Source organism: Lampetra planeri, chromosome 10 (genome assembly GCF_965212315.1).
Source record: "Lampetra planeri chromosome 10, kcLamPlan1.2.h2, whole genome shotgun sequence".
Lineage (NCBI taxonomy): Eukaryota > Metazoa > Chordata > Hyperoartia > Petromyzontiformes > Petromyzontidae > Lampetra > Lampetra planeri.
This window is the reverse complement of record NC_136116.1, coordinates 2399451-2687808: the sequence shown is the minus strand read 5'-3', so window position 1 is coordinate 2687808 and position 288358 is coordinate 2399451. Positions and strand designations below refer to the sequence as shown.

Sequence of the window (288358 nt, the reverse complement as noted above, 5' to 3'; positions counted from 1 at the left end):
TGAACAATTTTGAGTTGTCATTTTTACAGTGTAGCAGGTTCCAGGGGCCTCCAGATGGGGTCCTCCGTGACCTTTACCCTAGTTCCTCTGCTCTGTCAACACACTCGTACTCACGCTCACCGGCGTGGGTGCTGTCTGTCCACCACAGCTGCCGCTGCCGTCCACCAGCCGGCGCTATTACACTACACATACATCAAATGACAGTACACATACTTTAACTTTTTATTACAAATTGCATACTTGTGACTTCAAATAATTATAAACTATATTTTATGTATGTGGTGGATATGCAATTCATTATACTGTACTATAATCGTTTATTTAAATTACATTTTAATTACACTAACCTTTAATAAACATTCAAGTTAATTGCACGTAGCTAGCCACTGATAAGGCTTGAGACACGGATTCTCGTAAGCTGTGGGATTGTCATCAGTTTTAAACAACAAACAATTTGTACAAAAAGCATCATGCAAAAACCATCAACTGTTCCTGAAGAACTGCCTTAGGTGACCATCAAATACCTATGTGCAAATGTGGTCGACAACTTTCTACGCCGAACATCGCCACTTGGATTTCAAAAATAACAAACTCCACACAACCCTCAATAACACTACCCTAAAAGGAAATATATAATAAGCAACGTTTCGGTGAATGGCCCATAATTCAAGCAGGTTTTCCTGCTGTGAAACATTGTTGGGCTCTTGTTATTTGTGTTTGTGCACCACTTACCAATGCAGCATCGCAAACACATTTACGGAAATCTCGGATTGCAAACGTCACCATTCGAGTTTGGCGTGAGTGTTATGTGAAAGTATTACGGATGGATCAATATGTACAGTACTTGTGCAAACGTTGCAAATTACCTCACAAACTGTTAAGTGCCGAAGGTACTTACTAGACATTGGTTGAGCAATGTATTCGGGTAATGGATAGTGTGTTGATGATCAGTTAAGGCCAATGCTATTATGTATGTTGAGCTTCTTTCGCACTCTATATAGCCAACCGTGCTTATCGAAATTCTAGGAGCTGGTTGGCTGGTTTACTCGAAGTATTGCCATAGATAGGGGATAGTATTGAGCGCTCGTTGTCTAGTTGTTCTCACCTGGTTAAACAAGATCAACTTTAACTTGAAACTTGCTCGGATTATGAGTTAAAGGCAAGTGTTTTGTTAGCCTGTACATAAAAGCTACAACATGTCCTGGACAATCTCAGTTTCGGAAAGTGTCTGTGGAAATTGCGTTTTTGTCCCGGTTGAACATTTTCTTGCTTCACGGTCGACTTCTGCATGATATGTGATGGGGTCAGCGGTACTTGAATAGTGGGCGTGATTGGTAGAGGATCATGTGGGGCCTTATGAGCACGACTGTATAAAAGTTGGCGTGGCCTCAGGTGGGGAGGGGATGGCAGCTCGTAATGTGGCCCTCCATTAAGCCTCCCAAAATATATGGTTACACTCCACCCGAAACACCGTCTTCTCTCCATCGCTACATTTCGCCTTTTCGGTTTCAACCACTCTTAGACTTTCCGGTGCTCATGGCAGAGCCTCAGTAGATGATCCCCTCGGGATCCAGGAGCAGGTAGTCCCTGAGCCGTGCCGGCAGCGGGAGGCGTGGGATCTGGCAGTGGCAACGCTCGCCCAGGACCCCGCGGATGGCACAGCGGGACAGGTGTAGTAAGGATCGCGGCACTCCGTTGCAGAAGTGCAGTAGTGACGCGTAGAAGTCCCCGTGTGCCTGTGAAGATCATGATAGAGCACGAGGGGGACATGAGAGGGCATGGGGTGCATGGGAAGGTTTTTCATGGCCAGGAATCAAACTCGTGGTAGAGTGTGCAAACCAATGCGTCACCACTCCCCGCATACGACTGCACATTGTGCATGAGTCGAATATGACTTTTAAATAGCTTTGGCAGGCAACAACACGTGAACTCACACATCGTGTTATCCAATAATGCAAAAAGAACTTGCATGTCAACCCAGTATAAAGAGGCACTTAAGAGTGACAGGAGTGGCTGAACATGCTCAGATTAGAAACAAAGTGTTTCCAGGTCAGAAATATTTCCCTCTATTACTCGATCAGTGTGGCTAAGAAGGTCATAGTGATGGATACATATAATTTGTAGGCCATTTCTAAGCAGGAGACATCATGTGGCCATGGAATGTGTGAAATTAAGTCGTGAGCTGTATCCAGTCCACAAGCTGTTGGTTCCCCATCCTTAATGTACACGTGTGGATGCGCAGTGTGGATGGCGTGAGATACCAGTGTGTGTGTAGGGACGAGATCGACTCAGCCTCATATGAGGACCTGGTGCAGTGTGTTAACATAGCTACTCGGGAGAAAAAGGCGGCCGGGTGTGGTTTTGGCCACTGACCCCCTGGTGTGCTGTCGACCGACCTTCATAGGTGCTCGCTAACAGCACTTGCCTCAAAAGTATGTTACGGCTATATGGGAGATCATTCTTTCGTAGGGACTTGGTGTCTCGTACCTCCCGGGCGTCTTGCGAAAGAGCTGGCGCCCAGGCATGTGTGATCCGCAGCTGCTTGTAGGAGTTGACGAGGATCTCTACGGCGGTCGGGCTGTCACCGCACAGCTCGAGAACCTCCACGACCACGTGAGTGACGGAAGATCAGACGAGGGGAAACCAGATGAGTCAGTGGTAACCAGCTGAGTGAGCGAGTCGGTGGACCAGTTGAGTCAGGTGTGACCAGGAAAAGCAATGACTCAGTGAGTGAGCGGCGTGTGCATCAGTCTATTGGCATGTTAGCAGTGTAAACGGCACCTTGTGGAACTGGAGCGGGTAGATGCTCACGGAGCCGTGATTGAGCAGCATCTGGATGCATCGCTCGGGCTGCAGCGTGGGGCGGACGCTCACGACGCGCACGATGTACTGCAGTGCCGTGCAGCCCAGGCCGTCGAGCTGGTTCACGTGCGCGCCCGCCGACAGCAGCAGCTCGAGCAGGGTGCAGTCCGCGTTCCAGGCGGCACGGTGCAGCGCCGACTTGCGGTCCGTGTCCACGCCGTTGGGGTCAGCGCCCAGCGTTAGCAACCGCTCGCACACCTGATGCCGGAGCCAAACCCTTGTCAAGCGTCGGCAGTTCGTGGCGGGACATAATACCTGAGCCCAGGCAGGTGCCCTCATGTGGGGTAGCTATCGAATTTGTAGGCAGTGCAGCTTCACTGGGGCCCATCGGCCAGAGGAGGCCAGGCGCCAAGCCATGAGGAGTGGAGAAATTGGACGGGTGGCCCTATTTTATTACTTACACCGGGCCCTGGTAACCACGCTACTCCACTATGGAGTAGCGTGTTGTCTGGAGAAATTCTGCATACACACAAGGGGGATACACTAATAAATCATCAATACGGTGCAGTTTGTCAGCTGATCCATGGGCCCCAATGCAGCTGCACCGCCTGCACACTCGACGGCTACACCACTGCTCTAAGGGTCATACCATGACCGGCGACGGAGGGCACATGTTGGCACACATACCTTGTGGTGCTGGGGGCTCACGCACATGTTCCTCATGCTGAGCGCCCAGAAGATGGCGGTGCACAGCGGGGTCTCGTCATGGCCGTCGCTGCCATCCACCTCGGCGCCGTGCGACACGTAGAGCGCCGCGTGCTCGGGAAGGCCGCAGCGCGCCGCCGTGTGGAGGGGCATCTCCTCGGCTGTGTTCCCCGTCTCCAGATTCACGTCTGCGCCTGCACGCGCACACACACGCGTGTGCCAACCAACCACCAACAAGTTGTAGGGACGTGCAGAAACAAGTTTTTAATCCACTGCTTCAACTACAAATGTGGTGATTCTGTTCGCCACTTTTTCCTTAAATTTTGCTCTAAAGTTCTATCTTATCACATGCTCAATTCATGGCATGTTCTTAAATTACAATTTACTGCATGGGTTTTAGTGCTTGTGTTGTATCGCTCGTGTTCTCGGCTTGTACCGCGGCATGATTGCTCCATGTGCTGCAAGCTTCTTCAGCAACTGAACTCAGTTACTGTAGTTTTTATCACAAGCTGGTCATCAGAGTCTGTATCTGCACGAGGAATACTGCAGTTTTCACACTTGTAATATATTTGTCTCACCATAATGTCAGGGCCGGATCATGGTCCCATGAGGCCCCTGGGCACATGTATTTTGGAGGGACCGCCCCCCCTGCTTTTCTATATTGGTGTCTTTCTTGCCTTCGTCCTCGCAAAATCATCCACTAGATCGTAAAAATATAGCTGTCTGACGAGGTCTGACTCTATTGACGTAAGTGACAATGAGCTGAGACGTGTTTGGCACATGTTACTCCGCAGCTCATTTTTTATTCTGCCTAAAAGGGAAAATGTCCACTCACCCTGGCAGTGTTGTCACTGGCAAAGTTAGAAAAATCCAAAGTGCCACGAAAACATTGGGGAAAGACTGACTGCAGATTAAGTGCTTGCAACGTCTCAAGCAATTTAGTTGGGCACTTCTCACTCTCAGAGTCAGACATGAAAGACTTGAATTGTATGATTCCAATTTCGATTGTTGGTCGATACGGGTGCTTCGGCTACTATAATTTCGGACCTCATATACAACGTGTTGCCCAAGAGATGTCAGGCGCTCGCACCGGTCTCCGTCCCTTGCTTTGCGGCAAATGGGGGTTCCCTGGGGATTATTGGGCAAATAACTGCACAAATTTGTATTGGCGACATTAAATTATCGGGTCCCGTTTTGGTTTCCGATGCCCTTGCCGTTCCCTGTTTGTTGGGTACGGACTTCTTGGGGAGGATGCCCATCAAAATTTTAATTGACAAAGGCTGCATCGAGCTTCCTTCGGGCCGCCGGATGGCGTTTCTGCCCTCACCAACCCGGCTACGCACGGCTTGCGCGACTGTTCCTGCTATGGCGTCTGAAACCGTGCGAATTCCGCCGGGTGCGCAGATGCTAATTCCGCTTCAGTTACGCAAACCACTGGAGGCGGACGCTACATCGGGGGTTTTGTTGTCTCCTTCCAATATGGCCGAGCGAGGGTTGGACCTGGTGGGAGCACAAACGCTTGTGCCTAGAGATGGACAGCCCTTCCGTCAGGTGCTGAATGCGGGGTTGCGGACGAAGGTCGTGCACCGAGGGGCTGTAATTGCACATGCGTCGTTGCCGCTCCACACTGACTCCGTCGCGGCTCATGTCAGTGATGCGCCGGGGTTCGGGACGCAGGCAGGTGTTTGATGAGGTATGGATGGATTCTCTCTGTTCAGGGGCTGAAAATCTTTCCGAGTCACAGCGATTAAAGCTGCGCATGTTACTTCGTGAATTTCCCGATGTTTTTAGCAAACACAAATTCGATTTTGGGTGCACTAATCTATTGAAACACCACATTGATACGGGGGATTCCGCTCCCATTCGGCAAAATCCGTTCCGATTGAGCCCGGCAGAGAAAGAACATGTCCGGTTGGCGGTGAATGACATGCTTGCCGCGGACATTGTGGCTCCCTCCTTGGGGTGCGCCGATTGCCCATGGGGTGCGCCGATTGTGCTAGTTAAAAAACATGATGGCAGTTTGAGATTTTGTGTGGATTTTCGGAAACTTAACAAGGTTTCGCTGGCGGACGCGTATCCGCTTCCTCGCATGGACGAGTCGCTCGATGCCTTGGCGGGGTCTCGGTACTTTTCCACCTTGGACCTTTTGTCGGGGTTTTGGCAACTGCCCTTGGATGAGGCATCCAAATGTTGTATATGTTGGGTGTGAAAATTTTGATGTGTTGTATGCGTGCGTGGGTGAAATTATTATGTTGTATATGTGGGTTATGAATATTCAGTGAAAATAATAATAATCAATCGAAATTTGGCCAAAGGTGTAATTATCCGGAAATACTTTAATCCATGTAATTACGCACATTTAATTATGCCAATTCGAGAGGTAATTGTAGTAATTATGCGAGTGGGTGTAATTATGATAATGCAAGTCGTTATGATAACCAGACTCCGCCTCGGTGACGAGGGTGGGTTATCGATCGGAATAAGGCAATTAATCGTATGCAGTTATGCAGGTGTGGTGTAAGTATACAAGATTAACTTAGATTAACTCGGCCTCGTTGTCTAGGTTCGTCTCATTCTCGCTTATTTAGGTCCCCGGTTCGCCCCGTTATCGCTTTAACATTTACTGAGTATGTGTTAGTGTGTTTATTAAGGTCACCAAGTTCAGATCTCAACGCAGAAGCAGATCTTATGCATAGTTCAGGAAAGAATCACACAACCACTTCTGTATTAATCAATTTATTACTAATTCAACCTCAACTATGATATAGTATGCGAACTCTCAATCCCGGAACGTCAACACGGCATCAATACAGTATCATCAATGATTGTCTGATTTCACTTGACAACGGCACATGGATCCCGCGTAACGCGATGGTTGTTAGTGAGAGAGAGTCGTTAAAACATGCAAATACTATGCTAAGAAAACCTTAACGTTAATGAATGATTATACTTGAAAGATTATACGGCGATAAAACACAATCAAAAACAGTTATTATTCTTAAAGGCACCAATCTCAACAGATACATCGGCAGGTTATCTGACAACAGAATGCTCGGAGTAAAGGCCTGCAACGGCGCTCCTTTTCCGAAGATCTGCTGGGAATTTAAGCGATTAAGAGTACAGTCCACTAAATATTAAAGATAATACTCTTACAAATGACGGATGGCCATCACTCGGTCTCGAGTTTTTCTTCACAGCCACGGATGGCTTATGGGTTCGAGTGGGTTTGAGTGGTAAGAGTTGTCTTCAATAGTCAGTGTTCGGAGTCGGTTCTTTATGTCAAACAGACGCCAGGTGGTCGTGTGGTGAGGGGGCGGTGCGCGTCATACGTATTAGTCGCTCCTCTGTCGCCGTGGTGAATTTGGTTCGGATGTCCGTTGACACGCTGTCGTAATTCGGAACCCGGTCGGTAGGTGGCGCCCACAGCTCGCTCGCAGCGTCGTCGCCAAACCGCGATTCTCGCGGCAGCAGGGAAACCGCCGACTCGGCAGAGGTTGGCTGTCGCGGCCGAGTTGAGCTGTCAAGCGGGTCTTGCCCGCCTGCAGAGGAGATGGGGAGCCGCTTGAGTCGAGCCCCGAGAGCCGTCTGAACTCGGCTGAGTCCCAGAAGCTGAAGAGTCGAGCCGACCCGTTAGTCGCAGCTCGCCCTTGAGTCGACCCGCTCGGTCGAGCTGAAGATGAGTCGAGCCGACCCGCTCGGTCGAGCTCGCTCCGGAGCCGACCCACTGGTCGAACTCGTGATGAGTTGACTCCTGGTCGAACTGGTTTCCAATGCTCAGGGTCCTTTCTTTTATGCCGAAAAATCCCTTGGGGTCCTGCCCACAAGGCGGGGTTTTCTTTTGATTTACTGTGTCAGGATCTGTCCGTGTGTAGGTGTGTTCATGTGTGTGTCCGTACGTCCGTGTGCTTGTGTGCATCACCCACGGCATTTTCCGTTGTCATACTCCCTCCATAAAATCCATGAGCAAACAATCAGATGTTACAAATTGCCTCGAAGTCGTCTCTCTGTCTGGCCTCCTTCATGAACCAAAACACAGACGTTACAAATCGTCTCATAGGCACCTCTGTTCGTGTTGCACGACCTGGAGGGAGGGGCACACTCCCTCCGACCCTCACAGACGCACACAGACATGGTTAAAAAGTTTTAAATTAACATTTGTCCCTTACCATTTCCCAGTTATGATTCTGTATGTAGCCTAAGGTGTGTCGTTTCCCATCGTGGTGCTTGACCCAAGTGGAGGTGCCTCCCCGAGCACAGACACACTCCCATCCCGCGCTGCGGGGATACAAAGACGGCCGGGATCTCCCTTTCTCTCCGACCCTGGGTTTAACATCGCTCTTTATTATGTACTTTATTTCGACCTGGTGGTGATTTATCCCGCTATCCTGGCTTTTCATAAGTTTTACTGTTGTCTTTCATGCATAGGCTTATTATTATTAATTTATTTCCGATATCTTAGGTTAAGGGGTAAGTTTCTTGATCCTAGGAATTCGTATTCCTTGGTGTCTGCATGGTTATATAAGCGGAATATAGTTGACGGTGAATAGCGTTAACATTGATGTTATGTACGATATTATGTATTGTGATGTCTTTAACTTAACTTGTTGGTCAGGCTTCACTGACATGAAGTTGCATTTCATAGCCTCGCAGGTTTTTGCCTCACTCTGTCTCTGCTCGCCGTTGTTGTTGCTGTCCAGCTGACGCCGTTAACTCAAGGCCTCATTAATTTCCGTCACTCCTTGTAGGTGAGGGCGGTTGTACCTTGGAGTCAGTTCTGGTTTTTGTCTGCTTGCTTTTTCTGATGTCCCCTGACCCCGGGAGTTGTCATTCCTACTTTATGGCCTGTCGAAGCCCGACTCGCTGTTGCTGGCTGTGTGTTGTTCCCGGCTTTTCGCTTACGTTTGCAGTTCGCCGTGCTCTTAATTTCCTTCCCTCTTCAACCTTATATCGACTATTCGCTCCTGTCTGGGTGCGATTCAATTTTGACTTAGGAAGGTTCTGATTGTCATATGCTTTGGGTCGAGTTGTATATTAAGGTATGGAAATCACATTTCATATTGACTTAATGATGGTGATGGTTCAGTAGGCGTAACTTGTGGCCTGGTTTAATTGGAGTGGGTGTGAATATCAATAACTTTAGCCTACCCTGTTGTTAAATTCTGATTTTAACGTTGCTTTAATAGCAATACAGAATAATTGAGCTTTTCGACTTAACTAGGCGAACACGAACTTTTGGTGACCTCCGCAGCCTTGTTATTCAGCTGAGTCTGCATCCTTGATATACAACGCTCTTATTCGTCTCACTGTGGTCATCCAACCTTCTGCTCTGGGAGTGTTATTCTTAATTTCAGGTCAAAGGCCCCCTCACGGTTCAGCCGGGCAGGGTTGTTAATCAGCTCCCTCCCCTGTGCACACAGCGTTGCTGACCCACTTCATTTGACCACTCACCCTGGATTTAATAATTTAATTCCTTAAAACCATGCAGGATGGTTGGCTTTTTGCCTTAATTATGTCTGGCTGACTCTCCCACTGTCTCTGCCGCCTGCACGGGTGACATATGCCCGTTCATCAGGCCCCCTCCTTCCTTGAAGCAAGGTTGCAAATTCTGTCATCCTAGCCCTCCTCCAGTCCATTACTTAACAACACCTGGTTTTTGCAGCCTGCTGCTTTTTGGGGTGTTTTCATTCATTATATATCAAGTAAAAAGATAATATATAAAAATATCAAGTTTGGAAGAAGGCTTAGGATACAACATTCCGCCCTTTTAAAAATGGCCAGTGGTCAAATGGCCACGGGTTATTTTTAAAAAAAAAATGTATACCCTTCTTCCATCATGAACCATCGATTGTCCTCAAGTTTTGCTGCTATTTCCTTACAACGCGCGCGTACGTGTCACAACTTAACATGGTTATATGTGACAAGAGAGAGGAGGAAAAAAAAAAATTCTAAAGGAAGGTAACACGATAAGGGAGGGAGAAATTATTCTATTGACTACGTGTTATAGGAGATATCGTTAAAAATATAGTTTCTACGGTTATTCTTGGGTGGCATCATCAGGCCTTGGCTCCCTTCTAGCTTGGCAAGGTACGTTAGCAGGAGCGTGAGCAGGAGGGCTGCCATTTCCTGGAAAACATGTTACATATTATCGTAGTGTGATATGCCCATTAGTTTAGTTCCCCAGAGATTGGTGTTTTATTCTGAGTTAATTTTTTATGTCCTAAGGTTAAGTGTACTATGCACTTAAGCTTCCTGGAATTCGTATTCTTTAGTTTTTATTTTTTTTGGAAGGTCGTGTAGGTAGGAAACATATAATAATAGGAAAAAAAAAATATTATTGTTTGTTGGTTAATTATCTTTGTTAAGTTTCTACTTCTCGGTACGGAAAACGTTAAGAAACGCGAAGTTTCAACCGTTATTTATTCTGCCCTTATCTGTATCTCTAGATGTCTTGGGAGGCTAGTCCATACATCTTTTGTCCATTTGGATGTCCATGACCTCTTTGTGACTGAACTCTCAACACTTTAACCGCCCTCCATGTTTCATGGATTCCTGGTGTTCTTGTGAGGAGAAGTGAGTTGTTTTCATTAATTAATTAAAAAAAAAAAGGTATATATATAAATTAAAAAAATTATTATATTTTTTTTGAATTGTTCTTAATTAAAAAAAAAATAGACACAACAATCCGGCCGTTTGAAAATTATCATCAGGGGTCGATTTGGCCACTGGCGAATTTCCAAACCAAGTAAATGCCCCTTTTTTTGTGTTATGAATCTATAAGCCACCCTCACTCTCGGCGGTTATTTCTTACGACGCGCGCATATGTATCACAATCGTAACATGGTTACTTTTGAAATAAGCAAAAAAAAATAAAACACCACGTTAAACATCGGTACTAATCCATAACGCATTCCTTCCAAAGCGCGCATGTATCACAATCTTAACAAGATTACATTTGAAATAACAAAAAAAATACCACAAAACTTGAACATCGATATCACCAGTTACATGGTTCTCATCCCTCATAACTCCGACGGATATTAATTTTTCCCTGTTTTTGTTAAATCCTGGGAAACGCTATGTAGCGGTTTCGAACGCATTTTTGCGTTATTTCCCTCCTGTTACATCCTGGCAATCTTTTTACCAAGTTCTGAGTGTCTGGTTTACCACTTATCACTTTGATCATTCGATCACGGTTTTCCGGTTCGTTTTTGTAATTTCCCCTCTCACTCTCTCGCGTCGTGGGAGTGTGGGGTGTAAAATTGTGCTGCACATAATCGGAATTCGCGCACACAACCAACTTCTCTACTCCGTCATCACTGGCATTCGCTCTCTCTGCGATTACATGCACATTTGCCGAGTCAGTGTGTCGATTTAATTCTGTCCCTCGTAATGTTGCCCTCTTTGTTTTTACGAGTGTGTTGGATTCCAACACCATTCCCGATACGTCATGGACATTCGTCTCCATTTTAGCACTCCGACCCACATAAATTTTGGTTTCCCTTGGATATTTTCCATTCAAAGGCTCATGCCTGCGCTCCTCAGGGCGTGTCCCTGCTGTCGGTTTTTGTACTGTCCGATCACGCTTCAATGCAACCCTGTCCTTGTATTCGATCCGCGCGTCATTTACGGGAGTACTGTCCACGTTTCTGCCCGCCCGGTCACTTGCAGCCTGCCTGTATTCCTCATTGATCTCAGGGTTTAATACCTCGGCGGGTGGGGCGCGCGTTGGCCGCTCGCTCGCGCTCACTGTGGGTCGTTTATCATGTCTTTGGACCGCATCCTGTGTTATTCCTCTATTCCCTCCTGGTATAGCCGGTGGAGGAATTGGTCGGAATTGGATCAATTGTTTTTGACCTCCCATCCTGCGATTCCTCTGAATGTTCGCATCCATACCTCCGCGGTCTGTGTAACACCTCCCCGCTAGGTCGTTATCTTGCCATCTCTGTGCGTAATTTTGGCCTCGTGTGTGTCGTGGCATGGGGTGTTGATATGGTTCTGTTCCGAACCTCCCCCTCCTGCGATTCCTCTGAATGTTCGGCTTTATGCCGCTCTCATTCTCGTGCCAACCTCTCTCTGGGTTATTTTGCCACGTGTGCGTGCGCCCTTGCTCCGTCCTGCATTGCGGGACTGCTCGGTGATTTTTATTCCTCTCTGAGAGGCTGGGTTCTTTATCCCTCTCCCTGTGTTCTGGATCCGAATTATGATTCTTAGCTCTGTATAACCATGCCATGTACGCCTTGCTCTCTATGCGGCGTAAGGATGCGGTTTCTGGATTCACAACCATTCTCACCCTTTCTGTAATCTCTGGGCTCAAGGATTCAAAAAACATAATTTTGAACATTTTATCTCCTTCGTGGTATTGATTCACATCGCCTGCGTAATACGCTCTTTTAAATTGCACGAGGTAGTCACGTGGATCTTGGTCCATGCCCTGGGTCATCGATTTTACAGCATAAAACCCCTCAGTGAGTGTCGAATATTCTCCAAACTTCCGAATCACTGCCAGGCTCAGTTGTTTAAAATCATTTCTAACCTTGTGTGGTAGTGACTTTACCCATGGAATAGAACCTTTATTTAAGCTTCGTTTCAACAAACTCGCTTTTTCATCCCGTCTCATCAACCCTCTAATCATTGCCTCCTCTTCCACTGTTGCGATATGTGTGTGGATATCCATGGACTTATTGTGGGGGTCAAAATCGGGAATTCTGACTAGAGCCTTGTCCATCAATTTAAGGGTTTTACTGTTGAAAAAGTATTCCGAAAGTTGATCGCCGTCAGCGTCATCATCAAACAAGTTATCATCAGGCAATCTGTCACTTTTATCTGTTCTGCGTGGGGCGTGATTAAGCGGTGTGCATTTTCTGTGTGCACGCCCAATGCTGTGTCGCTCGTGTTGCCATTTCCCTTCAGTTTTTGCCTCTGCCCTTAGCGGAGCCCGTCCTGTCAACTTTACTTTAACATTTTGCTTCCCTCTATCTGTGAAGTTGTCAATCTCACATGTTTTTGTTTGCATATGTATCTCTCCCTCCCTTCTCTCGAATGAGTGTGATTTAATGTTACTTCCATATTTATTCTGTGGATACACGTCTGTGAGTTTCGCTGGTGTCGCGAGCCCTGATTTCTCCTCCCTTACGATGGTGTGAGGACATTTTCCCTCGTTTATTAGAGACGATTTCTCTCCTGTTTCCTTTCCAAATTTTCCTTTATTCCACCATCCCTGACTGTATGCCTGTGTGAGAAGGCGTGAGTCCAGTCCTGCCTTCTCTGCAGCTTTTGCATCGTGTTCGCCTCTGTTACATTTTATCCAGTCAATTAGTTTCCTCCGAGGTGTGTTCGTGTTATCGATACAGCTCCCTCCCCATATGTCTCTCTGACTGTACTGCTTTGTAACAGATTGGTCGGTACGTTTTAATACGAGCTCCCCGTACCCCGTCACCCATTCAAAAATTATTCTTAATCCTATCATCTCAAGTGGCAGGAGTTACTTTGACATTCCTTTTCAGAGTACTTATACACAATTGTATCACAGGATGCGTCAGTTCAACTCGAGCAAATAATTTCAGCCCAGCTGTCTTTGTTATACTCTGCTACTCTGGTATTTCCCTTCAGAGCGCGTTTTGTTTTGTTTTACGCCCGTTTACAATCACAAGGCAACGTTAGTTCACAACACTTTGATTAACACAACAGTGATTCGTTCCTGAATTCATGCATAAACTGTCTGCGAGAAATCCCGGACGAGCCCCCATTATGTTGTATATGTTGGGTGTGAAAATTTTGATGTGTTGTATGCGTGCGTGGGTGAAATTATTATGTTGTATATGTGGGTTATGAATATTCAGTGAAAATAATAATAATCAATCGAAATTTGGCCAAAGGTGTAATTATCCGGAAATACTTTAATCCATGTAATTACGCACATTTAATTATGCCAATTCGAGAGGTAATTGTAGTAATTATGCGAGTGGGTGTAATTATGATAATGCAAGTCGTTATGATAACCAGACTCCGCCTCGGTGACGAGGGTGGGTTATCGATCGGAATAAGGCAATTAATCGTATGCAGTTATGCAGGTGTGGTGTAAGTATACAAGATTAACTTAGATTAACTCGGCCTCGTTGTCTAGGTTCGTCTCATTCTCGCTTATTTAGGTCCCCGGTTCGCCCCGTTATCGCTTTAACATTTACTGAGTATGTGTTAGTGTGTTTATTAAGGTCACCAAGTTCAGATCTCAACGCAGAAGCAGATCTTATGCATAGTTCAGGAAAGAATCACACAACCACTTCTGTATTAATCAATTTATTACTAATTCAACCTCAACTATGATATAGTATGCGAACTCTCAATCCCGGAACGTCAACACGGCATCAATACAGTATCATCAATGATTGTCTGATTTCACTTGACAACGGCACATGGATCCCGCGTAACGCGATGGTTGTTAGTGAGAGAGAGTCGTTAAAACATGCAAATACTATGCTAAGAAAACCTTAACGTTAATGAATGATTATACTTGAAAGATTATACGGCGATAAAACACAATCAAAAACAGTTATTATTCTTAAAGGCACCAATCTCAACAGATACATCGGCAGGTTATCTGACAACAGAATGCTCGGAGTAAAGGCCTGCAACGGCGCTCCTTTTCCGAAGATCTGCTGGGAATTTAAGCGATTAAGAGTACAGTCCACTAAATATTAAAGATAATACTCTTACAAATGACGGATGGCCATCACTCGGTCTCGAGTTTTTCTTCACAGCCACGGATGGCTTATGGGTTCGAGTGGGTTTGAGTGGTAAGAGTTGTCTTCAATAGTCAGTGTTCGGAGTCGGTTCTTTATGTCAAACAGACGCCAGGTGGTCGTGTGGTGAGGGGGCGGTGCGCGTCATACGTATTAGTCGCTCCTCTGTCGCCGTGGTGAATTTGGTTCGGATGTCCGTTGACACGCTGTCGTAATTCGGAACCCGGTCGGTAGGTGGCGCCCACAGCTCGCTCGCAGCGTCGTCGCCAAACCGCGATTCTCGCGGCAGCAGGGAAACCGCCGACTCGGCAGAGGTTGGCTGTCGCGGCCGAGTTGAGCTGTCAAGCGGGTCTTGCCCGCCTGCAGAGGAGATGGGGAGCCGCTTGAGTCGAGCCCCGAGAGCCGTCTGAACTCGGCTGAGTCCCAGAAGCTGAAGAGTCGAGCCGACCCGTTAGTCGCAGCTCGCCCTTGAGTCGACCCGCTCGGTCGAGCTGAAGATGAGTCGAGCCGACCCGCTCGGTCGAGCTCGCTCCGGAGCCGACCCACTGGTCGAACTCGTGATGAGTTGACTCCTGGTCGAACTGGTTTCCAATGCTCAGGGTCCTTTCTTTTATGCCGAAAAATCCCTTGGGGTCCTGCCCACAAGGCGGGGTTTTCTTTTGATTTACTGTGTCAGGATCTGTCCGTGTGTAGGTGTGTTCATGTGTGTGTCCGTACGTCCGTGTGCTTGTGTGCATCACCCACGGCATTTTCCGTTGTCATACTCCCTCCATAAAATCCATGAGCAAACAATCAGATGTTACAAATTGCCTCGAAGTCGTCTCTCTGTCTGGCCTCCTTCATGAACCAAAACACAGACGTTACAAATCGTCTCATAGGCACCTCTGTTCGTGTTGCACGACCTGGAGGGAGGGGCACACTCCCTCCGACCCTCACAGACGCACACAGACATGGTTAAAAAGTTTTAAATTAACATTTGTCCCTTACCATTTCCCAGTTATGATTCTGTATGTAGCCTAAGGTGTGTCGTTTCCCATCGTGGTGCTTGACCCAAGTGGAGGTGCCTCCCCGAGCACAGACACACTCCCATCCCGCGCTGCGGGGATACAAAGACGGCCGGGATCTCCCTTTCTCTCCGACCCTGGGTTTAACATCGCTCTTTATTATGTACTTTATTTCGACCTGGTGGTGATTTATCCCGCTATCCTGGCTTTTCATAAGTTTTACTTTTGTCTTTCATGCATAGGCTTATTATTATTAATTTATTTCCGATATCTTAGGTTAAGGGGTAAGTTTCTTGATCCTAGGAATTCGTATTCCTTGGTGTCTGCATGGTTATATAAGCGGAATATAGTTGACGGTGAATAGCGTTAACATTGATGTTATGTACGATATTATGTATTGTGATGTCTTTAACTTAACTTGTTGGTCAGGCTTCACTGACATGAAGTTGCATTTCATAGCCTCGCAGGTTTTTGCCTCACTCTGTCTCTGCTCGCCGTTGTTGTTGCTGTCCAGCTGACGCCGTTAACTCAAGGCCTCATTAATTTCCGTCACTCCTTGTAGGTGAGGGCGGTTGTACCTTGGAGTCAGTTCTGGTTTTTGTCTGCTTGCTTTTTCTGATGTCCCCTGACCCCGGGAGTTGTCATTCCTACTTTATGGCCTGTCGAAGCCCGACTCGCTGTTGCTGGCTGTGTGTTGTTCCCGGCTTTTCGCTTACGTTTGCAGTTCGCCGTGCTCTTAATTTCCTTCCCTCTTCAACCTTATATCGACTATTCGCTCCTGTCTGGGTGCGATTCAATTTTGACTTAGGAAGGTTCTGATTGTCATATGCTTTGGGTCGAGTTGTATATTAAGGTATGGAAATCACATTTCATATTGACTTAATGATGGTGATGGTTCAGTAGGCGTAACTTGTGGCCTGGTTTAATTGGAGTGGGTGTGAATATCAATAACTTTAGCCTACCCTGTTGTTAAATTCTGATTTTAACGTTGCTTTAATAGCAATACAGAATAATTGAGCTTTTCGACTTAACTAGGCGAACACGAACTTTTGGTGACCTCCGCAGCCTTGTTATTCAGCTGAGTCTGCATCCTTGATATACAACGCTCTTATTCGTCTCACTGTGGTCATCCAACCTTCTGCTCTGGGAGTGTTATTCTTAATTTCAGGTCAAAGGCCCCCTCACGGTTCAGCCGGGCAGGGTTGTTAATCAGCTCCCTCCCCTGTGCACACAGCGTTGCTGACCCACTTCATTTGACCACTCACCCTGGATTTAATAATTTAATTCCTTAAAACCATGCAGGATGGTTGGCTTTTTGCCTTAATTATGTCTGGCTGACTCTCCCACTGTCTCTGCCGCCTGCACGGGTGACATATGCCCGTTCATCAGGCCCCCTCCTTCCTTGAAGCAAGGTTGCAAATTCTGTCATCCTAGCCCTCCTCCAGTCCATTACTTAACAACACCTGGTTTTTGCAGCCTGCTGCTTTTTGGGGTGTTTTCATTCATTATATATCAAGTAAAAAGATAATATATAAAAATATCAAGTTTGGAAGAAGGCTTAGGATACAACACAAACCTAAGACCGCGTTCCGTACGCCACAGGGCCTTTATCAGTTTAATCGGTTACCCATGGGATTGCACTCAGCTCCAGCGACGTTCCAGAGGTTGATGGAGCTGGTCCTCGCTGGCCTGCAGTGGGACTCTTGTCTTATCTATTTGGACGACGTCATTATTTTCAGCCGTACGTTTGATGAACATCTGGACAGACTGCGGGCTGTGTTTCTCAGGGTGCGATCCGCTAACCTTAAATTCAAACCTCAGAAGTGTTTCCTGTTGCGAGAATCGGTGCGGTACCTCGGGCACGTTGTCAGTTCTACGGGTATAGCCACCGATCCTGCTAAAACTGACTGTGTAAGAACGTGGGCCACGCCCACGTCTGTAGGGGAAGTCCGCAGCTTTATAGGCTTTGCGTCCTATTACCGCCGGTTTGTCGAGGGGTTTGCGACAATTGCCAAACCCCTTTATGCTCTGACGGCTAAGGGGGCTAAGTTCCATTGGGGGGAAGCGGAGGACAGAGCGTTCAGGGCGCTTCGCGATGCCCTTGTCCTGGCACCTCCCTTATGCTATCCCGATTTCACGTTGCCCTTCATCCTGGACACCGATGCCAGCAATACCGGCATCGGCGCGGTGCTTTCGCAGGTGGTCAACGGGGTCGAACGGGTCGTTGCCTACAGCAGTAGAGTCCTGTCTCCGGCAGAACAACGTTATTGCGTCACTCGCCGTGAACGGCTCGCTATTGTCGTATTTGTTCAACAATATCGGCCGTACCTGTACGGCAGGCATTTTACGGTTCGTTCCGATCATGCGGCGCTACAGTATGCGTTAAAAATAGACCAGCCATCCGGCCAGCTGTCACGTTGGCTTGAGGTCCTACAGGACTACACGTTCACGGTGGTGTACTGGAAGGATACACAACATTCAAACGCGGATGGCTTGTCACGCCTTCCTCCGGGTGATAGGTGTGCGTGTTTTATGGGCTCGGGGAGATGCAAATCGGCCACGGCCACTGCTCCGGCTTCTCCCTTGGTGGCGGCAGCAGGGGTGGTCGATGGGGAACCTGTCGCCGGGGGGGACTCGCAGGTGTTGGTCACTCGCGACTCGCTCCTCGATCTGCCCCTGGACGAATGGGGACGGTTCCAGATGGAGGACAGTTCCCTCCTCAGGTTACGCCGTCGTGCGGAGAGAGGGGGAAATTGTCAGGAAAGGGTAGGTACTGTCATGTTGCGGGAGGGTCTCCTCATGTCATGGGACGCCAGCTCGGGGCGTTACAAAATCGTCGTCCCCACCGCTCTGCGGGGCAGAGCCGTGTGGGCGGCGCACGAACGCATCCTGCATTTGGGCATTCACAAAACGCTCGCTACACTGCAATTGGATGTTTTTTGGCCTGGAATGGCGCGCGATGTCGCCGACCTCTTGAATAGTTGCACGCAGTGTGCGTGCCGGAAACACCCGGCTAGGGCGGCTTGCCCACCCCTTCAGTCGATTCGGGTGTCCCGGGTTAACGAGTTGGTGGCTCTTGACATTCTGGGTCCCTTCCCTGTCACCGCTCAGGGTAATAAGTACCTGCTGGTTGGGGTTGAATATTTCACCTGTTGGCCTATGGCCTGGCCCCTCCCCAACCAGTCGGCGGCAGCAATTGCGGAGGTGTTTCTCCAGGGCTACATCCTGGATAAGGGCGCCCCGGAACGGCTGCTAACCGACCAGGGAAAGAACTTTTCGTCCAATCTTCTGCGGGAGGTTTGTGACCTTTTGTGCACGCAGAAGGTCCGGACTTCCCCCTACCACCCGCAGACCGATGGTATGGTCGAACGTCTACACCGGACCATTACCTCTATGTTGTGCCATCAGGTAGACGACACACAGTTGGATTGGGACCTGAAGATTCCCGGAGTTCTGGCCGCATATAGGTTGGCACCTCATGCGGCCACGGGCTATTCGCCCTTCTACTTAATGTATGGCAGGGATGTCGACCCCCCCATGGAGGTGCAATTGCGGGTCCAGACGGCGGCGTCGCGCTCGAAACTGTCCGAACACGCTCAGTTCAATATTCGGAAGTTGGTCGAGGCGAGGGTAGCCGCGCAGGAAAATTCCGGGGCAAGGCAACGGGCGAATGAGTGTCTCTATGATCGCCGGGTTACAGTGCATAAATGGGCAGTAGGGGATAAGTCGTGGCTGCACTGCCCGCAGGTGCCGCTGTCAACGTCATCGAAATTGCTGCGGCCCTGGCGGGGGCCGGTCGACATTGTTTGGGTCGTTCGGGACCAGTGTGTTAGGGTCGCGTGCAGACGGCGCTCTTGGTACGTGCACCCCTCGTGCCTGAAACCCTATGTCGCACCACGTACTCACACACCTTCATCTCGCAGGGGCCGGCCGCGTGATGTGTCCAGCAGGCTGGGGGAGGGGCCTCGTGATCCCCTTGTTGTTCCGAAACCCCCTGCCACTCTTTCGGATGCTGCAGGTGTGAGTCCACCAAGGGTGGCCTCACCGGAGGAGCGGCAAGCAGCCCGGCCGCCTGTCCAGCAGGAAGACGGCTCACGGGCTTTGTCCCCGGGGCCTCGGGACGTGCCGGACGCACGTCATCTGGCCCCTCCTGACCCTCCGCAAGGAACGCTGCCCTCTTGCGATGGACCTGCCACACGGACTCGTTCGTAGGGCCTCAGGTTCTCCTGAGACCTGACGCAGATACACTGCCTCCTCGCGGGGCCTGGGTGTTCGATTCACCCTGTTCGTGGGTGTGGTGTGTCCGCAGTGTTCTTGTGTACAGGGGGGTTGGGGTAAATTATTAGGGATTGTTGTGGTTTATTGTTCTGTTGTTGTTATTGTTGTGTTGAGGCTCATGCATTGTTCTTGTCGCGTTCCGAGTTCCTGGTTCGCGAGTTAGGGTTGGGATGTGGATAGTGATGCAGCCGGGACGGCTGCGTGCTGTATAGGGGGGGGGGGGTAATGTGGTGGTCAAGGTTGACACAGGTCACACAACCTAGGGGAGGGGTACGTACCGGTCTGGACCGGTCCGGACCGGCAGGGACGAGAGGTGGTTGGAACCGCTCTGAGGGGAGGGGGCTGGCGAGAGCCAGGGCCCCGAGACACCCCTGCCCCTCAGAGAGGGGATATATAAGACGGCTCCCGGAGAGCAGGAGTCAGTCCATCTCATCTGAAGCTGAAGGAAGGTGCCGCCGGAGATCCTGGACCCCAAGCCCCGAGGATGCCGCCCCGCCAGGACTGAGTGGGCTGAGGGTGGCGTTACGCGTCCCTGGGCTGAGTAGCTGTAGGCTAGGGAAGGAGAGTAGTAGGAATAGAGTGGAGGCTGTACCTCCCTAGGTTGTGTGGTTGGGCTGTTCCCCCAGTGAGTCAGGATGACTAGCTGTTATTGAAATAAAAGCGTGTGGCCTCTAAAGAAGTCTCCGTCTCATTCAAGATACTACATATGCATTCGTGTATGAAAAAATATAGCTTTTGGCATCTTTTTTTAATGTTTCACAAAACCACGGTGTATTTTTAATAATTTATTTGTCTAACTAAGCTCTCAACAAACGACGAGCCCTCGGTCTCACTAGCTGCCTTTTTAGTGCAGCTAATTTGGTTGTCAGGGCAGCAAACTGTCAAAAATGACAGCTAGCTAACTAATTTCTGTTAACAAGCTAAATCATGTGTGCAGCTAGCTAGGGAAAATGGGCAACTATCTAAAATAAAGGGATAGCTAGTTACGGTAAGCCAAATAACAAACTGCTTGCCATAATATGACGCCCTTCAAACTGTCATGGTGAATATTATATCATGTCACAGCATATTGTAGTGTGCCAACCAGTGGCTCAGTTGTACAGAAGCACTGTACTCTCCGAGAGGCTCTTCTTTTAAGCATGCACTGTGTGTACCAAGGGGCCCCCAGGCGTTACGCTCGATGTAGGCACCGAGGGGCCTGGGGGCCCTAGTGGTCAGCTCACACTGTAACCACCCAGGGGCACGGGGGCCCGAGTGGTTAGCTCACGCTTTAAGCGCAGAGAGGCCCAGGGACCCTCACAATATAGGTGCCGAGGGGTCCCAGGGACCCTACTGGTCAGCTCACGTTTTAAACACCAAGGGGCCCGGGGGCCCTCACATTGTAAGCACTGAGGGGTGTGGGGGCCCAAGTGGTCAGCTCACGCTATAAGCACCCAGGGGCCTAGTGGTCAGCTTGCGCTGTGCGCACTGAGGGCCCTGACGTTCAACTTCCTTTGGAAGTCTTGGGGCACGCACCGCACGCGGCCTGAGGCTTGGAGGCCCCCTGGCAGTCCGAGGCCCCGGGGCACTGGCCCCACTGGCCCGGTCCATAATTGATTTTGGTAATGTTCCATATTTCAGAGCCTTTTTCAAGTAAATCTGGGCTATATATATATTTATCCATAAACACGTGTATTTGCTACCCTCATCTTCTATAGAAGTCCACGAGTTTATCTCCTTTGTCATACCTTCTTCTGAGCTTAAAGCTGCCAGGCTCTTTCCCATCCGGCTCCCATGGTGGTGTTCCAATCTGCCATTACCATCAGATGGACATCCCCTTTTCTCCTGCAATCATTTCCTCTTATAGTAGTAGATCTTGCCCGCCTCTTCCTCACTAGTTGAATTATCGCTGCATCGACTGGTTTTATTTGGATCATTATGAGCATCACTTCGTCACTGCATCTCACTATATTTCTTCCTGTATTCCAATCCACGTGAGAATTTCCTCGTTAGCACTCCCTCACTTGAGAGTTGTTTTTTTGATGAAGCATAAAACTGATGTCGAACAGCCTGGGACACACATCCCAAGTACGTATCCACAACACAAAAGCTACTTAACTTTTTGAATAGCATCTTCTTTAAATCCAGCTTAAACTCATTCACAAATGTACCCCGCATGTACATAACAACAACAGCCGCCATAACTGGCAGTGACATCACTACAGCGCTTGTGCCAGGCTAGATGCACGTGAGGCCATGTGAAGTGTCGAAGGCTCGCTGGCAGGAGTTCACGTGACAGACCCAAGGTACCATGGGATGATTGACTGAGATGACTAGCACATGCACTACCTGTGCTCCCTACTGCACCAACTCACTGCATTTTATCCGCCCAGGCGCTCCGCTCATTGTTGCAATGCAAGCATCACTCCTCTGCCCTCCATTTGTGTGCACACATACAGCTGCTGCACTTACCTGCGCTCAGCAGCAGCAGGGAGCACTCTAGGGACTGCAGAGTGGTACAGTAATGGATGGCGGCCAGTCCGCCGGTCGAGTACTTGTCGGGATCGGCCCCGTACTCCAGCAGCAGAGACACAATGGCAGGCCGCTCCAGCAAGCAGGCCACGTGCAGCGGCGTCTTGCCGTTGGGCATGGCGTTGGGGTCTGCGCCTCGGCGGAGCAGGACCCGTGTACACTCCTCCCGGCCCAGTGCCGCAGCCATGTGCAGCGGCATGACGCTCGAGGACTGGAGTTTGTAGTTAGGCAGCCAGAAGCCTGCGAGATGGACACAGCAAGGTGATGATAATGATAGTAATGCAATTTGTGACGCACAGAATATTGTATGGGCATAAATGACTGTGACTCTGAAGTGCTGGAGCTAAGCTGTGTCGTTTGAAAGCCAGGCAAAAGAGATGTGGGCCTTTAAGATTTAGAACTATTGACACGCACACTGCATGTATGATGCTTGGCAGCTCATTTTAACAGGCATTTCACTTCGATGTTAACGTTCTCTGTAAATGTTAATGATACATTTTTATTTCATGATTTACAAGCACAGGTACAAAAGGCTCAACATGCCAAGCGGCCAGCAACAATAGCAATTGATTGGTGTTCCTGTATTATTTAATGTTTTATATACGTTGCTGCAGGGGCGGTTTCTTCATTAGGGCGATTGGGCGACGCACCACCAATGTCATTCAACCACAGAGTCACGCTAGCCGTCACTGTGCCTCTGGATATAGTCCAATCAGCGTCATGCTACGTTCTGTGGAGTACCGCCTCTTTTTGGGCGATTTCCCTCCAGCTGAGAATCGCCCCGAGTGGTCCCATAGACTTACATTCAAAGATGTTTTTTTTCGAACGGGGGCGCTGCAATGCATTCTCTATGGCTTCCGGGAGGGCTCGCCCTAACATGCTTACGTCATCATACGTGCTTACGTCATCATACGTAAGCACGTTTCATCCAACAATATACTTTGTCGCCACCTAGTGGAATCTTTAATAAAAGAAACTTGAGTGGTTTGTTTTAATAGTGAGTATAGAAACAAACAAGATGTATTGTAAGAGTCACTTTATTTTTCATTAATATTAAAGAAGTGAAGTTGCCTTTACATGCTTAAGCTGTTAATTTATCCATTGCATGGGTGGACCTTATCCTTATCAATCATCCAGACATTTGCCCCCCCTGAGAGATTTTGCAGGAGCCGCCACTGCGTTGCTGAATAGTGAACTTCAATATGAACCCAAGGAAGCCAATTATTTATCTTGCAGGAACCCTGCCTGTGGAAGTAATGGGGTAGAGCCACCCTCAAGCCTCCTGGGTCCCCATGCCTAAGGGGGAAAAGCAATCACGAGTCCTCGATGGCGGCACAGAATTGTAGTGAGACAGACAAGGGGCAGCAGTTGCTTCTGGAGCATAGGTAATTGGGTAAGAGGATTGACAGCTGAAACTCGATGTGAGCAACAAACAGGAGCAGGTAGCGTGCAAATACTAATCTAGTGAAAGCGGGGATGTCACTGTATGGTACCGGCCTGAGAGGGCCACGGCACGCGATGCACTGTCATCGCGTACACCCCATAGGTGGGTGTAGTACCAGCCCTAGCGGGGCTTGGCGTGCGCTGGGATAGCGCGGGCACCAATCATCGCGTGTAGTGCGGGCTTCCACAGGGGGGAGGAGGAGAGTGTTTGCCCCGGGCCATGGCAGAGGTCGCAATCGGGTACCCGATATCCATACCCTACCCGATACCCAGCTACCCGCACCCGGCCGGAGACGGGTACCCGTTTGTGACCCTGGTGCGGCCGGGTACGGGTACGGGTAGGCCGTTTGTCACTCATTTCCCAACGTCTTGTCTCTTCTCACAATTCAAAATCCTAGAATCAACCCACCCGTGCCTGCAACATGGCTTCATCCCAGAGGTCGCAATCGGGTACCCGATACCCATTTGCGACCCTGGTGCGGCCGGGTACGGGTAAGGAATCAAAACCCGTTTGCGACCTCTGGGCCATGGCACTCTGGTTGACCCCGCAGACATGTGATCTGGAGTGTCCACAGAGAGGCCCCCAGGTGGGGGGGACGAGGGGGTGATCACGTGTCCAGGGAGAGCTCTCGAGAGGGATCAAGAAGGAGCTAGAAGGCTCCAGAAGGCGGGCGGGGCAAAGGGCGGAGCAGCCCCGACCCGTGGGGGGATATAAGGCGGGTCCCTGAGAGGAACCGGGGTCGCTGCATTCTACAAGCTGAAGCTCTACGTCCTACAAGCTGGAAGCTCTACAGGCATCAACACGTGGTCGGGACCCGAGTGAGGGCCAGACCCTTCGTAGCTGGGTGGCCACCACCCTAGGCTGTATCTGGTGAAGGGGCAGTTACCCCTTTGTGTTAACGTGTTGATGTTAAATAAACGTATTGCCTCTAAAGAATAACGTCTGCGACTCAGTTGGACTCACTACACGAACAATACATTTAATGATTTACTCTTAGTTCTTTCGGTAAAGTCACGTAGGTAAAATATTTAATTAAAATGAATAAAAAAAAAAAATAATAATTTTAATTTCATTTTTTACCTACGTGACTTTACCGAAAGAACTAAGAGTATGAATCCTTGCAGTCACGAAAGCTTCAAATCTAGAATTTAATGATTTCTCAAGCCCCATCTTGACAAATGGTAATTTTTGTTACATTTGTCACGAAAATTGGACCATGTCTCTTTGCAACAATTGGGGTTTCACCCCGTTATAATGTTCACGTATACATACATTCAGTAAGGGAGGCCTCTTGGCATGGGATCCCACAGTCTAGACTGGGAGAAATGGAAATCATTTGCCAGAGGAATCGTTCAAGGTCAATCTGACAACTTCCACACTCCTCATAACCAACAGTTGGCATTTTTTCCCCTCCAAAATTGTGATGAAAATGACCAATTATCGAGATGGCACCAATCACTCAAAACATCTCCATTCTCACACGAGGACGAGGTGGCATTCATCTCCATTGGCTTACCCACACCACAAACCGTGGCAGCAGATGTTGGACACTTTGTGCCAAAATAAATCAATAATATACAGTGTGCGACTGTGGTCACCCAGAACAGCCCATGGAGCATACATGTGTTTCACGACTGCCCGATTTACAAATACAAAGGACGCATCAATCACAGTGATGTACCACCCCACTACTCCTGGCGCAATTATCTTATTCAACCACCTCAATGCAAAAATGCAGCTGTTGCTCTGCATAAACATCAGCCAGAGAAGACGGCATGCCCGAGCCAGTGGTGGCAATCCCATATTCCTTTGGCAGACTCTTCATATGACAACTGCCATTAACTTCCCACAAAAAAGGGTGCTTTTATCGACACCCTTTTCGGGGAAATTCTGCTGGGAATAGCGGAAGGCTCTACCTGCCTGGTTTGTAGGCAGCCAGCTTCATGTGCTCGTCCTCCACGTAGAAGATTTGGTCGACGTGGATGATGTCGCTCTGCAGATAATTTTCCACCAGCGCCACTTCGTTGGCATTGAGCGCCTCCAAGAATCGGATCTTTCCCTCCCCGCACATGTCCTCTTGCGCAAGCAGGATGTTGTCCATTGCTCAACTCTGCTTTATTTGTGAGTTATTGTTATTGATATCAGGCCGTATACACAGCGATGCTATATTAATAGGGAGTAACCTGTTGACCTCCGAGCACGGCGTTCGGCCGATTGATCCGCAAAAGATGCAGAGTGTGAACGCGTGTGGCCGTGGGTGCCGTGTGTGCAGTGATGTGTGGGTGAGAGGAGTAACTTTAGCTCGCTGTCACGTGTGGCTATTTTTGTGATTCCTTTAAGGCTCGGGGGGGGGGGGATAAACACGGTGACGATTTTGGCCGCTTTGCGTGGGCCATATGCCACACAATAACAGAGTTCTTCACCCCTGTTTTGTAGTTTTTCTGCTCAGGTCTCTTGAAGATGTTTGTCTAAATCGCCACGTAGCTGGTGATCGGTAAAGTTTATGTGCGTCACTTTGGTGACCCAGGTCACACTTGCAAATTATACGTATCCTGCTCTCTCTCGAGTTCTCACCGGGTTAAACAAATAACTTGAACTTGTATGCATTCAGTTGTAGGACTGCTTAAATAGGAGTCAATATATGCAGCCAATACTATGTATATTTAGGTGAGAATTTCACTGCACGATGTACTCGGCATCCTGAGTTTGATTCCTGGCCATGGCTAACATCAATTAAGTGAGATCTGAATTGATACTGGGCCAATTCATCCTTCAAACCACATTGACCAGCGTGGTGAAGTATAGGAAATTTATACCCATGACTATCACGGCTTGGTGATCTACATTTTGTTCCTACGTTACTTCATCTTCAAAATGAAACTCAAAAAAAATCGTAGTTTAAGTATTTCAATTGGACATGTTAACACATTACAGCACTGTCGTGAGTACAGTAGTTACAACCAGAAATTGATCCCTTTAGAAGCCGTGGTTTATTCCAGATTCCAGATGAAGGGATTAATTCCGATGGAAAGGGGGGTAGAGTATATATTTTTAAAAACAGTCGTGTTATCCAACCAAACTGGCGTATGGAAGGGTTATCGTGTGTGCTGCAGCTTGGCAGGCTGAGGTTTCCTCCCCATTAATAGAGGCAACATATTGCACTTTTTCACATTCCAGTACTAGAATAAAACGTTTACATGCGGCCTCTATTATCCGCGACAACTCGAGTTATCCACAAGCCCTCTTCCTGTAATCCGCGACTTAATATCAAATGTCTTTGCGTAACATCCAATGCAGGATATTGTTTTAAATTGTGGATAAAAGGAATTGCACGGCAATTACATTCTATTGTGTCGGTTATCCACCGATATTTGCCCCGCGGGGGAGAGGAAAATCGTCGATAATCCCGTTGATAAATAGGGTCTGCAATTTTGGTCTCCCGAATTGGCCCAGATTGGTCACGAATTGGCCACGAACGCGCCGCGTCGAACATCAGTTGGCACATTCGTGGGGGGCAATGCTCCTGTGTAGAATCGAAACGTGTACAGTTGTGGGGGGCGCTTTCAAATGTGAAGATCAAATATTTCATTATAATACGTCAATTTCAGTCAGTACGCACTGTTATCATATACATATTAAAGCGTGCCACTTAAAACGTGGACTTGGGTCAACTTTGGGCCTGAACCATCACCAATGGTCAGCGATGTGGTGGTTGGTGGGGAAGTTGTGGTGGGGGGCGGCAAGGGGACTCAAAACTGGTCGTGACGAATTCTGCTGAAAGGGGAATTCTGCTAAAAAGAGATATACAGTACGTGTGTTTAAAAAAAAACGAGCCCTCATTAAAACATTCGAAATGCAAACGTTTCGATCGGGTCGCTGCACGTCGCTCCACGAACGCCACTATCCCCTCGGGCGCCGCCATGAACTTCGCGTCTCCACCATCTCTCCAGAAAGTAGTGCGCGGAGAGGTCAGTCCGCGGCCTCCACCAATCACGCGGCCGCGCTTGTTTGGTTTTAAGCTCGGCCAGCCAATCGGCGCGCGCGCCCCAAAAATAACAGCCGTTCAACGCGGAGATTAATCCGCGCGGCGGGAAGGTGACGCGGCTGCGGTGAAGAAATTGGGGGGAGGGGGGCGGTGAGTCGGTCGGCGGGGTATTTGTCGAAGCGACCTGGGCCATTGGCTATAATCGCATCACGTGATGTTGTGCGGGGGGGGGGGCAATTGAACCACTCCGATATTGGGGGCGGGGTTTGTTAGCAGGATTGAATAAACGGATATATGAATTTTAAATCTATCGTAAACGCTCACAATATACGCGCCGAGTGTGTGTGCGGGGACCGAATGCGTACCATTTTTTTTTATTGAGGAACAAAATCGTACAAAAATGACGAGTCGATTCAATGCTTGTCGCGGATGGATTTGGAGGGGAGGAGGGGGTGTGTGGACCCTTCGCCCGCGTTGGCGGAATCCGCGTGACGTGGCACGAGCCGCCCAATGGGATGGCGGGGTAGGAGGGGCGGGAGGCGGCGAATGCAAGAGAGGGGGGGCGTTGCTCCGACAAAACCGCCCCTATCGTCTATTGGCCGCGATCGCGGCACGTGACTCGCAACGACCAACCGACGAACAACGTGGGGGCGGGACCCAATCGTGAAAATTCGAAGGCGGCGCTCGCGAGGGCGGGGGGGAGAGAGAGGGGGGCCGGGGGGGGGGGGACAGGGGGCGTGGCCGGGGTGGAAAGGGGGCGTGGCGGGAGTGAAAAGGGGGGGGCGGGGGTGGAAAGGGGGCGTGTTGGCTGCGATCGCGCGCGGGGACGACGCGGCTCTTGACGTCTGGGCTACGTATGGCGGCGGCGGCCAGTGGGCGCCCTGCGTCGCTCTGACGAGGCGGGTACGTAGTTGGCGCGACGAGCTCGGCTTCGGGGCGGAATCGGCGTCGCGATGATTTTCTGGGGTTCCTTCGTGAGGAGGAGGAGGGGGTCGTCACCATCGCGGGCGTTTGGACGGGATAAACACGCGACATTTTTTTCTGCTTCTTCTCCTCCTACCCCCCCTCACCGCCTTGCACTGGCGGCGGCGGCGGCGGCTGCGGTTGCGAGGGGCTTTTGGGGCGGCGTTGGCGCGTTACAGTCATGGCGGCCTCGCTCGCCCGGGCACGGCTCCCTCCCGAGGGCGGCTGCCCCCCCCCTTCCCCCCACCTTCCCCCCACCCCCCACTACCCACCCCCCACTACCCCCCTCCCCCCACTATCCCCTCCACCCACTACCCCCCCCCCACTACCTCCCCCCAACTGCCCACCTTGGCTTTCGTCTTCCTCGTGCTGTTAGGGCGGCCGCGTTGTTGTGGGTTTTCAAAACAAAAGTGAACCCGCGGTTAACGAAATCTCTCCCTGTCGCCTGTTGTTACACTCCTAAAGCAATGGGGGATGATGAGAGTGCGGAGGTTTGTTTCGTGTTACGAGTTTTCCAAAAAAATACAAAAGAAATGTGCTTTAAAATGTTCTCGCATGCTTAAGTAAGAGTCGTGGATTTTATTTTCGTTACGTTTTCCGGAGTAATTTGTAAACTATGCACATTGGGCCGATGTTTTGGTCTGCCACTATGCAGGTCGTCTCTTAAATACGATTTTTTGTTATTGCTGCGTACGTTTACTCGTGTTGCATAAACTACTTGGAGTGATATTCAAACTAGATGGACTTAATAAGCGTGTAGTTCCAGTCGTGGTAGTTTTGCACAACACAGCCTACAGTAGGCCAAGGTTTACGGGCCATGGCCCTCAAAATTGGTACATTTCCCGTAATATATATTTCAGTTCCGTATGAGGTTTGTTTTTTATGTTAACTGATGATGTTAAGCAGTATTTCTTACACGATTAAAGCGGGCGTGGTGGCTCGCATGTTCAATGCTGTGGGATAGGCATGGGACATTGAAATAAAAGTGTCGCTGTCTGGAAGACTAAGATCGTTTTATAATGAAAACGTGGAAGTAAAATGAAACGTAAACACATTCGTCAATAAAACTGCCTTGGAAGAAAATGAGCCGACGTTTCGGTCAATGTCCTTTCATAGCACGTGGCCCTAAATGCGCTTTAGAGACCAGGGCGATTGCCCACAACGCCTCGATTACATGTTTTCTGCAAACAGTATTATGTAAATATTCCAAATAAATGTTTCTTCCTGAGCAAAGTAATATTTAACAACACTAAAGTTTACATTTTTCAAAATGTGTAGGCCTTATTCAAACCACCAGCTCAAACGTTGAGAAAATGTAGCCATCTCTTCATGCAAAATTGTATTATTTCCAACCTCTTATACTGTTGTGATGGGTTTTCTCGTCATTTATAGTTTGGAAATGGAAAACATGAAACAATCATACGCCTGTTGGTGCCTGGTCGACACTCAACACAAACTTAGACTTGAAGGTGATATCGTGAAAAAGATGGATTCATAATTTAGAGAAGAAAAAAACATTGCTATAAGTATGTCGCTTAATGATCAATCGTAAATCGCAATCTTTAAGTCCACTTTTGAGAAAGTAAAAATAGATGTTTCATGTACAATGGCACAAATCTGTTGTTGCAGGGTCAACAATAAACTAACGTCCACTTGCCGTTCCCAGGTTATTAATGTTAAACCCCGATCTGCAGTAGTGCGAAGAATGTATGAACGGTTTTATTTAATAGCTTTAAAGCAAATTCTGACTTTGCTTGAAAAAACTAAATTGAAAACACCCCATGTTCCGATGTCATTGGAAGGATCAGCATCGATGTACCGAAACAAAAAAATGTTATCGGTGTATCGATGCTTTATTTTTCCCCAAATCCAACTTTGGAGACTGGTTTGGTGGGATCACCCATTATGGTTGATGTGAAACTCGCTGGGCAGCGAGGTGGAAGGGTATTGTAGTAGAGCAAGTGGGATTAATTACCAGACAACTAACCAAGATGCTATTGGGGGAACTCATCCCTATTGTAAGCGTGTGGCATTTCACCGAGTTCTCACGATTTTCGCATCGAATAAAATACTAATGGAATTGGCCAATCTTCCCACATGCAAGAGGACCCTTAGAAAAAATAAATGTATTGAGACCGAGGTTTCTTATTAAGTGTCCACATTCACGCCGCCCTAAGTCGGGAGCTATTGACTCGAGGCGCCGCCGTTTTGGAATAAAGACTTAAAACATTTGAACGTTCCCCTTGCCATGTGTTCTCGTAAAGACAGATTATCTCCACAAAGCGACCTGCTCGTGTCCCCCTGTAATCAATGCTACCCTCAACGGCCGCGTGGTTAATCACCAGGCCATGATCTGTTATGGCAAATCGTTGCAGGCATCCCTTACTAATCTTGAGCGGTTGTGGCAACTTGTTGTGACGGATTTCTCTAGCAGTGTGTAGCTGAAATTATGCATAAATGGCACAGAGGCACAACATTCCCATCGTAAGCCATTGACACCACCGCTTCACCATCAAACCACACACGTGACACCACCACCACAACATCTCTCCACACCACCACAATAACTCCACCATTGCTTGCCACTCGTGCGGGGATGAGGCCGTTTTTTGTTTGTTTTTGAAACTTAGAGCGTGATGTCATGCACGCGCAGGGGAACGTCAATCAGATTTGTTTAGATTTTGAGCGACTGGGATTTTTTTTTTACCAATGGTAAACGCTTGGACAACCATTGCTGGTGACTGTTGTCTACAACTAATCATACCATATTCTTGGTTATTTCGGTAAAGTCACGTAGATAGAAAAACTTAAAATAAAATTCAAATAGAAAAATAATAAATTGAAAATAATAAAAGCTAAAAACCCACAATAAAAAATAGTAAAATAAAATGAAAAATTAAAATAAATAGAAAATAATAAAAGCAAAACCCACGACGTTTCGATCGCAACACAAGTGGTCTTCGAAGAGAAAAGAGGGGGCAAGCCTCCAAATGCAACTGCTTAGAAGGGTTCCAAAGTGAGTGGGCGGGGAAAAGCTGCGCAAGCAACACGCAAATGCAGTGGCAGAACAATGGGGGAGTTGCGAGGAGGAGAGCTTGTGCCTCGCAAACAGCATGGGCAGGGCAGCCAGTCAGCCAGGGCTAATGTAGGAGCAGACAATGGGGGGGGAGGAAGGGGGCAGAGATAGGGGGGGAGAGGGGGGGGTTCGAGATGGGGGGGGAGGCATTGCATCTCGCTACACACATCCACACTGCTGACTGGTAGAGGTTGACAAGAAAACAAATACCATGTCAACCCACACGGTTTAGCCCGTATTCTTGTACAGGGAAATTGAGTTTTCAGGCCCATACGGCCAACAGCCGTTTTAATACGGGCAAAAACTAAAATTGTGTTTCTCCTTTTTGATGGGACTTTGTAGGATGAACGTTGAGATGTATAAGGGCATGGGGTGACCAGTAAGGTCTGAATTGGTCTGTAATAAGGTAGGGGCACTGATAAGGAGTTAACAGGTATGAACTATTGCCCTAGGCTTGTGCTCCAGTGCTTAATATGAACCTTATGGCGGGACCCCGGGGTCCCGAATAAATGGAAGTTAAAATCTTAATTATTTTTTGGCGACTCCGTCCCGCCACGCACATAAACACTGCGACCCACCTGGCGCACATCATTCTATTGTCCAAGCACAGCGAGGACGAATGTGCAGAAGAAACAAAACTTTTAAACTTTGATTAGCGCATCATGTAGAGCTCGTCGATAGGAATAGATTGCCGTATCGTTCACCTTCAACAGACATAAAATGAAGTAGCAACACAGTTTATGCGAGAGCCGGGGGCTTATGGGACCCCAGGGGCTTATGGGAGCCCAGGGTCCTGCCATAAGGTTAAATTATGGTCTTCACAACTGCCATGGAGGACGTGCGCCAACCCCTGGAACTGGACTGATAACTTGGTGGCACTTTGTCAAAATAAACAAGACGGTGAAATAAGTGTGGTGCCGCTGTTTTATTTAAACCTCGGCCGTTATTGCCATTATTTCTGCAAAATACCGGTGCTCTGCAAACGGTCTTATAGCAGCCAATGCTTGGTTAAGGCTGTGCCTATTAAATGGCCCAGTGCACAACGCCATAGCTCTCCAAAGCCAATAGTGTTTGGAGAGGTAGCAGATTTTCTTGGCACTGCAGTTAAACTGTGTGGTGTTGTTTAACCAGGCTGAAATAATCCCTCACGAACATTTTGTCTCAGACGCTGGCACGTTAACAGCATGTATGGATAATTAATTCTCAGCTGCCATTCCAAAACTTTGGTAATACATTGTATTTAAAGTACCCATATGTAAGGCAGAGCATGTCTTCAGTACAACATTTCAAAACAACTGAATTGGAAAAGGACAATAGTTTCCCACTGGGGTACTAAATTATTATTTTTAATAGTTGCTGAAATGCCACTATATTTTGGTGAGTGAGGCTAAAGACTAATGATATGCGATGAAACAACTGGACCCGATACAAACCTTGATCAGAAGATATGGTCAGATATTGCAGGTTAGAAAGTTATGGTATCGATTTACTTATGTAACCACGTTGAACAGGAGTTCATTTGTAATGCTACCTATTGTAGACTGCAGAATCAGATTATTTGAACTGGAGGAATCCCTTGTGCTATAAAGCTCTTTCTCACAGATTTCCAGTAGGGGGAATTCTGCAAGTTGCAGGAAGTAACAGGAGTGAGGTAACAGCACTTGTTAATGGTCTGACTTGCACGTGGCTTATTTTTCTTATAGATAAGGTACAACAACGTAAAATGATGCAGTATGTAGGCAGTCGACTGATATACTAGTTAATAATGTTTTTAATATTTTGTGCAAATTATATGTTGGTTGACGGTGTCGGAGCAAAGCAGATGAGACAGAAACATTGAGAAACAATACAAATGAGATGGTAACAGCCAGACAACTATTTCATCGAAATGTGACCCCAAATGATACAAATTATTTGTTTCTTACCAAGTAGGCAGCTAAAGCTGCCGGCGGAAACATCGTTATGCAAAGGCTCCATTATTGGGGAGCTGTTTGGAGCAATTCACTTCCAAGGGCGTGCCGCTGAGTGTAAACTGTAAAGTATGCCATTTATAAATTTACATTTAAAACACGTCAAAATAATATTAATAATAATCAGTTTAAATATGGCATAATGCAATGCTGGAGCCAGGGCTTAATTTCAGAAGGGTCTGCCCTGATCAGAGAATATTTCCACGCCTGGTACACCAACATCCATTATGCCTCTCGTGGCTACGAGTCGCATACCTACTCCAGTCTACATGCAGCCCAGAAAATATTCCATCAGACATGAATGTGTCTCGGATACACCCATGATCATAGCGCAAAAGAACAATAAATGTTTTGTGCTGCTGTTCCAGTAGGAATTGAAAGGAGCCTAAGATGTCCGAAGGCCAGCAGGAGACAGCGATATTGAGCACAAGTGAGGGAGAGACGCTCGTTACAGTCACGCAGGTACGGGGACGTGGCGACACTCAACCAGTGGCGCAACCTACAGAAGCATTTTTGAGGCAACAAATGGTTTTCCTTCCAAGAGTCCAGTCTGTTCTATAACACATTTTTAATAACAGGAATTGGATGTTACGCGATTAGTATATGAGGGAAGACATTTTTTATAACACTGATGCGAATTGGATGTAACGCGATTCGGCGAACAAAACTACTTCGTGCGAGTAGGAATATGCGGTTGTACAGCTGGCTCGGCTTTGCATGACGCAAGTTGATTCTGCTGGATGCTTCTAGATGCTACCCACGTGCCTCAGTCTTAGTTCAGCCTGCGTAGGCATCTCACGTGTTATCTCAGAATGTGCTTTACCCGATATATATTTATTACTAGCTTTACTACCCGGCTTCGCCCGAGACTTGGATTATTTTCTTGGATTAATACACGGCCTACGCGGAGGGTGGGGGGGGGGATGCGTGATGTCAGCAGGCACACTGCGTGACGCTGCCGCATGCGGGCGACATCACAGATGTGACGTCACCGCTCACTTGCCGTGCAAAATATATCCATTATTGCGCCCCCCCCAAAATACAAAAGTCTATTATACTTTTTGCATTGTGTACAGTCTGGAAGCTACCCACATGCCAAATTTCAAGTTTGTTGCATGTTGGAAAGTATGCTAAACATTTCGAACAGACACACATATTCATAAATTTCCCTTTTATTTCTATAGATAACGCGATTTTTCCATAACGCGGTGTTCTTCAGTATCGCAACTACAGCGTTATAGGAGAAAAGACTGTATATGTGCATGAAAAGGAATATGTGCACATCTACACTTGTGCAGTCGTGTACCATACGTCCAGGCAAACATACTTGCGCTCATACATCAAAATTCACAAACATACATACTAACATGAATGACACACACATGCCATATACAGCATACATGCTGTTACACTTCAAGTGTGTATGCTTTATTAGGCAACTGACTAACCATGCAACAAGACATTGATTAAAATTATTATGCTCGGGATGCAAGCATGGAATCACGCTTGTAATAAATAATGACTTTCAATTCACATTCATTGTATTAAATTGGATTGGATTGTGTGACTCGTGCAGCCACTACGTTTACCACATTGTAAAATAATTGAATCTTTATAAATAGTTAAGTGGCTACGATTGAACATGTGGTATCTGCACTCATAAAGTGTTGAGCATAAAGTTCCCATATTAGTATTTTTGGGAACTAAAAGTTGATGCTCCATTGATAGCTATCCAGAGTAGTTCCTTTACCATACACATCTGCAGCAGTTGATTTCTGCACTGATTGTCGCTTTACTTTCGCCGATTCGGCTTATAATAAGAATCAGAAGTTTATTTCCCGAGCAAAGTTTATTGGGTATCGAAGCTATTTTTGATAGGCAACTCATCCAGCAGACATCAAAGAAGCATTCCACAATATGGGTCACCGAGGTTATATGTCAACACTATCACTGATGTGATGTGCTCTGTAGATCTTAATTTGTGCTCGTTTAACAACATTTGACATAGCAGACGTGCGAAAGTTTATCCTTTGCCTTAAAAAAAATGAATTGTCCTCTACTGCATGGCCTCTTAATGTGCTTATTATCTCTTGTGCATAGCCTTTCAGCACAGTTTGATTCATATGCGCCATACATCTGTATTGTGTTGAAAGAGGTGTCTGTCTCTGTCCGCAGGTGTCAGCAGAGGAAGTAGCACAGGCAGGCACCACCACAATGGCGTTGGTCCAGCTTCCCGGGGGTCAGACCGTGCAGGTGCAGTCAGTCATTCAGGCTGCACAGTCCTCTGTCATCCAGTCGCCACAGATACAAACCATCCAGGTGACATGCGTAAACATGGACCCTATTTTAAGCACTCAATTTTTTGAGTGACTCGTCATAGGAAGAGAACTTCTCTCTCTGTGATTGAAAATGACAAAGTGTGCCTTTCGCCCTGGCCGCCTGCTTGTTTGCAGGTGGCCACAATTTCAGATGGCGAGACGTCGCAGGAGTCTGGAGATAGCTCCTCGGACACGCAGAAGCGCAGGGAGATCCTCTCTCGACGGCCCTCGTACAGGTGCGCACTCCTCACTCCTCCTGCCTTCCGGTTCCACATTCTCAGTCAAGTGCTCTCGTTTAGCAGTTTGGGGTGCACAATTCTTGACCATCTCTCGTGGTGTCGTTTGAGTTCATGGAGTTATGCATTTGCCTCATTTCTCGGTTTCCCCATGCAGGAAGATCCTGAACGACCTCTCCTCTGATGCGGCGGCCATCCCGAAAATTGACGAGGAGAAGGGAGAGGATGATGGCTCAACCACAAATAACATTGTGACCCTGCCCACACCCATCTACCAGACCAGCACTGGCCAGTATTGTAAGTAATTGTTAGAACACCCTGATATGTAAATTAGGTTACCATTGCAGTATATGGATGATAGCAATTATGTGTTTGTGTGAAGAATAAAAACTATAGGTCTTTATAGTTAGGCGACCCAGAAAATACTTTTGTTCTTAGCACACCACAATCGGTATACATCTCACAATGGGCGTGGCTTATCGTCAGTCACGTGCCTCCTCCAGTGTACCGGTTACCTGGAAAATATGCAGTAGGAAATTAAACCATGCTTATGCTTAGATAAATTGGTCAGGTAGAGATAACAACCCGGTATTGCTGATCTATAGTATGTGCATGTGTGTTTTCCTGCAGTTGCCATAGCTGGCGGTGGTGCAATACAGATCAACGGGGCAGAGGGGCTTCAGGCGCTCACCATGGCCGGTGCGGGAGGGCAGCAGGCGGGCGCCACCATTGTGCAGTACGCGCAGACCTCCGACGGGCAGCAGTTCTTCATGCCGGGCAGCCAGGTCGTGGTGCAATGTACGTACCCCTCGACCGTGGCACAGCCACCTTGCTTACCTGAGAATGGTAACAAGTCTTTTGTTGCCAACGAAAGTCGAGCTGGGATATCAGATTTTCGAAGTAGTCGTTTAGCATTTATCAGTTTGTTCACTCGACAAATCGAATAATTCGACAATACTCTCACCTCTTATCCCGCGTGTGCCGCTGAGCGTGAGGTGATGGGCACGGCTAGGTGATGTTATTGGTATCATCATCAGCGTCAAGCTGACCGTGGCATGTGGTTTCCTGCCTTTGGGAGGCAAGCTGTGGGGATGGTCACAAGTTTTAAAGGGGCCCGATTAATCGACCACAAAAAAGTACTGAATTAAAATGTTTAGTTGACCTAAACTAAACTAGGCATTTGTTGTGGCAGAATTTCCCGGCTGTTGTCTCACTTTGTCCTGTTTTTGTGGCCTGCCATATGACTTGCAGCGGCCTCAGGAGAGACGTACCAGATCCGCACGCCTTCGGGTGGCATCCCACAGGGCATGGTCGTGGCAACGTCACCAGCCTCCATCCAGAGCTCGCAGGGGGTGCCCGAGGAGGGGACACGCAAGCGGGAGGTCAGGCTCATGAAAAACAGGTACGTCTAAGGGCAGTGCTTCGCTGAAATTCATTATTCATTTTGTCGAATGATCTCTTGCATCTCATTCGTGATTGTGCTTTTTCCCCTCTTAACGCTACTGTGTGATTAGCAGGTTGGAGAAACGTTGCAGTCATATTTGCAGTTTACTTGTGAATTCTGTTTAGGTTCATCTTAAAATGTGTACACAAACAAAATAACTCTTTTACGTTTACCGTAGAAAATATTCATTATGATTTGTTTGTGATGGTAGGTGCATAACTCTCTGTGTGTCCATGTCATCTGTGTTTTGTTACTGATTTTCCACTAAATGTGTGCATTACCCCCAAACTGTCATGCTGGGCATTTCCCCTTGTGATTCTTGTTGACTTAACATTCTAATGCCTTTTTTCTTGAAATTTGTGAAATGTGTGTTGCCGCTTTGCAGCCTGATGTGCCTCACAGAAAGCGTCTGTCCCTTGCTTGTAAGCGGCGTAAGATAATGTATGGCTGAGCATAGTATAATATTCGCTTCCATTCCTGTAATTTTATTCCATTATGTTGCGGTAAACATGAGGCCACTCACCAAAAAAGTTTGTAAATGAATGAAAAGGTAAATATTATTGGAGTGACTGGGAGGCTCAGACATCAGAGCATTGAGCTGGCACCACTGAGATCCGATCTGGGTTTGAATTCAGAAGGGTAACTGATAAAACCGGGTTCTCACTTGTAGTGAGTTGATGGTCTGAGCCTGAACTGAATTGAGACATCAGTTTGACTGTCGCGCGATAAAAAGTACTCATGGCAAGTGCTGCTGCACCCGACTGTGGACCCAGGCCACTTACAGGGATGTCATAGGCAGCGCTAATGTCAGCTTATGTGGACATTAAAGGTCGCTGTTCTGTGAGAGTTCCAAATGGATATTATTTATTCCTTGGCTTAAAGCTTTCATGACTGCAGGAATTCATATTCTTTGGGTCTTTCGGTAAAGTCACGTAGATAGGTTAAAAGAAAATGACAAAAAAAACTACTACAAAACTACTTTTTTTGTTATCTTCTTTGAACTTATCTACGTGACTTTACCAAAAGACCCAAAAAATATGATATTATGTATCTCATAGCACAATCAGAAGATAGTTGGGTGAAACAATCACAAAAATGGTCAAATGTTTTATTTTATTTCTACCTGCGTGACTTTACCGAAAGAACCAAAGAGTATGGATTCCTGCAGTCATGAAAGCTTCAAATCAAGATTAGTTTAACACTATTATGCGACGCAGTATTTTAACATTTAGAAGTCTTGCAATGGGTGATAAGTCATTGTTCTCAGGGCTCAATTTCTCCCTGAATATTTTTAAGTAGACTGGAGGTGCAGGCATGTGGCTCGTAGCCATAGCCAGAGGTATTCTGGATGTGGTGTGCCAGGCGCAGAAATATATCGCGGCTTGCTGACCTGGCTGAAATTAATCCCTGACTGCGCTCTAATGCCAGCCATGCTTATCCGAAACCAGTGGGCGGTAGGTTCAAGGCGAAGGTGGGGGCCCCTATCGTGGTGTCGGCCGGCACAGGAGTGCTGCCTGACGCAGCACTTCCGGTTTTCTGTGTCCGCAGGGAGGCGGCACGTGAGTGCCGCCGGAAGAAGAAGGAGTACGTGAAGTGCCTGGAGAACCGCGTGACTGTTCTCGAGAATCAAAACAAAACCCTGATCGAGGAGCTGAAAGCCCTCAAAGATCTTTACTGCCACAAAGCCGAGTAGCCCGTAGCGAGGCCGAGATTCTGGGGAACGTGGGGCGGAGCTCTTTTTATATCCGATCATGGGCACTGAAGCCCGCTTTTTTGTATCCAGAGTAAATAATACACGGTAGTTATTGCAACGATGATCTTTCTGTTACTGCATTATGATCATATACACAAATTGGTGTACTTGGCGAGGCAAAAACTTGTATAAATCTTTAGCCTAGTGATCAGTTGTGCATAACCTAATATATTGTACGTTTTAATTAAGGCATATTTATCAGCTGCATTAAAAATATTAGCAACAATTCGGCTATTGTTGTTAATATTTGCTAAATATGGATACCATTTTTCTGCCTTGTCTAAACATGCAATGTTATTTCAAGACTTTAATCGTGTGTGCTTTTAGAAAGAAAAAAAAACCTAGTGTTAACTTTGTTCACAGTAGACAATTGCACTGATTATGTGAATACTTTTTTGTTTTCTCCCTGTAGTAGCGTGTAGCCGTGTTGCTTTTAGCTCGGGGTCCCAGTGCGCACCATCCAAGACCCTGCTTGCTCTGCGTGCCCGTGCTATCCCGCATGGTTGTTTACAGGAAGGTGTTAGTGTGCCCAGCACGTCCCCCACGTCTGTGATTGACAGGGAGGAAGGAAAGTGCTAGATCGCATGGCATGTGTGTGCGCGACAGTTCACTTTGCTTTTCCAAGGAAGGCTTCCCTAGCTCACGGAGATGTGTTCTTACGACGTGGTTTTTTTGTTGGTGTAGATACGATGCACCTAAGCCACATAATGGAAGCCTCTGCTGCAATGGCATGTATATATGTATGTATATTTTGGTGTATTTTCCTGGAGTCCATCGGGCCCAATGTCGATTTGTCCTTGCCCCGTGCCGTTGTGTTTGTGCGTCCACCAAGCCCCAGCATGTCCGTGGTGCGTGTTTGTGTACGTGTGTGTCCGCGCACGTGCCACCTGCTACCCAGGGATGCGGCCAAGGAATGCCGCCGGCGTAAGAAAGAGTATGTGAGGTCCTTGGAGAACCGCGTGGAAGTGCTGGAGGTCCAGAACAAGCAGCTGCTGGATGAGCTGTCGGGGCTCAAAAACCAGTTCCGTTTGAATCCTGGCAGCGCTGGGCAGTGAAGTTGTCCGTAGTTGCGCGGCCTCGCATCGAGCCCGCAATCACCCGGAGTCCAAAACAACACTTCCAGTTGTCAAGTGTGAACTTTATTTATTGAGTTAATTGGAAATATCGTATAAGTAAACAACTGACCCTAAATATTACAATCATTATTTTTGAATGCCTAAAATCAATATACGCGTGTATTATGGGTTCTATGGATGTGGTTTGGCCCTGGTAATTGACTGGAATTCTTGTACAGATATCAGAATGTGGGATAAGAAACATTCCCGGCTTGGATACAGGGGTGCCGGCTGCGTTATGGTTTCCTGGCTTTATTCTGAGGGAATTGGTTACGTGTGAGGCTTACCCGTAGCACACTTTGTTTTGTATACATTTTAGAGCCAGTAAAGATTAAAAAAAAATGCATTTGCGATGAATTGATTTTCATTTGTGTTATTTGTGTAAATGTAAAGTTTCCAAAGCATCTATTTACAGAATGCCAAAAATGAGTCCTGAAACATCTGACAGCTCTTTTTGCGCAAAGGGTGGAAAACGAAGACCAGTCCCAGTTTTAATTGAAATTGTCTTTTAGGGCCACAAGGGCAGTGATATAATTTCAGTCGATCGTTGGTGGCAATTGTAGCTGCAATGTGCGATGTTTTTGGACATTCATATGCCTGGCCTGTGTGTAGTAGCCATTGGCATTTCTAGGCTACATTCTCATGATTTTCCCTGGCGGGGGGGGGGGGGGCTAAACTGTGGCCGTTGAGCCAAAGCCATGCATAGAAATGGGAGGATAATGCTTGGTTCTATGTTGCCCTTGCTCTGCATTCTTTCATGTCCACGATGACCTTTTAAAATTTGGTGTCGTTTTAAGTGTTGACAAACACTGGAATTCTAGATTTGAAGCTTTCGTGACTGCAAGGAATCATATTCTTAGGTTATTTCAGTAAAGTCACGTAGGTAAAACATCAAAATTAATGAAAATAAAATAAAAACAAAATCACGACGTTTCGGAGGCAACACAAGTCTATGTCATCAGGTGGGACCGTCACAGCCGAATTAGCTGCAGCTAATTCACAGCCGAATTAGCTGCAGCTAATTCGGCTGTGACGGTCCCACCTGATGACGGAGACTTGTGTTGCCTCCGAAACGTCGTGAATTTTGTTTTTATTTTATTTTCATTAATTTTGATGTTTTACCTACGTGACTTTACCGAAAAAAAACCTAAGAATAACACTGGAATTGGTAAAAAATTTCCTCCCTTTGTCAGTAGCTAACTGAACGTATGACCTGTTACGTTAAAAGACTCGTATTTATTTTAATCTCGATTTCTGGTTTTTGCTGTATTTTGTAACCTGGCTTAACTTGTACCCATTTTGTACCGCGTATTGCTTTTAATACAATCCTTTTTGTGATGAGAGGAGTCTGCTGGCGCTATGCGGGTGGGTTTAGTGCTTGGAGTGTGCAAACAACAGTTGTCTTCTTAGAATGTGGAAGTGAGCAGTTTCATAATGTTGTGAGAGTGAGATGATTGTAGTTTGTGTGTGTATATGTAACTGGAGAGACCAGAGGTGACGAGAGCGGTAAAGTCTCGGTGAATGAGTGTCGTTCGGGTGTTCGATTGAGGGGTGCTTTGTGTCTCGGGGGGTGTGTCACGATGCTCACTGGGAACTTATTGTCCAGTAATGCCAGACTTGGCTGCCGTAATTTTGATACTGGCAAAAAAAAGTCCCATCGATATAGCTGCTCAACTCGAGCTATTAATGTTTTGATACTTGTGTAGTGGGTTCACAAGCGACAGAGATGGTGTAGTCGAGGCAGCACTATTATAACTCAACAGGGTAACACTGAGAAGGGGTAACGGCCCCTTCACCCGTACTAGACTGGGATACACACCTAGGCTCTGCCTAGATATCTATGCTCCCAGGGCCCCCGCTAAAGGCGCTAGGGGAGGCTACCTGACCTGGCGCAGCCGAGGCACAGGTCACGACACCCAGCCAGACAGACCCGGCCCTTAGAAGGACATCGGCTCTGAGGCTCTGGGGCCGCACCGCTGGCTTGCTCTGCCCGGCCCTGAGAAAGACAGCGGGTCAGAGGAGTTCCAGGGTCTATCTTGCCGGCCTTCAGTCTTCAACTGGCTCTTCGTTCTTCGGCTCCCGAACACTCCCCCGAGCTCTCTGGCTCTCCATCTTTTATACGAATTGCACACCGAGGGGCGGGGTTCTGAGGGATCGAAACACACCCCGCAGCCCCCACCCGTTGGGAGGGGCGCGAGGGATCCAAAACCCACAGCCCCCAGGGTGGTCGCTGTAACCGCCGTGTTTGTCCCGTAGCATCCTAACGGCTGTAACAGATGTGTGTTTCTACCATAACACCCCTACATCACCCCCCCCCCCCTGTACAGCCCGCAGCCGTCTCGGCTGCAACAATACTTTCCAATAATGATGCAAACAAGAACCCGAACCGTGCGTGCCTCATAACAACAGGGAAAAACAACCGAACGCCCCAATAAATAACTCAACCCACCTATACAAAAAACACTATGTACACAATATACATCCTGCCCCCCCCATTTCAACCGGATTTACCCGTCAGCACAGCCATGCCCGTCGCCCGCAGCAAGAAGGGATATAACCGGTAAGTGGTTACAGCGGCAACGGAACGAGTGCAACAAGGAAGGCAACATTACAAAAACCGCCGCATTTTGGCGTGTGACCGTGTGGCGGGTCCATCATAGGGGATGAAACCGGTTGGGTCGGTGGTGGATGCAGTCCGTTCTGGCGCGCAAAAATCCGGCTTCCTGGATGCGCAGTCGCTGTCCCCGCCGGGTGGTGCGGGTGCCCGGGAGGGCGCCATTCCCTAGGCACCTGAAGATGGAACAGTTAGTGGTAGGCCAGGAGCAGGCGCCGAAATCACCGTCTGGGAGTCAGCGGACACATCACATGCTCGGCCATTGTTATGTGGAGAAGAAGCGCGTGGCGCAACGAACGGCTTTAGACGCGAGGGGTGCACGTACCAACGACACGGACACATTGTGGCTGCATGACCTGTACAATTTCGACGGGACGCCTCCACGGCCGAAGTCATTTTGACGAGGTCGCCAACGGCACCTGAGGGGAATGTAACCAGGCTCTGTCGCCCGGGCTCCATGCCATGTGTATGTGACTGGCGCGTTCGCAACCTTTCGTTCGCTTTTTGGCGAGAGTTCGAGTTTTGAACGGCAGCTTCCCGCGCCTCGGACAATTTTAAGATATAAAATTTGACGTGGTCAGCTAGTTTTGATTTAGCGTGTGACTTGGAGACCCACAGCTGGGCCTCAATAGGCGGATCAACATCGCGCCCATACATCAAAGAGAAGGGTGAGAATCTGGTAGCCGCATGAGCCATCCTGTAGGCAGCCAAAACCCCCGGAATTTTAAGGTCCCAATCGGTCTGGGAGTCACACACCTGGTGACACAACATGGACGTGAGAGTCCTATGAAGACGTTCCACCATTCCATAAGTTTGTGGGTGATACGGGGAGGTACGAACTTTTTTCGTACCAAGGAGCTCACACACCTCGCGTAGAAGGGAGCTAGAGAAGTTATTTCCCTAGTCGGTCAGCAGCCATTCAGGAGCACCTTTGTCGAGGACATAGCCCTGGACAAAGGCCTCGGTGACGGCTGCTGCCGACTGGTTGGCGAGGGACCAAGCCATAGGCCATCGAGTAAAATATTCAACGCCAACCAGTAGGTACTTGTTACCCCGAGGTGTTGCAGGGAATGTGCCCAAAATATCGAGCGCAACGAGCTCATTAACCCGGGTGACCGTAATAGACTGTAGGGGCGGACAGGCCCCCCTCGCTGGCGGCTTCCGTTGGGCGCACTGGGTACATGCCTGCAGGAGGAAATCGAGCTGGAGCATGGCAAGGGTTTTGTGGGTTCCCAGGTGCAGGAGCCGCTTGTGAGCAGCCCACAATGCCTTACCGCGCAGAATAGAAGGTACAACCAGCTTGTTGCGGCGGGTCTTACCATCCCAATGCATGAGACTGTGACAAAACCCCAACGAGTCGATCCCCGCCACCCCCTGAACGGGTCCCCCTGCGCGACGCCGCAACGCAAGGAGGGATGCGTCCTCCATCTGGAGGCAGCCCCATTCCGCAACGGACATCCCAAGCAAAGAGTCCTTCTCCTCCTGTTCGATAGGGCCCCCGGCCGAAGGTCCCTCGGTGGCGGCAGCAAGAACCAAAGCAGGGCTGTCACCTGGAGGTTTACAACGCCCCGACCCTAGGAGACAGGCACACTCCGCGGTGGGTGGCAGGCGTGACAGAGCATCCACATTTGTGTGTGGAACACCTTTACGGTATGTGGTTGTGAAATCGAAATCTTGAAGGACCTCGGGCCATCGAGACAATTGTCCCGATGGCTGTTCAACGCGCAAGGCATATTGCAATGCCGCATGGTCTATACGGACGATGAAGTGCCGGCCGTACAGATATGGCCGATATTGTTGTTTGAAAGAAACTGACCAACAGCTCACGACGGGTGACACAGTATCGCTGCTCCGCCGGAGACAGGACCCTACTGCCGTAGGCCACAACGCGCTCCACTCCCCCGACAACCTGCGAGAGCACGCCACCAACGCCCGTATTGCTGGCGTCCGCATCGAGCAAGAAGGCTTCGGAAAAATCGGGGTAGCTCAATGGTGGGGCACCCACCAGGGCGTTGCGAAGGGAGTGAAAAGTGGCCTCCTCCTCCTGGCCCCAATGAAATTTCACTCCCTTTGCTGTCAGGGCATGTAAGGGCTTGGCAATCGTAGAGAAATCCGCAACGAACCGCCGGTAATATGACGCGAATCCAATGAAACTCCTGACCTCACCCACCGAGGTGGGAGTCGGCCAGGAGCTGACACACTGCATTTTGGCGGGATCGGTAGAGATACCTGATCAGCTAATGATGTGTCCTAGATACCGCACAGATTCACGGAGCAAGTGGCACTTTTGTGGCTTGAACTTTAAATTTGCGGCGCGCATTTTTAGGAAAATGGCTTGCAACCTTTGAAGGTGTTCCTTGAATGTTTTGCTAAAGACGATAACATCGTCCAGGTAGATCAAACAAACATAGCATTGTAAGCCAGCAAGAACCAATTCCATTAGGGGCTGAAACGTCGCCGGAGCTGAGTGGAGCCCCATAGGCAACCGATTAAATTGAAATAGGCCGTGGGGTTCCAGAACGCAGTCTTTGGCCTGGATTCGTCATCCAGAGGGAGTTGCCAGAACCCTGACAACAAGTCCAATGTGAAGAAGAATCGTGCGCCTGCCAGAGCGTCCAGAGATTCGTCCATTCGAGGAAGTGGGAATGCATCAGCCACCGAGATTTTATTGAGGCGACGAAAATCCACACAGAATCTCAAGGATCCATCGTGCTTTTTCACTAGCACTATGGGTGCACCCCACGGACTGGTGGAAGGAGATATAATTTTAGCAGCTAGCATGTCATCTACAGCCGATTTGACATGATCCTTTTCGGCGGGACTCAGCCGAAAAGGATTTTGACGGATCGGGGCGTTGTCACCAGTGTCAATGTGGTGGCGCAGCAAGCTGGTGCATCCAATATCATATTTGTGTTTACTAAAAACATCGGAAAATTTGAGCAGAAGGTTCCGTAACCTGGCACGCTGTGAGTCGGACAGATCATTTGTCTCCGAACAAAGCGCGTCCAGCCAACTTTCACCATGGTCCGAATGTGGCTGCGTTTGAGGTGCGGCACCCACCTGCCATTTGACTGTTTCCTCCAAGGGTACCGGCGTCGCGTGTGCAAGCACGGTCCCTTGGGAAACCACAGCCATCTGCAATCCGACATTAAGGACCATGATGAACGGGTCATCGCTCCCTTTTACTATCGTCTGGGCAGCTACCAAATCCAATCCATTTTCCGCGGCCTTTGACGGTCCCAACAGGACGCCGTGGTCCGAAACACCCGCGGCGAAGGGTCGACGTAATTGAAGGGGCACGAGCATTTGTGCGCCCGGTGGGACACGCACAGTTCGAGTAACGAGCGCCTGTATCGTCGCACAGGCCGTCCGCAAGGTAGTAGGGGAAGGCAAGAACGCCATACGTCGGCCCGAAGGGAGTTCAATGCATCCCTGGTCGATCAATAATTTAATTGGCATTTTGGCCAAAAAGTCTGTCGCCAACAAGCACGGAACCGCCAGAGAGGATGAAACTAATATCGGCCCAGATAACTAGATATCCCCAATGCAAATCTGGGCTCGGATCTTCCCAATTATACCCAGCGAGCCCCCGTTGGCTGCATAACTCGACCGGAAGCAACTCTGAACGGGGAGGATATTATAAACAAGGTCGGATCCAATCGTTGTTGACGCCCCCGTATCGACCAAGACGCGCACCTCAACCCCATCGATGTGGCCCGTGACGACCGACGAGCCCGCCGACGCAGCAACAACTCGGTGAGCCAACTCGGACCACTGGCCCGCGACTCGACGAACCAACGCCCGAACCTCGAGAACCGTTCGTTGTAGTGCGTGAGATTGTGACAGGTGTATGTGCAGGCCGAGCATGTGTGGTGCCGTGACTTTCCGGAGTTTGCTGCGGAGACTTGTGAGATGGAGCGTCTTCCGCCCGGGGTCCCGACGTGCGTTGTCGTGGAGCCCAGAACCCCGAAGCTACGTGGCCCCGGAGGCCACAATTGTAGCAGGTTACGACTGCCCCTGCCGTCTTGGGTTGCTCCCGGTGGCTCGACGTGGTCCGAGCCGGTCTTCCCCCGGACCTTCACTCTACAGGGCGGCCCGCAGCAAAGATCTCCTCCTCCGATGAGGGGATGTTCGACGTCCCGGTGTACACCGCAGCCGCCACGCTAGTGACGAGAGGCGGTCGCCGTTGCAACAGCAGGTGTGCGTGGACGTTCCTTGCAGCCCGCAAGGAACACATGTCCCCGTCGTCCGCCGTGAGGACAACAATTTTCAACTCTTGAGCCAGCGCCAAGAGTTTTTTCGTTACCAATGCGTCCACACCCTCACAATCCATGCACGGGAAAGCTGAGGGATCGAAACACACCCCGCAGTCCCTCACCTGTCGGGAGGGGCGCGAGGGATCCGAAACTCACAGCCCCCCAGGGTGGTCGCTGTAACCGCCGTGTTCGTCCCGTAGCATCTTCACGGCTGTCATAGATGTATGTTTCTACCACAACACCCCTACACTTGCATTGCCTTTGCACTGTGTTCGCCTTTTGGCGTTCTCATCTCTAACACTGGTAGTGAGACAAGGCCATAGAGAAGGCTGTCTGGTGTAGGCCAATCAGTTTCAAAGATAATGCCGTGTATTATCACAGCATGTTTTGCCACCAGTACGTGTGGTTAATGTAGATTTGATGCCAATATCTATGTCGTGTTTGAATATCTTAACACAACATTTATTGCCAGAAAGGGTAAAGCCTCTTTTTATTTCGTTGTGAAGCTCCCCGTGGCCGTCGCGGAGGTGCCGTGTGCTGGCTCGCCAGCAGAAGGCAGTACAACAAGTCCACTCATCGCCATCTGTTTCCATCTGTATGGGTTTCCTCCCACGTGTATAATACACATCCTGAGTCGACTCAAAACGTCTTAGAATAAAACCCCCATATAGGACCGTCCTGAACAAAGAGTTCCACGACTCCGTGTGGCTCTCCTGGTGGGAGGGGGGGAGTAATGTTTTATTGAATAGAAGGACGAGCAGTGGGTGGAGAATCTCCAGACCTTAGGAGCAGCAGCGGAGAAGTAGCGACCTCTCACTGAGAGCCGACATGCTCGTTTGATCTCGCGATTGTAATTTCTCTCAGCCTCAGCAGCCGCGCTGCAGGTCAGAGCTGATCTGTAGGACACAAACACCAACAAACAGCGACCATAAAAGACATCGACGAACCCGTCACGCGATTTCAAAAGCGATTTCGGATTCTCTGGGAGGCGCGCTGCTGACGGGAAGCTGTCACTCACGGCGATTGGCCGTGACGGCGGCGCGTCCCGTGAGCGCCCGGCGCGCTGCCTTAGATTCTTATTAGTGCCGGACTAATAGCGTCCCGGGGGTGTGGGGGGTGGTGGAGGCAGGGATGGGGGGGATAGTGTTGATTGGCGTGCTGTTGTAGTTGTGATAATTATCAACATTCATGGCTTTTGTTATGAGTGTTGCTGGTGCGCGAGTCGTGTAAGTCGTGTGCGAAGTGGGGAACGGTCGTGTGGCTGTTAGGGCGCTGCGCTACGAACCCGGCGACCCGAGTCAACAGCAGTGACGATTATCTGAACCGGTCTTGGGCCTCCCCTAGGTCGACTCGGCCTCAAATGAGTACCTGGGGTGATGTGTAACATCGCCACTGGGGAGACAAAGACGTGGTGCTGGCCACGCACATCCTCTGGAGTGTCGTGCCGGCCTTCATAGGTGATCGCTAACAGCACTTGCCCCCAGAGTGTATGGAGGGGGGGGGGGTGTAACTCACGTGCCGCGATTCCGGGGTGTGTGCATCGGCTGCTCTCAAGAATAGAACCCAGAGCCGGCCTCTTAGAGGACCACGCGGAGCTCACGAAATGAGGGCAGAACTGAATCGACAATGGGCTCCTTTGGGTTGGCCGTGACTCGACCGCCCGAGGGCGTGCACGTGACGAGTCGCGCGCGCCCGTGGTCGCGGGGACCGCCCGGCAGCAACAAACGGCGACATTCAGGCTGGACGCGAGTCCATTGCCCCTCGCGATGGCGCTGTGGACCCGGCCACTCGAGTTCAATTCCCAGCCACGGCGAGTGACATTTTATACCGGTTATTGGCAGCCCCCACTGCCCCCAGAAGCGAGCCGTACCAAACAGCGTGACGAAGTGCAGCCCAACAACTGCCTTGTCCCAAAGGCGTGGGAAGGCCTTCATCTAGCAGTGAATTGGGACAGGACTGCCCACTGCGTCATTGTCTGCCCACTGCGTCATTGTCTGCCCACATCCCATTGCCAAATGCCCCCGAATGACCCTGAACTAAGCGGGTGGGAGACTGCCTTGACGTACAACGTGCTGTCGAGAAGACCGTGGGACGAGAAGGCCGTTGTGAGAAGACGCAAGCCAAGCAGGACGCGTCTACACCGCGCCCTGTGAGCGTTCAAGCTCTACGCAGCCCCGGCGTGCCCCCCACCCACCCCACACACACATCTCTCGCGTGCAGCTCACCAAGCAGATTGTACTCATTACCGCAGCCGCGTCCCCCCGCCACGTGACCCCGAGGGTCGCCACTGAGCGATTCGCAGCCCCTGTGGGGGGGGGGGGGTCACAGTGACACGGAGCCCCGCGGCTTCACCTGGGGCTCAGCTGGAGCTCACCTGGGGCTCACCTGCGGCTCACCTGTGGCTCAGCTGGGGCTCATCTGGGGCAGAAGGTATTGGGCTGGAGGGAGACGCGGCCACGATGTAAACCATCCCCTCGTGTCGCACGCGTGTGTGGGTTCATTTTAGCCGGGAGTGGTGGCGCGCGCCTGCGATAAATAGCTTGGTAAGGAGGGTTGGTGGATCACGTAGTGATTTGCGTGACGCTCTCACGCCCCTCTGGGATGTGAGATGATCAGGCGACGGGAGCGACAGCACGTGGGTTCGTAAACCCATCCGTGTGGACCTCGTGAGCGTGATGCGTGGTGGTGGTGTTGCTCCGGGTCCTCCGGGTGCCCTCCACGCGGTGTGTGGCGGTGGCGCAGCGGTGAGCGGCACTGCGCCACGCAGCCAGCTCAGGCGCGATTCCTGCTCGCAGCCAACATCAGTGGCGCGTGCCTCGACTCGGCCTGCGCTGCCCGAGGTCGACGCAGTCTCAAATGAGTACCCGGTGCTTCGTGTAAAAACGCCGACACCGGAGGAAGACAAAGGCGGCTGTGCGTGGTGCTGGCCACGCCACACCCTCGTGCGACGTGCTGGCCTTAATATTTACTCGTAATAATTGATTACATTCATAGAGCGCCATACGTTGTACCCAACTAAATAGATCAGTAAATATGGCGTTGGGCTCTTTCCACAACCGCGCCCGTGTCTGTCCGGGCGTTCTTTGCCTTTGTCACTGCGCTGGAGCCTTCGGCCACCTTCACTCACGGAGACGCCTCCTCGCGTCCGCCGCGCGGTGCCGTGACTCTCACTCGCGGTGACAACGCGGACACGAGCGGGTCGACACCGAGTGACCTCCCGCGCCCCCCACGCCGCGGTCTCCTCCCCGCAGTCGCGACAGCTCCAAGTCCGCGTCGAGCCCCTCCTGTCAACCTCCAGCACGCTGCCCAGGGCGCGCTCGTGGAGCCGGGGAGCATAGACGCGGTGGAGGGGGGGGGTCATCGTGCAGTACAACAATTGATGTTGCTGCACTGACCTCTCTGCTCATTACATTGCCGAGCCGCAGCCTATAGCACCTGTGTGTGCTCGAGGACACACACACACGTCGATGATACTGCTGCTGCTGATGATGATGATCACATTCCGAGCGTGGTGCGGGAGTCGACCGCTGATGGACGCGCGCGCGGACGCCGCCAGAGGCCCCGGGCCGCGCGTGACGGCCCGTGGCGCCATCTGGCGGCCGCGCGCAGTCGGTAAACGGAGTTCAACTTTTTGACCCAATTCAATCATCTCCTCTGAACGAGACGTCTGGGAGAGCGTGGAAGAGTAGGCCGAATACCATCTCGACTTGAAGGCGCTCTCCAACGTTCCCGTTCAGCGGAGACCCCAGCAAAACCACACCGAGTCCTAGGACGCCTTTTCAGGTGGCTCCTGCATTGGGTTCTATTTTGGCCGATTGATGTCGAGTCGTGATGATTATTATACCACTCGGCCAGCTGGAAACAGCCGGCGGTTATCCCACTTGCTGCGCTGCCTTCCTCGTTGCGAGCCAGGGCATGGCACCTCCTCGACGCGCCCAAGGGAGTTCCACAACGCCGAGTGCCGTGATCCACCAACCCTCGCTGCTGCCTCCACGGTGCCGTTCACAGGCCGCGCGTCGTAGCGACCACCGCCCCGCGCGGCTGTTGGCACGAGATGGAATGTTGGCACGAGATGGAATGTCCACCGGGGACCTCTCGCGGGACGCAGCCGTGACGGGTGGCGTGCGAGCGTGGCAGTGCGTGCGTTTGTTTCATGGAGCCGGTGGATACCGAGCTTTGAGAGAGGGGGGGAGGAGGAGGAGGAGGAACACGCGGAGTCGAGAACGTCGTTGTGTGTGTTGGTGTCGCTTGTCGCGGATATCGCGAAAGAGTCGCTCTTGAGGGCAGTTTTATAATATGCTTTACTCGTGTTGACGTCATCGTTCAAACTACGAAGACGACGAGTGTGCGGATGTATGTTGAACTTCTTTCGCACCGCACGTAGCCAACTGTGCTAATCGGACGAATTGGAGGTGCGGGAGGCTTGGGCAAGGGCGCGTCGTGGCTTAGAAGGGACGAGGGGCGATGGTCGACAATCACGAGCGAGTGGCAGCAGCCAAGCAATGGGTGGACGCCCTCTCGGAACGCGTCCAAGAGGGCATCCACCACCACAGCGACGGCGGCAATGAAATCCCTTGGACCCTCTGATCACGACGTCGCAGGATCGTGAGAATTGGCGGCGGCTCGGGGAGGCCTTCATCCAGCAGTGGATCGACCATGGCTGATGATGGTGAATGCGGCTTAGGTTGAGGTGGCTCTTCTACGCGCATAATAAACAGTCCCCTGTCCTAACACCTCGCCCTTCTTGATATCTCCCGCTCTGCGCCTGCTCCGTGGCAAACGTTATGCTACGACTCTCAATTGTCTCCTGCCTGCCCACACTCCACCCTGCACTCCACCCTGCACTCCACCCTGCCCTCCGCCCTGCACTCCACCCTAAACTCCACCCTAACCATCTACCCCACTGCCACGCGCGCTGTCATTCCGCCGCGCGTCCACCAGGAGGCACCATCGACCCTTTCTGAAAGCCAGGGACCGCACTGAGCGGAGACCGCGTGGCCGAGAATCCGCGCCCGAAGTGGAGAGAAACGGAGAGGGATGGTGAGGGGTTGAGGAGGGGGGGGGCTGTGTGTGGTGCCTGAGCTGGATTGCAGATTTGCTTGGTCATGTGCATGTCCAGCCCTCTATCAATCCACTGCTTGATGACTGTCCATCTTCTCCCCACCTCGTATCGCTGCAGCCTCTCACGCTGTTATTGCAAGCACGGTGGTTGCCCATCCGAGCACTCAGCAGGCTCAACCACTGCTCAGCGGGCGAGATCTGACGATGTCTTCCGAGTGATTTGGTCCGAAGCGTTAGAATCAAGCGCTCTTTTTATTCGAGTGAATGTACGGTGAAGAAACTCGCCACCCTGGCGCCTATCTCGCCACCGTGGTTGAATGGACGTTTGACGTTCACCGTTGAATTAAATGACAACGTGATAGATATTTGTATTAAAATCAAGCAACAGACTCAACATTTATTCTCAAGTTATTATCGGGATCCGTGAAGTTGACCTAATAAGTTACATAAACAAAGTGTTATTGACTGGTCTTGCATGTCTGGATAGAGCATGAGAGCAGTGGCACATGGTGCAAAACCACTGGCTCAAGTCCCGCTGTGTCTCTTGTCACCAGAGTTAGTCCAGCTTTACGCAGCACAGAAGCAGTCGTGAGATCAGCGATACGCACCCAGCAAGTCATTAGCAATGTATTTGCATAAACTATCAGCTGTATCTGTGTCACGGGTACAACCATCAGGTAACAAAAAACACTGCATTCATCATTACCATTGTCTTATAACAGAAAATGTAATAAAATCGATTGGAATTATGGTTATCACACTTTACATTGCAGTGCCTTAGAAACCGCAAATGAAGTTGAAATTAATAGTTTCCCATTAGATACTGGGCCCAATTTACACATTGCTGGCAAATGTTACTTGTGATTTTTGGCTTTAAAAACCCGCCGATGTCTATGGCGTTTGAGGATTATCCTCCCCCCTATGACCGAGCCGGCGACGGCTGGCGTGGTCGCGAGGGGGCTTGGGGTGGCGATGTCGAGCTCCAGCCAAAGCGGCTCGCTCGCTCGCCCAAGGCACAGCCTTCCTCCCGAGGGCGGCCCTGGATTCCGATGTCCTACTTCATCTTTAACTTTACTCTGTGAGTGATCGATCTTATATTGAACTTCCTTCAAATGTTCACACGGTGAACCATGAAGTTGGCCGGATTTTTGGAAGCAAATAGACAATTGAGGGAAGGAAAAAAGTATCGCGTCATGCCGCTATAACTGCACACACGTGACGGACTCACACACAGGGAGATGTGGGGAGAACCTCAAACGGTGCCACACACCCCAGAGAGAGCTACAAAGACCCCCCGTATCGCCATAATAGGCTGTTGTGGCAAGTGCTGTTAGCGAACACCTATGAAGGCCGGCATGGCACGCGAGGGGGTGGGTGGCCAACACCACGCCCAGCTGCCTTTGTCCCCAGTAACGATGTTTGCACACCGCACAAAGTACTCATAAGAAGGGCTGAGTCGACCTAGGGGAGGCGCAGGACCGGTTCAGAAAATCGTCACTGGTGTTGGCCGTGAGCGGGAATTGACCCGGGTCGCCAGGTTCGTAACGCAGCGCGCTAACCGCTGCACTGCCGCTCCCCACAGAGAGATCCACCCATGAAGCCACATGCATGAGGCGTAAAGTCAGAACTTCACTCACGCCTATGGCCCCACGCGCTCCTCCTGACACACACGCGCGCAGTGCAATGATGCCGTGTCCGCAATGCACATCCGCTCCACTCAACTTCAGCTGGGAGGCCATCACTCAAGCTTCAGCTGCCAGTCTTGTATGTATGTTAAACTTTTTTCGCACCTTACGTTGCCAACCGTGCCCGTCAGAGGGGCGGGGAAAGGACAACAGGCTAAACAAAAAAAGTAGTTCTCAAGAAATGAGCTCGATCTAGATACAAAATGCATAGCCCCAATGGCTTCCTAATATTAGAAGAAAGAACGCTCCAGACGACCGCAGAAGCGCATTTGAAAGCGAGCGATGTGGTGACCATCTGTGTTCGATGGCTATGCAAAGGCCGCTACGGGGATGGAGCGGAGTTCGCGTGATGGTTTATGCTCCTTGACGAGATCAGCAGGGAGGTGGTGTGGTTCGTTTGTGGCGAGCGCTTTGTGTGTCATGCGTTGCGAGTTTATGTTTTCGTTTGGCAAACCGGAAGCCATTGCCGCTCAGGGAGCACTGGATGTGACATGATCGAAACTTGCAGTACTCGTCATGGCACGTGCCAAAAGAATGTTGTACGCACGCTGCAGCTTCGTAATGTTTGGTGAGGGTAGAGAGGCCTCGCTCCTGCCCGCTCCCTCCGATCTCCAAAAGACGCCGCTCTAAGCGTTGCCTCCGGCTACTGCGGCTACCGTTTCTGTTTTTGGAAATGTAACGAGTTGAAGGTGAGTGAAGGAGAAGATGTGACGGTAATGAGATCAGAATTTGGTTTCAACACCCCACCTAATAAACAATACAACCGCCATTCGCCACTAAGTGGCGGTGATGTCACCACGACGCTTGTGCCAGGCCATGTGCACCTTGAGGCCACGTGAAGTGTCGAACGCCCGCTGGCAGGTCACGGGGCAGACCATGGTGCCACGGGTCGACTGACTGAGATGACCAAGATGACAATACGGTACATACGTACACAGACACACAAACACGCACGGCTAAAATTACGAAGCATTTGAGCTATTTTCTTTCTGCAGTGCCGTAGCCGGAATGAATCTGGTCTCGTTGAGAACAGGGCTCACACTCAATCATAACATACCGAGTTCACATCCCGTCCTGGGTTGATTCAGCCCCATAATCGATCTCTTCATTGCTGCTAAACTGAGTAGTCCCCAGTGTGGCCACCACGCTTGCTTGCTGCCAAAGGCGATGTGTAATTCCCACCACTGGCAGAGGACTTTCCAATCGAGGTGAACATGACCCAACACTCCCTTTGAGCGTCGTGATTCCAATTCTCGGTCGGTTTCACGTCGGTTCCGGCTCGTTTGGCTAAGGAGCTTTTTTTTACGACGACCCCGGGCCACAGCGGCTGCTACCACGGCAGTGAGAGCATGGCGAGGGGAGGGTGTTACAGGGAGGCGGACACGACAAACCAGGGGATTGTGTACGTACATAGGGCCGTCATAAATGACGTCACGCGATTTTGGACGATTTTGGAACCCCCCCCACCTTCGTCACACGGCGTCACAAAAAGTCAGACCATCCCTCAACTATGACGTCACAAAGCTCTGCCCCCCCCCCCCCAAAAATAAAACATGCTTCATATCGCTTTAAACTATTGTCATTGTAGTGCGTATCTAATGTGGCGCTGCACTCTGATGTTGTAAGATAAAACATTTCTTAAAAAGTATATTTTATTAAGTAGAACGTGTTGTCTATATTTATTTAAAGTTGCGCATTGTGATGTGACGTCACATTTCTCAAACCTCCCCCCCTCGTCACACATCGTCACAAATGTCTGACCCCCCCAGGTGCGTGACGTAATTTATGGACGGCCCCCATTTGATAATTATAAACGACCAGAACGATGCACCGTTGAAATCTTGCTGGTAATCCGAAATAACTGCATGAATTGTAAAGTTATGGGTGTTTTTGTGCAGTCTCTCCAAACATGTGGAGCTGTCATGTATCTGTCTCGTGCCATGTTTGACTTGTTGCCTTCTTCTGTCTCCATTGTCTCTTTTCACCTCTTAACCTCCAACCATACCACTGCCTCTCTCTCTTTTACTCCCTATTCCCACCTCTTGTCTTAACCGACACCTCTCCCGGTCTCTTTCCATGTTTCTCCCCTCCCCGAGGGTGTTTTTCCTCCTTGTGAGTCTCCACCTCTACCTTGGGTTGTCTCTCACCCGCTGATATTTGCCTGTCCTGTTCCCCCTCTCCCCGCCGTGTCCGTCTCTCCATCTCCTTCGCTCCCACCGCCCGTCACCTCGCCCTTCTCCGTATCTCCTCTCTCAGCGTCCCATCCCCTCTGTGCTGCTGGATAAAGGGGACTCTCTGAGCCAGCACCCACGGCAATGGCGTTCAGCACGCGCGACCGCGACTCCGACGAGGCCAGGGGCAACTCCACCACGCAGCACCGGGGCGCCTGGTGGTGCCGCAATTGCCACACGTCCAACCTCACATGGGCTCTTCCTTGCAAGTGGTCGTCCTGGACGGGCTGGCAGGACTCGCTTCAAACGAGCCGAGGATGAAGATTCGTCCCGACGGGCATGCGAAGCCAAAACGGTTGATGTTTAACCCGGGCGACCGATAATAAGTTTAGGGGTGATTGGGGCGACTGCTAAGCAGTTGAACGGTTCAATTGTTACCATTGTTTTAATTCCTCTCATTTTGCCTTGCATGTCACGTGACACCACCACGCTGCGTGGATAATGGTACACTGTCTTGTTTTTGTATACGTTCAGCAAGTGTGGACTGATCTCCATCTGTCTCCATCCGTACAAGGATGGTGTGTGCCCCCTCGCACGAGCGGGATTTCTCCAGGTGGTCTCGTTTCTTCCCGTACGTAAAGTAAACAACTCATTAATTGGCTAAAACTTCTGAACAAAATAAAAACCCCTCCTGAAAAAGCATTCTCAGACTCTGTGTGGATTGCCTCGATATATAAATAATAATTATAATCGATTCTGAAATCGGTTACCGGTTTACCGGTTCCTTTACATTTTTCTACGTGCAGAAACAACACATCTGACCAAACTTCATGTTGTAAACATTCCGATTAAAGAATCACATTGAGACTTTTGAATCCACACTGCGTGGTATAACTCTGACACAACTGTATATCAACATTCAACCTTTAATAATGAATGGTTCTGAAAATATAGGAACTCATATTTTAGCCTGTTTTACGTTTTCCCCACATTATATTTCAATGGAGCTATCGGCATCATATTGGCATCGCACTGCGGGGATTCCATCCAGAACTCCCACAACTTGCAGAATATTGATCATGACGGATGATGACTACTTACAAAGTCACGTAAGTGGCCCTAATTATTGACGCGAGGAGTCTTATCTTTAATCTGCTCTGCAGAAGAGCGTTCATCACACGTCAAACTGATATTTGTAATTTCGCAATAAGCGAATGAAGTAAACACAACATGTTTGCATTCGGGGGGGGGGGGGGTGCAGTGATTGGTAACTGGCTGGAGACCATCGACTCGCTATGCTTGAGAATCCGGCTCATTCATGAGTAGAACGAATTTGTCAATAATTCATGGAAATTATTGAAATAACTCAAATAACTATTTTTTGTATAACTAAACAAACAGTTTTTTTAAGCTTACGGGACTCATACGAGTAATGATACAGTATTATTTCGTTATTCGCGAATGATGCGTTCCAGAGATGCTCGTAAATAGCGAATTTCACGGATAAGAATATTGGACGACGATTTACCTTCAATAAATACTGTCTAGATATTAATAGTTTTACAATGCATTTTGTAATATAGTGCTGTCCAAAACGGCGTTTTCTAACACGCAGAGAGACATGTCTAAGAGTAATCTTTAATCTACAGGTGACAGACCTTATGAAACGAACATAATCGTCAAATTGTAGAATATTGTCAACTGCAGGAAAAGAATGAACACTATGGGAGGCTCCATTGTGAGAGTGAATATCGGGGTGTGTTGTGCGTGACGGGTGAGGTGACAGTTTGACAGTTCAATGCTTTGAGTGACAATTGGGGTAAAAACACAGCAGAGTTACTTGGTGGGAGTCCAACAACAACAACAGCAGCAAGTCCCACCGCTCGTCGACACGGGGCGTTCTTCATGGATGGGGATGCGACCGCTGGCGGGACTCGCCGAGCGGCACGGAGCGTCGCTCTACGTGGACGATTGTCACGCCCATGGTGCGTTGGGGGAGGAGGAGGAGGAGAGGCTAGGCCGCTAGGGGCTAGGGGAGTGAGGCATTCGTCCAGCAGTGGAGAGACAACTGGCTGTTAAATTTCAATTTTAAGCTTTCGTGACTGCAGGGATTCATCTTCTTGGTTCTTTCGGTAAAGTCACGTAGAATGGAAAAAATAAAATAATAAAAATAAAACATAATAAAAAAAATTTCACGACGTTTCGGCCACAACGCAAGCAGCCGTCCTCAGGTTGAGAGCAGGGCTGTCGAGTAGACAGACTCTGAATGACTCTGTCTACTCTAGTCATTCAGACTGTCTACTCGACAGACCTGCTCTCCACCTGAGGACGGCTGCTTGCGTTGTGGCCGAAACGTCGTGAGAATAATTATATTATGTTTTATTTTTATTATTTTATTATTTCCATTCTTACGTGACTTTACCGAAAGAACCAAGAAGATGACAACTGGCTGATGCTGCATCAGATGGAGGAGAAGGTTACGGGGTCCGTTATCCCCCCCAACGCGTCTCCCGCCCCTCTCTACCCCCCCACTCGCCCCTCTCTACCCCCCCACTCGCCCCTCTCTACCCCCCACTCGCCCCTCTCTACCCCCCACTCGCCCCTCTCTACCCCCCACTCGCCCCTCTCTACCCCCCCACTCGCCCCTCTCTACCCCCCACTCGCCCCTCTCTACCCCCCCACTCGCCCCTCTCTACCCCCCCACTCGCCCCTCTCTACCCCCCCACTCGCCCCTCTCTACCCCCCACTCGCCCCTCTCTACCCCCCCACTCGCCCCTCTCTACCCCCCACTCGCCCCTCTCTACCCCCCACTCGCCCCTCTCTACCCCCCCACTCGCCCCTCTCTACCCCCCCACTCGCCCCTCTCTACCCCCCACTCGCCCCTCTCTACCCCCCCACTCGCCCCTCTCTACCCCCCACTCGCCCCTCTCTACCCCCCACTCGCCCCTCTCTACCCCCCATTCGCCCCTCTCTACCCCCCACTCGCCCCTCTCTACCCCCCCACTCGCCCCTCTCTACCCCCCCCACTCGCCCCTCTCTACCCCCCACTCGCCCCTCTCTACCCCCCACTCGCCCCTCTCTACCCCCCCACTCGCCCCTCTCTACCCCCCATTCGCCCCTCTCTACCCCCCACTCGCCCCTCTCTACCCCCCCACTCGCCCCTCTCTACCCCCCCACTCGCCCCTCTCTACCCCCCCACTCGCCCCTCTCTACCCCCCACTCGCCCCTCTCTACCCCCCCACTCGCCCCTCTCTACCCCCCACTCGCCCCTCTCTACCCCCCACTCGCCCCTCTCTACCCCCCCCACTCGCCCCTCTCTACCCCCCACTCGCCCCCCTCTACCCCCCACTCGCCCCTCTCTACCCCCCACTCGCCCCTCTCTACCCCCCCACTCGCCCCCTCTCTACCCCCCACTCGCCCCTCTCTACCCCCCCACTCGCCCCGCTCTACCCCCCCCACTCGCCCCTCTCTACCCCCCACTCGCCCCTCTCTACCCCCCCCACTCGCCCCTCTCTACCCCCCACTCGCCCCTCTCTACCCCCCCACTCGCCCCTCTCTACCCCCCACTCGCCCCTCTCTACCCCCCACTCGCCCCTCTCTACCCCCCACTCGCCCCTCTCTACCCCCCACTCGCCCCGCTCTACCCCCCCACTCGCCCCTCTCTACCCCCCACTCGCTCCTCTCTACCCCCCACTCGCCCCTCTCTACCCCCCACTCGCCCCGCTCTACCCCCCCACTCGCCCCTCTCTACCCCCCCACTCGCCCCGCTCTACCCCCCCACTCGCCCCTCTCTACCCCCCCACTCGCCCCTCTCTACCCCCCACTCGCCCCTCTCTACCCCCCCACTCGCCCCGCTCTACCCCCCCACTCGCCCCTCTCTACCCCCCACTCGCCCCTCTCTACCCCGCCACTCGCTCCTCTCTACCCCCCACTCGCCCCTCTCTACCCCCCACTCGCCCCTTTCTACCCCCCACTCGCCCCTCTCTACCCCCCCACTCGCCCCGCTCTACCCCCCCACTCGCCCCTCTCTACCCCCCCACTCGCCCCTCTCTACCCCCCACTCGCCCCTCTCTACCCCCCCACTCGCCCCTCTCTACCCCCCCACTCGCCCCTCTCTACCCCCCACTCGCCCCTCTCTACCCCCCCCACTCGCCCCTCTCTACCCCCCACTCGCCCCTCTCTACCCCCCCACTCGCCCCGCTCTACCCCCCCACTCGCCCCTCTCTACCCCCCCACTCGCCCCGCTCTACCCCCCCACTCGCCCCTCTCTACCCCCCCACTCGCCCCTCTCTACCCCCCACTCGCCCCTCTCTACCCCCCCACTCGCCCCGCTCTACCCCCCCACTCGCCCCTCTCTACCCCCCACTCGCCCCTCTCTACCCCGCCACTCGCTCCTCTCTACCCCCCCACTCGCCCCTCTCTACCCCCCCACTCGCCCCTCTCTACCCCCCACTCGCCCCTCTCTACCCCCCACTCGCCCCTCTCTACCCCCCCACTCGCCCCTCTCTACCCCCCACTCGCCCCTCTCTACCCCGCCACTCGCTCCTCTCTACCCCCCCACTCGCTCCTCTCTACCCCCCACTCGCCCCTCTCTACCCCCCCACTCGCCCCTCTCTACCCCCCACTCGCCCCTCTCTACCCCCCCACTCGCCCCTCTCTACCCCCCACTCGCTCCTCTCTACCCCCCCACTCGCTCCTCTCTACCCCCCACTCGCCCCTCTCTACCCCCCCACTCGCCCCTCTCTACCCCCCCACTCGCCCCTCTCTACCCCCCCACTCGCTCCTCTCTACCCCCCCACTCGCCCCTCTCTACCCCCCCACTCGCCCCTCTCTACCCTCCACTCGCCCCTCTCTACCCCGCCACTCGCTCCTCTCTACCCCCCCACTCGCCCCTCTCTACCCCCCCACTCGCCCCTCTCTACCCTCCACTCGCCCCTCTCTACCCCGCCACTCGCTCCTCTCTACCCCCCCACTCGCCCCTCTCTACCCCCCACTCGCTCCTCTCTACCCCGCACTCGCCCCTCTCTACCCCCCACTCGCCCCTCTCTACCCCCCACTCGCCCCTCTCTACCCCCCACTCGCCCCTCTCTACCCCCCACTCGCCCCTCTCTACCCCCCCCACTCGCCCCTCTCTACCCCCCACTCGCCCCTCTCTACCCCCCACTCGCTCCTCTCTACCCCCCACTTGCCCCTCTCTACCCCCCCACTCGCCCCTCTCTACCCCCCCACTCGCCCCTCTCTACCCTCCACTCGCCCCTCTCTACCCCGCCACTCGCTCCTCTCTACCCCCCCACTCGCTCCTCTCTACCCCCCCCACTCGCTCCTCTCTACCCCCCACTCGCCCCTCTCTACCCCCCACTCGCCCCTCTCTACCCCCCCACTCGCTCCTCTCTACCCCCCCACTCGCCCCTCTCTACCCTCCACTCGCCCCTCTCTACCCCGCCACACGCTCCTCTCTACCCCCCCACTCGCTCCTCTCTACCCCCCCACTCGCCCCTCTCTACCCCCCACTCGCCCCTCTCTACCCCCCACTCGCCCCTCTCTACCCCCCACTCGCTCCTCTCTACCCCCACTCGCCCCTCTCTACCCCCCCCCACTCGCCCCTCTCTACCCCCCACTCGCCCCTCTCTACCCCCCACTCGCCCCTCTCTACCCCCCACTCGCCCCTCTCTACCCCCCACTCGCCCCTCTCTACCCCCCCACTCGCCCCTCTCTACCCCCCCCACTCGCCCCTCTCTACCCCCCACTCGCCCCTCTCTACCCCCCACTCGCCCCTCTCTACCCCCCCCCACTCGCCCCTCTCTACCCCCCACTCGCCCCTCTCTACCCCCCACTCGCCCCTCTCTACCCCCCACTCGCCCCTCTCTACCCCCCACTCGCCCCTCTCTACCCCCCACTCGCCCCTCTCTACCCCCCCCACTCGCCCCTCTCTACCCCCCACTCGCCCCTCTCTACCCCCCCCACTCGCCCCTCTCTACCCCCCCACTCGCCCCGCTCTACCCCCCCACTCGCCCCTCTCTACCCCCCCACTCGCCCCTCTCTACCCCCCCACTCGCCCCGCTCTACCCCCCCACTCGCCCCTCTCTACCCCCCACTCGCCCCTCTCTACCCCCCACTCGCCCCTCTCTACCCCCCACTCGCCCCTCTCTACCCCCCACTCGCCCCTCTCTACCCCCCACTCGCCCCTCTCTACCCCCCACTCGCCCCTCTCTACCCCCCACTCGCCCCTCTCTACCCCCCACTCGCCCCTCTCTACCCCCCCACTCGCCCCTCTCTACCCCCCCCACTCGCCCCTCTCTACCCCCCACTCGCCCCTCTCTACCCCCCCACTCGCCCCTCTCTACCCCCCCCACTCGCCCTTCTCTACCCCCCACTCGCCCCTCTCTACCCCCCCACTCGCCCCTCTCTACCCCCCCCACTCGCCCCTCTCTACCCCCCACTCGCCCCTCTCTACCCCCCACTCGCCCCTCTCTACCCCCCACTCGCCCCTCTCTACCCCCCACTCGCCCCTCTCTACCCCCCACTCGCCCCTCTCTACCCCCCCACTCGCCCCTCTCTACCCCCCCACTCGCCCCTCTCTACCCCCCCACTCGCCCCTCTCTACCCCCCACTCGCCCCTCTCTACCCCCCACTCGCCCCTCTCTACCCCCCCACTCGCCCCTCTCTACCCCCCCACTCGCCCCTCTCTACCCCCCCACTCGCCCCTCTCTACCCCCCACTCGCCCCTCTCTACCCCCCACTCGCCCCTCTCTACCCCCCCACTCGCCCCTCTCTACCCCCCACTCGCCCCTCTCTACCCCCCACTCGCCCCTCTCTACCCCCCCACTCGCCCCTCTCTACCCCCCCACTCGCCCCTCTCTACCCCCCCACTCGCCCCTCTCTACCCCCCCACTCGCCCCTCTCTACCCCCCACTCGCCCCTCTCTACCCCCCACTCGCCCCTCTCTACCCCCCCACTCGCCCCTCTCTACCCCCCACTCGCCCCTCTCTACCCCCCCACTCGCCCCTCTCTACCCCCCACTCGCCCCTCTCTACCCCCCCACTCGCCCCTCTCTACCCCCCACTCGCCCCTCTCTACCCCCCACTCGCCCCTCTCTACCCCCCACTCGCCCCTCTCTACCCCCCACTCGCCCCTCTCTACCCCCCACTCGCCCCTCTCTACCCCCCACTCCTTGGCTATCGTCTTCCTCGTGCTGTTGAGCGTAGGCCTCGGCAAGGTAAGGTGAAAGTTAAAAACAACGAGCCTACCTTTACCCTACCTTTTATCCTTACCCCATACAAATTACCCGATTACAGGGTAATTACTGGGGTACTACTACACATAAAAATGCTTTATACCGGTAAATGCCGGGTAGAGCGCTTTATACATATAGAATTCTCTCGATTATTCCAATTTTACATGCTTTATTTTAACTCACTCTGTTGTTGTCGTATCCTCAAATCTTGTAACTCAATTTTAACCCACTTCCCAATATGGTATCGACTGCAAACTTGGTATACTTATGTCATACTGATGACAATACTATATTCTATCATTAAACATTCATATAATTTTAAACATTATTTTGTACCTGTTATGTTTCGGATTGGCTCTAATTGTCCACGCTCAACTGACGTTGGCTGTAAATCACCACGGCCCCTTGCGCTGTGGCGAGCTTCGGGGCCACTTCCTGGAGTCGTGGAGTTCTGCCACTACTCGTACACTTAATAAAAGCGTGTTTTTAATAAAGTTAAAAACTAAAATATTACTTATTAAATGTAGGCCACGGGCTGCGCCACGGATCGTTGAGCAGTAAACAAGGTACCGTATTTACCGGGTAACACTTCGCGCTACCTTTACCCTATCGGCTACCGGGTAACTCTTCGGAGCTACCTTTACCCTACCCTTTACCTTACCCCTTGACATGTCGACACCTTTACCTTTACTCGGTAAAAAGGGTAAATTACCTTGCCTTGCCGAGGCCTAGTTGTGGGTTTAAAGAAACAACGGATCGAATCAACCCCCTCGCGGCTAACGAGTCTCCCAGCCGCCTGTTGTTACTCTCTCACAGCAACGGGGAGGAGAGTGAGGAGGTTTGTTTTGTGTTACGAATTTCCCAAACATTACACACAAAAAACAATAATGTTGTTGTTGTGCTTGAAGGTGTGCACGCATGCTTAAGTAAGAGTCGTGGATTAAATTTGTGTCACTTTGCCTTGAGGAGCTAACTTTTTCCGGAGTCATTTGTAAACTATGCAAATTGGGCCGATGTTTTGGTCTGCAACTATTGCAGGTCTCTAAAATAAGTTGTTTTCTTATTCCTACGCAGGTTTATACTCGTGTTGCTAAAAACTACGTCGAGTGACATTCACTCGCGCGATTTAAAGAAGACTCAAGACCGGCTCAGGCGTGAGTCGGGAGCTGTTGATTATCGAGGCGCCGCATGTTTCAGCAACACAGACTTGACATCTTTATTATTTAGTCGTGATCTGAAGCTTTCGTGACTGCAGGAATCCATACTCTGTGGTTCTTTCGGTAAAGTCACGTAGGTAGAAAATAAAACAAATCACGACGTTTCGGGCGCAACACAAGCGTCCATCGTCAGGTTGCGCCCGAAACGTCGTGATATGTTTTATTTTATACCTACGTGACTTTACCGAAAGAACCAAATAGTATATCTTTATTTAGTTTTAACGATTCCTCTCGCCATGCGCGGTTCTGCCTTGGTCTCATCGCAACGACAGCTCACCCCGCGCCAGTGTCTTCTCGTTCTCCCCGGGACATCAACGCTCAACTCTGTCTCAAGAACGGGCGCGCTCGCGTGTTTAATGGCGAGGCCACGATCTTCTGGGGGGTAAATCGTCGCAGGCAACGGCTGCCAACCGACATCATTTGCTCACCCACGCAGCGGTTGTGGCAACTCGGCGGGAATGGAGAGGCGGGTTTCTCTCGCAGTGCGTCGCTGAGGTTAATGCCGGGTGCCGGAACAGCCAGCGAAGGAGCATAATTCCGCACGTGAGTCACAACCTTCACGCTACTCCATCGGACCACACGATCGCGCCACCGCAACATCTCTCCACAGCGCCACAATTGCCCCACCATTGCTTGCCACTCGTGCGGGAATGTTCTCAAACGTGGAGCCGGACGTCAGGCACAGAGCTCTGGCTGATGATTCCGATGGTGCATTAGAGGTGGGGAGAAGGCCAGTGGAGTGAGGGATTCACCCAGCAGTGGAGAGGCCCTGGCTGATGATGCCGATGGTGCATTAGAGATGGAGGAGACGGCTAGGGCAGTGAGGGATTCATCCAGCGGTGGATTTAAATTGACGGTTAAACACGTTGAAATAATATGAAACATAATAATAATAGGTTTTACATACTCTGGTTCTTTCGGTAAAGTCACGTAGATAGAAAACAATAACAAAAGAAAACACGACGTTTCGGTGGCAACACAAGCGCCCGTCTTCAGGTGTTAAGATGTTAAAACACCAACTAGCTTTTGTAAGGAATCAAGTCTGCGTTAACCACACGTACTTGTGGTGAACATGCAAAGAAACATGATCTAGTAATTACGATATGGCATTGTCTTTGAAACTGATTGGCCTACACCAGAGGCAGACTTCTCTATGGCCTAGTAACCAGAGGTGTGGACTCGAGTCATGTGACTTGGACTCGAGTCAGACTCGAGTCATGAATTTGATGACTTGCGACTCGACTTGGACTTGCATAACAATGACTTTGTCCCACCTATGAGATGTGGACTCGAGTCATGTGACTTGGACTCGAGTCAGACTCGAGTCATGAATTTGATGACTTGCGACTCGACTTGGACTTGCATAACAATGACTTTGTCCCACCTATGAGATGTGGACTCGAGTCATGTGACTTGGACTCGAGTCAGACTCGAGTCATGAATTTGATGACTTGCGACTCGACTTGGACTTGCATAACAATGACTTTGTCCCACCTCTGCTAGTAACACCAGCGTCAGACCAGAGGACGCCAAAAGGCGGACAGTACAAAGACAATGCCACACGTAGCAGAGCATTTCTAGCTCGGGTTGAGTCGCTATTTCATGAAGACTCGATTCTTTGCAGAATGTATCTATTTGGTGTGTGAACATCTTAACAACTGTTTTATTGCCAGAAAGGATAAAACCTATTCTTAGTTTTCATACTTTGATGCTGGCAAAAAAGCTCCCACGTTAAAATAATGTGAACACTCATCAGTTTTAATATCATGGCATAGTTCTGCAGCCAGGGCTTAATTCAGAAGGGTCTGAGAATATGTCCACGCCTGGTGCGCCAACATCCATGATTACCTCCCGGGGCTACGAGTCGCATCCCTCCCTACACGCGACTCGGGCAAGACCCTTGCCACCGCACGCAGCCCAGAAAACATTCAGTGAGTGGAGAATGAGCCCTGGCTACACCCAGTCTGGATAAAGAACAACAACTCATGTGTGTGTATGCCTGCGTTGTGTGGCTATGCCAGTAGGCATTTAAAAAAAAAAGAGCCAAAGATGTCCGAAGGCCAGCAGGAGACAGCGACATCGAGCACGAGTGAGGGAGAGACGCGCCTTGCACGCACGCAGGTATGGGGTCGACAGTCAGTGGCGACAAATTGTTTTCCTTCCAAAAGTCCAGTCTCTTCTCCGATAACACGTGTTGTTTTCATAACGCGAATTGGATAGAACGCGATGAATGTATAAGGGAACACGTTTTTTAAAATATATATAACGCGGATGCGAATTGGATATAACGTGATTAAGCGAACAAAACTACGTCGTGAGAGTCGGAGCAAGAATCACACAAGTTGATGCTGCTGGATGCTTCCAGGCGCTACCCGCGCGCCTCCGTCTATGTTCAGCCTGCGTACGCATCCCGCGTGTTATCGCGGACTGTGCTTTACACTACATTACATATTATTTATTATAACGCGATTTGTCCATAACGCGGTGTTCTTCTGGAACGCAACTACTTCCACCACGTTGTAGGAGGACAGACTGTACATGTGCATGAAAATGAAATGCGTGCACATCTACACTTGTGTAGTAGTAGCATACGTGCAGGCAAACATACTTGCGCTCATACATACAGTCACAAAGGTAATAACATAAATTACACACACACACACGACATACACAGCCACCGTGTTGTTACACTGTTTAGAGTTGTGTATGGTTTATTAGGCAACGGACTAACCACGCAACGAGACATTGATTCAGATTTTTATGCTCGGGATGCAAGCATGGAATCACGCTTGTAATAAATAATGACTTTCAATCTACGTGCACTGTATTACATTGGATTATGTGACTCGTGCATGGGTTCACCACATTGTAATTTTTTTCAAATTAAATTTAATCGTGATCCCCAAATTATGAGAATTCATGGAATGTTTATTAATAGTTTCGTGGCTGCGACTGCACATATGGTAACTGCAGTCAAGTGTTGAGCGTCACGTTCTCATATTAGCATTTGTGTGAACTCAAAGTTGATGCTCCATGTCCAAAGTCATCCAGAGTAGTTCCTTTACCATGCACATCTGCAGAGGTTGATTTCTGCACCGATTGTGACTTTGCTTGAGCCGAACTCGCTTAAAATCAGAATCAGAAGTTTTGTTTCCAGAGCAAAGCCCATTGAGCCAAGAAGCTATTTTTGAAAGGGCAACTCATCGGGCAGACAACATCAAAGAAGCATTCCACAATATGGGTCACCGTGGCTATATGTCAACACGTTCGCTTAATGCGATGTGCTCCGTAGTTCTTTAATGTGTGCTCGTTTAACAGAATCTGTCGGAGCAAACTTGCCAACCTTTTTTTATCTCTTCGCCACAGAGCTCGCAGGCGGTGCCCGAGGATAGGATGCGCAACCGGGAGGTCAGGCGCATGAAAAACAGGTCCACGTCTTACCGCTGCACAACGAACGATTCATTTTGTCGAATTATATTTTGCACTTCACTCGTGATTTTGCTCTTCCGCCCCGCCACCCCTCTGAATGCTCCCCTGCGACTTGCAGATTGGATAAACGTTGAGGTCATGTTTTTGCAGTCAGTAGTTGTGCGCTTTTTTTAAAGGTTCATCTTAAATTGTGTGGGCACACACAGAACAAAAAAAACCGTGCTTGCCATTCTTGGCGTAATTTAGAGTTTTACACTTTGTTAGGTCACGTGTGTGTTTATTGTGAGGAGCGGTAGTGCAGCGGTTAGCGCGCTGCGCTACGAACCTGGCAACCCGAGTTTGATTCCCGCTCATGGCCACCACCAGTGACGATTATCTGAACCAATCCTGGGCCTCCCCTAGGTCGACTCAGCCTCAAACGAGTACCTGGTGTGGTGTATACACATCCCCACTGGGGATACAAAGGCGGCCGGGCGTAGTGCTGGCCAACCCACCCCCTCGTGTGCCGTGCCAGCCTTCATAGGTGCTAGCTAACAGCACTTGCCCCAACAGTCTGTTCAGGCTATACGGGGGATCTTCGTATTTTCTTTCATCATGCACGAGTTGTATGTTTACCCGTTGTGTCTGTGTACGTGCACGTGTCGCCTGGCTACCCAGGGAAGCGGTCAAGGAATGCCGCCGGCGACAGAAGGAGTATGTGAGGTGCTTGGAGAACCGCGTGGAAGTGCTGGCGGTGCAGAACAGACAGCTGCTGGATGAGCTGTCGTGGCTCAAAAACCAGTTCGGTTTGAATCCTGGCAGCGCTGGGCAGTGAAGTTGTCCGTAGTTGTGCGGCCTCGCGTCGAGCCCGCAATCACCCGGAGTCCAAAACAACGCTTCCGGTTGTCAAGTGTGAACTTTATTTATTGGGGTCTATTGGAAATGTCCTATAAATAAACAACTGACTCTAAATATTCCAATCATTTTTGGATGCCTGGAATCAATATACGCGTGAATTATGGGTTCTATGATTGTGGTTTGGCCCTGGTAATTGTCTGGAATTCTTGTGCAGATGTCAGAATGTTGGACAAGAAACATTCCCGGCTTGGATGCAGGGGTGCCGGCTGCACCGATGGTTTTGTGGCTTTATTCTGAGGAATTGGTTACGCGTGAGGCTTACCCGTAGCGCACTTTGTTTCGTACACATTTTTAGAGCCAGTCATACAAAAAAATGTGCATTTACCGTAAGATCCGCGGAGCGATCTTCCACGAGATGTTTTTGAGTCAGCTTCGTGCTGGGAGTGCGTGTTCTATTCCCGCTCACGGCCAACACCGGTGGTGATTATCTGAACGGGTCCTGGGCCTCCACCTAGGTCGACTCAGCCTCAAATGAGTACCTGGTTGGCTGTGGTAAAACATTGCCACTGGGAAGACAAAGGCGATCGGGCGTGGTGTTGGCCACCCATCCCCTCTTGTGCCGTGCCGGCCTTCATAGGTGCTCGCTACCAACACTTGCCCCAACAGTCTGTTAAGGCTATAAGGGGGGGTCTTTGTCTTGTCTGTGCGTGCGCGCGTGCCCCGTGTGTGTGAAATTGTGGTGACTCATTGCGCCGCTTCCGATAAGCAAGCCAGCACCAGGATGCAAGGCAAGTGGAAACGAAACTGGAGTCTTCTCCATTTATGTAACTTTATACTTACTTGTTTCTCTGGACGGTGTATTTGTTTACAGTTTTACATGCAAATGTAAAACATTTCTTATGAGTTTAATGATGCTTCCCTTTTTTGTTGAACCGTAACACATTTCATAACACTGACCTTTAGGGGGGCATTGAAATACGGTGCATTGTGCTCCGTCTTAGGAACAGCTCGACCTACGAACGGTTCTAATTGCGTTCGTATGTCGAGGACTTGTCGTGCAAAGCTCGGCGAAAGGTGATTGACAGCATGGGTGTTTAGTTGATTAGGTTTGTCCACTACTGTTTAATTGTCAATAACGATAATCATACAGCACATTGAGAATTACAATGTCTAAAACACGCAGCTGCAAGGCAGGGTATCATTCATTAGGAATGTTCACACATACCTATGTTATGCATCGGCAAATGTGGTCTGTATTCGAAATTACATCATTCTGTGCGTGAAATGTCTAACACTTGTTTACTTGTGTAGTGTAAATGTAGGCATTACTTGGGGGCTAATGACAATATGACAAATATTAGTTTTAAAATCAAGCAAAATACTAAGAACGTTGTAAACATTGATGCTCAAGTTAATGTCGAGATTCGTGAAGTTGACTGAATAAGTTACATGTTAATAGTTAACAAAGTAAACACAAAACATTAATAGACTTTTTAACACTCGTAATTATACAGCATACAACAAATGACAGTCTTAATGTTATTGACTGGTCTTGCATGTCTGGATAGAGCGTGACTGCAGTGGCACATGGTGTAAAACCACTGGCTCAAGTCCCGCTGAGTCTCTTGTCGCCGGAGTTAGTCCATCATCACGCAGCGCAGAAGCAGTCGTGAGATCAGCGCTACGCACCCAGCAAGTCATTAGAATTTCATTTGCATAAACTATCAGCTTTATCTGTGTCACGGGTACGATAAGTAAAACAAAACACTGCTATCATTATCTGTCTTATATGAGAACATGTGAAAGGTTGATGTTAAGAGCAGTGGCTCATTAGATCGGAGGGAGGAGGGAAATTGATTTGACTTATGGTTATCACACTTTACATTGCAGCGCCTTAGAAATCATAAATTAAGTTGAAATTAATAGTTTCCCATTAGATACTGGGCCCAATTTACACATTGCTGGCAAATGTTACTTGTCGTGAATTTTGGGGGAAAAAATGTCTCCACCAACCATGGCCATTTCATGAAGATTAAAATATGGCTCGGTGAGTAGCGACACATCTTCAAAGAGTAACAACGGTGTTCATCATCAATGTCTGCGAATGCAAATCTGGTCATTTGTCGACTTTAAAGTGCTTTAGACACTGCAGCGTATCGTCCAAACTTCAACGAAGTTAAACTCTACCCTCTGCTCAAAAGAAGGATTATCAGCCTGTTATATGTTCCTCGTTATAGATATTATTATTACTATGTTATAAGGTGCAAATTTTATTTGTGCTCATGTGCAACTGCCAATGTAGCCCTGTATTTAGTTGTAGATGCTTGTATAGTCCGGCTCCATTGCAGTCATCGCGAGCTATCCGATACATATATCTGAAGTGAGCCATCACGTAAAGTACCCTCAAATGCTTCCATGCAGCACGTATACATCCCATCCGAATCCCCGTGTCATCCTCTACAAAGCATCATCCTGCAGCTCACTCGCAACTCATCCGACTCAGAACCCTTGGCTCATCCCATACAAAACCCTCAACCCATCCCTACATAGAACCCTATTACTTCATTAGTCATTAGGTGCAGCTGTGGAAATCAACTCTACACAGTTGCACGTAATTGTTTTAATCGATATGTGCAATCATAAATTAGTTTATTAAATATTAAAACCCTCACCGAAACTTTGCCGTGTCTGTCAAGTATCGCCTTGGGAGGTGGGGAGGTGAGGTGGGGGGTGGGGGGGGGGAGGTGGGGGGGGTGGGGGGGGTGGGGGGGGGAGGTGGAGAGGTGGGTTGGGTCGTCCGCTGCCTCGTCTCCCGGGAGGAGTTATTGGGGTTGACGTGGTGTTGGGGGCTCTAGGGATGTGATGGGGTGGGAGGGGGGGTTAATCCCGAAGGTCAGAGGTCGCAGCCTAGGCGTTCGATCTCGTTGAGGCAGAAATCGAGGTCCTCCCGTCGCACGCTCGGGGAGATGAGGATCATGCGGAAGAAGTTGACGCGGTCACCGTGGGGCTGGTAGCCGACCATCATGGACCCTGCGAGCATCATGCGTGTCTTGATGGCAGGGGCGACCTGTGAGAGGGAGGGAAATTGGGGAAAGGGGTAGGTGGGTGGTGTGGTAGGTGAGAATCGATGAGTCGAAAAGTTATTGAGTAGGTGAGTGAGTGGGTGATTTATTGGATGAGTGAGTGTCTATATGGATTATAAGTAACACACTCCCACCAATATCACCACCAAAATCACCAACAATATCCCACCAATATCCTACCAAGCACAACCACAACCACGGAACTGGCCAACACCATTAACTACAACCACAATTGCAGCAACTCCTCTCACCAAACACCAATATCATCCCAAGCATCGTTCTCATCATCTATTACCACAAACAGCATTGCTGCCACCAACATCAACTACCAACCACAACCACTCATCTCAAGCACTTTACTATCTTCGTAAACACCAACTCTATGAACCCAAATTTCATCATAACCAACCACAGCCATTAACTACAACCACATCACCGCCATCACCATCACATTAACATGGTGTGTGTTAATGTGCGTGTGTGTGTAGGTAGCGGTAGTGTAGTGGCCAGCGTGCTGCGTTACGAACGGGTTAAATTCCCGGTTACAATCAACGCTTGTGATGATTATCTAAACCGGTCCTGGGCCTCCCCTAAATCGACTCAGCCTCAAATGAGTGCCTGGTGTGGTGTGTAAACATTCCCACTAGGGAGACAAAGACGGTCGGGCGTGGTGCTGGTCATCAACCCCCTCGTGTGCCGTGCCGGCCTTCATAGGTGCTCCCTAACAGCACTTTCCGCAACAGCCTGTTAAGGCTATACGGGTGATCTTTGCCTTGTGTGTGTGTGTGTGTGACCGTTCAGCCGCTCACCTTGTCCAGTTTCTGCCAGAACAGCTGCCCCCTCGGCTGCCCCCTCATGCTGGGCGGGATGAACCAGAAGCAGACGTTGGTGCCCTCGGGCTGCAAAGGAAGCAGCCACGCCAGTCACTCTGACTGCGTTGCCAGACTGGCGTAGGCGCATCACGAGTAGCCTTGGCCATAGTCAGATGGATACCGGATGTTGTGCACTGGGGCGTGCAAATATTTGCCGAGCCAGACAGACCCGCTCGAATTTGGTTACCCAGAAAAGTCTCACTGAGACTCTTACGAAGGCTTTTTTTTCAAGAGGGTCTCGCCGCATTGGGATGTTTGGCCAATTTCATGAATGGGTGGCTTCATGTTGGGAAGGATACGGACGACCCAAAGGAAATTCATATTTGAGAGGGTAACGCTCAAAGGTCAAGACAATCAGATTCACGGACCGACTTGCTCTACTGCCATCTGGCTAGCCCAGTGTGGTCTGGTGTTTGGGAATCCCAGACTTTGAGTATGATATCTGTCCATATTCGAGGTTATTTGGGTTAGATCGCGTAAGGTTTGTCACTTAAACAAAGCAGGACAATGAGGTACTAGTTCAGCACACCGGTGTGATAGAGAGTAAACTCACAACATTTACCACTCGAGTACCATGATGTTTCACTGGTAATTACAACAATCAGCCTCATCAGGCGATAGCCAAAATAATAATATATATATAACGATTAATGTTCTACCTGTACCGATATATTTAGGCAGATGATGGGAATAACTATCACCCAAGAGGACTGTTTATTAAAAAACTCAACTAAACTTTTTATTTGACCAGGTAAGGCCCACTGAGCTGTATAGCTCTTTTTCAAACGTGACCTGGTCACAAATGATAGTTCAACAAAAGTGGCTTATCGCGTGGAAATCTATAGCAGCCAAAATAATCTAAACGCGTGTTTCTAAATGTGGAAGGAAAAATCGGAAGGAGGACTCGGAGAAAAATCCACGCAACTACGGGGAGAACATGCAAACTCCAAATATACAGGCGTCAGGGTCTGGATCGAACAGACAACCCCTTACGTTTAGTTTGTGTCAACAACAGCAGTGTCACCATCGCGAATGTGAATGCGTGCGCAAGGCCCGGCATGCTCGCTGCCACACACCTCCATCAGCAGCTCAAATCCTTCCTTGTCCTTGATCTCATCAGCCAGGTACCTGCGCACGTGACACGCGACCACGCATGCAGGCGAGTTCAAGCCGCTACCCCCACATCGCTCCCGCGAGCTCACACAAGTGTAGCGCACAGAGAATCGCATCAGAAGCCATCAGCCATGATCACTCCACTGCTGGGCAACTTTCTACAAATGGCAGTGCAGCCTGAAACACAGTCGCCAGTCACTTGCAACTACGATTTCCATCAAAAACCGAATGATGTAACCAGAGTCGAGCTGCTGTGGTGCTCAACCAAGGCGATGGGACGGCACTCACATCCGCGGGCAGCCTTGAGCCAGTGGTATAAACGTGCTCTGTGAGCACGTGCTCTAAAAAGCACTCCTATTTACAAGTGTCATGTCCAGAAAAAGTGTTACAGTTGGTTACATTCTGTAAAAGCCATCTGCTTGGGTGCACTCTACACACGCACACACAATGGCGGAGCTAGGAGTTTCAGGTAGGGGGGGGCAACCCCTCCAGCAATGAAACATGATAGAGGAGTTGTTAGTAAGTGAGGACTTGTCCCTTGATTTTTATTCGACGCGTGTGCGGCGATGGCGCAGCCATCGATCGAGGGTCGAATTCGAACCGCGTCGTGTGATCGGCATCGCGCTCGCTGAAGGTGTTTGCCTTCAGGGAAGTCGTGGACTGTATACGCAACTATGCACAATTCTGAGTCACTTATAACCGCTTTGCCGTTATTTCCAAGAATGGACTCAGACTATTGTCCTATCATCTCATAGAGTCCCTGGCACGTAATAATATGCTACACAGTGGCAGTGGGGGTCGCAAAATGTCGATTTATTACTAATAAACCCCAATGATCCGATCGAAATTAGGGATTTCGATCGGATCATTGGGGGGGGGGGGGGGCACGTGCCACCCCACCCACCACTGGCTCCGTCAGTGCACACACACACACTCTCTACAATTTACTTCAATGGCTATCTTGACGAGGTCAACCTTGTACGAGAGTCCTATAAGCTCAACATCTTCCCTCAGAATAAACTCTCTGACTCTCATACGGCGACCAAAGCCAGTCCCAGTCTCAGTTTCAGAACGGCTGTCCCAGTTTCCCAAAATCATTTAGCGAAAATTGCGATTTCTGTCCGGGGTTAGACACTTTCCAGTTTCATGCTCCACTTATGGACTGATCTGTGGGTGGAGCTTCCCGAGCAGTCGGCGGGGCTACAGCTAATAGAAGATGAGCTCGAGGAGGGCTCCCTGAGCGGTGGGCGGGGCTACCTGAGCTGTGGGGGGAGGGGCTACCTGAGCAGTGGGCGGGACTACCTGAGCTGTAGGCGGGGCTATCCAAGCGGTGGGCGGGGCTACCTGAGCTGTAGGCGGGGCTACCTGAGTGGTGGGCGGGGCTACCCGAGCTGTAGGTGGGGCTACATGTGTAGTGGGTGGGGCTTATGAGGGTAGGTGCGGGGTCCAATGTTAAGGGGTCACTCACTCACTCTGAGGGGCAGGGGTCCTGTTTTGTAGACGTGGGGTGGAACTGAGGAACAGGAGGGACCGGCCGCTGGCTCACCAGCTCTCAGCTGGTTGAGCCTCCCAGAAATTAGGTACACCGCACGTACGTACGTATGTACGTTGACATTATTTCACACCGTACGTAGCCGACCGTGCTAATCGGAGGTGCGACGTGGAAGGACAATAAACTAAACACACACAAAAATTACCGACAGATGGCAGGGGAAGGTCCCAAATCTAGCAGTTGATTCACAAGCAGTTGTGAATAGTTCAGTTAGAATGTATAAAAAATTAACCCGTAAAAACAAAGTTTTTCACTATAAATCCTTTATATGCGTGGCGGCTAGAGTCCTCTCGTCCTCTGGCTTGAGATGGCTGCCACCTATGGGTCAGATGATTGCCTGCCACCATTAAGCAATTGGTAATTAAATATATATATTTTTTTCCTAAAAAGTGTAAAGTTATGGAAAAAAAATTTCACGAAAATAAATTGTCACGCACAACGAGTCTGTGTGCAAAATGTCAGCTCGATTGGATCATGGGAAGTGGGATAAAAAACGACCGAAAGATTTGCACGGTCGTAAGCGCGCAAGCAAGCAAGCAAGTGAACTTAATATAAAGGATTTTAAAACCTTTGCTTCATCAGAAATAAAATCCCGGGCCCCATTGTCTTCGTTATTATCTACCGAGGGACAGACTAAGTTGGGGGGCGTGCTCTGTAGACGGCACGCTCCGTCACCTGGCGCACGCGAAGGCGCGGTCGACGCGCGCTTCCAGCCCGTGCCGCCCGCACGCCTTCCACGCGAGCCACAGCTTGAGGGCGTCGTCCCTCCTGCCGCACTGCACCGACTTGTCGCCGGGGTCGTGCGCAGAGTCGTAGCACTTGTCCGTCTGGAAGAGGTACGAGGCACTGGCCGAGTGGCAGGACCGCAGCAGCCCCTGGAAAAGGCGGTGGGGGCGGGGGATAACCGTGGACCCCAGGGGATCCCAGGATTAGCAGATTGACGGAGGAAGAAAATTCCCGAGTGCTTAGACCGACGATAAAACGGTGAACCTTTGAGCGTAGGCTTTCGCCACCGATGTTATGATCCGTTACTGATTGTGTGTCGTACACCCGCCACCATCCGGCACAGCCAAAGAATACAAGTTGTCGCGTGAAAAAAGCATTCTTACTTAAATGTAACGGGTACGCTGCTCCAGCGCACGGCTGGGGGATGTTGCAGAGCAATCCGTGCACATCTTACAATTTGGTATGGACGTTTCACTGGTGGCTAGAACCAGCATCATCAGGCGATTTCCATAACTGTGAAAATGTCCTGCAGTTTTGAGCCTTAAATAGGGAGTGCGATGTATCAGGAAGTGATTTAGAGAGGTTAATGTATCCACGAATTACAACGTTTCGTTAGGTTATAATACTGTTAATTTTAACATGTGTTAATATAAAGGCATCGATACGTATGTGGGGAGTAAGGTTAGTCATAAGTTATTATACATACTAATTGGTCAGTATTGTTAAAATACTGATGTTTGTGTTTCGATCAATGTAAATGTACTTGTTTAAGGTTGTCATGTGGTTATTTAACGATGCATTTCTCAGCCGCGCTCAGCCTAGAAGCCCAGCTTGGTTGATATTATTGTTGTCAATTTAAATCGATTCATCATAATCAATGGAATGTTCTTGTTGGCAGGCAACTGTCTTGGTGAGTATTCGATGTTCCTTTGGTGTTCTTTTAATCTTGTGCTGACATTTCATCCCATCCCATTGGCCCAGTGAAGTAATTTGCCACGCGTGCTAAGCCAAAGTCACACACACACCCTGATTCAGTCATTATATGACTGGGATGTAGCGCAGTGGTGAGGGCACTGTGCTACAAACCCGGTGACCCGAATTTGATTCCTAGCCATGGCAACATCAGTGGCGAATTAAATCCGAATCGGTCGTGCACCTCTCCTAGATTGCCTCAGCCTCAAATGAGTACCTGGTGCAGTGTGTAAACTTCGCCACTGGGGAGGCAAAGGCGGCCGGGTGTGGTGCTGGCCACCCACCCCCTCGTGTACCGTGCCAACCGTTATAGGTGCTCGCTAACAGCACTCGCCCCAACTCTGTAAAGGATATACGGTGCAACTTTGACTTTGTTGTATTTAACTACGTCATGTGTGCCGTGTGTCGTCGCAATCTCCGTGCTCCGGTTCTGTGCGTGTGGCTCGCTTCTCGCACACAGCGGGAGACAAGGGATGGAGCTGCGGACGGAGCTCACGGTGTCATCGCGGAGCAGCAGCGCGCAGCACTGCAGTCCGGACATGAGCATCTTGTGCGGGTTCCACGCCACCGAGTCCACCCTGCGTGCACAGCGGCGCAGATTCAACCAGGTGCTAACCAAAGCCCTAAAACCATGGTCATAAGCCTAGCTCTAACCCTAAACCGTAGCCTAAGTCTAGCTTTGAAGGTAGCTATAAAATTACGGTGGCGAGATGTTAACTACCTCGCCTGGTACACAGGAGGTCGTGGTTTCGAACCCGACCCTGACGCCTGTATATTTGGAGATTGCATGTTGCCCTCGTGGTCGCGTGGATTTTGTCAGGGTCCCCCGGGTTTTCCCTCCATATTTAGAAACGTGCGTTTAGAGTATTTGGCTGCTATAAATGCCCACATGCTAAGCCACTTTGTTGAGCCATCATTTGCGTTAGCCAGGTCACTTCTGAAAACGAGCTATAAAGCACAGTGGTCCTTGCCTGGTAAAATAAAATAGTTTAAATAGTTTTAGTTTATATCCCACGCCTACCCCCTAACCCATAGCCCAAGTCTAACACTAACTCTAGATATAGTCCAAGCCATCACCCTACTCTTAGCTCTCAGGCTCGTACACCAAGAGCTCTGCTATCCGCCACCTCGCCGTCCGGAATGCTGCACTTGCTGGCATCTGTCATAGACGGCACGTATCCAGATTTAAAAAAAATCCGATAATTCAACTGGCATCTCTTATGAGATGCCAGTCATAAGAGATGCGCTGCTAACGGAGGCTTCGGGGACGCTGCTGCCGAGTTGGTGGCAGCAGCGTTCTTGCTGCGCTAGTATCGTGACTTTGTGCACGCGTGCCCCATGTGTGTGCAATTGTGGTTAACTCATTGCCCCTTCCGCCAAGTAAGCTAGCATCAGGAGTCAATGTAAGGGAATATAAAACAGTTTTTTTTCTATTTCCTTTATTTTATGTTTTATTTACGATACAGCATTTGTTTTACAGTGTTGCATGCAAATGTTTCTTCTTAATTATGCGTTTAACAACGCTTCCCTGTTTTTGGATCCGTAACACGTTTCTTACCACTGACCGTACGGCATTTAAATAGCCTGCCTTACTATGCTCCGACTTACGAACCGTTCAACTTACGAACGTGCTCTCAGGAACCAATTGTCTTCGTAAGCCGAGGACTGCCCGCAACTGTACTTTAAAACTGTTCCATTTCCTCTCTACAATCGACTTGGAATGCTCTACTACAACTGACTGGTGTGTTCGTCTGCAAAATAGTATGTTATAATGTTTTAAATATCATAGTTGAAATATAGGCTTCGTTCCTTTCTTGGAATAGTACTTGGAAAATTCGGTGAACCCATTACAGTAGAACCCCTCTTAACGAGCACTCCTGTTAACGACGGGCCTCCATAGAGGCCAATGTGTAGTGTATAGTGTAGTGTATAGTAGTGTAGTGTATAGTCGTGTGTAGTGTACTCTGCACACTCAAGAGTACACACACACACTGAGAGTACACTCACACACACTGAGAGTACACACACACTCACACTGAGAGCACACACACACTCACACTGAGAGCACACACACACTCACACTGAGAGCACACACATTCACACACTCACCTGTGTACACCGTCGAGCAGGTGGCGGTGTCGATGGGAGAGCAGCGCACTCCCTCCCCACGACGCCTGCACGCGCATTGGGCAGGGCGAGACACACGGGGAGGGAGGGGGACACGGGGAGGGGGACACGGGGAGGGAGGGGGACACACGGGGAGGGAAACACGGGGAGGGAGGGAGACACACGGGGAGGGAGACACGGGGAGGGGGACACGGGGAGGGGGACACGGGGAGGGAGACACGGGGAGGGAGACACGGGGAGGGAGGGTGACACACGGGGAGGGAGACACGGGGAGGGAGACACGGGAGGGAGGGAGACACGAGGAGGGAGACACGGGGAGGGAGGGAGACACACGGGGAGAGAGACACGGGGAGAGAGAGACACGGGGAGAGAGAGACACGGGGGGAGAGACACGGGAGTGAGACACGGGGAGACACGGGGAGAGAGACACGGGGAGGGAGACACGGGAGGGAGACACGGGAGGGAGACACTGGGAGGGAGACACGGGGAGGGAGACAAGGGAGGGAGACACGGGAGGGAGACACGGGAGGGAGACACGGGGAGGGAGGGAGACACACGGGGAGGGAGACACGGGGAGGGAGGGAGACACGGGAGGGAGGGAGACACGCGGAGGGAGACACGGGGAGGGAGGGAGACACGAGGAGGGAGACACGGGGAGGGAGGGAGACACGGGAGGGAGACACGGGGAGGGACGGAGACACGGGGAGGGAGACACGGGGAGGGAGGGAGACACACGAGGAGGGAGACACGGGGAGGGGGACACGGGGAGGGAGGGAGACAGACGTGGAGGGAGACACAGAGAGCGAGAGACATGGGTAGAGAGACACGGGGAGAGAGGGACATCCATGGGGAGGGCGACACGGGGAGGTTTCTGAGCACAGTCCGATTACCAATGCACCACCGCTCACCTCAAACATATCTGGAGGGTTTATTTGAACCGGGTCTGGCTCAGCCATCCAGACTATAACAATAAAGCAATTTATAACGAGCGCATATTGACAAAACGACAGGCGAACAACTAAATTGCAACTCTGAGGTATGGAAACAGGCTCAGGATCCCTCGTACGCCCGATCGAACAGATGTACAGAAGAGCCTTCAACAGTCTCCTGAGAATGGGGGTGGATTGAAAGCTGCTAAGAATGTGCCGACTCCTACCCCTACATACACTTAACCAGAAATAACGGACTCTCCTTCGGCAGAAACCGATGTCTGCATCACATTCATGACGATTAATTGTAATCAACTACTCCCAACTCGCACATCCTTTGGACGCGACCATCCATGCGTCCGTCCCTTCCCTCCAGCCAGCAAAACTTTTTTTAAATAATACGGCCTGACTTAATTTGCCACATTCCATACAGTTGTCAGGAGGGAGGGTTGATGTCCGAGTGTGGTTGGCGGGGTCCGGCAAGGGAAGAGGATAGAGGGGGCCGGTAGTGGTCAAGCATGGGGGGGGGGGGGGAGGAGTGGACATGCCCCCCCCCCCCCCCACAATGAGGCGTTTGCTCTCACGTCCACGTGCAGCCACAGGCCCCGGCGCTCGCACGTGTCGGCCACGGCGCCGATCGGGTCGAACGCGCCCAGCACCGTCGTGCCGGCGGTGAGCACCACCATGAAGGGTACAGCACCCTGCACGATTGGGGGGGGGGGGCAGGCATGGGGAGAGGGGCCCCGAGTCACCTTCACGCAGTCGTGCGTCTGCGTGTCTCTGGCTGCCGTGCCCGGTGGTGACGGGCCCTGCTCAGTCTCTAGAGACCGAGTGGCTTAAATTTAGGTCACTGGGCTATTTGTAATGTTCGTGAGCGTTTGCTTTAGTTTAATCTCCTGTTTCTCTCTCTGAAAAGTAAAATCAGAGCTGTTATTACATTATTTGTACTGGAAGGTTGTCGGGGAAGCAAGTAAGAAATGTTTTTTTTTTACTTTTTTTCCACAATTATATTCTAATTGTGCGAATTTTTGATATTCAGTAGATGATCGGTAGATGATCGGAAGATGATCGATCGATTATCAGTAGATGATGAAATTCCCATTTAAAATTCTTACATTGGACAGAGCACCACTTTGTGCCAGAGAATGGCTCCATAAGAAAACGTCATAGAACTACTTCTGAAGTCGATTCAGTCGGCCTCTTCATTCATTCGGGGCACATGCTTTGTGTGGCCTGAAAAGAGTTATTATTCGCCTGTCAATCAGACGGATTCTTTGTGTGTGTTAATTCTCAGCGCTGCAATCGGCCAAATGAAATGAAGCCAAGGACTCTCTGCACGGTTTAATCGGCAGCAACAGTTTCGAAGCCAGGATGCTCCGACGCGACCATTATGAGCCAGCCAAAGCACCCGGTCAGCTCCGACTTGTTGTGAAAGTTCGACGTCGTCTGAAGGGGTCTCCCACCTCAGCCTTCGCCTCGTCGATTCTCCTCTCCAGCTCGGATGGGATCATCTTTCCGCTGGGAAGGAAAGGGACGCGCGGTGTCAAACAGAGATCACTTGAGCCGCTGTGCTTGGAAAAGCTTGAGCGATGCTTACAGCTATCGAATATGGGGCGTCAGGGTAGCGAGATGTTAACTGTTTCGCCCGGTATACAGAAGGTCGTAGGTTCGATCGTGACCCTGATGACTGCATATTTGGAGTTTGTTTGTTCTCCCTGTGGCCGTGTGGATATTTTTCCGGGTCTTCCGGTTTTCCCCTCCACATTTAGTTTTCCCCTCCACGTTTAGAGTATTTGGCTGCAAGAAATGTCCACATGATAAGCCACTTCGTTGAGCTATCATTTGTGGCCAGGTCGCTTCCGATTAGCACGGTTGGCTACGTAAGATTGGAAAGACGTTCAACATACATACATTCTGAAAAAGAGCTATATAGGTCAGTGGACCTCACCTGATGAAATAAAACAAATGTTTATAGTTTAGTGTAGATGTGAAATATACCATAACCCACTCACTGGAGAATACACTCTCACGATTGGCTATTGTGGGCCATATCAAGAGACTGATACTACGAGATTTGTGCCACATCACGTGGCAGGCCTGCCCCCCAACACTTTCCCCGCTTGACACCCGCGCAAGTAACGAGAGGTGCTCAACCCCTGGGGGGGTTAACCCGGGTGTTTATATTTGAGAAGGGAACCTTGCTCACCGGTCGTCCACCGCCACCGACCTCACGTTGTCGGTGCCGATGCCAAGGAAGGCGGCCGCTTTCTGGATGGAGTAGTGAGCCTGGAGGTACAGAGAGTAAAGATGACGCCTGGCTGTTGGGGCAAGTGCTGTTAGCGAGTAGCACCTATGAAGGCCGGCACGGCACACGAGGGGGTGGGTGGCCCAGAACCACGCCCGACAGCCTTCGTCTCCCCAATGGCGATGTTTACACACCGCATCAGGTCCTTATTTGAGGCTGAGTTGACCTAGGGGAGGCTCAGGACCAGTTCAGATAATCGTCACTGCTGTTAACTGTGAGTGGGTATTGAACCCGGGTCGCCGGGCTCGTAGTGCAGCGCGCTCACCGCTACACTACCGCTCCCCACTTCACAAAGACAAAGATGCCCCGTATAACCTTAACAGACTGTAGGGGCAAGCGCTGTTAGCGAGCACCTATGAATGCCGGCACGGCACACGAGGGGGTGGGTGGCCAGCACCACGCCCGACCGCCTTTGTCTCCCTAGTAGCGATGTTTACACACCGCACCAGGCACTCATTTGAGGCTGAGTTGACTGAGTGGAGGTCCAGGACCGGTTCAAATAAATCGTCACTGGTGGTGGCCGTGAGCGGGAATCAAACCCGGGTCACCGGCTTGGTAGCACAGCGTGCTAACCGCTAACCGCTGCACTACCGCTCCCCACAGACACACGCACGCAGACACTCGCACGCAGGCGTCCACACGTATCGGACTCCCCCGAGGCGTGTAGAGGTCACTCGATCAGGATCGATCGTTATGCCAGGAGCAAGGGGGTTTTAATCACGCGTGAGGACCACGGCTATTATGAGTGGTACGGTGGCGCGGCGGCTGTTTTTGCACTGCGCTCTGAACCCAGTGACCCGAGTTCGATCGTGGCGGGTGACATCTGAACCTGTCGCCGTGAGCCTCTACCATCACCGGTCCGCACTGACCCGCGTGGTGAAGTATGGCCAAATCACCCCCCTGACTGACACGGAGGGGGGAGGCCTCCATCCCCGAGTGGATTAAGGACTGTAAATCATAAATATATGAATTTATATTACTCGCAAATCTTACCTTTAATGGTAGCGATGACGAAACAAAATTGTCGAGGACAATCATCAACACGTGCGGTGTCATTTATTTATTTATTTATGGATAAAACCCTCACCGAGTCTCACGACGCGGTATTCAGCACATTGGGAAATTTGTTCAATTAATTTTTTAGGTTTTTTTGTTTGGCCTCATGTGGGAGGAATCTGGAGTACACAGAAACAAAACCCAGCACACGAACAAAGCGTCTCACACTCACAGTTCCACACACCACGCAGCCCAGCTGCTTTGGCCGGTCTACATCGTGCACGCGTTTGCATGTTTTTGCCAGAAACGCCTAGAGTCGAGTTCCTGAACGAGCTCCCGGCACGTGGGGGGAAACGTCGGACGTCGTTCCGAACGACACGCGGCGTGACCCAAAAACGAGCGCCACACTCCCCCTTGCACGATCCATCAACCCTCTCACCTTGAGAGAGCTGGACCACTGTGGGTGTGCACCACCACCACCACCACCACCACCGCCACCACCGCCACCACCCAAGTCAAGTAGTGGGGTCTGCGTGTCATCCCAGGGATGCTGGGAGATGGGGCTGGGTCCCCTTTGTGACCGGGGGAGGGGTGGGGTGGGGGGGGGGGGTGTGGTCCGGGCCGGGCTGGGCACCCTCACCTCGCCCGAGGTGAAGAGCACGAGGCGAGGGAGTGCGCTCAGCCCCGCCGTCTTCACGCGCGGACACAGCCGGAAGCGGGCCACGTTCATCGCGCACATGTTCGACACGGAGCCTCCTGCGCAAGCACAGGCGACGATGACGATGACGACGGCGACAAGGGCGATGGCGGTGGTGGAAGTAATAACGGTGATTTCAACTTGCTACGCGGTGCCGCGCGGCCATCGCTCGCCCTCTTAGAGAGAGAGAGAGAGAACGACTCGGAGACGCGAGGAGAAACCACAGACGAGCGGAAATAGCAGCAGCAGCAGCCTACGCGGTGATCTGGCACTAAATACGCACTAGAGGTCTGCCGTCCTCTATGTGTCGAGATGCTATTGGCACATTAATGAGTGTTTAACACGTGGGAGGGATTCGGAGCGCCCGGAGAAAATCCACGCGTGCGAGGGGGCAACGCTCTATCCCAGGGGGACGGAGCAGGTGGAAGTGCACTTCTGCTGTACCGCCTTCTTCTGGCGAGACGGGGTACGCTTCTTCGACGCCCAAAGGAAATGAAGGGAGTTTCTCAGCATCTGTGCATGATCCACCAACCCCCTCTCCTCCACAGTGCTGGATTACAGGCCACGTGCACCACCACCACCACCTCCTAGCGAGATGTTGTTGTTGTTGTCGATGATGATGACGATAGGGAGTGAGTCTGAGCTGGCCTGATCTTTTCCCCCAATTCTAGAGTCTGAAGATTAACTCCGTTTGGCGATAAGAAAGTGATCTTTCCATGACTTGCTGAATTACTCGACGCGCAAACTCCGAGGAGCCGCCCGACAATGATTATAATCCACTCTCACAAAGATGTCTGGCGCAGCTTCAGCCCATTCCTCCCCACTCCTCGGCTCCTCTCGACTGAAGAAGAAGACCCGAATCCGCTGAAGTGTCAGCCGACGACCGCATTCGCCGGAATTATACGAAGCACGCGTTTCTTATTTTGATCGCTTGCACCGGCATCAAAGCAAACGTTGGCGGTGCGTCTTGTGACCCGGTGGCTGTGGCGTGCGTGCGGCCGCAGCCGTGGAACTTTACTGACGCCCATCGTAAGTTTTGGGGCACTTCTAACCATAGGCGGAGTTTCACTTCTATATTTGAGGGGGGGTGGGGCAGGGGTCCGCTTTGTCCCTCACATTACGAATCGCGGGTGCTTATAAATACGATTTTAAAAAATCTTAATTGTAAACTACTGAAGATAAATTAATAAAGGTGTCCAGTTTGGGAGGGGGCCTTGCCCCCCATGACCCCCCTCAAACTCCGCCAATGATTTTTACACATACAGTAAATATACGACGAATGACCACCGTACTGGCGTTCTTTATTCTGTACTTCGACTCGACTGAGGGTGTCATGGATAAGTAATCAAACATAGAGAGACACACATATCTGTTTTTGTAAACGTAAATACCTACACGTGCCCTGCGGTGTCGGTGTTGGAGAGAGTGGAGGCCGCGTCTTACCCGGGCAGAAGATTCCGTCTCCCGAGGTCCACCCCACCATCTTCCGCAACGTCCTGAGCACCTCCTCCTCCAGCAGCACCCCCACGGGGGCCACCTCGTACGTGTAGCTGCTCGCCGCACAACAGACAAAGATCCCCCGTGTAGCCTTACAGACCTTTGCGGGAGAGAGGGGGGCAAGTGCCGTTTAGGCCAGCATCGTTCACACGTGGTATCGAGATGTTGACTAGCTCGCCTTCTGTACAGGAGGTTGGGGGCTTGACCCCGACACTGACGCCTGCTCTATGGTTGGAGTGTGCATGTTCTCCACGCGGTTGCGTGGAATCTTCTCCGGGTCCTCCCTCCGGTGTTCCCCTCCACATTTAGAAACGTGCGTTTATGAGCATTTGGCTGCTATAAATTTCCACGTGATATGCCATTTCGTTGAGTTTTCATTTGCAAAAGCCAGGTCACTTCTGAAAAAAAGATTCATAGCTCAGTGGGTCGTACTTGGCAAAATAAAAATAGTTAAAAATAGGTTTATACTGGTAGGAACGTCCTGGTTACACCAGCCCACAGGGGATTATTGTGTTCGTCCGTCGTGCAGGGAGGGGCTGGGTGGAAAGGGAGGGGCTGGGTGGGGAGGGGAAAATGGGGTGGGGCTGGGTGGGGAGGGTGGGGCTGGGTGGGGAGGGGAGGGTGGGGAGGGGCTGGGTGGGGAGGGGCTGGGTGGGGAGGGTGGGGAGAGGCTGGTGGGGAAGGTGGGGCTGGGTGGGGGGTGGGAGGGGTGGGGCTGGGTGTGGAGGGGCTGGTCACCCCGTGGTGCCCTTATAAAACTCAACGTTTAACCTACTTACGCCGGCTTGTGCCCGCCCTCACAGTCGGGCATATTTGCGGAATACACCACGCCGCCGTTGACCCTGGCCATTGACCGAGCAACTCAACGTTCCTACCAGCTCCCTCCGCAGGAATGTGTTATACTCGGCACCACGCCGGGCTGCCTTCGCCTTCCCAGTGCTGATGCTCGCGCGCAATTAGGGCGGATTCGAGTCGGGGTGGCCCTGACGTGGTTCAAATATCGCTCGCCGCTGATGTCAGCCGTGGTCGGGAATCAAACTCCTCGGGTCGACGAGTTTGCAGCGCGGTGCCGCTAACCGCAGCACCCCACCGCGGCGCACGGCACGACGCCGGACTCACACGCTGGCGTTGAGGGCCTCGGTAATCCAGCGAGCAGCCAGGGCGTGGTAGTCCAGGCCGGCGAACAGCTGGTTGTAGAAGCGTGGGTGAACTGCGAGAGAGAGAGGGAGACAAAGGCGGGGGGCTCTCGGTTATGTCGGACAAGTGGGTTAGTAAGGTCACTCAAGGTCAGTTGGGTCATACTGATGACTGATCTGCTCTGACAAGTCTCCCACAATCTGGCCTTAGGTCTTCCTCTTGGTCGCCCGATTCGTCAAGACCCCAATACGGTATATAATAATGATGATAATAATACAATACAACCCCCTCCACCTCAATCACCCCCCATCATCCCCATCATTCCCATCAACCCCCTCCACCCCCACCCCCCTCCATCATTCCCATGAACCCCTTTCACCTCCATCACCCCCCCCCCCCTCCATCATCACCATTATTCCCATCCACCAAGTGTTTTGTTATTCATCAGAACTGCGTCCAGTGAATGCTAATGTTGACACCGGCTGCTGGGACGGGAGATCGAGGCCCGCGAGCGACCGGCGGCTTCATCGCCATTCAGCGGCAGTTCAGCTTCTCATTAATTTGATAATTTACTTGACAATTTTTTTTAAACTTTCTAACAGCACCCTTCTGTGTAATACGAAAACACAACGCGACAAACAAAACAACAACAACAAAAGACTCGACACCCCCCCCCCCCGGCCCCCACCCCCGACCGCTTTGTGTGAATTTTTTGGTTTAAACCATGACGTTGCGCGAAGCGTAAAGCGATGCCATTGTGAGTCAGCGAAGTGATTATGAACTAAGAATGGGGAGTTTGTTCTTCGTTAATTAAGCCAATGCACAAGGGGGGGGGGGGCGAGGCGGGGAGGGGGTGGGGGGCTCGATGAGTTCACGCTCCACTGACGCGAACATTCACTCCGTGTTCCACCGCCGCCGTCTACGTGACTGAAGCGGCAATCGGACAAAAATAAAAAAACGAAAGCACCCCAGGGACCAGCCCCCCCCCCCCAAAGCCCCCCAAACTCCCACCCCTTCACCCCCCCCCCCCCAATCACCCTGGCCTTCAGCGCACGTGATGTATAGCCAAATAACCCTCCTAACCAGCACGGCGTTTGCAGGCCCTCGTCCAGGACTGTCAAAAGGGCTGCGCGTGTGTCCACGGCGGGTACACGGGCAGTGTGTGGCCTCTGTGTCTACACTTCGCATACGTACGTACTGTACGGTGTGCTGACATGTGTGTGAGTCTAAAGGTGATCTGCAGAGAGTGGCATCCCTGGCACCTCGAGACAGCGTGAGTTCCGATATAGAGACGTGGAGAGACCCATGTTGTCTCTGCCGGGAGAGGTGGCCAGAAGAGACGCAGACGCGCGTACGCGTCCACGTGTGAGGTGTGTGTCAATCACTTCTGCTCATCGTTGACGTTGCGTGTCTGTGTGTTAGTGCACTGCGTTACAAACTCCCGCCCAGGTTCACCAGCCTGCTGGTCAACCCCCCTCCCCTTCCTTCGTCCGGCAGTGGATTAACAAAGGTGTGTGCATGGTAATCATTATGATTGTGTCTACAGAGATATCGGTGCGAGCACAGACTTGTCATCGTCCCCACGTGGGCTTTCTCATCCCCACTCTCGATGAACCCATCACCGCCATCATCTCCATCAACCCGCTGCACCTCACATCATCACCATCATTCCCATCAACCTCCTCCACCTACATCACCCCCATCATTTCCATCATTCCATGAACCACCTCCACCTCCATCACCCCGCCCATCATCTCCATCATTTCCAACAACCCCCTCCATCACCCCACCATCATCACCATCATTCCCATCAACCCCTCCATCTCCATCACTAGCATCATTCCCGTCAACCCCCTCCATCACCCCACCATCATCATCATCAACCCCTCCACCTCCATCACCCCCCTCCCCCACCTTCATCTCCATCATCCTGCCTCGTGGAGGACCCTACCCACCATCTCGAGAATCGCGTTGCACAACACGACTCCTATAAAATTCGACTCGGGACTCCGAGCGCCAAGGACACGAGGCTCCAAAGGTCACGCGTCGCCTCATTTGGTCACGGGCATGGCAGTGCCAGGCTCCGTGTCAAGCGCAACGAGGCACGGCGCCGGCTTGGTGCAGGGCTGCCACCCGTTCCCGGCTGCTGGCGGGCGCTGCGATGTGTTATTGACGCTGAGCGCCCCAGTGACAGCTCCAACTAGCCAGGCTCCCGTGTGCTCGGACTCGACGGTGAGCCCAGAGGGAAACTCGCCGAGGCCTCAAGCTCCAAAGCTCTCGGCCACTGCGCTCCGCGGACGGGGTGGTGAGTGTGCGCGTGATTCTCACGCAGGTGACGACGACGATAATTCAGTAATCGATGTCTTCACGACAGCCTCGCTGAGTCTCCAGACTGTTCTTCTGTACACTTAATATACATATATATTTCTCTACGTGTTTCCTTTTGTGGGCAGTGTTGGCGACGAAAGTGTTGTGGTTGCTGTTTGTGCTAAAGCTGCACTGCCAACAGACCCCTTACCTGGCTCCGGAGAATTGAGGGATTTTTTTTTTACGCAAAAAACTCCCATTGGCGGTTGCGTGGCTAACGAGTGTGCAGGCGGTGCAACAGCTCTCCCACGAGCCGAGGGGGCACAGACACCAGGCCAATAGGAGAGAGGAGATTGTACAGGGGGGCCCAGTTGATTTCGTGGACCAGGCACATGCCAACCATGCCATGCCACTGCACGCTAGAATGGAATTTTGCCAAACAATTTCTCATGCAGAAAGGGAGGCTCCGGTCTCATGGATGCTTTTCCTGTCTCGGATACATAAATCCACGCGTCTAATTTCATCCACCTACACACCCAAGGGCAATCAAATACCGTGGCTCATGAAAACGAATGAATCGTTATAATATAACGGGATTGAAATAAAGCTCGTGGACGCTTTAGTTGTTGTACAACTTTGTATGCGTGACACCAGCACGGGGAGGGTGAGTGGAATCAAGGATGTAATGAGCGCACAAAGAGAAGTGATGCCAGGACGGAAGGGCCCAAGACGGACAAAGAGGAAGGCGCCGCGCTCAGCTGAGCAGCAGGAAAACAAAGGAGGAGCGCGGAACGGGAAGACGAGGAGAAGGAATGACGGGGCCAAGATGTCGGGGATGATCAGAGGCTGATGATGACGACGAGAGATGAGGGAAGAGAGGGAGCGAGCAGAAATGAGATGCACAGCGTCTGTTTTCCCAGCGGGCAGTGGGCGAGGAGGGGGATTCCGAGTGGGGGTGGCCACGCACGAGTCACGTGTTTCACGGGAGTCACGTGCTGACGAAGAGATGGAGGAGAACGCCCGGTTCCTCCGCTTCCGACACCAGACTGCCCGCCACCGAATTACTGAAGAGACCTAAGTTCGCTCACTCCTCCACATTAAAGCGGCATGTGCTTAGGTCCATCAGAGCACGTGCCTTCAAACGCCAATATTACCCAGCAGCAGCATATTGCCAAACAAACTCTGGACCGGTTTCAACATTTTGGTCTTATCAGCGGAGTCTGGCTCTCTAAACTGTGTTGTGAGTGAGCACGTGGTAAAGAACGCCGCGTGCGACGTGATGACGTGAACACAGGCCACACCGGACGTCGATGGCGTGATGCCATGGTGGTGTTAGTGGTGGTATTAGTGGTGGTTTGGCAGCGGAGGTCTCACTCCGAATCAGTCGAGCGGCAATATCTTTTCATCGGTTGCGTAATGCTGTGTGGAAGCTGCCTGGTCTGTCGCTCCGCACGAAGCTTCAGGTCTTCTCGGCCACAGGCATTCCCTCCCTTCTCTACGCTTGCGAAACGTGGACCCCCTAATGGAGCATCTTCGCCGGTTAGAAACATTTAGGCTGGCCTGCCTACGATCCTTCCTGGGTTTAACCAGGCTGGAATGTGTGAGGAGCTCACAAATCCTTGAAAGATCTGGGCAAAGTCCCATTGGTGAGCTCCTCCGGCAGGCAAGGCTGCGTTGGCTGGGTCATGTAGCCCGCATGCCCAGCCACCGCATGCCCAAGCAGCTTTTGTTCGGCCGGATCGAGGGGGCTAAACGGGCGCAGCACGGGCTAGAGAAGAGATGGAGTGATGTGGTACAGGACGTGGAGCTGAGTGGACTTGCCGATGACTGGTACCAGCGGTGTCAAGATCGGCCTCTGTGGAGGAGGCTTGTGAAGGATGCTACTGGGCAGTTTGAGGCAGTCACCCTCCAACACCAACGGAGGGGGGAGGAGCGACGCTCACAACTATGAGCGGAGCGCCGGGTGGCTAAAGAACAGCAAGTTGGCACAGTAGGGGGCAGTCATCTCTGTCAGTCAACCCGTGGCACCTGGGTCTGCCCTGTGACCTGCCAGCGGGCGTTCGACACTTCACGTGGCCTTAACGTGCACATAGCCTGGCACAAGCGTCGTGGTGACGTCACCGCCACTTAGTGGCGAATGGCGGTTGTTGTTGTATTAGTGGTGGGGGAAAGTGTTGATTGGAGATGGCACAGATAGCGAGCCGTGTTATTGTTGTGGTTGTGTTGTTGGTGGCGTTGTGTTATTGTTGTGCTGTTTGTAGTTTTGCGCTGATGTTATCATTTTGGTCGCGTTGTCGGTGTTGTTGTCGGTGTTGTTGTTGTCAGTGTTGTTGTTAGCAGTGTCGTCAGTATTGTTGTTAACAATGTTGTTGATGTTGTCAGTGTTGTTGTTGTCAGTGTTCTTGTGAGTGTTGTTGTCAGTGTTGTGAGTGTTGTTGTTATCAGTTTTATTGCTGTCAGTGTTGTTGTTATTGTCAGTGTTGTTATCAGTGTTGTTGTTGTTGTTGTTGTCGTCTCGGACCTGTCTTGACGCTGTACGCGATGACGTCCCGGCAGCGCTGCAGCAGCTGCTGGTGGGGCTCCCCACGCTCCCCCAACTCCACGTCGAGCAGCGCGCGCAGCTCCGCGGGGGGTCGCCACTCACACACCTGGGCACGCGCACGCACGCGCACGCGAGCACACAAAGACAAAGGTCCCCCGTGTAGCCTGGGACAGGCTGTTCGGGCAAGTGCTTTTTAGCGAGCACGGCACACGAGGGGGTGGGTGGCCAGCACCACGCCCGGCCGCCTTTGTCTCCCCAGTGGCGATGTTTATAAAACGCACCAGGTACTCGATTGAGGCTGAGTCGACCTAGGGGGGAGGCCCAGGACCGGTTCAGGTAATCGTCACTGGTGGTGGTCGTGAGCCGAAATCGAACTCGGGTCGCCGGGTTCGTGGAGCAACCCGCTACATTTTCGCTGCCACACCCCAAATACAAAGATCCCCCGTGTCGTCTTAAAAGACTGTTGGGGCAAGTGCTGTTAGCGAGCACCTATGCAGGCCGTCACGGCACACAAGGGGGTGAGTGGCCAGCACCACGCCCGACCGCCTTTGTCTCCCCAGTGGCGATGTTTTTACGCACCGCGCCAGGTACTCATTTGAGGCTGAGTCGACTTAGGGGATGCCCAGGACTGATTCAGATAATCGTCACTAGTTTAAGCCGTGAGCGGGAATTGAACCCGGATCGCCGGGTTCGTAGCGCAGCGTAGCGCTAACCGCTCCACCACCGCTCCCCACATACACACACTCAACACGACCCACAAAGTAACTGGCATTGGGACAAACATCGTGATGCTTGGAATGCGCCTGTAGTCCTGTACGTTACTCGATCGGGATTACTCAACACAGCGCAGCATCGCCCCCCGAGTGCAAACACTTGGCAGGACGCTCCTGGAAACGCGAACACATACTCGTCGTGTACGACACTATCCAACGAAGACAAAGATCCCCCGTTTAACACGTAGTCGGCTTTCGCGACCAATATCATCCATAGGAGGTTTTTTTTGGGTTAGATCGCGTAAATATAAATGTGTCGTTAAACCGGCCACCACCCGACACAGCCAATTGGTAAGGTTTGTCACGTAAACAGAGCGTGCCAATTCGTTACGAGTGCAGCACTAACCGGTTGTGTGTTGGACAGTAAATCCACAACACGTACAATCGGAGTACGGCATTTCGCCAGTAATTACAACCAGCATCATCAGGCGGCAGCCAGAATTTGTGGAGAAATCCTCCTGTCTCGTTCCTTAAGTAGAGGGATATGTGTGATGACGTCACTTGCCAGCCCTTCAGTTGCGAAGGCCAGAGGGGGCGGGATTAATGAATGCATATAAATTACAATGGGTAAAGATCCCCCGTATAGCCTTAACAGACTGCTGGGGCAAGTGCTGTTAGCGAGCACCTATGAAGGCCAGAACGGAACACGAGGGGGTGGGTGGCAAGCACCACGCCCGGCCGCCTTTGTCTCCCCAGTGGCGATGTTTTTATGCACCGCACCAGGTACTCATTTGAGGCTGAGTCGACCTATGGGAGGCCCAGGACCGGTTCAGATAATCGTCACTGGTGTTGGTGGCCGTGAGCGGGAATTGAACTTTGGTCGCCAGGATTGCAGTGCAGCGCGCTAATCGCTATACTACCGCTCCCCACACAAACGCACACACAGACACACACGCACGCACACACAGACACACACACACGCACACACATGCATCCGCTGGTCGAGATTAACAACGGAGTGACAGCCAAAGGAGTGGACGCGCTATTTGAGGACGCTCACAGCGGAGATGGAGCGACGGAATCGGCGCGTCTAGCAGGGGAGTGGGGGGAGGGCACGTGGGGGGAGGGGGGGCAGTACCTTCTCATTGACGTCTGTGCCCTTCACCACGGCTTCCTGGAAGATGATGGGGAACACATCCAGGAGGAACTTCTCGCCGGCGCGCGCGTCCAACAGGGGTCCGTTGATGGGGACCCCTTCCACGAGCACGGGGAACCCCGGCGAAGGAGACCCGGCCAGGAACGGGGCGGCCGGAGCACCGCTCTCCACGACCTCTGAGCTGCTGCTGCTGTCGGTGGGCGCCGTGTCTGCCATCGCTGCGTGGAAGCCTGGTGGTCCAGGCGGCGGATTGAGGAACTCCCCACCCAAATGATTGACCCCCAAACACGCTCCACCCGCTGTATTTGTAGACCTGGAGGTAATGTATTTTGATCACGTGCGCCTCATTGCATAACGAGGGCTACTCTTGTCTGGAAAAATACAAACATCCACGGCCCGACTTATTTTGGGCTCTTTGCTGCGTTGGAAATGTTCTCGATGGAAAGGAGTGGACACGTGCGGCGGGGAGGACAAAGGCAGCGAAGAACAGACCTTGCATCTGGCACACACAGGAGGGTCACAGGCTACGGACTCATCTTTCACTCGACATCTACCGAAAAGCTGCTGCTCGACTGGCAAGGATTAGGGATTATCGGCGTGAAGCACTACTACCACTGGAACACAACGTACGCATATCGATACCAATCCTATATCATTGGCTCGGCGGATTGTGGCTGGTTGCCAAAGAACGCGCGCCGCGGTGGCGAGATGGCAACTGCCTCGCATGGTACGCAGGAGATCGTGGGTTCGATCCCAAATCTGACGCCTGCTGCTGCTGTATATTTGGAGTTTGCGTGTTTCTCTCCCCGTGGTCGCGTGGATTTTTCTCCGGGTCCTCCGGAGTTTTTTCTCCACATTTAGAATCGATGTGTGTTTAAGAGTATTTGGCTGCTGTACATTTTCACGCGATAAGCCACTTCTCTGAGCTATCATTTGTGGCCAGGTCGTTTCTGAAAAAGAGCTGAATAGCTCAGTGGGCCTTCCCGAGTAAAATAAAAACAAAATACTGGTCTAATTAGTTAAATACTTTCCCGGGACAGCGTTCTGAAGTGTTCCCGCTGAAATTAAGCACCGGTCAAAGCCACGGAGATAAAACTTAACGAGGATTAAAAAAACATCCCTGCGGAGATGAGATCATTTCTCGCCAATGGCATCCGAAAAGCAACGGATCAAAATTTCCAACCTAACGTGGAAACCTTTGCGGTCGCCCGGCCGTGGCGTTCATGAATGGCCTGAGGCTCGGGCAGCAAACTTGAGGCCCACTGACACCTTCAGCAAAACAGCGGTGCGCCCGACAGCGTCGGAGGCAGGAAGGGAGGCCAAGAAAGGCGTCTGCCAACAGAACCACCACATTTGCCTGGCGCCGGGCTTCAGAGGGTATGCCAACCCCAACGGCTGCCCTCCGGCTCAACCCACCTCGTCGTGGTCCCACCTCGTCGTGGTGGCTGTTGGATTGCCCGACCCTGGATCGCCGTAAGCGCTGGGTCATGGCCAACGCGTCAACCCCACCCCCGTCGCAACCTGTCTAAGTCCGTGATATGTGCAGCATCGGGTCAAGAGTCTTAAACCCAGGGACCCTCTGTGCGAGGGATACCACGGACAGATGCGGCTGAGACCTTGCTTGGATAAATGACCCTGGTAGGCGCTCGTCCAATGAATCCCCTTTTCATTAAAGACCCCCCCGCTCCCTCCCCCCAATCCGCTCGGTGGGGTTGGGGTTTGGGTTCGGGTGGCGAGGGGTGGGCAGGACTCATCCAGAGCCTTCTGGGCTCTGCGCCCAGCTGCCTCGCTTTCAGCTGCTGTGACATTTCGACTGCAATTCCCGCCTCCAACCCTCACCCCGGGCTCATCGGTCCCCGGTGTGCCAAGAGACCACGAAAATAGAGGCACTAAAAACAGAGTCGCAGCGTGGAAGGGGATGGGGGTGAGAGACGGGGTTAAGGGATCCGTCGGGCGGTGCCAGGGAGCGGGGAGTCGGGGGGGGGGGTCTGCCGAGTGGGGTCTGTGAGCGTGGTGTGCATTGTGAGAGATTATTTTTAATGAATGTGCGTGTCCGAGAATGGCTGTGCGCGTGTCTACGTGCATTTATCAGTGTGTGTGCATGTAAATGTGTATGCGTGTCTATGACTGTGTCAGTGTGTGTGGGGAGCGGTAGTGTGGCGGTCAGTGGCCAGCGCGCTGCGCTACGAACCCGGCCACCCGAGTTCGATTCCCGCTCACGGCCAACACCGGTGGCGATTATCTGAGCCGGTACTGAGCCTCCGCTAGGTCGACTCAGCCTCAAATTAGTACCTGGTGTGGAGTGTAAATATCGCTACTTGGGAGACAAAGGCGGCCGGGCGTGCTGCTTGCCACCCAACCCCCTGGTGCGCTGCGTCGGCCTTCATAGGTGCTCGCTAACAGCGCTTGCCACAACACAACAGTCTGTTACAGGCTGTACGGAGGATCGTTGTCTTGTCTAGATGACTTTATAAGTTTGTATTTGAGTACAATACTGTACTGTTCCTGTGTCTCAGTGTGTCTCTGTGTGTGGGGAGCGGTAGTGTAGTGGTTAGCACGCTGCGCTGCGCTACGAACCCTGTCAACCGAGTTCTATTCCCGCTCACGGCCACCGTCAGTGGGGAATAAAGAACCGGTCGTGGGCATCCCCTCGGTCGACTCACCCTTAAATGAGTATCTGGTGCGGTATGTACAAAACATCGTCACTGGGGAGACAAAGGCGGCCGGGCGTGGTGCTTTCCACTTCCACCCACCTGTGCATGAATGCTCGCTGACAGCACTGGCCCCAAAAGGCTGTTTTAAAGGCTACACGGGGGATCTTTGCGTAAGAGGACAGAGTAATCTCTCTCAGTGGGTGCAGATCACACAACATACCCTGGCCCACTTCACACGCGCGGCTGGGCGCGCAGGGTCAGGATTAGGGATCAGGGGAGAGGGTGAGAGGTTGCGGTTGCGGAGATAAATTTAGAATTTCCCGAGGACCTCGGGTTTGACTGGAGCCCGAATCTACGACGGGTGCCCAACAAATGCTGCAGCTCAAGTGGACAGCAAAGGATCGCTCGTTACTTGGCACGGGATAATTTTTGGCGGCGATTCAATAAAAAAAATCTAATTATTTACATTACCGGGACTTACAGTGCTGGTATATGTAGCGCCTCGAGTGGCTGCAGGGGTCTCACGTGAACCAATGATAGCCGTCTGCGTTAATGGAGCCGATTCAAATTAACATTTCAGTGCGCGCGCGCGCGTGTTCCACGTGACGCAAACAGAGTCAATTGCATCGTGCATCACGTGGGGCGTGTTGAACAACGATCGGGCGCGTGCAGCGTGGAGCGAGGTACAGCGATTTGTGTTTGAATGGGGAAGGACTTAGCGTGGTGAGAGTGTCGGTGACTGGAATTTGAGAAACCCTGGATTAATCGGCTCATCTTCGGATGCAAATAACACCGCACCCACAGAAACATTGTCGCGTCACCCGTGCCGCCCCTCGGTCTGGCACTCCCTTCGCGCAGCCGTCCGTGCCGTCGGCTCCCTGCCGCTGTTCAAGTCAAGGCTGAAGCTCTTCCTTTCGTCCCTCTCCATACGACCGATTTCCTATTTCTGTCTTCAATTTAAATAAACGCACAGTTGCGATCCAGCGTAATGCGATGACACATACACACGCTCTTATACATTCAGCTTGTCTTGTGCAGGGAACATCGGTGCCAACTCTCTAGCGCACACGGCTGGAAACACGATCTGAAATTATTTAAAGTGCGCTGCGATCGGTTCAGTAACAATTCCCAGAGCCGGGAATCAAACTCAGGTTGCAAGGGTCGGGTTCAAAGCGTACAAGTGCGCCAACCACTGCACCACCGTTCCACCCCCCCCCCCCCCAGTGGCATAAATGCTCCGCGGAATTCACATACCGTAGTTACAAAGACCCCCCATCACCGCGTAGCCTCAACAGACTGTTGAGGTAAGTGCTTTTAGCACTGGAGCCATGCACTTCTAAATATGGAATGAAAACGAATGTCTTTCGAACTACTTTGTGTGTTTAGAGTTTGTTGTCCTCCAGCAACTGCGATCAACACGGTCGGCAACGTACGGTGCGAAAGAAGTTCAACATACATAGGCAAGCAACCTTGGAAGGCCGGCACGGCGCACGAGAGGGTGGGTGGGTGGCCAGCACCACGCACGACCGCCTTTGTCTCCCGCGTGGCCATGTTTAGGCATCGTACCGGGTACTGTACTAATTTGAGGCTAAGTCGACCTAGGGCGACTGCAGCGCACAAACCGCCACACGACCATGTATACACAATGAGCACACACACACACGTTACCTTTGTAATAGGTTAATTGAACAAAGAGCTGACTGTCCCTAAGGTGATTCCACTCCCGTTCTCCTCACAAGCGTGAGCCAATTAGACCTGATCCGTTAGATGCGCTTGCTTGGCAGCGTACAGCTCAGCCTCGGGTGGGCGTTCGGGTTTACTGGCGTGTGTGTGCGGGTCTGCACGTACGGTGTATGTGTGTCATCCTCAAACGAGCACCTGGTGCAGTGTGTAAACATCAGCACTGGGGAGACAAAGGCGGCCGGGCGTGGTGCTGGCCACCCCACCCCTGCATGTGCCGTGTCGGCCTTCATAGGTGCTCACTAACTGCACTTGCCCTAACAGTGTGTTAAGGCTACGTGGGGGATCTTTGTCTGCGTGTGTGCCCTCACCTGTGTGTGGGTCCCCGGGTTGAGGAGCGTTGTCTCTGGCAGGGTGGAGGTCGCGCTCTGCGCTCGGGATCCGTGCACGCTCCCCCGAGTTAGAGGAGTGTGGTGGTGGGTGGGGGGGTGAGAGGGAGAAGGGGGTAAGTGCGGTGAGAGGGGTCGACAGGGGGGCGGGGGTTGCGGTGGCGGAGAGCGGGGGGGGGGGGTTCTGGGGGATCATTCGGAATGTTCCATTCTGTCACGGGTAACGTTGCTCTCCACGTTATCAATGGAATGAGCGCGCACACCTTGTTAGGGTATCTTCTTCCCCGGCAGCTCTCCCTTTCAAATGCTTTTCACATCGCAATGGTTGTTCTAATTGTGGTGGTGGTGATGGTGGTGACGTGTCATTTGATGAGTGCATTTCCATTTCGCAGTTTCTTTTTTTCCGAAATGATCCATGCAGCTCGAAGCGCAGATCGTGTCAGCTCGTGTGAGGTTCGGGTCGTCCCGAGGTGTTGTTCGGCATGATGTCCGACGTTTCGCCCCGCACGCCGGGAGATCATTTAGGAGATTCAGTCGCCGCAGAAGAGGTTCCCAGTTCTGCGCGTTTCCATGAGGAACTGAAGAAGCGCCTGGCATGTGAAGCGAATCGTCGGACATCATGCGATACAACACGCGGCATACAGCAAAGCACAACACGGCACAACCGTGAAAACGTACGCAGTTGCGAATACCATTCCTCTCGTGCCAATCAAGTAAACTGCATATATACAATTCATTCTTAGAGTTGTAATGTATAAAGTCATGGAGCACATTCATTGTGATTTTTTTTTGTGTGCAGTCAATTGCGATCGGGCTGAGACCATCGATCTCGCCACGCCTGAGACCCTCAGCTTTATCATCGGAGGCGGAAGCTTCGATTCGAACTCAGGACCTCGCTGACACAGCCATTGCGAACCCTACGGTGCCGCGTGGTCACCTGAGCCAGCCCTTTGTCGACAGATGATTTTCACTAAAATCGCCGCCCGCCGCGTCCTGTACTTTGAACGCCGCGTTTCCGTATTGTGAGGCTGCTCGCATGAGGCCCAGAAAATCGAAACTGGACCAGAGTTCGCTGGCTTCAACGAATATTGTTCGATACAATTGGTCAGGAAATCCAATAGGCTGATGAACTAACCTAAATCCTGTATATGTATCTGTACATGGAGATACTTAACGGGCTCTTCCTATATATGACAAGAAGAACAGCTCTACATCTTCATACAATGTTCGGGGTAACCTGGGGGTCTCCATGCCACCACAAAGGAGCAGGAAAGTAGAGGAGGAAGCAGGATGAGAGGAGAAGGGGGAGAGGGGGAGACGTGGATGTGAAGGAAGGTAGAAGTGGGTTAACAAGGAGTGCAGTAAGGACTGCATTTGTAGAATAATTTTCTTTTTTTATTAAACTGTCTCTCTAAATTCTATTCCACGTGTTCCATCGGCATCGTCATGAAACAAAACACTCACCAGTGAGCAGTGCACCACCAGCAGCAATATACTACGGTATAGAATCGGGTGGGGGGGGGGGGGGCAAAAATAGAACACCTTAGCAAAGACAGCAAGACGTTAGCACTCAAGAAGACAGTTGAGCACGCAGTGGAAGATACAATGCCGTGAGTAATAAACCCAAAAGAAAATGGAAAACTGAGAACAACCTTGGAACTAGCACAGGCAAAGAGAAAAACAAAGCTAGAGATAAAGGCATCGGATGAGATGGCGGCTACGCGATGTGGTAAGGACATCCGCAAGAAAAGTTTAGCGGCAGTGGCTGGATAGGGAATGTAGTGACACTGAATACTACTCTGGAGAATACAAGAGCAGGGAGGCACACAAACGAGTCAGGAGCACGCAGAGGAAGTGGCTACCAAGACAAACGGCGACACAAGGCAAGGACGGTAAGATCTCGATGGAAAAATAGACAATAAAAAGAGATGGACTGAGTATTACAGCGATCTGTATCGGGATTTGCTGCTGGATGAACTCGAAAAGATATCCTCACCACCAAGGGATAATGCAAATTATAGCATCTTCTACGAAGCAGTAGAAAGGGAAATTAACATCTGAAGAAAGACAAAAGTCCGGGAGTGGATGACATAAGTTGAGACATTATAAAATCTGGAGGCAAGGAACTTATGAACGAAATGCCAGAGCTATGCAAGCAAGTCATGTATGGAGAGAAGGGAAAATACCGCAGGAGTGGACAAAATCCAAACTTGTGACGATACCCTAGAAAGATCTCATCGATTGTATAAAATCACAGAACAATCGCACGAATGAGCCACATGGGGAAGAGAAGAATAATATTTATATGAAATCGATTAAAAGCACAGACTGCTGATTATGTGGCAGATGAACAGGCAGGTTTTAGGAAAGATAGTAGCACAGCCGAGCAAATATTGATGTTTAGGCTTATATCAGAGAAAGCAAAGAGAAGGAGTAGTATGGTTTACAAGTGTTTAATAGATTTCCAGAAAGCATTCGATTCGACTAAGCAAGATATAGCATGGGGAACATTAAGATCACATGGAGTAGCGAAAAGACTGACAAATTCTGCAGGATATAGGTCAAAGGTCAAAGTCAGCAGGAAGGTTTGGACAGGAAATATAATGGTTCCCAACAGCAATAGGTTTGAGACAGCGGGATCCACTATCACCAACCAACTTTGTCACATACTTGGAGAAAGCGACGATGCCATTCAGGACAATGGCAAGGAGAAATAAAAAATAACCGGCAATTCACGGACGACATAGATCCGATAGAAGAAGGCTGCGTAGTACTGCAGGAAAGTGTTCATACACTGCCTACATCAGGAAAGGATGCAGGACTGAGGATTAACGTGGAAAAGACAAAGGCGATGGTGTCTGGAAGGGAGGATATGGCGAAAGAAGTAATGTAAAGCGGTAAGATGGTGAATGCAAAGGCATTTGTCTACTTGGGATGTCTACTGACATGGGACGACTTCACAAAAGACAGAAGAGCGAGGATCGTAAAGGCAATATGAGGAACGTCAGGATTCAATAACATCTGGAGAAGCAAGCAAATCAGCTACACGACCAAATCGAGCATCTTAAGAACATGCGTGTTCAGTACAGCTTTGTATGCCTGCGAAACTTAGACGTTGAAAAAACTGACAGAGATCAGATATTGCCATTCGAAATGTATTGCTACCGAAGGATACTGCATCTAAGCTGGACTCAAAGAGTGACCAACGTAGAAATAAAAAAGGTTGCACATAGAAGAAGACCTAATGCAGGCAGTGATGAGACGAAACCCGGCACTATTCGGACACAAATGGACGTTGGACACAGGAAAATGTAAAGTGTGCTGTTCGGAAAGAAATGGAAGGAACCGGAAAGAGAGGAAGACCTAACAGAGAATGGCTGGACGACGACGGACGGCATAAGAGATTGGTGCCGGAAAGATGTGGCCACTACTAGAGCATATTAGCAGAAGAGAGAGGAAAGTGGGAACAAATGACGAAATGTGCAGTGGACACCTATGGGATATCTGCCCATGGATTGTGACGATGATATATGTAAAACAAAAAAGTTTGGCTGGCTGGACGGACGGTCACCTCCAAAGGATGTGCGGGTTGCCAGTCATTTATTTTAAAACACAAATATAGACATTCGGATCAGGCCACCAACGCAACCCTGAGACATGATATTGACTGGCAAGGAAAGTAAATGGACTTGAGCAGGACACGTGGCTACCAGCTACGACCGCCAGTTGTTCCAGACTAACAACGGAGTGGCAGGAAAAGGAGAATAATACACTGTCATCCATGCATCCATTAATTCACTAACCATTTCACTAATTTGCTAACCAATCAATCACTCCTCCATTCACTCATTAATTCATTAATTAACCCATTCAATCACGCATTAATGTATTAACCCCTTTAATTACCCTTCCATCCACTTATCCATTCATTAGCCCATTCAATCACCCTTCCATCCATTTAGTCATTCATTAACCGATTCAATCATCATTCCATCCACTCGTTCATTCATTCATGAACTCATTCAATCACCCTTCAATCCACTAAGTCATTCATTAACCCATTCAATCCAGGGGTGGAAAAACTAATTTTTTTCAGATCCGAATTTGAGGTTTAAGGTTCAAACCTTAATAATCCTTAATAAACCTAATGGCAAGGAGAAAGATTAAACCTAATAAACCTCATGGTTTTATTCTCAATACTCCCAGATCAGTACTAGTCCTCCACCAACGAGTCCATGTCATTGCCCTCGGACATATAACTGCATTCGGCGAACGCCACATAGTTGCTCTTGAGGTAGACAAACTTCTCCACCTAACTGGGTGCCAAGCTGTTCCTGAGCTCGTTGTGTATGAAGCCCATAGTTGAGAAGTTGCGCTCAGAGGCTGCAGAGGATGTCGCCATCGTGAACAGCTTGACACCGATCTTCTGAAGATCGGGCCAGGCCACGTCGTCAGACTGCCAATACTGCATAGGTGTCTTACGTCCCTTGAGCAGCATAATGAATCTAAACCCGCCGGCATCCTTCTCCTGCTTTGCCGATATGATGTACTCGGTGAGTTGTATAAAGAGCGCCTCTCGTCATCAACCGCCGTCTCATCATCGATCGGTGTTTCCAGTAAGATGTTCTCCAGCTCTTTTCGATTAGCCGGGCTCAAGCCCTCTCCAATGAAGCGAGGATCTAACAGATACGCCAGTCCATGGGCCTTTCCGTACATGAACTGAAAGCGACTTGCTGCCATCTTGATCAAGTAGTTGATATTTTCAGTGTTCGCATGACCGTTTTCGTACAGCTTGGCAAACTCAGCAGGGAGGGTGTGAAAATCCGGCAAGACTTCAGAGACTGGTACGGAATCGTATTAATAATTGACAATCAATGCGTCTATGGGTGTGAGAATGGCAAGGGACTTCTGCAATAGAGAGACGAAGTCGTCGCTCGTAATGATGGTCTCTCAGATTTCTGAGCTGCCATCCCCTTGATGAAGTCACGAGCTGTGACAATGGCATGCAGAATCCTCTCTAACGACAACAGCCTTTGATCGTTCCCCAACGTGTCGGAGCTGGCCAGACCAATGCTCGAATGCCAGCGATCTTCTGTTCAGCCTGCAGCTGTGTCGTGAGAACGTGACTGTTGTGAAACAATTTGGCCGTGTTCTTGCACCCCACGATGAACTCAAGCAGGTACTCGAATGGATAGTCGATTGGCCGGCTGGATAGTCGGCTTTCCTCGTCTTCTTGGCAGAGAATATGTCCTTGACAAGCAAATGCCGACCATGCTACGTACAGCCTTGGAAATAGGAAGATGGGTGAGCCTTCGAGACCTGTTCCCACGCATTCTTGTTGGTGGATGTGTTGTCGGTGACCGCGCCAGTAGTCTTCGGATGGGACGCCATCACACGTTTAAGATCCGAGGCGATCTAGTGAGCCTTGTGGTACTGCTCTCCAGGGGACACCGACTCAAAAAACAACGTTGTGGACGGCGATGTGACCTTGTAGTTCACAATCGGATCATTCTTGATGTTTGACCACGCATCAGATGTCAGGCAAACGGTCTAATTGTCCAGGACGGTATCAACCTTCTTTCTCATGTCGATGTATGCCCTGTCGAGCAATGGTCCAGCCAGCCTCTTCCTGTTCGGCAGCACTGCATCTGGGTGAAGGGCCTCCACAGCGATCACCAGGTTCTCCTCCTCGACCCACTGGAACGACGTGCCCGAGACAAAGTAATGCATTGCTATGACCTGCTCAAACTTCTCCTTCGTTCGCTTATCGAGCTGCATGGGTATCAGGTGATATTTGATCGATTCTTGCTTCATCGACGAAGCATTCGATGTAGATGGAGTTGAGCTGCCGCTTGCCTTCGATGGCTTCGCCCGCTTCTTGTTCGATGCATACCACTCGGGACAATCATCTATCTCGGTGCCATTCATTGCCCTCCAAAAAGCGGCGCATGCATTCAGGTGCCTCATTGCCTGCTCACTCTTCTTGTGATGGTTGAATTTGGTGCGACAATGTTTGCAGACGGAACTCTTCAACTTGTGCAGTTCCGGATCATTGGTCAAGTAGTGCCAAAACTGGCCCATCGAGCGTCCTCTGGCCTTCCCTGCATTCGCCGATGCCTCGTCAGCCACTCCATCCTTCTCTGCCTTGGCCACTCCATTCTTCTCCATCACAATTACGACATCACTATCACATTCTTCGGAAACGAGTAAATCCTCATCCAGGTCCTGGTCCATGATCCTGCTCGAGGTGGAAATTGGGTTCGTTTGATGACATTAGGAACTCAGGTGATGCCAAGATTTCAGATTTCTGGGCTCTGGCCTTCTGCAGTCCGTTACTTCAGTCAGACTTCCTGCAAAAACCAAAATGGCGTCTTTTTATAATAAACCTCAAAACCTCACCCTAACTGGCCCTTCCGGGTATTGAGTTTTTATTTTATTTAAACCTTATTAAACCTAATTGTTTCAAACCTTGCCTTGCCACCCATGATTCAATCACCCTTCCATCCACGTGTTCATTCATTCACCCATTCAATCACCCTTCCATCCATTTGTTCATTCATTAACCCATTCATTCACCCTTCCATACACTTATTCATTCATTAACCCCTTCATTCACCCTTCCACCCACTCATTACCCCAATCACCCCACTGGAGTTCTTTCATTGATCTTTTAGCCCATCCCACTCCACGCCCCCCACCCCAACTCAACCTTCAGCACGACGTCACTTCCCGAGCCACCCAATGGGAGCTCACCACGCAGAAGCCACTTCCGTTAAGTTAGGCGCTCCGCGATTGGCCTCTTGCAAGTGAAACGCGACGCGATTGGTCGAAAGCAAAGCGGCCCCTCATTGGTCCTCTTGCACCCCGGGGTAAGATGGCGGAGCAGGCAGAGCTGCGCGCCTTAGCGGCGCGGCCCGCGGGTCTGCAATCGCTCCTCACCTTCACGGTGCTCGCGCTCGCCTGCCTCGCCGGATTTAGCTCCCGGCTCTTCGCCGTCATCCGTTTCGAGAGCATCATCCACGAGTTCGACCCCTGGTGAGCGCGGGGAGCGAAGTCGGCATCGCCGGGGGCACTAGGCCTCCGCGTACCCCCCCTCGCTCGCCTGGATGCGAGTCCCCGGGAGGCGCGGCCTCGGCCGGCGGGAGCGAGGAGACGCGAGCGGGGGTCGGGGACATGGTCTGTGGTCATAGTCCAGAGATTAGTCCGTGTCAGGGCTAGGCCGGGGTTAGGATCGATCTGCATGATTGAACATTCATTGGAAATGCACGAGGGTTTTTTAAAAGTCGAGTTGCCAGCAAGCCGGCTGGCACATGTACAGCGATCTTTGTTAATCCACTGCTAGATGAGATTCTCCTCCAGCCGTGTGGGTTTGTGGGGTTTAATTGAGCATACTTCACCACCACGGTCAGTCCGAGTTGGTGGAGTCTGGCAACATAAACGCGGGGGTCATCGAAACGCGGTACACCAATTGAGTTTGCTGCATTTGACATTTCGCTGTTTGCACATTAAAAAAAAAAGTGCTCGTGGAGTTTTTTTGCGTCTTGCCACGAGGATATCGATGCGGAAAGAGTAACACGCGAACACAAACCGACGCCTGTTCGGGTGCCCGCGTCAGTGACCGCACCGCGAGATGCGCGGAGCTGTAACGCGATTCCCGGAAATATTCAGGATTAATCGAAATTGCCCCCCGCGATGCTCGGTGATGCAAACCAACACAACTATGAATAAAATACGACGTGGAATTATATCGCGTGTAAATGCGATCGCATCTCCTCCAGTAGTTATGCAGAAAGGAGTGGGGCATATTTATTTTTCACAAGTCGGGCATAGGCAGACCAAAAAACGGGAATGTCTTTGGCTGCTCTTGAGCATGGGACAGGGAGTTGACAGCTTGCGGGGATGGGATAAAGGAGCAGTGTAAGATAATTATATAACCCCCCCCCCCCTCCATTGAGCGATGGTGCGACTGGAGTCTAACGTGACATAAAAACAACGAAGTCTGTGCACACTGCTCAGGCAAAGGCCCTTGCAATCATCGTTTGCACCCACGGCGCGGGAGGAAGCGGAAGGTTTGGCCGTGACCCACGCCTCTTATGGCCGCTGTTATAATGGTTGACGGAGGGAGGAGTGGTAAGGAGAGGGGGGAGTCGGTCACGCGTGTCGCGCCTGCGCAGGTAGAGGGGGTGGGTTGCCTTGGACAGGTGTCCTATTTCCTCAATACACGCATTCTCTAGGGCACAGTGTGTTCTCTCTCGACTTGACGCTTCATGGTCCAAGGGCCTTGTGGAAATCAAGACACGTTACACTCGGGACATTGTATATAAAACACGGTGAGATCCCGTTGAGCTTAGAAGTCACTTTTTTCAAGGAAGGACCTGGATCTCTGAAAGCAATATGGGTAATGTGGCCATGCCGTGCAAGGTCAAAATCCTGTCGCACAGGTCGAAATGTTACGAAACGTATTACAACGGAATGAGCGCAGTGTTCCGTGTGAATGTGCAAGATGCATAAATTTGTCCCATGATGTCACCGTGCCATATCAATGGACTGCCAGTCTAATTATCTGCTGATATAAACGAGGTCACACGAACGTGGGTGTGTCAACGGCCACCGGCTGCATGCCTCAGCCTGCCAGTAATAAGTATAATTACGGCAGTGTTAATAGAATGTCTGTGAACGCCTTTGATCTTCGCACATCTGATTTGAGGAATACGTTCTTTGTCCGGAAACTTAGCATCAGCAGCTGGCTATTTAAAATGATAATCGGATGGATTATTCTTGTTTTCTTGTTCTCTTTCCCTCCCTGTTGCCATTATGCAATTACTGGTGGCGTTTTACAAAAACAGATGAACCGTCTCTTAAGCATGATTACCTTGAAATCCACAATTTCACATGCAATTTGCGTAACTGAATGTCTCCGCTCTTGTGTTTTGTCATGCAGGTTTAATTACCGCGCCACGCATCACCTCAGCTCGCACGGCTTCTATGAGTTTCTCAATTGGTTCGACGAGCGGGCATGGTACCCGCTCGGGAGGATCGTGGGGGGCACGGTGAGACACTGTCACCCTCTTGTTAACCCACACGTGCCCTTGGCACTATGCAGACACAGCCTGGCTATGACATTCTCTTGGAATTCAATAGATATGTAGCAATTGATACCTCCCCTAAAAAATCAATGAATGTTCTGTGTGTGTAGTGTAAGCATACGAATCTGTTTAATATGTGCGTCATTGCATGCATGATTGCTAATAACAAACGCAATTTGTTTTTAAATAGCAAAGGCAATTGCAGGTCAAGACACCGTATAAAGTGCAGGACAGACTAAATGTAAACTATGCTCGATGTAAACCAATTTAAGGAGATACATTTTCGAATGTTGACATGCTAGCATTCGATATAGATTTTGCTGAACTTGACTTTCTATCTGCAAAGCAAAAAAGTGTCACAGTTCATTGTATACGCCTTCGCATGCTCATGAAGATATAAACCTTCGTGATATCGTTACAGCTATAAGTACTAGAGGCAGTGTAACACGAGCCGTCTCCATCTCTCCCTCCCCCGCGTCCAACCGCGAGACATCCAGGTTTACCCAGGGCTCATGGTGACGGCCGGTGCGATCCACTGGCTGCTCAACTCGCTGCATGTGACGGTGCACATCCGCGACGTGTGCGTGTTCCTGGCGCCCGTGTTCAGCGGCTTCACGGCCATCGCCACATATCTGCTGACGCGCCAGCTCTGGAGCGGTGGCGCCGGGCTCTTTGCCGCGTGCTTTATCGCCATTGTGCCGGGATACATCTCTCGCTCCGTGGCCGGCTCCTATGACAACGAGGGTGTCGCCATCTTCGCTCTCCAGTTCACCTACTACCTCTGGGTTCGTTAGTCACTGCTGTTTGCTAATTGATGTGCTCCTTTCGTGCTGCCGCATTGTGTGGTGGGCGATGCACGCTTTCGTAAAATTTGAGCAACCCAACACTTTTACTGTGGCCGTACGTCTTGTACTTCGACTCGGTGGTTCAAAGTGGCTGTGCTACTCTTCCCGAGTTTGTCATTAATGTTTAACCATAGGAGTCCTATGGTTTAACCATAAGAGTCCTATGGTTAAACATTAAGAGTCCTAAAGGTGCCTTCACGGCTCTGTGGTGTTGCATTAAAAGACGTGGATATGCATGTGGTGACTGTTCGTGTCTGGAAAACCTTTTCATGTGCAGACTCTAATTATGCAACAAAACAAACAAAATTGTAATAATATCCTTCAGACAGTATGATGTCACATGAGCTGAGATGTCACCTTATCTTCCTTACTGTTGAATGTTTTGTTGAATTTCTAGTGACAGATGCAACCTCGTAATTTATATTTGTATCACCTGTCACAGTGGATTTTCATAAACTCCTCAATCAGATGTTTTGCTATATTCTTTGGGTCTTTCGGTAAAGTCGCGTAGAACAAAACATGTTTACAAAAAACTACTAGAGCTACTATGTTGTACAATTTTCTTTTGTTCTACGTGACTTACCGAAAGACCCAAAGAATATGAATTCCTGCAGTCATGAAAGCTTTAAGTCAAGATTCAGATGTTTTGCTTTTAAACATCACTTCGGTGAACGTTTTTCTCTGACGTTTGCCCATGTGGATTCTAATTGGCGATTGCTTTTGCAGTTTATAAAACCCCCTTTGCTTCGGTGACATAACCTGCAATTCTTCCTGCAGGTGAAGTCTGTGAAGACTGGCTCCGTGTTCTGGTCGACATGCTGCTGCCTCTCCTACTTCTACATGGTGAGCGATGCGATTCCCACTCGTGCGTGTATACGTGGCCACGGGGCGTTGGGCTGGACGCTGATAGCGCCGTGTGGCTGTGCGTGTGCACCGTGCTGCTGCAGGTGTCGGCGTGGGGTGGCTACGTCTTCATCATCAACCTCATCCCCTTGCACGTCTTCGTGCTGCTCCTCATGCAGCGCTTCAGCCGCAGGCTATACATTGGTACGCCTGCCGATGCTGCACCCCACCGGGCGGTTTGTTTGCAACATTTCTTTGGGTGCAGTTGCACGGGGCGATGGAGTGGAGTTGTGGTGTTCACGAGAAGCTTTCTCCAAGCATTACACGTCTACATTGCTCGGTGCTTTCGATCCTCGGGCCATTCTGCGTGGAGGGCAGTCCTCTTCCACCACAATGCGTGTCACTGCAGCTTACTGCATTTACACTGCGGGCCGTCCCGGATTGTTGGCCGAACATGGGCCCTGCCCAGTGCGAAAGCAGTTAGGTAGAGGCCTTGCATTGCAAAGCAGGTTGATACCTGGTTGACATCTGGCGGCGCAACCGTTGACTGGTCTATCACTATTGGCACTCGTTACGTGATCACGGCACCACAAATGTTTGACTGTCGAGGCGCATTCTGCCTGTCACCGCGGTGTTGTTGAGAAGTGATGGGGTGGAAGATTGCACTCATGTTTGCTCCTCCGCCCCTTCCTGTCCTCCCCCAGCTTACAGCACATTCTTCATCCTGGGCCTCATCCTCTCCATGCAAATCCCATTTGTGGGCTTCCAGCCTGTGCGCACCAGCGAACACATGGCCGCAGCCGGTGAGTCTCCACGCAGGGCACGGTGGAGGAGGAGGGGGTGGGGTGGTGGTGGTGGCTCCGCTGGCCAAGTGCCCGCTCCCTGCTTTTAGAGATTCAAGTTGGGGGGGGGGGGGTATTCTTTCCCGGCGCTTGAGATCCGGTTGCAAGATCACATGACTGTAGACTTAGGAATTAGAGTTGACGAATCTAATTTTGTTGACGATACGATAGAAAGCTTCATAATAGGACGAGTAATTGTCGCTATGTCAATTTCCCCTAGCTTTGTAATTGTATCTTGTATTTTGAATATTGATTTTGTGCTTTCCTGTGCTACCAGTAAAAAAAAGGAATGTGAAAATAAGTAATGTGCACGACTGCAATAAAAATAACGATTACTTAAATGTTATTCAGCTGTGGGTCGCTTTACATCATCCTCCTATAAGTCTTCCTATCATTGCAAGTTAACGATCTATAATGTTTTTAACGCATGCGCTGTTAGTGTCGGAAAAAAGTAATGCATTAATTAGACTAACGATGGAAATTATGACATAACCATCATGCTAACAAAATATCTGCATCTCCGATTAGTGTGGTTGGCTACGTACGGCGCGGAAGAAGTTCAACATGCATACCATTTTTACTTGATTTTATTTGAAGGAAATAAAATACCGCTAAGAGCAAAACTGGCCTTATATTGTCATACAGTACTGTACATGATAGTATCGCTGTATCTCTGACAACCTATTGGGAATACATTCGGGTCTGACTGCCCGCGATGACCACGTTGTGCGTGCAGGGGTGTTCGTGCTGCTGCAGGCGTACGCCTTCCTGCAGTATTTGCGCGAACGACTAACGCGGCAGGAGTTCAAGACGCTGTTCTTCGTGGCGGTGGCGCTCGCCGCCGGCGTGGTGTTCCTCACCGTTGTCTACCTCACTTACGCGGGTGAGCTACGCCGTGCCCGTACACAGCAGCCGTTCCACTCTGGGTGGTGCCACCAGCCGCTGGCTTTGCTGGTGTGGCCCACAGTCTGCGGACGAGATGCACTGAGAGCACCCTCTGCACTGGAGCTTAAACATGCGGCGGAGGGGGGTACGATGTCGAATGGGTTTTCTGTAGGGGGTTGAGTGGCAAGTGATTGTGCTAATAAATAAATAAAAATATGGCCAAATTATTGATAATGGGGCACAAGCGCAAGGCAACTTAATTCACTAAATTCGTCATTTGCGCTGTCGTACAATGTAAGTGTATAAAACACTGATATTTTGTCCAATGTTCTCTCTTAAAAGCACGGAAAGGGTGGTAGATTGACACACATCGCAAGTGTTCTTTACTCTGGGGCGCTGACAGAACTCGGAACGTTTAAGCAACCTGATATGAACAGTTTTGAATTGAAGTGTGAACTCGTTTAATTCAAATAATACGCATACATTAATTTAAACGAAAAGTGAAATTAACAAATGCACTGCATCATAGCAAAGCCGATCGTGTGCGTAAGTGCAGTTTTGTGTTATGGTTCCAAAGCCATGTCCTGTGTGAGGCCAGTACCGCTGCGGGATGGTCTTACCCCACCTTGTCTTGCTTCTCTCATCTTCGTCACATCCCGTCCTCTGCACTCCCAATCTCTACTCTCCCTCTCTGTGCCTCGCTCGCCCTGCGCCCAGTCTTGCTCTCTTGTTCATTTTCTCTTCTGCCTCCCTTTCACTGGAACAAACTCTCACTGCACATAAAACAATCAGCTTCACTAACCTACTGCCATTCCTCTCTTAAAACCCATCTCTTCTCCCTCAGCGCATCCTACTGATACCAGGCCGACCGCAAGCCGTCACTACCCCTACTCCTCCTTAACCACTCCCATCTGCCCTCCTGTCACCATAACTACACCAGCACTTTTATTAACCCAAATTTTTTCAATCTCGGCCATTATCATCTTACGTACAATTGAATAATTGCTGTAAGGCACCTTGGAATAAGGAGCTACATAATCTAGATAAGTTATGATCATCACTCATTATTACTGCTCCTACCCCTGCCGTCTTTAGGATACATCGCTCCTTGGAGCGGAAGATTCTACTCCCTGTGGGACACTGGGTGAGTTATTCACAATAAAAAAAAATCGAGCAAACAGCTGTCCGTCTCTGGAACGACACGAGTTTCTATGTTTGCGTTAAAGCGACAATATGTCGTCGGGTGTAACGGTTGGGCTACTCTGTGATTCTTTTTCTGGGTTTTTGCTTCGTGATAAACGTATTCTCTGTCCGGCTTTCGCCATGCACCACTGCGGGCTTCTTCAAGAGCTCCGTTAGTGTTTGACATAACCATCATGTTTGGCAAAAACTTGCGAGGCGAAACGCTCAACACGCGGCTTAACTTTGAAGAGCCGCGGGTGGAGCACGAGAGGCTGAGAAAGCATACGTATGAAGTTTAACTCCTGTTGCAGGTATGCCAAGATCCACATCCCCATCATCGCGTCAGTGTCTGAGCACCAGCCCACCACGTGGGTCTCCTTCTTCTTCGACCTGCACATCCTAGTGTGCGTTTTCCCCGCCGGACTCTGGTTCTGCATCAAGGACATCAACGACGAGCGGGTTTTCAGTGAGAGCTACGCGAGCACACGCCCCTCCCCAGTCCCGGCGGGGGGGGGGGGAAGAGTCGCACCTCTCTCCTCCACTTGTTTGAGCGTTGCAGTCACGGCGTTGTCTTCGGAGACACGCTACGACGCGTGGTTTGTTTAACTGATTAGAATCGATTCCTTGGCTCGCTTTCACTTTCATTGAATCGAGAGTGTAAAGAATCAACTGTTTATTTGTGTGTTTATATGGATGGGAAGTTGGCTCAGCGATTGGTGCTTCGTGCTCTGAACCCGTCGACCCGAGTTTTATTTTCTCTACCACGGCTAACGTCCGTGGCGAGTGATATCTGAACCGGTCCCGGGCTCTTCCTCCGCCTTCGCCAACTTGCACTGACCAACCTAAAGTATGGTAAAACAATCCCCATGATCTACACGACGTAGGGAGGCCTTCACTGGTGGATTGATGAAGGGCTGAGCATGTGTTGTATGTGTTATTGGTTCACCCGACCCCTGCAGCCACTACATTCATCATAAAAAAAAAATCGTCCAAACGTAAGCGAAATGTTACCGTCCTGTCTGACGGAGCCTGACTTGTTATGTCCTGCTTTGTGTTTTATTCTGCACGCATGCACACATGTGCGCAGTCGCTCTGTATGCGATCACGGCGACGTACTTTGCGGGGGTGATGGTGCGGCTCATGCTCACGCTCACGCCTGTGGTGTGCGTGCTGGCCGGCATCGCCTTCTCCGACACGTTCCGGCAGTACCTTGCCGACGAGCGGCAACCCGAGCGACGTACGGGTGGGGACAGCAGCGACGACGAGGACGAGGGCAAGCGCAGCACCCCCAATCTCTACGACAAGGTGCGGGTCCTGGGCCTCACCTAGGTCGACTCGGCCTCAAATGAGTACCCGCTGTACTGTGTAAACATCGCCACTGGGTCGTGGCTTTGACCACCCACCGTCTCGTTTGCCGTGCCATCTTTAATAGGTGCTCGCTAACGGCACTTGCCCCAACAGTTTGTTTAAAGCCTATATGTCTTTTGTGCGTGCGTGTCCGTGCATGTCTGTTTGTGCGGAAGGCGGGCAAGGTGCGGAAGTACCCCTCGGAGCAGGAGAAGAGCGAGGAGGGGCTGGGTCCCAATGTCAAGAGCATCGTGGTCATGGTGGTGCTCATGCTGCTCATGATGTTCGCCGTGCACTGCACCTGGGTCACGAGCAACGCGTACTCGAGCCCCAGCGTCGTGTTGGCGTCGTACAACCATGACGGGTCCGACCCTTGCCACATCGCACTCCCCCCCTCCCCCCACTCCAACCGCAAGCATACACGTGGTGCACATGTGTCATTGCTCTCACGCAACAACACGCGAATACATGGGCATGTTTATTTTAGCAGCTTCACATGTGACACTGTTTTGAAACCAGGTGGTAAATAATCGCCGAATTTTTTTTAGATCTTTTCATGAGGGTCCATAGGATGTGTGGTGTTTCTTTGTGTGTTTTTATGCATGTTTGGATTTTTTCATGTGTTTTGCAAGTTAGCAGGAAACCTGGACAATCGGTACTTTTGTTACATTTGACTGGGAACGATGTCCGGTTCCTGTCTTTTGGAGCCGATAACCAACTAGAAATGGTTACCAGTTCGCCGGTTGTTGTTAAACAACCCTAGTTGAGATCACAAATATGCCACCTTTCGTAATGACGGTTGGTAATGTGTGACGCTGTGATCGGAACCCACGGGTCAACGTGACGCTCCCCTTGCGTGTGTCCCCACAGGACGCGAAACATCTTGGATGACTTCCGCGAGGCATACTACTGGCTGCGGCGAAACACGGACGAGCACGCGCGTGTGATGTCGTGGTGGGATTATGGGTACCAGATCGCGGGCATGGCCAACCGCACCACCCTCGTGGACAACAACACGTGGAACAACAGCCACATAGCGCTCGTACGTGGATAGAATCGCACCCATTCGCGCGCACAGCGCACGCATCGCATGCTAACGCACACCAGGTTCGCAAAAAAAAACTGCAGCGATGTGGATGCCCCCACGTTCTGTAACCCAGGTGGGCAAGGCGATGTCGTCCAACGAGAGCGCGGCGTACGAGATCATGCGCAGCCTGGATGTCGACTATGTGCTCATCATCTTCGGGGGTGTCATCGGCTACTCGGGCGACGATATCAACAAGTTCCTGTGGATGGTTCGCATCGCCGAGGGGGAGCACCCCAGGGACATCCGCGTGAGTGCCGCCCTCTCCCCCCCGCCCCCCGAACCCCCACAACGTTCTAGTACCTCGTCGCTCTCCTGCAACGAGCGCACACAGCGGCGCCTGCCACACTCGGGCAGCGCAAGCGCTGGCTAATGCCGCAACTCCCTTGGCCTACTCCACCCGTGAGGTTCCTGGTAGGGCAGGGTCAATCAAGGGGAAGAAGCGAGGCGCCACATGCCCAAAGTGCTCTAGTTGTAAGTTTCATATCATACAGAGTAGCAAGCAGCTTCATCTTAGTTTCTTGCAGAAGACAGCCAATCCCATCAGTGGCCCAAGGTTCTGTGAAAAGACCTCTAAACGGAGGAGAGTGGTAGTTTCACATTTTCCGTCGTCGATTGAAACCCGCAAGTGAGGGATATTATGTTGACCCGTTTGCTTGGCGACTACCACTGGAGGGCACGAGGAGTTTATGATCACTCGTGGGTGCTGGATTGATGCTTCGCAGGACAGTGACAGGTGGTGGCAGCAGTGGATTGACGATAATGCTGATGTGGTTTGGTCGTGCTGACGGTGCCACACCCCGTGTTTTGTGTCGCGCGTGTGCAGGAGAGCGATTACTTCACACCGCAGGGCGAGTTCCGTGTGGACCGGGGTGGCTCTCCCGTGCTGCTCAACTGCCTCATGTACAAGATGTCCTACTACCGCTTTGGGGAGATGCAGGTAGGGTGCGAGCAAGACGCCTGCCCAGCCCGTCGCACACCACATGGGAGGCGGTAACGTCGAGACCCAAGCACTCGGCTCGGTGTTGTAACTTTTTAGGTGTGTAAGTTTTGTTCCCCAATATTATCCCAATTTGTGCTAACGGCGTCGATGTCTTGAGATGAAGAATCCATTCGGAACTCTCACAGAGACCGAGAGAACGGCCCACAGAAGCGGGTATCACAGAGCTCCCCCTGAGATACCTTAAAGTGACCTCTAGGCTACACAGTAGGGGGGCAGCACTTGCCCATTGCCAGAGAATGGACTCCAAGCTGGAATGTAGCCGTATTAATTGCAGAACCAAATGTTATTATCATTGAACTGGCTGAGACCATCAACTCAATACACGTTAGAACCCGGTTGGTTATAGCACATTTAGCCGGCTGGATTCAAACTAAGGATCTCAGCAGAGCATTCTGACCTCCGAGCAAACTGGGCCATCTTGGGATCATCCAGAACTTGTAGAGTGCGGCAAAATACAACGTTCTGCACTCCCCTCGGCCTACTTTGCCACCCCGCACTGACCAGCGTGATAAAGTATGCTCGTATGACCCTCACGCCATGCACGGTGTGGGGAGGCCCTCGTCCAGTGGAATGATGAACGTCGCTGTACGAGGTTGCGAGGTTGCGAGGTAAGCATGTAATCACACGCCACGGTGTGTCGGCCCATGCTTGGCGCAGCTGGACTTCCGCACGCCGCCCGGCTTTGACCGCACGCGTAACGCGGAGATCGGCAACAAGGACATCAGCTTCAAGCACCTGGAGGAGGCGTTCACCTCGGAGCACTGGCTCGTGCGGATCTTCCGCGTCAAGCAGCTGGAGAACCGCGAGCCGCTGGGCCGCAAAGCGCGCTCCACCAACACCGTGCCCAAGCAGAGATACGTCTCCAAGAAGGTCGAATCCACCACCTCACCCGCACGCACCACGCGCCAACCCTACGTGTTTGGTCATGTGAATAATTGATTGTGAAAATGTCTCGCTGAGTTGTATTCTGCGACACCTTCGTCTTCGTGTCCATTGGTGGACACGAAGATGTCTGCTGCTGCTTTTGCGGCCTCCAGGCAGTTCAGTTCTGCATCCCTTGCCCAGTTTTGTTTCGCTTCCTTGTCTGCTTCTACGCATGTTGAACATCTTTCGCACCATACATAGGTAACCTTGATAATCGGAGATGCGGGGGAAGGACAACAAACTAAACACAAGCAGTTCTAAAGAAATTCGTTTTCAATCTAGATTTAAAAGTGCATAGCTCCAGTGACTTCATATCGGAAAAGCATTCCAGACGGCCGCAGAAGCGCATATGAACGCGCGCAATCCAGTGGACCGTCTTTGACTAGCCAAAAGCTGCTGCGAGGATGACCGGAGTTCATGTGATTGTTTGTTCCTTGACCAGCTTAGCAAGGTATTGTGGTTCATTGGTGGCAAGCACTTTGAAATGAGTGCCACCTTATAAGTTTGTTTTTTTGACACTGCTTGGCCTGTTGATGCATCCTCCGTCAAGTCCTCTTCAGCCGTCTGCAGATGCCTTCCAGCATGGTGTATGGTAGTCTGTCACCGCTCGGCCTTGTTACAATACTATTTTTCACGAGGTTCCTCTTTGGTAAATTCCATGATCGTTTGGTACGAAGGAGAAAACTCTTTGCACACGATGGGGGAAACGCTGATAGCTCCGCACGTATAGATTAAAATATCCATTGCTGTACTACCATCTCCCAGCCACCTTGCAGCCCAATTCGGTACCACCTGAATCGAGGTGAACTATTCCAGGGGAGCTAAGCAGGACTGCTGTGTGGGGAGGTTGAGCAGAGATACCGACACGTGGATGCTTGCGGGATTCCTATGTGTATCTTTGTTAAAGAGCCCTTGCTCTGGGTGCAAGTATCTTGGTGAGTTATGCTGGATTAGTCAGGTGACCGGGAGGTGGCAGTGCAACAGGTGGGTTTGTAAACTTATCTGTTAAGACCTTGGAGTGCTGTCCTCTTGAATTAATTGGTTTTATCAGAGGACTCGTTTCTCCCACATGAACAACGCAAAAGAGGATATCAGCAAACTCTCTAAATGCAAGGACCCTCTTTAAAAGCCTCTTGAGACTCGAGGCTTTTGTGGATTAATAAATTATATTACGTGTGCTGAAAAAGTTGTTGATCAAGTACAATAGGTGGTCGTTTCTCTTGGGGCTTCTGTGACGTCAAAAGGTCGACGATGCCTGGAAGTGTTGCCCCCGTCTTGCGGGGAATAATGTGACCTTGACAAGAGATTGAAAGCACGAGACGGTATCGCCAAACTGCGTCGCAGCCCTCGACGCATGCTGCCGTTTCGCTCGGTGGCGGTGCTAACCCTGCGTGTCCGCGTCCACCCGTGTGTCACGCAGACGAGCAAGAGGAAGCGCGGCCACATCAAGAACAAGATGGTCATCAAGAGAGGGAAGAAGTCGACCTCGAAATAAAAGGGGTCGCACGTGGAATGAATTCCAATCAATCCGCCCGCCCTCCTGGAGAACTGAGTGCTTGCCCCACCGGGGGGCACGGGCGAGTTGCAGGGTGCCCGTTGTCTCGCGCTGCCGAGGCAATAGTTTTATTTCCGTTGGTTTATTTTCTTTCTCTTTCTCCTGTTGTTTTCTTCTTACAACAAAGATTGTATATATGGCATCACCTCTCTTTAAGTTGTGACAGCGGAGGATGGGGGATTGTTCTTTCGTGAAAGCGAGTTGCCCCGATGGTAATTGTGCGTCCAGGACCATTGCACTGATGTCCGGCGTACGTGAAGGCGTGCGCGCTTTGAAGCTTTCGGCCGAATGACGTGAGATTAATGGGGAGTTTTACAACTTCAGAAAATTAGCATCGCATCCACTGGAACCCCTGTCTTAATCAACCAATAGCCGTGTACCATTGTCACCCAATAATTAAACCCACGTAATTGTGTTAACCATGTCCATTCTGCAACTGTCTTGTTAAGTTTACAAGTTTAAACTTACCACCTACTTTGAGTGCATGCATTCTTCTTGTTTAATGATTGTGGAGCTGTATTTTGCATCTCCTTAGTCCGTGGGCCGGATCAGAAATCTGGTACAAGGTGGCAAATGCTCACTGGCCATATAATTAAATTGGCATAAGTGAAGTATTTGATAACCCACACGTTGTAAATGTTTATCATCATAATTCGCTATTTTCCTAAACATCAAAGAAATTGGAACCGCAAAATTATTTGCCGTCTCGGGCGGCACCAGCAAGTGAAACGTCTGGTCTGGGCTCACTGGACGACCCCGCGGCCTGTCCGTGTCCCGACCGCCGTGAAGCAAGTGCTGATCTCAGCGGCAATGCAGGGCGGTTTTCTGCAGTGCTCTCATGGTGGCCAGGACCCCTCCCCACTACCCTCTCCACTGAATGCACTGGGGACAACTGGAAAGAGGCTGTGGATTGTAGAGCGGCGCGTGTGGCGGGGTCAACAGCTGGGAAAGTCTCTTAGTTTTCACGAGTTGGCGGGTGGCAAGGTCAACTGTTTGGCACAGGTAACTGTGACTTGGTAAGCCGTGCATTACCGGAGTGGGGTGGGTTGTGTTCCTCGTGATGCTGGCTCTTTTTCACAAAGACATGCGAATACTTTTTAACTTTATTTACTCGATAGTAAATTATTTGTTTCATACAAGGACCATGGGAGTGGGAGCTTCCATGCGCTTGCCATGCACTGAGGAATATTAGCAGCTCCAGGCATTATTAAACCATTTCCTGTTTGGACACCCAAGTAAACTACGTTTCAGACGGAAACTCCCCCTTGACTCTCAATTATAATTTGTAAATGTTTTCTCACTTGCCATGAGGCTGCTGTTGATTTGTAAATGTTTTGCAAAATTGTCTTTTTTTTGGGTAATTCTGTAAAATTTGACCAATGGATGTTGACAGCTGAATAAATAAAAAAACCCCCGCCGCATATTTATCCTCGTAATCAAATTTAGTACAGGGCATCCTAAACTGGGATTGTTGCACACCGCTTTCCACGTTTGCCACCATTTCAGTACAAACGATATTGTTCATTGTTGGTAGGCACATCCCACGTGGAACACACACTTGTATCCCCGCTGCTGTCTTATGCTCCAGTCATCACCAGGGTGGGATGCAGACTGCAGTTTGGGCAACTAAACCTCGTGGTATTGCTCTGCTCTCCTAGATATGGCTTGGCTTGACAACTTTCTACAAAAATAATCAACTTTTTGCAATTAATACTGACTTCAGTTGTGCTTATTTAAATAAAAAGTAATTCATAAGTTCCAAAGAAACTTTTTTCAGCAATGTTCATTCAAGTGGGTGTAGTAATCAGACTGTTGCTTTTTTCGAACAACACAACTCATTCCCAGAGCAATGCCATCTCCAAAGCCCTTTGTTGTGCAAGTGCTTACACGCATCAATGTATATGGATCCACATTTACGTTTGTAGAACCTTTATTTGCCCATGTGCTGAACAGAATATAAAATAAAGTATTGCATAGCTTTGTAATCAGATGCAGGTCCAGTTATAATAAAATCCACAACTTTTATATCTGAACAATTTCCAATGTACAATTCGCAGCAATGAACCAACTCAAGCTGCACCCCAGGATGGTTCCACTGAAAAGGGATCTGTGAACTTGGAACTGGGCCTGCTCTTCGGACACAGGTCGTGGATGTAATCATTTGCTCTTGATCTCGTAGGGACCCAATTGTGTCGGTGCAATAACCGAAAAGACCGAAGGGTACAGGTGGTAGCAACACGGCCTGGCGATGAAGTTTTGTCAATCTGCCATCGGCGTACACAGCCTCATTCGTTTACCCATCATTAGCCAAGCCGCTCATGGGGTTTTTGCCAACACTCGCGCAGGGTTCTTCAATGGGTGGTCTAGTTGGCCAGGTGTGACCTGCTAAACTTTGGCCCACCAAGAGATATAGCTTGTCGAGATATAGACTAGTGTGACAGAGGCAAATGCGACTGAAGACGAGGTACAGGTTGGTGGTCTCATGCACAAATGCTATGATGTCACAACACCATGTGACCTCAACGCCTGGACACCCACTACTGCCAGCGCACCTGCTAGCGTTTTTTTTTGGCCAGCCGGAAGATACAGTTGAAGAACCCTGTCGTAGGGCAACGCAGACGATTCGCCAGGCCAGGGGAGCTTGTGATGCCAGGACACCCAGGGCAAGGGGATGTGTGGCTAAAGCTGATGGCACAGCCTTAGCACAAGTCCCACATAACAAACCCACATGTAATAAAAAACAAAAATCAACGTATCATTACATGGCACAAACATAATTATAAAAAAATACGCCAATGACTCCCGCACGCAGAAAGTGACGTATGAAGTTACATTTCCATCGTCAATGAGGAATAAGGTTCGGAGAGAAACGAGCCACTGCCTTGGGGTGCAGGAAAGTGCAAGCGGCACAGGCGGGCAGTGGTTGGGGGACGAGAGGGAGGAGAGGAATAAGGCACTGGAGTACAGCGCAGTCTCTGTACTGACAGGAAGGGAAGGCTGCAGCGGATGCAGCAAGGAGGTCCCGTACGCAGAGGGCACATTCAAAAGACGAAACACACGCACACCGAGCTATGAGCGTGGGGACACCGTTAAACATGCAATTATGTTTAGACAAAGTAAGTAATTAAGCGAGAAACAATGTCAAATTAAGACAGTTATTCGTTTTTCAGAGGTTCTAAACATTTCACTTTTCATTACTGGATATAGACATTTTTGGCTTCCAGTAGTGTATTAAGAACGTTTTTTTTTTATATATTGCAATTTTATAATCCTTGTGTTAGATTATTAAAGATTCATCAGCCACAGGTAAAGTCAAGTTAGTGTCGCAGTTAAGTCGCGTTGATTTACGGTTGGGAAGGAAGTGGGAATCCGGACAGCGAAGCCTTCACCTGGGGGTGGTTAAACACCCACCCTTCGCCCTGCAACACCAGACGACACAAAACAAAAACGTGTGATCACCGTTTGAAGGTTCAAACTGGCACAGTTTCATGCCAAGCCGCTCATGGGGTTTTTGCCAACACTCGCGCAGGGTTCTTCAATGGGTGGTCTCGTTGGCCAGGTGTGACCTGCTAAACTTTGGCCCACCAAGAGATATAGCTTGTCGAGATAGAGACTAGTGTGACAGAGGCAAATGCGACTGAAGACGAGGTACAGGTTGGTGGTCTCATGCTTTCAGATGCGCTTCTGCGGCCGTCTGGAACGCTCTTCCGATATTAGGAAGCCAATGTAGCTCGAAGACTCATTTCTTAAGAGCTGCTTTTTGTGTTTAGTTTGTTGTTCCCCCCACCCCCGCACCTCCGATTCGCACACCCCGCACCTCCGATGGCCAATTACGGTACGAAAGAAGTTCAACATACAGAGGACATATAACTGCCAGCTGCCCTCTTGCATCTCAAGCCCTCCCGCAGCGCTGCGTGTGCGAGACAAGTTACGCTGCATGAGCGTCCGCAGTTATTGCACGTCTCTCAGTGCAGCACGGCAGCGGCAGACGGGGACATCCCTGAGAGGGTGTCCACGTCCGCACTTGGTGACACAATAATTGGCATCTTGTTGGAGCAAACAGCAGTGCCTCGCCAATCCACGTGGGGGCCAGTGGGATATTGTTCATCAACGATGAAGACCTCTCTCCACAGCTCGGTGAAAGCCACCCCAAGCCACTGCCAGCTCTCACCATGCTTGCCCCAATCCCATCTAGCTCGTGAACATGAGCACGCTCTCTGCGGTCGATGTGCCCTTAGGCGTGTCCCCTCCTTCAGCACGTGAATTGGGCTGATGATACCTTCTGTGTGCGTCGGCTACCGTGCGGCTGAATGAGTGAGTAGCGCACCTCCTTGCTGAAGTATTGCGTGTTCCAGGGCGTGCCGCTTTCGGCACGCCGCCGCTCCTCCTGCCGCTGGCGCTCCTCCAGCTCGTGCTTGTGCTGCGTGGCGAGCTCCAGGTCACCCGCGCGCAACGCTTCCGTCACGCACTGCCACAGGCGTCTGTGTGGCGGGGGCGGGGGGTTGGTCAGCGTGTTGGGTCACCACGTGTGCAGTGGTGCTTCCCAAACTCACGGGGGTGGGGGGTGGCACGTACACAAACGTACAAAAACAAAGATCCCCCGTGTAGCCTTCACAGACTCTTGGGGCAAGTGCAGTCAGCGAGCACCTATGAAGGCTGGCATGGCACACAAGGGGGTGGATGGCCAACAAGATGCCCGGCCGCCTTTGTCTCCCTAGTGGCGATGTTTACATATTGTGCAAGGCACTCGTTTGAGACTGAGTCGACCTAGGGGAGGCCCAGGACTGGTTCAGCTAATTATCACTGGTTCTTGGCCATGAGCGAGAATCGAAGTCGGGTCGCCGGGTTCGTAGCGCAGCGCACTCACCGCTGCACCATCTCTCCCCACGAACGTACACAAGGACAAGCACAAACACATTCAAGAAAACAAATACATACACGTACGTACATAGGCAAAAACAAAAAGGTCCCTCCCATAGTCGTAAACTATTGGGGCAAGCACTGTTAGTGAGCACCGATGAAGGCTGAGATGGCACACGGAGGTGGATGGTTAGAACCATGCCCAGCCACCCCAATAATGATGTTTACACATGGCACAGGTACTCATTTAAGGCTGATTCGACCTATGGGAGGCCCAGAACCACTTCAGATAGTCGTCACCAAGGTTGGCCATGAGCGGGAATCGAATTCGGGTTGCCGTGTTTGTAGCGCAGAGCACAAACTACCACACCACTGATCCTAATATAGGCGCACACATAGGCACACAAACACGTATTTGCACGCATGCAATCCCACTCACAGAGGTTCTGCAGCACCTACTACCAACTCGCACGGTTAGTTGCAGAACCACGGACAGACATACATAAAAAAACACGCAAAGTGTCTAATTCACATTTTTGCAAAAACCCACTTTTCTGCATGTTTTCAGTGCAAGAAAAACTGGCCAAATCTGCAGTAACGGCAACGACAATGTATTCACCATACTACAAAAGTCAGGCCCAAATGACTAAAAGCGAGGTCAAGGGCAGTGGGCGTATGTGCCGGGGGTGGCAGTACCTCGACTCGAAGGCCCACTGCTTCGACACGGGCCGCACTCGCTTCCTGCACACGGGAATGCGTGCGATGTCCACGCTGCGCGTCTCTCCGCTGCTGTGGACGAACTCGACGACGCCGTTCCACTCGCCCTGCGCCTTGCACACCACCGTGCCGCTCGGCACGTGCTTCACCTCCGCCGTCACCCTGTGCGCAAGTGCGGCACGGCGAGACTGCGACGTCACACTTAAATTGTCGCCGAATATTTTCCAGGTCACTAGAGTAGGCATATTTAACTCTAACTACTTTTTTATTTAACAGGTAAGGCTCACTGAGCGAGAGCTCTTCTTCAGAAGCGACCTGGCCACAAATAATAGCAAAGTGGCTTAGCATGTGGAAAGTTATAACAGCCAAATACTCTAAATGCAGGTTCTAAATGTGGAGGCAAAAACCGAGATAAATCCACGTGATCACAGGGAGAACATGCAAACTCCAAATATACAGGCATTGTCAGGATCGGTATCGAACCCACGACCTCGTGCATACCACAGCTATAGCGAGAGGTTTCGAGACGCGGGAGTGCCAAGTATGGAAACATATTCTGGGTCCCGGACAGACCTGGGTGAAATGAAGCCCTGGGTACAACAGTGGCGTAGTGTGATTGGCAGGGGAATTGGTGGTGATAAGGAATGTAATGGGGGCTTCCCCTTGTGCAATTACACCCCCTCTGTAATTACACCTCATCTGCCAACTCTGGTTGTCCTAAAAACATGGTCCTGGCATTTGAATGTGGAATTTCCACCGCTGAATTAGATTCATAGAGATGAAAATGCGCATAACTCCAAATTCGTTTTTAGCAGAAAAACCACTGCGACCTTCAACCGACGACTTCCAACTATGAACCTCTCACACGCTGCCAGCAGAGGGCAGTGTGGCAGCAGAGCTTGAGAGCTGTAAACCAGTTAGGTAAGGATGTATGGATTTATCGATGAACCTTCTCATGCATCACATCCACTGTCGTGGATGGCTCAGATTTATACGACTAGATATGAAATTATCTTTCAATACATGTAGTGGGTGGGTTGTGTGTTTCTTTGACTCTGAAAATCACGAAATAACTAAATATTTGTTTGGCCTTGTTCTGAATAATTCATGGACGAGGGTTCAATTACCTTTTATACCGGCAATACATGCATTAAACCATGCACGCAACAATTGACGATTCACGCAAATTGCATGCTTATATTACATTCAGGTTAATGGGGTGAACACAATTGCACAAGCCATACGGAAATGAACAATGTAAATGAGATGGGTAAAACAACGACAAGAAAGAAGCAATCATTTACTCCAAATGACAAGAGCTAAGGGTGACAATTCATCGTATCGCTGAGGTGGAGGGGTGAATTACTGCATGGCGACGTTAAACCCCACCAATCAAATGCGTCCGACAAACTGTAAAGGCCGTCCCGTGGCAGTGGGAAGCAGGGGCAGAGTTTGGATTAAGATCGTTAACCAATCAAGCGCTAGCAACACCCCTTGCCCTAACCAATGAAGAAAACCAGCTGCTAGTACTGACATTCTCATTGGCCCAAATCGTAACCGATCAGGCGCTAGTACTAGCCTTATCATTGACCCGAACCAACAAGCCTACCAGGCAAAAGTACTCACCTTCTCACTGAGAATAACCAAACTTGCCAGATAACCAGGTACGAATAGTAGTCGTCCTTCTCCTCCACCAACCCAAACCCCTTCCATCTAACCTTAAGCCCCCATCCTCAATTCTGGCAATGCACCGTGGCCTCTACTTGGCGCTTGCTTGCGCTTTGCTTGTGGATGGTGGTGGTGGCGTACCGGTGCAGCTTGCCCCCATAGAAAGGCTTCGTGTGGAAGGTGACGCTGGCGGAGTATCCGGTTTGCATGCAGCCGAGGTGGACCTTTCCCCCCAGCTCCAGCCATGGCACCGTGAGGATGGAGCGGGCGTAGGCGCTCGGCAGAGTGAACGTGTACTCCTCCCCACAGTCCAGCAGCTGCAGGACTCCTGCGCACGCGCACAAGCGCATGTATAAGCGTCCGCACACGCGCGCATGCGAGGGAATGCTCACGATTGTACACGTGTGCATGCGCACGCGCAGACACTTGCACACAAAGATCCCCTATTCATCCTTTAGCAGATTGCTGGGGCAAGTTCTGTTAGTGAGCACCTATGAAGGCCGGCACGAAACAGGAGGGGGGTGGATGGCCACATACTCACCACCCAAGACCGGTTCAGAATATTCGTGGATGATGTTGGCCGTGAGTGTGAATTTAACGTGGGTCACCAGATCTTTAGCACAGTGCACTATCCACTGCGCCACTAATCCCCATTCGCACACACAGGCACGCGCGCACACACACACAAGTACACAGTCATGCAAAGATAAAGTGCTGTTCACGAGCACCTCTGAAAGCCGCCACGGCACACGAAGAGGGGGGTGGCCAGCACCACGCCCAACCACCTTCATCTCCCGAGTGGCAATGTTTACACATTGCACCAGGTACTCATTTGAGGCTAAATCGACCTAGGGGAGGATCAGAACCGGTTCAGATAATCGCCACCGATGTTGGCCGTGAGCGAGAATCAGACTTGGGTCGCCGGGTTCGTAGCGCAGTGCGCTAACCGCGACACTACCGTGCACTACAACAACAACCGCCATTCGCCACTAAGTGGCGGTGACGTCACCACGACGCTTGTGCCAGGCTATGTGCACGTTAAGGCCACGTGAAGTGTCGAACGCCCGCTGGCAGGTCACAGGGCAGACCCAAGTGCCACGGGTTGACTGACAGATGACTGGCTGATGCACCACCTGTGCCCCCTACTGTGCCAACTTGCTGTTCTTTAGCCACCCGGCGCGCCGCTCATTGTTGTGAGCGTCGCTCCTCCCCCCTCCATTGGTGTTGGAGGGCGACTGCCTCAAACTGCCCAATAGCATCCTTCACAAGCCTTCTCCACAGAGGCTGATCTTGACACCGCTGGTATCAGTCATCGGCAAGTCCACTCAGCTCCACATCCTCCTGTACCACATCACTCCATCTCCTCTCTAGCCCGTGCCGTGTCCGTTTAGCCCCCTCGATCCGGCCGAACAAAAGCTGTTTCGGCATGCGGTGGCCGGGTATGTGGGCTACATGACCCAGCCAATGCAGCCTTGCCTGCTGGAGGAGCTCACCTATGGGACTTTGTCCAGATCTTTCAAGGATATGTGAGCTCCTCACACAATCCAGCCTGGTTAAATCCAGGATGGATCGTAGGCGGGCTAGCCTAAATGTATATAACCGGCAAAGATGTTCTATTAGGGGGGGTCCACGTTTCGCAAGCGTGGAGAAGGGAGGGAATGACTGTGGCCAAGAAGACCTGAAGTTTAAGTGCGAGCGACAGACCAAGTAGCTTCCACACAGCGTTATGCAACCGATGAAAAGATAATGCCGCTGGACTGATTCGGAGTGAGACCTCTACTGTCAAACCAGAGCCGGTTATGCGCACACTGCCCAGGTATGGGAAACTCTCCACTTTCTCCACAACTGCCCTATCACCAATTCGGAGTTGTGGGGGTGGAGTGTCTGATAGTACAAAATACCCAGGCAGGTGCTTAGTTTTGGTGGGGCTGAGGGTAAGTCTCCACCTCTTAGTGGCAAGCTCCAGGTTCAGCAGCAGCACCTCCAACTCCTCCTCTGAGTGAACAGCAATTACCAGATCATCGGCATAGTTGAGCAATAGGGAGCCATCCCATGACCACACCCAGGCATCGATCAGCCTCCCATTGTATCTGTACCAGATAGAAATTCCTCCGGTACAGCTACTTAAGGCTTCACGAACTACGTGGTCGAAATAGATGTTAAATAATGTGGGAGCCAAAGGACATCCCTGTCGCACCCCAAAGTGAACAGGGAATGGCTCTGACTCCTGGCCACGTAGTTTTACCCGGGCCCGCTCACAATCATGAAGGTCCATAATGATCGTGAGCAGCGGGTCAGGAACTCCGAAAGCACGAAGAACAACCCAGAGCCCAGGCCTCCTCATGGTATCATAGGCCTTGATCAGGTCAATAAAGCAGAGATGTACATCTTGTTGGAATTCCCTACACCTCTGCTGTAGCAGACGAACAGAAAATATGGCATCTGTGCAGGATCGCCCTTTCTTGAAACCACATTGGGGCTCCGAAAGCCTCTCCTCAGCATCCTGGCAAGGCAATGTTGAATAATCCTTGCCAGGACTTTTCCCGGCACACTGAGGAGTGAGATGCCCCTGTAGTTGTTACAGTCTGTGCGGTCCACCTTCTTAAAGAGGGGGACCACCAAGGCATCCTTCCAATCCTGCAGAATCCGTCCAGTGGTCAAGACTGTTGTTATGATGTCATGTAGGGCAGTCTGTGCACAAACACCACCCACCCTCAGCATTTCGCTTGGGAGATCATCTCTGCCTGGTGCCTTTCCTGGTCTCAGGCTCTGGATCGCCTTCAGTACTTCCTCAACAGATGGCACCTCAGCCAGCCACTCACAGAGGGAGACCTCTTCCAATAGATGAGGCACCACAGCCTCAGTAGGGTCATCCACACTTTGTTCCACGATGTTTTCCAGGCTGATGGATTTGCCCTCCCCCAGGACCTCACAGTAATGCTCAGAAAATCTGCAAACCTGTTCCTGGGGGGTCGGAGATTGGATCACCGTTCTTTCCCCTAATGATGGTAATAGGTGTGGCGCTGCAGGTTACTTTTTTATGGAATTAAAGAGCGATTTGTGATCGCGGGCCATTGAGGCAGACTCCATCTCCTCAGCAACCCGCGACCACAACCCATCCTTGCAGCGCCTCACGGCTCTCCGAACCTCCGAGCGAAGGCTGCAGTAAGCCTCCTCATTATCTGACGTGGGATTCTGTAGACAATGAGAGTGGGCCTGTCGCTTTTTCTCAGCCAGCCTGAACACCTCCTCTGTCAGCCAGGGTCTCTGAGGAGGTCTGGATCGTGTACCCAAAGCAGCCATTCCAACTGCATGAGCCACAGTCCCAAACCTCGCCCAATTTCCCCTCGACATCAGGAGGAGTGGGGGACGATGCCAACCCCAGCCGCAAGCGATGATGGAATTCTCGCTTTCAACTTTCGTCAGCTAGCTGAGACCATGGCACTATGGGTCTGAATGGGGTCCTGGGTGTACACCCACCACCGGAGTGGAAGAATGGCAGGCGCATCTTACAGATGACAAGTCTATGGTCAATGAGCAGATCAGCTCCACGGTAGGTCCTGGTGTCAAGGACATGGGCCCGCATCCACTGTTCCGTCACTATGTTGTTAGCAGATGTTCTTGCTTGGGACCGGCATGCATCCATGATGTTGTGTGGATGCGCCGATGCCGGAACAGCGTGTTGGTGGCAGGAGCCAGAGCCGGTTCACTGGACCCTCCTGAATACCAGAGATCCAGGCGTTACCGGTCCAGTTCCCGACAAAGGAGTGGCAGCCTCTCCTCCGCAGTGAGTGTTCGAACATTCTACGTGGCCACCATCCGTAGTGGCTTTTTGTTGTTTCTGGAGGAGCCCCGAGGGTAAGGATTCAGTCTCCTGGCTCCGCCAAATGGTGTTTGGCCAGGAGACGTTATAGACGCCTGTCCCGCCGGGGCCTCTGGCACAAGCTTAATAAATGTTTTGCCTCGTAGTTTAGTGGTAGTTAATTGAAGGTGGAGGGGTTACCAGCCCCTCGCACCCGTCCAGAGCCTCCATTTGGCCACTGTGGTGGTTACAAACGCCATGAAGGGAAAGGCCAATCTAAATTGGCCCTTCCCCCACGGCACTGCCCACCACAGCGTTGCCGTCCGGCACCACGAGGAGGTAGAGGGTTGTTTTTGCCAGACATCCCTCCACGGACGTGCACTACACATGCATGCACACGCATACACACGCATGCACACGCATGCACACGCATGCACACGCATGCACAGGTATGCACACCGAGAGAGCACGAACTTCACGCGGAGTCAGCGAAGCGGCGGCGAGACATTTGTTTGTGCGTGGCATGGCATGCACAATAAACACTGTTTGCCAAGAGAAATGTCATTTGCTTGAAATCAATCGGGGCCACTTGCCGTGACCCGTGGGGTGTTGAGGGATATGGAGACTCTTTTGACTCTGATTAGATTTTCCTCTGGCAGACAAGACGGTGCATTCGTCAACAAGAGGCAATGAAAAAGAGGCCGCCTGTGCCTTCCGCTGGGATGGGAGGAAAATGCGCCGCATCGTGGTGCAGTGTGGTGTGGACGCTGCGCGTCCACAGCTGAAACGTGCGGGACGCCCTTCGCGTCGCTGTGCACCACCCTGTGGTTGCGCACGCGATTGCCATGCTCTGAGAATGAGAGAGAAAATAACTAAATCCTAACCAAATTAATTAGTAATAAAACAATGCCATTTATTTACATGGGACAGTTTCTTCCGAGTCTCAATACTGAATGCAGGAGGTTCTGCATTGGAATGTTTTGACTATTCAATGTTTGAACTGACGTAACACCGCGTGTACTCTATAGATCCCCGTGATACCTATTAGCAGCTGCCGATTATCGGGAGCAGGATTAGCGCCGAGGCACAACAGAGGACATTCACGGCAGTGTGTGATATCATGGACATAAGGGCGGCATCCTCATCGACCATTGTTTATCCACTGTTGGATCAAGGCCTCGCCGTGTCATCGCCATTCCTCACGGTCCTGCAACACTACAATCCACGTCACTCCTATCTACCCGCCACAAGGCATGAAACAAAAAACTATAATTATAACTTTAGAACTTTACTGCTTTGCTGTTTCGTTTAATTCTGCAGTTCCGTTTCATGCGCTCAACACCAACGGTAGTAGGGCTGAATGAACACCTTCCACCGTCTAATACACTGAATCGGTCTCGTCGCTTTGGATAATTCCAGTCTTTCTTCTCGTTTCAGATCTCCCTTTTGCTTTAATGCACATGGTTACTCGCTTAATTACAACCGATCCCTGTCCACGAAAGGGCAAGCGGATGTGTAATCGCGTGCAGACACGAGCCCCTGCGGGGAAGTGATGCCGCTGTTTGCTCATGCGGCGCAGAACTCCTCCTCCTTCTCTGTGCCGTGACACTCTTGACGTGACACGCTGCCCCCCCCCCCCCCACAGGTAACAGACCTCTCATGGAGCGTCTGCCCACTGCCTCAAACGCATCCACTTCCACAGCAAATTATTCCACTTAATTAAAAGACACCAGATCAAAAGCAATTGGGGCGTAAAACACACCGCCTCCGCAATGTTAATCAATGCTGTTACAAGCCATCAGCGGTGGTAAGGTTGACACGTACAGGGTGAACGTAGGTCGCATCTCCACGGGCGAGGTAACCACATCGGGTCGTCGATGTGGTAACCTCGCTATGCTTGGAGAAGCCCATTTAATCGGAGTGTGGATGAGGCCCACACTCGAACCGAGCATCTCAACGGTGCTGGGTCAGTGCTGTGACTCCACAGCCAGTACAGTGGTGACCCTGTGGCACCACTCATCACATTTGTGTGCCCGTGTCAACGCCCCTTCATGCTGGGCTCCTGCCACTCTTCTTGTTGAACTGACGTCTGAATCTCTAAAAGCACCGTGACCCCTGAAGTGGCCGAGGGTTTGCAGCACTGAGCCGGTGATGCTTTAGATTCTGGTTAAACAGAGTTCTATCGTGTGGTGGAATTTTGAAATTTAAAAGGTATCAGTTTGACTGCCATGTTACGAAAAAAAATTACTAGACACAACACGTGAGATCGTGCATCCCCTAGTATGTGGATTAACAAGGTCACCTGTTATGCCCTGCTCTGAGAGCGTTTTAAACCTGATAATTTTGTCTTACGCCGCAACAGTGATGGCATAATTGGAATAAGACCCGAGAAGAATGCAATTTGAAAAAAAACGAAATACCGAAAACGTGCATGTGCCACCCCCCCCCCCCCCCCATTAGGGTGCCACGTGCTCACCGTCCCCGATGAGGCCCACGCCAATGGACATGCCCATGAACTTGCTCTTGGTCCACACGTGGGCATTCAGGCACAGATTCTTCTCCGGGCACTCGGCATGGAAGGCGGAGATGGGCGGGTGGTGCGACACCTGCTCGGCCGTGAAGCGCAAGCGCAGCGGCGGCGGCTCACGTGGCGGCGGTCGAGCCGGGCGCGGCGGGCATGCGGAGCCCGGCGGCCGCTCCTGCCCCGTGACTCCGGGGTCACTGCCACTGTCGGCGTACCAAGGAAACGCCCGCCAAGGTCAGGGACGAAAGGTTATCGAAGTCAACGCCACTAACACTACTACGCCTCGACATGGCCTGTGTTTTTCTCGTTCTGTTAAATCCTGTGCCCATTGCAAAGTGGACACACAACCTTATCACCACCATTGTCTGTCACTCAGTCCTGCCCTTACAGTCACCTCTCTCACAGTCTCATCGCCACCACCATCCAGCGTTAGATCTTCCCCATGGTCACCAACCACTGGATGCCACTCTGATATCTGTTTCAGGAACCTGTCCTCTACGTACACCACCCCCCCAGCCTCTCTCCTCTACACGTTCAACTTCTTTCACAACGTACATAGCCAACCGTGCTAATTGGGGGTTTGGGGGAAGGACAACAAACACAATTTCTAGAGAAAGACGTTTAGAATTTAAAAGTGCACAGCTCCAGTGGCTTCCTAATATCAGAAGAAAAAGCGTCCCAGACGGCCGTGGAAGCACATTCGAAAGCGCGCGATGCAGTGACCGTCTTTGTTCGATGGTTAGCCAAAAGACTCTGCCAGGATGACCGGAATTTGCGTGATGATGGTTTATGCTCCTTGACAAGATCAGCAAAAGTATTGTGGTTTATTCGTGGCAAGCACTTTGTGTATGATGAGTGCGGCCCAGGTCTACAGCGCTCTCTTGCCAAGTTCTAGTCCAAATTTCCCAGCTGTTTACAATGTCCTGCCATGAAGTTGCCCGATAAAAATGTAATTGAAACAATTGCTCTTAAATCTAAAGCATCGACTTTGCAGTCAAACTGTTTTTTTGCTGCTTGTAATAAGGATTTAGAAGTGTTTCTAAGACAATGGCACATGTTCAATACAGCATTTTTGAAAAGACCGAATCTCTCCAGTTTATGTTTTGTCTGCGTTGGAAAATGGACAGCACACTGCTCAAAGTGGACAGAGAATTAAATTCTCCAAATGCCTGTAATTATAGACGCTTACATCGCCATTAATCTATCAAAACATGTGCAGTGTCAAATTCCAATGTGTAATTTTTAAGTCCAATTACAGTGCGGATTTTAGTAAATAAAAGCCTCACATATAAACTCGATGTAATTTTTGTCCATGATAGAACACATCCCAATCAGACTTGGGTTCCATGTGCAATTGTGCCATGCGTAATGACATGCAATCAAATGCAATTGCCATTCAAGCTAACAATGGTTTTGTAATTATAATTGAACCTTGCTTTAACCACAGCAGCACAACACAGACACGCACGCACTAGATTTCAGAAGAACCAGTTAACAGATATCGTCTGAGATATCTCTTAAACGTCAAACGCACTGGCTTGTGAAAATCGTATTTCATTTTTAATAGAAAACCCGGAGTACCGGCGCATCTCAACAAAGCTGGCTTGGTTCTCCGAGCAAGGCATCAGCATTATCCCAGAGCCAAACAGGCACATCCAGATGCCTGAAATGTATTCTCCAATTTCTGTGGAGGCTGCATGCACGAATGCCACAGGTCGATAGACAAGAAAAATGGAGAGGCTGGGTCCACTACCACGAGCAGTTTGTGTTGCATTAGCAGTAAAAACAAACGGCACAATTACATGGATTGCAGCCCGGAGGCAAAGCAGCAATCCCCAATGGGTCACACAAAAGGCACGCACGCAAGCAAGACCACCGACACACACATACCCATATACCCACACACAAAACTCACGAAGACATGGGAACTCCTGAATAAACTTCTGCATAAACATACATACAATAGCACCCAGAGAAACAAACTAACACACAAAGATCCCCCAACTAACACACAAAGATCCCCCAGCAGCCTATGAAGGCCGGCTTGGCACACGAGGGGCGGGGGGTAGCCAGCACTACGCTCGACCACCTTTGTCTCCCAAATACTGATGTTTACACATTGTGCCAGGTACTCATTTTAGGCTGAGTTGACCTAGGGGAGGCCCAGGACCGGTTCAGATAATCGTCACTAGTGTTGGCCATGAGTGGGAATCGAACTCAGGTCGCCAGGTTCATAGCACAGCACGTTAACCAAGACACTACCATTCCCGACAAACACTCATACTCATATCCACAGTCACCCACTCTCACATGCACACACCACCAACCCACACATCCACTCAAGCCCACACACACAAAATCACAAGCGCGCCGTGTCACTCCAACACAAGACAATGCTACCCTGCTTAGAACATCGTCCCAACGCTACCATGACCACATTAACCACAGCGAACCCTGCCCCAAGCCTCCAGACATCGCGACCCCGTACCGGCTGGGAGATGACGACGCCGCCGCCACCGGCGCCTTGCCTGGGCACGGCTGCTCGGCCGGCGGGGCGGGTGCCGGGCCAGCGGCTTGCTGCTGCTGCTGGCTCTCGCTGGCGCCGGCCGTGTCCCCGCCATCCGGCGGCACGCTCCACGAGCACCGGAAGGTCTCGCCCAGCGCGGGGTTGTAGGGCTTGCGCGCGAGGGCGCCGCGTCGGCCCTGGTGCACCGCCGCCAGGTAGTAGCGGAGGAAGGCCAACATGCGCTCCTCCGGGGTGGCGGCGTCCGCCACCGCCAGCAGGAGCTGCGGCAGCGCCAGGAGGTCGGCGTACATCTCCAGCAGGGAGCGCTTCTCCAGGATGAAGGTCGGCAGCACCACCTGCGTGGGGATGATCGCGGGGGAGGGGGGGCAAGGTGGTCATGGCGCCGTCAATGCGTGCCCAGCCGGTGCCCCACGTCATTACACGTCCCCGTGGCGTGGTCTTCAGCTCAATACACATTTGCTGGGCACGTACTGATTCAGTCCTCTCTGCGAGTCGATCAATTTGCCGCACACGTGGCAATCACGATTGCATTCAAGAATTGATTGTTTAGTATCATTTGTTCTGACGCATCTGTTCCATTTGTCTCATAAGTAGCATGTAAATTGCATAACATGTAAACAACCAATCATTACGTGTAACATTTGATGCATGAACCGAGATCATGAATGGCTTATAATTTTTCCAATATTGGAACAAGTGCAGTAAAGAATACTGATCTACAGAACTGATGAACGTCCTGATTTTTTTCATTTCTTAAACTATTTACAGCACACAATCCCATTGGTTTTCCTGCATCTTGATTTTGATCCACGTGTTATGTAACACAGCTGCTAATTTATCACTTGTAATAAACATCAGACAACCTTGATAATTGACGATAATCAATATCTACCCTGCATCTCATTAAACCAGCCAGGTTTATATTTCAGTTTTACTCTAGCGGTTGGGTCAATACTGGGCGGTCGTTGTTGAGAGTCACATGACTCTCCAAACTGCCCGTGTACAAGATCACTGACCATGACAGACGGGGGCACAGGGCCACGCACTTGCTAGACGCAGTGCGGGCCAACAGCGCCACTCGGAGTGTGGCGTAGAGAGACCAACTCCCGTGCGGGACGCAAGGTTACCCGGGTGAGGTCCATGCCCAGCTTGAGCTGGGACAAGAGGTGCAGGATAACTCCGCGCTGCTCCTCAACAGGCCCCAACTGCTCCTCCTCCTCTTCCTCGTCATCAGTCACCTCGTCTTCGAAGTTCACCTCATCAGGGACGTCCCTCTTCGCCTGCACAAGCAGTCAGGTTTCTCAGCCAGTAAGCAAAACGCTTGAGCCAGTCATGCAATTGGTCATCTCGCTCCTATTTAAAGGAAGCCGAAAAATAAAAAAGTGCTCCTGCCTATTAGACACATAAGTAGGCTGTGCATCTTGGGTTATCCAACACAGCTTTGAAGGTTTATTAGCAAGTAACGCAGTGAATAACACAGACTAATATCTGGTGACATCATGTGGTACCACTTGTACGCATTAAGACATAAATGCAGTAACGTCACTATAGCGCTATGACAGAGTGTATGACATTATTTTTATTATTATTAAAGTCTTTGCCTTCATTAACCAAGCTTCAAACGCGAGTTGGACAGCCTGGCAAACAGCCTGGGTGCGCACCGACAAGATGCACCCAATTTAATGTTTTGCATTGCGCCTTCCACTGAACAAAAGAGCCTTAGAAACAGCTTCCACAATTCCCTTAACAACCGAATCAAGGGGCCGTGTTCCGAGGGTGCGGCGCTGTCCGCTCTTGTACCTCGTCGGGGGCCCCCAATGCGGCTGCTTGTGCCCGCGAGACTGTGGGATCCTCATCTCCCGGGCAGAACACGCCATTCTTGAGGCCCTCCTTGGGCGCCGGCTTCGGGTCGAACCAGTGAACTTGCATCCCTGCCGACGCGGCACACGGGAACAGTCTCGTAAGGCTGCAGACCCGCCCTGTCGTCTGCCAGCCCCCTCTCTACAGAGATTGTAGTAGTCACGTGGCACGAAGGCGTCACAGAATCCAGCAACGCAGGAAGACGAGACCTATTCTGCTCAAGGTTTGTGTCAGGTTCCTCCTCGTCCCCTTCGCTTCCTTCTCACTCAGCCACTTTGCTTCAATCGCTTTGGCTCCGTCGTGCAGCATGTATCTTGCAGCTCGGCTTGCGGGCGCCCGCTAAGTCGGCCCATCGCTTGGGAATGTCAAGCGACGGGACCCTCAAAGATAGAGTGCTCTTTTCGCGAAATCCAAAAGATGTGTGCAAACAGCCATCCTTCGGCACAAACAATTTACCAATAGCGCCAATGAGTGGTGGAATCGACCCGTGTACGAAATATTTTAAGCCGCTGGGTCCAAAGCACGTGCGCTGGATCGCTGTACTTTGCTGACTTATCCTTTCTTAAATGAAACGTAGAGAATGTTACCCTCCTTGCCATTCTATGCATTAGCCAAAGGAGGGAATACACCCAAATGGGATCATCTCACGTGCAAAGCTTTATGAATCGCTACGGTGCAAGACCATGAGAGATGGCGACGGCTTTGGGTGGTCTCCATCTGGCAGTGGATAAGTCATGGCTAATGATGATGAAGTGGGGATGTGTGCATGTATGTATGTATATACTGTGATGAATATGAACAAAATATAGAGAGGATCAAGCGAGCCAGTCCTCAGTGGACTGCATCATGATATAATGTAACAAGTAAGTGAGCTAACCAGAGCTTTTGAGCAAGCTAACGAGCAAACGCTAATACAGCTTGGAGCATTCTAGTTCAGCAAGCTCTGCTCTGGACAAAAAAACTGAACTGTACAGCACCTATTATTCTAAACACAGATGACAAAGCACTCCCAAAGGAGTGGCACTAGTTGGCGTCCCCTGCAGGTGTTGTCTCCTGGTTGTGCTCTGTGCTCTGGGTACCGGCAGGAAGCGGAGGCGCTGGCTGGTGCAGGCTCTGCTGATGGTTCAGCACGGAGAGGCAGTCGGAGAGGCAGCGCAGAGCCGCCGCCGTCGTCGCCTTGAGCATCAGGAGGTCACGATCGAGCGCCGTCACGTTCTCCTCTTGCTGGCGTTGGCCCTTGTCTGGCGCAGACAGTGACTCCAGCGTAGACACCAGCTGCCGCTGCTGGTTCTCCGCACCGCCCAGCATCTAGCGGAGAGAAGGGGCACGAGAACTCAATCGGTCGGTCTGCACCGTCGATAACAGACGGAGCACACCGAATCAAACTTTCCGATCACACGGTGCCAACCACAGAACCCGTCCTACACACCTCACGAACGTCCATCAGCTGATCTGAGCCGGGCAGTCTGGCGAGACGGAGGGCGGGCAGCGGCAGCGGCGCGGGAGCGGGGGGTCTTGGGGGTGGGGGGACCGCTGGGCCCGGTGCTGGTGTCGGAACTGTCGGCAGCATTCGCCTCCGCGTGCCGGGGGATGGAGTGAGGCCTCCGGGTTTCAGCAGGAAACTGCGGCCCTTCAGCGGAGGGTTGTTCTGCGCGAGACCAAGCGGTGCCGCTCAGCGCGAGCGCCGCCCATGGTGCCGTGGTTGCAGGGTCGGCCGCGCTGGCGCCGTGTGCGGCGTGCCGCGCGTGTCGCACGTGCGGCGAGGAACCTACCTTGGCCATGGCCTCGGTGTGGTGCTGCACACATGCCTGCAGGCGGCTCACCCAGTGCTGGCGCTCCTTGGCATCCAATCCTGCTCGTCACAAAGCAGGACAAGCACAATTCTAATTCTAGATTTGAAGCTTTCGTGACTACAAGGATTCATATTCTTAGGTTTTTTCGGTTTTTTTACGTGACTTTACCGAAAAAAACTAAGAGTATGAATAGGACAAGCACAGGCACGGGCTTCGCACAACGCTGGGCACCACGAGCGGCCATGGCGACGCTCGCGATGCGCAAGGCATTCCGTTGCTCAACGCGGTTTTACCACAGGGGCGCGAGTGATATTGGAAGCTCAGCAGGTTTAAGCGTGGACAGCGCTTGGAATGGCTGAGGGACTACGTCACGTTGTAGAAAGCAGACGGTAGTGCAGTAAAACCAATTATTGTACTGCACTTCCATGACCAGAGTGGCAAAATATGCTCAACTCAGTTCCACAGCCCACGCAGCGTGGGAAGCCGTCATACGGCAGAGGCATGATACAGGGAAGTACATGCACACGTCACTGTTACTGCAGAAATTATTATTACTTTCACCTATGCTTTCTTCCACTCTTCATGCATGCATTGAATCACATGTGACCCAAATGATTTTTAGTTTTTTTTTTTACAATTTAATGCAAATATACAGAATTATTTCGCTCAAATTATGTTTAGATGAAAGGAAGATTCAAAACAAGAAACAATACAAATGAGATGTAAACTTTATCAAATAGTGCGACACTAAATTGTGACAATCCATCAAAAATTGGTGTGAGGGTAAATTGAGACCCGCTTGCTCACGCGGTACCTTAATCTTACGAGTAACTGCGCAAATGTAACATTAAACTAAATTAAACAATTTAATTTTACCAGGTAAGGCCCATTGAGTTTTCGCTCTTTTTCAGAAGTGACCTGGCCACAAATGAATGCTCAATGAAGTGGCTCATCGTGTGGAAATTTATAGCAGCTAAATAATCTAAATGCACGATGTTCATTCTGAATAGTGGGAAATACCACAGAACCCAAAGAAAAATCTTCGTAACCATAAGGAGCACATGCAAACTCCAAATATTTATGCGTCAGGGTCGAGATCGAACCGACGACCTCCTGCATACCGGGCGAGGGAGAAAACATCTAGCATTTAAAAAAAAAAAATTATCATCACCAGTAATTACGATCGGCCTAGCATCCCCACCATCGCCGCTGACAACAACATTAGCCACTCCCCCATCAGTGACGCCTCTTAAGTGCTTCCTCTTCGGCAGGAAGATCAGAGAGCAGAACCCTACCCACCGCCAACGATCGACCGGCTTATTTGTCATATCCCCCCTCGACCAATTCACCCCCTATTTAATTACCGCTCAATCAAAACCCTGGCTGCAGTGCTACAGCTGTAACTGAGCAAACGATTTAGCAGAGTGCATTCAGAGCTTTTACTGTTGTTTGTCCCATTATTTCCATGACGGTTACGGCGTTTAATTCAACGTAAAATAATGCAGCACGTACGTGTGTGGTATGGGTATGATTAACGTGTTGTCGAGGATTTTCACAGAGTGGCAGCCAAGAGAGGCAACGTGCCCGAGAGGATGGCTACCGTGGAGTCGGAGCGATGGAAGCAGTTTGTGAGCAGGTGCGAGGGTTCGAATATTACACTGCAGGACTGTGACAGATTGTGATGGTTTGGCGAGGCATTCACACATCGGTGGCTTTATAATAACTGATGAAGATCACGTGTGTGGATGTCAAATTATGAGTTGCAAGAAAATACACCGATGTCAGCTGAGCCATTGTGGGCATTGCAGAAAAGCACAGGTGGGTCCATGCATCGGCAAAAGTGTCTACGGCATAGGAACGCTGAAATTCATGCTGCACTGGTGTGTTTTTTTTCTTCATGCCAGTGCTGATCTGGTAAGGCATTTTCAAGTGTCCTTGTTTGTTGCCCTGCTGACATCCGCACAGAGGGATGCAGAGAATTCTCCCTGTGCACATAGGGGATGTAGTTAGTGTGGAGCGATGAACACTAATGAATCTAGTTACTCCACAGCAGTACCAAAATGGACTCGGGCTGGCAAGCCCTCACAATCTGCTGTGCCGTGGGCAGCAGCACGCTGACCACTATACCGAGTGGGTTTTCACGGCTGTGCCATGCAGTCCTCCAATGTGTTTCCGGGTTGCACCGCGCATTGTTTCGGCGCGATGTCCGATGTTTCGCTCCAGGTGCTGGCAGCTTTTTGCATCGGAAGGCAGAAGGTGGAGCGATGCGGCAAGCATCATGCCGAGTACGCTGAGCAACCCGAAAACACATGCAGCGCTACGCTGACCGCTATGTCCTCCAAATACCCAACTAGATGTCCTCTGTGTACCATTACAACCCTATACCGGCATAAGGTGATCGGTAGGTGAGCAAAGCAATTCCAAATCAGGTGGGGGGTTGGGGTGGATATGGGTAGCTACCACCGCCATCTTCTTGTGTCTGATCCAGTAATAGCAGTGCTGTGGGAGGTGTTTCCCCTGGGTCCCTACATATTGGTGTGTGACGACTCAAGCAAGCACGCTCCCACAGTTCTATAGATTGTCAGGATTTGGGGGTCGTAATTTGATTCACGAATCAATTATTATTTTTGCCTTGTGCACACAGCCTCCTTTGCACTGTCTCATCTGTGCTCTCCATCTTGTATGTTTTGCCAGATTTCTTCCGACCTTTATAATAAGAGGATTTATTTCATGAAATTGGCACATTTTTTAAATAATCTATTCTTACACGCATGGTTTTATCCGTGTATTATGAGTGCAAGAATCCATTTTAAATGGAAAAAATAGTTACTTGCTAATCTATCTATGCTTTTAAATATGTTCTGGCTTTCCTCCCTGATCATATTTCAAACGTGCCATCAGCACAGGGTCATAAAATAAGTACTATTTCCTATTTCAATTCAGAACTTTCACAAGAGAACAGTTGTATTATCTCATCCTGTATATATGTTGAACTTCTTTCGCACCATACGAAGCTAACCATGCTAATCGGAGGTGCGGGGGGGGGCAAGGACATTAAACTAAACAGAAAAAGCAGTTTGTGCCCAATCGTTTGTCCAATCCTGCGAGGTTTTGGACTAAAGATTATGAGAGTACACTGTATTTTTCATAGGAAACCAACAACTCATCTTATTCAAATTAATCTTCCTCTGTAATCATTTACGGAAAATGAGTTTGTAAACAAAAAAATATTGCTCCGTGATGGCCATGACAGGCATTATCTCCTGTAATTAATGCATTTCACAGCAACATCCTGACTGTAAATATCCGCAATTCAATAGAATCCGTCACGCGGAGCTTAATTCGGCATTAAACCCATTCTCGACATCATAACTGTATTTCATTGACAAAATATGAAGGACGCACACATCTTTGCGCGTCCTATTGATTTCCCAAACAACCCCTATTGAATGTAGCAAGACTTATTCCAATAAAAACGTTAAATGGAAACCCAGTAACACCACTACTTCTGAGGCTTCTTTAATAATAATATCCACACGAGGCATTCCGTACCACCCGAGTTTGTCCTGTGACCTTCCAGCGAGACATCCCATCTCGCCTGACAGTGCACCTAGCCTGTTACAAATGCCCTGGTGACATCGCCGCCACTTAGCGGCGAATGGCGGCAGACGATGCCGTTGAAGAATTGTTAATTCTCGGGTGCCACAGTGGTGGGATGTTAACTACCTCGCGAAGTATACAGGAGGACGTAGGTTCGATCCCGACCCTGACGCATGTATATTTGGAGTTTGCATGCTATCCCCATGATCGCGTGGATTTATCTCCGGGTCCTCCGGGTTTTTCCCTCCACATTTAGAAACATGTATTTGGAGTATTTGGCTGCTATAAACTTCCACATCATAAGCCACTTCGTCGAGCTATCAATTACGGCCAGGTCACCTCTGAAAGAGAGCTAATAGCTCCGTGGGCTTTAACTGGTAAAATAAAAAAAATAGTTTAGTTTTAGTTGAGTGATAACTGTGATCCCCAGCCGAGTGGGGACAAAGATGATGGGACTAGGCGGGGCGGGGGGCGGCACCTCGGAGGCGGTACTGCTCCCCGTTGGCGGCGTTGACGGTGAAGGTGTGCGAGTCCTCGTCGCTCGGCGAGATGACGGCGCCCGCCAGCTGCAGGGCACCCCGTGGCTTCTGCCCCGAGCTGGGCTCGCTCACAAAGTACTCGAGCATGCCCGTCTCCGTGTTCAGCACAAAGTATCTGCGCGTAACGCACGGGGGGGGCACAGGGAGGTACAAGGTGGAGTAGTAGGCAAGCCAAGTGGGTCCTGTGAAGGATTGGGCGGCCACTAGGTCGCAGACGCACGTGCGAGGTACATTATCGATGACATCCGAGTCTAGTGTTGTGTCTCTTTACCAATTCCATTGCGATGGTGCTACTTGAGCCATGGCACAACACAGATGTACCACTTTGCAACTATCACAGGAAATAGTGCAGTGCAGCATCACCCCAGAAATACATCTGAGATCTCTCAAATTGGGTTGACCTACGCTCGCTATAAAGGACTTACTTACATGCCGATCATAACGATTGGCATAACAGTCCTCAAGAGCCAGATATCCACCAGATTACAGCAATTGAAAACCATATTTAAGGTAATGGTTTTCTGTGTGCAGTAATATGTGACCAGACAGAGACCATCCGCTCACGAGACTAGAAGACCTTGCTTTAATCTCTCGTGGCTAGAGCCCAGACACAAACACAGGGCCTCAGTCAGAAGTGCCGGCGGCTCAGGGCCCTGACACGGCGTTAGTCCCGTGAGCCACCCAGCCACTTCTTGTCCTTAGAATGTGTGCGTTAACACCCTGGCCACCAGTAATGCAGTACAAATCGGTCACGTTTTAGATTTTAACTAAATATTTTGCAGTTGCTTTGCATTTCGACGCTGTCCTCGTAAGATACAAATTCATGCGTTGGCCCTCAATGTTTGCCGATACGACATTAGACTGACATTTAACGTGGAATTCATTTACAGGGCACTATATTTGAAGTTTGATTGGTTTAGTGTACATTTTTAGGTACAGCTGATATACTATTATATCATTGGAAATGCACAATTAAATCTTGAGATCAAAATATAAACAGCACAAGATAATTGTGGATAATGCAGCAAGATAATGCCAGGTTTTAAAAACAAGACACGTTAGGAAAAAACATGATATGTATATTTGTTTACTCATCTGTTATGGCAGCTATCCAGGGGCAGCTATAAAAAGCTCTGGGTCCACCTCCATGTTACATCAAAGCTCACCCTCATTCTATGCAGCCGAAGAAAATATGTTGGTGCAAAATCAATTGCAGTAAAATGCTCGGGTGAGTGCTCGGCGGGCCTTATACAAGCGGCGAGCGGGTCAAGAAAAATAAAAACCAGCACTAAATTTGCATTAAACATTTGCAGCAAGTGAAAGTGAGCCATGTAGTGTCCATCACAATAAATATTCTCTGCATGGCAATTTCAGTGAACAGTGGCTATGTTATGGAAGTGTAAAACAAGGATGAACGGCCTGTCACAGCCTTCGTGGAGTGAGCATGTTTCACAGAAATACATGTTCATTTGGATGCAAGCCATGAGGAGGCAGCATCGCTGAAACGCCGAACGAATGAAATGGTGTTTTGGCAAATGGTTTGGAGATAAAGACACCATGTCTGAAGACATCATGTCTTCTTCTCCACGGAATGCTGGGGTGGTGAGGGATTGAAAAAATGGGATGTTATTGGGCATGTCTCAGGAGACTGACCGATATTTGTCGCTTTGACAATATATAGCGGTTTCAGAGTAGCTCGGCACTATGTCAGCTGGGTAAGGTCAATGGATGGGCAGTCCATCTGTCACTCAACAGTCTGACAAACCTTCATGGCGAAATGCCTCTTTGAAGGATGGTTGTAAATAACGCCCCTAATGACTGCAAGCAGAATAAACAAATTCCAAAATAATATGGTCATCACTTTCTTCTTCGGTACAACCTGATTTTAAAGTGTTATTTTAAAGACGGTCCTGCTTCGACATGTTTGGACAAATCCTACTTAGATAAAACCCAAGCGTCCGATACCTTTTCATTAATGCACAAAAAGCCTCATCGAGTCTCAACACTATGTTTCAGGTGGGTGCTGCATCGAGAATTTTGGGCCATTCCATCATTGAGTGAATAGCATGCAGAAGGAAATTAGACGACCGGAGAAATCCCACGAACATCATGCTCTGTACATATAGCTTCAAGAGTCCATTGTTTAATTACCATCACCAGGCCACTCTGAAGCCCAGAGGGTTGGGAGTCTCACACACACAATACTCTTTGCATGACGCACCAACCACGCCACGTACGCACTTAATTACAGTCATGTCCTACCACTCCCAGCTCTCACAAGGATTCATGACTTTATGGCAAGAGCAACACAATGTGTCTTAAACGCTTCGTAGACAAAACCATCCAGTCACACAAACAAGTGGCGGCCTGCATAGTGCGAGCACCTTCATGGCAGCAGCCACAGCACATGATGGGGCCATGATGCACGCCCGGGCGACCTGCAGCGGTGGCACACCATCCGCTATAAATTTGCCCGTTCAAGCAATCGCTGCATCAGGGGTGTTTATCTCTTGCCCTTGACAAGAGCCACCACCTCTCGCCTCGGGGCGCTGCATTAGTCCCTGCTGTGCCGGGACAGACCGTGCAGTCAGCGGTACCTGCACAAATAGCCCGCCCACCCCCATAATCGGCCCCATTTCCTTGGAAAGGGCTATAGACAACAATGCCCGCACACCACGCACAAAAGCACTACAGCAGACTAAGTGCACTTCCACACAATTTGTGCTGCGTCAAAAGATCGCGTGCCTTGTGCAGCCTTGAGTGCTGCTTGGTGGCGATGCAGCACCGCCAGTTTCTTCGCTTGTGAGTAAGCGTGCGGCGATTCATGGTTTAAGATTCTTACGCCCATGATCTGTGCATCGAATTGTGCGTGTCAGAATCGCTTCTTTACAATGTTTGCAAATTATTTTCAAACCATATGCTGATGCAGAGAATTGAACTGTACAAATGAGCCAGACAAAAACTAGAATACAAATGAGACCATGAAAAGGAGACTAAAAACAAGTAAACCCGTAAAAACAAAGTTTTTCACTATAAATCCTTTATATGCGTGGCGGCTAGAGTCTTCTCGTCCTCTGGCTTGAGATGGCTGCCACCTATGGGTCAGATGATTGTCTGCCAGTATTAAGCAATTGGTAATTAAATATTTAATTTGTTTTCCCTAAACAGTGTAAAATTTTGGGAATTTTTTTTCACGAACATTAATTGTCTCGCACAACGAGTCTGTGTGGAAAATGTCAGCTCGATTGGATCACGGGAAGCGGGTTAAAAAACGACCAAAAGATTTGCACGGTCGTAAGCAAGCAAGCACGCAAGCACGCAAGCAAGCGAACTTAATATAAAGGATTTAAAAATATATTCGCCTGTGGAGGACGCGGGGATCGATCCCGCGACCTTTGGCATGGGAAGCGAGGGCGCTACCAACTGTGCTACTCCGCCACGGCCTGTGGAGGGGTTACGCTCTGGGCTCTTACACTCTGACGTTCAGCCAAAGCCATGAATGCGTTCTATTTGAATATATGTAAAATAATTTTTTTTTGCCTAAAAAGTGTAAAATTTTGGGAATTTTTTTTCACGAACAATAATTGTCTGGCACAACGAGTCTGTGTGGAAAATGTCAGCTCGATTGGATCACGGGAAGTGGGTTAAAAAACGACCGAAAGATTTGCACGGTCCTAAGCAAGCAAGCAAGCACGCAAGCAAGCAAGCAAGCACGCTAACTTAATATAAAGGATTTAATAATCATCTGTCGAATGGAATCATGACCCTGACTCGTGAGAATTCCAAGAATCTCTCAGGATAGCAATCGTCATCGCCTATGCTTAATGTTCTAACGGTTCTGAGTTGTTCAAAATCATCCAGAAAGTAGGTGCCCAAGTTCTGGTTATACCAGGCTAAACCTTACAGGAGGCAGACGCAGTTTGCAGCATGAATCAGAATCATGACCTTTCAGAATTTCATCCTGGAGAAATCCAATGAGCTATTACGCTCTTTTTCACAGATGTCCAGTAGGGGCACGTAAGAAAGTCACGACAATAAATACAAAAAACTATAAAAGTGCAAAGTATAGGACAAGTAAGCACATCACTAAAATAAATACGTGAAATAGATAAAGTATATAAGTTAAAACGGCATTAGTATGCCAATTCCGAATCTTTTGAATTCCAGCAAGAGCCTCGCGACACTCCAGATCCCACTTCATTCACACTCGTAGGAAAACCGAGCCAGGTTAGATATTCCATTCTCCCAGCCCGGTGTAATGTGTCCACCGGGAGGGGACCCTATCCATTATTAATTCAAGCAGAGGGGACGTGCATCTGACCGTGAGCTCTCTGACAAACAGGCGCTCGCAACACTTTACACCGCAGGCACGTGTGTGCCAAAGGAATGGAAAAATCTTCTTGTTACACTGATTAGATTTAGAACACGCCGATCGAAAAAGAGAACAAAATCATCAGCATTTGTTGAAACAGCACAAATTGAACAATCACAGGCTTTCATGAAATATTACCAGAAAAAAAAAGTTCAGTCAGTGAGCAGGGCATGCCTCAAACATAACAATATCCAAAAACAAATGCGAAATATTTTAAATGTGCAGCGGTCTTTTTGCACAGAACACTGGAGACCAGGTAGGGATCATTATTTGACCGCACAAACACTGATGCGATAACACTGAGCTTCGAATGCAATGCCTTTCAGTGCCTTGCTATGCAGTCTTTTTGACAGTGCGTGGGTGCCTTAAGGATGAAGGACATAAAACAGTCTGCCTGCGTGACACTTTGTGAGCTGCGAATGGATCACTTGCTCAAAACAGCAGGGCAAGTCTCCAGCTGCAGGTCTCCGTATGAACATAAACTGTGATTAATTCTTACATGCGCTATTTCCGCGGCGACACCTACTCACCAAGCCGTGCTCACTGACTGTCTCTGATGAACAGGAAGGAGTGGGGAGCATCGGGCACCTACCGATACTGCCATCCCTGGACAAGGTTGGTGTATTTCATCAGGGCACCCTGCACACTCTCCAGTTGGTTAGCATCGCTACAGCGCAGAGGTGGAGATCAAGATAGGGGAGGAAGGGAGAGAAAGGAGGATGGGAACACAACAGGAGATAATTTGAATGACATCATTGCCGCATCAGGATTTTGATTGCAGAAAAAATCAACACAACAAAGGCAAATGTCCACAAAGCATTGACAAAGCATTTTTTTTACAGAGGCAAACATAAATCACAAAGCAAAAAAATGTTGACAGAGGTAGATATGCAAGGAGGCCTATTGTCTGTCTATTTAGTTACTTATATTCTCCACAATGACCTTGATAATTTTGGATTATATATTATATACTTTTGCTTCAAACTATCCAAAACAGAGGGTCCTTGCCTATGAAAAAAAAATATCTAGATCACCAGCATTGGTTCCGGCAGGCTTGATGATACACTGAATGACAAAATTAGTCCAGAGTTATATCCACTCTTCAGAAGGCCATGTGGTTAATGCGCTATATATATCAAAAGAAGAACGTTCTGGTATATTTTAGTGGAGAGGCAAGTATGTGAAGGAGGCATATTGTCTGCTTATTTATTTAGGCAGAGGTGATCACTTCAGCACACGTATGGCGAATTAAGCTGTCGTTGGGTGATGGGGGACCATGGCTGGTGGCCGTAAACAGCAGTCAATCAACCGCAAAGCAGACGCACATGAACACTCGATGATCCAAACCCATTAAAGCGATCGTAAACAAAGGCCAATACATCTCCAATGCAGCTGCAATGACACGAGTGCTCTTGCCGAGAGTGAGTGATGGTGAAGCATTCTTACTCGGCACGAAGAATCAAAACTGCATGGGCTGGTAACAGGAAACGTGAAACTGTAAACCCACGATCAGGTTTGTGCAATGTTGAACCGCTTCATTTGTACATGATTAGGCATATATTGGTAACCATGAAAAGCCATGGTGGGTCACAAGGACTGGGGTTTGACGAGTTCTTAACACTGGGTGAGAAGTCAGTGTTCTGGGCACTTGTGTTGGGCTGGTGGAAGTTCCTAATTCCCATACCAAGGGTGAATATCTTCATTAACTAATCACTTTCGTGATTAAAAATCAACATTTAATTGCAAAATTAAACAGTTTTCGCAGGATAATGATTTGCATGTTTTATTGATCAGCCGTAAATCAGATACCTAACTGGGTATTTGGTTAAAATGGAATTCTAAGCTAAACAGGAATGTATTCATGTATTTTGTCAAGAAACTGGCAGTATCTCTCTCCGCTTCCCTCTGTCCATCTCACTTTCTTTCTCTATTGCAATCTGTCTCCCTGTCTGTATCCGTCTTTCAGACCCTTTTGTATCTCTGTATGTCTCTTCTTGTCTCCCTCCATCTCGTCTGTCTCATCTCTCTTCGTCCGTCTTTATTTCTTCCTCTTCTTGCCCATCCGTCTTGCTCTCGGTCTCTTTCTCGTATATACTTGTCTCGTTCTCTGTCTCTATCTCTCCCACACCACTGTCCACAGCCCCCATCCCCCGTGCTCACATTGCAATGCTCCGTCTCCACCTCAAGCTGGGGTGGTCGTGTGACTATATTGGCCCACATTCCTCTAAATATTGTCTGTAGCCATTGAGCACATTTACTGCTGGACGAAGACCTCTCCACGCATTTAGGTTACGGGGGTCGTTTGGCCTAACTTCACCACACTATTGAAGGGTGTTTATAATTCTTACAATTAAGGGTGGCAAATATAAACATACATAGGTGCTATTTCTCCGAAATTGAAAAGTGAAGCAAATATTGGGTACAACCCTAAAATTTAGTTTTCAATTATGTCAATTAATGTATTATTGCTGGCACCAATCGGCTGATCCATACACGAGCATAGGTCCAAGTGACAAGAGCTGGGCCACTCACTCGTTCACGGCACAAACGCTCTACGAGAGGAGCTACGTGACGGCCGTCACGCCATACGTCTCGAGATATGGGGGCCTGGCAGGCATTACGTAACTCACGCACCGTATTTCATTTACAAACTGAAGAGGCAATGCCGTAGTAATAAGCAACCGCCACAGGAATTATTAAGCCAGGCGTTCTGACACTGATGAATCCGTGGACGAGTGTCAGGTGCCATTCCCAAATGAACTTCTGTATCTGACCTCAACGCTGCCCCTCACCTTCTACAATAGGCCTGCAGCAACTAGATCATGGTCCTATGCACAGCCCTTTGTAAATCCACTGCTGTATTACGGCCTCCTCATGCCGTGGAACTTAACCCAGGCCTTAATCCTACAGACTCTCGCCATAACACATTCTCTATTATCAATACAATTATGTATGCATGTGTTTGACCGGGTGTGGTATTCATTATATACAGTATACGTTATACATTTACATTGTTTGTATATGCGCCATTACGTGTTTGCTGTGTCAATCAACACCCTGGACACCCCTGCAGACGTGATTTTACACCTCAAGGGATTTCCACGTGAAATGTTTTAACAAATCATTTAAAATAGGCCTAAGCCGTGCCCTTGTTCATGGCCTTAACCTGGGGCCAGTAAAAAACACGATTGGAAGTGGTGTTCCCCCTTTACTTGAAAGTGTTTTCAATGAAGTTGTTTCATGCACAATAACCCTAGCCCTGACCCGGGCATTATGACCTACTTATACAGATTATACATCTAATTATAATTTAACGAGTCGTCGAATCTGAGTGAAATTATGACCTCGGCCGTGTCTTGTTTACTCGAGGCGACGTGACATTCATAGGTGAGGCTACTGAAGAGACGGATGTGTGGAAGAATAGACGGAGGAAGAAGTACACACAGATCACTGCACGTACAACTGAGGACCAGCCAGAAGAACAGATGGACAGAGGAACACCATCATAGCGTAACAGATACTAACAGAGCCACAATCAGAGGAACATACATATATATAAAAAAGGAACACAGGGAAATATCCGGGCATATGTTTCCCTTCATTGCGCATCACTATCCCTTCACCATCATTCCATGACCACCATGCCACGGATGTACTCGTATGCCATGCCACCAAGTATCAACACAGCACCACTGCGGTACTCAATCTGCCCCGACATCACCATACCCTCATCATTATCAACATCCCACCACCATCACTACAGTCAGCATTCCACCAGTCAGCATTCCATCACCACCATCACAACCACCGTCACCATCATCATCACCACTGCGGTACTCACCTACCCCGACATCACCATATCCTCATCATTATCAACATCCCTTCACCATCACCAGTCAGCATTCCATCACCACAGTCAGCATTCCATCACCATCACCGTCACCATCAACAACACGGATGTACTCGCCTGCTCTGCCATCCCTTCACCACGTTCGTGTATTTGGAGAGGCCGCCTTCCAGGGGCTCGGTGCATGAGGAGGAGGAGGACGGGGCGGCTTGAGGGAGCCGCGTGCCCCGCTCAGGGGACGCTCTCCCCGCGGGGCCCACGCCTTGCCACATGCCCTACGAGACGGGGACGACGACAAACTAGTTCGGGCAACGACGGAGAACGATCGGAGGGACCCCGGGACGACGCCGGGAGGGCAACGCGACCCGGGCCTCCGCGGCCCGTGCAGAACTCGGCGCCCGACTAGAAACCATAGCGCGCTCGAGCGGGCGCGCGCGTGGAACTCGCGGCTCCACCAATGGGAACCGCGCATCCGGTTCACGCGCACGCGCGCGTGACCCCTCCCACCACCACGACCACCAATCAGAGACGGAACTCAAGACGTGACGTCACGCGCTGGCTCTGTCTGCGCGGCTGGAGGGGGGGGGGTGTGCCGCGGGCTTGTGTTTTCTTATTTCTCCCGACTCTGGAGAGCGGTGGTGCTAGTGGTTGGCGCTGGAACTTGACCGGTGAACAACAGCAGCTGGCGGTGACCGACCGAGATCGATTCACGGCTCGCGGTCAAAATCGGTGACGAATATCTGAACCGGCCCCCACGAAGTTGGCTCGTATCTTAACTGAGCACCTGGTGCGGTGTGTAAATATCACCGCTGGGAAGACAAAGGCGGCCGGGCGTGGTGCTGGCCACCCCCTACCCCCCTTCCTCTTGTAGGATATTGGCATTGAGAGGGGCTTCTCAGCACTTGCAACAACATTAGCAACAACAGCATGTGCAGACAATACAGAGATGTTTCTTTAATATAATACTGTAATATGGGTTTACCCCTTTTTTCTGGCAACAAAACTGAAACCTTTTTACAAGGAATAATGTCTGCATTAACCACAATACTTGTGGTCAAAATGCAAAAAAAACACACTATGATAATATATGCATTGTCCTTGAAACTGATAGGTCCACACCAGAGACAGCTTTCTTTTGAGCCTCGTCTCAATTGGTGCTAGACCAGAGGACGCCAAAAGGCGTACAGCTCAAAGACAATGCACTATCAAAGTAATGAGGGCTCGGGGTGAGCATCTACATCATTAGACCTCCTTTGCCAGTACCAAAATATTGACCACAAGTATTGTGGTTAATGCAGACATGATTCCTTGTAAAAAGGTTTCAGTTTTGTTGCCACAAAAAAGGGGGGAACCCCTATTATATTTTGGTACTGGCAAAGGAGGTCTAATGAAAAATGTTTTTTTGTTCATGTGTGTCTCTTGATTTCTCCAATGAAAATTTCGTGCAGACTTTACAATCGGTGTAATTTCTTTAAATCATGGAATTTCAAGTTATTACCTAGCCCATGGCGCCTAGCAGTTGCACGGTTAATGCAATAACAGAGATCCCACGTGTAACCTTAACAGACTGTTTGGGCAAGTGCTGTTAGCGAGCACCTATGAAGGCCGGCACGGCACACGAAGGGGTGGGTGGCCAACATCACGCCCGGCCGCCTTTGTCTCCCCAGTGGCGATGTTTACACACCAGGTATCCATTTTAGGTTGAGTCGACCTAGGGGCGCCCCAGGGCCGGTTAAGATAATCGCCACTGGTGTTGACCTGAGCGGGAGTGGAACTCAGGTACCCGTAAATGCAATACACTTTATTACAAACACGTCTCAAATGTTTTTTTGTTATGATAGGGGTTATATGTAATTTACTTGAGTGGAAAAACACGGACGCCCAGACGACCCCACATCATTCGAGACCCAAAACATCGTAGCTTCTCCTGGCTTTGATATTCCTACCCGGGAAGACACCGGTGGAACCATCAACAACATCAGAACATCATCAACAGGCCAATGCGCACATCTCCTTCATGAATGGAAAATTAAAGACAAGCCAAGGTACGATTGTGGCCATGTCACCCAAACTTTAGACCATAGAGTAAACCACTGTAATCTGCGCTCCTTCAACGGAGGAGAAATGCCAAACTACACGAACTCATGAAGCCCTCTCGTCGTAGCTAGCAGACCTCTACATTGGCATTTAGCTCATGAACATATTGCTGCTGCCATACCCAAGAATAGAAAAACATTTAAACACAGAACCCTCCTGAAATTGAGTCTCGAGACTCGGTGTTGCTTTACGAGATACATTAAAGTGTGCATTACACCGTAGTATTAATATGATTGAGCAATGTTCAAACTTTCGTTGAGTTCGATATTCATGTGATATCCCCACTGTAATGTAATGTGAAGATCATCTAACAGCTGATGTTGATGTAAAGCAACAACTATCATGTTACACTGAGACGGTTGAGCCAGATAATCGAGTCAGGAATAACAAAGTGCGTCGCCGTGATATTTGGGAATTGCAAACCCATATGGTTTAACCCGTATTCTTGTACAGGGAAATTGAGTAATCATTGGAAAGATATTATTAACCATGCAAAAAAGATTTAACTACACATACAGTATTTAGACCATCTTATTTGACAGGTACTATTATTTAGTTATCCGTACAGTTTACAGACAGCCAGTTTTGTTTTATCATGTTTAGCTTTTTTTCACACGCTGGTTGCCTGCCTTGAGTTTTACCCACCCAGCAGCATAGCAAGGGGCTGCTTGGTCCTGACTTGCTTGTCCGCTTCTGCCATCTACATGACAAAGGCTCAGTCCCAACAAGCAGCAGTCGTCCTAACCATCTCACAACAACTCCTCTCCCGCGGCCCATCCTGGCTCCCCCCCCACTCCTTAACCAGTATATATAAGGTCTGGTCTCTTGGGACTTCTCTTTACTTGATACAGCAATTGTACTGTGACGGTTCTACCTGAAGACGGAAGCTTGTGTTGCCTCCGAAACATCGTGATTTATTATTTTATTTCTATTATTTTTTCTATTTTCATTATTATTTATTTGTATTATTCATTTTTTTACCTACGTGACTTTACCGAAAAAACCTAAGAGTATGAATTCTTGCAGTCACGAAAGCTTCAAATCTAGAAGGGAAATTGAGTTTTCAGGTCCATACGGCGTCCAGCCGTTTCAATACGGGCACTATATAATGTCTATTTGTTTGTGTTTCTCGCCTTGTGATGGGACTTTATAGGATGAACGTGGAGATTTATAAGGGCACGGGGTGACCAGTAAGGTTTGAATTGGTCTGTAATAAGCTAGGCAAGGGAGAAAAACGAACGATTTGACAAAACACATTTTTTTGCCCGTATTGAAATGACTGCACGCTGTATGAACCTGACTAACTCAATTTCCACGTACCAAAACACGGCGTTAAACCGCATGGGTTGACAGCTACGAAATTAACTTCATTCAACTTAATTCTGTCTAACCAACATCATTGGCCTCGGTCACTCTCTTTCAAACACGAGCTTGTGTTTTCACGCCATAAGCCAAGTAGCCAACGGAGGCCGAAGGGGAGTACAAGCGTCGTGGTGCACGGCCACCTAGTCTTTGCTCCACCCACATCCCCCTCGTGGACTCTGTCAACGACCCACGACTCAGCGGCAGGGTGGAACCCCCGGTGCCTCCCCGCTGTCTCCGACGTCTCGATTCATTGGAAGAAGAATAAGAGCAGCAGCAGGAGGACGAACTGTAAGTGTGGCAACAGCAGGAGGAGCTAGAGGAGGCGCGGCGGGCAGGGAGGTGCCGCCACGTGGGCGGACTCAACGGAACCCAACAGAGCCCCGCGATCGCCTTTGGTTCTTCTCACTTGCGTGCGTCCTCCTCACGCCATGGCCGCTCCTCTCCGCGTCTCCATCGTCGGCTCGGGAAACTGGTGAGCTGTCCCCCTTCTCTTCCCCATTTCGTGTCGTCCCCCGGAGACACACCAGGCGGGAGCTGCCCGAGGTTCAATCACGGCGCCCGCCGCGATGGAGGTTGTTGTTGTTGATGTTGTTGTTAATGTTGAGGATGCCTCGTCGCCCCGGGGGGGGTCTCGAGTTACACCTCCACGTGTCCGCTCGCAGCTGTGAGCGAGCTCCTCTGCACTAGGGCTGCGCACGAAACGTCTACCCCCACCACCACCAATCTCGCACGTGGTAGAGGGGGGGCTGCCAGAGCCGAGATGTTTTGACTGCAAGGAGGTCGTGGGGTTTGTTTGTTTTTAATGAGGTGTATCTCCCTCCGTGAAGGTGTAGCCGTGGCCACCTCGTGTTCAAGAAGCTGATGCTGCGGTTTGAGGAACGCTCCTGTCTGCTCTACTTTGTTAGTTCCAGTTGAGCCACGAGTTTGCTGTGCTACGAGGTGTTTGGTGGTGACACATCGAGCTAAAGAACCCTTCATCACAAGCCGTGACGAATGTGTTCAAGTATTTTGTTATTGATGAAGACCCTCCCCGAGGCGTCTTCATCTCTTGACAGTCGCCTGCGATGCCCCATTGTAAACTCGCGTCTGGCCCAAGCTGATCTCAGTCACTCAGTCTCCACGATGGACATCCTGCAATGGTGCTGTTTGAACTGTTATGGTCACTCGGTGTATGGTTTATGTACGAGTCGTCTGTGTTTTCCTTGCACTTGAATAACCGTGGCCCAACCTGAACCCCAGTCAATTGATAATTCCCTAGTATAATCTTGTACATAAAAAAAATCATTCGCTATGGTTGTAGGGGTTTAGATGCCATGTCGAAAAAAATTACAGTTTAGTTAAGCAAATATCTCGCCAAGAGGATACAACTTCTTCAACTGATGGTAACATCATCAAAGTTCTCCACGATTGGCCTGGTGGAATTACGACCGCGATGAAAGCGTCTCCTTCATGGCATCTCGCCCGACCTGTAATTCAGCACTGCAATTCCAGTACGGCCACAGTCCCCCCAACCTTCATATTTGAGAATCGCTTGCGATGCCTCTTCCTCTTGCCCAGTGGACCCACAACTTCCTTCCACACTTCACTGGGGGCAGTTAAGCCTTTCAAGGGCGTAATTATAATATTCAAATATGCTCAAAATGCCCCCCCCCCCAATATATTGCTATAAAATTGATTTCTGTTTATATGATTGTGGTTATGGTTGTACTTTATTCATCCCTAGTCTCTGCCATTACATACAATGAAACAAGAAAAGGTAAAAAAGAAAAAAGAGCAATGTAATACAATACACTATTAGACATTGTAAAATATAAAAAAGAATCCATCCTGTGTGTTAGTGAATTTTTTTTTATATTTTAGGCAGGAAATTCGTTTTCAAATTTAGATTTTTTTTTCTAGGGGGGGACCCCCAGACCCCCTGGAAGATTTGGTCCCCCCCAATGTTGACTCCATGGCTACGGCCTTGAAACATTTTGACAACAAAGCATTGCTCGCGTTCATTTCTGGAAGAGTTGTACGCTACTTTACAACATTATAAATGGGCGTGTGTCCTCTGTGATGCATCCGCCAGGCTACATGTGTACGCGTTAGCCACGTAGAACAAGTTGCAGGAGTGGGTGTGTTGTTATGCACCTTATAAAAGTGTAATCCTTACCTCGGAATCGGAATTGCACCTATTGCATTACTCACGATAATTACCGTGCGGTTTACTGTGGCTAAACCACGTAATCCTGCCTTTGTGAGTCTGATGGATATGCTGTGAGTCCGACGCATGCCTTAATCTGCCTCAATAAGCCTCGGGAAATAACTAAACGCCGAGGAGTCTTAAAGGCGCCTTAATCTGTCTATATGAACTTCTGGAAATGGCAATGAACTCTAAACATCCCCAAGGCACCTGACTTAATCTGGCTCTATGAGCCTTAGCATTGAACAATCGAGAAACTTAAAGGTGCCTAGAGCGGGCTGCGTTACTGTGCGGTGTGTACAGGTGAATGTGCGACGACTGCTCTATGTCTGTACACATTACTCATTCAATGTCTAGAACGTTCATGTGCAGGGGTCGGTAAACCTGCGGCTACGGAGCCGCATGCGGCTCTTTGAGGACTGCAGTGCGGCTCTTGAAATTTGAAGAGAAAAAAATGTTTCTCCTTGTTAGTTTGTTTGCCGATCCCTGACCATGGAAGTCCAGTTTACCATGGGAGTTCAGTTTACCATGGGAGTCCAGTTTACCATGGAAGTCCAGTTTACCATGGGAGTCCAGTTCACCATGGGCAGGGGTCAGCAACCTGCGGATCCAGAGCCGCATGCTCATTAAGCAGTGTTTTGTGACATTATTTATGAAGGACCACCATCTCGTATTCATCACAGTGCATTGTGGCTCTTGAAATATTGAGGATTTTTTTTTACCGAATTCAAAAAAATGGCTCTTCATGTTAATTTGATTGCTTACCCCTGTTAATGCGGAACAACTAATATGGATGTTCTTTACTATCATTGCACAGGAAAGCCTCACTGTGTCGTAAGATTTTCAGGGGGGTGGGTGGTGAGGGGGGGGGGGACATCTTTATTGAGATGTTTGCCAGTTGCGTTAAGTACCCCCGCACCTCTGATTAGCACGGTTGGCTACGTACGGTGCGAAAGAAGTTCACTATACATACCTGGTATGTGGGAGGAAACCAGAGTACTAGTAAAAGTGTTATCAGGGAGATGCCACTCAAAGATGCACAGACATAGATTCAAGAATCATTTGTTTTCCTGCCATCTCCTGACCACCACGTAGCCCACTGCTAAAACACCTGCTCTTGCCAGGGAGTCTCCTATCCCAAGCGTTGACGAGGTTCAACTCTCACACTTTCCACATGAGATCTGACATGCTGAGGTGTAAGGTACAAGTAAGGAGGCAGCGTGCGTGACCTGTGCCGATTAAAGCGCTTTCCCTGCAGGTTTCGTATACAGTGCGGACAGATATCGGCAAAACACACACGTACTTTTACAAAGGGTGTGGTTGTACCCGCTGAGCTCTGAGTCTTGTGCAATGCGTGGTTTTTGCGGTCGGAGTGTAACCAGTTACACTACCTTACCTTGTTTACGGGGCTCCTGACAAGGGGCCTGGAGGATGTTGGGGTGAGAAAAAAATAATAAAATTAGACTGCAAATGAGAAGCAATACAAACGAGAGACGGTGGAGGGTGGGGGGCCAAATGGGACAACATGAATCTATCGTTAAATCATCGAGTCGTGACCATCGATTGATAGAATCGAGACTCCCACTGCTGCATTGCCATCCCCTGGCCACCTTGCAGCCCGAGCCTTACGATACCTCTGGTATTCACAGGCAGTTTCCCATCTTACGATACCTCTGGTATTCACAGGCAGTTTCCCATCTTACGATACCTCTGGTATTCACAGGCAGTTTCCCATCTTACGATACCTCTGGTATTCACAGGCAGTTTCCCATCTTACGATACCTCTGGTATTCACAGGCAGTTTCCCATCTTACGATACCTCTGGTATTCACAGGCAGTTTCCCATCTTACGATACCTCTGGTATTCACAGGCAGTTTCCCATCTTACGATACCTCTGGTATTCACAGGCAGTTTCCCATCTTACGATACCTCTGGTATTCACAGGCAGTTTCCCATCTATGCCATAACCAGGCACAACCCTGCTTAGCTTCTGAGAACTGATAAAATCAGCTGCGGTCAGTGTGATTTTATCCTTGTTGATGATATGTAAAACTAGTGTTCATTTTTTCGTGTTTGGCACAGGGGTTCCGCCATCTCCAAAATCATCGGCCGCAATGTGCAGCAGCTCAGCAGGTTTGATAAGATGGTGAGGATGTGGGTGTTCGAGGAGGAGGTGCAGGGACGAAAGCTGACGGAGATCATAAACACTGACCACGAGAATGTCAGGTATCTGCCGGGACACAAGCTGCCTGAAAATGTGGTGAGTGGTGGGCGGGTCTAGCGGGACACAACCACTCGACATGCTGCCGTTGGCCTTGGCTGCTTTGTCAACCTTGCGTGGTAGTGCTGCTGAATACAAATTAACAAAAGGAAATTGGTGCAATGGTGGGCAGTTCGAAGAATGTTGCATGTATATTTCGAGACACTTGAACAATGTGTGTTTTACCATCAGTATGCTCGTGACACGGCTTTTTACTAGGTATGGTATTTGAATCGATTATGACTTCATCGGATGTAAACAGTCCACCCGCATTTCTTGACAGGGGAGAAATCGTGGGCCTACTCGGATGAACTGACTTTTTAAACCACGCTAGATGTCACTGTGCATTCAGTTTTGTGGATGTGTCAAACCATTTACTCATTCCATACACAAGCTGTATATTTTATAGAATCAAATGTGAGCATGCTTAATTTGTGGAACCGCACCTAAGATACCACAAATTTAACATGCTAGCACAAGAACTAATCTTTCATCTGATGCTTTTCCAAATGTTTTGATTGTTGGCAGCATTATATGAAGGATTTAAATGCTGGATGCCAAGGATACAGTGATTGAGTTACATCCATTCTGACATGATACATCTATTTAATCACACGTGTATGAATCAACTACTTAATATTTGTACAAATTATATGCAAATTAATTGCAATTATTTGATACGCTTATGTTACATTGAGGCGAATGGAACGAACAATATTGCACAAACGAACCAGAAAAATCGTGACGGTTTATCAAATCGCCGTGGGGTATGAAACCCTCGCACGTGCTCCCAGGATGCCGCCTCTTGCTGTGGGCACCTTTCACCGTCGTGTTGTTTGCCACATTGCGCCAGCTGGCCGTGCCGGACATTGCCCAGGCGGTGGAGGGCGCCAACCTGCTGGTGTTCGTGGTGCCCCATCAGTTCATCCGCGGCCTCTGTGCGAAAATTAAGGGGCACGCAGCGACTGGGGCCCTAGGCATCTCCCTCATTAAGGTGCCGCGTTGCACGGCTTGCGGATGGGTGCAGTTACCATGAATAATTTTTCAGCGTTCCAGTAAATCTGCCGAGCTTTCATGCCTGGCTTTGGCCGCACGAGGTCGCGGTGTCTGACGGTGCGTGTTGCGCCGCTTGCAGGGCGTGGACGAGGGTCCTGACGGACTGAAGCTCATCTCCGACATCATCCGTGAGCAGCTCGATATCCCCGTGAGCGTGCTCATGGGCGCCAACATTGCCAACGAAGTGGCCGACGAGAAGTTCTGCGAGACCACAATCGGTGAGGGGAGGATGTTGCTACACGCAATCCACCGCAGGTTTCGCAACCCAGGATGATGGAGCCCAGGGTTGCGTGGAACAAGCAGTGGTGACAAGACAAAAATGCCCAATACATATAGCGTCTCACTTCTAGCATCATACAAATAGCAGCAGGGCGAGCATTGCATTAAAATTGCCATGCATACTTTTACACATTCGGTTGAAATGTTGTACGTAATTCAGATATATATATATATTTTTTTAACGCGCAAAAATGCCCAGAATTGGGCGGCTTATTTTGAGCGCCACTTGAGATGCTGCCGGACGGGGGAGGAGCTGACGGGGGGCGGTCTGTGCCGTGCGAGCTTAGGCAGCAAGGACCGCGAGGCGGGCATCCTCTTCAAGGAGCTGCTGCAGACGCCAAACTTCCGCATCACCGTGGTGGAGGAGGCGGACACGGTGGAGATCTGCGGGGCCCTCAAGGTGACGAGACTTGGGAGAAACACTTGCGCCGAGGACTTCCAGGCTCAGTGTCTTCCTCTGCCTATGACTTACTGACTATTAAATTATACTTGCCCTTTGTGTCTCTACAGCATTTTGAGATGCGGTCGCATTTGACGCTAAAAAGATCTAATTAAAATATTATTTTGTATAAATCGCACAACCCCGCATCTCGGCATCACACAAATCGCTAAAGATGCGTACGCACCATTGTAAACTATGCCTTGTGACCTAGCCACCGCCGGTGCTCGGAACCCCGGTTAACTCCGCGCATCCTCCCCCACGGGGCACCGGCAGAACATCGTGGCGGTGGGCGCCGGATTCTGCGACGGGCTCGACTGCGGCGACAACACCAAGGCGGCCGTGATCCGCCTGGGCCTCATGGAGATGATCGCGTTCGCGCGCATCTTCTGCCGCGGAGCCGTGAGCTCGGCCACCTTCCTGGAGAGCTGCGGCCTCGCCGACCTCATCACCACGTGCTACGGGGGCCGCAACCGCCGTGTCTCCGAGGCCTTCGTGCGCACACGCAAGGTCGTGCGATGGAGCCGCTCCCTACGCGACGTTCGGGACGTTGGCAGAGGAGATGGCTTTTTCTTAAACGCTAATGCGTATTGATGTTCGGCATCTTGGATCGTGGCCTTGCAAACGTTATTTTACACTTTCAAACCGAGGTTGGAAGCATTGATGCGTTAGCGCTCTCAGGCTGTCCATCTGTCTGTCCCAAGGCGGGGGGAGGGGAGTCACGATAATCCTTGTAAAGATGCTCCAATATACACAACGTGAGTATAAAGCTGCGTTGCTGTTAGGGATTTACCACGTCAAAAACAGCCTCGGGGTTTCCCAAAGCTTGGCGGTTAAAACCAGGGTTTGAAATTTAATCCTTGCCGATCAAGGTAACGACCCCATTGTGTGTAACGTCACCACGCACGTTGCCCAACGTGCGATGTCATCTCGTTGCGTGGCTTGGAAGGAACATTTTAATATCGCTAATGAAATGCTTCCGAGGACAAACGTGTGTTGGAAATCTCTACAGAATACATGCATATGCGTGATTTTTCATGTCGCAGTATAACCCAAAATCACATTGGAGAGAGCTGTGCAGCATATCCTTGAAAATCCACGCAGTTGCACATGCAGAGGGGGTACACACATACCGTGTCAGGTTTTTCCAGCTGCTCAATATTGTCTTGCTTAACCTAAAATGAAACTAAACTTTTTATTTTACCAGGGAAGGTACACTGAGCTACATAGCTCTTTTTCGGAAGCAACCTGGTCACAAATGGTGGCTTATCATGTGGAAATGTATAGCAGCCATATCATCTAAACGAATGTGTCTAAATGTGGAGGGAAAAACTGGAGGACCTGGAGAAAAATCCACGAGACCACGGGGAGAACACGCAAACTCCAAATATACAGGCGTCAGGGTCGGGATCGAACCCATAATCAGGTCGTTAACATCTCGCCACCTTCATTTCTATCTTACTCCAACCTGCCTTTGTCGTTAAGACGCCGTCCTTTAATTAAAGGGATTTACAGGCTTTCGTAGGATTATTGGGTTGGCTCACAAACGCTGTCGAGCCGAGGTATGTGCAGCATTGTCAGCCTCGGGCAGCCGCCCACCTCATTGAACCACCCTGCCGATGGGCCACCACAGGAGAGCAATGTGTGCAAGCCAACACTCCAGGTGTCTGCTGTAAAGGCAGATTCAAATCGAGCCAGTGCTTCAAACTCCAGCGCTCCCAACCCTCAAATTAATTTACGATGCTGCTTTGGCAGTGGTACGCAAAGCACAATTACGTGCTATGAAGGAAGGCCATTGGCCAAAATGTCGCCGACTATGAATTTGTGTTTTACGGCAGTGTTATTGGCGAATCTCCAGAGTGCAGCTCGCATACCAACTGTCAGGTGCACGCACCGTTTAACAGCTTATTTTGCACCGTTGACCAAAGCAATGGGGCTCTAATGAATAATAATAAATACAACTGTGCCCTTTATTTACTCCGTAAAGCCTTGCCGAGTCTCCAGCATTTTTTTTCAGTAGGGTCCTGCATTATGAGATGTTCGTCCATTTACACAAATGAGTGGTTTGGCTTTTAGGTACTGGCCACACCCACCCGCTCGCGTGCCACAGTGCCGGCCATCGTAGCTTCTCGCTAACAGCACTCGCCCCGACAGTCTGCTAAAGGCTAAACGGTGGCGGGGGGACCTTTGTCATTTGGCAGAGCATAGAGGAGCTGGAGAAGGAGATGCTGAACGGACAGAAGCTGCAGGGCCCCCAGACAGCCGCAGAGGTTCACCGCATCCTCCAGAACCGCAACATGGTGTCCAAGTGAGTTGACGCGCGGCCCCCACACCCAGAAGCAGGGCCTACTGTGCACGGCCTCATCAGCGGCCATGGTCAATCCACTGTGGGATGAAGGCCTCCCCAAGCCACTGGCATCCACCACAGTGCTGCGATGTAATGATCCACATCGCACCTGCATGAGAGCCGATTTTATTGCTCCCATCTCCATGGTAGATATTTTATATAAACATTCTTTTTACTTTACCAGGTAAGGCCCACTGAGCTATACGAGTTATTTTTCCGAAGCGACCTGGCCACAAAAAGCTCAACAAAAGGGTTTATCACGTGGAAATTTATAGCAGCCAAATAATCTAAACGTACACCTGTAAATGTGGTGGGAAAAACCAGATGACCCGGAGAAAACTCCACATAACCATGGAGAGAACATACAAACTCCAAATTTACAGGCGTCGTGGTCTGAATCGAACCCACGACCTGTATGCCAGGGAGATAATTAACATCTTCGTTAACATCTCGCCACCAGCTGTTGGCCCATCATTCTCGCCCACTGGTTATCATCCCTTCTAGAGATGCGTCTGGCCAAAGACCAATGACTTTTTTTTTTTAACAGTCAGGATGCTGTCATTAACCTGTGTTTGTTCTGTTATCCATGAGTTTCCCTTTCTATCAATGTAATTACAGCCGTGCTTCGTTCCATGCCTATTTACGCACCCGTTCTGTTACATGCTCCTCCGCAATGTCCATGTTTCTGATCCACATCCTACGTATGCCGCTTCACAAGATGTAGACGACTGTCAGTTTAATAGCCCAAATATCAATTGTCTGCAACCGAACTGCATTGTTTCGCAACGAGAGTTTTTTATGGTAATAGTAGATTTGTGGTACATTTAATATTCCATTAAACATCTTCCTGCTGCTTGTATAATAGTCGGTGTGAAGAGAACGCCCAGATGCATTGCCGCTCACAAAGAAGATAATATAATTAAACTGCGTGGGCTCCTGCCTCGTTAAATATGAGATGTAAAACTGAACAGTCCAAATGGAGACCCAGATTGCTGCACGAGTAAGTGAATGAGCGAGTCACCGATCAAGTCTGTGAGAGATGGAGGGAGCGAGTGTTTGAGCAGGCGAGTAAGTGGGCACCTAAGTGTGCGAGCGGGAGAGCAAGCGCGTGAGGGAGCATGTTTCTCACACCTGCCGCCCTCGTCCCTCAGGTTTCCGCTCTTCACAGCCATCTATGAGATCTGCTACTCGGGCAAGCCTGTAAGCGGCCTCGTGACGTGTCTGCAGAGCCACCCGGAACACATCTAGGCTGCTTTGCAGGCTCGGATGCCCCACACGCCCGTGATGTCGGTGACCAAGGAAATCCACACGGCGACCAAAGTTAAGGAAGCGCAACGACTCTTTTTCTTTTTTGTACGTTTGCTGTAATGTTCGATTTCTAAGATCCAATGTTTTATATGCTGCACTGGTGCGCACAATTAACGTGTTTGGTTTGCAAGTCTAACTCTGTTCTCTGAAATTATTTTCTTACGCACTGTTTCTGACGAGTAATCCCGGGAAGCGGCGCCGAAGATGGGATGTCAAATTTACCGCCGCAGGAACTAAATATGCGAAGCTGTGAAATAGGCTCGTGTGTTGTTGGCAGCTCTAGAGACTCCCCTCCACCTAGACCATCAGGAGCGGCTCCCTCCGCTATCGTGAAGGTCGTCTGTTCCCCGTGGCTGTGTTTGACTGCTGTTCATTACAACCGTCCCCCATAATCATTCCATCAAGCCCAGCTTTGGTGAGGTCATTTTAGAGGCACTTTCAAAAACATTGAGCAATATGCGTCAGGGGAGATATTCGAAAACCAATTCTTAGCCATAATCTGCAATAAAGGCAGAGTGTGTTCCGGGTCATGACCAGTACATGCGTGTCCCAATGAAAGCTGCTGTGCCATGTGAGTACGGGGCGGCGCGAGGAACGGGACATTTTTGTGGCGGGGGAGTTGGTTAAGAACCGCCTTTGCTGCTGAATGTTATGGTAAGTGGCAGTCTGACATTGATTTGTGTCTTCACCTTAAACTTAATCAGGACTGTTTACTTGAAATAAATATGACAACAATAACAAACACGTGCTGTTTCCTTCGATATTTTTTTTCTCTTGATTTATTTTTTTGGTAAATATCTTTTTGTACAAAAATGACAGTGCTTTTAGTGCTTGCTTTACACACGGCTTCTAACCGTCGCATATCGGGTCGGGATATTATCAACATTCCGCAGTACCATCAAGGTATCTCATCGTTGACCAACTTTACAAATACAGTACCGAATGCTCTACCTTATAGCTGATGAAGCTTCCTCTTCGTTCGCGTAAACAGGTCCTCGCGCTTAAAGGTTCGTGGCATGTGGGCGTATACACAGTGGGATGGCCGATGGTGAGAACAAAATATTTTATATCTAAAAAAAACTCAACAGTTTTGAAACTTCAGGACACAGTCCAGGAAGACAGCCACACTCGGCTTCTAACAATTCATCCACCGAGAGCAATTATTAGACGAAACATGCATCGATTCCTGTATCTAGGAATCCATCATTTACCATTTATGCGAAGTGCACCTTTGAGGCTGATGGAAACAAACACGACGGACCAAATGAGACGACGTATGAGACGAGCAAAATGAACAAGACGACAAAAATCGATTTTCCATTCAAATTGTAACCCTGAAAAAAACGCAATAACCCAGAAACGTTCAAATTGTCGATGGAAGAGGCTTCTGCTGAGTGTAGGGGGATTAAGCGACTTATTACGTTCATTGCGTGTCCATGTGTGGTAGAGGACACGATAAACCCCAACTTTGATTGCCGACTGTTGGCAATGAAGCCACGGCAGATGAGGGTTATCAAGTACTTTTTTGTCATGGACACCCCTCAATTCATCGCATTGCCGGGGATGAGGGGATGAATCCGTTACGTGCCTGGTAGCCCGCTAACGACCCACTGGACGAGTTTACCAATCCATTGACGTGGAGTCACAAGGGGTGACGTGGGTCATCGACGCGCTGTGCGGGAGCGTGCGCGGGGTCCGGCGTGGCACGAGTGTCGGAAGCCGCCCTCCCCACGCAGTGGCGGTTGCGAGTTCAGTGGGCGGCGGCGGGGGGCGGGGGCTTCTTCACTGGCTCCCACGGTACGACACGTTGGGGAAGGTCGTCACCGCCCGCTTGAACAGTGGATTGTGTTCCTGTGGCGGCACCGACGAGAATGGAATCGTAGATTTTTAACACTCCGTGCGCGTGTCATCTCAAGCCCGCAGTCACACGGTCGGCTCTGGGTTTGGAACTGGGTCTCGGGCAATGTATGGTTATAGGGTCAGGGTCTTCGTATGAATCTTTTGAATGCTTTTTCACTATAACTGAGCCGCTAAGGCCGTGCCGAGCCAGCCTGGTGTGGTTCAAGAGGCGCCAGGTTGTTTTTCCACTGCGGCGGCTGAGCTATACCCTTGCTGTGGCACGCAGTTAATGAGTTGCGACACCATGTTAATTTTCCATAAGAGGTTTTTGGCTTAGATCGCGTAAATATATAAATGTGTCGTTAAAACCCGCCACCACCCAACATGGCCAACTAGTAAGGGTTGTCACGTAAACAGAACGTGCCAATTTGTCACTGGTACAGCACCACCGGTGAGACTTCTCCTGGCTGTCGCCTGATGAAGCTGGTTGTAATTACTGGCGAAACGTCGTACTCGGATTGTAAATGTTGTGGCTTGGCTCTCCAACACACAATCGGTGTGCTGTACTAGTGACGAATTGCCACGTTCTGTTTACGTGACAACCCTTACTAGTTGGCTGTGTCGGGTGGTGACGGGTTTTAACGACACATTTATATATTTACGCGATCTAACCCAAAAATCTCGATTATGGGTGATACTGGTCGCGAAAGCCTACGTGTTAAACATGTTAATTTTCTCCGTAGTGGTACCGACTGACGTAGCTGGCAACATATACGTAATTTGCCCCACCCCTGGCCCTGCTTGGCCCCGAGCAAGACTCAAATGTTCTGTGAGGCCAGTGTATAACAGTCTGGTTCTGGCTCGGTATGACATAGCCAGTGGAAAAATGTACCCATACCGTGAAGGCCCCACACTGGCTCAGTGCAAATGTGCCAGTGGAATATGTTGAATTTGTCTTGATCTAGTTTGGGTCTAGGTCTGTGTGTTGGGTCTCTGAGTGGGTGAGGACTCACCGCCCCCCACTTGGCACGCGCCCGCTCCTCCTGGAAGCGAGCGAACTCGTGGCGGTCGTGCAGAGTGACGAGCAGCTTCCAGCTGAGCAGCGCGACCACCCCCAGCAGCAGCACCCCGCCTGCCACCGCCAGCAACACCGACAGCACCGCCGGACCCTCCGCACACTCTGGTCGCACCACCGCGCGTGCACGCACACACACGGGCGTTATCGCACCACCGCCACCACATCCCCACTGCACGGTCATCGCCACATTCGCCAACATCATCAACACATCAATGCTACTCAAATTGCTGCACACTGTCATCAGCACATCCCCACCACGTGAACGTGTGCCGCAGCACGCCGTCACCATCGCCACCATGAATGCATCATCACCGTGACCATGCCACAGCCGTGACAATACTGTCACCAACATACCAAATAATGCCATAACCACAATCGGCAATAAAATATCACTATTCACATCACCACATCTGTCATCAACACACCATCACCGCATCATCACCATCACAACACTACTGCCAATACAACATGGCCAAAAGCGCACCATACAACCGCCATTACCAGACCATCATCAACTATCGTATATCCATCGCAACACCACCATCGCCACAACCTCCACGCACAACGCGACGCCAGTGCCAGCGCGAACACCGTCGCCCACCCGGACCCTTGACGCCCCCCGACCCCTTTGGGGCGGCACCCTCACCTGGCCGAGCGAGCACCCTGAGCACGGCGCGGCCGCTGGCGAGGTCCTCGCTGTGGCTGAAGCGCACCGTGCACTCGTTCTCCAGCTTGAAGCTGCACAGCAGCAGGGCCCTCTCCGTCGGGTCTGCGTCGCACGACACGCGCGCGCCCGCAACACAGCCAACGCCGTCTCAACCCCTCTCGCCGAGCGGTGCGATGCATCTGTCGTGATCAGGGCTTCGTTTTGAACTCGATATCTCGCGCAATGCTGCTGCTAGGCCGGTTTGGAATAGAGATCGTAAGGGACCTACCAGTGGAGTACAAGGTATGCTTTATCCATAATAATCCCGTGTTATTAAGCCTATGTTCATATGATCCTATAATGAGATTTAGGGTAAAATTAGGCTAGTTGGATGTGGCGTGCCAAAATAATTTCCACAACAGCCATTCAGTACCGTAGAGGATATTCTAAACCCGAAGGGCACCAGCAGAGAAAGGGTGTGGGTATGTATATATGTTGAACTTCTTTGGCACCGTACGTTCCCAACCGTGCTCATTGGAAAATTTGACCAAGGGTTTTGACAAGGGCTTTAGTTGTTGGTGCGAGATGAGAGTGGAGAGGTAGGCAGAGACCAATGTGTCGTGTGTCCAGTGTGTGTGTGGTGTGTGTGGTGTGTGTGGTGTGCATGTACGTGGTGTGTGTGTGTGTGTGGTATGTGTGCGGTGTGTGTTTAGGGTGTGCGTGCAATGTGTGTGGCGGTGCGGGTTTAGCCAATGAAGCCACAGGACCAAAGATGCCCTGAAAGTAAACGGTGAGTTGATCCGGGAGTGCTTTTGGAGTTTGTAGGTTAGATTCGAGTTTAGGGGTGATTTAGTTATATTCATGGGCCCGGGTGAGGAGTCTGGCGGCTGCATAGTCAACTGTGTGAGACTCTGAGAAGAGATTTAGGAAAGCCCCAGCAGGGGGGAGAGATGCAGTCGGCGAGGTGAGAACGACGAAGGCAATGGGTGAGGGAGGAGCAGCAGTACCCAGAGCTTGCACCGTCACCACCTCGTCCGCACACCTCCGGCTGCAGTTTCCCTCCCAGCCCGCCACTCCAGCCGAGGCCAGGAAGCACTCCACACACTCCCTGACAGAGGACCGGGTGGGTGGGTCATGGGAGATGAGGGGTGGGTGGGTAGGAGGGGGGTGTCAGTTTGCCCAGGTGTCGAACCAGGTGAGGGTTCACCTCCCTCCCGAGTGCGAATGCTCCCAGCGCTGCGAGTGAAACGACGCCAGTGTCATCAACGCCTTGGCACCATAACCACACGAGCCAGCGAGACGCCAGCTCTGACCACGACTCTCACCACGCTCGCCCTACCGCGAACCATAACCACGTTACCCAACGTCATTCGTCCCGACCTCTAAGCCGAATCTTAAGATAATTAACCAAAAGCTTTCGTGACTGCAAGAAGTCATACTCTTTGGGTCTTATACTCTTTGGTTCTTTCGGTAAAGTCACGTCGGTAAAAATAAAGAAATAACAAAAATAACTAAATAATAAAATAATATAATTTCTTTATTTTTACCTACGTGACTTTACCTAAAAAAAACCAAAGAGTATGAATCCTTGCAATCACGAAAGCTTCAAATCTAGAACTCTTTGGGTCTGTCGGTAAAGTCACGGATAGATAGAAAAATATTTTAAAATATCTACGTGACTCTACCGAAAGTCCCAAAGAGTATAATTAACCAACGAGTAAAAGCAGACCCTTATGGCCAGCCATGCCTTTAATCAAATCCCCATCGCTGAGCCTACGGGTGACAGTCACCCCGATCCGCGCCCCCCTCCCTTCGCGTGTGATCGCTCTCCTTCAAGCCGGGCCGTCGACGTCGTGCCCAGCGCCGCGACGTCATCCCGGCAGAGGGCGAGCGACCCATCTCCACGTTGCGTTAGCTAAAGGGCATTTTGGTCCTGTGGTTTCATTGGCTGAACCCGCACTGCCACACACACCGCACACAGACATCACGTACAGACACACCACACACATACTACACGCACACACGTTGGACACAGTACACACCACAAACCACAAATTCTACACACACAGACACACCACACCACAAATCCTACATACACAGTACACACACCACACACACCCTAAACACAACACACACATACACACACCATGTACATACACACATACACACCACACACATACAACACACACTGGACACACTACACACAGTACACACAGTACAGACAGTACACACAGTACACACACACCACACACAGTACACACACACTGGACACTACACACACCATATACTCGACACACACACACTACACACACCTTACCCACACACACCACACAAACCACAGACCCTACACACACACACCACGTACATACACACACACCACACACACTGGACACACTACACACAGCACACACACCACATACCCTACACACACAGTACACACACTACACACACCCTACACACACCACACGAACCACAGACCCTACACGCACACACTACACACACTACACACACCCTACACACCACACGAACCAGACCCTACACACACACCCTACACACACACCAGACGGACCACAGACCCTGCACACACTACACACCACAGCACAGCACACACACACCACACACACTGGACACACTACTCACAGTACACACACCACATACCCTACACACACTACACACACACCCTACACACACACAGTACACACACTACACACACCCTACACACACACCACACACACTGGACACACCACACACACACCACATACCCTACACACACACACGACACACACCCTACACACACACCAAACGCACCACAGACCCTACACACACACACCACACACCACAGACCCTACACACACGACACCCCACAGCACACACACGCCACACACACACATTGGACACACTACACACAGTACACACACCACAGACCCTACACACCCTCCACACACCCTACACACACCACACGCACCACAGACCCTACACACACACACCACACACCACAGCACACACACACCACACACACACACTACACACAGTACACACACCACATACCCTACACACACGACACACACCCTACACACAGTACACACCCTACACACACACCACACGCACCACAGACCCTACACACACTACACACCACAGCACACACAACAACGCGCGTGCGCGTGCGCTCGCACCCTGCGTCCATCAACGGGCGCTCAATGGCAGCGGAGAGAGACGCTGGTCCTGTTGGCGAGTGGCGGTGGCAGTGACCGCAATTATCCGCCACTCGCCGACTAAAGAGCGGGCGAGCGGTGGCGGCCGCTGTCAAAGGGAAATTACAGAGAGGACGGGGCCCTTGTCCCTCCAAAGCGTACACTTATTTACACAAACACACGCAGCACACACGCAGCACACACACACACAACGTCTCAAGGCCGTAATTATAATATAAATTATAATATATATTCTCAAAATGCCCCCCCCAATATATTGCTATAAAATTTGTTTTGCTATGCTATGTAAATAAAAACAACAATTTGCTAAACCTTGGCCACAATATCTGGACTTGTCTTCATATACATCAATGCATAGATTTATGTTTATATGATTGTGGTTATGGTTGTACTTTATTAATCCCTAATCTCTGCCATTACATTCAATGAAACAAGACATGGTAAAAAAGTATAAACAGAGCAATGTAATTCAATACGCTATTCGACATTATTGTAAAAAAAAAGGTCCATCCCATGTGTTAGTGAATTTTTTAATATTTTAGGCAGGAAATTAGTTTTCAAATTTAGATATTTTTCTGGGTTGTGACCCCCAGACACCCTGCAAGATTTGGTCCCCCACCAATGTTGACTCCATGGTTACGGCCTTGCAAAGACTGCATCTGCCCATCGCAGCAGCCACCACGGGACAACCATCGCCACCGCAGACGCCGACTGGCGAGCGAGTGCCGGCAACACTCAGCCTGAGCCCCCAGCACGGAGGGAGGCGACCAGGACCCCGGGTCCCCATCCCAGGCTCTCTGACCTCACCCAGCGCTCGTCTCGAGAACAGAGAGAGAGGGGGGGGGGGCGCTCTGAAGCCGTGGGGGGACATTTAATGGGAGCCAGCTGTGGGCTCCCCATCTTGTACCCCCCGCCACCCCAAACTTGCTGCGTCTGCAGCCACACGGGGAGGGCCGCAACCATGGTGCGAGACCCCAGGGTGCATGTGTCTCCGCCCTGCTGCGTGCCCCCGTAGCGGGCGTCGGCAGCGGTCGCCCACTCCGCTACGAATCCCGCAACGCTCACAACAACGAGCGGAGCGCCGGGCGGGATATAAACGCAGCAAGTTGGCACAGCGGGGAGCCGCAGGTGATGCGTCTGCCAAGTCATCCCAGTTAGTCAACCCATAACACCTGGGCCTGTCAGCCCAGCCTTCGACACTTTACGCGTCCTCAGTGCACCTAGCCTGGTACAACCCCGGTGATGTGGTAGCTTTATGTTACCTTCAAATACAAGATTCCCCGTGTAGCCTTAACAGACTGTTGGGGAAAGTGCTCTGAGCGAACACCTATGAAGGCTGGCAAGGCACACGAGGGGGTGGGTGGTCAGCACCACGCTCGACCGCCTTTGTCTCCCAAATCCTGATGTTTACGCAATGCACCGGGTACTCATTTGAGGCTGAGTCGACCCAGGGGGGAGGCCCAGGACCGGTTCAGACAATCGTCACCGGTGGTGGCCGTGAGCGTTCATCGAAACCGGGTCGCAGTGCGCTAACCACTACACTACCACTCCCCACAATATCCTACCTCCAACCCCTCCACACCATTACCGCCCCCCCCACCTCCCCACCGCTCGCCTCCACACCACTCACTTCTTGCGGGCGCAGGCGTCGGGGCAGGTGGGGCAGCGTTGGCACGCGGAGCCCGACGCGCCGGGCTCCGTGCACACGCAGCGGCCGCACTCGCAGCGCCCCCGGCCGCTGCACTCGAGCCCCTCGGCCGAGACGCACGCGTCCGTCACCAGGGAGCAGTTGCAGCTTTCGCCGGCCCAGTCCGCGTCGCACGCGCACTCGCCGCACACGCACGGCCCGTGGCCTGGACACGCACACAACGCGCGCAGGTCCACGGGGTGACGCACGCGGGTTCAGAGACAAAGACCGCCACCTCCCCCCCCGCCACCCCGTATGACCTTAAGACTCTTGGGGCAAGCGCTGCTAGCGAGTAGCACCTGTGAAGCCAACGCCGGATGAAGCTAGTGCGGGGCCTGTAGCATATTATACAAGGGCCCTAAAAAAAAAACCACGTAAATATTAAAACACATTTTTTACTTGCAGAGTAAATGAATTGTATTTTTTTATTCGCTATACAGCCAGATGATACGACAAATCGCTAACCTTCAACACCCAGTCGGTCATAAAAGTTGAAGGCAGTGTAGTACTATAGTAATAGAGCAAGTGCAGCATCACTGAACCGGAATTGATAGCTTGAAAGCGTTTAGCGTGGGGCCCTTGAAGGTGTGGGGCCCGTGTAGCTACTTGTGCTACTGGGACAATCCGGCACTGGATGAAACGCCGGCAAGCCGCACGAGGCGGTGAGTGGCCAGCACCACGCCGGGCCCGCATTTGACTCTCAAGGGAGGCCCAGCGCTGTTAGCGAGCACCTGTGCGGCGAAGTGTTTGCGATGCGTTTGCCAGCGAAACGTCGGCCACCGTGCGGCACAAACAAGCCCACAAACCACATCGGGGCTGTGTGTTTTAGTTCAGTTCTGGCTGACAGATTAAAGGCAAAAAAAAACCTCAACGCATCTGTAATCGCAAGAGTGGAGGCTGCAGTGGTTCACTGCGTAATTAAAAGCACTGCGAGTGGGGTTATGGTGAAGATAAAGGGTCACGTGTGGCTCTCAATGATTCACTCAGCAGCAGCTGCTACGGGTGAGAGTGGCGTGAATCCCATGGCACTTCTCTCTCCCCCCGTATCGCGCTCACAACATCAACAACAACGTCAACAACGACAACATCAACAACGTCAACAACAACATCAACAACGGCGAGCGCAGCGACGCAGAGGCGCCTTCTCAAATCAGCTCGGGCAGAGGGCAGGGCTGGTGCTCGAATGCCTTAGCGGAGCGCTTCGTCAATGTCGTGTGGGAACACGGGCAGGGGACACGGGCAGGGGACACGGGCAGGGGACACGGGCAGGGGACACGGGCAGGGGACACGGGCAGGGGACACGGGCAGGGGACACGGGCAGGGGACACGGGCAGGGGACACGGGCAGGGGACACGGGCAGGGGACACGGGCAGGGGACACGGGCAGGGGACACGGGCAGGGGACACGGGCAGGGGACACGGGCAGGGGACACGGGCAGGGGACACGGGCAGGGGACACGGGCAGGGGACACGGGCAGGGGACACGGGCAGGGGACACGGGCAGGGGACACGGGCAGGGGACACGGGCAGGGGACACGGGCAGGGGACACGGGCAGGGGACACGGGCAGGGGACACGGGCAGGGGACACGGGCAGGGGACACGGGCAGGGGACACGGGCAGGGGACACGGGCAGGGGACACGGGCAGGGGACACGGGCAGGGGACACGGGCAGGGGACACGGGCAGGGGACACGGGCAGGGGACACGGGCAGGGGACACGGGCAGGGGACACGGGCAGGGGACACGGGCAGGGGACACGGGCAGGGGACAGGTTAAGGGGGCCGGGAGACGGGGAGGGAGATGACGGGGGGGAGGAGGGAGGGAGAGGAAGGGAAGGGGGCGAGTGAAGTGACCTGGGGAAATTGGGGAGAGGAGGCGTTTGTAAGAGGGAGAGGAGGAGGAGGGGTGAGACGGGGAGCAGAGGAGGGGGAGCGAGAGAGATACGAAAGGAGAGAGCGAGTGTGGGAGGGAGGGAGGGACTAAAGCAGGGGATCTGGTGATGGGGTTTTGAGGGTGATTTTTTTCTTCTTGGTGTCTATGGACACAGTAGCACATAATGGCACTTATGTTATGCGGGAAACCCGCGTTATATCTTTGATTTAAAAAAGGGGGCACATAAGCAAACAAAAAAAATACAAAAAACCCGACATGATGAACGAAGCAAAGTGCCGAAAGACCGAGCATCTTTCTCGTCTGATCGTTAAAAAGAAAAAAAAGGAGGGAGGGAGGTGGGAGAAACGTGGTGCGGTTTGGAGGGAAGAGAGAGAGAGGATGCAGAACAAGAGGGAGAGTGAGCAAGTGGAGAGGGGAGTGATGGTGGAGAGCAGGGGGGGGGGTAGAGGAGGGAAAGAGTCGGGGCAAGAAGGGGAGTGGGGAGAGAGGCAGGATAAAGAGAGAAGTTGGGAGAATCAAAAGCAGCAGAGAAGAGAGTAACGAGGAAGGGGAGAGAGCAGAGTGTGGAGGGGGGTATGCGGATCGGGCTGGTGGGGGTGGAGGGAGTAGACCTTGGGAATTCTCACAGCTCTCGGATTTCTCCCTAGTTTCGCTCATAAATTCTCCCACTCTCCGCCGGGCTGTCAGTGGCATCGCGTGGTCCAGCCACTGGATGTTTAACGTAGTCCGCACGTGGAAATCATTTGTCTGGGGAGTCTCATCACATCGTGGACCATCTGGACGCCAAGCACTTCGAACCTGGTGGATAACATCTGGAAGCTCTGGTCCCTCACACAGCACAACCGGTTCTCGTTTCCGCAGTACAATCATTGCATCGAGGACAGTATTGTGCGTGGTTCAAAGCGGGATTCATCGATCAGAGGCCCGCCGCACATCTCACACCACTTCAATTTTGGGTTTTTTTCTGACCAGGTAAGGCTCACTGAGCTAAAAAGCTCTTTTTCAGAAGAAACGTGTCCACAAATTATAGCTCAACGAAGTGGCTTATGTGGATATTTTAAAATTCACGAAACCACGGGGAGAACATGCAAACTCCAACGATACAGATGTCAGGGTCGGGATCGAACCCACGACCTCCTTCATACCAGACGAGGTAGTTAACACATCGCCACCGTGGCGCCCCAAAATGTACATCTGATTGTTCACACAGAACTGTCAGGGAGTTGTGATGCCCAGTGTGCCCGCGACGAGGCCACATTCATCAGATGTGTGGCCCATCGCGAACTGGGTCTGCGTCTGTCTCACTTCGACATTGATTGCCACTGTTGTGTGACCTCGTAGTTGTGGCATTTGAATACCTCAGCCCATTGGTGTGTGTGTGTGTGGGGGGGGCATTCGTGATCCACGTGAAACGTATTTAACCAGCCTGGTTCTATCCCCCACGTAACTCTCAATGCGCGATTTATTTGTTTTGTTTGAAATCGGTGAGCGAGCGTCGCGTTCCGCCAACGTCCCTTGGCGAGGCGCGTGCCCGCGCACTCACCCGAGCACAGCAGCCCCTTGTGCCGGATGCAGGAGAAGTCGTCGCACTCGCACCAACTCCCGTGCACCTTGCCCAGCTCGCTCGGCCGGCACACGCACTGCCCGCACACGCAGTCCCCGCGCCCGCTGCACGGCGTCGCGCCGGGCTCCCTGCGGCACCCGGCCGCCCTGCCGGCCCGGCCCGCGGACTCGGGCTGCTCCGGCGGGGACACGAAGGTGTCTCCTCGTCCCTCGGGGTCCGTAGCGTCGTCCTCCTGAGCGCCGAGGGTCGGTACGGTCCGGGGGTGAAGGGGCGCGCAAGCGGATTCATAGATGGAGGCGTGGCGTGGGTTGTGCGGGTGCGTGCATGGCTCAGGCTCGGAGCGCGAATATTGATCATTATAAAAAATAAAAAAGAGTACGCACACGTTTACGGCCCTTAGTCCACTGCTGGATGAGGGCGTTCCGATGCCATTGCGGTCGATACAGGTTGGAGAAGGTGGGGAGAGCGCCCATGTGAGTGCGTGCCTCTTGTTGTACTGCCCCCTTCTGCTGCGTCTCTCTCTCTCCACCTGCCGCTCCCCCCCCCCCCCCATGCTACTCCAGATCTCATCCTCTCCCTCCTCGCTCTTTCCTACTCCTCTCCCCCACCCCACTGTCTTCTTCCCTTCCGCACCCTCCCGCTCTCTCCTGCTCTCTTCATCCCTGCCTCGCTACCTCCACCCCTCCCCATCTCTCTCCTTCTCGCCTACCCACTTCTACCCCTCCCACACTCCCTGCCTCCATCTCCCTCCGTCCTTCTCTTCGTCCTCCCCCCGCTCCCTCGCCTCTCTCTCTCCTCCTTCCTCAACTTCATCTCTCCCCCACCCCCCAAACATCCCCGTCCACCCCTCACCTCCTCGTCCGCGTCGCTGCACTCGCAGCGTGGCCCGAGCCTGCCCGGTGCGCAGCTGCACACCCCGCACTCGAGGCTCCCGTTGCCCGAGCACGCCGAGCTCCGCGGCTCGGCGTGGCGCGCGCACGCGCACGCGCACAGCTCCCCGGCGCCGCGCACGTGCACGCGCAGCGCGCCCTCGAAGCCCACGGGCTTCACGGTGAAGGTTCGATGCCCGCGCACGCAGCCGCGCGCCTCCACGCGCACCTCGAAGCTCACCTACGGCGGGGGGGGGGACACAGATAAAGATCCCCCGTATAGCCTCTTCACAGACTGTTGGGGGCAAGTGCTGTTAGCGAGCACCTGTGAACCCCGGCTTTGTGCAAGAGAGGGGTTAAGGTGGCCAGCACCATGCCCGGCCGCCTTTGTTTCCCTTGAGCTTATATTTACACACCGCAACCAGGTTCACATTACATGCTGAGTAGACTTATGGGAGGCCCAGGACCGGTTCAAATATTCGCCACTGTGATTGGTCATGTGCAGAAATTGAACTCGGGTCGCCAAGTTCATAGCGCAGTGCGCTAACCACTACATTACCGCTCACATGCCATTCACATAGATCATAAAACTTACACCCAGATCACACGTAGATACGCAACATCACAGGAGATCATGTACATACGAGTCAAACATATCACACGCTAATTTGGTAACATATACCGAATTACGCAATCGCACAGCTAACGGGCACGGAAAGAGTATAGATCACTCTCACACAGCGTCAAACACATAGAGATCACACATACACACAGATCACACACATAGAGATCACACATACACACAGATCACACACATAGAGATCACACATACACACAGATCACACACATAGAGATCACGCTCACACACAGATCACACAAATAGATCACACACACACACAGATCACACACATAGAGATCACACACACACAGATCACACAGATCACACACAGGCAGATCACACACAGATCAAACAGATAATCCAGGAATCACTGGACACGGCTAAATCCCCACACTACGCCTACCACCATTAAACCCTACACCATCGCCTCTCCATCACACAACCAAAATCCATCCACGCAGCGACCCCACCAGGACCCAACGCAGAGCCGAGGGCCGAGCAAGTGATATCCCCCTCGCCGCTGCCCCCCCACCCCCCATCGCCTCCCCACCCCCACCTCCTCTCCCGCCCCCCCGTACCGTGTCTCCCACACGGAGGTCCGCGCAGCGCCTCTGCCCCGGAAGCGCGGTCCCGTTCTGGCACGTGGCCGTGAAGGAGACGCTGACGTCCTCGGGCTGGTCCCAAACCTCCAGCTCCACCACCGAGCGGATGCTCTGAGAGCCCCGGCCGCGCGCGGGGATTCACGGGACCGGGATCAGCGTAGAGAGGGGCGGGGGGGGGGTCACGGGACGAGGGTCCATGTAGGGGTGACGGGACGGAGGAGGGTAGGATGGGGTGGACGAACGGCCTTTGTTAGCACTACAGGTTCAATAAACAGCAGAATGAATCCATCACGAGGGGCAAAGGTTCTCGAGACCAATACGCCCAGAAAGCCAAAATATGAACGGCAAAACATCAGCACAGCAAACGGCTACGAGTGGCTCAAATCCCAAGGTAGAGTCACCGGGCGAAGGGCCACCGACACAGCCGCCTCGCCTGGCCCACGCCGCAACACTGAGCTCGAATCTTGCAACTTACACGCGGGCTATGTCCCGGGCTGACCCACGCGAGTGAATCTCTGACACCCAGGGGCATGGGCCCTGGCACAATTCACGAGAAGTGGGGAGAGGTGGAGTCGGGGGGGGGGGGGAGCTATCCAAATGCACCCGCCTCGTAGCTCCATTGCGCAGTCGCACCGCCTGCGCACTCAGTCGCCACGCCGCTGGTGACAATGTCCAGACTCGGGTGCCGAGACACGAGGGGAGTGAACGCATGGCGCACGTGGCGCACGCGCGGCGACACGGGGTCGGTCGCGTGACTGCACGCACGGGCAGATTGTTTAACGTGGCCTCTGTGCCAATGGGCCTGATGTGTATTGTTTATCTGATGGTGAGGTTGCCAGTAGAAGTAGCGGGGTAGGGTCGGCAGGAGGGGCGGGTGGCTTGGGGATGGAAGTAGGTCTCACGGTGAAATGTCTCCGTTCCGTCGGCGCCGAGGAGCTTTGGGGGAGGGACATTCCTCTGATTCTTGCCGGTCCCGCTGGCCCGCAACCAATAGCGTCACCGCGTGCGAGAGCGTGTGAGTGTGAGAGTGTGTGTGTGAGTGTGAGAGTGTGTGTGAGTGTGTGAGAACGTGTGAGTGTGAGAGTGTGTGTGAGTGTGTGTGAGAGTGTGTGAGTGGGTGTGTGAGTGTGTGTGAGAGTGTGTGTGTGAGAGTGAGTGTGTGAGAGTGTGAGAGTGTGTGTGAGTGTGTGTGAGTGTGTGTGTGAGAGTGTGGTGTGTGAGTGCGTGAGAGTGTGTGTGAGTGTGTGTGTGAGAGTGTGTGTGTGAGTGTGTGTGAGAGTGAGTGTGTGAGAGTGTGTGTGAGTGTGTGAGAGTGTGTGCGTGAGTGTGTGTGTGTGTGTGCTCGCTAACAGCACTTGCCCCTACAGTCTGTTAAGGCTACACGGGGGATCTTTGTTTATCTTTGTGTGTGTGTGAGAGTGTGTGTGAGTGCGTGAGAGTGTGTGCGAGTGTGTGTGTGAGAGTGTGTGTGTGAGTGTGTGTGTGTGAGAGTGAGTGTGTGAGAGTGTGTGTGAGTGTGTGAGAGTGTGTGCGCGAGTGTGTGTGTGTGTGAGTGTGTGTGAGTGTGTGAGAGTGTGTGTGTGAGTGTGTGAGTGTGTGTGTGAGTGTTTGCGTGTGTGAGTGTGTGGGAGTGTGTCAGAGTGTGTGTGTGAGTGTGTGGGAGTGTGTCAGAGTGTGTGTGTGAGTGAGTGTGTGTGAGTGTGTGTGAGTGTGTGTGAGTGTGTGTGAGGGTGCGTGTGTGAGAGTGTGAGAGTGTGCGTGTGTGGGGAGCCGTGGTGTAGCGGTTATCATGCTGCGCTACGAACCTGGCGACCCGAGTTCGATTCCCGCTCACGGCCAACATCAGTAACGATTATCTGCACCGGTCCTGAGCCTTCCCTAGATCGACTCTGCCTCAAATGAGTAAACATCGCCACTGGGGAGACAAAGGCGGCCGGGAGTGGTGCTGACCACCCCTTCGTGTGTCATGCTAGTCTTCATCGGTGCTCGCTAACAGCACTTGCCCCAACAGTCTGTTAAGGCTATACGGGGGATCTTTGTCTTTGTGTGTGCGTGAGTGGAGTGTGCGTTCAATCGGCGTGGTCTGGGAATAACAACCCCAACCCCCTCTCTCCCCGTGTCACACAGTGCGCTGTGTCGTGAGCAACGCCACTGCCACAACCACCGCAGTTGCAGGCGGGGGAGAGGGGGGAGGGGCCGTGGGGGAGGGGCCGTGGGGGAGGGGCCGTGGGGGAGGGGCTGTGAACAGGCAGAACGGGCTGCTAAACCCCGCCACCTAAATCTCACTGGCCACGGGCCCACAGAAAGGGAATCAAAATAAGCATTGCCGGAGGCTCCCCAGGGGACACGCGTCTAAGACGTCCCCCGGCCAAATACGTTTCGGCCGAGCCAAGGCGAAGCCAGTCAGCCACCTTTGGGAGTCGTCCAGAAACACGGCGCAATTACTCGCGCTGACCGCGTGGAACGTCTAAAGCCTCGGCTAACTGGGGTGTTGTTGATGTAACTGTTGCTGTGCATGTACGTGCGAATGTGTGTGCGTGCGTGTGTGAATGCGGCGGTGCAGCGATTAGCGCACTGTGCTATGAATGCGTCGACCCGAGTTCGATTCCCGCTCATGGCTAACATCAGTGGTGAGCTACATGTGAACTGGTCCTGGTACCTAATCTCCCCCGGACCCCCCCCATCCCCTTCACCCACAAGCACTGATCAGAGCGGCGAACAAACCCCCCCCCCCCAGCGGCGATTGAGTAAAGAGGGGCACGCACGTTATAGGCGGACACGATGAGCTGGATGATGTTACTCGAGTCGTTGGCCAGAATCCCAGCCGTGGTGCCGGGCAGCAGGTGCGCGTAGCTCTGTAAAGCCAGGGGTCAAGGTCAAGGTCAATGGAAGAGGTGAGGGTCAGACGATGAGTGCTCAATGCTGGACATCACGATGGGCCAACGCTCTGAGCACGGGAGGTGCTGCGGCAGACGCGCTGCAGGGTAGGGTAGCATTCGTGGACGACGGCTGGAGAAAGAGACAAGGTGACATTCAAATAGACAGACGGACAAATTGGGCAAGAGACAGGGAAGTAGAAAAATTGCAAAAGGGATGCCGATATCGGGTACAGACAGATGGATAAGTAGATACATTGACAATAGACACATCGACAAATGCAGACATAAAGAGAAATAGGCACAGGCAGACACAACATAAACCCCATAGACAAATTGGCAAACAATAGTCGACAAAGGGGCAGTATATAAAGCAAGACACTGAGACATACATGCATATACAGACGGATGCACCAACAGATGAATACATACGTACCAAGGCCGTAGCCATGGAGTCAACATTGGGGGGGACCAAATCTTCCAGGGTGTCAGGGGGTCCCAACCCAGAAAAAGATCTAAATTTTATAACTCATTTCCTGCCTAAAATATTTAAAAAGTCACTAACACAAGGGATGGATTTTTTTTTTACAATGTCTAATAGTGTATTTTATTACATTGCTCTGTTTTTACTTTTTTACCATTTCTTGTTTCATTGTATGTAATGGCAGAGATTAGGGATTAATAAAGTACAACCATAACCACAAGCATATAAACAAAATCAATTTTATAGTAATACATGGGGGGGGGGGGGGCATTTTGAGCATATTTGAATATTATAATTACGCCCTTGAAAGGCTTAACTGCCCCCAGTGAAGTGTGGAAGGAAGTTGTAGGTCCACTGGGCAAGAAGAGGAGGCATCGCAAGCGATTCTCAAATATAAAGGTTGGGGGGACTGTGGCCGTACTGGAATTGCAGTGCTCATATTGTGACCAAAGGTTAGCAAATTGTTATTTTTATTGACATAGCATAGCAATGATTTATTTTGCGATATATTGGGGGGACATTTTGAGCATATTTGAATATTTGAATAATCACGACCTTGATACGTACACAGACGGACAAATTCACAGACAGACGAACACATAGAGGCATATGTGGACATTGGACACAGAGGCAGCGAATGGACAGACCAGGCTGATAGATGGACGTGCGCACCCTGTACAAGGCGTAGTGCTGTCTGGTGACCGCGAAGATGAGGTTCACGTTGTTCTCGGAGAGTTTCTCCCCAAGCAGGGCGAGGGACGGGTAGTCCTGGACAGAGAGACAAAGACGGCCTTTTAATTACAACTGGGAAGAGGCGTCGCAACATCGCCATCCTTCACTGCGGGAAACTTGGCGGGACCGTGCTGTAAAGAAGAGTCATCGGGACTCGGCGAGGCTGGGGATGATGATGATGATGATACGATCCGCTCACGGGTATCTGGGGCGCCGCGGTGGCGAGATGTTGACTACCTCGCCTGGTATGCAGGACGTCGCGGGTTCAATCCCGACTCTGACGCCTGCTGTATGTTTGGAGTTCGCGTGTCTCTCTCCCCGTGTGTCGCGTGGATTCTTCTGCGGATCCTCCGGCTTTTCCCTCCGCATTTGGAACCAACGTGCGTTTTGAGTATTTGCCTGCTATAAATGTCCACGTGATAAGCCAGGTTCGTTGAGCTATCGTTTGTGGCCAGGCCGCTTCTGAAAAAGAGCTTTACAGCTCAGTGGGCCTTACCTGGCAAAATATAAAAAAGTAAACAGTTACATAAAATAGTAATCTGGTGGATCGCTGTGAGCTGTGGGGAGAATAAGGAGTCACAGAGAGAGAGAGAGAGAGGGGAGATTGGTTCCCGTGAATGATTGGACTTTCCGAGACGCGGTCCCTACGGTGTCCGCCCAGTGAGCGCTGCCAATGGACGCGAGGTTTCCTCTGCATTGAGGCTGCGTGTCTGTGTGTGCGCCCTTAACAGGCGTGAAAAATGTAAATATAACAGGCAACGTTTTCGGGCAACGGCCCCTTTTTATGGCATCACAAAATGGGGTAACAAACTATGTCTGTGCGGTAGCCATTCGTTAACGTCACAGGACTGATGCTAATGATGCCATAAGTTATGATGATAATGAATAATAACAAAGATGGCACAGGTGATAATGGCAACCGTGATGATCATGACGCTGATGATCGTAACCATGGTCACGGCGATGACGGCCATGGTGGCAGCGCTGATGATGTACAACGACCGCCACGCTGCCCGCGTGCGCGCGAGCGCTCACCATGACGCTGCTGCGCGCGTAGCTGTTGTTGGGGTCCAGGTGGCATCGGCCGTCATGAGGAGTGGCAAGTCCCGCGAGGCGCCCGTCCAGCGCCAGGTGCGAGCCCGCGTCCGTGGCGAACACCACCAGGTGCGTGGCGCCGCCTCTCCAGCCGATCTGCTCCTGCGTGGGGGAGGACGCGGATCGCCCGGTGAGGAGCAGCAGCAGCAGCACCACGCCGCCTCTCACCTCGAACTCGCGGCGACGACGTCTTGCGAGGCTCAGGGTGAGTGTGCCCGCGCACGGGCTCTGCGTACTGCGCTGGGGCTTTGAAGCAGGAGATTTAGAGGGGGTGTTTAACACGTGGTCAACGTGGTGGTGATGGTTACTGGTTGTGTGCTCGCTAACAGCACTTGCCCCAACAGTCGGTTAAGGCTTTACGGGGGATCTTTGTATTTGGTTAATGAAGAACATGGTGGCGTGGTGTTGGTAATAGTTCTGATGATGATGATGAAGGTGGTGGTGATTCCATTGTTGGTCATGGCCGTCATGATGCTGATGGGTGTAATGTTGGTGGTGTTAATGGTGATAACGATGATGATGGTGGTGGTGATTGCGCTGGCAATGGTTAACTCTTGCAATAATGACCGTGACGACGGCCCACACCCGCCACTCACATCGCGTCACACCCCCCCTCCCCGCCCTCCGTCACAACGCTTCTCACCGCCACACGATCACGAATTCATTCCCTCCACCGCGCCTCCTATCAGTTAGGCGCATCTACGTACGGCGCGAAATAAGTCCGACGTGCATACACACTCACTCACTCATTCGCTAACTCCTCACCCACCACCCATCAATTCGTGCATTCCTCACGCACCCCCCCCCACCACCGCCTGCGTACCCCGCACACGGACGCCTGCAGGATGGCGTCGAAGCCCCCCTCGGGGGCGTCGTTGTTGCGCGACACGTTCTGCCTCTGCACCTCGGCGATGAAGCTGGCGGCGCGCTCGGTGAGCGCCAGCACGTGGCGGAAGCCGAAGGGAGTCCCGCACACGGGGAAGCGCTTGAACCTGGAAGGGGCCGATGAGAACAGTCGAGGAGGTTATCGTGGCGACGACGACCACCACCGCTACGGTGATCACCACCACGACCACAACTACCACAGCCACCACGACCACCACCACCACAACCACCACCACCACCACGACCACCAAGACAACCACCGTGACCACCACCACAGCCACCACGACCATAACCACCACGACCACCACTACCACCACGACCACCAACGCAATCACCATTACGACCACTACCACAACCACTACGACGACCACCAACCACGACCACCACCACCACCACCAAAGACAAAGACAAATGTCCATCGTATAGCCCTGTGACTGAGTGTTGGGGCAAGTGCTGTTAGCGAGCACCTATGAAGGGCGGCACTGTGGCACACGAGAGGGTGGGTGGCCAGCAACACCACGCCCGGCCGCCTTTGTCTCCCTCGTGGCGATGTTTACACACCGCACCCGGCATTCATTTAAAGCAGTCGACCTCGGGGAGGCCCAGGACCGGTTCAGATAATCGTCACTGGAGCAGAGGTGTGATTGCACGTGATTAAAAATATACTAAAATTGATTCATCCAATTAGTGTATCCATTGATTACATCGATCGATTAACCAAGCAGCCTCACTAAGTTGGAGTCAATTGAGGCAACTGCGGGTCTCTTACTCCGAGGGAGACCTGGATCAACACGTGGCACGCGCACGTGTGTTTTTGGCGCAGATAATAAACAACACGCGGACGAACACGAATGTACCATGTGGCCACGAGTGTCACCCGCAGTGCGCCCCATCTCTCATGTGCATGTTGAACTTCTTTCACACCGTCGTACGTCGCCAACCGCGCCCATCTTTAGATCTCAGAAGCTAAAATCAGGATTTCCTTTAGCCTGCATAACGAATGTTCGGATGGGCTGCTGCGAAAATGCTACGTTGTCAGCAGAAAGCATTGCAGCAAAATCCATTGTTGTACGGTACTACGTATGCTCTGACGCAGTGGTTCTTAACCTTTACTGCAGCTCTGTACCCCCTTTGGATCTCAATCGTAATAAACAAAATAATTGTAATAAATGCATAGGGCTTGATGAAACAAGGTAGTTGTTACTTACGTGTCCGTGCTTAATTTGTGATTCGATAATTTGGTTAAATTTTTTATCTGGCCATGTCCCGCTACCCCCAGAGAGGGCATCTCGCACCCCCAGGGGGTGCGAGATGCCCCCTGGTGACAACCCCCACTGCTAAATTTCCGCCTTCAGACAATTAATGATGAGTTGCGTCTATAATTACACACGCGCGAGATAACCAGAGCACGTGGAGAAACCCCACGCCTTGCGCAAGGGGAGCAACACTTTGTCCCCGTACAGACGGAAACAGATGGGGATTCGTCCACACTCGCTGTCCTGCCTTCTCCTGGCGAGCCAGGGTAGGGAGTTTCGCAACATCCGTGCGATCCACAGTGCTGGATTACAGGCCACGTGCATAGTCACCACCGTCGGATGGTGATGGTGATGATAAAAGCAAACATCGTTCAACACATCGATACCGGATATGATGATGATGATGACGATGTTTTGAGAGAAAATATATTGTAACGGAGCCGTCTCCATCAATCGGTGTATCCAGCGAGTCCCTATTGTGCTGATGTGTTGTGGTCCATTACTCATCATTATGCTGCGTTTGGTTATCGGATTATAAGTGAAGATGCATCTTTAAAACAACAAAGACAATGGCAAAAGACCCCCCCTAAATATATATACACAATCGAACTGTTGGGGGTAAGGGCTATTAATGATGACCAAAACTCTGACAGCCGTCAGGGTCACACGAGGTGGTGAAGTGGGCCAGTGTCTCACCCCGGGTCGTATTTTTTTCTCCCCATTGCTGTTCTACAACACCGCACCAGGTGTGAATTTTAAAGCCGAGTCAACCCTAGTGAGACCCTCCACGATCGGTTAGAATATCACTGGCCGCTCATGTCTCGCCGTGGACGGGAATGGAACTCAACAACAATAGCCATGGAGTGAAGGCGACGTCACCACAGAGCCTGTGCCAGGCTAAGTGCACTTTAAGGCCGCGTGAAGTGTTGAAGGCTCTGCTGGCAGGAAGTCACGAGACAGACGCAGGTGCCATGGGTTGACTGACTGAGACGCCTGGCAGAGCCACCACCTTTGCTTGCCGCTGTGCCAACTCGCTGCGTTTAATCCGCCCGCCGCTCCGCTCGCTGTTGTGAGCTCCTCCGCCCTCCATTGCCGCACACACACGTGTGTGAATTTGAGCTTCTGTGCAGAGAACCACGCTTCGAGGCGAACAGACAAACATGCAGGCAGGCAGATGTTCAGGGCCGCACCTGAGACACGGGTTGCGCAGGTAAGCCGGTGCCGTGTTCGTGAAGGGCGACACGGGTTTGTCCACGAACGAGCCGAAGCCCAGACGGAGCTTGCTCGTGAGACGGGCCATGGCGACCTCGAGCTGTGCGCCGAGCACGCGGATATTGTCCAGGTCGTCCTTCATGGACAGCGACAGGTCCATCAGGTAGTAGAGGTCGAGGGGGTAGTCCTCCACCTGGCGCACCTGCACGCGCACGGTCGCCGGGTCCCCTGCGAGCGAGCGCACACGCGCGGACAAGGAGGGCGCAATGAGCGTTGGGTCAAGGGGGGCAACAGGAGGTGCGGTCACTTACCGTGTGAATGGACTGCGACGTAATTGTCCGTGGATGAGGACCCGCACAACGGCGTGAGGGTTTAGAACACAGTGGGGGGGATAAGAGGCTGATGGTTGGCAGCAGGGATATTTGTTTTTGTCAGAGCGGTACCATGGCAGTGTGTGAGGGACGCTGCAATGTGGAACACTGCTCAACGAAGAGAAATGTGAGCGACCATCCGTGCAGCCTGAACTTGTTCCCCTACCCCAAACCTTAGGGCGTCCCTCTTAATAACAGCGGGGGGCGCGGGTGATGGAGCGCCCGCTGGCACGCTCCTCCCGCGAGTCGCGCTCTCGCTTGCGATCGGCGGCGTCGCTTATTTATTCGCGGAGCCGCGTGGAAGAGCGGCCCCTCCCCCACAGGACCCGACGCACCTGGCCGGAGGGAGAGCGACACCTCCTGCGGGGAAATCTGCACCACTCCAGAGGGCGTCTCTCTCGTCTCTCGCGTCTTCCCCGTCTCCCCCGTCTCCCCCGTCCCGGGCTTGTCGCTGAGCGGCAGAGCCTGGACGAGCTGCACCTGACTCCTCGGGGCCTCCACCATGTCGGCTGGGCAGCCCGAGCGGAGGAGGCGCTCCTGGAGATCGCAGCGGGAGCGGCCGCCCGGGAAATCCTGGGTGGCAGTGGTGGTGGTGGGGGGGGCAGGGGGATGGGAGAGGCGCGCGAGGAGTAGAGCGTTCGGGTTTGAATGCGTTGAGTGAGCCATGTGAAGGAAGATTCACACAAGACGCGATTTGGAGACGACAGCAAGAGGTGCGATTGTAACCGTAGGAGCGGTCCCCACCCACCCATCCACTCAAGAAAGAGAGGGGGAGAGAGAGAGAGCTTCTCTGATGATGTGGCGGCCTACAGAGCGGCCCATTGTTCCGCCTCATCCAAAGTAATCGCGCGCATTACGCGCCAGCAATTCCGGGCCTCTCTGTGAAATCGGGAGAGGCATCGCTACACAAAGGGTGGCTGTGATGCGCGCTCACGGATTCGTGACCGCGACAACTGTGGGTGAGGCGGTGGGCGGGTGGGTGGGTGGGGGGTCTATAGGAGAGGGAAGAGGCGATTACATCGGATGCCAAAACAATGGTCGTGTGAGTAGGAATCGGTTAATTGAGTAAAATTGATTGTTACGCTCAACCTTCACGCCCTGATACCCGGGCTTACAAATGCAATGTTGATTGTTTATGGTCATGAGGGTAGACTCAGCTGTGTTAGTGCCCAGTTCAGCTCTCTATCTCTTCTGAAACACCACTTGAACTCACACCAGGCCGTTCCCATCAGCGTGTGGAGCATGTGTTTGCTCTATGTTGCTTTTGTAAATCTTCCTTCAAAAAATATCCTGAAGCGGAAGATGAGTGCTGGACACAATCACGTAACTTTAATATAAATTGTCATATGGTTGTTATTGTTGCACTTACATCACACTGGGATTTTTGCACACAGCGTTGTAATACGGTGGTTTTTTTCTGGAATATTTGCTGGTTTATCCAGGATGTTTCTGTTGCGCGTCGTCGCTTTAAGATGTTCTCTGTTCATATTTTGTTTGTTGCGGTTGCACCCGACTCAAGAGCCGCATGGCTCACAGGGTTATACCTAATAAATGCAATTTGAAAAACTTGCCAATGTGATCTTTGATGTTGTTCCTTACCTGTGTATCCACAGATTCATCTTGATGTGCAATTTCTAGAGGCTGTGTTCTGTCTTGGTGTGGTCTGGGACTGTTTTTGTTCTTGTTCTGTTGCCTTAGGCTTGCATTTAGTGTTGAAAAATCCACGGGATTTGATGCACTTATGCAATTTATACTAATATTGTATACTGTGCCGTATCTATTTCGATGTAAAGCTTTCGTGACTGCAGGGATTCATATTCTTGGTTCTTTCGTTAAAGTCACGTAGAAAGGAAATAATCAAATAATACATATTAAATAATAAAATTAAATTCTCACGACGTTTCGGCCACAACACAAGCAGCCGTCCTCAGGTGAAGAACAGAGCTGTCGGAAAGACAGCGTCCCAATGAACATTGCTTCACATATCAAACTCCTTCGTCAAGGCGCTCTGCTCCTCCCACCCAGCTTAAAAATACGCTGCCAAGCTTAGCGGTGTTCATTGGGACGCTGTCTTTCCGACAGCGCTGTTCTTCACCTGTGGACGGCTGCTTGTGTTGTGGCCGAAACGTCGTGAGAATTTTATGTTATTATGTTTTATTTTTATTATTTGATTATTTCCCTTCTACGTGACTTTACCGAAAGAACCAAGAATATGTGCCGTATCTATTTACATTTAGAGACTTGTTTTGCCGTTTCTCTGTGTCGCCCTGCTATCGTGCGTTTGTACTTTTTGTTGTTGTAACTCGCTGACCCGCCCCGACTGAACATGTGTCTAACAAAGAGCTCCATAGCTCATCGGATTCCTCCTCCAGCAGTCCCATTCTGCACCAATAACGGAGAAGGAACGAAGCGGCGATCGGTGAATCGAAATTGTCACTTTGGAATTGTGACAACGAAGGAAGATGCCGAGTGGTCACGCGGCTGTCAGAGACGTCGTTCACACCACGTGGCCCCGTGTGAGCCCGGTCCGGCGGTGTGGAGGGTGGGCGAGATTGACACGCGAGGCTCGAGCGGGGATGTTGGCGTGTCAAGGGGACGTGATGGGTGTTAGGCGTGGGGGCAGTGGGGGTGTAGGGTGTGTTGTGTGTTGCGAAGTGGGTGTGATGTATGTGGAGGGGGTCTGTAGCTTCGTGGTGTTGGGAGGGGGATGAAGGGGATGTGAACTATGATGTTTTTGTTTGCTACGAACGATGATTTTTTTATTTTACCAGGTAAGGCCCACCTGAGCTATGCAGATCTTTTTGAGAAGCGACCCTGGCCCAAAAAAAAACAGAATGCTCAATGAAGTGGCTTATCACGTGGACATTTATACTGGTAGGAACCTCCTGGTTACACCAGCCTACAGTGGATTATTGTGTCCGTTCGTAGTGCAGGGAGGGGCTGGGTGGGGAGGTAGGGGCTGGGTGGGGAGGGTCAGGAGGGGCTGGGTGTTGAGGGTGGGGAGGGGCTGGGTGGGGAGTGGGAGGGGAGGGGCTGGTCACCCCTTGGTGCCCTTATAAAACTCAACGTTTAACCTACTCACGCCGGCTTGTGCCCGCCCTCACAGTTGGGCATATTTGCGGAATACACCACGCCGCCGTTGACCCTGACCATTGACCGAGCAACCAACGTTCCTACCAGCTCCCTCCGCAGGAATGTGTTAGCAGCCAAATACTCTCAACACACATTGAGAGTCTAAATATGGAGGGAATAAACCCGGAGAAAAGTCCACGCGACCATAGGAAGAGAGAGGGAGACACGCAAACTCCAAATATACAGCGGGCGTCGGGGATCGAACCCACGACCTCCGCTATACCAGGCGAGGTAGTTAACATTTCGCCACCGTGGCAGCCCTGGTGTGTGCGTGGTGGTGGAGGGGGGCTGTATGGGATGTGATGTGTGTAGGTGGTGGTTGGGGGGGGTAGCGTAGTGTGTTGAGTGGGGGGGGGGTCACCTTCTGGGAGCACCAGGCGCAGGATGGGTGCAGGAGGATGCATTCAGAGCAGCGCAGAGCTCCGCTCCCCGCGCAGACCCCCCCCGCGCCTGCTCCCTCGCCAGCTGCAGCCACCACAAAGACAAAGATCCCCCGTATAGCCTGTTGGGGCAAGCGCTGTAAGCGAGCACCTACGCAGGTCGGCAAGGCACACGAGAGGGCACCACGCCTGGCCGCCTTTGTCTCCCCAGTGGCGATATTTACACATCACACCAGGTACTCATTTGAGGCTGAATCGACCTAGGGGAGGCCCTGGACGGGTTCAGATAATCGCCACTGGTGTTTGTAGCGCAACGCGCTAATCGTTACGATACCGCTTCCCATACACAAGCACACACACAGCATCACACACACAGCTACACACACAGCTACACACACACACAGCTACACACAGCTACACATACACACAGCATCACACACACACAGCTTCACACACACACAGCCTCACACACACAGCTTCACACACACACAGCATCACACACACACACAGCTCCACACACACACATAGCTTCACACACACACAGCTACACACATACACAGCTTCACACACACACACAGCATCACACACACACACATCTACACACACACACACACAGCATCACCCACACACAGCTACACACACACAGCTTCACACACACAGCTTCACACACACAGCTACACACACACACAGCTTCACACACACACACAGCTACACACACTCATCATCACACACACACAGCATCACACACACAGCTACACACACACACAGCATCACCCACACACAGCTACACACACACAGCTTCACACACACACACACAGCTTCACACACACACAGCTACACACACACAGCTTCACACACACACACACAGCGTCACACACACACAGCTACACACACTCATCATCACACACACAGCTACACACACACAGCTTCACACACACACACAGCTTCACACACACAGCTACACACACACACAGCTTCACACACACACAGCTACACACACACACACAGCTACACACACACACAGCTACACACACACATCTTCACATACGCACAGCCTCACACACACACAGCTTCACACACAGAAGCCCCACACACACAGGCACACACACACAGATTCACACACACACACATTCACTCACACACAGCTTCACACACACACAGCTACACACACACAGCTACACACGCACACAGCACACACACAGCTACACACAGCTACACACACAGCTACACACACACAGCTTCACACACAGCTACACACACACAGCTACACACACACAACTACACACACACACAGCTACATACACACAGCTACACACACACAGTTACACACACACAGCTACACACACACATATCCTCAGCAACACACACACACAGCTACACACACACAGCTCACACAGCTACACCCACACAGCTACACACACACAGCTACACACACACAGCTTCACACACACACACAGCTTCACACACACACACAGCTTCACACACACAGCTACACACACACACAGCACACACACACAGCTACACACAGCTACACACACACACACAGCTTCACACACACACACAGCTTCACACACATACAAACAGCTACACACACACACAGACACACAGCATCACACACACACAACTGCACACACACAGCTTCACACACACACAGCTACACACACACAGCTACACACACACAGCTATACACACACACAGCTATACACACACACAGTTTCACACACACACAGCTTCACACACACACAGTTTCACACACACACAGCTTCACACACACATACAGCCTCAAACACACACAGCGTCACACACACACAGCTACACACACACAGCTTCACACACACACACACACAGCTTCACACACACACACACAGCTTCACACACACACAGCTACACACACACAGCTTCACACACACACAGCTACACACACACAGCTACATACACACACAGCTACACACACACAGCTTCACACACATACAAGCAGCTACACACACACAGACACACACACACATAGCTACACACAGAGCTACACACACAGCTGCACACACACACAGCTTCACACACACACACATCTACACACACACAGCTTCACACACACAGCTACACACACACACACAGCTTCACACACACAGCTACACACACACACAGCTTCACACACACACAGCTTCACACGCACACAGCTACACACACAGCTTCACACACACACAGCTTCACACACACACACACACAGCCTCAAACACACACAGCGTCACACACACACAGCTTCACACACACACAGCCCCACACACACACAGCTAAACACACACACAGCTACACACACACACAGCTTCACAAACACACACACAGCTCCACACACACACAGCTTCACACACACACAGCCCCACACACACACAACTTCACACACACACAGCTTCATAAACACACACAGCTACACACACAGCTTCACACACACACACAGCTTCACACACACACAGCTACACACACAGCTACACACACAGCTACACACACAGCTACACACACACACAGCTTCACACACACACACAGCTTCACACACATACAAACAGCTACACACACACACACACAGCATCACACACACACAACTGCACACACACAGCTTCACACACACACAGCTACACACACACAGCTACACACACACAGCTTCACACACACACAGCTACACACACACACACAGCTACACATACACAACTTCACACACAGCTTCACACACACACAGCTTCACACGAACACAGCTACACACACAGCTTCACACACACACACAGCTACACACACACACAGCCCCACACACACAACTTCACACACACACAGCTACACACACACACAGCTACACACACACAGATTCACACACACTAGCAACAACGAGCAACAACAAACACTCACGCAGTTAGTATTGTTACGTTGCCCAACAGAGTCCGACTGGATGTGAATGGAATTCGTCGAATGTAATATTCGCCCCCCCCCCCCACTGGCACCGACTTTTAAGCAGAGGGGAGACGATGGGAGCCGAGTGCGAAGCCATCTGCGACTCGGCGCAGCGCCACCGATGCTCGGGCACGAGAGAAGTTCGCTTCGTGTTCTCGTGCGGGTCTTGCAGAGACGACGACTACCGCGGAGATGGAACGATGAAATCCGTCGGTGTGCATGAGCCAGTTGAATTGTTAAACGACTAATCTGCTGGTGTGCATGAGCCAGTTGAATTGTTACATCGTTGGATCGTGAAAGATGATGATGGTAGCGGCGACGTCTTGGAGAGGTTTTCATCCAGCAGTGGTTAGATCATGACTGCTGATGGTGCTGCTGACGATGAATTCGCTTCGTGGCACAACCCAGGGCTGGAGAGGGGACGGGATATTCAAGGCGCAGGCTCCGCGTGCCTAACGTGGGAGCGATTGTCTTGGACAGGGTGGTGGTGGTGCTTGTCTGCACGTAGGGTCTGGATGATTCCCGGCCCCTAATCGTTGCCACGTGCGTAAACACGGGCCCTGCCGGGCTCTCCGCCCGTGCGCGCGCCGAGTGGCTCCCATCTCGGCACACGGCGCGGACATCCACGAGTCGCGCGGGACCAGCAATTTGCGCGGCGGGCAGAACGTGAGCGGGAACGCCTCCTCCTCCTCCTCCATCATCCTCCTCCTCCTCCATCATCCTCCTACTTGCTGTGGACTCCGGCAACTCAACGGAGCCGAGTTGGGATAAACACTCTCATCCGGTCATCGCCAAAAGGCGAACCCGAACATCCGCAAGTGATTTGTGGTGGAACGCGCCGATGTGGTGGTGGCTCTGGGCTGAGCGACACTCCAAACGTCCCTCCCCCTTCTCTCTATCTCGAACCCATGGGAGATGCGGGTAACTTCTGCACAAGTGGGGAATGAAGTCACAGCCTCGTCGTGACTGCAGTGAAGCGCGGTCCATCACTCGCATCACCATTGTGTTGTACAGTATGGGTCTCTGTGTGAGTCTATGGGTCTCTATGTGAGTTTATGGGTCTCTGTGTGACGAGTCTATGGGTCTCTGTGTGAGTCTATGGATCTATGTGAGTGTATGGGTCTCTGTGTGAGGAGTCTATGGGTATCTGCGTGAGTCTATGGGTCTATGTGAGTCTATGGGTCTCTGTGTGAGGAGTCTATGGGTTTCTGTGTGAGGCTATGGGTCTCTGTGTGAGTCTGTGGGTCTTTGTGTGACGAGTCTATGGGTATTTGTGTGAGTCTATGGGTCTATGTGAGTCTATGGGTCTCTGTGTGAGAAGTATATGGGTTTCTGTGTGAGTCTATGGGTCTCTGTGTCTCTGTGTGAGTCTATGGGTCTATGTGTGAGGAGTCTATGGGTCTCTATGTGAGTCTATGGGTCTCTGTGTGAGTAAGTTTGTCACTGTGTGAGTTTCTGTGTGAGTCTATGGGTCTCTGTGTGAGTCAGTGGGGTCACTGTGTGAGTCTATGGGTCTCTATGTGAGTCTATGGGTCTCTGTGTGAGGAGTATATGGGTCTCTATGTGAATCTACAGGTATCTGCGTGAAGTTTGTCACTGTACGAGTCTATGGGTCTCTATGAGAGTCTATGGGTCTCTGTGAGTCTATGGGCCTCTTGTGTGAGTCAGTGGGGTCACTGTGTGAGTCTATGGGTCTCTATGTGTGAGTCTATGGGTCTTTGTGTGAGTCTACGCACAGAGTTATAAACACGCCCCGCTGTTTCGCCAATACTGCACGAACAAAGCCGAAGAAAGAACCCTCACCCCCGACTCGAACTCCAACCGCTAACCCTCCCCTCGACTCGAACCCGACCCCCCCCCCCACACTCACCGCTCAGCGCCCTGGCGACCAGCTGGAGGTGAAGGATCACGAATGTCAGGCTGGGGGGGGACATGGCAGGGCTGCCCCCCGCGCTGCCTCCCTCGGTTCCTCCTTCCCTTCGTCCTTCCCTCCTTCCTTCCTCTCTCCCCTTCCTTGAGCTCGGCTCGGCGCCGTGTGAGAGAATCAACGAGAAGAGAGAGAGGGGGAGAGGAGCGAGGCGGGCGCACGTAAGGGGGTGAAAACAGCGGGGCACGTCTTGTGCGCAATCCTTACCAGGTGACTCCACAACTTCACGAAAGAAAAGGGGAAAGAGAGAGAGGAGTTGGAGAAGGAGGAGGAGGAAGAGGGGGCGGGGAGGAGTGGAGGATGGAAGGAGGAGGAAGGAGGAGGGAGGAGGGGGAAGAGGCGTCAGCGCGGCCTCGGGGTCCGGTGTCGGTGCAGCAGCAGCGGCTGCAGCAGCAGCGGCTGCAGCAGCAGCAGGCGCGCGCATCTGGCGTCCGCAGCGGCGATGCACGTGGCGATGTGCGGCGCAGATTCCTCCCACCCACTCCACTCCCCACGCCGATAACAACAGCAGCAGCAACAGCAGCAGCAGCAGCCCCACGAACAACTGCCGCTACTTCACACTCGAGACCCGCTAAAATGACGACCGGTAAAAAAAAAAGAAACCGGTAACCGTTTGCATGAGAGAGTATCCGGTTAGGCGGATCGTTGGCCACGAACGGGTCGTCGCTCGGCGGCCTCGGTAGGGGGACCCCGGGCAGGGGGACCCCGGGTAGGGGGACCCCGGGCAGGGGGACCCCGGGTAGGGAGACCCCGGGCAGGGGGACCCCGGGTAGGGAGACCCCGGGTAGGGGGACCCCGGGCAGGGGGACCCCGGGTAGGGGGACCCTGGGTAGGGGGACCCCGGGCAGGGGGACCCCGGGCAGGGGGACCCCGGGTATGGGGACCCCGGGCATGGGGACCCCGGGCAGGGGGACCCCGGGTAGGGGGACCCCGGGTAGGGGGACCCCGGGCAGGGGGACCCCGGGTAGGGAGACCCCGGGCAGGGGGACCCCGGGCAGGGGGACCCCGGGTAGGGGGACCCTGGGTAGGGGGACCCCGGGCAGGGGGACCCCGGGCAGGGGGACCCCGGGCAGGGGGACCCCGGGTAGGGGGACCCCGGGCAGGGGGACCCCCGGCAGGGGGACCCCGGGCAGGGGGACCCCGGGTAGGGGGACCCCGGATAGGGGGACCCCGGGCAGGGGGACCCCGGGCAGGGGGACCCCGGGCAGGGGGACCCCGGGCAGGGGGACCCCGGGCAGGGGGACCCCGGGCCGCTGCGGCTGCTGCGGAATCGTCATCCAGTGGCAGGAGGCGCGAGCGCCGGAGCCGCGGTGATGAATCTCAACCCCCCCCTACCCCCCCCCCCCTAATCCCCCCAAACCCCCACCCCTCACCCACTCCCAACCCCCCACCCCAATAACGACGGCGCGCGGGTATAAACGAACCCCGCCACCTCGCAGTCGATGACCCCCCCTCCCCCCGCGACCCCCCCCCCTACCCCCACCCACGTGATTGGCAAGTTGGGATATTCTCGGCACACGGATCACAACGCGCCCCCCCAACTCCACCCTGGATACGGAAGGCAAATGCGTCACGAGTGATGATATCATTTTAATTATTAAACGCGCGGGGCGTGCATGGCGCGATGACAGCTCCGAGAGTAACAATACGCGCACGCGGCTTCCTTGTTATGTTCACATGGCGTTTGGGGCAGCTGAGCGGAGTAGTTTGCTAGTTCCACCACAGTGCACGTGGTTGTATTGATTGGGCAGTCGTGAGTGATGTGCGCCCGATGGTTTGCACCTCACCATCGCATGCGCAGCTCGGTGGAGGAGTGCCTGACCGCTCCGTTTATCGAGGAAAAATCCCCCACACACCACCACCACCACCACCCTCCTCCTCCTGCTGCACGTGGTGGTGCTGTGGTTGTTGTGGTTGCGACGCGGTTGTTGAGAGCGACCCCCACCGTCGTCGACGCAGCAGAGAGAGGCCAGCGCTGCTCCTTCGTCCGGTCTTCAGGCACCGCACGTGGTTCTCTCCGCACGTGGTTCTCTCCGCACGTGCTCGAGGCAGAAACAAAACACCTCCTCCCCCTGCTGCCGTAGACACAAGGCAAACGAGAGCCATCGATGTGTCTACCCTGCTGATGATTCTAAACAGGGACGAAGCCGTCCACACAGCCTGCTCTCCTGCTGCTGCTGCTATTTGAAGCAACATTGGCCCATGGCTTAGACGCCTTAGAGCAGGGGTCCTCAAACTTTTTAAACAGGGGGCCAGTTCACTGTCCCTCAGACCGTTGGAGGGCCGGACTATAGTTAAAAAAACTATGAACAAATTCCTATGCACACTGCATATATCTTATTTTGAAGTGAAGAAACAAAACGGGAACAAATACAATATTTAAAATGAAGAACAAGTAAAGTTAAATCATCAAACTTCCCAGTATTTCAACGAGAACTATGGGCCTGCTTTTGGCTAATGAGATGGTCAATGTCCGGTTCCATATTTGTCACTGCTAGTCGTAACAAGTGATGCAAGTGTGCATCCGTTAGTCTAGATCTGGTTGGAGATTTCAAATGTTTCATTTTGGAAAAAGTCTGTTCACAGACATAAGTGCTGCCAAAGATGGTTGCCATTTTGAGTGCATGGTTCCTGAGATGAGGATATGTCTCAGAGGGGAGAGATGCATAGAAATTATGAAGGCTGCTTGACTTGAATGCGTCTTTCAGAGAGTCACAATTCTGCAGTTCAGCCAGTTCCATTTGGTAAATTGTATCCACATTTTCAATGTCAATAGAAAATGGGTTACGGAAAAGCTGTATCTCCTGTTCATGGAGATGAAGCTCTTTAAATCTAAATTGGAACTCCTTTTGCAATTTTTCCAGTGAATCAACACATGTTTTGTTTGGGAATTGCAACCAATGGTTTTTCCGCTAACAGATTTTGAGTTGTGGGGAGATGGCAGAAGTTTTCCTCCTCAACTTGTTTGATGAGGAGGCCTAATTTTACTTCAAATGCTTTGACATGTGATTGCATATCACAGAGGAGCTTCCCCTTTCCTTGAAGTTGCACATTGAAACTGTTGAGTAGCTCCGTTACATCTGTCAGAAAGGCAAGGTGCCATTTCCATTCTGCATCATTGAGCTCTGGTACTTCTTTGTTTTTTGAAAGCAGAAAAGCTGTAATCTGTGGAAGTAAGTCATAGAAACGTTTCAAAACTCTCCCTCGACTCAGCCAACGGACTTCTGTGTGGTACAGAACATCTTCATAGTCAACATTTAGTTCAGACAGAAATTCCTGACATTGTCTGTGGTTTAGTGCATGAGCTGTAATGAAGTTAACACAAGATACCACAATTTTCATAACAGAGTTCCACTTCAGTGATTTACTACACAGCGCTTGTTGGTGGATGAGGCAGTGTATGGCTATTGGATGAGAATGGTTATGTTTGTCCATCTCTTGGTTAATGCGAGCAATTACTCCTTTCTTAGACCCCACCATGCTAGGAGCACCATCAGTTGTCACACTGGCTAGTTTAGCCCAGTTCAGCTCCAAACCATTCACAGTTTGGCAAACCTTTTCATAGATATCCTCTCCTGTAGTTGTTCCTTTGATGCTTTGCAGTGCAGCAAGCTCTTCTGTGACTTCGAAATAGTCATTCATCCCACGAATAAAAATTAGAAGTTGTGCAGAATCACGAACATCATTGCTTTCGTCGAGTGCCAAGGAAAAATAGGAAAGTTTTTTTGTGGAGTTTTACAAATGCTGATGCAATTGTCTCCCATTTCTTCAATCCTCCGTGTAATTGTAGGTCCTGAAAGACTCACTGTACTAAATAAATCGGCCTTCTCTCGACACATCTCTTTGGCAACAGAAAGAAGGCATTCTTTAACAAATTCTCCCTCCACGAATGGTCTGCCAGTGCACGCTATTAGCTTGGCAACTTGAAAACTTGCTCGCAGTGATGAAATATTTAGCTGCTTCTGCTTCACAAAAGTATTTTGCTGAGTTGTTAATGTATTTTTCAGTTTTAATATTTTATCTTTTCTCACTTCTCCGACCAAACAATGATATTTATCTTTATGTTGAGTTTCATAGTGTCGACGTAAATTGTATTTTTTGAACACAGACACTATATTCTGGCATATCAGACACACAGCTCTTTCCTTGTACTGCATGAAAAGTAATCATAAGTCCACTGTTCTTTGAATATCCTACACTCCGAGTCAATTTTTCTCTTTCTTGACATCAGTTTCCTAGGGAGTCAAACTTGCTATTAGTAAAATACCAATATATACAGCGCTACAAAAACAATATACCAGCAATAACTTTGCCCACACAGAGACATACAGACTGCACTGCCCATCAATGCAGTCTGATTGGGGGAACTCTGCTTTTACCCCAGGCTCACACTGGTGCGGGTGCCATTAAAAAGTGAATTACACCTGCAGTTTTGTTCACAGATCGCAGTACATCCCCAGTACACAGGAATATCACTGGGAGTGGAGCCGAGGGGCAAGTGAGGGAGCTGAGGGAGGGAGAGCCAGTCAAGCGCAGCCAGGGGAGGGCTGGCAGCCTTAGGCCTGGGGGGCAAGTCCAGTCAATTGGCCCATTGAACCATTCACCAGCGCAGCCCAATGAGTGCCCACCGCCGCAGCTCAATCAGTGCTCACCAGCGCAGCCAAATCAGTGCTCGCCACCGCAGCCCAATCAGTGCCCACCACCGCAGCCCAATGAGTGCTCACCACCGCAGACAAAATAAGTGCTCACCAGCGCAGCCCAATTAGTGCTCACCAGCGCAGCCCAATTAGTGACCATGGGCCGGATAAATGTCCTCGGCGGGCCGCATGTGGCCCGCGGGCCGTAGTTTGAGGACCCCTGCCTTAGAGCCTTAGACTTTCCAGGGGGTAACGGTCTCAAATGAAACAAAGCTGTGTGCAGTTCTGCCTCGTGTCTCCAGGGGGCGCTCCCGCCACAGGAACGCGGAGTGGCGCGGCGAGAGGCGTACAGAGCGACAACGCGATCCGCCGCGGAATGGTGAACGGAGGCGCCCCCTTGGAATGACGGCGCCAGGGAGCGGGAGGAGGGGATCGGGGAACGCGCCCAAGTTGGAGACGTCACGACGGCCGCCAATGGGCCGAGGCAGAACGCGTGCCAAGTTCAATTTACGTGCGGACAGGTCACCAGAAGGGCATGATGGTGGGTGGTGCAGACTCATCACGGAGCGGCAGCCCATGGGGGGAGAACACACAAAGACAAAATTCCCCCGCATAGGCTTAACAGATTATTGGGGCAAGTGCTGTTAGTGAGCACCTATGAAGGCCGGAACGGTACACGATGGGGTGGGTGGCTAGCACCACGCTCGACCGCCTTTGTCTCCCCTGTGGCGATGTTTACACACCGCACCAGGTACTCATTTGAGGCTGAGTCGACCTAGGGGAGGCCCGGGACAGGTTCAGATAATCGTCACTGGTTTTGGCTGTGAGCGGGAATCGAACCCGGGTGTTCTCCCCCCGAACCTCCCTGGTGTGAGGCACGAGTCTCAACCACTGCGTCAGCCTGCCGCCCTGTGTGGTTGTTGTTGTTGCTGCTGCTGCTGTTGTTGCTGTTGTTGTGTTTGGTTGTGCCGACAGCTCGGCCACCGACAGCCGCAGCGGGGATTGTGTTTCTGATGTTCTGATGAAAGGAAACTCTGAGAACAGCTGATCACGGCCCAAGTCGGATCGCAGTGGGGAGATGCAGGAGAAACATGCCCTGGACAGAGCACAGCGATAGCGCGACCACACCACCCTAGCCAATCAGCACTACCACACTACCCTAGCCAACCAGCACTACCACACTACCCTAGCCAACCTGCACCACCACACCACCCTAGCCAACCTGCACTACCACACTACCCTAGCCAACCTGCACTACCACACTACCCTAGCCAACCTGCACCACCACACCACCATAGCCAACCTGCACTACCACACTACCCTAGCCAACCAGCACTACCACACTACCCTAGCCAATCTGCACCACCACACCACCCTAGCCAACCTGCACTACCACACTACCCTAGCCAACCTGCACTACCACACTACCCTAGCCAACCTGCACCACCACACCACCATAGCCAACCTGCACTACCACACTACCCTAGCCAACCAGCACTACCACACTACCCTAGCCAACCTGCACTACCCTAGCCAACCAGCACTACCACACTACGCTAGCCAACCAGCACTACCACACCACCCTAGCCAACCTGCACTACCACACTACCCTAGCCAACCTGCACTACCACACTACCCTAGCCAACCTGCACTACCACACTACCATAGCCAACCTGCACTACCACACCACCCTAGCTAACCTGCACTACCACACTACCCTAGCCAACCTGCACCACCACACCACCCTAGCCAACCTGCACTACCACACCACCCTAGCCAACCTGCACTACCACACTACCCTAGCCAACCTGCACTACCACACCACCCTAGCCAGCCAGCACTACCACACCACCCTAGCCAACCTGCACCACCACACTACCCTAGCCAACCTGCACTACCACACTACCCTAGCCAACCTGCACTACCACACTACCCTAGCCAACCTGCACCACCACACTACCCTAGCCAACATGCACCACCACACCACCCTAGCCAACCTGCACCACCACACTACCCTAGCCAACCAGCACTACCACACCACCCTAGCCAACCTGCACTACCACACTACCCTAGCCAGCCTGCACCACCACACTACCCTAGCCAACCTGCACTAACACACTACCCTAGCCAACCTGCACCACCACACCACCCTAGCCAACCTGCACCACCACACTACCCTAGCCAACCAGCACTACCACACTACCCTAGCCAACCAGCACTACCACACCACCCTAGCCAACCTGCACTACCACACTACCCTAGCCAATCTGCACCACCACACCACCCTAGCCAACATGCACTACCACACTACCCTAGCCAACCTGCACTACCACACTACCATAGCCAACCAGCACTACCACACCACCCTAGCCAACCTGCACCACCACACCACCCGAGCCAACCTGCACTACAACACTACCCTAGCCAACCTGCACAACCACACTACCCTAGCCAACCTGCACTACCACACTACCCTAGCCAGCCAGCACTACCACACTACCCTAGCCAACCTGCACTACCACACTACCCTAGCCAACCAGCACTACCACACTACCCTAGCCAGCCAGCACTACCACACTACCCTAGCCAACCTGCACTACCACACTACCCTAGCCAACCTGCACTACCACACTACCCTAGCCAACCAGCACTACCACACTACCCTAGCCAACCTGCACTACCACACTACCCTAGCCAACCAGCACTACCACACCACCCTAGCCAACCTGCACTACCACACTACCCTAGCCAACCTGCACTACCACACTACCCTAGCCAACCTGCACTACCACACTACCCTAGCTAACCTGCACTACCACACTACCCTAGCCAACCTGCACTACAACACCACCCTAGCCAACCTGCACTACCACACTACCCTAGCCAACCTGCACTACCACACCACCCTAGCCAACCTGCACTACCACACTACCCTAGCCAACCAGCACTACCACACCACCCTAGCCAACCTGCACTACCACACCACCCTAGCCAACCTGCACTACCACACCACCCTAGCCAACCTGCACTACCACACCACCCTAGCCAACCTGCACTACCACACCACCCTAGCCAACCTGCACTACCACACTACCCTAGCCAACCTGCACCACCACACCACCCTAGCCAACCTGCACTACCACACTACCCTAGCCAACCTGCACTACCACACCACCCTAGCCAACCTGCACTACCACACTACCCTAGCCAACCTGCACTACCACACCACCCTAGCCAACCTGCAATACCACACTACCCTAGCCAACCAGCACTACCACACTACCCTAGCCAACCTGCACTACCACACTACCCTAGCCAACCTGCACTACCACACCACCCTAGCCAACCTGCACTACCACACTACCCTAGCCAACCTGCACTACCACACTACCCTAGCCAACCTGCACTACCACACTACCCTAGCCAACCTGCACTACCACACTACCCTAGCCAACCTGCACTACCACACCACCCTAGCCAACCTGCACTACCACACTACCCTAGCCAACCTGCACTACCACACTACCCTAGCCAACCTGCACTACCACACTACCCTATCCAACCAGCACTACCACACCACCCTAGCCAACCAGCACTACCACACCACCCTAGCCAACCAGCACTACCACACCACCCTAGCCAATCTGCACTACCACACCACCCTAGCCAACCTGCACTACCACACCACCCTAGCCAACCTGCACTACCACACTACCCTAGCCAACCTGCACTACCACACTACCCTAGTCAACCTGCACTACCACACTACCCTAGCCAACCTGCACCACTACACCACCCTAGCCAACCTGCACTACCACACTACCCTAGCCAACCTGCACCACTACACCACCCTAGCCAACCTGCACTACCACACCACCCTAGCCAACCTGCACTACCACACTACCCTAGCCAACCTGCACTACCACACTACCCTAGCCAACCTGCACCACTACACTACCCTAGCCAACCTGCACTACCACACTACCCTAGCCAACCTGCACTACCACACTACCCTAGCTAACCTGCACTACCACACTACCCTAGCCAACCAGCACTACCACACCACCCTAGCCAACCTGCACTACCACACTACCCTAGCCAACCTGTACTACCACACTACCCTAGCCAACCTGCACTACCACACTACCCTAGCTAACCTGCACTACCACACTACCCTAGCCAACCTGCACTACCACACCACCCTAGCCAACCTGCACTACCACACCACCCTAGCCAACCTGCACTACCACACTACCCTAGCCAACCTGCACTACCACACTACCCTAGTCAACCTGCACTACCACACTACCCTAGCCAACCTGCACCACTACACCACCCTAGCCAACCTGCACTACCATACTACCCTAGCCAACCTGCACCACTACACCACCCTAGCCAACCTGCACTACCACACCACCCTAGCCAACCTGCACTACCACACTACCCTAGCCAACCTGCACTACCACACTACCCTAGCCAACCTGCACCACTACACTACCCTAGCCAACCTGCACTACCACACTACCCTAGCCAACCTGCACTACCACACTACCCTAGCCAACCTGCACTACCACACTACCCTAGCCAACCTGCACTACCACACTACCCTAGCTAACCTGCACTACCACACTACCCTAGCCAACCAGCACTACCACACCACCCTAGCCAACCTGCACTACCACACTACCCTAGCCAACCTGCACTACCACACTACCCTAGCCAACCTGCACTACCACACTACCCTAGCCAACCTGCACTACCACACTACCCTAGCTAACCTGCACTACCACACTACCCTAGCCAACCTGCACTACCACACCACCCTAGCCAACCTGCACTACCACACCACCATAGCCAACCTGCACTACCACACTACCCTAGCCAACCAGCACTACCACACCACCCTAGCCAACCTGCACTACCACATTACCCTAGCCAACCTGCACTACCACACTACCCTAGCCAACCTGCACCACTACACTACCCTAGCCAACCTGCACTACCACACTACCCTAGCCAACCTGCACTACCACACTACCCTAGCCAACCTGCACTACCACACTACCCTAGCCAACCTGCACTACCACACTACTCTAGCTAACCTGCACTACCACACTACCCTAGCCAACCAGCACTACCACACCACCCTAGCCAACCTGCACTACCACACTACCCTAGCCAACCTGCACTACCACACTACCCTAGCCAACCTGCACTACCACACTACCCTAGCCAACCTGCACTACCACACCACCCTAGCCAACCTGCACTACCACACCACCCTAGCCAACCTGCACTACCACACTACCCTAGCCAACCTGCACTACCACACTACCCTAGCCAACCTTCACTACCACAAACCAGCGCTACCCAGCTACCCGGCCGGCCACTCGACCTGTCCTTCCCCCTGGCCCCAATCCCGCATCCGACTCCGTCTCGCATGCTCGGAGCCGGGGAGCGTTCGATGTTCTCTGTTCGAGGAAGCCACAGATTTGTCACCGCGGACGAAATTCGAGGCGATTTGACGGATTGTCCGTTGTTGTCACCTCGCCAGAGGACCGCGTGTTTCCTCGATGGGATGAGATGGAATTTACATAATGGGACCGTTCCGCTAATTGCCTTTTCCCTGCCGAGTTCGCCACCGCCACCGCCGCTGCTGCTGCGGCGCTATCATCACTCTTGCTCGGCTCCTATCCACGCGGTTTGCAGTTTGGAGGAATCGCGCTTCAGGGCGCAAATCGTGGCGGCGTTTGCATCTTTGGGCAGGATAAAGGAGGCATTGATGGCGCAGCGGGGCGGTGGGTGGGATGTGGTTGTATTCTTTATTCCGTCCGCCAACTCCCGGCTGGAAAGCCACGCCACGTTTAACGCTCGCTGCGCATGTGTTTTTATATCGGCTCACGACGCATCAACAATTGAGCAGCAGCGGAAGCGGCGGTGAATTATTCACCAGCGGTGCGTTTTGAGGTCAGAAGAATTCTGATTAAAAAAGGAACTGCACGATGACTGCGCCGATAAACTGCGAGCAGTGACGTCAGCGAAACTCCCACGAGCGGCTCCCCGTGGCCGCGATCGACAGCGCAACCGCCGCGCTTGAGTTCAGCCGGAACGGCCACGGACCGCCGTCTCAGGTTTTTAGAAGATGTTATTAACGTCGCCGCGTAACAAGCCGCCATGCACAGAGTCCGCTCTTCGTTCTCGCAGAGAGAGATGCGCGAGAAGGAGGAGCCGCAGGCAGGAGGGGAGCTAGCAGCAGCAGCAGCGGCACCCACGTGGTGAGGATCCCGTGCCAAATTTACCACCCCCCACCCAAGCTCTGCGGTCCTCCATATATGAAGGTGTTACCGGCCTATTAACGAGTGTGTATGTTGAACTTTTCTGGCACCGTACGTAAGCCAACCGCGCTAATTAGAGGGGCGGGGAAAGGACAACAAACTAGATACAAAAAGCAGTTCTAAAGAAGTGAGTTTCCAATTTAGATGTGAAAGTGCAATAGCTCCCAGTGGCGTCCTAATATCGGAAGGAAGAGCGTTCCAGACGGCCGCGGAAGCGCATCTGAAAGCACCTCGCGATGCAGTGGCCACCGTCTTTGTTCGATGCTGTGATTGATGACCGGAAAAGTGCTTACACAAGCTGGGGCACCAGGAGAATTCTCACGCGCGCGAGGGGGCACCACTTCATCCAATGCAGATTGGAACAGATGAAGTCCAAATTGTAGCGATCCGCCTTCTCCGGGCGAGCAAGGGTACGGGACACCACCTCCACTACGCCCACGGGAAGCGAGTTTCACAACATCTGCGCGGTGATCCACCCAACCCTCGCTGCTGCCTCCTCAGTGCTGGATTAGAGGCTCACACGTGCGTAGCCACCGCCACTACCCGGCTAGCAATGTCGGCACTCTCGTGGTAGTGCCTTACGTCGAATAATTTCTGCTCCAAGGCAACCCCCGACGTGACCCGTAGCGTGCGCCCGCGCCGCGCTGTGCCAATCGCGAACGACGCCTCCACGGCGAGCCCCTCGTGCCTAGCCCACGGACTCTCACCCCGAGTCTCACCCCGAGTCTCACCCCGAGTCTCACCCAGAGTCTCACCATGAGTCTCACCATGAGTCTCACCCAGAGTCTCACCCCGAGTCTCACCCCGAGTCTCACCCAGAGTCTCACCCAGAGTCTCACCCCGAGTCTCACCATGAGTCTCACCCCGAGTCTCACCATGAGTCTCACCCCGAGTCTCACCCAGAGTCTCACCCCGAGTCTCACCCCGAGTCTCACCCCGAGTCTCACCATGAGTCTCACCCCGAGTCTCACCCCGAGTCTCACCCCGAGTCTTACCCCGAGTCTCACCCCAAGTCTCACCTCGAGTCTCACCCCGAGTCTCACCCCGAGTCTCACCCCGAGTCTCACCTCGAGTCTCACCCCGAGTCTCACCCCGAGTCTCACCATGAGTCTCACCCCGAGTCTCACCCCGAGTCTCACCCCGAGTCTCACCCCGAGTCTCACCCCGAGTCTCACCTCGAGTCTCACCCAGAGTCTCACCCAGAGTCTCACCCCGAGTCTCACCATGAGTTTCACCCCGAGTCTCACCCCGAGTCTCACCATGAGTCTCACCCCGAGTCTCACCCCGAGTCTCACCCCGAGTCTCACCCCGAGTCTCACCCCGAGTCTCACCCCGAGTCGCACCCCGAGTCTCACCCCGAGTCTCACCATGAGTCTCACCCCGAGTCTCACCCCGAGTCTCACCCCGAGTCTCACCCCGAGTCTCACCCCGAGTCTCACCATGAGTCTCACCCCGAGTCTCACCCCGAGTCTCACCCCGAGTCGCACCCCGAGTCTCACCCCGAGTCTCACCATGAGTCTCACCCCGAGTCTCACCCCGAGTCTCACCCCGCCCCGCGTTCGACCCCCGCCGCCCCTCGGAGGTCACCGCGGGCCTCGCGCGGTCCGGGGGCCTTCCGCGAGCGGTCGTTACATTGACTCGTCGCGATCACGGGGCCGTCCCGGCGCCGCATTAACGTCGCCGGGACGGCGAGCGGGGCGCGATTGGATCGGAAGGAGTCTGGTAAAGAGATGTAATGGCCGTGTCCACTGAAAAATCCATAACCACTAAACTTAGGGGTAATGCGCTGCCATCGATTGTCGCGCCTCCCCGAGTTGCGAGCGAGGGGGTAAGAGAGACGCGGTCACTTGGTGGGGCAGGGCTTGGTGGGGGGCGAGGCACAGGTGCGCGGGGTCGCCCCCTCCACACATCCCTCACCCTTCTCCCCCTTTCTCTCCTCCCTCCACGGCTCTGTCAAAGTGTCCCCATTACGACGGCCATCCATAGGCAATCGCAGTTGACTTCCTGCCAAAGGGGCGCGTGCCGTTCATCAGACCATGCTAAGTTTACCGACCCACGTGGGATGTTTGTTATGATGATGATGGTGGCGATAGTCGCCAGAACTTTCGGGCGATGGAATTAGCGGTTCCCTCCGCGTCCCCGCGAGAAAGGCGAAGCGAACGGAGTTCATCAGCAGCGCAACCTTTGCAGTGCGCAACGGACAGCTTTTATGGATGATGACGCTGAATATAAATGACCGGATTAGTAACAATTGAAATAGTAATACCTGGAATAGTAATGACTGGAATAGTAATGACTAGAATAGTGAATGACTAGAAGGGCAGCAGTTGTAATTGTAAGGACTAGGATACGAATTGCTGTAATAGTAATGACTGCCGCATTAAGAACTGGAATATTAACGACTGGAATTGTTCAAGACTAGATCAGCAATAATTGGAATGGTAATGACCGGAATGGTAATAACAACAATAACATTTTACATTTCAGCACCAATTGTGGATTAAAGGCTCCTCACGCCGTGTCGGTCAGCCATGGATGTTGTTTGACCATACTTCACCACGCTGGTCAGGGCGGCTTGGTGACGCGGTGGTGGTGGTTGGGGAGGGTTGGGTAGGGATACACCCAGGACCGGTTCGTCACTCGCCACTGGCGTCAGCATGGCCGGGAATAGACCTCAGGTCACTTGGTTCATGGCGCGGTGCTAACCACTGCACCACTGCTACCCCCCCCTCCCCGGCCATCACCAAGACAACAAAAGACAATTCGACAAAACGTGCACACAAATTATTAAGCACGACAAATGTTGGCAAAAAAGCGAGTGGGGGCCGCCGTGGTGGCGAGATGTTAACTACCTCGCCTGGTGTGCAGGAGGTCGTGGGTTCGATCCCGACTCTGACGCCTGTTGGATATTTGTAGTTTGCACGTTCTTCCCGTGGTCGCGTGGATTTCTCTTCGGGGTCCTCCGGTTTTCCACTCCACAATTAAAATCAACGTGAGTTCAGAGTTATTTGGCTGCTATACATTTCTACGTGATCCGCCACTTTATCGGGCTATCACTTGTGTGCAGGTCACGTCTGAAAAATAACTCTAATATATCGAGCTCGGTGGGCCTTACTTGGTAAAATAATTTTTTTAAAAAGTTAATAGTTTTTTCTTATTATATTTCTAGTGGCCTGGCTGTCTTGTGAGCCCAGGGCACAGAGAGCTGGCAACGGGACCTTTGCCCCGGCTGCGGCAGTTGTGGCGGGGCCGCGTCTGGCGTGGGCGATGCCCCATCTCAGGAGCTCGTCATCCGCCGGGCGCTTGACTCCCCGATGCCAAACGAAAGCTCGAGAAGCTGCCTGAGCCATTAGTCCGGCACGAGACCTCGTGCGCGCGTACAGCCCTCGTCTGTCGATCCACTGCTGGATGAAGCGCCTCTCTCTACGCCGTGCAGGGTCGTGGGGGTCATCATCAGCACGATCGTTCACCACCAGTGCCGTACCTGACATTGCACCGCACGCGTACGGCATTGTCACGATTTTTTCTCTTCTTCCCACGTGTCTCTTGGAAACTAGATCGTTAGGATATCATCCGAATGTTAAACAGACCAAATGAATGAATGAATGAACGGACGAATATGAATTAATGTATGTGAGCTCGACCCCAGCGATTTGATCTGCATACTGCGAGGACAGGTGTCTGACTTAGTGACCTTTACGCGGACCCCGACTCTCATCTGGTTTCAATTATCGGGGCAAAAAGAGAGTGAGTGAGAAAGGGCGCGCGAAATCGAGAACAGAGAGAGAGAAAGCGCGACTCACAGGACTAACCCGGCAAGAATCAATCCAATTTATACAAAGTCTGCCGTCATGTTCATTTCACCACGCAGGCGCATGGGACCTGGGAGGCGAGAGGAATTGGAATCCAGGAGTTTCATTTCGCTGACCCGAGACGCGGGCCTACCCCGAGGTCTAAAAGTATAAATAGGGCGTCGCGGTGGCGAGATGTTAACTACCTCGCCTGGTATACAGGAGGTCGTGGATTCGATCCCGACCCTGAAGATGCCTGTATATTTGGAGTTTGCGTGTCTCTCTCCCCGTCGTCGCGTGGATTTTTCTCTGGGTCCTCCGGGTTTTTCTCGTCACATTTAGAAACGTGCGTTTAGAATATTTGGCTGCCTTACCTGGTAAGATTAAAATAGCATACTCTAGCGTAACTTTGCAACAACAGCAGCAACAACAACAGCAGCAGCAGCAACAACAGCAATACAATGCGGCCGAGAATCCATCTCCGTTGCCAGCACCGTGTCGCATTAGCGCACCCGCACGCGCGTTACGTAAGAACCCTCGTCACGTGCGGTCTTAAACAAAACAAAAAGAAAGAGAGACACAATCCTCGCTGCCCCCGTCCCTCCGCGTTGGTTGTAGCCGAGTCTCTTTCCCACGAGCGGGGGGTGCTGGAGGAAGGGTTGTGGCGTGGGAGGGAGGGGGTGGGGGCTGGCGGGGGCGGTGGGGGGTGGCCTCGGCCCGGAGCAGGTATGAGACCCAGGCATCGTTCATCTCATTCGCTGCCGCGCGCAAAGTGATAGAGTAATGATCTGTGATGGCGATTGCGTTGGATGTCATGGAGTCACGGCTTATAGGGAATAGATTAAACGGACGTAAAAATCTCACGACACGTGGCTTTGCGCTATGAAATCACTCGAGATGTACGCCCTGCGAGTTGCTCAATGTATGCGCGTGTGCCCGTGTGAATGCACGTATGTGTGTGTGTGTGTTGGGGGAGCGGTGGTGCAGCAGTTAGCGCACTGCGCTACGAACCCGGCGACCCGAGTTCTATTCCTGCTCACGGCTAACAGCAGTGGCGATTATCTGAACCGGTTCTGGGCATCCCCTAGGTCAACTCAGCCTCAAATTAGTATCTGGTGCGGTGTGTAAACATCGCCACTAAGGCGGTCGGGCGTGGTGCTGGCCACCCACCCCCTCGTGTACCGTTCCGGCCTTCATAGATGCTCGCTAACAGCACTTGCCCCAACAGTCTGTTCAGGCTATACGGGGGTATTTATCTTTCTGCGCACGTGCTAGTGGGGAGCTGGGTCGTGCCGTGCCGAGTCTGCGTACCACATGGGGACCGTCCTCGGGCCCCGTTCCAATTTTTCAACGCGCGTCGCTCCGATCGCCGACGTCGTCTCATCGCGTGACATCGAGTCCCGGCCGCACGCCGACGGCGCACGACCGTGACACCGCGGTGAGAGTCCAAGGGAGCTCATGGCGAGCCTCGGTAACCGCGAAAGATTGCGCGCGAGCGGTGGCGCGTGCGTGGTTTTGCACGAAAACGGGATGCCGCTTAATCCGGGAATGTTTCGCAGAGAAATCTCGGAGCTTCGCCGCTGGTTGGCACTCGGCCTCGGGGGTGAAAACATGTTTTTTTGTGTGGGAGGGATCAGGCGTGGCGCTCGCAGGCTCCGCGATTCAGTTTCCTACTCGATGCGCGCGGCTGAACGAGGGATCTTTGTCCTCGCTCCGTATCGGGAGGTGGCAACTCGGGCTGAGAGCGGCACACCACCAGACGTCACACCACCAGACGGCACACCACCAGACGTCACACCACCAGACGGCACACCACCAGACGACACACCACCAGATGTCACACCACCAGACGTCACACCACCAGACGGCACACCACCAGACGACACACCACCAGATGTCACACCACCAGACGGCACACCACCAGACGACACACCACCAGACGGCACACCACCAGACGACACACCACCAGATGTCACACCATCAGACGTCACACCACCAGACGACACACCACCAGATGTCACACCACCAAACGGCACACCACCAGACGACACACCACCAGACGGCACACCACCAGACGTCACACCACCAGACGACACACCACCAGACGTCACACCACCAGACGGCACACCACCAGACGACACACCACCAGATGTCACACCACCAGACGGCACACCACCAGACGTCACACGACCAGACGGCACACCACCAGACGTCACACCACCAGACGACACACCACCAGACGGCACACCACCAGACGACACACCACCAGATGTCACACCACCAGACGGCACACCACCAGATGTCACACCACCAGACGTTACACCACCAGACGACACACCACCAGACGTCACACGACCAGACGGCACACCACCAGACGTCACACCACCAGACGACACACCACCAGATGTCACACCACCAGACGTTACACCACCAGACGACACACCACCAGATGTCACACCACCAGACGTTACACCACCAGACGACACACCACCAGACGTCACACGACCAGATGTCACACCACCAGACGACACACCACCAGATGTCACACCACCAGACGTTACACCACCAGACGACACACCACCAGACGTCACACGACCAGACGGCACACCACCAGACGTCACACCACCAGACGGCACACCACCAGACGTCACACGACCAGACGGCACACCACCAGACGTCACACGACCAGACGGCACACCACCAGACGTCACACCACCAGACGACACACCACCAGACGGCACACCACCAGACGACACACCACCAGATGTCACACCACCAGACGGCACACCACCAGACGTCACACCACCAGACGACACACCATCAGACGTCACACCACCAGACGACACACCACCAGACGGCACACCACCAGACGGCAAACCACCAGACGTCACACCACCAGACGGCACACCACCAGACGTCACACCAACAGACGGCACACCACCAGACGGCACACCACCAGACGGCACACCACCAGACGTCACACCACAAGACGGCACACCACCAGACGTCACACCACCAGACGGCACACCACCAGACGACACACCACCAGACGACACACCACCAGACGACACACCACCAGACGTCACACGACCAGATGGCACACCACCAGACGACACACCACCAGACGACACACCACCAGACGGCACACCACCAGACGTCACTCCAACAGACGTCACACCACCAGACGGCAAACCAGCAGACGACACACCACCAGACGACACACCACCAGACGGCACACCACCAGACGACACACCACCAGACGACACACCACCAGACGGCAAACCAGCAGACGACACACCACCAGACGGCACACCACCAGACGACACACCACCAGACGACACACCACCAGACGACACACCACCAGACGTCACACCACCAGACGACACACCACCAGACGGCACACCACCAGACGACACACCACCAGACGACACACCACCAGACGTCACACCACCAGACGACACACCACCAGACGGCACACCACCAGACGGGCACACCACCAGACGTCATACCACCAGACGGCACACCACCAGACGACACACCACCAGACGACACACCACCAGACGTCACACCACCAGACGACACACCACCAGACGGCACACCACCAGACGACACACCACCAGACGACACACCACCAGACGTCACACCACCAGACGACACACCACCAGACGGCACACCACCAGACGGGCACACCACCAGACGTCATACCACCAGACGGCACACCACCAGACGACACACCACCAGACGACACACCACCAGACGACACACCACCAGACGTCACACCACCAGACGTCACACCACCAGACGGGCAGCGAATGCCGCTTTGCGCGGGCAGGCTGGCCCCGGCCATAGCAATGTGGAACGTGCTACTATTCTCACAGTGCCGTCAACTAAAACACGGCAGACCCCCCCCGCCCCCTCCGTTGAGCTTCGTAGACAGTTTTTGGGGAACGCCACCCCTGGCAGCTGCCACGCAGCGTCACGCGGCCGACGAACAAGATAATTCCGCTCGACTACTCTCTGATTGAGAGTACGGCTCGTGCGTGCGGTAATATATTCAGGAGGAAAATACCAATGTCGAGGTCTGTTCGGCACGAGCGGGCTTCGGGTAAGGGTTCGTGTAGTTTTGCTGTTCCTCGGTGTGGGCTGCATGGACAAAATCGCACAACCGTCGCTCGTCTTGAACATTTCCATTTCAGAAGGAGATGCGCGCATCGGCCCGTTGATGTTCTGATGCGCTTGATGCTCACACCGGAGTCTTCGAGGAGGAGGAGGAGAAACGCCAAAGCCAGGAGCTGCAACGGCTGATTCGAAGTTAAACCTCTGCTGCCAAACCGGAGCTGGCCATGAACACCGCTGCCCATCAGCTACGGGAGCTCCCCCATCTCCATCACTCGCCGAGGGATGTCGGGGTGGGTGGGGTGCAGTATTTGACGGTAGAAAGCACCCCCCAGGCGGGTACCTTGTTTGAGAGCGAGCAGCAATTAAGAAGCCATCAGCATACAGATTGTGGCTAAGTCGGGAGGCATCGGTTGAACGCATCGGGGCATCGATCGCCCTCCCCCGTCGCTTTGCTTCCGTTTATTGCCCCGCAAGTTGAAACCCTTTGGCCATCGGCGCTTGTTTTCGATGAGGACACAAAGACGAAGATCACCTGTTGAGCCTCTTAGAGACTCTTTGGGGATAATGCTGTTAACCATCTCCTATGAAGGCCGGAACAGCACACGAATGGGGGGCGGGGGGCAGAAGCACGCCCGGCCACCTTTGTCTCCTCCTCCATGAGGATGTTTTACACTCCGCACCAGGTACTCATTTGAGGCTGAGTCGACCTAGGGGAGGCCCGGGACGAGTTCAGGCATTCTTCATCGATGTTGGCCGTGAGCCGGATTCTAACTCGGGCTGGCGCGTCTGTAGCTCAGCGCGGTGTGCTAACCATTGTACTACCAAAGACAAAGATCCCCCGTATAGCCTGGACAGACTGTTGGGGCAAGTGCTGTTGAGGAGTTGCACCTATGAATGTAGGCACGGCGCACGAGGGGGTGGGTGGCCAACACCACGCCCGGCCGCCTTTGTCTCCTCAGTAGCGATGTGTTTACACACCGCACCAGGTACTCATTTGAGGCTGAGTCGACCTAGGGGAGGCCCAGGACCGGTTCAGATCATCGTCACTGGTGTTGGCCGTGAGCGGGAATCGAACTGTACTACCAATCTCTACTCACACACACGCCACACACACACAACACACACACGCCACACACACACGCCACACACACAACACACACACACAACACACACACGCCACACACACACGCCACACACACAACACACACAACACACACACACGCCACACACACACGCCACACACACAACACACACACACAACACACACACGCCACACATACACACAACACACACACGCCACACACGCCACACACACACGCGCGGCGTATTTAATTGTGGCACACCGCTGTTCCAATCTTCTAAATGTAGCGAATAATTCTATTAGGAGACGCGGGTTGTGCGGTGACCTCTTGAGTTTTTGGAGGACGCTCCACGATGTCGCGCTGAATGTCAACGACTCCTGATCCTCCTCGCCCCGGAGTCGCGGTGATGAATCCCCCACCCCCCCCCCGCCACCCCCCCCCCCCAACTACCCCCACCCCCAACCCCCCAAACCCCCAACTACCCCCACCCCCAACCCCCCACCCCCCAAACAACCCCCACCCCCCCAACTACCCCCCAACCCTCCACTCTCCCAACCCCCCAACCACCCCCACCCCCCAACCCCCCCAACCACCCCACCCCCCCAACTACCCCCACCCCCAAGCACCCCCACCCCCAACCCCTCCAACCCCCCAAACAACCCCCACCCCCCCAACCACCCCCCAACCCTCCACTCTCCCAACCCCCCAACCACCCCCACCCCCCAACCCCCCCAACCACCCCCACTCCCCCAACCACCCCAACCCCCCAACCACCCAAACCCCTCCACCCCCCAACCACCTCCCAACTCCCCAACCACCCCCACCCCCCCAACCCCCCACTCCCCCAACCACCCCTACCCCCCAACCACCCCCATCCCAACCCCACAACCACCCCCCAACCCCTCCACCCCCCCAACCACCCAAACCCCCCCACCCCCCAACCACCCCCACACACCCAACCCCCCAACCACCCCCACCCCCCCAACCCCCCACTCCCCCAACCACCCCTACCCCCCAACCCCCCAACCACCCCCCCAACCCCTCCCACCCACCCACCCACCCCCCTAACCACCCAAACCCCTCCACCACCCCCCACTCGCCCAACAACCCCTACCCCCCCAACCACCCCCATCCCCTCCCAACCCCTCCCAACCGCTCCCACCCCCCCCCCCCACCGCCCCCCCCCCCGCCGCTTCATCTCTCGCGCGCGCGGCGTGGGGAGAGCGCGGAGACCGCGCTCTCGCCCCTGGGAGTCCCCCCCACGTGACGCCGCTCTCGGGAACGCTGCAGGTGGCGAGGCGCGCGGCTCCGATAGGCGCTCGCAAACAGCACACGCACAGCCTCTCCAAGTCGGAGATTCCTGGTGGGGGGACTTTCTATTCACTGCCTACTTGGGAGAGGTTCCACCCCGCGGTGGACGTCAGCGGCGAGCGATGTCCGAGGCGGTCCGATGGCTCCCCCGTTGGTGCACGCCACTTTAAACGAGTGCCCATCACGGCGTGCGAACATCGGCACCGGGGAGACAAAGGCGGCCGGGCGGGGTACTGGCCATACCACGCCGTCGTGCGCCGCAACGACCTTCACGGACGTATCGCTCTACAGTACTTGCCCCAGCAGTCTGCGAGGGCTATAAGGATGATCTTTATATTTGTGTGTGTGTGTGCGCTCGTGTTTGGTATGTGTGTGTGTCTTGGGGCAAGTGCTGTTAACCTGCGCACGAGAAGCAGCACTTGCCCCAACTGTCTGAATGCTAAACTGGTTCGCTCTGTCTCGGTGTGTGCGAGGGGATGTTTGCGTGTATGTCTGTAACACTGCCTTAAGACGACAATATATAATAGGTGACGTTTCGCGAAATGGACCTTCTACATGTGTTCTATGAAGAAGTGGAATTGCCATAAATGTCGCCTGCTTTATATATATTAAAATGCAGTGCTATTGACGAATGTTTGTTGTTTTTGTGGTTATTTGTGCCTTTGTACCACTGCCGACGCAATTTCACCGAATGACATTAATAATGATGATGATGTGTTTGTGTGCATGCATGGGTCAGCTGTAGCGTAACAGTCAGCGCGTTGCGCTACGAACCCGGCGACCCGAGTTCGATTCCCACTCACGACCGACACCAGTGACGATTATCTGAACCGGTCCTGGGCCTCTCTTAGGTCGAGTCAGCCTCAAATTCGTATTTTGGTGCAGTGTGTAAACATCGCTACTCGGGAAACAAAGGCGGTCGGGCGCGGTGCTGACCACCCACCCCCTCGTGTGCCGTTGCCGCACCTTCATAGGTGCTACTCGCTAACAGCACTTGCCCCAACAGTCTGTGAAGGCTACACGGGGAATCTTGTCTTGCGTGGGTCAGCATGGCCAAGTGATGCCATCCGACATCGCCGTCGCTTCTTCTGCGGGACTCCGCAGCTCATTCCCACATTCTGATTTGGGGGCCTCCTCGCCGGATCATAATCGCACCTCCGATTGGTTGGCCACGTAGGGTGCGAAAGAAGTTCAACGTGCACACGTACATCTGTGGTCCCGACCTCTTCTGGGCGCCACTCCAACCTGCTCTCTTGTGCCGTCGCTACCACTCAAGGAGCACGTGAGCGCTTGCCACGTCCTGGTCCGAACTTTCGAATGTTGCTTATCCCCGAATATCCACAATCCACCATAACTCCCTCTCTTCCCCCCTTCTTCTGATTACATCTACAACCATAATAGAGGGTTTTTTGGGTTAGATCGCGTAAATGTTTCAAAGTGTCGTTAAAACCCGCCACCACCCGACACAGCCAACTAGTAAGGGTTGTCACGTAAACAGAACGTGCCAATTCGTCACTAGTACAGCACACCGGTGTGTTGGAGAGCCAAGCCACAACATTTACAATCTGAGTACGACGTTTCGCCAGTAATTACAACTAGCTTAATCAGGCGACAGCCAGATTTGTGGAGAAGTCGAACTGTTTCGTTCCTTACATAGAGGCGTAGACATCAGAGACATATCAAATTCTCCCAAATGCAACTGTCAGCAGTAGCAGAACACGCGTGCCAACAAGGACACTCAATTGATTTTGATAATGTTGAAGTTACGTGCAAAACTAGCTACTACTGGCCAAGACTAATTAGATAATCTATCGAAATTGAAAGAAATCTAAATAACTTTAACCGTTCGGATAGCTACCGCCTTAGTCCTGCGTGGAAGCGAATCATCAAATAATACATTATTTAAATGCATGCCTACAAAGGGCAACGTACTTCAATAGGGATTACCGTTGGTAGGGCTATTTTAATAATAAACACAATAGACAGGAAGGATAAGTTCAAAGGGCTCGCATAATGCACATGCATCATGTACGTTGACTCAGTAATCTACTCCCCCCCCCACATGGTGCAAGAGCGCAGAAGCGTGGTCACCACATCTACGCCTCTGTATAAGGAACGAAACAATAATACTTCTCCACAAATCTGGCTGTCGCCTGATGAAGCTAGTTGTAATTACTGGCGAAACGTCGTACTCAGATTGTAAATGTTGTGGCTTGGCTCTCCAACACGCCGGTGTGCTGTACTAGTGACGAATTGGCCACGTTCTGTTTGCGTGACAACCCTTACTAGTTGGCTGTGTCGGGTTGAGGCGGGTTTTAACGACACATTTATATATTTAGGCGATCTAATCCAAAAACCTCTATTATGGATGATATTGGTCGCGAAAGCCTGCGTGTTAAACTACATCTACAACGCCCTTTTCCTCCACACAACCTCCAAAAGTTATTTACCCCCCACCCCACAATGATTAATTGAAGAAGCTCAACATCATCATCGGTACGAGCACGCATTCAAAGCCGAATGCAAATCTCGTCGTGCATTATATATGTATCGCGTGCATCGTGCTGCTGCTGCTGCCACTGCCGCTGTACGCACGCACAACCGGGGCCACCGACGCGCAGGAGCGAATACCAAGTCAAGGCGGTGGAAGGAATTCATCGCATACTGAGCACGCAGAGGCGCCCGACTCTCTCAGTCTCTTGAGATGCATCGCGGGGGCTTTAACGGACCCACAGTCTTCGCACGGTGTAAGCTGCGTAGCCAGCTGGCAGGCCCGACGCCATCTACCCCGCACAAGATGTAGCATGAGCTCCGTGAGAAACTGACAGACACAGGCAGTCAGGCAGGCAGGCAGACGGGCGAAGAGAGCAGAGGCATAACACGTGGGTTCTCGTAGCCATTGCAATGAGTTCAGGTTCGTTTTGGGTCAGGCTACGTCATGGTGGGGGCAGTGGTTCTTGGCTCAGACCACGTGGCTGTAAACAGCACAAAAGGCTCAATTGTGACCATGGGAGCAGTTAATTGTATCACGTGGTGGTGGCTGTTGGCTCAGACCACGTGGTGGTGGTAGCTCTTGGCTCAGACCACGTGGTGGTAAGGGTTGTTGGATCAGACCATATGGTTGGTAGTCGTAGTTTTTTGCCCAAATTCCTCCACATTAACCCTTCTCCACCATCAGACGCAGATTGTCACTTTTACATCGATATATCTACATCCATAATTACATACATCCCCGTTGGCTAGATCGTGTCGGTGCAACCTTAATTGTTCAACCACAGGCCCTCCACCAACTCGACGAGCGAGACCGCCCGTGGTCAAGGCGCGACCGGCGAGTGAAGGTTAAAGACGGGGGCCCAGTTCGCGACTCTGGATTCTACAAATAGGTCGCCTACCGCCGACCGTCGGACAACGAGAGATTCGCACCGCACGCCCGCGGAGATCGCCGGGGGTCTGGCGACGACCAAGGGACTGCCCTCGTCCAGCAGCGGACTGTGCACGCGCGCGGTACACACTGTGTCCGAGAAAGACGCGCATTGAGTCTCAAGGCGATTGTTCGCGAGGTTCCTGCCTGGGACGTTTGGCCAATGTACTCCGAGGAGACGAGCCGTTCATTCCATTAAGCCGTCACCCTCCCTCCCCACTACCCATCACGGGGACGCGACCACCGCTTGTTGTCTTTAATAACCGCACGCCAAGTACTCACCGTACGCAACATAGTTATTCGTGACATAAAGGACTGAAAGGTGGCCACAAGATGGCAGTGCAGCAGTGGATTCTTCAATCCATCTGTGCAAAGCTTGGAGTATTCTCCGGGTTTTTTTTCTCTCTCTCCCGCGAGCCAAACGTCTCTATGCAGCAGGATCATTGAGACTCGGCCACGCTCAGCAATTCCTCTTCACGCGCGCGCGAGACGCGTGGTCAGTGTTTGCGAGCCAAACGATGAGTCGATGCATTGTGATATTCTTAGACGTGATCCTATGTCGCGTCTCTCCCGTGCGGGAACTTTGATTCCCTCCCCCCCCAACTTCGCATCACTGATAAGGAGAACGCGTATCAATTGGGCTCTGCGCAATGCTACTTTTGGACAAACCTAAGACAGAGTGAGGTGCCCCGCGCTCAGGGAGCACGACGGAGCGAGAGGGAATTGAGCACGCGGATCACAATCTGCGGTGCAATGGGCGGAAGAACCACATCGCCCGTGGGGGTCTCCGCGCGACAAATCAGCTCGGTTAATCTCTTTACGAACATAAAATGATGCCATAAAAAAACCACCACTACCCACCCACGCACGCTCAGTGTTCTAACGAGAGGTCCTGTGATGGATTTAATAAGTCACGGGTGTCGTTACCCGTTGTTAGCGGCGTCAAAGCCGCTGTAATTAATGCTACCGAGGGAGTGAGAGACCCCGAGATGCTTACACCCCGCTCCTCACCGCTGACAGATGGTGGTCAATTCTGATCCAACGCCCCCCCCACTCCCGACTACCCCTCCCACCCGTCCCCCCGAGGCCACCTCACCCGGTGAACGTCTCTAATGAGGCAGAAAACAAGCAAATAAATAATCAAAGAGCCACTCCTATGCTAAACGATCGCCAAGTCAAACACGCCCGGCTCAAATATAAATCTCAAAGCCGTGGCCTGGGGGGTGGGGGGGGCACCGGGATGCAATGGCGACCAGAAGCGCGTCCCCCGTTGCAGCGCGCAGCCCGTGCAGCACACAGCCCGTGCAGTGCGCAGCCCGTGCAGCACGCAGCCCGTGCAGCACACAGCCCGTGCAGCACGCAGCCCGTGCAGCACACAGCCCGTGCAGCACGCAGCCCGTGCAGCACACAGCCCGTGCAGCACACAGCCCGTGCAGCGCGCAGCCCGTGCAGTGCGCAGCCCGTGCAGCACACAGCCCGTGCAGCACACAGCCCGTGCAGCACACAGCCCGTGCAGCACACAGCCCGTGCAGCGCGCAGCCCGTGCAGCACACAGCCCGTGCAGCACACAGCCCGTGCAGCACACAGCCCGTGCAGCACACAGCCCGTGCAGTGCGCAGCCCGTGCAGCACACAGCCCGTGCAGCACACAGCCCGTGCAGCACACAGCCCGTGCAGCGCGCAGCCCGTGCAGTGCGCAGCCCGTGCAGCACACAGCCCGTGCAGCACACAGCCCACGCAGCGCGAGGCTCTGCGTGGGCATCACGCGTCCGGCGAGGAACGGCGGAGGCGAGGACTCGGCGGTTCGGCGATTCCAGCGCGTACACGGGGCAAGAAAGGCGGACGCAGGCTGGGCAACGGATGAGAGCGGTGAGGGTGCGCGCAAAGCGCGATTTGTAAAACAGCACAAAAGGCTCGATTGTGACCGGTAATTGTATCGAAGTGTTTATTTGTAAAAACACAAAAACAGTTGTACCCGAGGCATCGCACCAGGGGAAGGCGAGTTGAGTCATTTGCGTAATAGAGGGAGCGGAGCAGCCGGCGGGGGGAGTGAGATGAGGGGGATAGAAAGGGATGCCGGGAAGGACAAAGATGAGCAGCAGCAGCAGCAGGAGGAGGGAAGGAGGAGGAGGAGCGCCGTGCAGGAAGTGGAGGAGGGCCAAGATGAGAGCGGAGGGAGGGAGGAGGAAGGGTCGAGCAGAAATGAGATACACGGAGCAGCGTCTGTTTCTATAGGGGGCGGGGCTAGAGAGGGGAGGGATTCACTATGACGGTGGCCACACGTAGGTCACGTGATTTATGGGAGGCTTCAGCTGATGTAGATGTCGAGATGAACACGACGGAATGAGGCGTAATCTCAAGGCGCTGTACACAAATAGGGGAAGCATGCCCTCGTCGAGAGAATTAGAAGACTTGTGTTTGTATAATCATCTTTAATGTCGAGCAGAGGTCGGGGCGGGGGGTACACGCATCTCTCGCCTGCAGCTGCATCCACGGAGACGCTCGCCACCAGCTCTGTCTTGGCAGTCGCGCCTCCTGTGAGACTCCTAGTTTCCGCGAGATGGCGATGCCGTGCTTGCGATATATCGTATGATGATCGTATCGTCAATTTACACGGTAATCGTGTCGTTAATTCCCACGATAATCGTATCGTCCATTTCTACGATAATCGTATCGTCCATTCCCACGATAATCGTTTCCTGCATTTCCACGATAATCGTATCGTCCATTCCCACGATAATCATATCGTCCAATGTCGTCTGGCCGTAATTATGGTGGCTCGTGTAACTCCATCTTCTCATTATTTAAATTTGCCTCGTAAAATATTTACGAGAAAACAAAGGCCCGTAATTAAAGTTCCATACAAATGACTGTGGCTCTGTAAGTCAGGCTTTGCGAAACGTTTGCCGTTCAGTTAAAGTGTACAATGTCTCAGGCGTTGAGCCACTGCCTTACGGCACGTCACGCTGCAGTGTTTGTAAGACTCACGACATCGTTGTGGTGAGTGAACCGCAGCTGACTAACTCTTCTTATTCACGTCCCGTGGCGCCGCTACCTGCCGCGGCGTTGGCAGTGGTGCACAAACACTCGTCAACGACACGGCTGCTTTGAATGGAAACAAATATATAATGATAATCGACGTTTCGGGCAATGTCCCTTCTTCATAGCACGCGCTGAAGAAGGGCCATTGTTCCGAAACGTCGGCCATTAGATGTTTAATTGTAATGTCTGCACGGCAAAGCACTAAACAACGAGGTAAATATAATGGTGAAATACAATTACATAATGATGTGGGGGCGAGGCGGGGCGGGGGTAACTGAATATATCGCGATAATCGTCACATCGTGACAATCAATATCGCATCGCGAAAAAAATAAATCGGGGCGTCTCGGGGGGGACGCAGCGTCCGCGGAGAGGCGATTCCTCTCTCCTCGTGGCCTCCGTTCCCAATCTCGATGTAGATCCACTCCGCACCGCCAAGACTCGCCACTTCGTCGAGGGTGGTGGGCGGAGGGGCGAGGGGAGGGGTGAGGCGGTGTTGGGGGTGGGGCGAGAGGAGGGGGGGGGAGTCGCTCTCGTCTAAATGTAAATAGCGGCGCTCGGACTCCCGTGTCCGACGATTTCACGACGCTGGCACACTCGTTGTTTGTTCGCCTCCTTGAGTGAAGTTAATTGAGCGAGCGAGTTCAACTTTAAATTGGAAACTAAACTCGCGCGGCGTCGTCGCCTCGCGCGCGGGAGAGTTGCGCAGATAAGTGCATCGTTCCACCGAGCGCGTAAGCACGAATCGCGTTGTTCGTGTCGAGCCGTGTTCTATCCGCCGCTGGATGGATGCGTCGACCTGTCACGGAGGTTATTGCGGCTCGTGGCTCGCCGAATGTTGAATTAAAACGGGGAGGGTAAACATGAATCTGCGCACACGCATAACTTACCCTTCCTGGAAATCAGCACCGTCTCTGTAACATGCCCATGTGCCGTTATTAAACATGAAAAATGCATACAGGGGATCACGTGGGCTGTGGCTAACCCCGGGACTGTTCTGGGTGAAGATCCAGGGATTATCGGCGGCCGTGCCGCAAGTTTCTGCCCGAGGATGATTCATCCTCCCACTTATTCCGTTGTCACCATCGGGATCGGGCTCGATTCGAGAATCGAGTTTGTGTTTTTACAGAATTTGATCGTTTTGTTGATGTTGCTCTTCGTTTTTTTCTGTCTTATTTGTAGTTCCATTCACTCCATTAACCTAAATGTAATATTATAATATACTTTGTGTAAATATTAAACCATTAATTCTCAGGCGCACGATTGGATGCATCGAGCGTGTCCGGCATGCGTCCACCACGTGTACCCGTGCCACCACGTGTACCCGTGCCTCCACGTGTACCCGTCACGTGTACCCGTGCCACCACGTGTACCCGTGCCACCACGTATACCCGTGCCGCCACGTGTACCCGTGCCACCACGTGTACCCGTTACGTGTACCCGTGCCACCACGTGTACCCGTGCCTCCACGTGTACCCGTGCCACCACGTGTACCCGTGCCACCACGTGTACCCGTGCCTCCACGTGTACCCGTGCCACCACGTGTACCCGTGCCTCCACGTGTACCCGTGCCACCATGTGTACCTGTGCCACCATGTGTACCCGTGCCTCCACGTGTACCCGTGCCACCACGTGTACCCGTGCCACCATGTGTACCTGTGCCACCATGTGTACCCGTGCCTCCACGTGTACCCGTGCCTCCACGTGTACCCGTGCCACCATGTGTACCCGTGCCTCCACGTGTACCCGTGCCTCCACGTGTACCCGTGCCACCACGTGTACCCGTGCCTGCACGTGTACCCGTGCCACCACGTGTACCCGTGTCACCACGTGTACCCGTGCCTCCACGTGTACCCGTGCCTCCACGTGTACCCGTGCCACCATGTGTACCCGTGCCTCCACGTGTACCCGTGCCACCACGTGTACCCGTGCCTCCACGTGTACCCGTGCCTGCACGTGTACCCGTGCCTCCACGTGTACCCGTGCCACCATGTGTACCTGTGCCACCATGTGTACCCGTGCCTCCACGTGTACCCGTGCCACCACGTGTACCCGTGCCACCATGTGTACCTGTGCCACCATGTGTACCCGTGCCTCCACGTGTACCCGTGCCTCCACGTGTACCCGTGCCACCATGTGTACCCGTGCCTCCACGTGTACCCGTGCCACCACGTGTACCCGTGCCTCCACGTGTACCCGTGCCTGCACGTGTATCCGTGCCTCCACGTGTACCCGTGCCACCACGTGTACCCGTGCCACCACGTGTACCCGTGCCTCCACGTGTACCCGTGCCTGCACGTGTATCCGTGCCTCCACGTGTACCCGTGCCACCATGTGTACCTGTGCCTGCACGTGTACCCGTGCCTCCACGTGTACCCGTGCCTGCACGTGTACCCGTGCCTCCACGTGTACTCGTGCCTCCACGTGTACCCGTGCCTCCACGTGTACCCGTCACGTGTACCCGTGCCACCACGTGTACCCGTGCCTGCACGTTTACCCGTGCCTCCACGTGTACCCGTGCCTCCACGTGTACCCGTGCCTCCACGTGTACCCGTGCCACCACGTGTACCCGTGCCTCCACGTGTACCCGTGTCTGCACGTGTACCCGTGCCTCCACGTGTACCCGTGCCTCCACGTGTACCCGTGTCACCACGTGTACCCGTGCCTGCACGTATACCCGTGCCTGCACGTGTACCCGTGCTTGCACGTATACCCGTGCCTCCACGTGTACCCGTGCCTGCACGTACCCGTGCCTGCACGTATACCCGTGCCTCCACGTGTACCCGTGCCTCCACGTGTACCCGTGCCTCCACGTGTACCCGTGCCGCCACGTGTACCCGTGCCTCCACACTGTGATGCCAAAGTTCGAATATATTCAACGTGGCACTGCTCCCTCCATCGAACGAGGGATTGTCGCTTAATGAGTCCTGATCGCGAACTGGGGTAGAGTGGTGCAGGGGGGGGGCGGGGAGGGGGGCGCTCTGTTGGGCTCTCCCCTCCCCCTCCTCCCTCACCCTCAGCCCCCCCCCTTCGCCCCACCCCCCGCCCCCGCGGCGTGGGAGGGATCGGGACAGCCGGACCGCGGGCGTGCAATGTAATTACACGCGACCGCACGTGACTCGCGCTCTCCTTCATATCCGCTGCGGGGCTTTCGTGAGAAATGTCACCGTGACTCGAGCCCCGGGGAAGGGGGGGTAGCTGTGCGAGTCCGGACCCCTCGCTCAGCACCCCCACGGCTCCCATCTCGCTCGGCCAAGCCGGGGAGCGCGGGGCCGTGGCGGCAGAGGTTCGCCAGAGAGCGAGCGATTAAGCGATTGGGACGATAATCGTCAACCCGAACGAGCCGGCGGGAGACGGAACGCGTCCGAGAGGAGGGACACTGAGAGGATTGAAATACCGAATCAGTTTCGTGCGCAGGTGGTTATGCATCGCAGGATCGTGGCGGCTTGGGGAATCCTTCATCCAGCAGTGGATTAACCATGGCTGATGATGACAACTTCGATTTGATGGATGATGATGATGCACGGTTGGCTACGTACGGTACATGATGGTCATGGATAATGACTCATAGTTACCCCAATTCAATAATGAGGGGAAAATTATAGAGAAAATAACATTTAATTCAAAACCTCGACTCGTCTCCCACCAATCTCAAAGCACGTATTTAATGTGTTAACTCTCTCCCCCTCTGTAAGATACGGAGTCACCGTCACAATTAACTATAATCAGCTGTTGAGAAGAAAGTAATAGGGGAGTTATACACCAATGGGATATCTGTAAATTGATCTCCCTGTACTCGCTCGCAGCGCGTCTCACCTCGAGTCATCGCGATGGTTGGTGTGTGATTAGCAACCATCAGGCGCGTGCAGCGTGTGCAGCGGCTTCATTTGCTTTCGACTTCAACAAAACATATTTTCTACAGTGTTGGTAATCACGATAAGGCGGGAGCCGTGCGGGGTCGCGGGGAGCGCAGTTGATGAACACCCCTCGGGGGCGACGGGGATTAGACGAAAGGCTGAAAGAGGCGAAATGAGATTTATTAGAAGAACGGGGGCGAAACGAGACGGGGTCGGCCGAGCGAGGCGCACACAGGGGACCCGGTTAAAGAGCTGCGGGAAAAAATTGCTGGAGATGACGAAACGGTCAAGAGTCGAGTGGCGACTGTTGTTTGGTTGCGTCAGGGCGGATGGAGGAGGAGGATGAGGACCAAAAAGAAAAACAACCGAAGGATCGCCGCGGTGATTGTCCCCTTTTGGGGTTGAGTTATCGGTGGAAGGTCAGGGGAGGCACGGCGGAGGAAAAACGTGGAAAGACGGTGCCGTGGTGCCGGAGGCCATGGCGAAGAGAGGGCAGAGCTGGAGATGGGAAGAAGAAGAATACATGGAGGAACACTTTCTACAACAATACGTGGGAACACAGACTGATGATGATATTGGGGATATTGATTTATCGATCGTTTAAAAAAAATGTCCATTGAAGGCCTAATATTCGGATTCTTTGTGTTTGTGTTTTGTTAAAGCGGAGTAACCGGAGAAAACCCCCACGCTTGATGCCAGGGGACAAAGGATGAGCACAAGATGCATTCACAGAATCCGCCTTCCCCTTCTGCTATCTCCTGGCCAGCATGCCAGCTGGGAAGGAGGCATGAGAGTGGCACAACAACTCACGGCAAGATCCACCAACCCTCTCTTCCACAGCGCTGGATTCACAGACGCGCGCAAGCACAGCTGGGTGAAACAAATCAATCAGAGACGACCTTTTCGTGTTAAGCAGGCGAGAACTCATTAGGACAAAAGTCTGTTTTTAGCGAGCAAGACGTGGGATTACAAATGCACAATGCATGCCGGAGCCAACATTTTTCGATTTATACAAATCAGATGGGACATCATTCATATTTCAACTGTGAAAATATAATGATTACCCCCCCCCCCCAAACCCGTCCCCCTGCAACAGCACGCACCACGCATCACACACCCAATATCCGAGCGGGGACTTGGGAAGTAATGTGAGCGTGAGATCCAGATTACGGGCCAGCGAGAGGGTGAGCGGGAGAACGAGCGGGCGGGAGGGCTCTGCCACCGCTGGCAGACAACGCGATCAAAGTCAACGGCGTCACGAATCTCGGCTCCCAGGGCGCGCGGTCTCACGAATCATCATCATCATCATCAATATTATCATCATCACCGGTCAGCGAAGAGCGTGACGGCGAACACGTGGAGAGGATCCAATCGAGTGGGGATATTCATTGCCCCCCCGCCCCCGTGGATTGTTTGCGAAGTGCCCGCTGGGATATCGAGAAAGCCGGAGTGCGCAACCTGCCCCTGATCATAACCCGAACTTTTTCATCTATCGGTTCAATCTTATCCGACCGCCGGCTGTATCCGCCCTCGCTACTCGCTTACCCCCCCCCCCTCGCTCCATGCATCTCCCCCGTCTCGTCGCGCGGGTTTCAGGCTATTTATCAGTGCAAAACGCATAAATATTAATGCGCTCTGAGATGAATAATTGTCTCACCTGGCATCGCACCTTGGGTGCCAGAGGGAATTCACGCCGGCTTTGTGCGCTTGCTGTATGATCACCGTGCACGGCCGCATCACGCAAAGACAAAGATCCCCCCTATAGCCTTAAAAGACTGCTGGGGCAAGTGTTGTGAGCGAGAACTTTTGAAGATCGGCACGGCACACGAGCGGGTGGATGTCCAGCAACACACCCGGCCGCCTTTGTCTCCCTGGTGGCCTTACAAATCGCACGCGATATTCACGTTTAGGCTGAGTTTACCTAAGGGAGGGCCGGGACCGGTTCAACTTGTCGCCAATGGTATTGGTTGTGAGCGAGAATCAAACTCAGTTCCCCACGTTTGTAGCGGAGTGCGACCACCACTGCTGTCCACACAAGGCAGCACGCACACACAAAGACACATACCACCCGTATAGCCTTTAACAGGCTGTTGGGGCAAGTGCTGTTGGCGAGCAGCATCTACGAAGGCCGACACGGCGCACGAGGGGGTGGGTGGCCAGCACCACGTCCGACCGCCTTTGTCTCCCGAGTGGCGACGTTTACACACCACACCAGATATTAATTTGAGGCTGAGTCGACCTAGGGAAGGTCGAGGACCGGTTCAGATAATCGTCACCGGGTGATGGTCGTGAGCGGGAATCGAATTCGGGTCGTCGGGTTCATGGCGCCGCGCGCTAACCGCTACACCACCGCTCCCCACTACGCACAAGACAAAGATCCCCCTTATTGCCTTTACAGACAATTGGGGCAAGTGCTGCTAGCGAGCACCTATGAAGGCTGGCACATTTTACGGGGAAGGAGGGGGGGGCAACGCCATGCCCGACCGCCTTTGTCTCCCCAGTGGCGATGTTTTTACAGACCAGACCAGGTACTCATTTGAAGCTGAGTCGACCTAGGGGAGGCCTAGGATCGGTTCACATAATCGTCACCGGGTGATGGCCGTGAGCCGGTATCGAACTACACAGACGCACAATCACACACACACAATCGCACACACACACAATCACACACAATCACACACACACAATCACACACACACACAATCACACACACACACAATCACACACACACACAATCACACACACGCAATCACACACACACACAATCACACACACACACAATCACACACACACAATCACACACAATCACACACACACAATCACACACACACACGCACAGAGTAGTAGGCTTTTCGCTGTTGTTGTTTTGTAATCCCGTGATAAGCGTCCTCGCTCGGAACGGGCCCGTGGATGCACGTGGTGTTCTCCGGGCTTAGCGGCAGGCAGCTTATGTCCGCTCCATTAGCGCTGGCAGAGAGAGAGCGGCGTCTCCTCCGCGTGGGGTCGGCGTTTCTCTCTGCCGTGTCGACACTCCCACCGCAGCGAAGGGCCTCGCCTCGCGCGGCGGTAGGGCTGGGTAGGGGGACCGCCGCTCCGAGACGAACTTCGAGCGTCTACGCGGGGTTCGGAACTCGGAAGCCCACGGGAGTTGAAGCCTGTCAGCGAGCCTTTGACACTGCACGTGGCCTCAAAGTGCACCTGGCCTGGCACAGGCGCCGTGGTGACGTCACCGCCGCTTAGTGTGGAGAGCGGTAGTGTCGTGGTTAGCGTGCCGCGCTGTGAACCCGGTGACCCGAATTCGATTCCCGTTAACGGGCAACATCAGTGACAATTATCAGAACCGGCCACTAGGGAGACAAAGGCGACCGGGTGTGGTGTTGCTCCCCACCTCCATCCCGCCATCCCGTGTGCGCCGTGTGGGCCTTCATGTGTGCTTGCTAACAGCACTTGCCCCAAAAGCATTTTAAGGCTTTCCGGGGATCTTCGTTTTTTGTCTTTTGTTTTTTTGGGAACGGTGGTGCAGTGGTTACTGCATTGCGCTACAAATCTGTAGATGATAATAATTACGACGATTACGATGACGACTACCGTCGTGAGGATGACGATGATGATGATCGTGGGGTTGATGAGAATGACGATGTGGTCATGGTAGAAAGGAAGACGACGACGATGATGATGTTCACATGACAACCAAGTAGAGTTCACGCTTCTTCACGTCCGTGCGTCTCTCCTCCCCCTTCTCCTCCCGCCCCTTCCTACCCCCACGTCCCCCTCAACCCCCCAGCGAAGAAGCGACGCGCGGAGTCTTGGCGAATTGAAAAGATTACATTCGAGTCGATTCCATGTTGAAAAGATTACATTCGAGTCGATTCCATGCCCCTCCCTCCCTCCCCTCCCTCAGCACCCAGACACCCAGCACAGACCGTGAGGGCAGGGCAATACAACGTGGCCCCTGCATATGGAGGAGGAGGAGAGCGCATTGACACCGATTGATTGTGACGCAATGACGGTGATGATGACACCAGTCGCAGATTGTCCACATACTCTGCTGATGAATATCAAAGAAATAAGGGAGCCGCGTTGCACAGTCACAGATAATCACCACGTCCCAAATTGACACGCCCGTTTAACGTCAACAAAAACATAATTTATCGTGGGCAGACGTTTCGGGCAATGCTGCTTATTCAGAGCATATGCTCCAATGAGAGATGGATGCTTCTCACTTACATCTTGGTTTGAATAACGCAACAGCCGTTGATCATCGACCGCTTTCCTCCCCTGCTGCTGTTGTCTGCCTCTCCGAGAATAGCAGCGAAGCAGCCCCAGGTTCGCAGTGCAGTGTCACCGCGCCCACTCGCCCCCCCCCCGCCCGCCCGCCACTATATTAAGCACGACAGCCACACGCGGACTGCATTACGCCCAGCCACAATGCTCTTTAGTATTCGCCGTCACGCCGGGTGACGGCCCTAAGCAGTGGCCGTGCATATTTACACATTTTGAAATTAAGCGAGAGGAGATGGAAAACGACAACCAATATCTGACCCCCCCCCTCGCCCACCGCCGCCACCCCACCAACCCCCCTCAACCCCCCACGCATTACCACGATAGACACTGGGGGGGGGGTCTCAAGTGTGTTCGCCGGCTCGCATATCAAAGCGAGCTCCTTGAAGAGACGCGCGCGTCACGACAGACGGCATTATCATAGCCAAAGGCTCGCTGCCAATTGGTGTAATGGGAAATAAATTGGACGCCGATATCTCCACTGCCGACATCTCAGCGGCGATGGCCCGAGCCGAGTGGGCTCGGTGCTGTCGTGGACCGCGGGCGGAACGCCGCGCGCTCGCGGCTGACACTCGCCTCGTCTCGTCCCCGTGATTGCATCATCACCTCGTCATCGTCGTCGTCGGCATCATCACCGACACGGACTCTTCTCTATCAGCTGCTGGGTGACTCGGATTCCATTCCATCACCAGTTTTGTCCTTTATTTAAAGCTTGTAATGTCCTTTGCTCAAGATCGCTTGAGAGCCCTTTCAAGAAAGATGCGTGTCAAATTGATGCATTGTCACAGCGAAGATTCTCGTGGAATGAAACTCAAAACGGAACAGCAAGAACACGAATGCACCATCATTATTATCATCATCATCATAATCAGGCCACGGTGGTGAGATAACTACCTCGCTTTGTATACAAGAGGTCGTGGATTCGATCCCGACGCTGACGCCTGCTGCTGCTGTGTATTTTGAGTTTGCGGTGTCTCTCTCCCCGTGGTCGTGTAGACTGTTCTCCGGGCCCTCTAGATTTCCCTCCACCTTTAGAATCAATGTAGGTTTATAGTACATGATAAGCCACTTCGTTGAGATTACATTTGCGACAGCCAGGTCGCTTCTGAAAAAGAGCTTTATTGCTCAGTGGGGCTTACTTGGTCAAATAAAAATTAATAGTTTGATAACCATTATCGCGTGACGTGTCCTGCCCAAGCCCATTTACTCTTATATATCGATCACTGCAGAACAATGAACCTCGATACAAAAAAGAAGCTTCGCCGAGTCTCAAGATTATTTTTCAGGAGGCTTCTGGATTATGACGTTTGGCTGATTGTGTGAGCGCGCGCGTGCGTGTGTGCGTGCGTGTGCGTGAGCGCGCGTGCGTGCGCTGTTTTTGTTCAGCGCGTGTCAGGACACCGGGGAACGACGGGATACCCAATGCGTGCAAAGAGACAACGGCCCACGGTCCACACGCAGGGAGATCGCGAACCCCACCTCGCAGTCCGGTGGGTTGGTGCGTTTTACAAAGTCTACGCGATTTTATTGAACGGTCCGTGATCGCGAGCTGTGGGCTTCAGAGTCAGGAACAGAGCCGGGGTTTGAGGGCGAGTGTGGGTTTCGTGTTATTGGGGCTCGCGTCATAACCCCCCCCCCCCCCCGGTTCGTAATGGAACATGAATGACACCCAGAGAAAGCCGAGGATTCCACCAAACACGATCACCAACTGCTACTCGTAAATCATCCGAAGATTTCCCGCAAGGCCCTTTTAATAACGTTGGCCCTGTCAAGTCAATGGTTACGTCGGAGGCTCAGACGATGTCCATATCATCGTATGCGTCTTTTGTGTTTTGTCAAATCAAGCGCGGTGTGTCTGGGAGAATCGCTGCGTGTGTGCAGGGGATGGATGTCCGCGAATGAGACCGCGCTGCTCACAACGACTTCGGGCTCGGCTCGGAGCAAGAGCTCCTCATGGCAGAGGGAACCTCGTACTACTCCGACAAAGACGAGGGAATCACTCTCGGCCGCAAAACGAACATTCGTTACGGACCCCAGGTCCGCGCGACTGCTGATGGAGACGCGGATTCTTCGCATTGATGTTGGAAGTTGGGCGGAGGGGAGCATTTGGCTGTCGCGCGCACATGGATCACCGCCGCTGCCGTCACCGTCACTCGCATCATCACACCCCACGACGCTGACGTCATCGTCGTTGTTGTCGTCATCATAACCACCACCATATCTCATCAGCACGGACTTCAGCATCATCGTCATCGTCAAGAGAAGCCTCATTGAGACTCAAGACTCCTTGTTAGAAGATATCATCATCATCATTATCCGATCATCATCAACGTCATCATCGTCTTCCATCCATATACGTTGCTTGCGTATTCAACACACGGGATGATTGATATCCTCTCTGACAAGGCGGTGTCAATCACCACAGTGGCGAGGTCTGGTGGTGTTCGATCCGCGTGCGTAAAACTCCAAACAGCGCTTCAAATCAGACTCTGAACTGGCCTCGCCGTGCTCAGCGGTCAGCGCCGCAGCTGCTCCCCACTGCTGCGGGGACTGCAAACTCGGCGACGCCGCGTGCCCGGAACGGGGACCGGGCTCCCTTGGCGAGGCCACCGCCAAAGGGTCCGTCCCTCGGCTCCCCGCGCGCCGTAGCTCCGAGTCACCTTCTACACTTCTCGCCGCGTTTCGCACAATTGCAGCCTTATTGTCACGAGATATTTCTGACTGCTTGCGGCAGCTAATCACGTTTGTGCGGCGTCATTCGATCGGCCCCCTTACAGCCTAGCTCCTCTGTGGGGGAGGGGGCGATGGCGCGAGTTGGCGAGTGGAGGTTTCCCGATCCCCTCCCTTCTTCCCTGCCTCGCTCCCTCCCTCCCTCCCTCCCTCCCTCCCTCCCTCCCTCCCTCCCTCCCTCCCTCCCTCCTCCTCCCCCTCCCACCCACCCCGGCTCTCAGGAACACCGCTCTCTCTCTGCTTCACTGCTCGCAGTCCCCAGCATAGCCCGGCGGCTCCAGTCTCCTGCGCATGCCACCACCATCACCATCGCCCTGAAAGCAGTGAAGGCGATGTTATCGACGAATGTTATTGAATGTGAGCCCCCCCCCACCCCCATTTGTAAATAATCGTCGTCATATTCATTCTATCATCCTCACGACCACCACCACCACACCAATCATCACCATCTATTTAACATATGGAAGCTTCTATGAGTCTCAGTACTTCTTTGTCAAGAATTCCCTCTTCCATGCACTTTAAAATCATCTCTATTGCTAGATACTTTTTTAGAACTGCTGTTTGTTAATTTGTTGTCCTCCGGCACCTCCGATTAACACGGTCGGCTACGTACGGTGCCACAGAAGTTCAACGTACGCACACACGTGCCTTCATGAAGGACATTTGGCCTCATTTGGTTCGAGAATCGCGTCACGCGTCCCGTGCCTCGCGAACCGACCCAGCCGTGACCGCGTGAGGCTCGCGGCTCAGATGACGTTCAAGAACCAAGCGCCGTCCCTGATCAACAACGGCGGCGCGTCGTCTGGCAGAGTGCGCAAACATCGGCCGAGTGATGACGCACGGCCATACGCGTGGGGGGATTAACGCTCCAAGGGTCCGCAGGCAGGGGTTCGAAAACCCCACTCACTGCATGCACTCCCGTCTCCGGTAAAGCGCCGCAGCCATTCGCGATCCTGTAAGCGATCCACCAACACCAACCCCCTCCCCTCCCCCCGGCATCCAATGCGAAACGCTGCTTCTCTGGAAGTAAATATTCACCACTTTCGTCGTCAACGCCGACGTATAATTGTGCGAACAATATCCATCATAGAGGGCTTTTGGGGGTTACATTGCCTAAAATAAATAAACGTGTCGTTGAACCTGCCACCACCCGACACAGCCAACTAGTAAGGGTTGTCACGTAAACAGAACGTGGCCAATTCGTCACTAGTACAGCACTAACCGGTGTGTTGGAGAGCCAAGCCACAACATTTACAATCTGAGTACGACGTTTCGTTTTGTTAAAGTTATACTTCCGTATAACTTTAACAAAACGTCCCCTCCCCTATATATCAGGCTGACGTTTCAGGCAATGTCCCTTCTGCGGGACAGACACTAAGAGGAGAGGTCCATTGCACGAAACGTCTGCATACTGCGCATGTTATCGTTAGCCGGCAGCGTTCGTGACGAATCGGGCGCGTGGATTGTTGTTGTTGTTGCTGCTGTTGTTGCTGCTGGCCTGTGCTTGTGCACCACTGCCGACGCCTGCCCCGAACGAGTTGTGGAGTCCCGGGGGACGCGCTCCTCCGCCTCCCGTGTGCTCGCTCCCAGACAGAGAGAGAGAGAGGGGTGAGGAGGCGCGCTGCTGCTGCTGCGACTCACGGAATGGGAGACTCACTCCGCCGCCATGGGATGCAGGCGCCCGCCATCTACCCCCACCCCACCCCTTTCTCTCCCAGGGATGTTTCACCCGAAAAGCGTTTATTTTTATTTTTAAATCTGATTGACGAGAGCGCGAGGCGACGACCGATTCACGGTGGAGTGAGAAGAGAAAGAGACAGGGAGGGAGAGAGGGAAGAAAGCCTTGACGAGGCGTAAATTCGTTGACATCCATCATTTTTAGCTCCTGCTAGCCAGCCCCCCCCCCTATCCCACCACCCATTGCTGCCCCCACCTCCCACTCTGTTCCTTAGACAGCCCCAGACCTCAACAAAACTCTCCGCTCTCAGCCATCACCTTCACTTCCGGTCCTCCCCCACTCACCACAAATGTCCTCCACCCCACTCAGTCACCCAACCTCGCACCTTGCCCCAAGAACACAGCCCGGGACATCAACAAACAAAACCCCCACCGCCGCATCCCATCCCGTCACCCGCCCCGGAGTGATTTGACAGCGAGGAGTTGCAGCCATCGTAAGCCGAGGTGCCAAAGTTCCCGTTTGCCCTGTATCTCACAGGCCCCGTGACTCTTAGGAGGGTTGTTATCGTTGTTGTTGTTGTTGTTGTTGTTTTAAGCACATCAAGGTTTAGAGTTAAGAGTTAATCCATGTTGTTGTTGTTGATGCTACCACTCCCTGAATCTTTACGATTATAGATGTCGACAACTCTTTAACTGGACATCTGCGAAAAAAAGAGGGGCATAGCTCATCGGATTCCTCGGGTCGAAATAAAGATTCTGATCAAAAACAAAAAACTGATTCTGAATTCGACTCCAGGATCTGATCGACCAATCTCATTCATGACGTTACCAGGTAGGCATGGCCTTTCAGTGTCACCCTCATCAACACCACCTTCTGGCTGAAAACTTTCGTGACTGCAGGAATCAATATTCTTTGGTTCTTTCGGTAAAGTCACGTAGATGGAAAATAATAGAATAAAAATAAAAAATAAAACATTTCATACAAACCTAAAACTCACGACGTTTCGATCGCAACACAAGCAGTCGTCATCAGGCCTAATGAACATTTTTTTAAATGTATTATTTTATTATTTCCGATCTACGCAACTTTACCGAACGAACCAAAGCATTCCACCTTCTGGCTCTTGGTCTTCTCTTCCCCTTGGTGGCCTGCCTCTGGGTTCCGCTCCCATGCCCGTCTCGGTGACCTGTCCTCCTCCTGCACCACGCACAACAATCACGCTCCCTCTCTCTCTCTCACGCTCTCTTTCTCTCTCTCGCTCCCTCACTCTCTCTCGCGCTTCCTCGCCACCGCCTCGCGAGCGCAGTGCACCAGGGCGGCGTGGAGCGAGATCGTTCGGCCATTCTCTGGCGGCGGTAAACACTCTGGCCGCGCCGAGCCGACACGACGGGAGACCCTCCCGGCAGTCCGCGGTCATTAAACACGTCGACATTGATTCGCACAACGTGCTCGCCGCTCGTTCGCCAATTACGGGCCATTTAGGACGCCAGTTTGACAGCCAAGCCGCGGTTATTCATCGCGAAGAACGAACGAGGCAATGAGAGGGTGTGGGGGCGGGGGGGGCTGGCGTGGTGCTGGGGGGGGGGGGTACCTGTCCACGTGCGCTGTGTGTCTTCTCAGACGACGCCTCCGTCGTGGAGAGGTGAGAGGGATGAGCGAGATGAGCGAGATGATCTTTCGCCGTCTCTCCCCTGGGCTCGGCGTGAACTCGCAGCGCGCACATTGCCCCGAGGGTCACGGGGTCACCGTGGCTGGTGCCGTCCTCGTCGTCGTCGGCACTCACTCGGGGTTCGAGGACGACGTCCGTCAGCTTTTGGCGGTGGCTCTTGATGGTGGCCGAGGAGTCCAATTCTGGATCCGCAGATCTTTGGGCACTGGGGGACCCTCGCTTCCCTGGGTTGGCTTCCTTTGTTGTTGTTGTTTGCGGCGATCCACTTCATCGTCGGCACGTTGGGTCTCGAAGCGGGCCGCCGCGGCCTGATGGATGCAGCGGCGCTGCTGCCGCCACGCCTGGGCGATCGGCAGTCCGCCCCTCTCAGTCTCCACGCGCTTCAGGCAGAACTTGGGGGGATCTTTGAATCGCTTCCTTCGTTCTCCCCTCGTCCGCTGCCCATTGAATGTCTGCATAGTAGAGGGTTGTTTTGGGGTTAATCTAACCCCCCAAAAAACCCTCTACTATGGAGGTGGAGGCCTAGGTGTTAAACTGGATGTTTGCATACTCTGTGGTTCTTTCGGTAAAGTCACGTAGGTAGAAAAATAATTATAGATCGCGACGTTTCGATCGCAACACAAGCAATCGTCATCAGGTGGGACAACCACAGCAAGTTCCACTTTCTGCCCCGCCTCCTTCCCCCCCACCTCTTCTCTCCCCCCCCCCCCTTCTGCCGAGGCCTACTATATAACCTCGTGCCACGGCAGGTCTCTCGCCTACTTCAGCAGTTGTTTATTGCTGTGGTTGCCCCACCTGATGACGATTGCTTGTGTTGCGATCGAAACGTCGTGATCTATTGTTTTTCTACCCACGTGACTTTACTGAAAGAACCAAAGAGTTATGGATTCCTGCAGTCACGAAAGCTTCAAATCAAGATTGTATGTTTGCACTCGAGCTGTTTTAATCTCTCCACCGCCGCGTGTTTTTTCCCTCCTTTGGCCGCAACTCCGTTGTTAGTCTCGACCAGCGACCCTCACCCCCTCGAGCTACGTGTCTTCCCCATGCCCACGTATTTGTCTTACCAGTCTATGTAAACTATGAACTTGTTTAATTTTCATCAGGTAAGGCCCACTGAGCCGCATAGCTCTTTTTTAGAAGCGAGCTGGCTTTCAGAAATGGAAGCAGCCACATACTGTGAACGCGTGTTGTCGATTGTCAATGTGGAGAGAAAAAAACGGAGGACCCGGAGAAAAATCCACGCGACCACGGGGAGAAAATGCAAACTCCAAATATACAGGCGCCAGGGTCGGGATCGAACCTACGTACTCATGTATATAGGCGAGGTAGTTGCCCAAGGGAAAACCGTGTATATAATGGGCCTGACTAATGCACGTCCTCGTATGCACGCGTTCCTCTTTATCAGTGTAATTCCAAGCAGGCGTAATGCCCTTCATACCATCATCACCATTACCACCACCACCACCATCATCACCATCACGGAGCCGTAACGCTCTTGAGCGCACTCTCGCTCAGCAAAGCAGCAGGGCTCCCAGCGGCGACGCTTCCCGAATCACTCCCCGGCGAGCGCACGCGTCCCGCACGTGGACCAGGCTGCATCGCGCACAACGCACCACGTCGACGCGCAGCCATCCCCTGGCATGTCCGCACGAAGCAACGAACTCACTGCAGAGACGCGAGCCAGCAGCGAGGGCGCGTTCACATTCAACAACGAAACGAACACTCGTCTCGTGTCGTTCCCTTTCTGACCGTGAATGTGTTTGACCCCAACACGAATCTTGTTTTCCTTTCTGTAATGATGAGGCTCAAACGGCTCCTCTCGCGATGAGGGGCGGGAGTGGTGAGTGGAGATCGGGGGTTGTGGGGGCAGCACGGGGCGGGGCCAGGTGGCGAGATGTTAACTGCCTCGCCTGGTACACAGGAGGTCGTCGGTTCGATCCCGACCCTGACGCCTGCTGTATAGGTGGAGTTTGCGATCTCTCTCTGTCCATGGTCGCGTGGATTTTTATCCGGGTCCTCCGGTTTCCCCTTCCACATTTACATTTAGAATCATGCATATAGACTCTATGGCTTCTGTACATTTCTACAAGGTGATAAGCCACTTCGTTGAGCTATCAATTGTGACCAGGTCGCTTCTGAAAAATAGCTATATAGCTCAGCGGGCCTTACCTGGTAAAATAAAAATGTTTTATGTTTTAGGTGGCTTAGCGGCAAAGCGAGCGGCTCACGTTCGGGAGGTCCTGAGTTCCGACCTTGGTTGGTAGTTTGACTCAGCCCAGCACCTCACCGGGATCGGGGATGATGCGATGTGGGGAGGTCATCAGTGGTTGTCCTAACGACAAACAAAAAATCGTCCCTGTCAGATGAACGTGGAATTTCCGCCATTCGCTCAGGGTCGTAAACAGGAGATGAGCATTGCCTTGGCGGTCATTTGAGAAGGAAATCGTTTTGCTCTGTGCCGGGTTGGAGTGGTGACGCAGTGGGCAGCGCACTGCACTCTGAGGACGATGCCGGGAAATCCGTGAGGTGCGTGGAGCGGGGGACCTCCGATTCCTCGCGCCAGACGAACGTGGAGGCCCCCCCCCGTACCACCGAGACGCAAGTCTTTGAAGTTTCCATCCGCATTGATCAAAGGGGGGGGGGGGGGGGGGGGGCGAGGAGTGGGGAAGGAGGGGAGAGGGAGGGAGTATGGGAGGAGGGGAGGGAAATTCTGCAAATCAGCCACGAATAGAAACAATGGAAGTCAAACTAACAGAACCCTTAATCACGTGTTTGCAGCGATACATAATATATACCACACGTCTTTACTTATTAAAGGAAGCATGTTGTTCCAGCACTGTGTGAACGCAATGCACAGACAGAATGTATAAGTCGGTTAAATATTTAACCGTATTTCCATATTCCGCAAAAAAATCCATCATCAGCCACGCGCGGTTAGACGTCCCTTCACGTCTAGTGAGGTTTGCGCATTTCTTTGGGCTGAAGTGAATTTAAAAATGAATCAAAATAAACCCCAGGACTCCCCCCCGCCCCTCGCACACATCCAACCCACCTCCCCCCTCCCCCACTCCCACCCCCACAATCACCCCCACAATCACCCCGTTTCCACCTGCATTCCAACCTCATCACTCAATCACAGAGGACCGCAGGTGCCGTGAGCCGCGTGACCCAGGTGATTACGTGCCGCCGCCGCGTCCCGCACACAATTACTCCGCGCCTCTAACAGCCGGGGTCGCGCCCTGCCCACGGGAATCCATCGCGCCCTCGGCACCAAAGACACTCACAGGCCTCGCGAGCCCGAGCAGCTCTGCGGGACGGGACGGGGGGCGGGGGGGGGGGGCACCCGCGCCAGGCATCTCATCCGGAATGGTCCGGAACGTTTTTCCGGGAATTGTGGCACGCGACGTCCATCTCGACTCGCTCTGAACTCGCGACGCGCATTCTGAACTCATGGGATTCATAGGAATGTTGGGCACGATAATATCACGGACGGATTGGCGCGCACCGTACGCTCGAGTGGTAGCGCCCAACGCCGGCGACCCAGTCACTCCAAAGCCAACGCCGAGAGCCCCCGCGGACATCGCAGCAGAGCCCCCGCGGACATCGAGAGAGCGATGACGCGCGGTTCTCACCCGATGGAGGGGACGTCAGGTTGCGGCTGCTGCTCGAGGCGACGTGTCTCCCCGCTGTTGCGCGTTTACAGTCACGGCGGGCGAGCGGGGACCGACACGAGCGGGCGACGCTCACAGCCGCCGAGAGCCGCTTCGGGTGACAGCTCCCGCAGAGGCAATCGATGTTCCGTGGGAATATTTCGCGGGAGGAAAAAAAAAATCGAGCGGGAGAATTAAAACCTCGCCGCGAGTTTGCTCAGAGGCGGCGAACGAATCAGTGACCGTAATAGAGGTTCCTCGGGTTAGATCGCGTAAAATATAAATGCGTCATTAAACCGCGCCACCGTCTGAGCACAAAGCAATGAGTAAGGGTTGTCACTTGAACAAAACCTACCAATGAACCGCGAGTTCAGCACACCGGTTGTGTGTTTGGAGAGTAAACCCGCGACAACATTTACAAGTCGAGTACCGTGGCGTTTCGCCGGTAATTCAACAACAACAACAACAACAACAACCAGGTTCGTCAGGCGACAGCCAGGAATGTGGAGAGATTCTCCTCCCGTGTCGCTCTGACATCGTTGACCTCAGCCACACGGTCGCTATGAAGGCGCAGCTGCCTGGACGCGACTTGCGGCGGTCAATGAACAACATCAGAGACCGTCCGGCTGTGTGACTGACTCTGTCCGGCTGTGTGACTGTCCGGCGTGTGAGTGACTCTGTCCTTCCTGCTGTATATAAATGGGTCCATCACAGATCGTAGATGGGAGGAGGAGGAGGCGCCAGGTTGCGTGCGTGCCTCTCTGTGTGCTCGACCTTGCCCAGTCCCAACATTTGAGACAGCGCAGTCGACACGGCCATGGAAGCGGCACATTAAAACGGGCATCAATCACGCGGCAACGAGACAAATAGGGGCCCTGTCCAACGCGAGCTTTAACATTCGTTCGCTGGAGAATACAAACGTCAACATCATTGAGTGAAGTCGCTCCTTCCTGTGTTCCCGAACACGCCGCTTACGGCTGCGACACGAGAGGCCTCGTTGGAAGTCACTTAGACGTCATTCTGTCTCATCAACGACGCTGCGAGTTGGAGCTCCGCAGCTGTGGGTTGTTCAGAGTCGCGTGCAGCTGCGAGATAAGAGCGCTTTTGTCTGGCCAGCTCGTGGCTCCACTATACGAGGAGAGATTTAGCCGACCCCCCATGCTGGCAACAGCGCAACCCGAACTTTTGCCCGGCGGTCGATGCCAGCCGCATTGAGCTCTACCAATTGTGCCCCCATGCGACCCTGAATACAGCAAAAACTGCGCGACCTCGACAACTCCTGAAGCCCTCTTGCCGACACCGGCGGCAGACCTCGACATTGGCGTTCGGCTCGTGGACGCACAGCCGCTGCCACCACGCGCACGGCGCCACCTCGACAGCCGCTATCCTCAACGGAGGCACGAACGCAGCCCTCGCTTGTTCCTTCAACCCGCGTGTCGCCCGCCCGCCCGCACGACCAGCCTCTTCTACTCCCTAACTCCCTCACTCCGCTCGTCGTTATTTTCCAAGGCACGCGGCGCGACCTCATCAAAGGCCCTTTTGACTTCAATCTCAATCTCTAATCCGTCTGGGGGTCTCACGCGCGCCGCTCCGCGCGCACGAACCCCTCGCGCCCAGCCCCCCCGCCCCTTCCCCCCTCTCTCTGTTGAAAAATTAACGACTCCGGGGGTGGGGGGGGGGGGTGAAGCCAACTGTGATGACGCCTAACATCCACTCGCCACGCATGCACGGAGAGTCACGGCCAGATAGATCACGCGAACTAGCAACCTCGCTCGCTCTCTCTCTCTCGCTCTCACCGCGTTCGTCATTGGCTCTGCCTTGCAACAGGTAAAGGCGTAGTCTTGCAATTGCCTTGCTCACGACACTGCTGGCGGAAGGATCCCTGCTATCGGGGGAGGTCTGGGGAGAGCCCTCTGGATGGTATATTGGCCAACTGCTCCACGCTCACCAGACGCATTACCCCACAGCACACGCGACCTACCACCTCCTGGAGAAGATTCCAGGCATGTTGTTGACAATGATGGCGAATACGCTATTAACATTACACTTGTTATCATGTAACAGTGTAGTCGTATCCGTTATTTTTTTCATTGAAAACGATAGTCCCATGTAGGTGTCAACATTTCATTGAAGCACCCTGTATGGGTCAAACGACCTCCACGATTGACACGGCTCGAGGACACATTCATGGGACAGTGGCTTTACAATAGGGTACCGGTGTTGTCATCACTCCTACACTCCAAGGCTACAGCACGAGGCGATATTCCAGATCAGTGTTCTTCACAATTTCCAGAGGTGGTGGGGGGGGAGTACTTTCGCCGATAAGACTTCAGCAGCGTGAGGGCCTCCACCCCGCCTGCAAGGGGCCGCTGTCACCATCTGTGTCCCGTCGGGGCTCGCGCGCCAGGGGCCGCAGTGAAGGCCACCAGCTCCCCGCCAGTGTCCCGCTCTGCGCCAGATGACCGTGGGCCAGCAGACGACGCGGAGAGAAGCTCCGTCGCGACCTCCCCCACGCGTGCCCGGGATGACAACCCCGGGGATCCCGACCGCGAAGGCGGCGTGTGCCGCGCGGAGCTCCACGTCTCGACGCAAGCTCGTGGCAGGGAGATTACAGATGACAGACGCGCGCAGGCGTTGTGTTCTGGGGTGAAGGACGGGAGCGGAGGGGCGGGGGAGGATACGCATAGGGGGGAGGGGGTGCGGGGGATTTCCCGGTGGCCACGGACGATTCAGCCTATCGGCTATTCAGCTGTCATCAATTTGGGGGTCGCGTTTTTTTATCTTCAGTGTCTCGTCCGTGTCGACTCCACAGTTTGAGTGTCGTCCGTCTCGTTTGGTCGTCTCGAGCGCAGCGATCGATTTGTGACCTGCCCAGACGCGGCGCCGCCGCTCAGACATCAACCACAGCCAGAAGCCCCCTTAGCAAAACTATTCATTTGATTTTATTCGTATTTAAAAACAAGAATGTGCGCAATAACTCCCCCCCCTGGGTGATGATGGCAAGCCACAGGCGAAACTTTGGACTCGTGACCAATTTAAAAACACAAAGTCCAACACCCCCCGCCCGCCCGCCCTCCCAAAGAACAACGCGAGACGCCACCACAAGCTCCGCGATGTCGACATTTCGCATCGAGTCGACAAAGAGCCGCGCTTTGCAAAAACTCGCAGCACCCGCGGAACCAGCTGCCGGTCGCGGCCACGGCGCCGTCCTCTGTGCAACGGTGGCGCGGGTTCGCGGCAGCCTCGACGAATTGACGGGCGGAGCGGGGGGGGGGGGGTAAACGCGACGCGATACGAGGCGACAGCGTGGGGTTGACGCGACACGACAGAGACAGAGAGACAGAGAGAGACATAGAGAGAGACAGAGAGACATAGAGACAGAGAGAGAGAGACAGAGAGACAGAGAGGCGCTGGGGCGATAAGAGGAGGGGGGGTGGGTAGAAGCTGCGGCCGCTCGGAGCTGGATGCGAGCGGACGGGGTGCGGCTCGAACGGGACGCGGCAAGGTGCGTGGCTGCCACGGGGATTCGTTTCTCGTTCAGTTGGTTTTGCGGGTCGCTGTTAAGACTTGAATAGGGCACGGGACTAGTAGCGGGACTAGTAGCGGGAGGTACAGCGGACGTGGTGTGCCGGGAGCGGATACAGGTAAAGAATCGCGGATGCTCAATTAAATCATGGCTGTTGCCGCCTTCATCCCCCTACTCCACCTGCTCTTCCCTCCTCCTTCGACATCTAGGTGCTCGGCGAGAAACGCACTCCACGTGGCACAGAGAAGACCCCGACGCGCGAGAGTGGCACGTGATCTGACACGCGGCGTGATGGGACCCGTAGCCCTGCCTGGTGGCGCCGCGGTCTCTCTCGTGCACGGGACACGGGAGGACAGTGCAGAGCAGCGCATTGCGTGGTGGGATAAGAGAGGTCGCCAGGAAGGATCCGGAGACGTCGGTCTGCGGGACGTTCTGTGAATGACGCACACAGCTCCGCGGGAGATGAGAAGGAGACACTCCGCGCCGACGGAACTATCGGAATAAAATGAAAGAAAATAAATACGAAAGACAAAACTTGCGTGTTTTTTTGGGAGGGAGGGTTTTCAATGGAGAACGACACTCGACTCGGATCGCACCGCGCGCAACAAAGGAAGCGGAACTGATTTGCGGGCGCCTGTGGTGATGGGGATCGATCGCTGCATGGTAGCGAATACAACGGCATTGGCCACAGCCGGCAGCCGTCCTCACCGCAAGAGGCCTGAGCACCTGGGCGGCGGGGTGGGTGGGGGGCTCCCTCTGTTCCCCACTCGCGATGATGATCGAGGCCGCACGCAGACCCTGCACGGCGCTCTTCTGCTTCACGCTCTCCCTCCCGGCGACACAGGATGGACGGGGGGGGGGCATCCTCATCCCCCCGCTGTCTCTTTTTATTGCGGGAGCCATTTGCTGATCGCTCCCCCCCTCCTCTCAATCACGTAATGCCCTCCCACCGCCATCCCCGCCATGGCCACCCGCGTCAACAATCTCACGATTTCAAAAACCGTTATGGCCACTCAACCTCCCATCGTTTTCTAGGAACACGCAGACTCAGTCCGGCCGTTCACGAATCGTCGCGGATCTATTCACGCGGACGGATCTCGCGCCGGTCCGCGGGCAATCTCGGTCCGTGCCCTGCGATCGCCCCGCACCTCGAGTCTCCCGCGCGGGGCCGGCGGGCGCCGTCTCAGCAGCCGTTCATCTTGCGCAGCTTGGCCGGCAGGGTGTCCGCTGCCGAGGGCAGCAGCTGCGACCTCTGCTGCTGCGGCTGCTGCTGCTGCTGCCCACGGGACTCGTATTGCGACTTGCACGGGGACAGGGGGAACACGTCCTCGGGTAGCGACCCGGCGCCCCAGCACGCGGCGGGCCCCGCGGCGGCCACGGGCGACCTCGCCTGCGCCAGGTCCCCCGCGCTCATGCTGCCCATGACCCCGTTGACCCGGCTGCGCGCCGCGCACGACGGCGGCCGAGAGCCCGGGCCACCGCCGATTTTACGCAGTTTGGCGGGCAGTTGATCCTCGGGCCCGGAGCGTGCGGCCGCGGGGTGCGGGCCCCCCCACGATCTCCCCGAGACGGCGTCGACCGCGCACTCATTCCTTCGGCCGGGGGAGAGGGCCGGGAGGGAGCGCGGGGAGAGCGGGGAGCAGAGGTCGCGGGACGCGGCGAACGCCGACTCGAGGGACGAGGCGAAGCGTTCCTCCTGCTCGCGAACGCTGGAGGCGGGCGTGGGGACCTCGAAGGTGGCGTGGAACTGCGAATAGTCGACTCGGAAGAAGCCGTCCTCGAGTGACATCACGGGCAGGAAGCGGTGTCCCCAGAGCACCTCGTCCTCCGTGTACGAGGTGCGCGCCTGGCACGTCATCCCTGCGCACGCGGGAGGTCGGGGGGTCACGGTGAGCCTCCTACGCATAACGAATTGAATAGTTTGTTTCTAACCCCCACTCAGTCTCTCTCTCGTGTTCTCTATCCAAGGTCACATCCCTCCCTCTATGCCAAGCGATCCCATAACCCTCCAACTCCCGCCACACCCGCGCTGTTTCTAGGACTTTCTGGAGCCCCAACTTCCCCCGCTTCCACCATTCTGGATGAGAGGCGGCTGCCGCCGTGTCTTACGCGATCTTAGTGTCACGGATCAATGCGGTGGTTGCCGATGACGAACAATGCGCGTGTTCCACCGCTCCCGCAAACGTCTCTCCTCTTGCTGTTATAACTCCCGGGGCTGCGTGGCGGGCAGCGGAGAGCCGTGAATCAACTACGTTTCATTGATTGTACTGCAACGTCTATGTCCCCCCACCCACGTGGACGCCTTCAGCAAAACCGCACTGATGCGCGTGCCGTGCCGGCCGTCGCAGGTGCCCGCCAACAGCAACGGCTCTCCCAACAGTCTGCTCAGGCTATAAGAGGTGGGTGGGGGATCTTTGTTGATGATCTCTCTCTGTGTGTGTGCGAGTGACGTGTTGCACCCCGCCTCTCGGCTGCTGTCATTCCACTTCATTAAAATGCGCAGATCGGCGCTGCTGCTGTTACGAGCGGGACGCTGTGATGAAGCAATCGCTGCCGCGTGACCACTGATGATGACGCTGCTACGTGACCACTGATGATGGCACATATCTAACAGGCGTCGTCAGGGTCGGGATCGAACAGACGACCTCCTGCACACCAGGCGAGGTAGTTAACATCTCCCCACCTCGGACGCATGTCCCGGGGTGGTCGCTCTTGCAAACGAGACTCATCCTGGTCTCTCTGAGTCCTCGTCGCCTCGTTACACAACATCGACCTGGAACCCGCGACGGTCTCATCCCCCGGCCCCCTCCCCCCGCCTTCCTGCCCGACGCACGCCGTGCGAGTCGGTCCGCGCGGGCAGCTGCCGATCGCTCGGCGCGGCAACGCCAAACGACTCAGCGACGAGCGTCCGCGGGGCTGACGACTCGAGATCGCCTCGGCAAAGCTGATCTCGACGCCGACCCAGGGCGCCGATATCAGAACGAAGCGTTCGTGGTCGGGTCTATAAAACGCGCCTCTTTGGCGCCCGATTAGTGCGGCCCAAGATGCTTTCGACGACGGACAGATCGTCGCGTGTCGGAGCCGGAGACCTCGTGTGGGCCGCGTGACTGCCCTCTCTTCTCACTCCTCTGCAGTGAGAAGAGAGGTTCGCGGTACGAGCCCAGTGGTCGCCCTGGGCAACACGGGGGTATTATTGCTCACACGCATACACTGTCGGCTTCACAGTAGACGTTAAAGATCTCGTGAGAGTTTTTATTTTATTTTAAAAAGTTAAGGGCGAGGCCACGTCTCGCTCCCAAATATGCAAACCGTTGAAAGTTGCTTGAAAGGTTACCTAATTGGACAATCACGTTATTTGGCGATACTGCTGTGCTACGAAGAAGGCCCATGGCTCGAAACGTCGCCTATTGTTTGCTTCCCTTGAAGGCCACACATTGTTGTAGTGGAGCTCGTCGGCTCGACCCATATTCGCAACAACAACAATAACAACAGCGGCAGCGGCTGCCATGAACCCCCTTCTGCGACACGCACAGCAGCGCCTGGCTTCGCGACCACCTTCACGCTAACAGGAACGGCGCGAGCACAAGAATGCACTCGCGCTCTGCATTGCCTCGGGGCTCCCCACCGCACCCGTGGTCTCCACGATGCCCTCCAGGATGACCACGATCTCGAACTGCTCGCTCTGCTGCAGGGCGCGCTTCGACAGCTCGAAGAAGGGGCTCTTGCTGTTGACCACGTGGCAGATGGTGAGCGGCGACACGAGGAACAGCTGATCGGCGCCCGTGCCGAAGCCCACGTCCAGGTCCAGCTGATCGAGTGGCAGGAACTCTCCCTCGGCCGTCTGGCGGGACTGCGGGGTGGGTGGGGGGAGAAGGGGATTAGAGAGGACGAAGCTATGATGGGAGGGGGGGGGGGTGTAAGGGGGACAGCGGGAGCGAGGGGGGTCGCCAGGGACAGAAACGGAGACGCTGAGAGAGGCCGAGGGGACAGGGGCGTCGTATTCAGGGAGTCTCCCACGCCACTCGCCACTGATGTTAGCCGTGCCTGGGAATCGAACTCAAGTCGCCGGGTCCATAGCCGTGTTGTTCTCTCCACCGCGCCAGCAGTCCACCCCGTCGTCTGCTGCGCGCACGTGTGTGCGTGTGTGTGTGTGCGTGCGCGTGCGCGCGTGTGTGCGTGCGTGTGTGCGCGTGTGTGCGTGTGTGTGCGTGCGCGTGTGCGCGTGTGTGCGTGCGTGTGTGCGCGTGTGTGCGTGTGTGCGCGTGTGCGCGTGCGTGCGCGTGCGCGCGTGTGTGCGTGCGTGCGCGCGTGTGTGCGTGTGTGCGCTTGTGTGCGTGTGTGCGCGTGTGTGCGTGCGTGCGTGTGTGCGCGTGTGTGTGTGCGTGCGCGTGTGCGCGCGTGTGTGTGCGTGTGTGCGCGTGTGTGCGCGTGTGTGTGCGCGCTCTGTCTCTGTGACCGCGCGTGTACACAAGTCGCAAGTCTATTAACCGCTGCGCGCGGGACGTGGTCGCGTGCGGGGTCTCCCCCCCTCACCCCCACCCTTCCCCCCCACCCCTCCCCCCGAGGGTTTCGGGCTATCGAAGTCGCTAACGAGGCTCATCCATCACTGCCACGCGCGCGATCCTCCCATTCCGCTCAATTATCGCCTCCATTCTGCCACGCGCTTATGACGGGGACGCGGATACGGCCGGGCAGGCGTTGTCGCTGCGGCAATGGGGAGGGCGGGCTGCTTGTGGAGGGAGGCTGATTGCGATGTCTGCCGGTGTGCGGGAAAGCGGGCGGCGGGAGGCACGGGCCGAGCCGTGCTGTTGTGATTACCGAGGGCTCTCGATATGCGCCACCAGCCCGCGGCTGTCCTCGGGGGAAATCAGTGGACTCGGGGGCGACTCCGTGGGTCTGTATGGACGACAGAGCCTCGCTCGCTTCGGCTGATTGTGATTTTGGAATCATTTCGCCTTTCGGCGCCGGCCTTTAGGGCGCCGAGGATTAGCGGGGAGAGAGGGGGGAGGGGGCGCCACGGGCGAGGGGTACACCCACACGCAGGTCTCACCAAGCAGTGATTATTCGGCAATTATATAGAGACTAGAGACTTAAGTTGCGACACGTGGAGGGTGCCACGCGGCTTGCGGTGATGCGGGGAGTCGACGAGTCATATCAACAGCGTTGATGATATTACTGGTTCTTTCGGTAAAGTCACGTAGATAAAAAGTATAATAAAACTAAATAAATAATTACAATAAAAAATAAAAGCCAAAAACCACGACGTTTCGATCGCAACACAAGCGGTCTTCATCCAGCGGAGAGAAAAAAAAGTCGTGTTTTTTTTGCTTAATTTTTTTTTTTACATTTATTTTTTATTTTAATTTAATTTAATTTTTCTATCTACGTGACTTTACCGAAAGAACCAAGAATATGAATTCCTGCAGTCACGAAAGTTTTAAGCATTGATGATGAACCCTTTAATATTTTTTTTGCCAGCGGGGTTAGGGGTGGCAGTCGAATGGATGAAAAAAGTACACGTCTACGAATAATTAAATTCACAAGTAAACTTGTTGGGTCAAGCGCTGTTAGCAAGCACCTATTAAAGTTGGCAAATACTCGCAAGCATGCACGGAATCACATGAGGAGCAACTCACGTACACACGTGCATCGCACGCTTGCGCGTACGAGACCGCGCGTGCACACGTGGGAGACACGTGGGACACCGCGTGGACACCGCGTGGAGGCGCGTGCACACGTGGGAGACACGTGGGACACCGCGTGGAGGTGCGTGCACACGTGGGAGACACGTGGGAGACACGTGGGAGACACGTGGGAGACACGTGGGAGACACGTGGGAGACACGTGTGGGAGACACGTGTGGGAGACACGTGTGGGAGACACGTGTGGGAGACACGTGTGGGAGACACGTGTGGGAGACACGTGTGGGAGACACGTGTGGGAGACACGTGTGGGAGACACGTGTGGGAGACACGTGTGGGAGACACGTGTGGGAGACACGTGTGGGAGACACGTGTGGGAGACACGTGTGGGAGACACGTGTGGGAGACACGTGTGGGAGACACGTGTGTGGGACACCGCGTGGACACCGCGTGGAGGCGCGTGCACACGCGGACACGCAAGAACGCACTCAGACCTCAAGCGCAGCGATTCCGTATTTCGTACCCAAGTGCGGCGTCAGACATGAGACGCCTTCTCCTCCGGCCGTTCCCCATCGTCTCTTCTCCTCCTTCTTCCCTCCTCTTTATCCTCCTCCCCGTGATGGATTTGGGGATCGGGGGACGCGCCGCGCTGAGCGAAGGCGCGCTCCGCCGCACGTGACGCGGGTCACCGTCCCGAGCGAGTCGTTTCAAAATTGAATCGAAATTGGCCTCTTTACGGCGATGAACTGGGCCCATTCATCGCCGCATTAAACGCCTCGGACGCCGAGCGGCATTGTCTACCAGCTGCTCTCGTAATGCCCTCGCCGGATTCGCGTGGCTTCATCTGTGAGATCGGTACGCGGCGATGAGAGATAGCCACGGGCCGAATTCCTCCCAACACGCTCAGAATACCCAGTACTATTTCTCGTGAAGAGTAGGCAGCGTGACACCATGTCATGATGATGACTATCATCATCATCATCACCATCATCACCGTGATTATAATCACAATTCTCGATTCTCTTTTACCGCTTGAGAATGAATGGGAGAGGCGGCCAGAATGGGCTCGGCACGAGCCACTGTGGAGCCACGCAACCGCGCTCATTTCATAGCCGAATGCAACTCTGCATTCAAATGTAATAACAATACACGAGAGTACATTGACAGTACACGGCAGTACGTGACGGAGGGGGATGGAGGAAATGCGACGGGTACCAATGTGACGAGCCTGGCTCTGTGCTAACTTGTAAGAAGAGCAGTGACGTCGGTGACCCCTTCTCGCGACCCGACTCGCTCACCGCGCCGACTCGCTTCCGCGCCCCCGTCACTAAGCGCGCACCCAACGTCTCGCCAGGTCCGAGTTGAGCGAGTTTTGTTCGCAGCCAGTTCGTTTGCCTAAATGCTACGTAGGCAACTGGGAAGCTCGCAATGCAACGTGACGGTAGCTGCTGTGGTGGTTAATCAGGGAGAGGAACATGCGGTGGGCGAGGAGACGCGCGGTGTGAGAGGCGCGGGGTGAGAGGCGCGAGGTGCAGGGTAGAGGAGTGCAGGGTGCAGGGTGGAGGTGGCCGCGACAGCCATTGGAGTGGCATCCAAAGGTCGGCAACCGAGGGGAAGCGCTCGAGCCAGATGGCGATCGCGACATTGGGAGTGGTCATCGAAGGACGCGTGGACTTTGTGGCAATGTGCAGAGGTAAGGCTCGATGGCGGTTAAGGAGGCCGTTACATTCGAGCAGCCCTTTGTGGTCGGTGTCAACTTTAACGAAGCGCGCGTGATGGCATCAACATCGGCGTTGCGTCGGTGACCTCTTGACCTTCGCTCGCTCTGTGGACGCAGACTACAGGAGGCGTTAGGCGGGTGAGCAGGTGGGTAGCCACGCCACGCGAAGCTGCACTAAGCGATTAGCATGATGACCCAATTACCCACACCCCGTGAAAGCACAAGCATTTGTCTCTCCGCTCTAACACAGATTGGCTCGTCCCCCCCCCACCCTGATCCGGTCTCCCGAGCACCCCTGCCACCCCCCACACACCTCGCTCGCGTCCCTCTCACCTTGAGGAGTTTGCAGCGGATCTGCGCCGACACCATGTGACTCGTGCGCAGGTTGCCCACGCGGAACATGAGGCACAGCTGCCCGTCTCGCATCGACACGACCGCCGTCTCGCTGAACATGAGCGTCTCGGCGCGCTTCTTGGGCTGCGACATCTTCATGAACATGCAGCCCACGAGGAAGGCGTCCACGATGGAGCCGAGCAGCGACTGGAAGAGGAAGAGGACGATGCCCTCGGGGCACTTCTCCGTGATGTAGCGGAAGCCGTAGCCGATGGTCGCCTCCGTCTCGATGAAGAAGAGGAAGGCGGAAGGGAAGCTGTGCACGTTGGCCACGCACGGCACGTAGCCCTGCTCGTGGCCCAGCTCCAGGTCGCCGCGCACGTACGCGATGCCCCACCACAACGCTGCCATGACCAGCCACGCCACGGTGTAGGTGAGGATGAAGATGAACAGGTTCCAGCGCCACTTGAGGTCCACCAGCGTGGTGAAGATGTCCGACAGGTAGCGGAACGCCTCGCGGTTCACGTTCCCGTGCTGCACGTTGCAGCGGCCGTTCTTCTGCACGAAGCGCTGCCGCTTCTTGTTGGTGCCCAGGCGGAAGCCGTGCCCCGACGCGGCCGCCGTGCCGCCCACCACGCTGGCCACCACGCAGTACTCGTCCCCCTGCGGCTTCCTACGGAACGCGGACATCGCCTCGCCGACGAGAGCCGCGGCGCGCGAGCCCAGCGCTCCCTGACGCCGCTCGGGGCGCCCGCACCCCGTCTCTTCTCGGGCAGCACGGGGCCCCCCGGGGAAACTTATGCTGCTGAATGCGGTCGCACGGTACCGCGCCGCTCGCGGGTCGGGAGGCGCCGCATCGCGCTGAGATGCCGACGAGAGGAATGACGCGCGGCACGGCGACGAGCGAAGCGACGAACAATCCCCGCCCGGTCGCTGTGCCCCGATCGGCGCCTCCGAGTTCCGCGTCGGGCGCTCGCTGCTGCTGCTGCGGCTGCTGCTGCGTGCGAGCTGCCTCTGCCACGAGGGAGGGGAGCGCAGGGAGGATTGAGGGTGCCGAAGGAAGCAGGGGCGGCGGGGGGAGAGGGGGGGGGCAGGCGGTGGGAAGAGTGGGGCAGAGGGGGGCGGTGCCGGGAATGACGGGAAGTCTTGGGGGGCGGGGGGGGGGCAGGGGGCGGGTGGTGAGAGGGATGACGGCTCTCGCCTGGAGCCGAACGAAGTCACGCGGTGCGCCCTGATGGAAACACTATTCACATGTTTTGCAATTAACAGTAATAATTGCATTTTTGGCACAATAATTATGTCCCCGCGAAGTTATTAAGCGGAGTGCGATTTTATCGAATCACGGCTCCCCCGCCCGACTCCCGACCGCCCCCCCCCCCAATAAGTGAAGCTGCTGCTGCTGCTTCCCAGCCAGCAGCGGAACTGGGTGGTGGGCGACCCCGTCGATGAGATCGCGCTCTCGGGAAGACGAGCAATAGGAGGAGGATATCTGACGTGAGGTCCCGTGCTCCTCCGTGCTCCTCCGTGCTCCTCCGTGCGAGAAGCCAGGCAACGAGGAGTGGAGGCGGCGGGCTCGGGTAAGTCGCGAACATTAATTTCGACCGCGGCCGTCAGCTGTGAGGATCAATGAGAACGCGCGGCCGCGGTGCCCCTTCTCGTGGTCGCGAACGCTCCCTGGGGCATCTTAAAGATTACTCACACGGGACCCGCTCATGGGCCACCTCACACGCCATCGATATTCAAGTTTAGATTTTCGCACATCATCCAGCCATATACCGTATCACGGGTCACGTGTTACGAGGTCCCCTTCCATAGCATATTATGAAATCATCTCACGGACCATCTTAGAAGCCATCGTATCGATGGGCCACTGAATGGGCCATCGCAGCACGGGCAGACCTCTGTGCTACTTCCCATGCTATCTGACTGGTCACCTACCTGCCCACACGACTGGTCATCTCACGATCAGTCTCAAGGAACAAGTCACCCATGGGCCACACCACGGGGTATCTCGTGCAAATATTCACGGGCCACCACTGAGACACATGGCTGGCCACGCAAATAATAACAAGAGTGACGATTTGTTTTTGGGATAACGCGTCCTGTCTACTGGGGGCGTTTCAGAGCGCTTTAAATCTCATCTCAACGCGGTGAAAAGGGCACCCCAAGTAGCAGCTGTCTCTGTGGCCACAAGGTGACTCGGCGCCATGCCTGCGAAACGGGCAATAAATAGCCTTCCAATAGTAGGCGGGCGATGATTGCTGCAGTGTGTAATTCCAATTATAATCAGTCATTTTCGAATTTGGCGAAATTGAGCCCTGACGCGGGCACATAATGGCCAACTCTTACGAATGACGCCAGGGATCTCTGACATCCACCGTGAAACAGATGACGCGTCGTAGTTGTTTTGTTGTTGTTGTTACTGTGAAGACACCCGCAGTGATAACCAGGACGGCAGCTCGAAGTCGAACCGCGAAGCTCTGAACACGAAGGGCGAACGCGTCACCGCTGCGCCACAAAACCGCCCAATGTCATCCCTCCCGTCGTGGTTCAGGGTGGAGCGTCTCCGATGTCGCCGTCATCCGGAGCGATGTTGGCGCCGCGAGGCGGTGGAACTTTGAATCGTGAAGCGCGCCCGTCTCGCTCAGGCGCCATGGTGCGGCTCATTAGCGGGGGGGGGGGGGGGGGGGAATTCGGCACCATCCCCAAGGGGGTCCCTTCCGTCCCTGGAATAACGAGAGCCACGGAACAGGAGCCCCCCGGCCTGGTTCAAACACATTAGTTGGTGGCGCTGCTGCTGCTGCTGTATTGGCGGCGGCAACAACAAGACCCACTCGTCAACAACACCGTTGGTCTCAAATACAACAACACACACCATCGGTAACGACGTGGCTTGGAGATGTTAACTACCTCGCCTGGTATACAGGAGATCGTGGGCTCGATCCCGACCCTGACGACGCCTGCTGCTGTATATTTGTAGTTTGCGTGTCCCTCTCACCGTGGTCGTGTGGATCTATATCCGGGTCCTCCGGTTTTCCCCTCCACGTTTAGAAGCGTGCGATAAGAGTCATTTGGCTGCAATAAATCTCCACACGATGAGCCACTTCGTTGAGCGATCATTTGTGACAGCTTCTGAAAAATAACTATACGGCTCAGTGGGCCTTGCCTGATGAAACAAACGTGTTTGCTTTAATAGTTTAGTTTCACAGAGCACGAACAGAGAGGCCAGTCAAGGGAGAGATGTAAATTGAGTTGTGAATCGGGTCGGCCTTGTCCAGTCGCTTCCCACTCACTTGGGACCCGGGATCACAGAGGAGTCAGCGTCGATTTGAAGTTTTCGTGACTGCAGGGATCCATACTCTTTAAGCGTCGCTTCAATGCAGCTCTCCGCTAAGAACCACAGGGAGTAGCGTGAGTCAAACTACGATGACGGCAACAATTATAGTCACGTTCGGCCCCTGTGTCAATCCACTGCTGGATGGACATCTACCCCATGTCGCATTGAGCATGGTGGTGGGGGGGGGGTTGACCATATTTCACCGTGCTTGCTGAGTGCGGGGTTAGTGAGGAGTGCCAGGCGTGGGGGGGGGGGTGCAGGAACGGATATCAGGAATCAACTCGCCACTGATGTTACCCGTGTGGCAGAGTTTCTTCACCGTACATTCACTCTAATAAAAAGAGCGCTTGATTCTAACGCTTCGGACCAATTCACTCGGAAGACATCGTCAGATCTCGCCCGCTGAGCAGTGGTTGAGCCTGCTGAGTGCTCGGATGGGCGACCACCGTGCTTGCAATAGCAGCGTTAGAGGCTGCAGCGATACGAGGTGGGGAGAAGATGAACACTCATCAAGCAGTGGATTGACAGAGGGCTGGGCATGCACACGACCAAGCAAATCTGCAATCCAGCTCAGGCACCACACACAGCCCCCCCCCCTCCTCAACCCCTCACCATCCCTCTCCGTTTCTCTCCACTTCGGGCGCGATTCTCGGCCACGCGCTCTCCGCTCAGTGCGGTCCCTGGCTTTCAGAAAGGGTCGATGGTGCCTCCTGGTGGACGCGCGGCGCAATGACAGCGCGCGTGGCAGTGGGGTGGAGTGCAGGGTGGAGTGTAGGGTGGAGTGCAGGGTGGAGTGCAGGGTGGAGTGTAGGGTGGAGTGCAGGGTGGAGTGTAGGGTGGAGTGCAGGGTGGAGGGTTAGTGTGGAGTGTAGGGTAGAGTGCAGGGTGGAGTGTAGGGTGGAGTGTAGGGTGGAGTGTAGGGTGGAGTGCAGAGTGGAGTGTAGGGTGGAGTGTAGGGTGGAGTGTAGGGTGGAGTGCAGGGTGGAGTGTAGGGTGGAGTGCAGGGTGGAGGGTTAGTGTGGAGTGTAGGGTAGAGTGCAGGGTGGAGTGCAGGGTGGAGTGTAGGGTGGAGTGCATGGTGGAGTGCAGGGTGGATGGTCAAGGTGGAGTGAAGGGTGGAGTGCAGGGTGGAGTGTAGGGTGGAGTGCATGGTGGAGTGCAGGGTGGAGGGTCAAGGTGGAGTGAAGGGTGGAGTGCAGGGTGGAGGGTTAGTGTGGAGTGTAGGGTGGAGTGCAGGGTGGAGTGCAGGGTGGAGTGCAGGGTGGAGTACAGGGTGGAGTGCAGGGTGGAGTGCAGGGTGGAGTGCAGGGTGGAGGGTTAGTGTGGAGTGCAGGGTGGAGTGCAGGGTGGAGTGGAGGACATGGTGGCTGATGGAGGGGTGGGGGGGGCAGGAGGAGTGCCCATTGTGTGGTGGGGGGCGAGGAGAGTGCAAGAGATTAGCTCGGACACTTTGCCGGAGCCCGTTTCTCAACTCCCCCCCCCTCTCCGTCACCCCCCCACCCTCACGGGCCATCGTCCTCCCCTCGCACGACACTCGCCCCTTGAATCAACCTCCATGTCGGTGGGTCATCGATCTCACTCTGCACCGCGATCGGTTCCGCGTGACCCCAGTGACCCCGAGCGGCCGCGCGAGAGAATCACTCGGTGGCGCGCGACTCTCCGTGCCTCGCCACGTTGTCTCACTCGCCGAGTCGCTGTAGCAGGCCACGGAGAGAGGGCTCCATGGCGCACGAGAGAGACGGATTGTGGCATGGCGGACGCGTGAAGGATGTCGAGGGGAGGGGGGGGGGTAGGGAAGCCTTCATCCAGCAGTGGATGATGATGATGTGATAGTGAACGATCCAGCTTCATGTTGACATGCACAATGGAGGCAGCGCAGATAAAAAAGCAAAGGACGCAGCTGATTTAAACTGAACCAGTCTGGGTCGGCGACCCGGACAATATGTTCCACGCCCGGCACGCCACATCCAGTATGCCTAATAGGAGTGGTGCGGCTACGAGTGGCACGGCTACTCCGATCTAACCGTGAAACATGGAAACGAGTCAATAAGACAACCCGACGTTGACGCAATAGCCGCGCTCCGAGGGCTCGTCAGACCACACGACGGGCAGATGTCACGCGAGGCGGCGACACGGCAGAGATCAGGAGCCGCGAAAGTGACACTCGCACTCTGCCACGGAACGATCCTGGCACACAGACGCGCAAAATACAAAGATCGCCACGTGTAGCCTTCACAGACTGTTGGGCAAGTGCTGTTAGCGATCACATGTGAAGGCCGGGGCGGCACCACGGGGGAGGTGGGTGGCCAGCACCACGCCCGGCCGCCTTTGTCTTCCTAGTGGCGATGTTTTACACACCTCACCAGGCACTTATTGGAGGCTGACTTGACCTAGGGGAGGCCCCAGGACCGGTTCAGACAATCGTCACTGGTGTTGACCGTGAGCGGGAAATCGAACTCGGGTCGCCGGGTTCGTAACGCAGCGGCGCTGCCCGCTGCACGACCGACCACTCCCCAACGCAGTCGCTCACCTCCACACATCGCGCGCAGCATCTCGAAGCGAACAGACGCGCAGGCCGCCAAACAATCTCACATTTGCAGCAGCAACGAGAAGGAGCTGAAACGCGGAATGGTCCCTTCACCCGGTATCGTTCACCAGACACGCGGCGCAACGTTTCCCTCCCCTCCCTCCCCTCCCTCCCTCCCCACACGCGCCAGCAGCCGGCGCTGTGGGGGCCTCGGCCGCGCACAGCCGAGAGCTCCAGGCGGTTGCTCGACGGAACGGCCTCGCCAAACCATCGCCGGCTGACAAGGCAGCGGCAGCAGCGACGGGTCGACGGAGGGACGGGGGCTGTGAACGGGGTGAAAGGACCACGGGGTGGGAGGGGATGTTGGGGGGAGGGGATGTTGGGGGGAGGGATGTAGAACAAATAAGGTCGGGGGGTGGTATTGATAATATCCGAATCAGTATTTATACTGCTGGATGAATCCGATGAGCTATAAAGCTCTTTTTCACAGATGTCCCGGGTCAGAACGTTACAACAACAAAAAACACGACAGGAGTTGCAAAGTATATAAAAGGTGACGCAAATTACTAAAAAATAACCTATTTTTAAATCCTTTATATTAAGTTCGCTTGCTTGCTTACGACCGTGCAAATCTTTCGATCGTTTTTTAACCCACTTCCCGTGATCCAATCGAGCTGACATTTTCCACACAGACTCGTTGTGCGTGACAATTAATGTTCGTGAAAGTTTTTCCCCAAAATTTTACACATTTTAGGACAAAAATATTATATTTCATTACCAATTGTTTAATGGTGCAATGCAATCATCTGACCCATAGGTGGCAGCCATCTCAAGCCAGAGGACGAGAGGACTCTAGCCGCCACGCATATTAAGGATTTATAGTGAAAAACTTTGTTTTTACGGGTTTACTTGTTAGTTTATCGGGTAAAGCCCGCTGAGATATAATGATCAATATCAGCTACCACACCACACGATTCGCTCGCTGTCAAAACCGAGTGGACGACTCAGAGGCGCGAGGAGGAAGCAGGGGCGAGCGGGAAGGCCGCGGCAGCTACGCGGCCAGCCGGCGCTACCAACAATTACCCAAGCTCTGCGATCCTCTGCCTCTTAGGGTGTTATCGCCCAATTAAGGTAGTGTTCACGCGTGCGAGGAAACCGCTGCGATTGGAGAAACGCCACGCTCGCGAGAGGGAAACACTCCATCCCATTCAGACGGGACTCGGAGTACACAAGTTGTGCTACACCGCCTCCCCCTGGCGAGCCAGGGCACGGCTCCTCCTCAACGCCCACGGGAAGAGAGTTCCACAACTTCTGTGCGGTGATCCACCAACCCCCGCCACCCTGTTGCCTTCTCAGTGCTGGGTTACAGGCAGCCGCGTGCCGAGCCACGGCGGCCAGCGCCCGGCGGGGAAGGTGAAGGGACGGGGTTGACCCAGACAGGACCACGCCTGCTCATGCACTTATCCCACGTGCAGAGATGCAGTGCAGTTGGCATGGATTCTGTACAATCACCACCCACCCACCCTCCCTCCTTCAGTCGTGCCCGGAGCCTGAGCGCCTCCGACCTCTGGGCTGCGACGCAGTTACACCGCCTGCACACTCCGTAGCCACCCCACTGGCCAAGTTCTCGCTTCTCGGATGCGCATTCTGAGGCCCACGTGGCGCGTCCAGTGCATAAATGTGGTTGTGAGAATTGACCTTTAACCCAATAATAATATTAGTAATTGTCGCGTTGTGAAAACGCTTGTACACCGGGTGACGAATTAGTTTGTCTGTGTCGAGCTGGTGGAGAGCTTCACGACACACATTTGGTCAGATCATTACACGGTGGCCTGAGCCACACATCAATTATGAATCGATTGTAATATGGGCTACAAAATCGTGCGTGTTGCAAGAGAACAGGGTGTCTGTTTCACGACGACAATGGCCCCATTCGATGCCCCTTGTGTCGCGAGCGTAAACATCTGATTTCAGTGGCAACCCAATTAATGTGGTCATCGTTACATCCACAAGATCATCGCGTGAATCGCCGAGCGGCAGGGCGCGACGTGGAGGCGTGTTTGGGGTCAGGGTCTCTGGAGGTGGAAGAATGTCCACCCACGACCCTGAACTGTCTGCTCCACACCGCTCCGCTTGTAGCCCGACTCGAACAAAATCGCGTGTGGGCAGGCTGGGGACAATTGAGAGTCGGAGCCTAACTTTGCCAAGGAGCCGAGCAGGAGCGGGCGATATCAACAAGTGTGTATGGGTGGGGGGGTACTTATAATGCGGTTAATACAAATAATAATAATTACATGCATACAGCGTTTTTAATCAAGGATCTCAAAGAGCTGTACAGGACACAGCAGCAGACACTGAGCATAGAAATGACGTTATAAATACATTTTCAAATCATTTACTAAAATAACTGAACGTTTAATAAGCGGAAGCGTATACATCGGTTTAATGCGCACAGACTCACAGATCTTGATATCTCCTGGAAGAGCGTCCCATCGCCTGGGATCTACACGGTGTAGAAGAACCACCTCAACCTGAGCCGCATTCACCATCATCAGCCATGGTCGATCCACTGCTGGATGAAGGCCTCCCCGAGCCGCCGCCAATTCTCACGATCCTGCGACGTCGTGATCAGAGGGTCCAAGGGATTTCATTGCCGCCGTCGCTGTGGTGGTGGATGCCCTCTTGGACGCGTTCCGAGAGGGCGTCCACCCATTGCTTGGCTGCTGCCACTCGCTCGTGATTGTCGACCATCGCCCCTCGTCCCTTCTAAGCCACGACGCGCCCTTGCCCAAGCCTCCCGCACCTCCGATTCGTCCGATTAGCACGGTTGGCTTCGTGCGGTGCGAAAGAAGTTCAACATACATCCGCACACTCGTCGTCTTCGTAGTTTGAACGATGACGTCAACACGAGTAAAGCATATTATAAAACTGCCCTCAAGAGCGACTCTTTCGCGATAGCCGCGACAAGCGACAGCAACACACACGACGACGTTCTCGACTCCGCGTGCTCCTCCTCCTCCTCCTCCCCCCCTCTCTCAAAGCTCGGTATCCACCGGCTCCATGAAACAAACGCACGCACTGCCACGCTCGCACGCCACCCGTCACGGCTGCGTCCCGCGAGAGGTCCCCGGTGGACATTCCATCTCGTGCCAACATTCCATCTCGTGGCAACAGCCGCGCGGGGCGGTGGTCGCTACGACGCGCGGCCTGTGAACGGCACCGTGGAGGCAGCAGCGAGGGTTGGTGGATCACGGCACTCGGCGTTGTGGAACTCCCTTGGGCGCGTCGAGGAGGTGCCATGCCCTGGCTCGCAACGAGGAAGGCAGCGCAGCAAGTGGGATAACCGCCGGCTGTTTCCAGCTGGCCGAGTGGTATAATAATCATCATCACGACTCGACATCAATTGGCCAAAATAGAACCCAATGCAGGAGCCACCTGAAAAGGCGTCCTAGGACTCGGTGTGGTTTTGCTGGGGTCTCCGCTGAACGGGAACGTTGGAGAGCGCCTTCAAGTCGAGATGGTATTCGGCCTACTCTTCCACGCTCTCCCAGACGTCTCGTTCAGAGGAGATGATTGAATTGGGTCAAAAAGTTGAACTCCGTTTACCGACTGCGCGCGGCCGCCAGATGGCGCCACGGGCCGTCACGCGCGGCCCGGGGCCTCTGGCGGCGTCCGCGCGCGCGTCCATCAGCGGTCGCCTCCCGCACCACGCTCGGAATGTGATCATCATCATCAGCAGCAGCAGTATCATCGACGTGTGTGTGTGTCCTCGAGCACACACAGGTGCTATAGGCTGCGGCTCGGCAATGTAATGAGCAGAGAGGTCAGTGCAGCAACATCAATTGTTGTACTGCACGATGACCCCCCCCCCACCACCACCACCGCGTCTATGCTCCCCGGCTCCACGAGCGCGCCCTGGGCAGCGTGCTGGAGGTTGACAGGAGGGGCTCGACGCGGACTTGGAGCTGTCGCGACTGCGGGGAGGAGACCGCGGCGTGGGGGGCGCGGGAGGTCACTCGGTGTCGACCCGCTCGTGTCCGCGTTGTCACCGCGAGTGAGAGTCACGGCACCGCGCGGCGGACGCGAGGAGGCGTCTCCGTGAGTGAAGGTGGCCGAAGGCTCCAGCGCAGTGACAAAGGCAAAGAACGCCCGGACAGACACGGGCGCGGTTGTGGAAAGAGCACAGCGCCCTATTTACTGATGGGTTTATTTGGGTACAACGTATGGCGCTTTATGAGTGTAATACATTATTACGAGTAAATATTAAGGCCAGCACGTCGCACAGCCGCCTTTGTCTTCCTCCAGTGTCGGCGTTTTTACACGAAGCACCGGGTACTCATTTGAGACTGCGTCGACCTCGGGCAGCGCAGGCCGAGTCGAGGCACGCGCCACTGATGTTGGCCGCGAGCAGGAATCGCGCCTGAGCTGGCTGCGTGGCGCAGTGCCGCTCACCGCTGCGCCACCGCCACACACCGCGTGGAGGGCACCCGGAGGACCCGGAGCAACACCACCACCACGCATCACGCTCACGAGGTCCACACGGATGGGTTTACGAACCCACGTGCTGTCGCTCCCGTCGCCTGATCATCTCACATCCCCGAGGGGCGTGAGAGCGTCACGCAAATCACTACGTGACCCACCAACCCTCCTTACCAAGCTATTTATCGCAGGCGCGCGCCACCACTCCCGGCTAAAATGAACCCACACGCGTGCGACACGAGAGGATGGTTTACATCGTGGCCGCGTCTCCCTCCAGCCCAATACCTTCTGCCCCAGGTGAGCCCCAGGTGAGCCCCAGGTGAGCCCCAGGTGAGCCCCAGGTGAGCCCCAGGTGAGCCCCAGGTGAGCCGCAGGTGAGTCCCAGGTGAGTCCCAGGTGAGCCGCAGGGCTCCATGTCACTGTGACCCCCTCTCGTCCAGTCTGGGGGGTTCGCTCTTCCCCCCCCCCACGGAGATTGCGAATCGCTCAGTGGCGACCCTCGGGGTCACGTGGCGGGGGACGCGGCTGGGGTAATGAGTACAATCTGCTTGGTGAGCTGCACGCGAGAGATGTGTGTGTGGGGTGGGTGGGGGGCACGCCGGGGCTGCGTAGAGCTTGAACGCTCACAGGGCGCGGTGTAGACGCGTCCTGCTTGGCTTGCGTCTTCTCACGACGGCCTTCTCGTCCCACGGTCTTCTCGACAGCACGTTGTACGTCAAGGCAGTCTCCCACCCGCTTAGTTCAGGGTCATTCAGGGTCATTTGGCAATGGGGTGTGGGGGTGTGGGCAGACAATGACACAGTGGGCAGTCCTGTCCCAATCCACTGCTAGATGAAGGCCTTCCCACGCCTTTGGGACAAGGCACGCTGTTCGGTACGGCTGCTTCTGGGGGCAGTGGGGGCTGCCAATAACCGGGTTTAGATGTCACTCGCCGTGGCTGGGAATTTAACTCGGGTGGCCGGGTCCACAGCGCCATCGCGAGGGGCAATGGACTCGCGTCCAGCCTGAACGTCGCCGTTTGTTGCTGCCGCGCGGTCCCCGCGTCCACGGCGCGCGTGACTCGTCACGTGCACGCCCTTGGGCGGTCGAGTCACGGCCAACCCAAAGGAGCCCATTGTCGATTCAGTTCTGCCTTCATTTCGTGAGCTCCGCGTGGTCCTCTAAGAGGCCGGCTCTGGGTTCTATTCTTGAGAGCAGCCGATGCACACACCCCGCAATCGCGGCACGTGAGTTACACCCTCCCCTCCATACACTCTGGGGGCAAGTGCTGTTAGCGATCAGCTCTGAAGGCCGGCACGACACTCCAGAGGATGTGCGTGGCCAGCACCACGTCTTTGTCTCCCCAGTGGCGATGTTACACATCACCCCAGGTACTCATTTGAGGCCGAGTCGACCTAGGGGAGGCCCAAGACCGGTTCAGATAATCGTCACTGCTGTTGACTCGGGTCGCCGGGTTCGTAGCGCAGCGCCCTAACAGCCACACGACCGTTCCCCACTTCGCACACGACCCACACGACTCGCGCACCAGCAACACTCATGACAGAAGCCATGAATGTTGATAATTATCACAACTACAACAGCACGCCAATCAACACTCTCTCTCCACCCCCCCATCCCTGCCTCCACCACCCCCCCCCACACCCCCGGGACGCTATTAGTCCGGCACTAATAAGAATCTAAGGCAGCGCGCCGGGCGCTCACGGGACGCGCCGCCGTCACGGCCAATCGCCGTGAGTGACAGCTTCCCGTCAGCAGCGCGCCTCCCAGAGAATCCGAAATCGCTTTTGAAATCGCGTGACGGGTTCGTCGATGTCTTTTATGGTCGCTGTTTGTTGGTGTTTGTGTCCTACAGATCAGCTCTGACCTGCAGCGCGGCTGCTGAGGCTGAGAGAAATTACAATCGCGAGATCAACGCGCGTCTAGGCTCTCAGTGAGAGGTCGCTACTTCTCCGCTGCTGCTTCTAAGGTCTGGAGATTCTCCACCCACTGCTCGCCCGCACCGCCGACTCCCCGCGCTCCTCTCTTTACAGTGAAGCTAAAGATCAACATCTTCCATTCAATATTAATTCACCTCCTCCCCTCCTCCCCAGGAGAGCCACACTGAGTCATGGGACTCTTTTTCAGGACGGACCTTTCTGGGGTTTTTATTCTCAGACATTTTCAGTCGATAAAATATATTTCTTATTATACAAGTGGGAGGAAATCGGAGCACCCGGAAAAAAAACCCACGGACGCGAAGGGGAAACACTCTATCCCCGAACAGATGGAAACAGATGTCGATTAGTCAAATTGCTGTACCGCGTTGTTCTGGCGAGCCAGGGTTACGGCATCTCCTCGACGCCCACGGGAAGGGAGTTTCACAACATTCGCGCGGTGATCCACCAACCCTCGCAGCTGCCCCCACAGTGCTGGGCTACAGGCAGCCACGTGCGTAGCCGCCACCATTGGCCGACCATCACAGCTCCGCCCTTGCCCGGTCATGATCGAGTCTCCCCTGACACGTTGTCACACCGAGAATCAAGTTGGTTGTTTACACACAAAGGCCTGCTTCGCTGAGATCCCACGACTGTCCTTCAAGAGAGTCCTGCATTGGGATGTTTGTCTCAGTCGTTGTTTCGCTTGGACGGAAAGTCGGAGAAGCCAGAGAAGAATCGCCACGCGCACGGAGCGGGTAAACACTCAAACGTCCGTACGGATGGGTTCGCGAACCTACTTGCTGTACTGCCACGTGGTGCCCACCGCACGGACGGCAACCACCTGAACGCCGCTGGCCACGAAACTGCAGCGAAGCAGGATTCAATCCCTGCCTGTGGGTGGGTTGCACATCTCACATTGCCGTTTGCTTTCCATTATAAATCAGCCGAAATAAGGGACGGGCTTGCATTCCGCTGGTAGCAAAACGTAGCGCCTGTTGTATTTAATTGCCTGTTATTCATTGAATAATTACGCGCGAACGTCACAGCAAATAACACCCTGGTCAATCCTCCTTTTCCTTGGGCAAACACGTGGCGTGTGCTGAGCCCCGTCTCCTGAAGACGCGAGTCGGTGGTTCAAGTGGAAGGGCTCTGATCTCGTGACTCTTACACAGCCGCTGAGCCACTTTGCTAAGCTCTCACTTGTGGCCAGGTCGCTTCTCAAAGAGAACTAGTAGCTCATTGGGCCTTACCTGGTAAAATATAGTTTAATTTAAATGTATTTATTTTGAGCGTTTTTCTTACCTTTCCTATTCTTTGCACTCCAATCGTTTTTGTTGTTGTACATTTCTAACTCGCCCCGACTGGACATATGTGAAAAACAGCTTCATATCTCATCGGATTTCTCCGGTATGAATAAAGATTCCGATTGCGCGTCAGAACCCCGTACACCTGCACGTGTCCCAGCCGACACGAATGAAGGGTCCCAACTTCCTCTATTCCACCACCACCAGCAGCAGCACCACCACCCTCGAATGTTGTGCCTGCCACGGCGCTGCCGTTCAGCATCATCCGGCAACAGATTCGCGTGGCAACAGACGGTGCCACCCCCCACCGCGAGACGTCACGCCTCGGCTCATCACCTGATGATGCTGCTCCCACCTGCGTTGGCAGTGGTGCACAAGGATAATGAATACATCACAGACAACAAACCCCGACATATTCGCCAATAACGCTGCCTTAGAAGTCAAAAATATTCGAGGCGATGTCTCGGAGAAATGGCTATGGAGAAGGGCCGTCGCCTGAAACGTCGCATTTATATATATATATCCTTTTAAGGCCTCCACAATGTTATTGACGAATGTGTTGAGTTGTGTTGTTGGTGTTGTTAATTTAAGCTCGCGTGACCGCTGGAATTAATTTTCCACTTTATGCTTGGAACCTTACACTTAGTGATTCACATCGGCGTACAGTTACGTGTGCGGAGATCACACCATGCCCGTTGCATATCAGTTGCCCACGATATTTGTTTTACGTGAATTTGTGTTTGTTGTTAAGGCCATCAAATTGCAAGTATATAAAAATAAACAGAGTATGAAGTCACAGTGAGACTAATTAGGATTGGAATACGGAGTCAAACTAACTCACGATGTAAGCAGTGAAGAAGAATCATTGACCAAATGTCAACTGTTACATGAGTTTAACACGTAGAAGGCTTAAACGACCAATATTTACTACAATAATTGACGACTATATTGAGCCAAGAATGTCTGTGTGTCCCGCGCGTGACGTCACTCCACGTCGGCCAGCCTCCCTCATTAATACTCATGAACAGGTGACGTCACTCCACATGTCGCACCCCCCTCATTAATAATCATGAGCAGGTGACGTCACTCCACATCGAACAGCCCCCCTCATTAATAATCATGAAGAGGTGACGTCTTCCAAATGGACCCCCCCCAAATTAATAATTAGCGGGTGACGTCACTCTACATGGGGGGGGGGCGAGGCGCCTCCTCCCCCCTCCTCGGCGTCAACTCACAACCATCACCACAAAGGCAGAACCCTCACGTCATGACGCGATCTCCGTAACGCTGTTGAGACATCAAAGCAAAAAGGATGTCATGATGAACAAGGGATTATAACCTTTAAGTGAAATAAGTCTGTGTCACCGCGCCCTTACAAATTGCACACGAATTGATGCAATGGATATCACGTCGCGGTCTACTTTTCGCTTGCAAGTTTCACATTTACTGCAATACACCCGTCCTTGGACGGGCAAAAGGCTAGTTATCTATAATAGAGGGTGCTGGGTTAGATCGCGTTAATATATGTGTCGTTAAACCCGCCACCGTCCAACACACCGGTTAGTGCTGTACTAATGACGAATTGGCACGTTTTGTTCACGTGACAAACCTTACTAACAGGCTGTGTCGGATCGTGGCGGCTCTAACGGCACATTCATAATTACGCGATCTCACCTAGCAGCCTCTATGACGAACCGCCGTATCATGTATTTATACATATACGTAAAACGTTACTTATGTATTTCATGGCCACAGTATTTGTCGACGAAGGAGTTGAGTATGTTCACCACTGCCAACGCGAGCAGCAGCAGCATCGTCGCCAGGTAATGCGTTTAGCGCGTGCCAAGGGCGACTCCGGCGGTAAGGGGATCGCAAGAGGCGACGCAGGGAGTGGAGAGGGCGGTGATGGGATTGGGGGCTGCGATTAGCATCGCCGCTCCTCCCTGCCCACGTGTGCAAGGACATTCATCGGTAAGCCACCAAACCCCCGCAAGTGACGCTCACGCCGTGCGCTACGATGATCAGGCGCTGCGTGCCATCGCCCTAAATTCCGTCACCGTGGAACAGACCGTCATGAGCGTTACTAATTATATGGTAATGGGGTCTCGCGCAGCGTTACAACACATAACCAGGAGAATACATTACATGCGTGCATATTCATGCTCGGGACGCACGTAACGTGAGCCCTCCTCCCATCGACGTGCGGGAACTCGCAATAAACACAATCTCAGCATTGAATCACACCGCACAGAAAGTTTTTAACAAAACCAAACTTCGCTCTCATTTCTGCTTCCCTACTCCCTGCCCGATTTCCCCCGCTCCCTCCCGCATCTTCCCCCCCCCCTCCCCGGGCACGTAGCCACGTGGCCTGGAACCCAGCACTGCGGAGGCAGCGAGAGAGCCCGAAGCCGTCGCTCGCCAGACGGCGATACAGCGAAGATGTGGGCTCCACCTCTTCCGCATGTATGGGGATAGAGTGTTTCCCCCTCGCATGCGTGGGTTTTCCCCAGGTGCTCGGGTTTTCCTCCCACGTATAAGCACTCATTCAGTGGCCGAAGAACACCTGGATATATAGAGGAGCACAGAGCTTCGGTAATTGTTTGAGCCGGCTCATCGCGTGGATGCCTCTGAGTCGTTCGTTCTCTCAGAGAGCCAGCGACAACTGTGTGGTGCATTGCAAATCGACGTGATGATGATTCTTTTTCTTCTTCTCCAAGTGCTCGCATTGAGCCGCGGAAGAGGTGAGATGTCTGTGATTCGTTTCTAATCGCTCCGGAACGACGCTTCAAGCGCGGCGCTATGAACCCGGCGACCCGAGTTCGATTCCCGCTCACAGCCAGCACCAGTGACGATTATCTGAACCAGTCCTGGGCCTCCCCTAGGTCGACTCAGCCTCAAATGAGAACCTGGTGCGGTGTGTAAACGTCGCCATTTGGGAGACAAAGGCGGCCGGGCGAGGTGCTGGCCACCAACTCCCTTTGCAGTTTTTTCCTGGATTTTTCTGTTTGCGCATAGTCACATAGTCACTTTAAGGTGTTTTCTTGTTCATGGTTTTGTTTTTTGTTTGTTGCGGTTGCACCCGATCCAAGAGCCGAATGGCTCACAGAGCTATACCAAATAAATGAAACTGAAAACTGCGTGCCGTTCCGGCCTTCCATAGGTGCTCGCTAACAGCACTTGCCCCAACAGTCTGATGAGGCTAAAGGGGGGGGTATGTGTCTTTGTTTGTATGTTTGTACGCGCATTGCTGGATCCGCTAAACATTGCAGAGGAACTTGGCGATGGACTGTCACGCGGAAGCTGCGCGCAGGGGGCCAGCTCGTGCGAGCGCCTCGCGGCCACCCCACGAGGTGGCCGCCACGGGACCCGCCGCCAGGCTCCGGCAATCTGACGTCGCGCCGAGCTGAAGGGGCTACCTGACAGGCGGCGTAAGCGCACGGCAAACCATTTTTATTTTATTTCGTGAAGGAGTCGGGTTGGGTTTGGGTGGGGAGTTGGTGGGGAGGTGGAGGAGGTGGGGGGTGGGGGGGAGCCCGACTTAAATCCTCCCGCCAACCGTCCCCTGACTCGGGTCCCCCCACCCCGCACCCCGGACACTTCCCCGACGCCAACCAGCCCCACCTCCAACATCGCCTAATCATCCTATTAATTAGTCTCCATGGGAACTCGGCGCGCGCGCGCGGTGCTGCTGTCAATCACGCGGCGAGCAGCCGAACGGAGGCAGATCCGACCGGGCCCAGTGCGACGCGCGGGGGGCCAAGGTTGCGGGTGGACGAATCAAACATCTGTGAATCAAAGCGGCGCGTTTAGCGGGGGCACGGGGAGCGGGGGTACGGGGAGGAGAGGGGTGGCCCCCCCACCCCCCAGATCCCCCGAGTCTACGCCCCCACACCGCGCCCGCAGCAGAGCAGGAGCGTAGCGCGCGAGACACGGGCGAGTGAGCGGAGATCAGACGAGACGGCGAGGACGCGCGATTTCACTCAATGACGCGAGGGCTTTGACCGGGTCGGTTGTGCGATGGAGCTCGGTCACATTGCGTCGATGATGAAGTGATGACTTTGATGATAGCTCTGATGAGATGTATGTGATGATGAGATATCTGCGATTCGGTAATGGCTGATTAGTGATTCGAGCTCGAATGTGGTGTGCGTGATGAAGTGACGGTTCTGATGAGATGCGTCTGATGAACTCATAATGAGATATCTGTTGATGATGAAGCGATGTCTACGATGAGATCTCGCAAAATATCTGTCCGAATATGAAAGTTTTAATTAGCACCGTGCTAAGCCCCGTCGCGACGCGAGCGTTTTTATCTGCACGGCGCATCGCACATACACCACGTGTACTCACACCACACGTACTCACACTACACGTACTCACACCACACGTACTCACACTACACGTACTCACACCACACGTACTCACACCACGTGTACTCACACCGCACGTACTCACACTACACGTACTCACACTGCACGTACTCACACCGCATGTACTCACACTACACGTACTCACATCACGTGTACTCACACCACGCGCACTCACACCGCACGTATTCACATCACGTGTACTCACACCACGTGTACTCACACCACGTGTACATACACCACGTGTACACACACCACATGTACTCACACCACGTGTACTCACACTACACGTACTCACACCACGCGTACTCACACCACGTGTACACACACTGCACGTACTCACACCACACGTACTCACACTACACGTACTCACACTACACGTACTCACACAACACGTACTCACACTACACGTACTCACACTACACGTACTCACACCGCACGTACTCACACTACACGTACTCACACTGCACGTACTCACACAACACGTACTCACACTACACGTACTCACACTGCACGTACTCACACCACGTGTACTCACACTACACGTACTCACACCGCACGTACTCACACCACACGTACTCACATCGCACGCACTCACACCACACGTACTCACACTGCACGTACTCACACTACACGTACTCACACTACACGTACTCACACTGCACGTACTCACACCACACGTACTCAAACTACACGTTCTCACACCACACGTACTCACACCACGCGTACTCACACTACACGTATTCACACTGCACGTACTCACACCTCACGTACTCACACCTCACGTACTCACACCACACGTACTCACACCTCACGTACTCACACTACACGTACTCACACTGCACGTACTCACACCTCACGTACTCACACCTCACGTACTCACACTGCACGTACTCACACTACACGTACTCACACTGCACGTACTCACACCTCACGTACTCACACCTCACGTACTCACACCTCACGTACTCACACTGCACGTACTCACACCTCACGTACTCACACTGCACGTACTCACACCTCACGTACTCACACCTCACGTACTCACACCTCACGTACTCACACCACACGTACTCACACTGCACGTACTCACACTACACGTACTCACACCTCACGTACTCACACCTCACGTACTCACACCTCACGTACTCACACCACACGTACTCACACCGCACGTACTCACACTACACGTACTCACACCACACGTACTCACACTATACGTACTCACACTACACGTACTCACACTACACGTACTCACACTGCACGTACTCACACTGCACGTACTCACAGCACACGTACTCACACTACACGTACTCACACTGCACGTACTCACACTACACGTACTCACACTACACGTACTCACACTACACATACTCACACTGCACGTACTCACACCACACGTACTCACATCACGTGTACTCACACTATACGTACTCACACTACACGTACTCACACTATACGTACTCACACTACACGTACTCACACTACACGTACTCACACTACACGTACTCACACTGCACGTACTCACACTACACGTACTCACACTAAACGTACTCACACTACACGTACTCACACTACACGTACTCACACTACACGTACTCACACTGCACGTACTCACACTGCACGTACTCACACTACACGTACTCACACTGCACGTACTCACACCACACGTACTCACACTGCACGTACTCACACTGCACTTACTCACACTACACGTACTCACACCACACGTACTCACACCGCACGTACTCACACTACACGTACTCACACCACACGTACTCACACTGCACGTACTCACACCGCACTTACTCACACTACACGTACTCACACTGCACGTACTCACACCGCACTTACTCACACTGCACGTACTCACACTGCACGTACTCACACTATACGTACTCACATCACGTGTACTCACACTACACGTACTCACACTACACGTACTCACACTGCACGTACTCACACTGCACGTACTCACAGCACACGTACTCACACTATACGTACTCACACTACACGTACTCACACTGCACGTACTCACAATACACGTACTCACACCACACGTACTCACATCACGTGTACTCACACTACACGTACTCACACTACACGTACTCACACTGCACGTACTCACACCACACGTACTCACACTGCACGTACTCACACCACACGTACTCACACCACACGTACTCACACTGCACGTACTCACACCACACGTACTCACACTACACGTACTCACACCGCACTTACTCACACTACACGTACTCACACTGCACGTACTCACACCACACGTACTCACACTACACGTACTCACACCACACGTACTCACACTGCACGTACTCACACTACACGTACTCACACTACACGTACTCACACCACACGTACTCACACTGCACGTACTCACACCACACGTACTCACACCACACGTACTCACACCACACGTACTCACACCACACGTACTCACACTACACGTACTCACACTACACGTACTCACACTACACGTACTCACACCACACGTACTCACACTGCACGTACTCACACCACACGTACTCACACCACACGTACTCACACTACACGTACTCACACCACACGTACTCACACTACACGTACTCACACCACACGTACTCACACCACACGTACTCACACTGCACGTACTCACACCACACGTACTCACACTACACGTACTCACACCGCACTTACTCACACTACACGTACTCACACTGCACGTACTCACACCACACGTACTCACACCACACGTACTCACACCACACGTACTCACACTGCACGTACTCACACTGCACGTACTCACACCACACGTACTCACACCACACGTACTCACACTGCACGTACTCACACCACACGTACTCACACTACACGTACTCACACCGCACTTACTCACACTACACGTACTCACACTGCACGTACTCACACCACACGTACTCACACCACACGTACTCACACCACACGTACTCACACCGCACGTACTCACACTGCACGTACTCACACCACACATACTCATACTACACGTACTCACACTACACGTACTCACACCACACGTACTCACACCACGTGTACTCACACTACACGTACTCACACCGCACGTACTCACACTACACGTACTCACACTACACGTACTCACACTACACGTACTCACACTACACGTACTCACACCACACGTACTCACACTATACGTACTCACACTACACGTACTCACACCACACGTACTCACACTGCACGTACTCACACCACATGTACTCACACTGCACGTACTCACACCACACGTACTCATACTACACGTACTCACACCACACGTACTCACACTACACGTACTCACACTACACGTACTCACACTACACGTACTCACACTGCACGTACTCACACTACACGTACTCACACTGCACGTACTCACACCACACGTACTCACACTACACGTACTCACACTACACGTACTCACACTACACGTACTCACACCACACGTACTCACACTACACGTACTCAGACTGCACGTACTCACACTACACGTACTCACACCACACTTACTCACACCAAACGTACTCACACCACACGTACTCACACTACACGTACTCACACTACACGTACTCACACCACACTTACTCACACCAAACGTACTCACACCACACGTACTCACACTACACGTACTCACACCACACTTACTCACACCAAACGTACTCACACTACACGTACTCACACTGCACGTACTCACACCACACGTACTCACACTACACGTACTCACACTACACGTACTCACACTGCACGTACTCACACTGCACGTACTCACACTACACGTACTCACACTACACGTACTCACACTACACGTACTCACACTACACGTACTCACACTATACGTACTCACACTACACGTACTCACACTGCACGTACTCACACTGCACGTACTCACACCGCACGTACTCACACTACACGTACTCACACTGCACGTACTCACACTGCACGTACTCACACTATACGTACTCACACTACACGTACTCACACTACACGTACTCACACTATACGTACTCACACTACACGTACTCACACTGCACGTACTCACACTGCACGTACTCACAGCACACGTACTCACACTACACGTACTCACACCACACGTACTCACACTATACGTACTCACACTACACGTACTCACACTGCACGTACTCACAATACACGTACTCACACCACACGTACTCACATCACGTGTACTCACACTACACGTACTCACACTACACGTACTCACACTGCACGTACTCACACCACACGTACTCACACTGCACGTACTCACACCACACGTACTCACACTGCACGTACTCACACCACACGTACTCACACTACACGTACTCACACTGCACGTACTCACACCACACGTACTCACACTACACGTACTCACACCACACGTACTCACACTGCACGTACTCACACTACACGTACTCACACTACACGTACTCACACCACACGTACTCACACCGCACGTACTCACACCACACGTACTCACACCACACGTACTCACACCACACGTACTCACACTACACGTACTCACACTACACGTACTCACACCACACGTACTCACACTGCACGTACTCACACCACACGTACTCACACCACACGTACTCACACTACACGTACTCACACCACACGTACTCACACTACACGTACTCACACCACACGTACTCACACCACACGTACTCACACTGCACGTACTCACACCACACGTACTCACACTACACGTACTCACACCGCACTTACTCACACTACACGTACTCACACTGCACGTACTCACACCACACGTACTCACACCACACGTACTCACACCGCACGTACTCACACTGCACGTACTCACACCACACATACTCATACTACACGTACTCACACTACACGTACTCACACCACACGTACTCACACCACGTGTACTCACACTACACGTACTCACACCGCACGTACTCACACTACACGTACTCACACTACACGTACTCACACTACACGTACTCACACTACACGTACTCACACCACACGTACTCACACTATACGTACTCACACTACACGTACTCACACCACACGTACTCACACTGCACGTACTCACACCACACGTACTCATACTACACGTACTCACACCACACGTACTCACACTACACGTACTCACACTACACGTACTCACACTACACGTACTCACACTGCACGTACTCACACTACACGTACTCACACTGCACGTACTCACACCACACGTACTCACACCACACGTACTCACACTACACGTACTCACACTACACGTACTCACACTACACGTACTCACACCACACGTACTCACACTACACGTACTCACACTGCACGTACTCACACCACACGTACTCACACTACACGTACTCACACTGCACGTACTCACACCACACGTACTCACACCACACGTACTCACACCACACGTACTCACACCACACGTACTCACATCACGTGTACTCATACTACACGTACTCACACCACACGTACTCACACTACACGTACTCACACTACACGTACTCACACCACACGTACTCACACCACACGTACTCACACTACACGTACTCACACTGCACGTACTCACACTACACGTACTCACACCACACGTACTCACACCACACGTACTCACACTGCACGTACTCACACTGCACGTACTCACACTACACGTACTCACACTGCACGTACTCAGACTGCACGTACTCACACTACACGTACTCACACTACACGTACTCACACTGCACGTACTCACACTGCACGTACTCAGACTGCACGTACTCACACCGCACGTACTCACACTGCACGTACTCACACTACACGTACTCACACTACACATACTCACACTGCACGTACTCACACTGCACGTACTCAGACTGCACATACTCACACCACACGTACTCACACTACACGTACTCACATCTCACGTACTCACACCACACGTACTCACACCACACGTACTCACACCACACGTACTCACACCACACATACTCACACTACACGTACTCACACTGCACGTACTCACACCACACGTACTCACATTACACGTACTCACACCGCACGTACTCACACCACGTGTACTCACACTACACGTACTCACACCACACGTACTCACACCACACGTACTCACACTACACGTACTCACACTGCACGTACTCACACCACACGTACTCACACTACACGTACTCACACCGCACGTACTCACACCACGTGTACTCACACTACACGTACTCACACCGCACGTACTCACACTACACGTACTCACACCACACGTACTCACACCACGTGTACTCACACTACACGTACTCACACCACACGTACTCACACCACACGTACTCACACTGCACGTACTCACACCACACGTACTCACACCACGTGTACTCACACTACACGTACTCACACCGCACGTACTCACACTACACGTACTCACACTATACGTACTCACACTACACGTACTCACACTGCACGTACTCACACTGCACGTACTCACAGCACACGTACTCACACAACACGTACTCACACTACACGTACTCACACTGCACGTACTCAAACCACACGTACTCACACTACACGTACTCACACTGCACGTACTCACACCTCACGTACTCACACCACACGTACTCACGCCACACGTACTCACGCCACACGCACTCACACCGCACGTACTCACACTACACGTACTCACACTACACGTACTCACACTACACGTACTCACACTACACGTACTCACACTACACGTACTCACACTATACGTACTCACACTACCCGTACTCACACTGCACGTACTCACACCGCACGTACTCACACTACACGTACTCACACTACACGTACTCACACTACACGTACTCACACCGCACGTACTCACACTACACGTACTCACACTACACGTACTCACACTACACGTACTCACACCGCACGTACTCACACTACACGTACTCACACCGCACGTACTCACACTACACGTACTCACACTACACGTACTCACACCGCACGTACTCACACTACACGTACTCACACTATACGTACTCACACTACACGTACTCACACTACACGTACTCACACTGCACGTACTCACACTGCACGTACTCACAGCACACGTACTCACACCACGTGTACTCACACCACACGTACTCACACTACACGTACTCACACTGCACGTACTCACACCACACGTACTCACACTACACGTACTCACACTACACGTACTCACACTGCACGTACTCGCACCACACGTACTCACACCACGTGTACTCACACTACACGTACTCACACCGCACGTACTCACACTACACGTACTCACACTACACGTACTCACACTACACGTACTCACACTGCACGTACTCACAGCACACGTACTCACACCACGTGTACTCACACTACACGTACTCACACCGCACTTACTCACACTACACGTACTCACACCGCACTTACTCACACTGCACGTACTCACACTACATGTACTCACACTACACGTACTCACACTGCACGTACTCACACCGCACTTACTCACACCGCACGTACTCACACCACACGTACTCACACCACACGTACTCACACCACACGTACTCACACTACACGTACTCACACCGCACTTACTCACACTACACGTACTCACACCGCACTTACTCACACTACACGTACTCACACCGCACTTACTCACACTACATGTACTCACACTACACGTACTCACACTGCACGTACTCACACCGCACTTACTCACACCGCACGTACTCACACTGCACGTACTCACAGCACACGTACTCACACCACGTGTACTCACACTACACGTACTCACACCGCACTTACTCACACTACACGTACTCACACCACACGTACTCACACTACACGTACTCACACTGCACGTACTCACAGCACACGTACTCACACCACGTGTACTCACACTACACGTACTCACACCGCACGTACTCACACTACACGTACTCACACCACACGTACTCACACCACACGTACTCACACTACACGTACTCACACTGCACGTACTCAAACCACACGTACTCACACTACACGTACTCACACTACACGTACTCACACCGCACGTACTCACACTGCACGTACTCACACTACACGTACTCACACTACACGTACTCACACCACACGTACTCACACCACACGTACTCACACCTCACGTACTCACACTGCACGTACTCAAACCACACGTACTCACACTACACGTACTCACACCGCACGTACTCACACCGCACGTACTCACACTGCACGTACTCACACTACACGTACTCACACCACACGTACTCACACTACACGTACTCACACCGCACGTACTCACACCGCACGTACTCACACTGCACGTACTCACACTACACGTACTCACACTGCACGTACTCACACCACACGTACTCACACCGCACGTACTCACACTACACGTACTCACACTGCACGTACTCACACTGCACGTACTCACACTGCACGTACTCACACTACACGTACTCACACTGCACGTACTCACACTGCACGTACTCACACCTCACATACTCACACCACACGTACTCATACTGCACGTACTCACACTACACGTACTCACACCACACGTACTCACACTACACGTACTCACACTGCACGTACTCACACCTCACATACTCACACCACACGTACTCACACCACACGTACTCACACTGCACGTACTCACACCTCACATACTCACACCACACGTACTCATACTGCACGTACTCACACTGCACGTACTCACACCACACGTACTCACACTAGACGTACTCACACTACACGTACTCACACCGCACGTACTCACACTGCACGTACTCACACCACACGTACTCACACTGCACGTACTCACACCTCACATACTCACACCACACGTACTCACACCACACGTACTCACACTACACGTACTCACACTGCACGTACTCACACCACACGTACTCACACTACACGTACTCACACTACACGTACTCACACTACACGTACTCACACCGCACGTACTCACACTGCACGTACTCACACTGCACGTACTCACAGCACACGTACTCACACCACGTGTACTCACACTGCACGTACTCACACCACACGTACTCACACTACACGTACTCACACTGCACGTACTCACACCACACGTACTCACACTAGACGTACTCACACTACACGTACTCACACCGCACGTACTCACACTGCACGTACTCACACTGCACGTACTCACAGCACACGTACTCACACTAGACGTACTCACACTACACGTACTCACACTGCACGTACTCACACCACACGTACTCACACTAGACGTACTCACACTACACGTACTCACACTACACGTACTCACACTGCACGTACTCACACCGCACGTACTCACACTACACGTACTCACACTGCACGTACTCACACCACACGTACTCACACTAGACGTACTCACACTACACGTACTCACACTACACGTACTCACACTGCACGTACTCACACTGCACGTACTCACAGCACACGTACTCACACCGCGTGTACTCACACTACACGTACTCACACTACACGTACTCACACTACACGTACTCACACTGCACGTACTCACACTGCACGTACTCACAGCACACGTACTCACACCGCACGTACTCACACTACACGTACTCACACTACACGTACTCACACTGCACGTACTCACAGCACACGTACTCACACCACGTGTACTCACACTACACGTACTCACACCGCACGTACTCACACTACACGTACTCACACCACACTTACTCACACTACATGTACTCACACCGCACTTACTCACACTACACGTACTCACACTACACGTACTCACACTGCACGTACTCACACTACACGTACTCACACCACACTTACTCACACTACACGTACTCACACCGCACTTACTCACACTACACGTACTCACACCGCACGTACTCACACCGCACTTACTCACAGCACACGTACTCACACCGCACGTACTCACACCGCACGTACTCACACCTCACATACTCACACTAGACGTACTCACACTGCACGTACTCACACTGCACGTACTCACACCGCACTTACTCACAGCACACGTACTCACACCGCACGTACTCACACCTCACATACTCACACTAGACGTACTCACACTACACGTACTCACACTGCACGTACTCACACCGCACTTACTCACAGCACACGTACTCACACCGCACGTACTCACACCGCACGTACTCACACCTCACATACTCACACTAGACGTACTCACACTACACGTACTCACACTGCACGTACTCACACCACACGTACTCACACCACGTGTACTCACACTGCACGTACTCACACTACACGTACTCACACTACACGTACTCACACTGCACGTACTCACACTACACGTACTCACACTACACGTACTCACACCACGTGTACTCACACTGCACTTACTCACAGCACACGTACTCACACCACGTGTACTCACACTGCACGTACTCACACTACACGTACTCACACTACACGTACTCACACTGCACGTACTCACACTACACGTACTCACACCACACGTACTCACACCACGTGTACTCACACTACACGTACTCACACTACACGTACTCACACCTCACATACTCACACTAGACGTACTCACACTACACGTACTCACACTGCACGTACTCACACCACACGTACTCACACCACGTGTACTCACACTGCACGTACTCACACTACACGTACTCACACTACACGTACTCACACCGCACGTACTCACACTACACGTACTCACACTACACGTACTCACACCGCACGTACTCACACTACACGTACTCACACTGCACGTACTCACACTACACGTACTCACACTGCACGTACTCACACTGCACGTACTCACACTACACGTACTCACACTGCACGTACTCACACTGCACGTACTCACACTACACGTACTCACACTACACGTACTCACACTGCACGTACTCACACTGCACGTACTCACACTACACGTACTCACACTGCACGTACTCACACTGCACGTACTCACACTACACGTACTCACACTACACGTACTCACACTACACGTACTCACACTACACGTACTCACACTGCACGTACTCACACTGCACGTACTCACACTACACGTACTCACACTACACGTACTCACACCACACGTACTCACACCACACGTACTCACACCGCACGTACTCACACTACACGTACTCACACTGCACGTACTCACACCACACGTACTCACACTGCACGTACTCACACCACACGTACTCACACCACACGTACTCACACTGCACGTACTCACACCACACGTACTCACACCACACGTACTCACACCACACGTACTCACACCACACGTACTCACACCACACGTACTCACACCACACGTACTCACACTACACGTACTCACACTGCACGTACTCACACCACACGTACTCACACCACACGTACTCACACCACACGTACTCACACCACACGTACTCACACCACACGTACTCACACTACACGTACTCACACCGCACGTACTCACACCACACGTACTCACACTACACGTACTCACACTGCACGTACTCACACTACACGTACTCACACCGCACGTACTCACACTACACGTACTCACACCACACGTACTCACACTACACGTACTCACACTACACGTACTCACACTACACGTACTCACACCACACGTACTCACACTACACGTACTCAGACCGCACATACTCACCCCACACGTACTCACACCGCACGTACTCACACTACACGTACTCACACCGCACGTACTCACACCGCACGTACTCACACTACACGTACTCACACCACACGTACTCACACCACACGTACTCACACTACACGTACTCACACCGCACATACTCACCCTACACGTACTCACACCACACGTACTCACACCACACGTACTCACACTACACGTACTCACACTACAAGTACTCACACCGCACGTACTCACACTACACGTACTCACACCACACGTACTCACACTACACGTACTCACACCGCACGTACTCACACCGCACGTACTCACACTGCACGTACTCACACTACACGTACTCACACCGCACGTACTCACACTACACGTACTCACATCACACGTACTCACACCACACGTACTCACACCACACGTACTCACACTACAAGTACTCACACCGCACGTACTCACACTACACGTACTCACACCACACGTACTCACACTACACGTACTCACACCGCACGTACTCACACCGCACGTACTCACACTGCACGTACTCACACTACACGTACTCACACCGCACGTACTCACACTACACGTACTCACATCACACGTACTCACACTACACGTACTCACACTGCACGTACTCACACCACACGTACTCACACCACACGTACTCACATCACACGTACTCACACCACACGTACTCACATCACACGTACTCACACTGCACGTACTCACACCACACGTACTCACACCACACGTACTCACATCACACGTACTCACACTACACGTACTCACACTGCACGTACTCACACTACACGTACTCACACCACACGTATTCACACCACATGTACTCACACCACGTGTACTCACACTACACATACTCACACCACACGTACTCACACTGCACGTACTCACACCACACTTACTCACACTACACGTACTCACACTGCACGTACTCAAACCACATGTACTCACACCACGTGTACTCACACTGCACGTACTCACACCACACGTACTCACACTGCACGTACTCACACCACACGTACTCACACTACACGTACTCACACTGCACGTACTCACACTGCACGTACTCACACTACACGTACTCACACCACACGTACTCACACCACACGTACTCACACCGCACGTACTCACACCGTACGTACTCACACCACACGTATTCACACTACACGTATTCACACTACACGTACTCACACCACACGTACTCACACCGTACGTACTCACACCACACGTACTCACACTACACGTATTCACACTACACGTACTCACACTGCACGTACTCACACTACACGTACTCACACTACACGAACTCACACCGCACGTACTCACACCGCACGTACTCACACCGCACGTACTCACACTACACGTACTCACACTGCACGTACTCACACTGCACGTACTCACACTACACGTACTCACACCGCACGTACTCGCATCGCACGTACTCACACCACGTGTACTCACACCAAGTGTACTCACACCACGTGTACTCACACCAAGTGTACTCACACCACACGTACTCACACCACACGTACTCACACGCACGTACTCACACCACACGTACTCACACCACGTGTACTCACACCAAGTGTACTCACACCACACGTACTCACACCACACGTACTCACACGCACGTACTCACACCACACGTACTCACACCACACGTACTCACACTACACGTACTCACACTACACGTACTCACACTACACGTACTCACACTGCACATACTCGGACTGCACGTACTCACACTACACGTACTCACACCACACGTACTCACACTACACGTACTCACACCACACGTACTCACACTACACGTACTCACACCGTACGTACTCACACTACACGTACTCACACTACACGTACTCACACTACACGTACTCACACTACACGTACTCACACCACACGTACTCACACTACACGTACTCACACCGTACGTACTCACACTACACGTACTCACACCACACGTACTCACACTACACGTACTCACACTACACGTACTCACACCACACGTATTCACACTACACGTACTCACACTACACGTACTCACACTACACGTACTCACACTGCACATACTCGGACTGCACGTACTCACACTGCACGTACTCACACCACACGTACTCACACTACCTGTACTCACACTGCACGTACTCACACCACACGTACTCACACGCACGTACTCACACCACACGTACTCACACCACACGTACTCACACTACATGTACTCACACCGCACGTACTCACACCGCACGTATTCACACTACACGTACTCACACCACACGTACTCACACCACACGTACTCACACCGCACGTACTCACACCGCACGTACTCACACCGCACATACTCACACTACACGTACTCACACTACGCGTACTCACACCACACGTACTCAGACTGCACGTACTCACACCGCACGTACTCACACCACACGTACTCACACTGCACGTACTCACACCGCACGTACTCACATCACACGTACTCACACTACACGTACTCACACCACACGTACTCACACTGCACGTACTCACACCGCACGTACTCACACTACACGTACTCACACCACACGTACTCACACTGCACGTACTCACACTGCACGTACTCACACTGCACGTACTCACACCGCACGTACTCACATCACACGTACTCACACTACACGTACTCACACTGCACGTACTCACACCGCACGTACTCACACTGCACGTACTCACACCGCACGTACTCACACTGCACGTACTCACACTGCACGTACTCACACCGCACGTAATCACATCACACGTACTCACACTACACGTACTCACACTGCACGTACTCACACCGCACGTACTCACACCGCACGTACTCACACCACACGTACTCACACTACACGTACTCACACTGCACGTACTCACACTACACGTACTCACACTGCACGTACTCTCACTGCACGTACTCACACTACACGCACTCACACCACACGTACTCACACTACACGTACTCACACTAAACGTACTCGCACCACATGTACTCACACTGCACGTACTCACACCACACGTACTCACACTGCACGTACTCACACCACACATACTCACACCACACGTACTCACACCACACGTACTCACACCACACGTACTCACACCACACGTACTCACACCACACGTACTCACACCACACGTACTCACACCACACGTACTCACACCACACATACTCACACCACACGTACTCACACCACACGTACTCACACTACACGTACTCACACCACACGTACTCACACCACACGTACTCACACCACACGTACTCACACTGCACGTACTCACACCACACGTAATCACACCACACGCACTCACACCGCACGTACTCACACTGCACGTACTCACACTGCACGTACTCACACCACACGTACTCACACCACACGTACTCACACTGCACGTACTCACACCACACGTACTCACACTGCACGTACTCACACCACACGTACTCACACTGCACGTACTCACACCACACGTACTCACACTGCACGTACTCACACTGCACGTACTCACACCACACGTACTCACACCACACGTACTCACACCACACGTACTCACACCACACGTACTCACACCACACGTACTCACACTGCACGTACTCACACCACACGTACTCACACTGCACGTACTCACACCGCACGTACTCACACCACACGTACTCACACCGCACGTACTCACACCACACGTACTCACACCACACGTACTCACACTGCACGTACTCACACCACACGTACTCACACTGCACGTACTCACACCACACGTACTCACACCGCACGTACTCACACCACACGTACTCACACCACACGTACTCACACCACACGTACTCACACCACACGTACTCACACTGCACGTACTCACACCACACGTACTCACACTGCACGTACTCACACCACACGTACTCACACCGCACGTACTCACACCACACGTACTCACACCGCACGTACTCACACCGCACATACTCACACTGCACGTACTCACACCACACGTACTCACACTACACATACTCACACCACACGTACTCACACCGCACGTACTCACACCACACGTACTCACACCACACGTACTCACACCACACGTACTCACACCACACATACTCACACCACACGTACTCACACTGCACGTACTCACACTGCACGTACTCACACCACACGTACTCACACCGCACGTACTCACACTACACGTACTCACACTGCACGTACTCACACTACACGTACTCACACTACACGTACTCACACCACGTGTACTCACACCACACGTACTCACACCGCACGTACTCACACTACACGTACTCACACTGCACGTACTCACACTACACGTACTCACACTACACGTGCTCACACTACACGTACTCACACCACACGTACTCACACCGCATGTACTCACACCGCACGTACTCACACTGCACGTACTCACACCACACGTACTCACACTGCACGTACTCACACCACACGTACTCACACTACACGTACTCACACCGCACATACTCACACTACACGTACTCACACCACACGTACTCACACTACATGTACTCACACTGCATGTACTCACACCGCACATACTCACACTACACGTACTCACACCACACGTACTCACACTGCATGTACTCACACCGCACATACTCACACTACACGTACTCACACCGCACATACTCACACTACACGTACTCACACCACACGTACTCACACTACATGTACTCACACTGCATGTACTCACACCGCACATACTCACACTACATGTACTCACACTGCACGTACTCACACCACACGTACTCACACTACATGTACTCACACTGCATGTACTCACACCGCACGTACTCGCACCACACGTACTCACACCACACGTACTCACACTACACGTACTCACACCACATGTACTCACACTACAACTACTCACACTGCACGTACTCACACCACACGTACTCACACCGCACGTACTCGCACTACACGTACTCACACCACATGTACTCACACTACAACTACTCACACTGCACGTACTCACACTACACGTACTCACACCACATGTACTCACACTACAACTACTCACACCGCACGTACTCACACCACACGTACTCACACCACACGTACTCACACCGCACGTACTCACACTGCACGTACTCACACTGCACGTACTCACACTGCACGTACTCACACCGCACGTACTCACACTGCACGTACTCACACTACACGTACTCACACTCCACGTACTCACACCGCACGTACTCACACTACACGTACTCACACTCCACGTACTCGCACCACACGTACTCACACCGCACGTACTCACACCACACGTACTCACACCGCACGTACTCACACTGCAAGTACTCACACCACGCGTACTCACACCACATGTACTCACACCACACGTACTCACACCGCACGTACTCACACCACACGTACTCACACTGCACGTACTCACACTACACGTACTCACACTACACGTGCTCACACTACACGTACTCACACCACGTGTACTCACACCAAGTGTACTCACACCACACGTACTCACACTACACGTACTCACACCACACGTACTCACACTACACGTACTCACACTACACGTGCTCACACTACACGTACTCACACCACGTGTACTCACACCAAGTGTACTCACACCACACGTACTCACACTGCACGTACTCACACTACACGTACTCACACTACACTTACTCACACTACACGTACTCACACCACACGTACTCACACTACACGTACTCACACTACACGTACTCACACCACACGTACTCACACGCACGTACTCACACCACACGTACTCACACCACACGTACTCACACCACGTGTACTCACACTACACGTACTCACACTACACGTACTCACACCACACGTACTCACACCACAAGTACCCACACTACACGTACTCACACTACATGTACTCACACTACACGTACTCACACCACATGTACTCACACTACAACTACTCACACTGCACGTACTCACACTACACGTACTCACACCGCACGTACTCACACCACATGTACTCACACTACAACTACTCACACTGCACGTACTCACACTGCACGTACTCACACTACACGTACTCACACTACAACTACTCACACTGCACGTACTCACACCACACGTACTCACACTACACGTACTCACACCGCACGTACTCACACTACACGTACTCACACCGCACGTACTCACACTACACGTACTCACACTGCACGTACTCACACCGCACGTACTCACACTGCACGTACTCACACTACACGTACTCACACCGCACGTACTCACACCACACGTACTCACACTACACGTACTCACACCGCACGTACTCACACCACACGTACTCACACTGCACGTACTCACACTCCACGTACTCACACTCCACGTACTCACACTCCACGTACTCACACCACACGTACTCACACTACACGTACTCACACTCCACGTACTCACACTCCACGTACTCACACTGCACGTACTCACACTCCACGTACTCACACTCCACGTACTCACACTACACGTACTCACACCACACGTACTCACACTACACGTACTCACACTACACGTACTCACACTACACGTACTCACACTACACGTACTCACACTACACGTACTCACACCACACGTACTCACACTACACGTACTCACACTCCACGTACTCACACTCCACGTACTCACACTACACGTACTCACACCACACGTACTCACACTACACGTACTCACACCGCACGTACTCACACTACACGTACTCACACCACACGTACTCACACTACACGTACTCACACCGCACGTACTCACACCTCACGTACTCACACTACACGTACTCACACCGCACGTACTCACACTACACGTACTCACACTACACGTACTCACACCACACGTACTCACACTACACGTACTCACACCACACGTACTCACACTACACGTACTCACACTGCACGTACTCACACCACACGTACTCACACTACACGTACTCACACTACACGTACTCACATCGCACGTACTCACACCACACGTACTCACACCACACGTACTCACACTACACGTACTCACACTACACGTACTCACACCACACGTACTCACACCACACGTACTCACACTACACGTACTCACACTGCACGTACTCACACCACACGTACTCACACTACACGTACTCACATCGCACGTACTCACACCACACGTACTCACACTACACGTACTCACATCGCACGTACTCACACCACACGTACTCACACCACACGTACTCACACTACACGTACTCACACTACACGTACTCACACTACACGTACTCACACTACACGTACTCACACCGCACGTACTCACACTGCACGTACTCACACCACACG

General features: G+C 52.5%; 10 protein-coding genes, 1 long non-coding RNA gene and 1 pseudogene across 32 annotated transcripts in view; 4 read left to right on the top strand and 8 right to left on the bottom strand.

Moving 5' to 3' along the window:
* LOC144720838 (uncharacterized) overlaps positions 1 to 31 on the bottom strand; it is a 9805-nt gene extending 9774 nt beyond the window's left edge. For all 5 annotated transcript variants that reach the window (XR_013585806.1, XR_013585809.1, XR_013585808.1 and 2 more), the window contains exon 1: positions 1 to 31. This exon is cut by the window's left edge and continues 356 nt beyond it. This is a non-coding gene — a long non-coding RNA (uncharacterized LOC144720838).
* Positions 32 to 37: 6 nt separating this feature from the next.
* LOC144720837 (ankyrin repeat and SOCS box protein 4-like) lies at positions 38 to 27419 on the bottom strand. Of its 2 annotated transcripts, none has more exons than XM_078597925.1 (6): positions 25404 to 27419; positions 21980 to 22279; positions 3490 to 3701; positions 2782 to 3060; positions 2488 to 2601; positions 38 to 1736 (listed from the first exon to the last, which is right to left on the bottom strand). In XM_078597925.1, exons 1-6 carry the CDS (start codon positions 25582 to 25584, stop codon positions 1548 to 1550), a joined length of 1275 nt encoding a protein of 424 aa, XP_078454051.1. In that variant the 5' UTR covers positions 25585 to 27419; the 3' UTR covers positions 38 to 1547. The 2 variants fall into 2 exon arrangements, with proteins under 2 accessions (XP_078454051.1, XP_078454052.1); XM_078597926.1 differs by having other exon boundaries at positions 25400 to 25516.
* Positions 27420 to 28238: 819 nt separating this feature from the next.
* On the top strand, positions 28239 to 40700 carry LOC144720835 (cyclic AMP-responsive element-binding protein 1-like). Of its 14 annotated transcripts, XM_078597919.1 has the most exons (9): positions 28316 to 28371; positions 29824 to 29900; positions 33849 to 33939; positions 35653 to 35730; positions 35931 to 36031; positions 36189 to 36328; positions 36662 to 36829; positions 37283 to 37433; positions 40127 to 40700. In XM_078597919.1, exons 3-9 carry the CDS (start codon positions 33868 to 33870, stop codon positions 40281 to 40283), a joined length of 867 nt encoding a protein of 288 aa, XP_078454045.1. In that variant the 5' UTR covers positions 28316 to 28371; positions 29824 to 29900; positions 33849 to 33867; the 3' UTR covers positions 40284 to 40700. The 14 variants fall into 14 exon arrangements, with proteins under 14 accessions (XP_078454050.1, XP_078454036.1, XP_078454042.1 ...); XM_078597910.1 differs by lacking the exon at positions 29824 to 29900 and having other exon boundaries at positions 28253 to 28371; positions 35653 to 35796; XM_078597916.1 differs by lacking the exons at positions 29824 to 29900; positions 40127 to 40700 and adding an exon at positions 39024 to 39568 and having other exon boundaries at positions 28253 to 28371; positions 35653 to 35796.
* Positions 40701 to 66610: 25910 nt separating this feature from the next.
* Positions 66611 to 69634, top strand: LOC144720834 (cAMP-responsive element modulator-like). Its single transcript, XM_078597909.1, has 3 exons — positions 66611 to 66702; positions 67948 to 68009; positions 68668 to 69634. Exons 1-3 carry the CDS (start codon positions 66631 to 66633, stop codon positions 68822 to 68824), a joined length of 291 nt encoding a protein of 96 aa, XP_078454035.1. The 5' UTR covers positions 66611 to 66630; the 3' UTR covers positions 68825 to 69634.
* A 2021-nt stretch (positions 69635 to 71655) lies between these two features.
* LOC144720833 (acidic amino acid decarboxylase GADL1-like) lies at positions 71656 to 80918 on the bottom strand. The gene is made up of 7 exons (XM_078597907.1): positions 80806 to 80918; positions 79275 to 79339; positions 77662 to 77743; positions 76143 to 76342; positions 73879 to 73930; positions 72740 to 72829; positions 71656 to 71914 (listed from the first exon to the last, which is right to left on the bottom strand). Exons 1-7 carry the CDS (start codon positions 80905 to 80907, stop codon positions 71741 to 71743), a joined length of 765 nt encoding a protein of 254 aa, XP_078454033.1. The 5' UTR covers positions 80908 to 80918; the 3' UTR covers positions 71656 to 71740.
* Positions 80919 to 81633: 715 nt separating this feature from the next.
* On the bottom strand, positions 81634 to 84270 carry LOC144721126 (acidic amino acid decarboxylase GADL1 pseudogene; annotated as a pseudogene). Its single transcript, XR_013585842.1, has 3 exons — positions 84163 to 84270; positions 82428 to 82507; positions 81634 to 81739 (listed from the first exon to the last, which is right to left on the bottom strand). The product of XR_013585842.1 is annotated as an acidic amino acid decarboxylase GADL1 pseudogene (transcript).
* A 731-nt stretch (positions 84271 to 85001) lies between these two features.
* Positions 85002 to 93787, bottom strand: LOC144721125 (acidic amino acid decarboxylase GADL1-like). The gene is made up of 5 exons (XM_078598521.1): positions 93554 to 93787; positions 91682 to 91808; positions 86836 to 86926; positions 85663 to 85769; positions 85002 to 85060 (listed from the first exon to the last, which is right to left on the bottom strand). Exons 1-5 carry the CDS (start codon positions 93785 to 93787, stop codon positions 85002 to 85004), a joined length of 618 nt encoding a protein of 205 aa, XP_078454647.1.
* An 11343-nt stretch (positions 93788 to 105130) lies between these two features.
* Positions 105131 to 119311, top strand: STT3B (STT3 oligosaccharyltransferase complex catalytic subunit B). The gene is made up of 16 exons (XM_078597906.1): positions 105131 to 105329; positions 107236 to 107344; positions 107878 to 108165; positions 109003 to 109068; positions 109173 to 109272; positions 109773 to 109871; positions 110647 to 110793; positions 111891 to 111939; positions 112289 to 112443; positions 113065 to 113282; positions 113501 to 113688; positions 114195 to 114366; positions 114485 to 114658; positions 115235 to 115348; positions 116069 to 116281; positions 117756 to 119311. Exons 1-16 carry the CDS (start codon positions 105169 to 105171, stop codon positions 117828 to 117830), a joined length of 2328 nt encoding a protein of 775 aa, XP_078454032.1. The 5' UTR covers positions 105131 to 105168; the 3' UTR covers positions 117831 to 119311.
* A 491-nt stretch (positions 119312 to 119802) lies between these two features.
* Positions 119803 to 150470, bottom strand: OSBPL11 (oxysterol binding protein like 11). Of its 3 annotated transcripts, XM_078597903.1 has the most exons (14): positions 150120 to 150470; positions 146745 to 146819; positions 141720 to 141895; positions 137621 to 137700; positions 137278 to 137496; positions 136928 to 137156; positions 135789 to 135919; positions 135116 to 135268; positions 133950 to 134323; positions 131414 to 131664; positions 125277 to 125463; positions 123447 to 123629; positions 122218 to 122371; positions 119803 to 121309 (listed from the first exon to the last, which is right to left on the bottom strand). In XM_078597903.1, exons 1-14 carry the CDS (start codon positions 150269 to 150271, stop codon positions 121235 to 121237), a joined length of 2439 nt encoding a protein of 812 aa, XP_078454029.1. In that variant the 5' UTR covers positions 150272 to 150470; the 3' UTR covers positions 119803 to 121234. The 3 variants fall into 3 exon arrangements, with proteins under 3 accessions (XP_078454029.1, XP_078454030.1, XP_078454031.1); XM_078597904.1 differs by lacking the exon at positions 146745 to 146819; XM_078597905.1 differs by lacking the exon at positions 150120 to 150470 and having other exon boundaries at positions 146683 to 146756.
* Positions 150471 to 153628: 3158 nt separating this feature from the next.
* On the top strand, positions 153629 to 164078 carry LOC144720829 (glycerol-3-phosphate dehydrogenase 1-like protein). The gene is made up of 8 exons (XM_078597902.1): positions 153629 to 153933; positions 157730 to 157907; positions 158761 to 158901; positions 159043 to 159181; positions 159530 to 159642; positions 159958 to 160191; positions 161883 to 161989; positions 163180 to 164078. Exons 1-8 carry the CDS (start codon positions 153890 to 153892, stop codon positions 163274 to 163276), a joined length of 1053 nt encoding a protein of 350 aa, XP_078454028.1. The 5' UTR covers positions 153629 to 153889; the 3' UTR covers positions 163277 to 164078.
* An 11-nt stretch (positions 164079 to 164089) lies between these two features.
* LOC144720828 (integrin beta-3-like) lies at positions 164090 to 195094 on the bottom strand. Its single transcript, XM_078597901.1, has 16 exons — positions 194572 to 195094; positions 189749 to 189852; positions 186591 to 186828; positions 185863 to 186112; positions 183355 to 183523; positions 182472 to 182633; positions 181377 to 181472; positions 180110 to 180199; positions 177321 to 177455; positions 176107 to 176364; positions 175234 to 175486; positions 171742 to 171964; positions 167907 to 168007; positions 166900 to 167022; positions 166189 to 166355; positions 164090 to 165187 (listed from the first exon to the last, which is right to left on the bottom strand). Exons 1-16 carry the CDS (start codon positions 195050 to 195052, stop codon positions 165119 to 165121), a joined length of 2919 nt encoding a protein of 972 aa, XP_078454027.1. The 5' UTR covers positions 195053 to 195094; the 3' UTR covers positions 164090 to 165118.
* Positions 195095 to 243149: 48055 nt separating this feature from the next.
* LOC144720827 (G protein-activated inward rectifier potassium channel 1-like) lies at positions 243150 to 252438 on the bottom strand. The gene is made up of 3 exons (XM_078597900.1): positions 251452 to 252438; positions 247387 to 247606; positions 243150 to 245616 (listed from the first exon to the last, which is right to left on the bottom strand). The coding sequence occupies exons 1-3, from the start codon at positions 252139 to 252141 to the stop codon at positions 244940 to 244942; spliced, it is 1587 nt and encodes a 528-aa protein (XP_078454026.1). The 5' UTR covers positions 252142 to 252438; the 3' UTR covers positions 243150 to 244939.
* Positions 252439 to 288358: the final 35920 nt, after the last annotated feature.

Coding starts and splice junctions, on each gene's coding strand:
- LOC144720837 (XM_078597925.1), bottom strand. CDS start 25,584: ATGGACAACATCCTGCTTGCGCAAGAGGACATGTGCGGGGAGGGAAAG. Junction 3,702..21,979: donor CCTGCTGCTGCTGAGCGCAG/GTAAGTGCAGCA, acceptor GTGCGCGTGCAG/GCGCAGACGTGAATCTGGAG. Junction 1,737..2,487: donor TTTCGCAAGACGCCCGGGAG/GTACGAGACACC, acceptor TGATCTTCACAG/GCACACGGGGACTTCTACGC.
- LOC144720835 (XM_078597910.1), top strand. CDS start 33,868: ATGTCCGAAGGCCAGCAGGAGACAGCGATATTGAGCACAAGTGAGGGA. Junction 36,032..36,188: donor TCTCGACGGCCCTCGTACAG/GTGCGCACTCCT, acceptor TTCCCCATGCAG/GAAGATCCTGAACGACCTCT. Junction 36,830..37,282: donor CAGCCAGGTCGTGGTGCAAT/GTACGTACCCCT, acceptor TATGACTTGCAG/CGGCCTCAGGAGAGACGTAC.
- LOC144720834 (XM_078597909.1), top strand. CDS start 66,631: ATGTCCGAAGGCCAGCAGGAGACAGCGACATCGAGCACGAGTGAGGGA. Junction 66,703..67,947: donor CGCGCCTTGCACGCACGCAG/GTATGGGGTCGA, acceptor TCTTCGCCACAG/AGCTCGCAGGCGGTGCCCGA. Junction 68,010..68,667: donor GTCAGGCGCATGAAAAACAG/GTCCACGTCTTA, acceptor CTGGCTACCCAG/GGAAGCGGTCAAGGAATGCC.
- LOC144720833 (XM_078597907.1), bottom strand. CDS start 80,907: ATGGTGGTGCTCACCGCCGGCACGACGGTGCTGGGCGCGTTCGACCCG. Junction 77,744..79,274: donor CTGCTCGACGGTGTACACAG/GTGAGTGTGTGA, acceptor CTGTGCACGCAG/GGTGGACTCGGTGGCGTGGA. Junction 71,915..72,739: donor TCTGGCAGAAACTGGACAAG/GTGAGCGGCTGA, acceptor TCCCTCTCACAG/GTCGCCCCTGCCATCAAGAC.
- LOC144721125 (XM_078598521.1), bottom strand. CDS start 93,787: ATGGCAGACACGGCGCCCACCGACAGCAGCAGCAGCTCAGAGGTCGTG. Junction 86,927..91,681: donor CGCGTACAGCGTCAAGACAG/GTCCGAGACGAC, acceptor TCTCTCTCGCAG/TTCACCCACGCTTCTACAAC. Junction 85,061..85,662: donor AGACGGAATCTTCTGCCCGG/GTAAGACGCGGC, acceptor CTTCTTCTTCAG/TCGAGAGGAGCCGAGGAGTG.
- STT3B (XM_078597906.1), top strand. CDS start 105,169: ATGGCGGAGCAGGCAGAGCTGCGCGCCTTAGCGGCGCGGCCCGCGGGT. Junction 107,345..107,877: donor GGAGGATCGTGGGGGGCACG/GTGAGACACTGT, acceptor CGAGACATCCAG/GTTTACCCAGGGCTCATGGT. Junction 114,659..115,234: donor AGCACCCCAGGGACATCCGC/GTGAGTGCCGCC, acceptor GCGCGTGTGCAG/GAGAGCGATTACTTCACACC.
- OSBPL11 (XM_078597903.1), bottom strand. CDS start 150,271: ATGTGGCAAGGCGTGGGCCCCGCGGGGAGAGCGTCCCCTGAGCGGGGC. Junction 137,701..141,719: donor GGAGCAGTACCGCCTCCGAG/GTGCCGCCCCCC, acceptor TGTGACGAGCAG/GATTGGATGCCAAGGAGCGC. Junction 131,665..133,949: donor GCGTCGTCATCTCCCAGCCG/GTACGGGGTCGC, acceptor GTACGCCGACAG/TGGCAGTGACCCCGGAGTCA.
- LOC144720829 (XM_078597902.1), top strand. CDS start 153,890: ATGGCCGCTCCTCTCCGCGTCTCCATCGTCGGCTCGGGAAACTG. Junction 157,908..158,760: donor ACAAGCTGCCTGAAAATGTG/GTGAGTGGTGGG, acceptor ACATTGCGCCAG/CTGGCCGTGCCGGACATTGC. Junction 158,902..159,042: donor TAGGCATCTCCCTCATTAAG/GTGCCGCGTTGC, acceptor CGCCGCTTGCAG/GGCGTGGACGAGGGTCCTGA.
- LOC144720828 (XM_078597901.1), bottom strand. CDS start 195,052: ATGCGCGCGCCTGCTGCTGCTGCAGCCGCTGCTGCTGCAGCCGCTGCT. Junction 182,634..183,354: donor TGCAGGCGTCCGTGTGCGGG/GTACGCAGGCGG, acceptor TCCCCCACGCAG/GAGCAGATCGGCTGGAGAGG. Junction 177,456..180,109: donor TCATCGTGTCCGCCTATAAC/GTGCGTGCCCCT, acceptor CGGGGCTCTCAG/AGCATCCGCTCGGTGGTGGA.
- LOC144720827 (XM_078597900.1), bottom strand. CDS start 252,141: ATGTCCGCGTTCCGTAGGAAGCCGCAGGGGGACGAGTACTGCGTGGTG. Junction 247,607..251,451: donor TCCGCTGCAAACTCCTCAAG/GTGAGAGGGACG, acceptor CCCACCCCGCAG/TCCCGCCAGACGGCCGAGGG. Junction 245,617..247,386: donor GGGCATCGTGGAGACCACGG/GTGCGGTGGGGA, acceptor CCGCGTGCGCAG/GGATGACGTGCCAGGCGCGC.